This window comes from Gallinula chloropus (genome assembly GCF_964237585.1).
Source record: "Gallinula chloropus genome assembly, chromosome: 16".
NCBI classification, from domain to species: Eukaryota; Metazoa; Chordata; class Aves; order Gruiformes; family Rallidae; genus Gallinula; species Gallinula chloropus.
The window spans coordinates 13,849,143-14,133,519 of record NC_140101.1 but is presented as its reverse complement, the minus strand read 5'-3'; the positions used below and the strand labels follow the sequence as shown (position 1 = coordinate 14,133,519).

Sequence of the window (284,377 nt, the reverse complement as noted above, 5' to 3'; positions counted from 1 at the left end):
TCACGAAACACACTTCTCTAGCTGATGATATTCCAAGCATGTGGAGAAGAAGCATGGCCTCTGCCATTACAGTTTAACTCTTCCACCCCAGTACAACCCCCACGTGCCCCACGGTCTAACCTCACGGTGGGTTGGGATGTAGAGGAGTCAGAAAATACAGGTTGGATGGCAACTGCCGTGGTGGGAATCTGGGAGAGGCATCAGGAGGCTGAGCCTCCAAAAAAGGGCTCCTGCTCACACTGGGTGGAAGAAACCCAACCCCACAGATCCATCAGATTATGAAAGTCCCAGTGACAGGAGCCCAACTGAAGCAGCCCTTCCCTGACCACACTGTGTGTCAAGACCTACAGAGTTTCCTGGTGTTTCTGTACCAGTGGGACTGAAAATCCATATGTTCTTTACAGTGTTTATCTTTCTCCGGCTGCTTCCAGTGCCTGATCCAAATCTTTTAGCTGTGTATGTAAAACCTATTTTCTCCAGAGAATGTGTAGGAAACACTTAGCTTTTTGGCAATAAGTGCATTGCTGCTGTAAACAAGATTTTTCTGAGCTCTTTTTAATGAAGATAATTAAGAACACATTATAAAACAGTTTATTAGTAGTAAACAGCAAGTAGTAAACCCCATCTATATAATGCCACAATATTATTAGGTCTCTTCTACCAGAACTGCAGACACATACACTTTTAACACCACGAATTCTTGATATTTGGTCACAATTGCTTAAAACATGTTATGCAGAGGTCTCTGCTCAAAGAATAATAAATGCTATTTACTCTTAAATACAACTGGATGAAAAGGTAAACAAATATTCACCTGTGGCTAGTGTGCTAAAGAGCAAAACTGGGAAAACAAGATCTAAAAACTTAGGATGCTATCAGCATAAAATTAAAATATATTTAAAAAAAGGAAGATGATTGAGGGTTGTGACATTGGATAGAAAGACATGAAGAGGTATTGTTTTTACCAGAACAGGAAATCATCTAGTTTGCTGGACCACTGATACTCTTGCAACTTCATGTGATCCTGAAAAGCATCTTGGCTGATTCAGAGAAATTACATCTCTGTCTCCAACACATGACAAACTCGAAGCCACCCTCAGAAGGAGAGCTCTGGTTCCTGCTATCACCACTTGCCATATGTCTCCTCTTTCTTCCTCCACCTTCTTAGCCTCGTTTACTATGGAAACAAGGCTTGTGTGATCCTGCTGCCTGCCTCATTCCTTCCACCACACACACAACTTCTAAGACTGTAGGTCTGCCTTGGTCACATTTGACAGAGCAGTAGAAAGCTCAAAGACAACTGGATCCTCAAGTCTTGTGCGAATAAGCAGCTGGGAGAAGGGAAAGGGAAGCGTCTCCTATAAATACCCTGTGAGGGTGATGGGCTGTATTGGAAGTTAATGCTACTGGACATTACAGTATTGATTGTGAGAAAAGTGTCTTAAACATGCAAGAGTTTCCACTGGAATGTTCCCAGACAGAAAATTCAGCCAGCCACTGGACACACTTCCACAGAAAACCAGGCCTCACTAACTTTTGGTCCCTACAGGCCTAGCTGGTTTTTCTATTTTCTTTTTCTGTTTTCTTCTTCTATTAGAAAATAAATAAATAAATAGATAGACAGTGACAGCCAGCCAAGGCTTCACCATCTCTTTAGCAGCACTGCTGTGTTTGCTACTGGAAATGAAGCTAAAAGCAAAGTCTCCAGCCCTGGAGCAGCTGATCTCTGTTCCTCTACCAGTATGATTGCCAGGAAAAATCTGCCCTGCAAAAGGCAGAGGATGCACCTTTTCTTTGCTAATCTCTTCTTGCTCCTGTCATGAGTGTCTTGGGGATTTTTCTCCCCACCCCTCCCCGAAATAGATTTCAACAGGAACAATAGCATCACCAGTAACATCAGCTCCATTATCTCTACTAACTGCTCTTTTCTCCCCATTTTTTTTTTTATTTTGCACCACCTGAAAGTCTCCAAACCTGGGTTTTCCTTAGAAAAAGCTCTATCAATAGAAAAACGGAAAAGGATTAAGGGGTATTGTTAAAATGAAAGCCCTGCTTAATACCTAACATCTTCAATTCTTTAACTACTTTTCCTTTTCCCTATATCTCTAATGAAAGGTTAAGAAGATCTTTATGGCTGATAGTTGCCATGGGACTAAGCAGCCTGGAGTCTATTAATTCAACTCCCAACAGTTTGTTTAACTAGTTAGTGTACAACACTAGCAGGGTCACACTGACATCCTTATTTCAGCCCCCTTTTCAAGTAAAATAATTGGGCTACTCCTGATGATTTACAATTCAATTTAAGCTGAAGTTCACAAGGAAAACTTCTGTCTATTAGCCTGTGTCAAGGAAGTTGGTATTCTGAATTCTATAAAATTAAAATCAAAGACAAATGAGAAAACAGTGTGTTTCTCGATTAGGTCAGCCTCCTGCTAATTTGAGGCCTGATTCAGTGTATGTTTTTTTATGCTGGAGACTGAAATTACTCCTTTCTGTGAGTAGAGGTGGAAGGTGTGAGCAATGTTTGTGCTAGGTCTGAAGTTCCTTCTTTTTCTAAATGCCTTCAAACCTTTCTTAAAACTATGACAGCCTCCGAACATATTTATTTTCCTTTCCTCTTTGGAATGACTGCTCCGACCCCTTCAAGGTATGCCTTGATATGTTGGACTCAATGACCTATTGAGAAGGCTTAAACAATAAATAAATTTGATAAACTGTCAACTGATAGAGCAATTCAACCCCGTATTCCAACTGTACTTTACTCATGCTAAAAGCAATGTACCTCTGATCTCCTCCACGCTACCACAAGTGTGACATGAAAAAAAACCTGCCTTTACCTAAAGAATGAAAACCTGAACATTTTAGACATGGTAGATGTGCATACTAGTAATATGTTGGCATATGGAAGTGCAAAATACTCTTAGTTTAAGTCTTTGTTTGATTTGTTGGGCAAGAAGCTTAATTCTGGTCTAAATTAGACCTCTTGGGGAAAGGGGAGACTTGTTCCATTTGAACTTTCTGCAGTAGTTCAACCTTTGCCATTTAGAAAAACTCATAAAGATCATAAATATTTCATATGAACTCTGTGTGTGTACACACTGTATGCAAAACGTGCAGCAAACAATTGGAGTTAACTCTGCCCTTGTAAATAACTCATGAAAATGAAGTTAAATACATGTAGCTGTCAACAACTGCATAAGCACGAACAAAGCAATACAATCTTTCATTTAGAAAATTACTATAAATGTCAACCACGGAAAAGTAAGTCACTTCTGCAAGGCACAATAAAGGATATTAGAATCAAGCCGTGCAGAACTTCATGCCACTGAAAAACTTCAGTGCAAACTTCCAGTTTAATTGAGTCAGTAGAGCCAACAACTGTGAGCTGAGCTTCCAGTCCTCCCAGCCTCCCCATAGTGTTCCTGCCTCCGTAGAGGTTTTTTTCTACAAAGGTATTAAGCCGTTAACTCCCATTTTAAAGCAAACAAGAGACTAGGTAGAATTTCAGTCAGGATCCTCCACAACAGACCTCCCCTGTGTGATTAATGAAGTATTGAGGAAGATGAATGCGGTAAGCTCATTCTGAGTAAAGCAAGCACCACCTTGGAGAAAGCTTTTGATGAGGGGAAATTGCTCTGTATTAAGAGCTCTCTGGAGCCAAGGGAGAGACAAAAGTTACATTCAGTTCTCTGTAAATGAGTTCTGCTCTCTGTCTTCACAACTTTAACTAAACTGAAGAAAATGGTTGAACAGGAAAACTTGGTTGCTCTTGAGACTCCGTAATTTGCTCGGTGAAAGCTTTAAAGAGAGCTGGGCTGGAAAAGAAGATCATTGAATTTAAGCAAAATATAGTAGTCGCATAGCTTCTGGTATCAAGAGGCAAGGCACATGATTCATAGATGAGAACAGAGCTCAGCTATAAAGGTAGGAGGCTGGGATAAGAATAAGTAAATGTTTTGTGAGGAACATGGTCCTAAGCAGAGAGGATGCTCCCTGTCTCAGAAGAGCGAGAGTTTAAATATTGTTCATGAGGTGGCCAGTTGCATCAGATATTTGCAAGGCAAGATGTTGTTTGGATGAATAGTCTTACTCATGGCAGGGGATGTGATGATGAAAGCAGCCATTTGATGCAACCGTCCTTGGATCAAAAGACTGCCACTGAGTTGCAGTTTCCTCCCTTTCCTTCTTGTACTAAGGTTTAGTTCCTTGCGTTCCCAGCCCCTCCCCTCTTCTGTCTGGCAGTGTACTCTAGCTCCTAGTATGAAGGATTTTTATGCCACCCAGTGTTCAGGACCATTTCACTGTGAGCGTGACACACTACAGCAGTAACCCATGGAAGCAATCTTTGCTACTCTTGTTTTGGAATTACTGCTGAGCCTCTCCCCCAACCTTTAGTTCTGCTTTTAATCAGGCTTGAAATTTTCTGCCTTTAAAATCTTCTCATTTTCTCAGGATAATACTTCTCCGAACCACATGGTTATACTCCAGGAAAAGGACTATTTTCTGTCACTTGGAAACCCACACCTCATTTTGAACTGAAATAAACCCACTAATAAAATTAATCAGAACTACTATTCCTCTGGAGAGAGTCAGGGAAAATATGATGGGTTATAAGCCGAACCGCAGGTTCCAATAACACAGCCCAGGCAACACTGAGGAACAAGACCTCTGGTAGCTGGGACACAGCATACCTCAGCAGAAGGTCAGAAAATTACTGCAGGAAAACAGTCCAGATAAGGACAAATATAAAAGAAGGCTGGGTAAAAATAAAAAATAAAGGAAGAGAAAGCTGTAAGCACATTGAAATTCTTGCAGAGCATCTGTGAGGACACTTAAGATCCTCGTCTACAGTTCAAGACTGAAGCTTCAGGTTTTACATGAGCTGAAATTGCTATTGCGTGCACATCCTGTTGGGGCATCCTGTTAGCAACACCTTGCTTCCAGGAGAGTAAAACACATACATATCCTGTTAAAGTTGATTATTTAACAGCAGTGAAATTCAGGCTGAAGTGTTGGGAGCACAACTAACACGACACTTAAATTACTGACCCCAAATGAAAATGGGGGATCACTTCTGAGTCTCCTTTCAAGCTTTTCTGCAAAATAGAGATAGCTCTGGCAATTTTCTGAGCACGAAAGGAGGGTCAGGTAGTGTCAGCAAGGTATTTTAGATTTGTAAAACACTATCTGTGCCAAAAGTTAATGTCAGATGCCCACAACGAAAGCGCAGGGCACGTCTAATGGAAGGAATATTAGGCAACAGACAGCGGACTTTGTTTCATAAATTTTATGACTGAGAGATGAACTGACAGAAGCTGACAGTGATGAAGAAAAGGTACTGCTCTGGAAATTGGCCAGCTTTTCTGAAGCTGCTATCAACAGAAAGGTAACAAATGCCATATTTCACCAACAAGCCATGAGAAAATACAGCCGGTGCGTACAGTAAGACACCAACTCTTGCTTAACCTTTCAGACCAGCAAACATTAGTTAACCTACAAAAGGAGGCCTGTTTTAATGATCATGACAAACCAGCATCTACTAAGTAACAAATGTGAGTTTCTGCTATGAATTCCACTCAAACTTGGACTTCACACACTGCTGACCCAGCTATAAACAGGCTGTAACAAACCTGGGGGTGTTTGTGCTGCTGGGAACCCTTTGTAAGCTTGTGACACATGCCACTGAAAAACCAAACCAACCAAAGCAAAACCAAAAAGCCACCCCAGACCTCATGACCACCTGTCCTACAGAGCTGTTTTCTCTGCTTTGTCAGAGATACTGAATAAACCACAACCGTCAGGCACTCCATCAGCAACAAGTCCATCCAGTAAGAGGCCAACATGAAGTGATTTATCTTCCACAAGAACAGCATTAGTGTCCCTCTCTCTGTTTTCCCACCCCCGGGGGTTTGGGGCTGAGTGCTGGAAGGCAATCTAAAAATTTTCCTTTTTATCATAAACAAGGCCTGAAAAAGGAAAGGAAGACTGCACTCTGTTTGATGACTCTTGACACTGATGCTTTATTAATGTTAACTACTTACTTTTACTTTCCAGTATATGATACCTGTATCTGGGCACCCAGACTGTGTTTATAACACAGCCTCAGCCACACGAGTTGCTGAGTTTTCCTTTCTTCACAGAATTATGGAATCATCTAGTCTTCTGCTGGTTGGTGGCCATCTGTTACATGTTTCTTTGTTGTTTTTCTCCATCATCCAACCACTGTTTTTCCTTCAACCCCCAGCAGCAGTGCAAGCAGCAGCTCTACTCCCTGAACATGATGTTTACATCCTGGCTGCATCGCTATGTTCTCACAGTCTAAGTACTGAGCAAAGTCTTGAGGGATATAGGTGTTTTAGTTTTATTTTCCTTGTTAACATAGATTTCAAGAAGCTTCCTCTAAAAGCCCTGTCAAAAGCTTGAAGAATTGGACCATACAATAGAAATAATCTTCATTTATTTATAGAGACAAGGCTGTAAAGAAGAACAGACTCAAACACACAGCTTACCTGAGGAATGAGGCTAGCATTCAGGGAGTTTTAAGTACAGCTGGAAGAGGATGACTTAAAATATTTGCACATTCTGGAAGGAAATACTTGTCTAGAAATTTAAATCTTGTTTGTGCTCCATGACAAAATCTTTGTCGATGTGAACAAACCAAAACTAATTAGTTTTACATCACAGTAGATGACACCTTTACCTGGGCACCCAAACCATGTATATATCGCAGCCTCCACCACCTTAGTTTCCCATTCTTCATCTTGTCTTCTGCTGGCTGGTGGCCATCCACTACCCATTTCTTTAGTGTTTTGCTTCATGCCCCGACTTCCTCCTACTTCAGAATTTACTGCAACCTGGCAAAGATGACCACGTCTGTCTGATTCAAGACCATTCCATGTCTGTTTGATTCAAGACCAGTTCAGCATATCTGACTTGTCTGATACCATTTCCATCAGCGTGGAGCTGGCAGCACCAACCTCCTGCTGGGACAGCAGCCTCTCAGAAAACTCCTGGAGCCCCCAAAGGCCACACCTAGTCAGTCTTATGTGTCTCCTTTGTTGAGCAGCAACAAATTCTGTTGTTCTCCTCAAAGACTGCAGCCCAGCTTCAAATACAAGGTGGCTTTTGCCTCCCCACAGATTCCCTTGTGTTGAACTCTCTGCCATAGCAACTAAGCTAACAAATAGGCGTTAAAGTACTCTGGGTATCAACTCATGTATTTTTCTAAGCAGGATCCTGATACTTAAACACAATGACTAAAATACTGCAGTGATTTCAGTATTGCCATCTCTGGGAGTGCATTAGAAGACTTCTGTCTGGTGCATTTCTTAATAGCTCAGCTCTTGCAGGGAAAGGATTAAGTAAAAAAAAAACCTTAAATCCTTTTTTTTTTTTAATCTTGTAGTTTATGGGACAAAATGCAAAAGGGCATAGCTTACACTTATACATAGCAGGGGTTTTTTATCTCTATTTTCAAAAAGCTGAAGAATGAGGAAAACAACTAAAGAAAATTAAGTAGTTATTGAACGATCTGGATTGTATTTAATGTTAGCAAGAATTCATGCACTATATCACTATCATCTTTTTATAATTTTAAAAGATGCTTTATTCTACCAGCAGACTTTTGGGATTACTTTTAATTTAATAGCATGTAAGAAAGCCTTCAGAATTATAGCCTAGGCAGAGGAGGACAACGTGGTGGGTTGCTTTTTTTATGGGTTTGTTGTTTGGGGGGGGGGGGGGGTCTGTTTGTCGAGGTTTTGTTTTTTTTAAACTTTGGACAACAGAAGTGTATAAAGTACAGAACAGAAGGGCACATAACATGAAGCACATCCCAACGATCAGAGCAAACATCTCTAGTCCAGCATGGGATGGTTCTGGCCAACAAGAATTGAAAATGTTGAGCTCTTTGATGAATACAACCGAGAAAATGGAAAACTATTCTCCACTTGGTATTCCCATGCAGTGAGTTGGTACCACACTGTAAATTACTGCCCTGAGGTTGAGCACCGACCCACATTAGAGGCGCCATTGCCACTGACCTCCCTAAAGCTCTCCCCAAGAGTGTTCTGGCTTTGACATTGGCTTTGAGCCATCATCTCCCCCTGTTACACATTTCAGTTTGGTTTTAGTGATACAGAAACTTCGCTACACTGGTCAGAGCCATAGGATCAATAAAGCAGAGGAGGAAAGAGCTGCATTCCCTTCTGCCTCGTCCATCACTGGCAAACCTGGCAGCTGAGTCCTGCTGCCCAAATTCCATTTTTTCACTTGACAAAAAGCCTCTCTTGGAGGCTGTTGGTGGAGAGACCTAAAACCTTAACTACATTAAGGCAACTGAATTGATACCTTGTCAGATGAAGAGAATCTCTCTTTATCTGGTGAGAGTTAATGATGATTTATTAGGCAGAACAGACAGGTCCCAGGACATATTTACAAGGACTTGTCAATCAGAAAAATATTCCTCCAGAGATTTGGACTAAGCTTATTTCATACTCTTTATTTAGAAGACATGAGAGGACAAGGAGATTTCAGTTTGAAGTACTTCCCAGATAACACAAAGCTTTAGAAAGATAAAAGACCAGATGAAAAAGGACCTCTTAAGACCCATGTACAATCCCATGTCATCACAGAAGCTCCACTAAGGAAACAGGTATAAGTGAACAGGATTTGGGGGATGGAAAAGTAAATATGAGAGCTTGTAGGGAAGATTCCTGATGAAAAGGAAAGTTTGAAATTAAATCAATGCAAAGCATACTGCCTTCGATCTCAATAAAGAAACCACAACAACAACACACCTTCAAATAGCTGAATTCATGATCTTACCTACAAATATTTTTTACATTCATACAGAAGACTCATGTTAGTAGGGCAGTAGACCATTCAGGGTAGACACTTTGCCCAAAAGTAGATATCTCCATTTCAACAAGCCACACTGGACTGGCTTTGAAGCCAAAGCAAAGAAATAAACATTTTGAGGGTGTGTTTCTCAATTGTGTTAGCACAGCAGCCACGTGAATCGCACCATAAAAGCATCCAGTGAGTGAGTGACTCCAGTGAGTCACTCACTCCAGCAACATGTCTATACCACGGACATCTGATGCTCTAAATGGCCATCCTACTATTGAACAATGGCTAGCTCATGGGAAACTGAACAGGAAGGAGGAGTGATTTAATAAGCCCCTCTGATTTTTCAAAGCTGTCTTGCCCCTCTTTTCATTTTCATCTTTCTAGACGCTTGGCTGTTGCTAATGGGAGGTTGGAAGAACAGAGGAGCAGTGCCAGACTCAGCCTCCTATGTGCAGCAGGAAGCAGGTGCTGCCTGAGATGTGCCTCAGCACATGTAGCAGACACAATAATGGAAAACCAGCTCCATTTAGACTTTGATTAGAAAGCACATGCAGTTAGGATCATCATCTTCGACTGCGTCCAGACTGACAGTTAAGGAAGCCCAACAGGGTCTGGCAGACCACAAATGTGTGGGAAACGCTTCCCACATCCCGTAACCTCATTTCAGGATCACTCCTTGCATTGATTCTGACCGATCCGTATCTTCACGGAGGAGGACATGGCAGGCTAGACAAAACAGTAGGTCTGCAGCTGCAGCCTTTAAAGCTCCTTCCTAATAGTCTCAGCAGGAGATGAAACCACCAGACACTTCACTCACAGGCTGCACACACCTCCAGCTCTCTGCAAGGCTGCGGCGGCACGGCTGCTCCAGCTCTCCCACCGCCAGGAAGATGCTGGCACTCTGCTCTCTCAGGAGACCCTTTGCCATTTCTCATATATCCCTTCCTCTGAAACGAGCCTTGCAGACAGCCAGCGCGTGGCTGCTTGGGGCGGAGGAGAGCAACATTAATCACCTTTAAAAAAAACCCTCTTATGTTCTAGTGACAACAGTCTGTGCAAAACCAGAGCTGAGGCTGCATCATCCCTGTTTTCTGAGATTTATAGCAGAGCAGCAGGAACTTGCTTTGGGCTGCTGCAAGGCCTCTCACACAGTGCTTTTAGTTTAGAAAACCAGAACAGAACCTGCCTTCCCTGCTTGAATTATAATCTTTCTCTCTGTACTCCCTTGAAATGAAAATGGTCTTCCCAGAACAGAGCCAACATTTGCAAGTTTCAGGTTTTTTAAACTCCAAAAGACAGGGGAGGTGAGCCCTACTTTGGCAAGAGACACACATTGCAGGATTTGAAGTGATGAGGAAAAAGCAGGGTGTCCTGCACAGAAGACACTGTGTTCTATAGCCTGCAGCCATCCAAGATCTCTCTCAGTGGTAAGACAGGATCTAACACTCAGAAGAGCCCAAGTCATGAGGGAAAACTGCTTGACACTCATTTCCTTTTCCTTGCAGGACTGAGATTTCCCCTCAGAGGCACCTCCCCAGACAGCCCTGCAATGACAGCAGCTCTGATCTTCCCTGCAGCCATGAGGAGCACGAACCTTTCCTTCCACATAGGAGGTCAGCACTGGCTCACGTTCTCATTGCCAAAAATTATAGCAACCCCATCGCTGGCTTTTGGTGCCAGCCATGAGCTCTTGGGCCAACCTCCTCTAAAAAGAAACAGAGCTCATTTGTCCTCAAACCGCAGTTTTGATGTATTCACACTATGCTACAAGGCAATAAAACACCCTGGAAAAATCAGTAAAAGATGAAACGAGGCATGCACTCTCCTCCATAGATAGAGGGATTCTGCTGTGTATATCACTCCTCTAACTGGATTTTCTTGTGCAACCTTAACATTTTTAATATCGTTTTTGTGTCTGCAATAGAGATTTTCTTCTGTCCTTGCTCCCTGCAGTTACACAGCCCATTTCTCTTTGTCACTTGAGCAGAACCATACCTCCATGGAAAGTTTATCATCACAGGAAGTGAAAGGCAGGGAGGAGAAACACTCACTGTTCAAACTAATGGCTGGTTTGATTGATGTCGGAATGTAGCATCAGCTTAGTTTGGTTGCCCCAGCATTTGCTGTCACTGGACAGCAAGTCCCCTCCTCCAACTCCAGAAAGATACTTAATTAAGTACATGCTCCTTCCACCTTTCAGTCAGTGGGCATTAAGGGGTCCTCATGGAAACACAGTCATACCCAGCACGAAAACAACCCATTCATGCCCATTTACTTTGCAACCACCAAAGGTGAGACCAGGCTACAGGAGAACAACCTTCTTTACATTTGGGTCACATCTGTTTGCCCACATTTCCTGCCATTAGTGTCTATTACTATTATTGCTCCTCATCACAAAGTTGGGTAATGGCACCTTGTGGGAAAGTCCCTACCAAGCTCTATCATTTGTATAGACCCCCCTTTGGCTCTCTGAAGGGAAATCCACAGGGGAGAATTCCCACTACGGCCAGACTCTGACTGATGCTGCAGGTAGCCCCATACATTGAAGAGGGGGAAAGAGAGTGAACCAGCCTTGAGGGAGCAGTTTAGGAGCTGTCTGAATTTGCTGGGCCAGCCCAGCTTGTGGTGATGGAAAAAGGAGCAGATGGGAATTGTCTTGCTTAGAAAGAAACTTGTTGCTCACAAGCCTGACTTAAGAGGGAGGGCAAAGACCTTGCCAAAGGCTGTTTTGGCCTTTGTCTGTGCTGCAAAACCTGGGCATCCCAGTGAGGCCCCAGAGTGATCCTCCCACCAGGCTGTCAAAAAAAATACAATAAACCCACTTTATTAAGTCCAACTTGGCTCTGCATCTCCTGAAAGCCCAGTGCAAAACACAACAAAAGCCTTTCAACAGGAACTTCCCTCTCTACAAGGCATTTAAGTTCTTCGGGAGATTATGTAGAAAGAATGAAATTACCATGTATAGGTACCATCAGATGGCCTAGAGCATCTGCTCCCATACATTTAATTGCTTCAAGGGAAGATTAATTAGTTCCTGTGATAGTATTACATAGAAAGATCCTTCTAAAGGAGGAGGCCTACACTACTGGGTTTTAAAAGACTATAGGATTGTAAAACAACAACAAAAATTATAAGAAAGCTTGTATATCTTCCATAAAGAAGATACTGCTGCTGATCCAGGTATAATAAAACAGCCTCCTTCTTGCCAGGCTGGCTCTGGTCCGTTACTTTTTACTTAATGCTTTTTTTATTTTTATTTTAGATTTAGTGTGCATTACAAACACCTTGGGAAGAACGGATGTGTGAGTGCTGTGATTTAACACCAGCAGTGCTACAGCAGCTCTGCCGTGCAGGAGTGGAAAGTGACAAAGTCATGTATTGTACAGCACATTTGCTTTTCTCTCCCTTTTTGTTTAAATTAAACTCTTTGTATAAATAGTCATTCTGTCTGATTATATAATCTCCCACATTTAGATCGTCTGCATTGCAACCATGGCAACTCCCAGAGCCGAACGCATTCAGTTCAAATTTCTTTCTAAATTTGCTGATGAGGGTGAAGAAACAGCTTTGGAAACCCTTCTCAGACAACCTACATTTGTTCTTTGCACGTAGAGCTCAGTCCAGCTTGGATTGACAGGACCCAACACCCTAAATAGTTCAGGAGCAATTGTCCATCCTATTCCAGTTTATCTGGTTGAATCTCTGATACTAGCTATAGATAACAGCAACATCATCAAGGAAAAAGATACCTATATTTTGTTTAAATAAAATCCAGTAGCAGAATTGAGCAGTAGTGGAGCTGGAGAATATTTCTGCTGTGCAGGGCAGGCAGCACCCACAGTAGCTCTGCAAATTTTCTCGCCTTGCCTCACAAGTATGCATCATTTTTGGTTTGGAAAAACAATGCTGAAGCTAAATTGTTCCAGAATTTTTTTTTTTTTTGTGTGTGGCTAATAAACCATCCAAGGGTGATTGTGGCTGTCTTGAGTGATGATGTTCGGTCCTAATTTTCAATCAGCATAATACAACTCGCTGGTCGGATGAAGGGGAGCAGCTCAGCCATGGAATTACAGAGACTTTGGTCAAAATGCACTGACACTGCAGGAATTCTAGATTATAATCTGATCCTCTGAGTCCACCAGCCTACACCTCTTCCCACTCCTCTGCCTTGAATTTACAAAGGGAAAATACAGCAAGGCCCCACATTGTGTGCAAACCAGAAGCAGCCTGAGCAGATTTTACATAACAAGTTGAGTTTTTTTAAAAAGTTTTATTAGGCAACTTTTCTAATTAACTATCACAATCACCTACTGCATTTATATATATCCACACATGTATAGTAGTTCTTAGTATTTTCGCCTAAGGGATGAATCATCACAATCAAGTCCTTATTGTTCTTACAGCCTAAATACCCCAAAAGAAACATCTAGCCAGATTTTCAAGTAACATCCCTGTGAAAATGCCCTATACTGGTCACCAGTTCTAAAACATGCCATTAGCAAAAATCAGGTGTGGTGATTTTGCACTTGCAGCACAGTCAGAATTATTGGGATGGAAATCCTACTGGGTTATGTATTGGATAAATCCTATGGGCAAGTTGGAGATTTTAGGCAAGAAGTTAAATTCTGCTCATGCAGTCACCCATCTGTCTCACAGCACCAGCTCCTCCTGTACCAGTCTAGGTTTTGGGGGACAATGTTAGATACGACCTGAGATTCTGCAGACCCATTTTTGGTCTGGTTATAAATCTGTCTTGTGGGCCTAGAGATCGTTATCCTCATATAAATATGCAAGGATTATAATGTAAACCAGGAAATGAAAATATTCCTTCACACGCTGTTTAAATCCTCACAGCAGCAAATGAAAGTAAGGGTGTCACACTTATTTCAGACATTTTAGAGCAGAGTTTAATCTCTTTCTTCAGTTGGATAAGAGGCCCAGCCATGCACAGACAATTCATGCTACAATTACACTTACAAAATGCAAGTGGCAATCAATATCTCGTGTAGACACTGATTTTGATTATGTGTAATCAATGGTGATACTAATAACTTATATCAATTAATTTCTTTCTAATTACATCTAAATTACTAGTCTGGCGATACCAAAGAGGCCTAGAAATCGTCCCACAAGGACCCATACATTTTTTTGTCTTATGTTGTCATGAGCTTTGACAGCATTAAGTGTTTGTCTGCACACTGCAGACTAGCAGGAGAACCCAGATTAAACACAGTAATTAATTATATGCATTAGAAATCAAATAGGAGAAAAACATATAAAAAAATAAGGTTGCTGAGCTTGTACTTTAACAGCAGCTTGTTGCTTGTATTTAGTTTCTCAATGATGCTTTCTAATTCCTTTCTCATTATGTGGGGAAGAAGGATACTGTTTGCCAGAGCTAATACTGCTGTGGAGATGCTGGACTCATTTTACACATGTCTATTCTCTCACCTGTAGACGATGGATCTTTTTGTTATCTTCTTCCTTGCCTGATAATCCCATGGAGAATTGAATAAACTCAGACATTCAAGGGAGTAACAGTAGCAGTGTTAGCCTGACATATTCACAAACCCACCAGGACTCAGCCTAAGGTGAGGAAGGTGTTTAAATAAGCAAATAAAAAGCCACCTGAGCCTCCTTTGCAGAATAATGTAGCAGGAGCTTCTCTGGGAGTCAAGCAAACAAATGAATTAATAGAAGTCGTAGCCTCTGTTGGGTATTATTCACGCTTCTTTATTAGTTTGCTCCCTGGAAACCTAGGTAAACTTTGACTGTGACTTTCTTTTTGATCTTCTGCACCCAAATCGGCTCCTTTAATGTAATCCTGGAAACCTTTCAAGAAGTCTGTATTCACAGGCCAGTCGGTTCTTATTTCCATTTGAAAGGGAAGCTGGTGCAAATCATGGCTGGAGCAGCTCAGTAGGGTGGCCATAGCTCATTTGAGCTGTGATCATGAAAGGGCAGAGAGGAAAGAGATAGGAAGGCTTGTGTTAAACTAAAAATGCATACCAGGTATCCAGACCCATGATTCAGGAGAAAGAGTTGAGATAACCTCCTCCCGCCAGAGTTTTGCCTGCTGTCACTGCTTAGCCCTGCCCAGTTTGTGGTGGCTCACAGAGAGAAACCTTTACCATTGCCCTGGAGCCCTGCTTTGCTGCTGCGATATTAGGAAGTAAATCCTGCTGAGTTTAGGGACATTTGCTGGTAATGCCTTTAGCAGAAATTAGGCAATATAAAGTCCCTTTGCCCTGTTGCTGGCAGATTTTTCTGGACATATTTTCAAGCCTGTATCCTTCTCTCTGTACCCTGCAAGTAAAGAATTTGCCAAATGCAAACTGATCGAGGGGTGTTTAAAGTCAATAGTAACAATATCTATCCACAGGCACTCTGAATTTAGGTCTACAGCATTTGTTTGGCTAAGCCACAGTAGCTATTTTAAGCTTTTTACATAAATGCAATCTCTCTGCTTTCACTTCTATCTTTTACATTGCCTTGGATCCCCACTAGTCTGACACCTTCCCTCTTTTGGAGAAATTCAATTATAAGATAGCTTTATAACGGTACTTCTGATAGTCCCATTATTTCTTCCACTTCTTACTGCACATGGGCTTTGCTCTTGCATGACCAGCACCTTCTCACTGCAAGCCTCAGTCAATGAGATTACTTTATACAGGACATTTGTCAGCTGGTCTATTGAGGTAAATATAGAGGTAAGTAGTTTGTGTAAGTCTGAGTGTCCAAACTCAATGTGCTCTTTTGGCAACATCTATATTTTCCTATCCACATGACAAAGCAATCTTATGATTAGCTGCAGGAGAACATGCTCATTAGTGTCCCTTGGGAAACCACCCTGCATTTCAGTATGAGATGGCTTACTTCTCTTAACAGCTTCACTAGGAAAGAATATTCCACTGTGAAATATTTCCACAGTGCTGCATTTTGCTGTCTGAGTTTGGATCACTTTAGATTGCCTTAGATGTGCCAGCAAAGATTCTCAAGTGAGCATGGCTCAGGTAGAGACCAGGAACAAACTGCTGCTGGGGAGCTGGAGGAGAGGATGTTGGTGCATTAGCTCAGCACCGTGACAAAGGAATCACAGCACCAAAATCCAGCTATGCACAAAATATAGAATAAAATGCAAACAAAAACATTGGCTTTTGTCATCAGGAGCTGAATGTTCTCTGGAGTAATCAATCAGCGTGGTAGAGAAATTCTGAACTAATCCCCTACAGTTTCCAACCTCCCTACCACCCCCCAGGTATTCACTCCGGAAGCAGGAACAGAACAAATGAATAAAATTACTATGGTAATTTCCTATTTTCTAACTACATAGAGGCCATTTGGATATCCTGGTATCATAATAGTTGGTAATTGTTGAGTTCTTAATGGCTACTGCAAGGTTGGCCCAATAATGCTGCAAAAATAAGTGGGCAAAGAGCATCGCTGTTTAGACATTCGTTGCTATTATGAGTGGACCTTACAAAAGGAATTAGTTTATGTAACTCATATTTCATGAAGGCAAATGAAATCTCAAATGTCCTATAATTATAATAATTATTTCTGCTTGATGTTTAATTACTCTACCTAATGAGCCAGCAGCACTTTAATGGACAGGTAAAGCTCTGATGAAATTGTCTTTCTCTCGTAATTTGTTTCTAAAGAGGGACAGAGGTTTCGGTGTTTACAGCAGCACATGATTAAGTAATGTCACAATTTCCCTGATTTCCAAAATGTGATTAGTTGTGGCTATCCTGCTCCTGCAAATCACTGCTCGTGTCACAGAAACGTGAGTTGGACTGTGCACTAAACTCTTGTTCCTGAAAGTACTTACGCTGATGTTGATTATAGCACAAATAAATGATCGCTAATGTGTGAGCAAGGTGACTATAATGAGAGGTCTGGGAGAAAAAGGAACAGTCCATTAAGATTGTCTGGGAACAGGATTTAAAAGAAAATGTATGAATATGTGAAACTGTGGTTTAAATTCAACAAAATACATTGTTTTGATGTGAGGTACTTTGAAAAGTGAAGGATAAATGGAAGTAGAGGGGTGGATCTAGAGAAGGACTCTGACACTGTTTGCAAAACAGTAGAGGAAGTAGGGTACAACTCTTCTGGTCTTATATATCAAGTGTTAAAGGGCTCATCCAAAAATGATGGAAATTCAGGTTAAAATCCTCCATCACACTGACCTAGGTTACTGATTCAACCCAAAGGCTCCTGCTTTTTGTGACACTATCCCAGTTCCAAGACTTGGAAATCTCGGGCTGCAGCTCTGTGCCTCTTGCCGTGGGGCTCTCCAGCCAGGGGTGAGGCACTGACCTACCGAGGAGTGAGCCTCAAATACAGACCATCTAACTCAGCTATTACCCTCCAATCCAAAGTGTCCAGTCATGGTTATAACCTCACCTGAAGATAGATGACGGATTCCCTGCTCCCCACGCTGATGTTGTTATTGGAGGACAGCTTAGATGATGCATAACAGACCTACCTATTACAGAGTGGGAGGTAGTGCTACTGTTAATGATGTGGAATCCTCATTTCAGGTAGCTGAGAATGTGTACCAAGATTCCCAAAGGAGAAACCCATAGTGGAGGACCGCAGCCCTGGATTTACTGTGATCCTGGTTTAGAATGAAAGAGAAACGAAGCGTAGGAATCCCCAAGTCAGGGAGCATGAGGGTGAAGTGTCAGAGGAAGCAACAGCAAGAGTAGAGTATTCCTCAGTTTTTCTGTTCTAACACTGGGGGAACAATCAGCTCACTAACACACTGCCTGTGAGTCCAGTGATGGTTGCAAAATGCCACCTATCACAGAATCGCAAGGTTGGAAAAGACCTTTAAGATCATCAAGTCCAACCATTCCTGTCCTGTGCTAAACCATATCCCTAAGTACCTCATCTACACTTTTTTTAAACACATACAGGGATGGTGACTCAACCCCCTCCCTGGGCAGCCTGTGCCAGCCCTGACAACTCTTTCAGTAAAAAATTTTTTTCTAATATATAATCTAAACCTGCCCTGGCACAGCCTGAGGCCATTTCCCCTTGTCCCATCTCCTGTGCCCTGGCTGAAGAGACCATCGCCCATCTCTCTGCACCCTCCCTTCAGGTAGTTGTAGGTGGTGATAGGATTTGTCCTCCAGCCCCTTCCCCAGCCTGGTTGCCCTTCTCTGGACTCGTTCAAGGACCTCAATGTCCTTCTTACAGTGAGGGGCCCAGAACTCTACACTCCTTTATGCTCAGAGAGGGTTTTGAGCATCACATCAGCAGCACGCAAGGTGTGACCTCACCAACGCCGAGTACCCGGACACAATCACCTCCCCAGACCTACTGGCCACACTATTTTTAATACAAGCCAGGATGCCATTGGCTTTCCTGTCCAACTGGGTACACTGCTGGCTCAGATTCAGCCTGCAATCAACCAACATCCTTAGGCCCTTCTCTTCCTGACAGCTCTCCAGCCAGTCTCCCCCAAGCCTGTAGCTCTGCATGGGGTTGTTATGTCCCATGTGCAGGACTCTGCACTTGGCCATGTTAAACTTCATCCCATTGGTCTCAGCTCATTGCTCCAGTCTGTTCAGATCCCTCTGAAGAGCCTCCCTACCCTCAGGCAGATCAACACTTCCTCCCAGTTTAGTGTTGTCTGCAAACTTACTGAGAGAGCATCCAATCCTTTCTCCCAGGTCATTGATAAAGATGTTAAACAAAACTGGACCTACTCCAGTCTGATGGAAATATGATCTATGGAGTGTACATCTTTCTTTCAAAACTCTGCCCTGAAGCCCACTGAGCTGTAGAAGGACCACACTGCAAACATGAACAGGGAAGATGCTCTCACTGTGCTCCAGCATTTGAGAAACTATTGCTTAAATATATAAATAGACTCCATTCAAGGCCTGCTGCACAGATACCCAGACCTAGGAGGAAACAACCTGTTTGGGCAGAATTTATCCTTGCAACTGGCTCATATTGTAGCAATATAAGGGTCTAAATTTAAGACCATCAGAATTCTCCAAGGCTGCAGGTGAATCTAAGCTGCAGAAATGGAGCCAGGTTTCATTTTAGTTTGAAGTATCAAAACTGCTGACAATTAAACTTAATTGTATGAATAAGCTCCTTAACAGAATGCACCACTGGGCTTTCATCCAGCCTAGAGCTGGCAGGGAAAAAGAAATCTATATGCAGAAAGTCTGTCAACGTCCCGTAACCTGGGAGAACGGGGCTTTATCGCAGTTTAATAGAAACATATAAGGATCCTGATCTCCCTGCCTTTCCAAGAAAACTTCAGTTCTCTTTTTCATGAAGTGTTGCATTAATAGTCCTTAGCCTCAACAACCTGCTTTTCCCTTGCCACATTTTCTTGAAGGTAAATTTATAGAAAAAGGATTAAATCTTTTCATAAGGTTTAATTATTGGCTTTGGCTCTACCTGCCCAAACATAAAAAGTCTGAACAAAAAAGGCCCAATATATATATTTTTTTACTGGAGATATCATTTCTGAAATATTAATGTTTTGTTCCCTCTAGGGTAGCATCCTTATTTGCTGTTTCTTATGCAACCAGTTTGTTACTGTATTTGCCTCTGCAACTAAGATTGCAGGAAGCAAAGATATTCTTGGAGCCCAGGGGTCAGTTGTTTTCTATTTCATTTCTCTTTGGTTCAATTTTAATTTATTTTTCCTTATTCTATCATTTATGGAGATCTGAAGGCAACTACTCAGGTTGAATAAATCTAAATACCATTACCAACAATTGGATATAGCCTTAGCATGGACTTCTATAATGCTGTAAATCCACCTAGTTTCATGCTACATAAAATAGGTTTAAGGAAGAGACAACTGACCAAGATGGCATTGTGAAGCTCAGAGTTTTTGTCTCATGACTCAACAGATTTTTGTCTCCATTTTCTTTTCATATGCTGTGATTTTATCACATTCTTATAATTACTAATGGGACAAGTCCAAACCCCAGACCAAATGCCACAAGACTATGCAAGACTTTAGCAGCAGATTCTTGTGTTAATCAGAGATTTGTTTCTAACCCTCATGGTGATAAATGTCCAAAATATCTATTTAACATCTGTGAACTGCGACAGAACTGTATTGCTTTCCACCCCAAAAAAGCATCTCGGAGCCCTCACCCTGCGAAACACAGACCTTGATTGGCATATGGATATAATATGGTCCAGAGGGTACTTTCTGAAGCCAAGAGAGTGCTTAGATACTGTGGGTGCTATAGAGAGCATTAAATACTCCAGAAAGAACTGGTGAAGATTAAAATGATAATAATAAAAAATCCAAAGCCAACCAAACCCCACAAAGTTGAAAATTGAAGCTTTTAACCCAGGACAACGAGTGTTCAGTGACAGAGCACAAAGAAAATGCAAGCCAGGTAAATGGACTGCTGCTGAAGCAGCAATACCAGGCCTGTAGGTACTTACATCTAATACACTTCCTTATATGAGTGTAGCAACAAGGACAACGTCAGTAGTTGGGGACTGCTGACAATCCTGTTACTCCATTGGCAGAGGTAACAGGGGAGCAGGCACAGGGTCTAGAAAGAAGCAGAAGGATTGATCTGTTACTGGAGTGAAATGACTGTTATAGGATACTCACAGAGGCAGAAACCAATGCTAAAACAGTAACAAATTTAAAAAGGCATCAGAGCACCCATACCTGGAAAGAAAGTTAGCTCCTTCCTGTTTTGAGGAGCCCAGAACCATGTACTTTGTGCGTGCTGGTTTTGACTGGGATAGAGTTGATTTTTTCCATAGAAGCTGGAACGGGGCTGTGCTTAGATTTGTGCTGGAAGGAGTGTTGGTAACACAGGGATCTTTTAGTTCCTGCTGAGCAGTGCTCACACAGAGCCAAGGCCTTTTCTGCTCCTCACCCACCCCACCAACGTGCAGGAGTTGGGAGAGGACACAGCCGGGACAGCTGACCCCACTGACCAAAGGGATAACCCCATACCATACAACATCATGCTCAGCATATAGAGCTGGGGGCAAAAGAAGGAAGGTGGGGACATTTGGAGTGATGGCTTTTGTCTTCCCAAGTCATGGTCACACCTGATGCAGCCCTGCTGTCTTGGGGATGGTCGAACTCCTGCCTGCCAGGGGAAGTGGGGGATGAATTCCTGCTTTCCTTGTGTGTGTGGCTTTTACCTTACCTATTATAGAATCTCAGAATGTGTTAGGTTGGAAAGGACCTTTAAAGGCAACTTAGTCCAACCTCCTGCAGTGAGCAGGGACACCTTTAACTAGATCAGGTTGCCCAGAGCCCCATCAAACCTGACCTTGAATAACTCCAGCCATGGGGCCTCCACCACCATTCTGGGCAATATGTTTTACCACCCCCATAGTGAAGAACTTCTTCTCAATGTCTAATCTAAACCTGCCTTATTAAACAGCCTTTATCTCAGCCCTTTATCTTGCCCTTCCAGTTCTCTCCCTGATCCCACTGGTGGGGTGTGAGCGAGTGGCTGTGTGGGGCTTTGTTAACCCGTTACACTCGTGTTCAGAAGAGGTCGTGTTTCTCAAGTCTAACTCCTCTATGGTGGGTTTACCTTTCCTTTGCTTTGCACTTATGCATATTATCTGATATTTCAGTAAGCTTCCCACTTTATTTGTATGTGTTTTAGAACAAATCAAAATCCTTAAATTGATTAATGAGGATTTATGGCATTTTAATTATTGAGTGTGTTCCTGAATGACTTAAAGGCTGATAAGAGCTCAGAGCAGCCCAAGATTCTGCAAGGAAATGAGAAACATGACATTTTGAAAAGGAAACCAATTTTCCTCAACTTAAACTGTTGCTCATATAAACCAAATTATAAATATACTCTGTGACTGTAATGCTACAGAGGACTGCTTACAAAAATATGATTAGTAGTGCAATTTTCTTAGGTTTCAGCTGCTTTCTTTTCTTTGCTGGCTTTAATGCAGGAAAAATCAACATCCTTCCTCCTCATCCACCCATATTTCTCAATGAAAATAAAACAACAAATCAAATTCTGCAGGATAGCTTGGGGTTATTCTGATTAAACTCTGCTGTACAAAGAGACCTCGGGACAGTGGTGGGGTACAAAAGAAAATGCATCCATATGAAGTGTGAGAAAGAATTTGAACGTGGCTATGACCTCAAGACTATGCTTCACCCAGCCCCACAGTTCAACTTACAAAGAAACAGAGATCAAGAGGTGTGGCAAAATGATCTAGTTTGTTTGCTCCCAAGACCACCCCACGATAATAAGGAAGTCAGAGGGGCTTCAAATGGGGCAAACACATCAAAGACATCAAGAGCATATTTTTTAATGTCTTCTGGCAGGTCAGGAACATCATCAATGGAAAGAGCAATAAAAGGATCATTAATAAAACCTGCAGAGTACTTAGCTACCCATCAATATATTAGGTTGCACTGGGACTGCACGGGATTTTCAGGGCACCTGTTGACATAGCAGCTCTTCTTTACATCAGTGATCCACTCCAAAACCTATTCAGTTTTGGTGTTAGAAAACTCAGCACTGCTAAATTTCAGGTAAAAAAGAGAAAAATATTCTGTCTTGCCCCATCTAGATATTGAAGACCTTGTACTACCTCTACTGAGAAACGGGGCTTTATCCTTGCATAAGTAAAGGAAAAGGGAATGCATTCATAAGCATTCTTCCTGCACAAATAACATGTAAAGCACTTCACAAAGGCATCAGATAAAAGTAAGATTATTCTATTTATCAGTAATGATGAGAAGAAAAATGCAAGAGGAAAATGTGCTTGTATGTGTGTGGTAAGATGACATGGAGTGTGAAGCATTAGTTTCCTGGAGTTTGGCAGGCATTTATTGCAGAGCCACCACCTTCTGAGTGCTGGTAACCACAAGCCATGACAGGCAGCGACACAGGGAAGGGTGCTGGAAAGATGAGACTTTAAATCTCACCTGGGACCATCTCCATTAAGCCTCACTGGAACCAGTCCCTGCATGTGCAAATAAGATGGTGAACCTGTAACAGCATACTGCATGCTGCCTTTGTGTCTTTACACAAAAATACCTCATGTGAACAGCAGCAAGGAGACTCAAAATACAGCACAGAGATACCCTTTTAAGTTCTTTCTTTGGTTGTTTTTATAACATTTCTCCTTGCTGCTTCTTTCCTTTCATGGTGCAGTCCTGGAGAAACAACGGTATGAGTTCCCCCATGCTTCGTTTCTAATGTGTATTTAATCTCTCTGCATTCAAATGGAAATAGATTGTTAAATGTATACCTTCACCAACAGGTGCCTGGTGTGTATAATACCTCTTCATTACACCAGTGAGTGAACTCTATCTGGGTTTTTTAATATTAATCTCTTTAGCTTTTCAAAAGCAGTGGCACACATCGTAATATTAAGCTCCCAGCTGATGACTCATTCTATTACTCCTAAACCCATGCAGAGCAAGGCAAGAGACTGTCTAGCTCTGCGGCTCTGCTGGATAAAACACCACTCTGCACCAGAGCTTTGTGAGGATTCAGAGGAGGAAGCTATTGCCAAGGATGAAGCTTCATTAACACACAAAGGCAGCAGCTGAAATGGAAGGAGCGGTAAGTCCCTTTGCTCCCCCTTGGCCTCCACCTGGATTCACCAAGCCTGACACAGCTACTTGCTGCTCGGTCCCAGTGCACAGGTATTGATATTACAGTGTAAATGAGTTGGGTTTCATCCCAGGATCTCAAATTAGATCAGCTGGCATAGACACATTCACGGTTCTCCCCACTCGCTCTCGCAGAGTGACGTGGCTCTGCAGAGGTTGCGGGGAGCAAAGCAAAGCTCTCCTGCCCTGGGAGCTGCAGAGGGGAGGAGGCACAAGGGAGCTGTGCCTTTTCCATTGCAGTCAGGGTGTGACTAGCACTTCTCACCTCGTGTTCTCTGTTGCAGCTATCTGACTTGTCCTGGGAATGATGGAAAACCCCAGGGAAGCTGCTGAAGTCATACCTGCAGCTCATCTGGACTGAGGAAGCTCAGAAGGGGATTAATGCAATGTAGCTGTACAACTTTGCTTCCCATCATAGCAAACAACTTCCATCCAGCTCCTCCTGGAAGCATCACACACAATTTAGCACAACATAGAGCTGATGATAGCTTAACTACGTACGATGGCTTGAGCTGTTCTCATTGGCTCCATGAACCTCCACAGATGGATGGGTTGAGGCACCAGTCCTGTGCCTACCAAGTTTGTACCTGCTCTGATATCACTACAAGAAAAAGAAGGTTACAGCTTTTTGTTCCCCTCCAGGAGACCCTTAAAAAGGACCCCTCAACATAAAAATGGAGGAAGAAAATTAATAGAGGCAAGATGAAGTATTGAGGGTTCTCAGGTTTGAGCTGAAGAAATTCGTGCTTATTTGGGTGGAAGCAGTTGCAAGTGTGAGATTGCCTATAGATGGTCCGTTTCAGGTGGTTTGGACCCTGAGAGAGTATTAAATACCGCACACTGCCAGGTGGGAAGAGGTATTAAAGAAAATTCCAAATGAATTGAATTCTGAGCAGGAGAAAAGTTCCAGCAGAGCTGAAATGATCTGAAAACAGGAAAGACAACTAGAAGGGATTTATACAGTGATGCTGTAAATGGAAGAGAAAACAGAGCAGATACATTTCTGACAGGTCCAGGTCCTTACTAACTCTAAGTGTAGGAGTTTCCTGCTCCCTCCTGCCCACTGTTTTCCACTGTAAACAACAAATGTAAGAGGAGAGCAGGAAAAACTGTAAAGGAACTCAAGACTTGTGCTATACTCCATATGCATGGGCTGTGTCAGCCTGTGCAGTCACACAGGACTGATTACTTACATTCCTTTTCCTTAAAAAAGTCAGCTTTTTTTTTTGTCTTTTTAATGACTGAATATGTATATATTCATATTGTTGGACACATTTGCTTGGAAATCCTGATTGCTAAAATACAAAGCATTAAGAGGAAACAGGGAACTTGAATGTTTAAAGCTTTAAAGTCTGGAGAGAGAACAGAGGGAATTTGTAGAAGCACAGAAAGACACACAAAACAGTGTTGAAAGAGCTTCCATGTTTTGATTGGTGGAACTTTTGCATTTTATCATTTTTGTTTGCTAAGCTAAATTCTGTCTGGGAAAAGGAAGATATATTATTAGGCTTGTTGCTTGAAGTGGTTCAGTTTCCAAGATACTGGAAGTATGCAGAGACTTCCAAAGCAAAATTTCAGCTAGGCACAGCCAATTAAAACTGCACGACAGGATGAAAAGACTCTTTCAATCACTTTTGGCCCCGGTGGTAGGTGAATGCTATGTAATTAGCATCAGCTTGGTGACTTTCCTTGGAACATTTGACAGGTAAAGTATTCCCTCCCCTGTGATCGGTTTTCCAAGCCAAAGTCTGCACCACCTGTTCCTCGTTCCCCAGGTTGTTGTAGAAGTTGAAAAAGCATATTTTAAAAAATTATATATATTATATAAAAATCTATTATATATTGATATATATTATTATATATTCATATAGTTCACTTCATTATATATATAAAAATGAAACAAAAATGTAGGATGCAAAATATAACATGTATTATATCATATTATATAATAATAAAATGTAGGAAGCAAAATGTAATGTATAATATTATATATACATATATAATATATTATATAGAGAGATATTGTATTTTGCTTCCTGCATTTTCATTATATATATTTTATATTTATATATGTGGATATTATATTTTGCTTCCTACATTTTCTTTTCATTTTTTTATGAAATGTGCCTGGGCATGATTCCATGATTTGTCCAGGAAGGAAATGAAAATGTAGGAAGCAAAATACAATATATATATATATATATTTTCATTTCCTTCCTGGCCAGATCATGGAAGCGTTATCATATGCAACCTAGATCCCAAGCATGACCTCAGCTTGCCCAAGCACCCACGCTCTGCAAATCGCTCTCTAAAGCTGTGTGTTTTGCAGCTGCCTGTGAGCATTCCCTTACGGCTCTTGGATAGGAATCAGCTATGCAAAATGACAATCATCTATCACTTGCTGCATGTCTTTGAGAGAGAGCTGAGAAACACACGATCTCCAGTGTTTTGTTAGGAAACCACACGATAAGCAGAAGCTCCGAGGCTGCCTGCGACATAACCTGGCAGCAGAAAGGCTGCATGCCAGGCTCCAAACTTCATCTGGAGAAGCCTGTGTGCTGAAAACAAATCTGGGGAGAGTTACTATACACTGGAACATCCCCAAAATACAGAAAAGGAGTGAAGTTGCCAGGGAAATATCTGTTTTTGCTTTCTTCAAGTCTGGGGATAACGAAAGGTGTAACGGTATGGGAGCACTTCCACCCAGCAGGAAAAGGAGTGGATGAACAAAAAAATCATCTCCTTAGGACTGATAAAAAAATCTATTTTTTAAAGTAGATTTTTTTCCAATAACACTGCAGCCAGTGTATGTTTTTGTAGTGCTCTAGTCACAAATCATTTCCAAAGGGAAAATTATAATGTGACAAACTGGATTTCTGGTATTGTAATGAATCTGGCTGGAAGAAATGGGTAAATCAATAAACTAGCAAAACTCCTGTGCTCAAATAGCCAGAAATTGCCTACAGAAAAGCACTCTTGGATGTGCTGGTTCTCTCAGTAGTCCAGTCACCATGGCAGCTTCCAATCTGCAATATTGAAGGTGAGGGGTGGGAAGGGTTATGTGTGTAAAGAAGTTACCGCAGTGTACGCGGGGATGCTGTCTTCTCCATAGTAACTTAAGAGTCTGCCTGCACACATGCTCTAATCCCACAGTTTTGTCTGAAGTCATTTCAGATGTCTTACTCAACAGTTTAAAAAAAAAAAAAAAAAAGAGGCGAGCTACATTGCATTTATCAGGAGGTTAAAAGCAGGTACAAGGGCACTTACAACAGAGTAGCTAACAAATTGCAGGTCCGTACCTTTGCTCATCCACAGTGACACCTCCAGGTGCTCAGCCTCCCTGTAAAAGAATAAAACGTTTCCCCTAAGTACACGGCTAATCGCGGTAATTGGAAGATACCATCCTGAATGCTGAACTAGCAAAAGCCCCGAGCTGGCCACATGAACATCCCCTAATGTTCAATTAAGATAAGGCTTAGTATATTGTTCAGCCTGCAATGGGCATTTTTTTTTCCTGTTGCTGGGTTGAAGCTTTTGAAATCAATAGAAAATGAAAAAAAAATATTAATATAGCACATCATCTCAGTTACAATGGAGCCCTATTAAACATCTGCTCCTCACTCAGCCCTTGTGCCTAATTGCCGTCTGCCCAAGCACATCATTTCTTGAAACCCTTTAATTCTATTTCATTTCTCTTAACGTTGTTGACTGGAAGAGTCTGTTCCACGCTTATGACAGGAGATAGGTGTGCCAGTTAGCAGCAGTGTGGCAGCAGCACATCCTTTTCCTGGAACGTGGAGGTAGGGTTCACATAGGGCTGTCTGCCACAGGAGGGGACCCGTGGCCCCATAGGAAAGGGGAACAACTCTGCCATGGGGCAGGTGCTGAACTGGGCAAAGTTTTGAGACAGAAACCTCCAAGGTGGGGGTTGTTGCTTCCCTGGGATGCCTTGAAATTTTCCAGGAATTTTGGCTTTTCTTTGGAAAAACGGCCAAATTTAATTTTGCTTTCTGCAAAAATTATAATTATTTAAAAAAATTAATTATTTAAAATGAACAGAAAGCAAAGGAAACCAATCTGAAATGACTAGTTCAGTTAGACATTTGTAGTCGTTAAGTTTAACTGCTGCTTTTTTTTACCATATACTCAAAGCAACTTTTAATCTCCAGATACATTTCGATCCTATTTCAAAATATGAAGGGGAATTTGGTGTTTACCTGAATCTTTCAGCCCAAAGTGATGGCTTTTTCTCTACTCTCATCCACTGAAAACGTCATCGCACCTTTTTATTACAGCTTCACCCTGGGTGATTATTCTTTCCACTTTACAAACCTGGCCAAGAAACCAACTATTTATACATCCTCCGTTTCCTCCAAGGCCTCGGAGCACCCAAAGAGCAGAGCCAGCTCCCCTGATTCCCTCCCTTGCTTCCCAACCTGCTGGCCTTGTGCAAGGCGGTCACAGCCCTTGAACTTGGGAGCCTGCGGAGCCCTGGGGTACCCAACACCCGAGCAGGAGGTGACCGTGTTTCCTTGCTGCCCTCCTGTGGCCACGCCACCACCGTCAGTCACGCTGGAGCTTCCCTGAAGATCCCTCTATTTTTCCGTGGAGGCTGTTGGCACTTTGTCTCTTCACCTGGCTTGTTTTCTCTGCTCGGCCGTAGTTGCATTTACCGAGACAATCGCTGCTTTCATGTGGAGGCAGCACGGATACGTTCCTAGATCATAAATTTTAATCCGAAATCTCTCAGGTACCCAAGGATTAATATTTAATGGCTGTTCTGTAATGTAATTTCTACAGGCCAATCTTTCATCTTCAAAACTTTATCATGGTAGATGTACAAAAGTTAGGCTTGGGTATGATAACAATGCTTTGTGAACACAGGAACCCCTGAATTCCCCAGCTGTCTCCTACGGGCAACGACGGTGTTCGCGTGAGTCTTAAAAAATGAACTAACACTTTTAATTGCCTGTTATCTATTCAACTTGTATTTAGCACTGTTGAGTTTCAAGTGTGAAATGCTAAGAGGAGCTAGATCAGTGCCAGGACAAGATGACAAGCAATACTCTCGCAATTGAGGTCATCATCCCAAGATTAAAAGGATACTGTGATCTAATTCCATCTGTTAGGGGTTTGGGGACTCCATGTCTAACACAGGAAAATGCTTGGGATGTCCTTATAAATAGGAAATTTTGAAAGCTCTTCAAGAAATATATCACCTTTCCCACCGGTTAATGAATCTTTACTTTTTTACATATTTTACTTTTTTTTTTAAGTGACCACCAAGTACTTCAGATGCTCACTGTCTGAGACTTACATACACAGGCAAAGACAAGTGTCCACGGACCAGATTTTTCCCCATGGTTTACGGCTGCTGTTATTTGTATTTCCCCCCAAAGCACGAGTTTGCCTTCTCTCCTTCCTGCCTTTGTCAGTGAAGGAAGGGAGAACATGACTGCTCCAGGCTACCCAGAGGAAAAAAAAAAGTACAAAATGCAAAACTGGCTTATGAAATTCCCCATTACCCCTGGTGCAACAGTCCTCTTGAGCAGCACAGGTGGGAACAAGCCAAACCCAGCTGTTGGCTAGTTCTTCTCTTCCAGAAGAAGGTAAGCAGCAAGTACTGCTCTTGGTGATGGTGATTGCTCAAGGGGTTCAGAGCCCTCCACCTGCCACCTCCTTTCTGGTCTCTCAACATAAACCAAGTTAAAATCTTGTACCACAGGGTGCAAGGAGTTGCCTAAAGAACGAAATAGTGGTCAGAAATCCACTTTGGCACCAGTTTGAGTTTCCTAGATAAAGACATGATTACTCTCTTAACAGTAGCTACTCTTCTCTTGCTACCAAATAAATCCATTACTCACCCCTGAGACGAGACGTAGCAGGTGCCCAAAAATTCTGAAGAGCCTGATCTTGCTTAGATTTGCAGCAGGAATGTTTTCATCTCTTTGAGTAAACAAACCTTGTGGATAGTTAGTGTTAGTAGAGGGCTCGTTTCTAATCTAGAGTGAGATTGTGAATAAATCCAGCTACTAGAGGATAAAGCTGCTTACACACTGCCTTGTAGTCACATACCTGTTGTAATCATCTAATAAATAAATCCCACTAGAGTCAAGAATGAGGTCATGGTGCCTGTATCAACTCACCTTCCTTGACCAGAGTGTATGTGTATGAGCATTTTGGTCCCCATGATCTAATGTGAATGCCTCAACTTGTGTCTTCTGGGAAGGCTTTTCCTAGGGTGTTATTTAAGCAGGTACATGCAGGTAATCCTCAGGTTCCTCTGGAGGTGTAGAACACAAGGCTGTGTGGGACAAAGTCACCGGGCACTGAGCTTTGCATCTTACTCTGATTTCAGTACAAGCCGTTGTGTAATCGATGTCTGTCTCTCCCCAGCCTGCTCTGCTGACTCTCATGGAAACCTGCAGCATCTGACCTCACTCTGACCAACGTTGCACCATGAAGAGATGAGTCCTCAGCTTCTGCACAAGATCAGAGCTGGACAGAGGCGCTTGCCAGTTTTACTCAGCTCACACCGCTGGTGGATGGGAGAACCCCTGACATTTCATTCCTGAGCACACCTGGGTGCTCAGCCTTTCTAAACCAGCAGTATAAAATAGCTGCTTCCCTTGTGTGTTATCAAGGCTGTTTGAACAAAGGAAACTGTATCTAAGTTAAGCACACAATAGTGCTTTCAAATCAGGAGTGATGCTGATGCACCCTTCTGTCCTGAGAGCCCACAGCAACCTTACTCTTAAAAATATTATGATGACAAAGGGTGAGTTACTTTAGTTTAAATTATGGTTCTACCACTTTGGTGGTTAATTGCCAGACAGGAGCAATGTTTTAGCTAATTGTTCTTTACACAAAAGGTAGCACATTTTAAGTGAAATCCCAACTGCAAGTACTGGCAGTGATCCTCCAGGACTACAAGCTGCATGTGAAATAATCCTTTCTTTAACAGCTACCTACACTAGCTCCTTATTTCTCAGACAACCATGAGCTTGGGTTTAGCCTAGAGCAGGAAGGCATTACCACAAAACATACCAGCTTTACTTACTGCCCAACATTATCTCTACCAGCTGCTCCCCTTGCTAAGGAGAGACCACAGGAACACAAAGGCACAAGCTCCACTCCCAGGACTGCCTTTGAATGATGAAATGCTGGCTGCCAAGCCACCTCCTTTATGGTATTTGTGGTTTGATTGTCCCAGAGCAGGATGCAGAAGCTTAAACTAACTCCTGGATCATCTCAAGAGGTTTTGGAGAGGGAAAGGAGAGGGAGATAAGGGATGTGAGCTGCGTATTCCTCCATGAGGGTGATCCTCAGGAAAATGAGAGAGAAGGTGAGGTGACAGAGTGAGGAAAACACCTCTCAACACACACCTGAAGAAATCCCTTATCCTTATTAATCTATTTTTGCCAGAATTAACTGTGTCCCCAAATCAATGACAACATCATCAAACCCGCTCTGAACAAGCAGAACTGGGGCCATGTGCACTCATCCACTGATTGCCCCTTTTGCTTCTGCAGATTTCTTTGGGATGTGTTTTTCTGTAATGCCTATGTCTGATGTTATGGGTTTGGGTTTTTTTTCCTGTCTGCATAATATTCTTTTCATCCCCCCCAAATTTAATTTTCTAACTTGTTGGCTTTATCGCTTAAAATTTTAGCAGAGGATTTGGGTGTGCTGCCGACACAATAATAATTTATATTGTATCAGTCAGTATCACTCCATTGTCTTAATCTTTCATAATGGTTTTTCTGCAGCTTCCAATTTTCCTCGGAATAAAACAAATTACTTAGCAAGTGGAATATCTTCTTGTCATAATAATTTAATATTAAAATGTCAATAAGATTTGGTACACACAGCAGAGGGCACAGAGGTACAGAGACAGAGCAGAAATGAAGTAAACTTAATAAAGTGAGTGAGAAGGTACAATGGGGATTGAGTCTGGCTCCTGCACTTGATATGAAAGAACCTTTTTATCCTGCAGTGCAGTACAACCATTGTGTAAGCAATAATATGATTGCTGGAGCACTTATACCTGCTGCCTGCCCACTTACAGTTAGCTGAAGTCCAGTACCAGCATACACCCCTGGGGCTGTGTGTGCTCACCAGGGATGGGATCAAGGAGCACTGGATAGTGACAGGACGTGGCACATGGTGGCAGATGGGGTGAAACCTGCTGGGGAAGGAGAGGATGGCCAGAAGCTGGTGATGGACTCTGGCTGCTGCCCAGTGCTGTCAGAGAGGACTCTCATAAAGCAGTCCCACGGTTCCTGTTGCTTGTAGGTGGATGAAGGCTCCAGCCTGTGGTTCAGCATCCTGATCCAGACATTGGGTGGGGATTCGTGCTGGGCAGTCTGATCCTTGCATGCATGGCAGCAGTTTGGGAGCAGCCCTGCTCTTCCTTTGGCAACTCTACGTGTCTCTGCAAAATGAAAGGACAGAATAACAAAACCAGAATAATTCAGGTTGGAAGAAGCCTTTAGAGGTCATTTGGTCCAACCCACTGCTCAGAGCCAGGCTAACTTCAAAGTAGCACAAAATCAAAAAGGAAGCAAATTTGCATGAGCTTCAGGGGCTTATTATCTGGCTCTGTTATGTCCCAGACTACGGGAAAGCCATTCCTTATATCTAAGCACTCTTTTCTCTCCTGCAGCCATGGAAATGGGTGTTGCGTTGAGTAGCTGACTCTTTCCACACCAATATAGGCCTGTTTGAAGTCCCTCTTTTCAGCACCTAATGTCTCCTTCGGCAAAAAACAGGACCCTGGGCTTGCTTTAAATGCTCAGTCTGTTCATAATTCTTGGGAGGGAACAAAAAGGAGACCTAGAGAAACCAAAAGACTACGCTTGCCTGGTCTCTCCCTTTCCACAAAGGAATATCTTATGCCATAGTTTTTGCCCTGCGTAGCAAGTAAGCAACATCTTTGTGTTATTTCAACCAAAGGCTAACCAAGAGTTGGCTGAAATACATCCTGTTCTCTCCTACAGCTTTCCCTGGGCAAGCATGGGGGTGCCTGGGCCATGTGGGTGGGCAGTGGAAAACCATGGAGCTGCAGAAATGTCCCCACCAGCTCAGAGCATCAAAACGTTTGGTGAAGGTTTGTGGAGTCTTTTACTGCTCACAGGTATCAGAAGGAATGCAGAGGGAAGGTCCTTCATCCATTCCAGGAGGCTTTTCCTTACTCACTGCTGTCCTTCTATGTGTAAAAATAAAAGTGGTAAACAGCAAAGTCCTTCTAACAGTCACAGTACTGAATGTCAAAATGACTTAACTGTTAAGAGCTATACACAAAACTTCTGGAAAAGGAGGATTTTTGAAGCCCTGTGCTGGTGGAAGGCTGTTTTCTGCTGTATGATTTGTTTCCCAGTTCTCTGTCTGTACCAGTTTAAAACCACTCAGCACTTTTCTTGAGAGCTCGTTCAACAGGACTAATTGCTCTGATAATAGGAAACTGATGCTGATGTTCAGCCAATATTTTCCTATCCTCCCTAGTGAGCACTTTCTGGCTGCCACTAGGAATCCCTGCCTCTTTTTCTATCTACATGTTAATGCATCTATCTACATCTTAAATACTTGTTGATGCTCACTGTATTTCTCCCTCCCCTATTCAAATTTTAGCTCAGAAAAAACCCTGCCATAATACAGCTTTTATTTATCATATAACTCTCTGTCATTCCTTAATTGCTTTTCATTTGTTAGCTGCTTCTTTCTGGTGTTGAAACGGTCATAACCGAATGCAATTTCCCACATGCTCCCAGCTCTTGTTTTATGGACAATATTCACTCTGTTCTCCCTTGCCATGCCTCTGCTCATTCAGACCTAACTGCACAACAGTCTTACCTGCAGCCATGCTGCACTGACCAAAACCTACCCTCAAATACCAGCTATTTTGGTCTGTCCATGTCGCCTCTTCCTGCTGAGTGTGTGTCACACATCCCACCTACCAATACCAATCAATACCACCTACCCATCCCTCCATCCATTGGTTTCCTCTAATTGTATCTTGCCTCATTTCTTTTCTCTCTTGGTCCATCAGTGTTTTTTCCAGGGTGGTTTTCCCATTGTTTGCAATGCCTTCCAATTGAGGTATCATCTGGGAATTTAATTAATGGGCTTTTTACCTGCTTTTCCAGGTCATTAACAGTGCTTTTGAGCAAGACTGGATGTAATAATCGTCCCTGAGGGAATCCAAGCACAGCTTCCCCTAACTAGGCACTGCACATTGATGCCTGTTGTGCACTAACAGCTTTCCAGATACTTCTCAATCCCTGTGAAATGGCTTACCTCCAAGGCAATTAAAAGGAGCTAGTTTAGGAATGAGGGCTTGTGAGCCACCGTATAAAATGACTTACTAGAGTTCAAAGTGACCAAATACCCTAACGGTTTGGTGGAGCTGCATTTTCAAATTCAATAGAACAGCTAGCCCAGCAAATTAATTTTTTGTAAGGAACAACACCCACTCTCCTTTCTATCTCCTCTCCCCTGGGATTTATACAGGTCCACTTATCTAGTGTGCATCATTAACCTGAATGCCAGCTTCCTACTGGAATTTTTCAAGATTTCTCATTCCTGACCACATCCCACCCTGTCTGGTCTTGTCTTGGAGCAACAACAGTTTTGGCTAAAGGGGGGAGCCACCACCACCACCACCAGCTTCTAGTACCCATGGCTGCACCACATCATAGGCTAAATAAGCTCCCACTGTCCACACCCTCCTCCCCTGGGGCAGATTTAGTTCAGACATGTGACTGTGTTCAACAAAACTAAATGCAGAATCAGCCTTGCATCCCACTCCCCAGTGAATTGCTCATTAATGAGACTTTTTTTTCAAAATTCCAAAGTAACCTAGGCAGAAGGATGTCTCAAACCTCTCCACTGTACACACTGCAACCTGTAGCACTGTTTATCTCCAAATTTCACCCTATATGTGAAAAAACGTCCTTTAGTTCCTCACTCCTTCTGCAAAGGATGGAGGAAAAAAGCCCACATAGAAATTATTTGTAGGGTTATTTAGCAAATTCCTTTCAAAATACAAAGGGGGATGGGAACTCTATGGTGCAAGATTGTTAAATAAAGCTTAAATTATGCATTATTATCTACCTATTACACAGAGTGCTAACGCATCCTACAGGGTACTGCATGCTCATCAACGGGCCAAACACTGCTTATATAGACATACCTATCAGCAATTTATAGCAAAGCCTAACGAAGAAGAAGTTGTAAAGCACTTGGAGACTTCAATTAAAAGTACTACTTTTTATTATTTTCCATATTATAAGACTCAGGGGCAAAAAAATCCCCAGTCTGGTAACCAATTGTGGAACAATTAAACCCAAATATGTGTCCACGCAGAAACAATGGCAGTGGGTAATTATACACTGCTGACAGGAAGAGCAGGAGCTAGGGATGCTGCACCACTGCCTCAGCTCTGTGGCAATCCCAAATGGCATTCAGAAAACATTTCAAGGGGATCAAAGCTGCCTCACGGGCGCTATACAAATTCACCATCATAAACACTGAATAATACATTACACTAATCTGATTGCTATTGACTGTTACAGTTGCATGTATGACCTTGGGCATACATTAATCAAAGGAAGCCGTTCATCTTTCCATCCTGTATCCTGCAGCAATGAGCAAAACTCATCTCAAATATCTTCTTGTCCCTCTATCTCTTTCTGTTCCATCTGATGTCACTTCAGAAATGGAGGCTGGTATTTGGAGGGAAATGGCTTTTCTGTCCTCCCCTCTTTGTTAGAGCACACACGAATCCTCTGATACAGAATAATAAAAACATGCACTTTTTTTTTGTCCAGCCAGTGCTCTCTGAACCCAATTTAGCAAGTGTCACAATCTTAAAGAGCATTCAAACTTTAGAGTAATTGGTTTCTCAGCAGAGACTATAACTAATGGGAGATACTCTTTGGAATTTCACCAAATGTGCTTATTATTTACCCTAAGAAACGAGGCATCGTCGGCATGAAAGATCCCATTGCTTTCGTGTACCTCCACAATGTGTTGCTCACATGAGGTGCCACAAGGCTTAAACTAATCTCTCATCAGTTCCTTATCCCTTTGTCATTAACAGAAGACAGTGAATACAAGAAAAAGCTGGCAATGTGTTGAAAACAAATTGAATAGACATTGCTTTGCCTGTATTGATTCTCTTATCCTTCCCCCAAGGCCAGGAGATGATACTTAGCATATTATATTGCAAAATTCTCATGCACATGCTGTCTGGCCTGCTTCCTCCTGCTCCAAGAGGGTCTTTGAGGATGGAGAGCCTTCCCATGGGGAGTTTAATCCCAGCAGCAGGGCTCTCTCAAAGACTGGTGTAAAACCTATAAAGTTAGACAAAACTTCAAAACCATCTAACAAGCTGGGTTTGGTATGGCTTCAGATCATTGGCATCTGAATCTATTTCCTTAGCAGCCTTATTCCATTACCTGAGAGCTAAGCATGGCAGTCATTCATTTAAGGTCAAGGATTTAAAGAGCCTGGGATTATTCCCCAAGCACGTTTGGCAAATGCAGACCATGTATATTTAAGATAAAGATTTAAACAAGTTATAGTAATACTAATACTATACAAATAATTTGCTCTACAACCACAGGTATCTGCCTTTAAAATGTTTGCTTTGAAAAATAAATAACATCTTAAAAATTCTTGCAATGCTTTTACTAACATGTCCCTCTGCACCCTGTCAGGAGAGTGCTCAGAGTGAGGTGCTGAAGAAGATCTGGGCTTGCAGGACAATAAAGAGGGACAGGCTGTATGTCTACTCCTGACAGCCAAGCACTCCTCCCTCCTGGCAATGCAAAAAACCCACAGAACTTAATTAAGAGGGCCCATTTTCTCTACAAAGCCTTTTACGGTCTGCAGACTTTGCTCAGATACACTTACTTTTTCCATCAGTCACATCAGTACCTGCGGGTTGTTGCAGAGCATCGCCTGGGGACCCCCTGGAAGCTTTTCTCCTTTATAAATTTTTCACACTGGTTCTATTACCTGGAGTGGACTTCCACGCCGTATGAACGCAGCCTGATCTCCCCAGACCTTTATCAATCCTCAGCGCATACGCCGCGATGAAGAAAAATAGTTCGTGTCCACCACTCTTCCTCTCTCTCTTCCATCATCCAGCAGCTCTCCAGCACCTAAGAGAGAGTTGCAGGATGAATTAATGGATATTTTACCACATCCAAAGAGTGATCTTAGAAAGATGCACCCAATTTTGTAAGGGGAATCTCAAAGCCATATGAGTTCCTTGGATACAGCTAAAGGCTGCTGAAGCTGGAGGACATGGCTGTTAGACTCCCTCAGAAGTGAAAACTGATTACAGAGTTTTGGGGCTCTTACTCAAATGATTCAACACAAAACGGTCACAGGTGGGAAGTCACACTGCAAAAGTGTTTTTTTCTCTCTTCCCTAATAACTTCCTTCCTCACACCCCACAAGGAAAAATTGATTCAACCCAATGTGGAAGCCCAAAAGGGAGGATCACAGGCAATTGCAGATCAGGATGTTTCAAGGGGAGTTAACTGTAGGAGAGAGAACCCAGGAATTCATTCCTCTGAAATCCAGGTCCAAGAAATGATCTAAAAGAATGGCTGAAGATCACATCTGACAATGCCTGGCTATTCTGTGCTGCCGTGAGTCAGGCAGCTGATCTTTCTAAAACCTGTTCCCCCGTTGCACCAGGAGTTAAGGAACCTCAATCTCTCTTACACGAGTTTAAAGCCAGCGCAACTTCTGACTCCCGTGGGTGTTACTTTTGATTTATACTCAATGACGCCAAGAAGAAAATCAGATCAAGGGAATATAAATCAAACAGAGATCAATACTGAGCGTCAAGGTACTAATTCTATCTCCTGCAACAACCGTTACAAGCTGCAGGAGGCTGGGGAACAATTCCCACGGCGCAGGCACAGCAGATTTATGTTGAGCTCTGGTTTCTGGTGCAGGGGAGATGTTGGAGGTGGAAGGGGATGGGTCTGCACTGCACGCCATTAAGAATCTGTGTCTGTCTGGGCTGTCAAACAGTCTGTAGGCAGCTTTGGGAGGTTGTCATAAATCAGTGCACCCTTGCATTGGGGACTGTTGATGAGAGCCAAGTTGGTTAAAAATTATCTTTCATTGTGTTTTGCCTTCAGGAACCACTGCAGAACCTCAGCCTCACACTTCTCCTATTGGAAGGACCCTGGGATATGAAATAGCAGGTGGCTGAGAGCTCATCACCAACACCAGCCCCTCCCAAATGGCATAGCAATGTTTCCTTCATCATCCTCCAAGCGACACAACGACAGTAAAGCTGGTCTTTAACGCGTGCTGGAATGTTTCATGATGTGAGCAAACACGCACTGGCTGGAAAGGGCTGGGCCACCCCTCTGTGGGAGGACACAGTTGGGCGGCTCAGTGTGCTCTGTAAGCAGCCCACGAAGTGCCGGGCAGATGTTCGCACGAGCCAACAGCTTGTCTGGTGGAGTCTTAATTTGTTTTTAGGAGACATATTAAAAAGGATGAGGCGGTTTGGCTGCTTTCTGCCAGCACTGGTAAATGTGACTATATATATTGTAAAAGTCTGAAATCAAAGGGCTCAGAAGTGGAGGAGTGGGAGAGGCACAGAAAATGGGCAAGAATTTGTCACGTTAGAAAATGTTACAACTTATTGATCAAAGCACAAATCCTGCAGTTCCCTGCTCCGCAGAAATTTACAGAGAAGTGTGATTGAAAGGGGAGATTTGTTTGGGGGTGTATGGGGGGCTGGTCGGGAGAGATTGATGGCATGTTAAACTGCAATAGCTGATAGCATAATTAAGTAATAAAACTCTCCAAGTAGTAATTATAGTACATGTCAAACAGACTTATAAGGCAGGAGGCCAAAGGCCAAGTGATTAACCATCTGAGAAGCGTAACAATTCCCTGGAAATGCCCAGCCCAGAGTGCTGTTGCTGCAGTGAAATATAATTTAATAAATGCCAAAGAGTAGGACCAGTTTTACATTTCAACTCGGAGCTGATGGCAGCGCCTCCCATCAGCCTCCCAGCCAGGGGAGCTGCCCAGCACCCTCACTTAGGAGGCTGAGAACACCATTTCTTACCTGGTGGCTGGGAAGCCCAGCCTTCAGAGCTGGGTGGTGGCACCCACCATGACCACGTCTCACCTGTCCCAGCACTGCCTGAAGCTGCTGCACATGAGGCCGTCTGGTTTTGCTCTGGGCAGGACCAGGAGCACTCATCAGCTGAAGCTGAGATGTGTTTTAGAAAGCTGTTCGTCATTGTCTTCCAGCGCTGGCAAGTCTCCTAGCAAAGGTCTGGTCTGTCTTCAATGTATCTAAGATATCTGCTGAAACACTGAAAGTAATTCCTATTGCTGTTACACAGGGAAGTTTCTACTTCATTAGTTCAAAGAAATAAAGGGGAGAAAATCCCTGATCTCTGTCTCAGTACAGAGATACAGAAAATGGTCAGGATTTTTTCTGAAAGCCATTCTGTCTGCTGCTCCAGGAGCAGAGATAGTATACCCATTAGTGACCTGAGATGCCTTACAATCAATCAGACCTGAAGAACTCATGGTTGGTCCCAGCTCAGGACTGTGATGATTTTGTTACCCATAAGTTGGTACCCCTGATGTGACACCACACATACAGATGCCAGTCGTCTATTGAGCATTGCTATCCCACTGCTAGGTATACATAAAAGGTCTAAACTAGTTGCTTTTTAATTTCATTTTCTATGCCTCCTGCTCAAGGAATAGAAGTTCTTGATGTACCTTCTTTAAACACTTTCCTGGGTTTTTTATATCTCTCTATCATCACCCCTTTTCCCTCTAACATCTAAGATATATAGTTCTAATCTTCTAATCTCTCCACACACTGCAGCTTTCTATTCCCTTAATCATTCTCACTGCTTTCCCCAGACCTTTTTGATTTCATCTCCATCCTTCTGTAAGACTGGAGAGCAAAGCTGAGCAAAGTATCCATGCCGAGGTGTCACTTCATATAAAGGCTATGTAATAATTTTGTGCTTCCATCTAGCTTTTTCTTAAGGGAAACAAACATTTTGTTTGCTTTTCTGGCCAGTGTTTCTTATTGAATAGGTGTCTTGTTGGCAAAGACGCCTTGTTGCTCTCCTGACTATCTACAGTTAATTTAACACCAACTCCACATATGAGTAGTTTAAATTGTTTTCTTTTTCCTTTTGCTATGCTTTACCTTCTGCTTACTTGAACTGAGCTGATCCCTGAAATGTAGTCCACCTAGCTCCTGAAATGATTTACCATTTCATTGATGCTTTTAGCAATCTAAATTGTTATTTTGGCTCAGCAGTAGGAGCATCACACCACTACCCTTATCCCGACACGGTTATTACTCTTCCCTTCACATGAGAGCCGATGCCCATGCGGCTGCTTACTCTCTCCCACGAACTGTTTGTGGGAGACTATTTAAAACTTCGTTGCAGATGGAAATTTTTGAAAGCTGCTGCCTTCTCTGCTCCAGTGCAGGAACATGAAAACGTCCTAATAGACTGGAGGGAAAAGCTTGGGTTGTCTTTTTACAGAGCAGTACAGTTTTGTCCATGAGGTAGCATTAAGCAGCCTTTTATAACTACCGTGTTTTAGCTCATTTATTTGATTAATGTATCATTTCTCCTTGCTTTCCAGATATTTCCTACCATGAGAAACCTGCTCATTTTTTGTACCTGACCCTCCTTCAGCCAACTTTGTACCTGACCCTGCCTAAGCCAGCCGGTGTGTCAGACTCTGACTTAGAGTACAACCTCAGTGAAGCAGCACAGGTTGGCTCAGTTTCTGTACATGGACAATGCAGATCATGATAGTGACATTTTTTGTTAAGTACATTGAACCCATTCACAGCACCTGTAACATAAAGATCTTTTCCCAAGTGCTACCACTTCTTTCTATTTTTCCATAAGATCCATTCTTAAATCATCATAACACCAATTTTCCATTACCCCTACTGACTGTAAATAAACATTTGTGATAGGGGCACACATATTTTTATTTGCCATCTGAATACATTTGGGAGCACAGACTTGTGAGCATCCAGGGAGGCACAAGAGCCTGCCCATAGAGCACCAAGGACCACAGCACTCACTGGCTGCATAAGCCAGTGGATGCTAAATGTTCTGGGTACGTGGTGTCTGGGGCTGCTTGCTTTTGCATTATCTCATTTATGGAGTGTTGTTGAGCATATTAACATTAAAAAATAACCAGTTATGTAAATAAGTCAAAGGTATTACTAATTTCAGTGACAAAATTAACTCCTCACTTTAATAGGTAATAAAAATACCTGCCTTTCTCTCCCTTCACCCACACTTTTCCTCAGCCTCAGTTATGAATCACTTCTTTGTTCCAGCGAAGTGACAGCGGAGCTCCAGCTCCTGTGCCATCTCCTTACCGTGTGTATGTGCAGGCATGAAGGAAAACTTCTTCTCCTTCCCCGTTCTCTCTCTTGGGTCTTATTAAACACAGCGCTCTCCAGGCCCTTGTTGTGGGCAAGGCTGGTGAGGATGGAGGAGGTGCTCCACCTGGGCCCAGTAAAGAGGTTTGTGGCAGAGCTGATGGCTGCAAAAAGGCAATAGTTATTTCTGGGGCAGCAGAGGGAAGAGAGCTTTGTGGTGTTTACCTCTGTGAAGGTAATTCTGGATTTGTTTTTAATGTGAGAATGAGGAAGGGATTCTTTAATAATGTAAAATTATAGAAACTCAAATTATTGTCATCATTGCCTGCTAATAACCTTGCAACACTCCTTTTATGAAGTGTGCGCATCTACCATGTTTCTAGCTCAAAAAATAGAAGCATAAACACCATCAAATGGAAACTTAATTATATAATGCCATTTAATGGATGTTTTTGTGTTTTGGTTGTGTATTAAGTGATGTTCCAAATCACCTCTCTTTGTGAGTGCTCAAAATTTAAATCATTAAATCTATTTCACAAGTGTTTGCTGTGTAAACATGACAAAAAGTTTGCAAATAGAGGAAATTTATTACAGGGGCCAAGTGCTTCACTCTAAATACCCACATCCATCCCAAAACTACATTGTAGGAGGTGCTTTTCCAAACAGGGGGGGGTTGTTGAGCTGCACGCCTGTAATTAAGCAAATAGGCAACCTAAAATAAATGCAAAGACTTGTGGTAATATATTTAAAAATCTAGATCTGGCAGTAAAATAAAAACTGTTGTTAAGCAGAAACAGGCTTTAAAATTCTGCTTGTTTCTGTGTGTGTTTGTTTGTTTGTTTGTTTTGAAGGGTACTGGAGACTCTGAAACTTCCCTTCCTCGCTCAAGCACAGAGGGACAGAGCCTGTAACCCTGCGGTCCTGGCACTCAGCAAACTCCTCGTGATATTTCTTATTTCTGGGAAATGGTGAACTAGTCAAAGCAAAACAGAGTTTTGAAAAGCTAGATTTTCCTCTGAAATGGAAATTTCAGGTGCACTAGCTGGCGTATTGAGCACTCAGAAACTGGCTATTACTGTCTAAGTGCTCCCCCGTGTGTTTGCTCTCATCCTCTTGCTATAACTTTAGCTAGAAATTCCCGACAAGTTTAAAAACAAAACAAAACAAACCCAAAATAAAAAAAAAAAAAAAAACAAAAAAAAAAAAAACACAAAAAAAACCCCCACGAAAAATCCCAAACCCACCAACTAAAAAACCCCCAGAAGATTTTAGCAAAATATCTAGCTCCTCTCTATTAAATGCCAAATTTCTCTCAGAAAAAAACTATAGATATTTAGGGTTCTTCGTCATGATTATGTTTCCATCTCTCTGGTCTTTTAAGAATCAGTCTCTGACTTGCTTCACAGGTTGACTGAAGCAGTTTGATTGTAAAATCAGGTCTACATGAGATGGGAGAGCTGCTGGTGAGGTTCTCCTCTTCAGCTCAGATGCTCGCAGGACTCCCTTGTGAGTGGAAACAGCCCAGAGGACATGAGGAGGGAAGGGACCACTTCTGCCTTGACTCAGGGCTCAGTGAGGGAAGAGCCTGTGAAGAATGTCAGCGGTACCTCTTCCTGCCAGAAGCCTGGTCCAACGCACTGAGCAGCATCATAAAGTGCACACGCTGGTCATTTGTGCCACAACCAGATGTCTCAGTGATCCATCAAAAATTAAGCGGTAGCCGATAAACTTCCTTTGGTTTGGTTGTTTGCTGCTCGTTATTAATTATGGCTTCAGGGGAGCGCAGGGGTAACAGGAGTGGAAAGTTTTCAACTTCTGATGTAGTGTTTGCTCCAGAGGAACAGAAATGGTTTACAAATTCAGGCTGAAGTGCGTGCTACAAGCTGCCTGACACAGCCGTAGGTGAAAGGTATATATTTCTGAATTTTCTTGCTGATGTTCTCCATTGATTTTCCTGAGACAGCCTAGGCAAATCATTTAAACTCAGTGCCTAAGTTTACTCGTGCCTTCGATGAGCAATGTATGATATAAAGTGGCTGCCTCCCACAGACCCCACGAGTCTTTAATTTATGTTTGTAAAGCCGACTTGAGCTGCTCCGCCGGAGAGCCTGTAACTGCAAGACGTTATTAACAATTCCAAATCAACACGTGGCATGAATCACCCTTGTACCCGTGGTTTGTAGCACGGGTTTTTCACCGATGGAAACAAAAGTCAAGTTAGCAACGCCGGGTTGTTTTACCTTGGAAAAGTCTTCCCGGGTCTCTCCCTCCCCAGGCGCTGCGAGTTCTGCTCCTGACCTGCTCCGCCACCCTGAGCACAGCCTCACAGTGACTAATCCTTTCCCTCTGCAGGGTATTACATGATAATTGTGCAGATACTATATGTCTTTTAGCAGACTTACTGGAGTATCTTGCGCTGCCGTGCAGCAGATCTCTTTTCTTTAAAAACTTCAGACAGAGTGTTTAACATTTGGGGTTTTTTTAACGTTCTTCAATCAATTCACTTAAGCAAATTCCTAAGCAGATGCAAGAATACATTTTAGTTGAATTTCAGGGGATACTTATTGCATGTTAAATACCACTAGGCAATTATTTAATGAGGTTTAACAAGTATGTAATAGATAGATTACTTCTGACCTAGATGTGAAACCTCAATGAATATGTTTAATCAATTGGCATTCAATTAACATACATTAGGCTTTTCCTGCAGCACGGTGCTTTATTTTAGCTGGCTGGCTAACAGATCAGGCTTGCATACTTGTTAACTACTTGCTGGCCATAATTTTAGGTCCAGTGTTGTACCTGTAGTAATAATTAAAAAATAAATTAATTGTTATCCCGCTCCTAGTGCATTTATTGGTCCATAATTACCCATTTAGAAGTGTAAGTCCCATTTGGTGTGTCAGTATACTCAATTATCTTCTCTGAGTTCACAACTGTAGGGACCTTTCTGTGCCCAGACAGTTCTGTCCACAGCTTCTTTCTGATTCAGCAAAAGCCACTTGCTAGTCCCTTCCTTTGAATGTCAAGATTCTCTACTGGCTATGAAAAGGCAATATGGGATTAAAGTGGAATATAAATGAGCATTGCTGATGGATGTCCTGGGGTGGAATTACTCTCTTGAAACATCACAAACAATCCAGAAACTCCTCTGCATCTCTGTAGTGCTACAGTTTAATTAGAGCTTAATAAGGAACAATAAATTTGCCTGTGTCTTTGTCCAGTTGTATTCATTAATTTACGTGTAACTTGTGCTTTTTGTTCTCATCAGCAGTAGAAAAATCGTCTCTCTCCAAAAATTGTCAGAAATACAAGAAATGCTATTAAACGATGTTGAAAGGAAGGCTAGCAAGGAGAACTGATGAGAGAGGAATTAATTTTCAGCCCCACTCTAAAAGTGCTGCAAAGGCCACGTAGCTGTGATGTCTTTGGCTTCCTGCAGAGGCTTGGAAACACCCTTGTCCTACCTCCATGAGCACAAAGAGCTACACCATTTCCTTCACACTGTTGGGAAGAGCTGAGGAAGGTAAAATATGTGGGTAATGATGGAAAATATTTTCTGTAAACTGTTTAGCTTTGCTACAGAGATCTCCTCCACCTGAGCTGACAGAGCTCTGCAGTGTGGTTTCTAAACTCTGTCCTTTGATCCCAGCCTAATTCCCCATCTGACTTTAGAGGCTTCACATCACCATGAGCTGCACAAGGAATAATGCAGGATTTTTGAAAAAGGGAAAATGGTTTTGTGAAGACAGAAGCCCCAGTGGGAGAAGTGAGAAAACGACCCAAATCTTGGCATACTACTAACTGGCTTAAGAATACAGAAAATACCAATTTTGGTTCAATTCCCCATCTTTCAAACAGAAGCAGCCTCAGTGCACCCTGGGGGAAGAACTGGAGTGGAGGTTAAAATACAGCAGAACCCTCATGCATCCTCTCTGCACACCAGTCAAGACAGACCGTGTGCCAGAAGAATAGCCCCACGCCCATGTCCCATTTTAGTTCATACCCTTATCTTGAAGTAGGTTTCTTTTTGGAAAATCCATTTGCCATGTTCCATACTCTCAAGCGTTGCTTTCTAGCACCAAATCTCCTTGTTCCAAGGCAAACTGGGAATCTGAAGGGCTACAAAGCGGGAAGATACATGTTGTTCTTTCCTTCTGCAGAAAGGACACCCTGCAAGATTAAAGTAACTGGATTTTGATCAGCATTTCCCATTTGCACTGGGCTCTTTACGAATTGAAATGTAAAAGGTCAAAGCTCCAAAAGCATTTTTCATTTCTAAAGAGGTTTGTTCACCACTGTAATTTAATAGCCATGCCAAAGCTGATAAGATTTTGGAATCTGTCCATGGCGTGTATTGATGTCACAGGTCAAAAATAAAGGCTTCAATGTAATTTATTTCTCCAAGCACAGTGAAGATAATAACTCAAGCACAGAGCAATATGTTAAAACTAAATTATATTCAATAAAGATGACTTATGCCAGTCTTCTAAAAACTAAATACACTTGGCTCAATTCAAATGTGCTCATTACTCTGGTTTGGTGGCCTCCAAGAGATACTTCAGCATTGCACAGTGGCCAGCGTATGGTTCTGGACCAAGGCTGTGGGATTTGAGAGTGCTGCAAGGAGAAGGAGGTCGTTCCTCCTTTCCCTATTGAAAACCTGACTCGAGGGAGCATTTTCTGTTTTGCTTTCTGCTGGATGGAATGATGCATAAGAACAAAAATTCATTCCTGCTATAAATAGCGTCCGTGCATGTGATACAAGGGGGAGGAGAGCAGATGCTGCACACAGAGCTTCAACTGGCATGTCATGCTTTAGCACGCAGCTAGAGACGGGGGAAGGGGACACGTTCAAAACACCAGGAAAGAAAGTTACCAACAAAATGGGTGCAGCAGAGGCAGCCAGTTATGGTGTTTCCTCCCCTACCCAGCCCATGCCAAAATAATTCAAAGTGTCTAATATTGAGGGTCAGCAGTGGGTCCAGTCCAGCCTTTCATCCAGTCATCTGAAAGAGGAGGGTGGCATGGGTTGTCCCATGCAGATGCTTACCAGACTCAAGAGAGCCAACAGTGGAGTGTTGAACTTCAGAAAAACAGAAATGAGAATGTTTCAGTACTGATCCTGATGTGCCTTTTAGATTTCACCCTTTTTTATAACTATTTTAGCATTTCTGCTTGTAAGAGTTTCCGTATGTGACCAGGAGCTTCTCTGCATGCCTCTCATTTGAGGCAATGAGACTAGATTCATAGAATCATAGAGTCATAGAATGGTCTGGGTTGGAAGGGACCCCAAGGATCATAGAGCTCCAGCCCCCCTGCTACAGGCAGGGACACCAACCTCCAGGCCTGGATCTACACAAGGTTGCCCAGGGCCCCATCCAACCTGGCCTTGAACACCTCCAGGGACGGGGCAGCCACCACTTCTCTGGGCAGCACCTCACCACTCTTTCTGTAAAAAACTTCCCCCTAATATCTAATCTAAACCTTCCCTCCTTTAGCTTTCGGGCTACTTGCCTCTGGCTGGACACCAGTGGGTGGTTTTTAGGCAGTAAGTCTTCCTGAGGATTTGTATAGCCATAAAAAGGTTGTGTTTGATTTCAGAGATTTATGTCATCGGGTCATGGATTCAGTTCTTAGGAGCTGAAGAGCCAAACTATGCTTCACGGTTGCAGGGCTATGGGGCTGCTCAAGTGTTGAAGACACCGCCAAGGAGAACATAGGTTGTTTTGCTCATAGTCTTGCTTGAGACGTAACCAGGGAGAGGCTGCGACCCTCTGAGCCCAGTATGCAGGCAAATGCCAAGGATGCTGCACTGGATAAGCTATAGGATCTATGATGAGCCCTAGGATCCACAGAACAATGGTATGCTTCTCCAGAGCTGCACTTAACTTCTAGCAGCAGTCCTGCTGGGAGCAACAATACCTCTGAGTATGTTCACATTGAGTTTGACATCTTTAGGTTACATGGAAGATTTCAGTATTAGTACAGTGGCTAAACAAGTAATAATTTCCAGTAATTTCCATGGCAGAAGAATTGTTTATAGGCTGGTATCCAGGTAGCTGATTGTAATTTATCCAACATCACACACCTACGAAGAGCTACAGGGATGAGAGGAAGGGTCAGTTCTGTAGTTGTCTCCAGACTCTAATGAAAATCCAGGCATGATTTCCTCTAAACAATGAAAGACTTCAACTAGGGAAAATCAGCCCCTGTGAGGGAAAGCAATCAAAGAGCAGCCTTGATTATGAAAATCAAAATGGTGAAAGATTGGTGACATTTACCCCGCCATCACAGCTGCAATTGCAGAATGACCGCTGGTACAGGCGGAATTAGGCTAGAAGGAATCATAATTTGCATGGAAAGGTTTAGAATTAAACTGTAAAACAAATAAAATCCTAATCCATTGACAAAATCGAAAGTGAAAGGCTGTAAGACAAACACAGAATCAATTTCAATTTGAACTGAAGAATAAATCTGGTGCTACAATGCTTTGATTTACAGGTCACACATCTTCCTGCAGGATGCTATCGACCAGTAACAACCACTGCCAGCTTACAGGCAAGCAAACCTAAAGTCAGCATAGGGGAGTTCATCTAGAATGTGTGTGAAAGAATTGGAACAGCAACATCAGCTTGTCCAAAATACCCTCATAAAAGCAGCTGGCAAAGTTCTCCATGAAACGAAGAACAATGCTGGAAAATGCCACGTGAGTCAAGACAAGAGCAAGGAGATGAATCACAAAGCCAAAGTGGCTTCTAAAAGAAGTGACAGGAAAACACTTCATGTGCTCGCTGAAGTCCTTACTGTCAGGTTACAGCAGTTGGAGCCCCTCTTAGGGATTAGCAAAGAAATATTTTAATAGCAAAAAGCAAAAGGTGAAGTGGCCAAACCACTTTTTAAAAGCATTAAAAAGGCAGAAACTACTTGAAAATATTGACTTTGTCTAATGAACTTCCAACATTAAGAAAATCAACAAAGAAACACTATGCAGAACACTCAAATGTGGTTTTCAAAGTCCATCAACATTACTGAAATGGCAACTATCTGCTGGGATGGAATCATGGGGAAAAACATGTGATTGCTCTGCAAAAGCTGGGGCCAGCAAAGCTCTACTGGGACACAGAAAAACGGGTCTGTGGCCACAGTAGGGAAGAAACTACGTCTGGTAAACTGGGAAGGTGTTCTGCAATGTCTTTCTCAGCAAAGTAGAAGAGTTGGTTATGGTAAGCCCTGTGGGAGAGGTATTGTGGCTTGACCCAGAAGAACATATGCTTACCATGAGAACAAATCAAAACAGCATTGCTCATTATAAAAACTACCAACCCCACCGATCAAAACAGACCCGTCTCCAGGCTGAGGGAAGCATCATCGTATAGCTTCAAGATTGCAAAAGGCACTTCACAGTGTCCCTTGGGACATCTGGGATATCTGGGGGTGTAATATAACACAGCCAAAGATGTGCCCTGTCAGGTGCCGTGCCAAGGCCAGGGTGAGTGGAGTAGCAGCTTGTTTGCCTCATGCTAGAGCAACGCTGAGGTCAAAGATGTGTTCTCCCACACCTACTGCTTGGCATCGCCGCCAGCTTCATTGCAGGGAATAAATAACAAGTTTCCTTATGAAATACACAATGTGCTTTCAATGACAGCTATACTAAAAAAAAATAAAATAATCAAACATTGTAATGACAGCATCACTCTTGGAAATGACAGCTTAGCCAACATTGAAGTGAGGACCAGAAGGCTATGTAGAGCTGTGGGGAAAATACTGATATTATTCACTTTGAAAATAAGCTTAGCAAGAACTGCAATAGTTTAAACTCAAAAAAATACAGCTTTAGAAGGTAGGGATGACAGTCAACAAACGTCTTTGCATATGTTGGCAGTGACAATCTCCTGTGCCACGAAGATCTCAGAAAGGAAATAATGCTGTGAATTAGAAGACAGCCATTGCCTCTACCACCTTAAAAGAAAGAGTTGGTTGTTGAAACTCTGCAGCTAAGTATCAAAAAGGGTATTTATGCCTTTTTTTTTTAAATTTCCATGTTAACATATGGATGTGAAAACTGAAAATCTGTAGCAGATACAGGCAGATATGAAATGCCTCTGAAAGTAAATGCAGTAGGAAACTCCTGACAGCAAAACAAATTCCCTTCCAAAACATCCAGGAATTCATCAGAACTGGGTGATGATGCTCTCAGAAGTTATCCAGAAGAGACAGTCTGATGTATCTACTAAGGAGAAGTTCATCACACCTGCCCACATCTGGACAGCTGAAATAACATGCAATGGTTCTATCTAAAAGGTCCCCTCCTAACTTTACTCACCCTCTAGTCAGAGGAGAAAGCTGAATACATTTAACAGTATAAGCTACTTGCAGTTTTGGCTGGATGTAGGATGACTTACAAGCTGCTGGGGAGGCCTGGAATCAAAGCAGTGGTGCAAAGAAGAAAAAAGTTGTGGTGAGCTTAAAAATAAATGGATGGGTAGGAGGGATGGATAGAGCAGGGGGCATCTAGCTGTAACAGAGGAGGAAGGAAACAGTTCAGAAGCGAAGCACAAAGAAAGAAAAGATGGTGATGGTCAGAGCTCCTGCCGGAAGGCAACTGGTTTTGATAATTCTAGCAGGATGATCTAGACAAAATGCTGAGGGTGGTAGTTCTGGCTTACCAACATGGCTCAGCTTGTGCAGCAGGGTCATCTCATACACTTTTCCTCAAGGTCAGGAGGAAGCAGAGCGTTAGATCATATTCCCATTATTAATGCCCATAAAGGCTCTTGGCTGGCTTCCTGGATCCAAGACGGATGATCCACAAGTAGACCCGAGTGACAGGGTGTTCTGGCTAGCCCGTTGATTCTACAAGTCCCTTTATCTCTCCTTCGATGTCCTCCTGGGGGTCAAGCAATGCAGAAGTGATGCCAGACTCCCTCACTGCCCATCCTCGGAGGGAACATGTGGTCCTCTCTGGGCTCACTGCTCTGTAGCTGCACAGCCTTGGAGCAGCTCCATCCGCAGGTTAGGATCTGTTTTCTATTAACTCAGCCTATTTCTAATTGAATAAAATAACATGAGCAGTACTGGGTTGGACTGACTGTCCATCTGGCCTAGTTTCCTAGAAAGAGGTTTAAAAAAGTTAACTGGTTGAGCTGCTTTTTATAAGGTGAGTGGGGGTGGGTGAGCACAATCAGTTAAAATTCACAGGTTTCAAGCTGTTCACTTCAGGGTGAAACATATTTCTGCTCTTTATGATGTTCTCCAGCCAGTTCAGGACTATTCTGCAAGTAAACTTTCAGATCAATACCAGTGAAGGTTATTAAAAATATGGTTTTAAATAGAATGTTGTTGTTTGTTTGCTGCTGCACAAATGTATCAGATGGAAAGTGAATGGAAAGAGCCAGGACTCTAACGAAGGGACCTCAGGAAGGATGAGAAAGCTGACTAGTGTCAGTGGAACAATGCAGCCCCATAAGACGGGCCATTTTAGTCAGGGCAGTGGCAAACTCCCACCAGAGAGCTGAGGTCCCCTGCACCCTGTTTCCATATGCTCAGTTAATTACCCACTGCATCCGTGTGGAATTCATGACAGGTTTTTGTGACCGAACTTCTCTCAAGGAATGGAGCACAGCAATTAGAGATGTCTACCTGCAGAGCCCCAGCACCCTCCAGCAGATGAGCCGTGGCTTAAAGCCCCAGCCTTAAACCTCTGTGAAAATACTCTGCTTTTACATGTGTGGCATGTCTGAGTGCCACTGTCCTTGATCTCTGTCATAGAGCAGGTTTACAGATTGGGAAGACTTCAAAGCCTCTTTCTGTGCCAGTAAACTACAATAGATGTCAGCTCAGCCAGCAAGCCCGTGGTCGCCATCCCAGTTATGGTGCGCGGGAGGACTTTGGCTGGTAGCAAGCGCTGCCATTGCTGCTCAAATCAAAGCTCCCACAACAAGCCCGACACCCCCAGCCTGGTCCAGCGCTGCTGCACCGGGGGGAACAAACCCCAGGAAAGTCTGTGCATCAGCTGCCAGCAGGCAGGATGGTCCACGCTGATAAACAGCAGAGCCATCCCTTGCGCCAGTGACCGAGGGGCTGGTGACGGGCTAATAGGAAAATATCACAAGGCATAAATATAAGGGCATCCTTCCCACTGCTAGCGGCTCATTATGGCTCTGACCTGTGGGGATCTGGGCTGATTTCTGTAGCTGGTGGAACTAGTGGTTTACATATCAATTATCTGATGAATGTAGCCTTGTTTTCTGTTCATGAATCATTCATGGCCTGAGCCCACTTTTGGCAAAAGCATGTATTTTCTGTAAGTATCCTCTGACTCCTCTGAGGAGTGCCGAGCTCACGGGTGTGCATGGGCTGCCCAGCCACACACAGACACAACTGGGCAGGTAGATCTCACGGTCTGATTTTTGCCTCCTTCACTGGATGGGTTAACTGTCTAAAACCAGGTGTAAAATGATAATGCCTAATAGTAAATTGCTTTCTTCGGGCATGAATTCCCTTGCTTGCTAAAGGCAATTGTTTCATAAGCTGCACCTGTTCTTCCAACGCCCCCATAGAAAAAACTTCTTTACACATCCCTGGACAGTCAGTACACAACATATTCCACCCCATAACGCACAGGGTGCCCCATCCATCCCAAAAACATCACATAGAAAGATGTTCCCTGATCCTGACATCCCGGTCCTGCCGGCCACTTGCAGCTCCATTAAGTAAGTTTTGGAATATGCCACTCATGCTTCACCTGACATAGCTGTTAAAGGGACTCGCCCCCACTTCTTGCTATATGGACTTTCCACTAATTTCAAGCCTAAATTAACTCCTGGCTTATTCAAAACATTTGTCTTCATGCCCATTATTGTTATTTTTTCAGTAGCCATGTTCTTCTCTGGGTGTTTGCCTCCCCATATATTCCACTCCTAGTCTTTACCTTACTAAACTGAGTGCTTTCTCCCCCTCTCAGATGAATAGTCTTTGCATTTCTCTGACTGTGTTCAATCCCTTTACTGGGCCGTTTACTGTTTGAATTCTTCACTCTCACGCTTGAGGAAAAAAAAATGTGCACGCCATGCTGGTGAAGTCAGACCAACCTTTGTAAAATTGAATTAGTGCTTCCCTAGACTTCCAGCCTTAACTAGAAATCCTACTTGGATATATATGATTTATTGGGTTTTTTTCTTGAGACCATATAATTGGCAATTAATGGTTAACCTGTGACGTCTAAGCATACTTGAGTCTTTCTCATTCTCAGTCATTTCTAACAAATAGCCAACATTCTCACTACTGCTCCTTAAGTACTTGCCCGTACATTATATATCATTGTATTATTATATATTATTGTATTTTATCCCTATTCTATTACTTCAGTTTTCAAGGTCAGTCCTCAGTTAACAGCCCTGTCCTGGTTTGCATTGACAGTTCTCCTACCACCACATGAGCTGTTAAGTGTCATTGGCACGCTCATACCTTCCCTTCCAAGGTCAATACAGAAATGAAATATGTTCAGTCCCACTCCTGATCCTCGGGGATGTTTACTGGTAACCTCATTTCAGAGTGATAATTCCCCTTTCGGTGTTCCCTGTCGTTGGCTCCCCTTTAGCCAGCGCTGTCCCCACTTTACAGTTCCTGTATAAATTCTCAGCGCCTTCACTTGAGCTGATAATTTCCCGTGTGGCACTATATCAAATGATGTCTTCAGTCCAGACAGATGAGATACCTTGCATTTCCTTTGTCTAGAAAAATCATTTATCTTATCAATTCTATCACAAACGGACACAGTTTGCCCCGAAGAGTTTAATCGGCAACATGATGATCATGACTGCAACAGAAAATTGGAGAGTGGGCTGCGATCCCCGGCAGCTCTGCTGGGCACACTCACTTGTCGAAGGGACCCTCATTTCAGAGACAATATTTCCTACCCTGCTACCCCTTGAAATGACCTGCTCTGGCACTAGGGGGGTTGTGAATAGATGGTGACTCTTGTTCCCAGTACGGAGGCTAAAATCAACTGGAGTGATGTATTTTTCATACAGCAGGCAGTTACAGCCCGACACACCGAGGAGAGGAGCCAAAGCATTTACCTGTTTTATTGTGGTTCCTGTTATATATCTATTCGTTTATTACAAGGGAAAAGGTGCATGTTTTTTACACGGAACTGATATGTTTAGTGCTTTCATTTTATGTTTTGAGCAGTTAAGCTATTCAATGTTTTAAGAGTAGTATTGGTTCTTTATAACTCTAGGCCGACAATAGGAGTCTAAGATAATGGAGCCTAAAGAGAGAGATTTTTCCATTCCTACATTGTTTCTGAAATATGGAGTGATCAAACGCACTCAGAAGAAGCTTTCTATCAGTAAATCTTCAGCAAAAGTGCCTTTGAAAGTTAGATAGAATGGTTGTGGAAAGGAAAATGGCTTGAGGTTTTGGTAAAAACTTATAAAAGTTTTGTGAAAATTCCTTAAAGGCACTGGAGTGGGTTTTATCTAATTGCAATGTCAAAATGCCTCTCTCATCCTTGTCATCCTGGTGCTTTGGATCCATTTCAGCTAAGCTTTTAAGTAATGAGCATTTGTATTAATTGGAACAGAAAACAAACGTGCTTAAAGTTAAGCATGGGCTTAATTCTCCGCAGGTTCTGGTCTCTGCTGTGAATGGAGAAGCAAACCTCTGTGAGAGATGAGAAACAGGATGTCCAAATGCCATCCTCCCTGCAGAGAGGTGTTCATTACTAAAGGGTGCTTCACAGGGTCATCTGAAATTCAGGTCTGTCCCCAAAAGTGCAGGGTGCTTCAATGTCCTGTATCCTCAACACACCGAGTTCTCAGAAACCTGTGTCACTTGAAGGAAACTCCATCAGCTCAGTACTCACAAAGAATGAGAAGCCAAGAAGGAGCGTTTGGCTTTTCCTCATCTCCTGCACATCGCTCGGCTTGTGCTGGGCAGAAGAAGGGAGGGTTAGTATGAGCTGCGCTGTCCACATGCAGCAGTCACTATCTGAGGTCATGGAAGACTCCCCCTGCTACAGGGTGCCCTGAACATGCATCACAAATATTTTTGCTGTTGCTCAGGTTTGTAATCTTGACAAATTCCTGTCTGGTGATTGCAGCCCAAATGTTCATTGTTTCCAGACCGCTATGAAGTCCTTGTCCCTCTTGGGTGTCTGGTTTTAAATTCCTGCTAGTGCACATTTCCTGAAGTGAATAGAAATGTGGGACTTATCTGCACACACAATAGATACGATCTTCTGCAAAACCTGCCCATGGGCAATTACGCATTGAAAGGGCAATTACACACACAGTGACCCAATTTGCATACAAAATGCAAGATTATTGCCAAGAATTGCATGTACAATTTCGTGCAATATTCAGAAAATTGGGCCCCAAAGACATAAACCCTTTCTCCTGCTATTGAATCACCTTCTACTTCTGCAACAAGAAATGGAATATGTATGAATCGTATTAGGAAAAATATTGTTATCAGAAAATGCATATGGCCACATCAGGTCAGAGTGCAGGTCTGTCCTCACCCTCCCCACATCTCTCCAAGTTGGAGGGATGAAGAAGATAGTCAGCGTGTCCCAGGGCTTGCCCAATGTCCTCTCCTAGCCGCCTGTACTCCATGGCTCAGTGAATTTCAGAGTCAAAGAAAGGATTTTTAGTGTTTAATAGCCTGGATTATTCACTAATAAATGGATTATAGTAGCAGATAAAAATTCAAATATAGAATAAACCAATTCCGTTTGCTCACATTTGTCCATATCAATACAGCATCTGACAAGTAAATGTGCCACAGTGAGCAGATTCCCTGTCCTGCCTTTGCACCTCGGTGGTGAGAGGGGACAGAGGGGTGTGGACATGGGTGTCACTTCTGTCCCTTGCAGTATGGTCCATAAAGACCTCTGCCAGCACAGACAGAGGCAGGTAACAGCCAGCCCTTCTGCAAAGCCCATGGGCCACCTTGACTGCTGTAAGGAAACCTCTGGTTTCCAGGGATTTCTGTACAGGACTGGTGGGAGGGAGCTGCTAGTGGTCCTGCAGCTTGCACCCCAGCAGCAGCAACCCCCGTGCCAGTGCTGTGCCTCAGAGTGTGGTTGGGTGTCGAATCGCTATTTCACCCACTTCAGAGTTAAAACTGTGGGATCTGAGACAAGGTTATTTCACAACGTGTGGAGACATCCTCTTGATAAAATAGTGACATCCCAGAGTCCTTTCCTGGGAGACAAGAAGAGGGTGGGGGTAAGCAAGGAAGCCAAACAGCAAGCAAATGTTTATTTGCTTCATAAACTCTCTGTTCACGAGGCCGAGAGCACCTTCCTGTGTGACAGCCCACAAAACACCCGGCGTGCTCTGCATCGTCACTGAGATGTGGCCAATAAACTTTACGCTGGTAAATGTTCTCATTTAGCCAGTATATTTCGATAACCCCACTTCCCGCTGTCACAGGTATTCAGATTCAAAAAATAAAGGCACCCTTTATAAAAGTACATTTAATGAGAGTTTAATGTTCATGCAGTAAATCTGCGAGCAGCTGGATGTGTTTTTAAGTTTCCTTGACGTCTTTTATTTGTTTAATACATGGGTCTATAAAAGCCATTTCTCTGCGCCTGCTAATGAGCAATAGGGGACTCGCAGCTATTTAAAACCTGGAACAAGGCATCAAAATGAAGAATGCAGTAAAGGCCGCTGGAGCAGGGAGCTCCAGATGTGACAAGCAGTGCTTTATGGTGCAGGAAGATGGAGCACCAGGCACGTGGCTACGGTGTCACGCCAGATACAGGCTCGCTCGCAGAAGCCCAGAGGCCTGCTCACAGGAGCCGAGGCCTGCTTTCCATGGAGCTGAACGTAAGCTAACGAACTTCCTCCCTGTGGGTGCTAATGAGCTCGGCTCTTCTCCAAGATGCAATGTGAGCCTCAGCATGAAAGGCTGAAGAGGATCAGGGTGGGAAAGATAGGACCTCTCTGAAGGTCTCTATGAATTTGAAGTAGGCTTCTAGAGCTACAGCCAGGCTCAGAAACACCTCAACCATGGTGGCCTTTCCTGTGATTCATCTCCGAACCAGCCGGCACCAGCGGCACAGGCAAGCGCCGGGTGCCGAATTAGCTCCCATCACACAGCAGTAGCTCTGCAAAGCCATTCCTTCTAGGGGAGATGGAGAGCAGTGGGGTCACCACCACCTGCCCCTGCCACCCTGTCCCCTCCTTGGCACTGGTGGGCTTTACAGAAGAAATATGCTTTGAGAAAACAGCGCCCGTCCACATACACCTTGTTGTACAAAGTAAAGAACGTACCTGGGAGGCTCTGGAATCAGCTGAAGCTGGGGAAGACTTTCCTCTGAACATTTCCCATCAGAAAGATGAAGATGGCAGTTGAAGAAGAGATTTCCTTAATGCATTTTGGTTTGAGAAATTGTTTCGGAAAAATAAATCCTCGAGAAAAAAAAATTCCAAAGGAGGGTATTTATTCTTGGCATCTTTGAACAAAGTATTTTTGACTTATATAACAACAAGGCATCTATTTTCTTTTAAAAGAATTAGAAATGGATAGTTAAAGTCTCATTTCGTGAGAAAGACTTTTTACTTTAATTTCACTAAGTAAATGTTATAAATCACTTCAAGTTGATGTGAAATGATTTCATTTTACATTTCCTTGTTCAGGTTGGGCAACAGGCAGAAAAAAAAAATCAGTTCTTTGCACATCTTCGCTCTCGAATTTATTGAATTCCTCTGTGAAGATGGAAGGGATGGGAACCCTTGCAAACTGAGTAATTCAGATGAATAGTGTCTTCAAAGCAAATTTCCGCTCTGCAGAGCTAATACCTGCTTCTGTCTCATCTGGACTTTCCAGCTCAAACTTTGCTCACCCCAGAACTTTCTGAAGTTTTTTGTTTGTTTTTTTTCTTTCCCAGGCAAACTAGCAAGGGATCCCTCTGTTGTGCATATGTATTAGTTAGAGCAAGGAGTTTTAAAACAAGTCCCAACTCCCAGAATCACGGTACTGCATTGTGAAATAACTCACCAATACATTTTCACACCTTGGTCTGTACATTTACTTTACAAGGCAGGTTACTGGTGGCTCTAGTCCCACCTGGTCTGGACTCACCAAAAGGGAGAATAGCTTAGCTTTTCCCAAAAAGCAGTCCAGTCCCAAGCCACAACAGGGCACTGGTCCCCCAGGATCTCCAATGAGTCTCAGCAGGTTCCTTCTTGCAGGCTGTATAAATTTGGGAAAACACCAACAACTATGTTAATATCAGGAATATCACATATGTTACTGCTCATGAAAGACAAGCATTTAAATTTCCTGTGTGCCTGTCGGTTTAAAATAGGAGAGCTGACTGCAACACTAGTCTCTGCCTGCTCAAGGTACCTCAGAGTAAGCAAAGCCATGAATTTAAAGTGCCTCATCTGCCTGCTGTAACTGTCCACTATGGGCAGAAAAACACTATATTACTTCTTTCCCAAGGTTTGTGTCCATTATTTGCCTTCCTGCTTAGGCTGGCGACATGCCATTACACTTCCCATTCTCTATTGCTAGAGAGATAATAAATAAGGCCAATTATTCTTATCTGAGTTGCAGTAAGAAAGACTACTTCCTCCAGTACAATGGAAATGCCACTCTCCATTCTTACTTTTATGACTCTTTAGCCAGTTATGGATCCATGTAGCTGTGTTTATATCAAAGACAGTTTTAATTTATTCTGAGATTAAAATTTTATGAGCAATTGCATCAGATGCTTTTCTAAAATTCAAATAGACTACTCCCACCACATTCCCTTCAGCTAGTAACTGTAATTCTATTTTAATAAGATATTGAATTTGTCTGCAAGATTATTATTTTTCCTGTACAAAGAAATATTTGCCTCTTAATATTTGTTGCAGATTTAGGAATTCAGTGTGTGGTAACTGACTCTGTCATTCTATCTCTGATTTTCTGATGAGTAGGACAATATTTGCATTTCTCCCTTCTGGTGCTCCACAGGTACCTACACTTGCTCAGAAATAAGTCAAGGCAGGTAAGGATTCCATCCAGTAGCCCCTTTATCATCTTGGGATGCATATTCTCTTCTCTTACTTGGTCTCTCTGAGTTTTAAATTTTGAAATCATTTTTTTAATTTGCCTCATCTCTTTTTCCTTTTTCTTTTTCCTTTTTCTTTTTTAATTGCTCTCTTTTCATCTATGTTTAAAACCAGGTCTAAACCAAATCTGGATCCACTACATGGACACACACATCACTTCCTCCACCATGTATCCCTGCACAAACCCGTGTACTCGCACAGAGGCGTTCATGGAAATGCCAGCCCAGTTTTGTTCAGCAAAAGGCACATCCCTTGACTGTGCCACTTGTGAGATCAACATCCTCAAATAGTCCAGGACATCTCTGTCTCAGGATAGCACTCTCAGAAAGATGTGCATCCACAATAGGCACTTACAGCCCGACAAGAGACTGTTGTAGCTGTAACACGTAGTCTGATGCTAGGACGTGTGTACCCAGTGTTGGATGCTTCACTCTGCAGGAGATGAATCACCTCTTTCCAGAGGCATTGAATATTCACCAGCACGGAAGGATGTCCATAGCCCAGCCCGTGGCCACCTCATATCCAATTCCCTCTTGCCTTGATTACAGCAACATCTGCCTCATCGTAGTGTAGTCTCATCTCAGGCGGCCAAGTTGCTCCTGTCAATAATAAAAATAAGTAGTGGAGCATCCAATGTATTATTGATCAGATAATAAATATTTTACTGTTTTTCAATAATTCAACGTTGTCTTAAAAAAAAAACCCAACAAAAACCCACAACAAAAGACCCAACCCAAAGCCCCATGAACAATGGAGAAAATTCCCCAAGTCCTGAGAGGGCTTTGGGAAGGATGTAAAAAGGGTAAAAACTGTGTTAAAAGCAGACATGCCTCTCATTTTCAAAAAATGTTTTCAGGTTTGATAAAATAGGAGAGGGTTTGATGCACTTAATGATTCGCCTGAGCTGGTTGGGAAGGTAAAATATCCTTCCTATTTCAATAATTTATCAGAAATAATGTTGCAGTGGGAGCTGGACAAAGGGCTGAACCCTGATGGAACAAAGCAGCAAGTACCTGCTCCAGTAGTGTGCTTGCAAGTTTATTTTGATGTGCTACTGCTTGCTTTCTTTCCTTAAAAAAACCATGTGAGCTCCTTCTCTTACACCACACTTTGTGTCAGATTTACTTATTTTTACCCCTAGGTGGATAAAAAACCCCCACCAGCCCACTCTTCTACTTTCAATTGCAATGGACTGTAAAAGCATACACCTGGTGATAGTTTGCTGAACATTAAATACACATATTGCTTTTCTCAGTGCATTTACTGGCGGAGCTATCATGCAAGCAGCGTGGCTCTTCAAGAATGTAAAGATCACAGGAGCTACATTTCTACTCTGAAATGCAATGGTATAAAAAAAAAATGACACCAAGGAATTCCGTGGTTGCTATCTTTTATCATATTTGCCCCATTTACAGCTCCAGAGGGAGGTTTTCCCTTGGAGCTCAGCTCTGCAGTCATCTCAACCTGATAATGAAGCTCCTTGGCTCTGAACCACTAATCAGTCAGAACCTCAGCCGTGACTTCATTTAAATGATGCCCACACCAGGGCAGGGGTTTGTTTACACTCTGAAATTTCCACCAACTGTTGGGAAATGATGGAAATACTCTTCTTTTCCCTTGGTTTTTCTGCAAGAATTGTTTGCCTCAGCAGTATACACGCTGCAGTGAAATAACAGGAAGAGGCAGATCGGGATATCCAGCCAGAGGTTTCTTTCCTGAGGTTCTTTCTCTGCTCTGTCCCACTGCTCACACACTGCAATATATGTCTGTCACAAAACGGATCCATGCCCATTTCCAGAGAGAGCAGGGCTATGTGTGTGTGGCTTTAGAGCCTCTGCAAGTCCAGGCTGGGTGAACTCTCCAGTCACAACGTGGGTAGTGGTCCGGGCTCCGATGTCCACAGCATGCTTGGGAAGGCTGAAATCCCTACCATGGGATAGTGCCAAAACTGTTCAGCTTCACCTGAGCCTGAATCACCTAAAAAGCTCCTCACCCTGTGCTAAAGGGGTACTGTTGGCTACTGGTGGCAGGTTTTTGTAGAGATGATGGAGTGTTAAGCTCCAAGAAGACACCTTGACCCTCACAGATGCTTCCAAAGGTGGGTCCAGCTCAGCTCAGTGCCGTGCAGTTCAGCTCCAACAAGGATGCAAGTGGAGAAGCTGTGACAGTGCCGACACCTCCCATGTCTCCTGAACCTCATACTCTGCTTGTGTGAGCCCATATCAAACATTCACACTGCTGGGGCCTGGCAGCTTTTATTATCCCTTAGCTAGAACGAAGTCAGTTCTGCTCTGCCCAGCCATTCTCAGAACAGGAGATGCAGTTTGATTTTATTTTAGATGCAGACACTCAATTTGTTGATAATTATGTGAGCTACAGCAGCATGGCCCAGACCTAATTCCCATGAACAGCAAGCTCATTGAAAAAGATGGCCTAGATGGGGGATGAATCACCGGGTTTGTATCAGAGCAGGGAGGTTCAGATGAAATGTGTTACTGACGCTGACTCTCTCCTCACTGAGCTCCAGTTCCTAATGGAGATCAAAGATCCCATTAGACAGATTTGATGAAGACAGTCCCTCATTATAGACTTCAACCAAAAAAAAACATTTAAAAAAAAAATCCCCAAACCCCAGAGGCTGCTCTTTCTGTTGGCACAGAACCTGGCTCTTCCTCCAGCAGACGTGTGCTCGTCTGAAACATCCCAAGTAAAGATTTTATAAGCTCATTTCCAGAATTCATCAGAGTTCTAATGAATCTGTCCTGCTCTCTGACACGGAGGAAGGAATGCAGGAATAGCTCATTAGTTTAAATTAAAAATAAACAAGTGGGAAGAAAATGCTCGGAAAAGGAGTCATCAAGGCATTAAGGCTGAGAATGTAATTTAAATAACCAACTTCTGCGGGACGCAAGTGAGAATTCAAGTACTGGAAGAACTTGAGCTTTGGGGGGGCTTTTTTTGGCTTGTTCCTTGCACCCAGGGACATCAGCTGTGCTGTTCCTGCCAATGGCCAGGAGAAAGGCACACACAGACAGGACCAGGAGCAAAGCATCAGACAGGGTTAGATATTTATTGAAGGCAATCCTGTTGTCACTGACTTCCTGATGAGTTCCTCCATCACCACTGCAGCCTGCATTTGCTGGCCAAGCAGGTAAATCATCTTTCCAGCAGCATCCATGTAGTCTACAGCAGTTGGGAAGGCTCTCCACTAGTCAAAGACCTTCAGTACTTTCCCTGTCCTTCCTTGGCCACTGTATAAGTATGTATATATTCTGCCATGCCTCAAGTCCCATAACACCAGGATCCTGTAATATTGGACTGACATAAATCAGACCAGCTAAAAATCAAGATCTGAATTTCCACAGCAAACCCATCTCAAAACTTGGTGTCATTCTGTGTGGCAACTCCCTTCACCTTATCCCCATTACTCAATACTCCTGGAAAAAAACCCCAAACAACATATTTAGAAAGTCCATTCCAACTCACTGGCAAAAATCTCTGGTCTTCATCAACAGAAGTTTGGCCTGAAGCACTTTGGAGTTTTAACCTCCGAGGTATTTTAGCTGTTTGCTCTGTTTGTCTCCTCTTGGTGACTGGAGATGATGGAGGGGAAAGTCTTTGCCACTTTCCAGCTCCTGCTGTTCTGCTTCTACCTGAAGAGAATGAATCAAAGAGAAATTCAGTGGAAGAAGCCTCCAATTTGTTCCCCTGGTGCAGCCCTGTAGCTGCAGCCTCAATCAACTGCACACTAAACACTTTAGTTAATTGGCAACAAATTGGGAGATATGAGCTGATTGCAATAAATATTTTATTAATTTTAAAAAACAAAAGGTTGCATCCCTTCTAGCCCAGTTTGATTGTGCACAGTCACACATATTAATATGTAATTGCCACATCAATTGGCAATCGTAGGCTCAGAAGGAGCTCATTACGAAAAATACTTATGCATGTATCCTCAGTAGGTGTCAATCAGCATCGTGCCATTGAGATCAATGGAGCTAAACTTATTTATAGAGTTAGGGCTCCAGCAATTTACCTGGAAAATAAACCCTATAGTATCTTCCCATATTTAAGCTGGGCAGAGGAAGAACAGATTTTTCTCTGCATTTTTTATTTACATGAAAATGCGATTTTATCTATGTATCTATCTCACCTATGCTAAGAAACAAGTTTGTGGGTTTGTTTGGGGGTTGTTTTTGCACAAAACCTCTCAACTAAAATACAACAATTCGAACCCAATAATGTTACAGCTCTCCACAACCCATACTTGGTTCCAGTGGATCTATTGCAGACGTGAGCCCTGAGTCACTGCAGTGGTGTCAGTGGGGCCAGGCTCATTTCCATCCCCAGCAGCGCTGTGCTCCACACCAAGGCAGCACAGGGAATATTTCTGGCCAGGGGGGGATGGGAACCAATGTTACAGTCTTTCCATCTCCAGTTTGGAGGTTTCAATGATAAAATCAAATGCAGCCCATGACAGAAACAAGTGTGGCAAAGCAATGACAAAAAGTGGATGAATCATTCATGGGGAATAAATTAGCGATGAGCACAGCCCCTTCCCAGCTCAGGAAGCCTCCCGGAGGTATCTCCGAGCTGATGGAGCCTTGTGAAGATCAAGAGTAGCTCCAATTGACTCAACAGTCTTCTGCTGAGAGGGAACTGGTATCAGGAGCCAGCCCGTAGCTTGTGAGCAGTCACTAGAGCCGCCGCTGAAGCGGGGTCTCCTTAGCAAATGTGGTTTTCATCTTCATCAAAATCTTGCACAGGAAACCGCTGATTTCCACAGCGTTTTTGATGGGGAAAAGTCAAAATAAAGAGCTTCTCTCTCATTTTGATAAGGAAAAAAACATCGCATCGTCTCCTTAGCTGACTCAATTCAACTCTTTATTTTTCTGTGTGGTTCTGATGTTCTCACGGTTTAGATACAAAGAACCACAGTAATATTTGGAATTTTATTCTATTTTTTATAACATTTTTATTCTATGGAAAAGGTAAACAATTTTTCTTCTCTCTTGTTTTTATTTCAAGGGGTTTCTGTGGAACAGAAATGCCTTTTTCTGACCAGTTTGTTGTGTGGATGGGATGAATAATTTTTCAGGCTGTATTTTCTTCATAAGTTGTTTACTTTGAGTTACTTACTAGTCATTCTGTGGGGTATTTGAGTTGTCACTGGAGTCATTTTGTCTTTCCTTCTGCTCCTGGAACAGAGGACAAATTGTTTAAACAGAAAAATAACAAATGATGAACAGCAACTAAAGAAATGTAAATAATTCATAAATACTTGTTTCTCCCCGTCCTGGCATTTGAGCAGGGCACAGCCATTCTCCAACAGCTACACAAACAGAAAACGGCTCGTGCAATGATGCCCACGTCCCCTTCTCCATCACTATTTGCAAACAGCACCCAGAAAGAGGAACAAATAGTTGCAACCAGATGTACTGAAAGGACAAGATAAGGCACAGCAACACATATTGTCTCAGCAAAAGAAGCTTGATAATTCCGGCCTCATTAGTCTTTTATATGATATAGAGTTGAGCTTTTTGGGAGGGCTCAGGACTTGCAAGGTCACACACCTTAAGGTCATGTTATGAGGCTAAATTCATCAGCTTTCTTAAGCTTGGTGAAGGTTTTTTTCCTGGGTTGGGTTTATCATTTCAGAACATGTGTTTTATTGGTACAATCAGTAATCCTGGGATACCTGAGCCAAAGGTCTGGTGAGGATAATATTATTTATCAGGGGTTTGACTGAAGGCAAAAAGAGTGGCTTGAGATGATGGAACAAAATAAGGGAAAATCTTCAGTTAAGCCACAGAGGTTAAAAAAACCCCACAAAACCCCAAACCCTCCATTGAAACATTATCACAGACTCACAGAATCATAGGGGTTGGAAGGGACCTACAGAGATCATCGAGTTCAACCCCCCTGCCAAAGCAGGGTCCCTAGGACAGGTTGCACAGGGAGGCATCCAGACGGGGTTGGAATCTCTCCAGAGGAGACTTCACACCCCCGGGCAGCCTGTCCCAGGGCTCCCTCACCAGGAAGAAATTCTTCTGCATATTTGTGTGGAACTTCCTGTGCTCGAGGTGAAGCCATCAGCACTGCTTGTCCTGTCTCCACAGACCATTGAAAAGAGGCTATTTCCCCTTAATATGGTACTTAAGGAGGGAGTGCATAAAACATTCCCTGGGGCAGGAGACTTTGCAGGAGGAATGGAGCAGGTCGGCTCACCAGAAGGGTGTGTAGGACATGAGCAAGTTGGGCTTGTAGCGAGGGTTCCTGCAGGACCAGAGAAGTGCTCAACTTGTGCAAAGGAAGGGTGAGTCAACCCAACCACCACAGTCTCCAACACATCTCTGGGAGATTAATGCCAGCCACAGTGGCATCCATGCATGTCTCCAATGGAATTTCCAGAAGGATTGAATATGTCCAAGAAATAGAGCCAGACACTTCTCTTTGGCAGCTCCTCCACCTTTCTCACCGTGCTTTGGCGCCTCTGAAGCAGATGTAAGTCATTGCACAGCCAACCAGAACAACACTGGCTGCTCCAGGCTCCCAGGACCTCAAACCCTCCTGCTCAGATCTAGCCCCAAGGCACAAAGTAGAATTTTCTAATGATGGTGCCTGTGGGACACCAAAAAGATGCTGCACCCTGGCCTGTGCCAGCCAGTGGCTCCAGGAGGCACAGACAGAGCACTCAACCTTCTGTCTAACGGTGGACTTGAGCAAGCAAACAACAGAGAATAAAGCATTTTAGCCTTTCCAGTTGGGCAGTGGGGCTAAGGGTTTCTCCCCCCTACATTGCAATCTCCGTGGTGTTCACTGAAAAAACCTGACAACAGTAGCTAGGCACGAGTGGATAAACTGGGGTAACAGCCTGGAGCCAGCTCCCCAAGAGATCATACATTCATCATTTACCTCCAAGTACGTACAAGTTTACTGTTGGCTCAGTTCTGCTGCTTTGCTCCTTTAATTTTCCTTCCCTTCACCAGCGCAGTCAGCAGCTGCACTGTTCCTCTCCTGAGCACAGGGCCGTTATTTATACAAGGTGAAAGAGAAAGGGAAGAGAAATGGGCACGGGAGTGCCAGGACTTTCTCAGCTCTCTGCAGTGTTTTATGGTAGGACAGAAAAAAATACTCCAAAGAAAACAAACAAATCATGGGCAAACATCCTACTCCAGCCCTCTTAGAGGAGGAAATTTCCAGGATCAGAGCTGGGTGGATGAGCTTTTCCAGCGGCCCCTGACATCATCTTGCGGAGAGACGCCAAGTCCCGTCCTGTCCCCCCCCTTAAATCCTTCTTTGTGTTTTACCCAGCCTAATTAAGTTGCTTCATTCCAATTTGTTGGAGCAAAGCTCTATTCCAACAATGTTAACGAGCCTGGGTTAGAAGTGAAAGCACCCACTAATGTGTTTAAATGAGCTTTACAATGGCTGGAAGATGCCTGGCTTGTACGGGTCAGGGTCAGCCTTGGGTTAAGGGCCCTCTTCCCACATCTCAATTCTTCCTCCCAGACAGGAGGAGACAGCTGGAGACCACCTGAAGGAGCCGAAGGTTTTTCACATACCTCTTGATCTTTGCCCTTTGGAATAGTTTCATACATCAATGATTTTGGTTTTCCCCTAAACCATTTCTTCTTGGGATAGGTCTCCATCCCTGGGGGAGAAGGGACATGATTGCAGCTGACCTCTCTCCTCCTGCCAAGAAATCCTCCCGGTGCCCAGCAGCTCCATCATCCCCCCAAGATCACTTCTGCAGAGATAATTGATGGCTCCTTCATCAAGCCTTTCTTCTCCCAGTAAATACACTTCCTCATAGCCAGCATTAGCATGGTCAAGTGAACTCTTTGCAATCAATGGCCGAGGGTGAGGAAGTTTCTCTGAGAAAAAGATCGTGTTCGCAAACTTGGAGGCTGCTGGGGCCGGGCGGGAGGACTGAAAGGAGCAGCATTCGGCTGCTCCCAGCCTGTTTTATTCCTATACTTTTTGTGTACTTTGCATAATAATGCAATAGAGTTGACAAAAGATTTATTCCTGGCGCCTATAAAATGACACAATACAATGAGTTTTAAATGGAGAGGAGAAAAAAAAAAAAACCCACATCAAGAGAAAAGGTAATTATGCAGGCTCTTCTTAAAGTCTGTAACTGTTATGGACAGAAATTCAATTAGTGCAGAGGAAGCTGCAGAAGCATTCATTTTTTCTTTCGGGTTTGTTGTTTTGGGGTTTTTTTTTCAAGCCTTTTAATGTCCAGGCAACGGGGCATACTTCAAAGATGCCAGTTCTGCAAGTACACAAGCATGCAGGCACATACAGGCCACAGGCATTCACATGCACATAACCATCGCTGCTCCTCTCCTTCCTATCCACACGCAGCTGTTCTGTTTTACCGTGGAGCATCGCTCGCTTAAATAGAAATATTTTTATAGATTATGTGTAATCTTAAACTGGTGGTGCTCAACCATGGGCTACAGCCAGTGCTTACAGTTTATATAAATCAATAACTCTCAGGGAGCACGTTTCAGTCTGGAGTACATGTTTAGACTGAAAAGGTAGTGTTTATACAAGCGCTGGGCACCCAAGGCTTTTCCAGCCTTGCTTTTTAAAGCCTCATCAAAGTCTCCTCCTGAATTTTAACGGTACCCAAAAAGGACTTCACAGAATTACAGGATCACAAGGTTGGAAAAGCCCTTTAAGATCATTGAGTCCAACTGTTCCTGTCCTATGCTAAACCATATCCCTGAGCACCTCATCTACTCGTCTGTTAAACACACCCAGGGAAGGTGACTCAGCCCCTCCCTGGGCAGCCTGTGCCACAGCCCCACAACTCTGCCAGGGAAGAACTTTTCCCTCCCATCTGCTCTGACCCTGCCCTGGGACAACTTGAGGCCATTTCCCCTTGTCCCATCTCCTGTCCCCTGGCTGAAGAGACCATCACCCACCTCTCTGCACCCTCCTTTCACACAGCTGTTTACCCTTTCAGAAAGTATCTTTGAGGCTTTACCTCAGCTACCCTCGGATACATCCTCCCAGGTACGAAGCTGCTCTCACGAGGCCCCCTGTGGAAGTGAAACCTAAACACAGAAACTGAAATCACCACAGTTTAAAGCACACATCTGGACAAGGAAAGCAGCAGAGCAGCCACTTCACCTGGAGCCCATGGGAGAGCCAGTAGGGACACGAGGCCCATTCCTGTACCCGCTGCTTGTGCCAGGAATGGGATGCCGAAGGGAGGGTGCATGTCCACCACCATATCAGACTTTCCCAGCCACATACTGAAGCCAGCTGGCTTACCACTTCCTAAGGAGGGCATCATAAAATACAAGTCACATTTTATTCCTCCTGTCAAGTATGGGAATGGGCTCGATCAAGGCTAATAAAATGCTCATGCATCTCCAGCTTTGCTTTCTGAAGGACCATTTCACTAGGGACAGGCTTAAGTGTGGATGATCTCATGCTGTGTCTGCAGGCAGCTAAGGACATTGAAAGATATAAAAGTCCTTGAAAGGGTCCAGTGCAGGGCCACCAAGATGAGGATGGGAGTGGTACGCCTTCCTTACAAGGACAGGCTGAGGGAGCTGGGCCTCTTCAGCTTGGAGAAGAGGAGACTGAGGGGTGACCTTATCAATGTTTATAAAAATATAAAGGGTGAGAGTAGAAGGATGGGGCCAGGCTCTTATCAGTGATGGCAGCAATAGGACAAAGGGCAACAGGTACAAGCTGTGGCATAGGAAGTTCCATGGGAATGTAAAGAGGAACTTTTTTAACTGTGAGGGTGATGGAGCCCTGGTATAGGCTGCCCAGAGAGCCTCTAGAGACATTCAAACCCTGCCTGGATGTGTTCCTGTGTGATTTAGTCTGGGTGATCCTGCAGGGGGGTTGGACTAGGTGATCTTTTGAGGTCCCTTCCAACTCCTAACGTTCCGTGGTTCTGTAACACAAGCCAAGAGCACCATCTACTGTCGCACATCGCAGAATTATCTGTTATCAACACGCCTGGGGTTCAATAAAGGGGCTGTTATTACAGTCAGGTTTCTTAACTGTTGCACTGAACGTTGTTCAATAGCTTATTAGACTTTACTAATCAGGAAACCTCATGGAGGAATGGATTTTTCTATTCAGCACTTACACTGTGTGTGAAACTCAGCACTTCCAGGGATAGGGTGAGCACCTCCTAATTGCACGTGGTGGAATACCACAATAAAGTTAATTTCCAGGGTACGACAATAGACATCACGGACTGTGCAGCCAATTAAAAGGATCATAAAACAAAACCCTGGCTTGCATTTTTTCGGTGGAGGCACCATATTTGATCAGCAGCAGAAGGAACACGTTATCCTGTCCTATGGCAGCTCTGTACAACAGAACTTCTGTATAAAAATAGTGTATGAATCACAGGGCCCAAGGGCTGGGCCTGTCAGCACTGGGCTGTGCAGAGCAGCCTGCCCACAGCCTGGGAGCAGCAGCACTTGCTTCCCAGAGCTGCTGCTCCCCAGGTGTTTTTCCACAGATACCTCAATTCCCCAGAGCACTCAACCTTCCTCCAGAGTCCAGAGGCAGGATGAAGGCAAGAACAAGCTATGTGATTGTGGCCCACAGTCTTGGTGGGCAGGGAGCAGGACAGTGGCCATCATTGTAGCTGCTCATCTCCCCCAGCCAGGCACCCTCACCAAGCAGGGTCCCCATCCCACTGGTACCCAGGCCACTACATGGGGACAAGGGGAAATAGCCAGGCTCTTTGCAATGCTCTGTGGGGACAGGACAAGGGGCAATGGCCTTGTCCTGGCACAGGAAGTTCCACATCAATCTGGGGAAGGACTTCTTCCCCATGAGGGAGCCCTGGGACAGGCTGCCCAGGGGGTGTGGAGTCTCCCTCTCTGGAGAGATTCCAGCCCCATCTGGACACCAACCTGTGTGACCTGTCCTTGGGACCCTGCTTTGGCAGGGGGTTGGACTCGATGGGCTCTGGAGGTCCCTTCCAACCCCTACAATTCTGTGACAGCCACCAGAGCTGGACTGAAGCCTTGCTGTGTACAACCCCCCGTTCAGGGGCAGAATTTTTTCCATGCCTCCAAATCTTTGGGTGATGACTTTTGACAACCCTTTCACTGCAGGACAGTTTCTTTGCAGGGCAGGGGATCACTGGAATTTTTGGTGTGACACTTACTTCTTTCTTCTGTTCCAATTGTTTGCTCTGATTTCCTTGGAGGCAACATGCCTTTTCACTTCTTATGGGGTGGGTTCTTGCACACATGCCTACAACCTGTCACACTGGGCAGGGGGTGAGCAGGGCCAGACCCTGCTCCATTTAATACCCTTGTTACTGATTTGACACAGCTCTGTAGCAGCCCTGGCTGGGAGGCCCTGCTGGGGCCCAGAAACAGGCACAAGGGAAGAATTTACCCCTTTCTTGGTCATCTCTAGACCACATACATCTGCACCCAGTTTTGGGCCACCCAGCAGAAGATAAACTTCAAGGCAGGTATGGGCATGGGGGCACAGGGAGAGGCAGGCTGTGGCTGATAGCAAGCATTGCCAGTTTGATTCAGCAGCGTTTTATACCCACTTTGATTCTGTGCAATAAACAGCCAAGGCACAGATCAACTGGCCTCATTTTTACAGGGAGACTTTTAAACCCTTCCCTGCCAAATCAAGAAATACATCGTTTGCAGTCACAGCTATCTAAAATCTGTTTTGATACATGCTGTTGCAATTAAGGACAAGGCCAAATCCCAAATCTGAAGAAACTAAATTGGCTTCATCTCCTGTTCTTCTCCACTTTGCAAATGCCCCAAGTTTCAGGAGTCCAGAACGTGGCTGTAAGTACTGAGGCCTGGCTGCAACAGGCACTTCCCCCCCCCCAGCCCCATAAATCTGTTTCCCCAGGCTCTTGTTTCTCTTACCATCACTCCCACATCCCCTGGACACAGATGGGTGGAGGTCTGTCACAGACATGTCAGGGATGGGGTTGGGCTCACCAGCCTCACTTGATTTGTGACTGGTACCTGCAGCACAATGGGGCACTCTAGAAAGGAATTGCTTCTCTTTCTATGCTTTCTTAGAAAACAATTACCAGCAGGAGTGATGAATGCACTTCTAATTATATCCTCACCCCCTCCTAGTCATGAACTGGCAAAGAGCATTCAGGGGAAAAAAAATTGTTTAATTCAGCAACAATTAACTCAAGGGATGATTTCCACACCTGGTTCATGCTGGGGGGACATTCACAGTGTCCAGAGAGATGTTCAGGGCTGAGGAAGGAGACCCAGAGGCTGAACCAAGACTTCAAGATTTTGGGAGGTATGACATTTGGATGCACATCTTACTGCTCTCACTTGTAAAAGTGGCTCCCAGCTCAAGGCAGAAAGGATGACATAGTATGATACAGATGAGAGAAACCAGTGTTTAAAGCAAACCACTCACCCATGCTGCACTTTGACCCTAGTTTCCAAGGGAAAGATACCTTTCAGCTTTTACCTTCTTGGCTAAAAAGGGTTAACTGAGAACTGCCACTGTTTGTAGAGGAATCCTGATCAAGTCTCTCTGCTTCATTCAGCCTAACAGGTCTGTTAAGCAGCCCCAGAGAGACCACAAACACATGCATTTTTATTTTTTAGAAGAGATCAACGCTCCAGCTACCAGTCCCAGCTGTCAAACTGAAAGCAAACAACTCTGCAAGCAGCAGCAGCGATGGAACAGTTCAGTCCCAGCTCCTTTCCAAATTCCTGCAAAGATTTGCATCCATCTCATTTTAATTGGCCTTTGCTGGGCTGGTCCTTGGCTTCTCTTAGTTCTCATTTCATACAAATCGTTTGCATTTCAGGAAAGCCCTGCGATGCTCAGCTTGCTTGGCAAGGCTGCACCCTGAGCCTTTCTGGAGCAGCGACTGAATCAGCTCCCTATTGTCTCAAAGTACCTTTTTCCTCCTCCCTCCCCAAAGGCTTTAAGAGACATATAATACCCTCTTTAAAACGGCTCACCACGGATGTATCACCTGAGGATCTATTTCAAACCCACATCCGCACTGAATAAGCATTATCCTTGATAGAATTTTCCATGCATTAGATGAGAAGCAAGCAGTGATCAATGCAAGTTGAAATAACACTAAGCTACATAAATAAAGAGCTCTATTTCACAATTATTTGCCATACTTGACTATAACCTTGAAAATAACATTTCTTATCCCATCATATGCGACCCTCTGCATGTGCCAAACACTGAGCAGCTCTTCTATGGGAAGGGGGGAGTCCGACTTCCCTGCAAACAAGTAACCCAGCTGGTCTTTGGAGAGGGCATGTTTTTGGGTGCTGGAGAAAAGTCACTAACCTGGGAGGGCAGGAGAAAGGGCAGCCACAGTAATTTGACATGATACCCCAACCTTTAAGAAACGTGGGTGCACAAAACATTGTTAATATCCAGGTTGTCAAATGTCAGCAAATAAATGGAGCTTATTCTTAGCCCTGGTAAAGGGCACAGAGCCAGGCAAGGGGGGGAAGGGGTCAGAGACTACCATAAACCACAGCTCCTGCAATGGTGCTCAGCAATCCCCAGCAGCAAGGATAACAGGGATGCTGTAATGCTTCCCCACACCAGGGTGGGCTGAGGGTGCTCAGCAGCACACGGCTGTCAGAAAAGCATCTGCACATCTCTCACTTAAACCCCTCTGATTACAGCTCTGTGGTGGCTGAGGCTACAAACCCAGCTGTTTTGCCATCACTGAGGCTGACTCAGTATAATTTTAAATCTATTATCTAAAATACATAGCACACTGCCTTTTATACCATAATTGAGACTTCTCTTCTCCTCTGTAGATTTATTTCTTTCTTCACTTGGCCCATGGCAATCAGATAGATCACTTCATCTTCCCAGTAAAACTTCCAGTTCATTAGAATCCCCCCCTTTATTTGTTAATTTTCTTTTTGTAATTAACATGACTCACAGAATATTTTATATTTGGAATCATGTTATTTGTAGACAGTAGTCAAATGTGTCTGGTGAGCAGCCAGATGCTAAGCATATGCAGCAGAGGAGTGAGATGAAAGGATAGAGGTAAACAGGGAAGATGGGTGCCCACCCCTCTCCACACTCCTGGACTTGCTAAAATCCACAGCAGCATTCCTGTACTCTGAAAGGCAAATGAAAGCCAAGTTTGGATGGAGACCAGAAATAATGCAGAGGATGCAATTTTAATTTAAAAAGCTGTATAGGATAGCATGTTTAGGAGGATTGTTCCTAAAAGCTTAAGGCTCTGTCTGCCCTCTATTCTTTAGCTTTTTTTTATTGATACAGAGTGAGGAAAGAGCTTTTTCCCAGGTGCATCATAGGAAAGCACAATTCATGTTATAAGCATTTCTCATTTCCATTCAATATTAGTACTACAGCCCTTGAAAGGCTGCAGAAAAAATACAAGTTGAGCAGAAAGGGGCTATCTGCTTGCCAAATTATTTATTTCAAGCGGGGAGCCTGTGGATCCAGAGCTGTAATATCTTCTAATTATCTTGCAGGGGTAATTTAAATCAGTTCAACTCTTATTTATGAGCGTGACATTTATTTCTTTGTATTGCAGCCATTCTTAAATGCCTTAACACAGGATCAATATCACTTTGTACCGAGTCAGACCTGCACAACGTGCAGCTCCCCAGACAGCATTTGTTCTGCTAGCCAGGGCTGTTTGCTTGACCCACCTGCCAAAGGAGGGAAGAATAAGGCCCAGCAACATGGTATTTGCTTCCTGGCTGGTGGCTCCTTGGCCACATGGAACCGCTGGGGTCCAGGGTCAGGCATTTGGGCCATGATGCCACCAACTCACCATGACACATGGCCTTTTGCCTGGATGGAGACAAATGGGGATAGGCTAAAAGAACTGGGGCTGTTCAGCCTTGAGAAGAGAAGCCTGAGAGGGGATCTGATCAATGGTTATCAATAGCTGAAGGGTGGGACACAGGGGGAAGTGGCCAGCCTCTTCTCAGTGTCTGTGGGGACAGGACAAGGGGCGATGGCCTCAAGTTGGAGCACAGGGAGTTCCACACCAATATGAAAAACTTATTCCAGGTGAGGGAGCCCTGGGACAGGCTGCCCAGGGGGTGTGGAGTCTCCTCCTCTGGAGAGATTCCAGCCCTGTCTGGACACCGACCTGTGTGCCCTGTCCTAGGGACCCTGCTTTGGCAGGGGGGTTGGTCCTGATGGGCTCTGGAGATCCATTCCAACCTCTGTGATACCAAAGAGGGGGAACATGAGTGTTACTGAGTACATCAGGACCAAGTGCACAGAGAAAACTAATCCCACTACTACTACTCACTCTTTGCAAATTCACAATGTGTATCTATATGGCAGCAAACACATTTTGAGCCCTTTCTTGCTCCTCCAGAACTCTGGGCAGGTAGATAAGAGTCAGCCCAGAACCATCTATGTAATGCTCTCCAGGTCCTCTCAGGCCAACCGGCCGCTCTGCAAATCACATTTGCCCGCGGTTTGAAAAGTTTAAGCTTTTGATTTGCTTTGTGTAGCCACAAGTGGATCAGTTCAGTAAAACAAATTGCTTCCATCCCATCATGTGATACAGGCAGTGTGCCTCAGCAGGGGCCAGAGAAAAATGGTCAGCAGGGGCCAGAGAAAAATGGTCATGGAAGGAGAATAACCCAAACTCCAGTCATCTCCAAGGTGTGTGGTGTTGGGGACTGGGGGCTGTTAAGTGTGAGAACAAGATCAATACTGAAAAATCTTTTTAGAGGAATTTCTTAGATGATGGATCCCTCTGCAAAGTGTCACAGAAGCCTGTGAAATTGGGTGCAGCACTAGTGTTGGCAGCTGTGTTTTTAATCACCAGTATCTATACAGGTAAAGTAATTGATGCCTACCCCCTTCTAAAAGAAGCAGGACCTCCATCCCCTCTCCATTCAGTCCTATAGGATGCAAAGCCAGGTGAATACATGCACCACCATCTGCCCTATTTTTCTGATTTGCTTTATGGTCAGATATCCTCATGCACAGGAAACACTTCAGTCCAGATTCATGCTTAGGGAACTCCACGAGCTCCAGGATGGTCCGGTCAGGAGTGAACCCAGAGCATTTCACAGCAGGCACTCAGTGCAAGGCCTTCGGTATCAGTGAATTCCTGTTAACATACTCTGCTCTGAACAGAAGATCAACCCACCTGGATGTCAGTTACACAGACAAGTGGTATGGAGGGGAGTGATGCAGGATCTGGAAGCTCCAGCACAGGGGTTACTCGGCTGTGTTGACATGAGCTTCAGGTTTGAAAATCGGCAGATGAATTCATGAATGCTAAGCTAGACCTGACACCAAGTATCACTAGAGAAGCAGGGAAACAGAGGCAGGAACAAGGCCATTATAACCTCTTTTGAAAAGAATGAAATGACTTCAAATACCTTTAAAAATCCAGAATCTTTCTAACTCTGAGATGGATATTGCCTCCTCCCATCTGCACTCCCAGCACAAATCCCCTTTACACCAACAGAAATTCCTCCATAATTGCACATCTGTGCCTGCCTCCAAGAGCAAAGCTGCTTGTTCTGAAACTTTGGGGAGACAAATCAAACAAGGGAAACAACACAGCATTGGAGTTTGCTCTGACTTTAACACATAAAATCGGAGCAGTTCTCACCAAGCCAAGAGCAAGGCACTGAGATCAGATTAGCAAGTCGCAGAGCAGCAAGTCCAAAAAAGCATCCCTGGAGGACATTTCACAGCATCTCCTGATGCTACTCCCCAGCCTCAGCGTCAAAAGCACTGCAGTAATGTCCTTTCTGGCATAGGCAGTGATATTAGAGAGCCCAGTGAATGTGGTTAGCTGCCACTGACTGGTCTTAATATTCACCCTCATCCCGTGGCCTTAGAGGACCCGGTACAGCACGTGATCAGGCACGACAAGCTGAACCTGAGATGAACAAGCTTGTTGATGGAGCATCAGGAACAGAACAAGCATTATATTTTAATGGAATCAGATATTACTGTATCAAAATCTTATTCTTTTCATAGCCCACGTTTCTGGAGCAGGAGGAAAGAGCTGAAAAACAGAGGGCTCTCTTGCACTGTAATATATGTTTGTGTCTCTGCTTGGCTAGTTGAAGTTCTTCATCAGAGAACTTAGACTCCATAAGTAGCTGCAGCAGCAGAACGGTTACAGGGATGTGTGGCAGCACTGTAAGTTTGAGGATGCAAACTTCATACAAGGTGTCTCCTTTCCCTCACAATTGCAAGGTATATACACAACAGAGGCCACTCAGTGCCAAGATGAAAAGATATATTAGCAATTTCTACTCAACATCACCATTGAAACAGCTTTGGCATGTTTTGCTGTGGCTATTTCAGGAGAGGAACAGGCACAAAGAGGAACTGCTCTGTGGCAGAAAGCAAAGCTTGCTGGAAATGAACCAAACCTGCCTATTTTTCTATCACCTTTGTCTTCAAACCCTGCATGGCATTAATGACTTGCCCATAAGAATGGCACGTACAGAAGCAAGGGAGCTGTGATGAGGATTTCCTGTTTGTCTTACAAACCCAGATGGTTCCACAGCTCAAGTTGTAAAGGATGGGCAGAAAGAGAAAAATTCTTGCTTTTGTGACTTCTGCCTGCAAGAGCCTGAAGGGAGGGGAGGAGTGGGTGGAGGGAAGTTATTGGTCCCATTAACTAATCTGCCAAAACTACCTCCATTATAGGTATTTTTTACCCTCTCACCTACTCAACACACAAAACCTCAGAATGCGACTGATACAAGCTTGTGTCTCACCAACTTCTCTTGACAATAGGCAACCTTGACATTCTACAAGCAATTTGAGAAACTGTTTAGAGTTAAGACTGGGGGAAGTTTTATTTATTTATTTTTAGCTTCTCCATTTAAAAGTAAACAACTGCAAATTCATTGTGTTCTCCAGGAAAGCAAGCTATCTGTTTCCAAGGTTAGCTTTCTGAGAACTTCTGTATCCTGATGATGGTTTTTTAATAAGAAATGGACACTTCAAAGCTTGAGGTAGGGTCATTGTTTGAGCTGAAGCCCAGCAGCAATCGCTACTGAAGAGGAATTAATTCCATCTACTTTCAGAGGGAATAGTTATGTCCATCCCGGTAGCATATTATGAGTTTTGCTTTGTGAGCTGGGTTGCTTCCTTCATAGAGGAAGCCTGTGGTATTTTATTCCTGTTTGTTCAGAGGAATGTCTGAAGACATGCATTAAGAGAAAGAAATGACACACAAAGCTCGGATATTATTCAGGTTGTGATGATATGGTGGCACCCATTGCTGCCTGAAGAGGCACATTTTGCAGGGAGGCATAATACACCTTCTATTAGGCAAACATTGATATAAGCAAACCAGAAAGCCAGACACACACAAACTACAAACAAAAAGGACTATGTGCAAGCCACACATGTCCCTTTCTAGTGAATTTGTAAAGGCAAATAGATGCACATTTTCTTGTTTCATTCCTTACTCTTTGCAAAGGATCTGCTGAGCTTATTTACCACTGGATGCTTTAGCCTGCTGCTTGCTCCTAGCAGAGCTTGGGTGCCTGGTACTTGTGCTTTAAAGCATTAATATTGTGCTCTGATATGCTGATGGGGTTGTAAAAAAAAAGTATTCTAGTGAAGGCTAACTGTTACCTGCTCAGAATTTAAATGTGGGAATCAAATGCACAGTGGGATGCACCAGCCACAAGAACCATAGACAAATCTTTGAGGTCTTCCCCTAGACACGCTGGGAACATTTTTCCCCCCAGCCTTGAAAGAGTCAGGATTGTTCCAAGTCATCCAAGTAAAGCTAAACCGTTGATCAGCACCCAGAGCAGACCTGCCTGGTCGAGGTTGCAAAAGAAAAATGGCTTTATTAGGGCCTGTCAAAGCATAAACCTGATCCCATGCTGAAGACACTGCTCGCTGTCTGTGATAAAGAACCTCTGTGGGATGACAGGTTCAGCCCCGGCAGTAAGATGAATAGGCAGCAGAGCCTGGCTGGGTGTGCGGGTTCCCACTGGATGTGTCCTCATCAGGGAGCCACTGCAGGGGACACTGTCATTCCAGCTCTCAAGGCAGCAGCCCAGCTGGGGTTTTAAGCTCCTATGGACACTTACAGCATGAATTTTCCCTTTACACACCAACACTGAGTCTTACCTGACTTGCATGTGGCAACTCCAGGCTGCTTCAGCATGTCGGAGCAGCACACCAGAGTCATCCTCACTCAGGTGACACAAGTGCTGCTTCCAGGGAGACCAGGGCAAGAAGGACTTGGCCTTGGAGCACTCAGGAGCATGGCCAGTGCTACATCAGACTCCTGACAACAAGTGTATCTGTATAAGCCAGGAACCTCTTCACCTCAGAGGGGACACACATAGGCACCCCTGGAAACACTGCTGTCCTGCAGAGACCATGCTGCACTTCCCAAAATGGCTTTTTCCTTCTGTAAATTCCTCTCCCAAGTAGCTTTTCAACAATTAAATGGAACATTTCATGATATAGTCAAGCGCTATCCTAGAAACACATCAACTTCTGCTATTCTTCTGACTCATCGAGAAGGGAGAATTAAAAGACCACAGACTTAGTTGTATTTACATGTCTAGCAACTCTGACAAAGACTTGTCTGTCTTTTACTGGCCACTACAGAACCACAGGACAGTAGGTGCTAGAAGGGACCTCTGGAGATCATCTAGCCAATGCTCTGCTAAAGGAGGGTCACCTACAATAGGTTGCACAGGATCACAGAGGAGTGTTTTGAATACCTCCAGAGAAGGAGACCCCACAGCCTCTCTGGGCAGCCTGTCCCAGGGCTCAGGCACCCACAGAATGAAGTTTTTCCTCATATCCAGGCAGAACTTCCTGTGTTCCGGTTTGTGCCCATTGCCAGGCCCCACTGAGAAGAGTCTGTCCCCATCCTCTGAACACCTGCCCTTTAAGTATTGGTAAATATTGATCATATGCCCTCTCAGTCTTCTCCAAACTAAACACACCCAGATCTCAGCCTTTCCTCATGAGAGATGTTCCAGCCCCTCATCCTTGTAGGTCTTCACTGGACTCTCCAGTAGCTCCCTGTCTTGAACTGGGGAGCCCAGGACTGGACACAAGTTCAGATGTGGCCTCACCAGGGCAGAGCAGAGGGGGAGAACCACCTCCCTGGACCCTCTGGCCATGTTCTTACTGCACCCCAGGACACTGTTGGCTTGTGCAGAACTTGTCCACCAGGTCCCTCTCCACACTGCTGTTTCCCAGCAAGTCAACCCCTAAGCTGTACTAGTACCTGGGATTATTCCTCCACAGGTGTTGAATTCCACTGGGTTCCTCTCCACCCAACTCTTCAGCCTGTCCAGGTCTCACCAAATGGCAGCACAACCTTCTGGTGTGTAAGACATTTCTCCCAGTTTGGGATCACCAGCAAACTCGCTGAGGGGACTCTGTCCCCAGTCCAGATCACTGATGAGCATGTTGACTAAGACCAGACCAAGCACTGACCCTTGGGGCACACCATAGGCTAGAGGCCTCCACCTAGACTCTGCCCTGCTGATGACAACCCTCTGAGCTCTGCCACTCAGCCAGTTTCCAACACACCCAAGACATGGTAAGGTGAGATCAGGAATAGGAACTTAATGCTTGTTTCTGTCTACTGGGGTGTCTGGATGTATGTCCAGAGACAGAAGACATCAGATCTGTAGCCTTTGTATCTGACTAGAAGTACAGTTCAGACAGTGCTCAGTCTGCATGTTCTGCTTGGTGTCAGGTGTCCCCCACCTGTGTGATGTGCACCTATCAAACCAAAACCAGAGTCCCAGCAGGGAGTGCTCTAGTTTTGGCAGGGAGGGATCATTCAACCTGGTACTTTGGGACCTAGAGTGATACTGCCAAGCTCAAAGTGTATCAGCACAGAGTCAGACAGCTGCTTACCACCATCCCAGCTCCAAAGCAGACAGGTATGAGACAGCTCCAGACCAGATAAACCCAATAGTCATGTTAGCATGGCATGGAGCCCAAGGTAACACGCCAAGCCTCTCCGTTTGTTCCTACATTGTTTATGTGTGTTTATAATCTTTAAATCATAGCACTCTCCCATACTAAAAGATCCTAAACAGATGTAACAATAAACTGAAACTCAAGACAAACAGATTGTGAGGCAGAGACACAGAGCAGAAAATAGTCCTGGTGAATCACAAGTACTGAAACAAAATAAATGAATCAGTCCTAAATAGTCTAATTAATAAAGGTTAATTTATTTATCATCCTGGCTAACCTGATATCTCTGAACTCATCCAAATTAATGCAAAGGGAATGAAGCACAAAAAGGGCAGCAGTAATTGGAAAGCCTCAGTAGGTAAGTTTTCCAGAAGTTTCTTTTTCTGCTGCATAAGAAGTATCCCAGCTCCTTTAGTACATCAGTGTGGTCAAGGTGCACAGACATGCTCACCTACACCCTGATTGGCAGCAGCATAATTAAAGAGATGTTAATGGATTAGCTCTGAGTTAGAGATGGATCTCTCATCTCTACACTTTATCATGAAAGGTGTCAGAGATGGTCATCAAAACCAGCCCTACCCAGGCATAAAACAATGCCTCCATCTTACCCTGTGCAGTCTGCAGAGGAAGACTTCACCACTCCCAGCAAACCCAGCCTGGGACACTTACAAGCCAAGAAATAATTGTTTACTGAGCCTCACTGCAAAGTCATCCCACTGTAACATGTTTTTACTCTCATACATCTGTGTCTTCTCTTAACTGCTAGATAAAATTCAGCATCTGGATTAGAAGACATCATTATGCTTGCCTGCTCGTGGTAACTGTAGGTACAAAAATACCAGACACATCAGCCCTCCCCAAGGCACACAATCCCCAACCCCAATGTCTAAGACAGTCAAAATTCTTCCTTCAGACTCAAAACTTAGAGATAAAGGAGCTGCATGGCTCACAGGGTGAGGTGGAGGTGAGCACTGCATGGCAGGCTGGCATGAGGAGTGCTGGGGGCAGCTGCCCCGTTCCTCCCACCACTCCCTAAAGATGTCCTACACAATTCCCACAGCAATAAACACAGCCTAAGACTCCAACAGCACATAGAAAATAGAAGTGCTGGGCTTCCTGTTGCATCATTAAAACACTTCACCTTGTGCTGAGTAAATTCCCACAAAGCTGTTGCCACTTTGAGGGCTTCACTACCTTCCCCCTTCCATTTTGGCTCCTTGATATGCAAATGAGACTGATTGCCAATGTACTTAAACAGGAAAAAATAATTGCCCAGGTCTCCAAAGCCTGGTTGGTGTTGCCAGTTTCTGATTTTGCCAGGAAAATCACACATCAACTTTTTGATGCCACTTCAAGCTTCATGTACTGAGTGGCTTCTCCCAGGAGGTATTTTTGTCTTCCATCAGGAAGGAAGGACATGGCCCTCAATGAAGAGCTTCAATAACAGCCTACAAAACATGGCTTAAAACAAGGAGTTAAAGAAATCTAATGGAAATAAAGAAGAATCTGAGATTATGCAGCAAAGCTGTGGTCATAAAGTTACTAATTTTATTTTCTTTTCATTAAAGAGTCCTTCTGGATCACCACTGTAGGTGGCTGTGCTTCATTTCTAAAGGCATAAGTGGCTGTCACTTTAGTAACCAACTGTGGGAAATGGTAGGAGAGCATGTCAAAGTGTTCCCTTTCAGATGGGCACGTGTATTTTTTTCATTACTCTCCCTGGCAATGCTACAGATGTCAAGGAATTCTTTCTTTTCAGAAGAAAATACTTGTGAGGGTTTTTTTCTGGTTTTAAAAGTAGTGCAGTTTTTGGAAGTGAAGATAGCTTTCCTGTCTGAGCAGACCAGGGAGCTCTGATGTGTCACTGGAGAAAAAAAGCAGAGCAATTCTGGGAGGTTTTAAAGGTCATAGCTTTACTGAGCTGTAATTGACTTTCAAACATTGATCCATTATTATTAGTGTTTGTTTAAAAATCAAAGGTTATTTGATTTGAAGTTATTTTACTGCTTCCAGAGACCAGAAACTCTCAGTCTGACTCCTCTAAATATGGCCATTCCACTGAAATAAAACTTGGAAAGTTTCTTCTAGCAATGCTCTCCTCTTCCCCCATTCCAGACTTAGCTTTTCCACACTCAAATATGCCTGTGGAGATTTTGCTTAGCTCTCCAGCAGCTTCTACTTGGCTTTGACTTCATTAGCATCAGTATTATCCATTAATATCTTCCAGCCTCTGAAAGTAGAGGACAACCTTTGTTTTGAGTTCTGTCAGCAAGATTCTTCAGAAGCAGCTGAACAGTGAAAACACTAAACTTTTCCCAAAATTATTAGAGATGAGAAGTATTTTCATGCCTGCTGTGTTGATTTACATTGACCTGAGAGGCAGCCATGAGTTGTGGCAGGTAGCCACCAGAAGGTCCCAGGTTTCCATCAAAAGGGTAGAAACTTTCACATCTCATTTCCACTGGTCCAGATGACTTTATTGCCAACATCTTGAAAGACCAGACACACCACAGCCTGAGTGCCTAAGTGGGTTAGCAAGAAATCATTTCCAATCACTTACTCCTTGACTATTGCAGGGAAGAAAGCTCCAGATATTTCATTTGATGGCCATAATTTAATCCTTATTTCCAATTACTGAGTAAATAAGAAAACAGACAGTTTAAAAATTGTCTATAACTCCATTATGAATTACCAGACCTTCTTGGAACAGAATTGTGATTATTAGTCCAAATTCTCATCTCAGCCCAAGATGTTATTGTCAGCATAACCTTAAGCTCATAAGAGACCCATGCAGTTTGTTGGACCCAAAGGTCTGAGTCTTTAGGAGTTCAGGTTTCTGTAAGAAAAATTATGGTGATAGAAGTTTCAATTTCTTAAAAGGAGCGATTTTCATCTAAGCACATGACTTCACCTGGGACTTGAAGAGAATGGTCAAATACTGCAGAAAAGCTTTGGGCCACAGTGATTGACTAGAGAAAGGATATGAAGCTCCTGGGATATTATTTTAGAAATACAGCCAGGTATTGAGCTTAATTGCTACTAAAATACATTAGTCCCCAACAGAGGGACTGGCTTGCTTTGATTTTGCACAGTAGCTAGCTCAAAAGAGGTCCTGGACATGAGGCACGATGGTAGTATGGATGCTACAAATAATTTGGGCACTGACCATATGGGATCAAACCTAAAGCTAGAGCAAGATAAGTTGATCTGCTGTGGAGGGTGGAACTGTGCCAGCTTACACTGAGGAAACAGCCCGAGATCTGATCATGTTTGTGGGAACCAGATGGTGTTTTATGATTTTTTTTTTTCGTTTAAAGTTCCTCAGACTGGCAAGGGGAACAGGGAGAGAGGAATGGTGTTGCAGCAGGTTGGTGGGTGGTGATGTGGAGGGGGAGGAGAGAGTAGCATTTTCCTAGCTCTGTTGACTATGATGTAGAATGAAACAGCACTACAGACTAACCACAGTGCTTTGATAATCATGGACATGAATATGCATTCCTGTTGTTGGATAGAAGCTTTTCCATCTTCTGTGCTGCTGAAGCCAACACAGGACCTGGCTGGTTTCCTCCAGCAATGGGTCCAGTCCAAATCTCCTACATGTCAATCCTGTGCCCTTCCTCACTGGAGTCTACAAGGAGACTGCTAAAACAAACATGCAAGCCCATCAGTTCTCCATGTTTCTCCACTCAAACCTCTACCCACACTTCTCACATGGAAAGAGTAAGCTACCACACTACTTCAGTGCTATCCTTTTCCCTGAAAAAGTCTACTTAAGTTGAAATGTTGAAGAGCAACAACTACACAAAGGGCAATGAGGCCAAGAAGCTATTTAAGACCTTCCCAACACCTTCCCTTTTTGGGGAAAATTAATAGCTGCTAAGCAGGTAGAAGCATATACCAGTGACTCTTCAGATATGAGGAGTTCAACAGTAGCTCTGCCAGGCAGAAGCTCCCCTGCAGAACATTCCTGCTAGGCAGACAGCAAAGCCTTGGTAGAGCAACCATCAGGCCACCAGCAGTCCCAGCATCAGCGCTCAACTGGGCTCATGCCTTTCTTTGTCCATGTGTGTACACCCAACTATGAGAGGTTCAGATCAGATGCGAGGAAAAAACATTCTTCACTGAAAGAGTTGTCAGGGCCTGGAACAGGCTGCCCAGGGAGGGGGTTGAGTCACCAACCCAGGTAGATCAGGTACTTCAGGATGTGGTTTAGCACAGGACAGGAATGGTTGGACTTTGTGATCCAACCTGTAATTCTGTGATAGGAAGTTCACACCAATACATGGAAGAATTCCTTCCCAGTGAGGGTGAGGGAGCCCTGGGACAGGCTGCCCAGGGGGTGTGGAGTGTCCTTCTCTGGAGAGATTCCTGACCCATCTGGACACCAACCTGTGTGACCTGTCCTAGGGACACTGCTTTGGCAGGGGGTTGGATCCAATCTCCTGAGGTCCCTCCCAACCCCTACAAGCCTGATTCTGTGAGTGTGACTATACAGACACATTTCCATAAAGCCTCAGTCAATCTTGTGGAGCATGGGTCTGCAAACACTGCATTCAACAGCTTTGCAATACAATGAAAAGCCATTCTCAGGCAGCCCAGCTAAGGTCTGCCAAATGATTGTCACTTAACTGGGTGCTGTGGAGGCACAGAGGTCCCTTGCATGACAGCCTGTGCAGATAGCCTTTCTGGCTGATCTTGGGAGTGCAGCCAAGGCAGGGAGAGCAGTCAGAAGTTACAACAAAACACCCCACAGTCAACCAAGTAAAACAGTGGTCATGATCACCCCCTTCCCAACAAGAACCAGCTGATCCTCCCAATCATTTTGATTTTATTGCTGGACTGGGGGATAGTCCCTGCTGTCTCCCCTCAGCTAAGGGCTGCAGGGAGCAAATCTGATTTCCACAATAGCACCCCCAGCTCCTAGTTCCAGCTGTAGAGAGATTTGCCAGGTGGCAAAAGCACAGCAGGAGCTGCTTATTCAAAGGCAGGGAATGGCATCAATAAATTCAGACAGCCTATCCACTTGCAGGGGAACACTGCAGAGACAGTGATGAAACCTCTGATACTGCTTCTAATTGCAGCCTTTGCCCCTGGGAGCCTCAGTCTTTATTAATGCAATTATGATGTAGCCAAAGGCAGTGAATGCTTCTGCTGACCTTGGGAGGGGAACTGAGGCCTTTAGTCACCACAGGAAATTGCTTCCTCCCCTGGCAAATGGCACACAACCCAGTGTGTTCCCATTCCTACGGATGCACCATCTTGTCATTTGACCAGAGAGTATGTAAATCGCTGCTTGATGCCACCTCCCTCATTCTTGCAATTCAGGAATTAAATCCAACAGTTTTCATTAGTCTTCTGGTAAAAATCAACAAAAATTAAAACCTAGAATTATACTAGAAACACACTCTTACACCTTGGTTTACAAACAGTAGTAATAATCCTTAAAGAGCTCGAATTACAAGTATTTTTGAGCTCGGATTCAATTGTGAATTGATGCTCCAGTTCAATTAGCCTAAAGGCATTCAACATGGAGACCTGCTCCCAAAAAATGTTTCCATAAGTTGAAATCCTGCATCGTGGCAAGAAGCTGCCATTAACAACAGGGTGTTTGGGGGAAACACATCCTAATCACACAAGAATGGTATTTATGACCACACTCTACAGACTTCAGATCAAAGCAAGTTCTATCCTCAGAGAATCATCTTAGTGAAAAGAGCATTTCATGTTACCATAACAGGCTTTGTAAATACAACTCTGAAAGAGGATTACCAGTTGTGCTTGGATTTTGAAGGACAAAAAAGCCTTCTACAGACATTAGTCCCACCACTTTCATCCCCAGTAGCTCTAAAATTGCACCGACTTGCCACCAAGGTTTGAGTTTCCCCATGTAAGAGATTGATCACAGACAGAAGTGAAGAACATCCCAGGATGGGACATCTTGGTTTGACTACTCAAGGCAAACAAGTGGAAAAAAGAGAGCTGTTACTTTACATGAAGAGTTAGAGATCTGGAGGAGCTGGGTGGCTTGACCAAGGTCCTTCAGGAAATCATCAACACAAGTATCCTGGTGGCATTAGAGCTACCTTTCCTGGTGCTGGTTGTCATGTGGTGACCCCAGGGCCACCTATGTGCCAGACACAAGGTCTTTGACTAGTCTTCATTGCAGAAGGTGGTAGAGCCTTTGTCTTCATCACTTTTCCTCCCTGAAAGCCCTGTTGGGGTGGGGATTGGGTCTTGTAAGCCAAGGAGACCTACAAGATCTCTTTTCAAAGTACATGGAAAAGAAAGCAAAGGAGAGGACTGAGAATTAAGAATAATAAATGAATACATGCAGAGGCACAGAAGGCAAGTTGGACAGGTTGCTTGCAGCTGAAGACGCTTTTCCTTTGGGGAACAGTTCCCTGGGGAACTGTCTGCCACCAGCTAAAGGTCCAGAGAACTTGAGACTCTCCTATGACATGAAGCATTAAGACATGGACTGATGCTTTTAGTAAGATGACTCATCTTCAAGAAGTCCAAGGGCCAGAGAAGAGATTTCAAAGACACTATAATTCATTACTCCACCTGGAAATAAAGGCCTCTGTGGACCTCAGCATCTTAAAACAATAATACCTTAGAGACTTGCCTGAGGTTGCACTCTGACAATGCAGGGAAACAGAGTCCCTTGCAGCCCCAGAGCACCAAGCTGCTCTTCACAAACACCCATTATAGGCAAAGGGGGATTTGCATGAATTTTACTGCTCTGCTCACAGCTGATGATAGCTTTCCATTTCACATGATGCTATAGTTTAGTCTCCTACCGTTAAGCATGAAAAACTGCCATAAAGCAACAGCTGGTGCTAGCAATATCTGCTCAGTCCCAACCACCACCCAGCATGTGCAAGTACTGAATATTGATGAAACTCAAATCTTATTACAGTGAAGCACAATGTGTTCTTTCCCTATAGAGTCCTTTCACACAGAGTTTCCTCCTTCTGAGAAAGCTGAACTGCAAAGTGAAGATCCAGGTCAGGTTCAGATCCAAAAAGCTAAGGTTTTGGGGAAACCCCATGGAATGGCCTTGCTTGGCTCTAGGAATGAGTGCTTGCTACTGCAGAAGTTTAACCAAGCTGCCAAGTGAACCCAAAGTAGGTGAACATCATCAGGTGTCGATCCATCTACCCTTCACATCACACCAAAGCACATAGTCTTCTGGATACACGGCAAAGGGAAACTGGCCACTTTCACTGGCAGGAGTATCCCCCACTGCAAACCTTGTTCTCTATAAAATCCACATGGAAAAATCTCTGCTTACCCATCCCAGTTTTTCATTTTTATGCCTTTTTCAAGTTCAAAACTGGAAGTGAAAGAAGTGTTATGAGCTGTATTGGACCAGAAATAGAAACACAAGTGGAAATAAGACAATGCTATTCCAGATACAGATAAATATTGGAGGAGTTTTACTTCTGGGAATTTAGTGAACTTAGGAGATCTATGCATCATTGATTCATTCTTTGGTACTAGTCCAAATTACACAAGATCCACATTATTAACTTGTGCAGCTGATAAGACACATTATGAGTTCCCATATTCACCCCAAAGCCAAAGAAATTTGGAGAAACAGCAAAAGCAGTGTTTTGAATACTCTGGTGGCCTGCAAGCCAGCAGAAGATGCTCTACAAAACAAGGAAAGAAATGAAAGTCAGCAACAGGGGAACATGCATGTTATTGCCCTCCAGCCCCCACACCCAGGGCTGGTTCCTGACTGCTTGTAGTTATCACACAGACAGCAACCGAACAACCCTCTCCTGCCTTAGAGACCAGAAACAAGGAGGGGAGAGACCTCAACAGGCCAGGCCTCTACACTGGGGAAGAATCACCTTTACACAAGCTATATCTTAACTTTCTTACACCATGCCTATGCTGAAGCTTTTGTACTACCCAGAGACAGGCAATGGCAGTACTTGATTATCCTTCCCATTGGGAAGTTGTACTTGATCTAAACAGATGAGACCTAAACCCATGACTCCTCCCATGACAAGTAGTCATGGAAAGCATCACCTATTTATTCAAAATAGTTATAAAGCCTAATCCTTGCCTGGCATGTTTGCAACTGAGACCCTCTGGTTTACCTTAGTTGCAAGTTTAACAACAATCCCTATCTCATCCTTAGATCATTAGACAATACTGACAATAATACTGGGCTGAAAATAAACACAGGCTAAGCCTTTGCAGAACCCCACTCAGTAAAGCCTTCTGTTCTGCTAGGAATGGGCTCCTCACCATAAGGACACTGAGGTCCTGGAGAGAGTCCAGAGAAGGGCAACCTGACTGGGGAAGGGATTGGAGGGCAAGTCCTATGAGGAGCAGCTGAGGGAGCTGGGGGTGTTCAGCCTGGAGAAGAGGAGGCCGAGGGGAAACCTTCTCCCCACCTCCACTGCCCTGCCAGGAGGGTGCAGAGAGGTGGGCGATGGTCTCTTCAGCCAGGGGACAGGAGATGGGACAAGGGGCAATGGCCTCAAGCTGCCCCAGGGCAGGGTCAGGGCAGATGTGAGGGGAAAGTTCTTCCCTGAAAAAGCTGTCAGGGCCTGGCACAGGCTGCCCAGGGAGGGGGCTGAGTCCCTGTCTCTGGATGTGTTTAAGAAAAAGGGTAGATGAGGTACTTAGGGATATGGTTTAACTTAGTATGGGAATTTTTGGACTTGATCCTAAAGGTCTTTTCTAACCTTGTGATTCTGTGAAAGAACTTCCTAGTATGGCTTTCCAACCACTTTTGCAGCCATCAAATGAAATATTTCTTCTAATGAGGTTTCTCTACCTTGATTATAGAAGTATAATTGGAGAAAAATCAAAAGCTTTATCTATGTCAAGTTATACAATACCCACTGCTTTTCTTTTGACCATAAAACTGGATTACACTGTCAAGGAGAAAAATCAAAATGTTTTGAGAGCCATTTGTTCTAGACAAAGCCCACAGGATGCTGCTGACCTCCTCATTATGTGTTAAGAGTTTCATTATTTGTTCCAGTATTTTCTTGGCAGATAAAATTAAAGTACTGGTCTGTGCATGGAGCTTCCTTACCCCCATCTGAATGAATTACAGTTTTGTCTTTACCAGATGTCACCCATTCTTCAGAAGGTCTCAGAACAGCCCTGAGTTTGCTCCAGGTTTTTCCCCTACAAACCCCTTGGTGATTTCTCACTGCACTTAGTGGATTTGAGAACAGCAATCCACAGCCTTTTTCTTGCTTCCTTCTGTGCCTGGTGGCAGCTGCACATTTTAGTTAAAGCTGAAGCAATTCAACATGAGACCCTCTGATGTGCTGGGCACTGAGGACCAGATCAACATCTCCCTGCCTTCCTGTTGCATCCCATATACTTGTGTAGTTGCTTCTTCTCACCCTGTGTACAGCTTTCCATGCTTCCCCCACCACTTCAGGCCTTGGCCTTTTGGGTCTGTCCTCCCAGACCTACACACTAGCCTTTTGTATTCCCCCTCAGTAATCTGACCCAGTTTCCATAGCCTGAGCTGTTGCTCTGAGTTTCTGGTGCCCAAAGGCATCGTGACTTTGCCCTAACAAACAAAGCCCGTTGGATCACAGACAAAGCACACTAGAGAGATCTGGGCCACAGTTTCCCCCATCCAGAACACCCAGTTTCTCTCTGCATACAGATCTGAGAGAATTTTGCCTGAGGAAAAAAAATAGGAGACAGCCACTTTTCTGTGGGATGCAATTAGTGACTGTTTGCACCACTGTCTGTAAAACTGGCCTGTGACTCAGTTGTTCCAGACACTTGGTGCACAGAGCAAACAAGCCTCACTTAGATGAAGGTATCACATGCAAAGCTGATGGGGTGGCAGAGGGAAATGAGAGCAGACATCCAGGCCCTAGGCTGGGAACAGCAAGATGCAGAGGAGCTATTTTGACCTCCTGCACATCACTCATTCCCTCTATGATCTACTGCCTGTAGTAGGATGAGAGAAGAGGAATTGAGATGATGATACTGAGCAGGCCTGGGACAAAACCCCCATGTCAGTGGTCTGCCAGGTCTCAAGATGGGAAGGTGCAAGACAAGCAAAGGAAAAAAGTAAAGGACCATCATGAAGAATGTAGTAAGCCTTCACAGGCAGTTTGCCCAGCTGTGGGATACTGCTCAGGAGAAGCTGCACAGATGCCTGTCAGGAGGGTGGGTTGGCAACAGGGAAGGAAGACACTCAGAGAAAATCCAACAGCTTCACTGGTATATGGGTGCTGTGACAGGGAAGGGGAACAGCAGGGGTGCAGGCAGAGGAGGTCACAGCATTCCCAAAGGGAAAACAAGACTCCCAGGTTAATGTTTTAAATGAGCAGAGCGGGGCAGGACTGCATTTGCCAGGAAAGAACAGGGCAGCAGCAGAGATGGAGTCACATCCCCAAGCTTCTGGCACATCTGGGTTTATTAACTGTGGGGTTGGTTGGGTTTCATTATATCTGAATAAAAAAAAATCCCAGTGAGGGGAAGAAAACAGGATTCATAGCACTTTTTCAGGTTTTCTATTATTCTGGAAGCCCAGTAAGATAAGTAACTGGGGTTGGCTTAAGGGTATCCACAAAACTGCCTAAATACAAAGAAAGCCTCACACAAACCTGCAATAAATTGGTCAAGTTTCAGACCCACCATGGCTGTGAAAGTCTTTAATACCTCCCACACACTGTGCATACCTGGTAGCACCAGAAGAAACACATAAGCCCTAGATAAGCTAACGGACACAGACACCCTACCACCTGCACAGACAGATCAGGAGGGTTGAATTATAGTATTAGGCAGAAAGTCTGCAAAATTTAGAATTAGCTTTAACATCAGGACCCAGAGGGGAATCTGGGTCTAAGACAGCAACAGGGAGCTGACCTGAATTATAATCATGGTATTGGCAGCAGATCAAGGAGGAAGACTGGGGGAAGCACACGTGGAAGAGACTGAACTCTCTCAACCACATGGAAATTGAGGTGATGGTTGCATCTCCAGAGGACATTGAAGAGAGGCTGAGACTTTTGTATGGACAGGAGTGGAGTGATCAGGCAGAGATATGAGTCATCAGCACAAAACCAGGAGCTGACTATTTCTTTGCAGCTGAGGCTGTTCCCAGGTAAGGCCTAAGGGGAAGAACATGTGAGTCAGAGGTGGGTGTCATCACCGCAGGCAACACCATACTGCAGCCTTGGCCCTGGGTCTTGCTGTTGCCAAATAACCCCAAGCCAAGAACAAGAGCCCAGCATGACCACATTGCTCCACCAACAGCAGGTATCAAGTCACTGTGGAGTTAGAGATCTGGGAGGTGACCTAGGCCCTGAGAAACAGGGCTGGGGAGATTAATCCCAGGAAACAATGAAATGGATGGAAAATGCACCTGATAATCTTCCTTAGTGCTGCAGAAGCAAGGATTCAAATCACTGCCTGGGCAGTAACAAAGGGCCCTGCTGATCAACAAGTGGCACCACTAAAATCCCAAGCCAAGATCAGTTTAGTTTGGGCATGTTACAGAAATCAGCTGAAACTTGTGTTACACTTGTTACCTGGCCAACCTATTCCCCAGAATAAAACCAAACAGAACAACAAATCCAATTAGCCAATTACACAGAACCCAGGGAAACCATGTTGCCTCTGGCAGGCCCCAACAGCTCTCCTGGGGTACAGAGACACAGGCATCACCAGGCAAGAGTACACACTTCTCTGTATTCATGGGTGCCTCAGCCCTTTGGCTTCCAGCATGGCTGGGATGGCAAACACCCAGTGGGGATTTCTGACTAAATCATAAGCCTCTCTCAGTCCACTATTAACTGTTATTTAATCACTTTGAGGGGGAAAAAAGCCATCTTCCTTTGACTTCAGAGAATTCCAGATCAAACCCCAGTAACACTTTTCTTTCTAGATAGGCTCTGAAATTAGAAATAAACCACACAGGTGACATGCAATTCCTGGGTCTTTTCATAGTCTCTATAACATGTTTTATAAAAGGGAGCAGCCCAGGTGTTTGCTTGAAGAGAAAGATGCATCCCTGTGGGAAATATTTGTTCATTCATTTCCTCTCAGTTTGTGCAACATACCAAATCTTCTAAGAACCAGCCCCATTTTTCATGGCACTGATCAAAGGTACCATTATTAATGAAGAACATGTCCAGAAAAAAAGCACTTTTCCCCTGACAAGACTCAGACTAGAAACTCAGCATCAAAAACCACCCCAAACAGCTCTTCTGTGCACGAAGCATCCTAACTGGAGGGGAAAGGCACCAAAAGAGCTGCAGGAAAAAATCCCTCACCTGCTCTCCAGTGCCTACACAGCCAGGATAACCACATGCTCTAATTCTGTGCTGCCATCACCAGAAGCTCATAAGCTTCCTACCAAGTCTGCAAAACCTCAGGACTGAAGAAGCAGAGACCTGTGTGCCTCTGTGCTGCATCCCATGTAGAGTAAGAGCTGGGGTACAGGCTGGCCCTGGGACCCCAGAGCTATAAACCACACAAGGTTAAAGGAACACAGACCTGGAGCTGGCCAAAGTTTGATTTAGGTGTGATGAACACAGAAGCAGAATCAGATACATTGAAAAGGTACTGCACCTCATCTCTGGCATAACACAGCTGCAGGCCATAAAGAAAGCAGCAATGGTCAAAGACAATGCAGAGGTGTAAAGGCTTGTTAGCAAACAAAGGAGGGACCCCAAGAGGGCCCTAGAGCAGGAAATCCAAAATCCCCACCAAGAACATCATACACTTGCCAAAGGACTGAGATGCTGACAGCTTGCTCTGGCATTCCCCATTGCTATCAGACTGAAGCCACCAACATTAAGAGCCAGGGTGCAAGGCAGGGATGAGCATACCCCCCAAACAGGGTAAAACCAACTTCATGTATTAACATTTTAACTGTATTGTTTCTTTTTCTGTAAGAACCAGTCTTGCTTCATCCTCTTAAGGTCCTGTATATAGTGGCAATGCGTTCTTGGCCTTACATAAGAATCACAGAATTACAAGGCTGGAAAAGACCTTTAAGATCAAACCCAACTGTCCCTGTCCTGTGCTAAACCAGATCCCTGAGCACCTCATCTACCCTTTTTTAAACACACCCAGGGGCAGGGACTCAGTCCCCCTCCCTGGGCAGCCTGTGCCACAGCCCCACAACTCTGCCAGGGAAGAACTTTTCCCTCCCATCTGCTCTGACCCTGCCCTGGCACAGCTTGAGCCCATTGCCCCTTGTCCCATCTCCTGTCCCCTGGCTGAAGAGACCATCACCCACCTTTCTGCACCCTCCTGGCAGGCCAGTGGATGGGGGGAGAAGGTCTCCCCTCAGCCTCCTCCTCTCCAGGCTGAACACCCCCAGCTCCCTCAGCTGCTCCTCATAGGATTTGCCCTCCAGCCCCTTCCCCAGCCTGGTTGCCCTTCTCTGGACTCACTCCAGAACCTCAATGTCCTTCTTACGGTGAGGAGCCCAGAACTCTACACTCCTTCATGGCCAGAGAGGGTTTTGAGCATCACACCAGCAGCACTAATTTGAGTGCAGAGATGACTGCTCTGAGCCTCCCGCGCACTGTTTAACAGGAGCTGGTGACTCCTTTCCCCGCAGCTGGGTTCTGGGGCAGGGAGGGGGACGCTTCCGACACACGACACGACGCTCCCCCGGCTGCAGCCAGTGTCACTCTCTGCAGAGCCAGCGCCGGCCGCCCCCCGCTCCTCTGCGGGAGGCAGATGAACCCGCTCCGCGCAGAGCCGAGAGCTGCGGCGAGGGCCCCGCATCGCGTCCGGGTGGCAGCATCCCCGATCCCACAGCACCACCTCGTGGGACACCGCTGGTCGCAAAAACCCACCGGCAGAACCACCGGCTTGGATTAAATCTGCTTCCAAAATCCCGGTTACTGTTCCGGCAGCTTCAGATCCCGGCGAGAAGCTGCCGCGGCAGGACCCGCACCGAGCCGCGCAGGGCCCGGGCTGCGCACCGGGCGGGACTGGAGGGCGAGGATGGACAGCGAGCTCATCCTCGCTGGAGGAAGCAGAGCATCTCGTGTCACACTGCGAAAGCCGAGCCCTTTAAGGGGCTGGAAGGAGTCCAGGACCAGAAGCACCACAACAATAATGGCAGGACAAGGGGGAACAGGTTAAAGCTGAAGGAGGGAAGGGTTAGAGGAGATATTAGGGGGAAGGTCTTTCCAGAGAGAGTGGTGAGGGGCTGGAAGGGGCTGCCCAGAGAGGGGGTGGGTGCCCCATCCCTGGGGGTGTTCAAGGCCAGGTTGGATGGGGCCCTGGGCAACCTTGTGTAGATCCAGGGCTGGAGGTTGGTGGCCCTGCCTGTGGCAGGGGGTTGGAGCTCTGTGATCCTTGGGGTCCCTTCCAACCCAGACCAGTCTGTGATTCAGCCCATCTATGAAGTGTGCTCTTACAATTCTCTCTCCTTCACAGAAGGCCTTTGAGTGCTGCCTGCTCAGCTCCCAGGACACTACCAATAGGAAGAGAAGCCTATGCAAGCCCAAATCTCATGTGGTCACATCCTGTGTGTAGATGGATAAAGCCTTCTACTCCTCAGCTGCAACTACTTCCCCCCAGCTCCAACATAATATGCAGGGAAATTTTTCATTATCTCCAAAAAACCTGTTTATATTTGTGGCTCTGTTGCTTGGAGACCACAAAGTGGACCAGCTATTGCTTGAGCTATTCCCTCCATATTTATAAGATTCCCACATGAGGCCTGTCAAGTGCCAGGCACAAAGGGAACCAGACTCAGCAGACAGGGGTACAGCTCCTGCCTGTGCCAGGCTCAGGCCCCTTCCTTATGCCCAGGCTTTCCTAGGAAGCACACTGGAGGGTGGAATTACCACCCCTCAGGGAAACAAAACAATGCAAAAAACAGGTTTTAATTAATTTTTACTTATTTTCTGCCTAGGTTTATGGAAAAAGCATGACTTCTCCTGTCTTAGGCACCCACCTGCAGATGATTTGCCCAGATGCAGGGAAAACCAGAAGAAATGGGTGTGAGTGCTGCTGGCCACCAGCTGGGTCCCACCATGGGGCATGGGCACACCCAGTGCTTTCCACCTAGAAAAGCATCACCTGATGCCACTTCAATGGCATCACTCTTCCTGGCAGGCATCCACACCAACTCTCCTCCCCATAGAAACATCATCCTCTGCTTTTCTTAATAAAAAGGTCACCCACCTCAGCCAGCACTGCAGCAAGGAAACAGTAGGAGTACCAAACAGCTGCTATCTGCTGCAAGCATGTGCCACAAGGCACATCAAATCAGCTCTACAACTCAGTAACTAATGCCTTGTAGCTACCCAACTCAGTAACACATCCCCCTCTGCCACATGTGGGCAACCCTGCTTGCCAAAGCCATGGTCACAGCAGACCCAAGTGGCTGGTGGTCCCACACACAGACACAGAACCAGAACTGAGCCTCTGGCCAGCAACTGTAGGAGCTCAATGCTTCCAGTTTCTTTTGGTACCAACACCAAAGGGTTATTAATGTGCTCATTTTATACTAGCTCAGTGGAAATGTGCTGTGTTAGGCACACACTGAGCTTCCAGGTATCCTGCTGAGCTAACATCCAGCCTGACTTATTTTTCCAAGCAGAGCACATAAGGTCTTCATGACTGGGAAAGCACCATGCATACTGGTCCCACAGCTGGTATCAGGCACAGGTAGCAGAACCTCTGTCCACCCACTTAGACCTCTCTGAGGGAGCCAACAGCCAGCTCATGGTGGCATTTTATCCATCTTCACTAAACATTTTGCACTGCAGCAACCCATGGCCACTGCAAGTTCAGAAAAGCATCACCTGAGGCTACACTTATGTGTTTAAAAAAGGGTAGATGAGGTACTTAGGGATATGGCTTTGCAAAGGCCAGGAACAGTTGGACTTGATTATCTTAAAAGTCTTTTCCAACCTGGTGATCCTGTGTGATTCCAGCACTGTGGAGCTCAGTGGTGCAGAAAACAAGGCTCAGCTATCTTCTTTGTCCATCCCTTTAACAAACCAGCCCTTGCAGTAAAGTTCTATCATTACAAGTCCCAGAGCATGTTCAGCACAAATTGCTCTCAGCCACGAGCACGTTGTGTTCCTCCCACCCAGGAAAGCCTGACCTGCCTGTACAGGGAGTGAGATTCCAGCTTAAACCTCCCAGAACATCCCAAGAGCCCACCCTCATGGGCTTTACCCAACATTTATTAACCTAGATATCAGCCCATCAGCTCCCCAGCACTTACACACCTCACAGTATAATCAAGTCTGGCTGATGCTTTGTTTGGTGGGGAAGGGGCTCAGGGGCAGAGATGGAGAGGATTTGCTATTGGCTTCCAGACCTCTGGGACTTGAAGCCCAACAAGGAGAAGCTTCAATCACATTTTAAAGTCTGATGTGATCAGGTGGGAGACAAATTTCTACCTGGACTGTAAGGCTTGTTTAGAGCTTTATAGCAGAGGCAAGATGAGAGATCAGACCCTCTATTTCAGAAGCACAAATTCCCAGCAATTAAACTGAAATAGGTTTTCCATTAATGAGCAGTAATTAAAGCTGCTGCTCCAAGCCAAAACTCCAATCCCATCTGAAGGTGGCTGTGCACTGGCCAGCTCATTACAGGGACTTTATTTGCCATCTTCAGACTGCATTGAAGGCATCTTACCTCATCCCTGCTGTCACCAACATCACCCTAAAGTTTCCCATAGCATGGGAGTAGCTTAGTAATACAGAAGTAACATATGAGTAGCATAGCTGAGACAGGCAATCTGGGGTTTAAGACACTAGTGAATCAGGAATCTGCTTTATATTAAGTATTTGTTCCACATTCAAGAGGATTTTTTCCCACAGCAGCCACTACATGAAAGTTGGTTTGATTTCACTGACATTGGGTGCTCTGAAGGCTTCATGCTGCTTAAGTCATAAAAGAAAGGTACCCCATTTTGTGCAGGCTCTTGGGAAAAAAGTGATGAGTTTTATTTCTGAAGGGGCAGCTGTAACTCCCCTGTTTAACACTGGCCTGACATGAAGCTGCTGGGTTTTGGAGAGAGAGGCCAAGAGCACAGGCCAGAGAGACACAGCTTCATGGACAGCAGCATTTCTGGCTCCTGCACACTGTGGTGCCCACTCAACACAAAGCAGAGGGACAAGGAGCACAGCTCAAACCACTAAAAAGGGGGCTTTCCCCATACTCTAGACACCCACAGTTCTGGACATCGATGATATTCAGAACTCAAACTCAGGGAGATTGTGTAAGTGGGTCATTCCCACCAGCTGAACTAAATCCCCTCAAACTTTGAGGGCTTGGTGTCTGCTCTGTCTCTATCTGGGTTTTGCAGCCTGAGCTCCACTCTGCTAATTAGAGGAAGCCTTTTAGCAGCACATGAAACAGCTATGAAAGATGAAGAAGTGGTACATATAGGGTAGAGGGGATGGCACAGCACAAGGCTCCCTCACATGATCAATGGGGCCTTCCTTTCTGTATTTAAAGTTTAAAATTCATTTAAAATTGTAGAGTTACTCCTCATATATAACTTACATACAGGTACCCTCATTCCTCTTCCTCAGAGGAAGGTGCTGCCCCAGCCCTTATCCCTTCCCACAAGGGAACAAAGTTTCTTTACTGAGCTGGATCATCAGCAACAACCCAGCCAAACAGCTCCACATTAACACAGCCAACATCAGCACTACAGGCCCCAGGCACAGAAAAACATACAGAACCATTTGCTGCTTCTTCAAAGCCCTTAGAGGTCACATCCAGAGCTCCCCCAGAGAAAGCTCACACCAGTCACTCAAGCTAACACAGAGCCAAAGCAGCAAGGACAAGCTGCCCAAGGGCAGCCACGGGACACTGGCCCCAGCACAGCCAGGGAAAAGCAGCATAGCAACTCTAAAAGTTCCCCATCAAGGGCTGCACCTCCCACTAAAGGAGATGCTCCTTACAGCACAACTCTGCTTTAAAGCTCTCTGCCCCTGCAGAAGCAGCACAGGCACCCCCCTAGGGCCCAGAGCCCTGCTTAGCAGCTGCAAACATCCCCTCTGCACACAAAGACAGCTATTCACAAACCAACTGCCAGAGCACAGAGCCACCACACCAGGCTTTACACTTACTGTTGTCTAGGAGAACAGCAGGAGTAGATGAGAACTGCAGCAAAGATCCCCAACAGCATCACCTCTGAGCAGCTACAGGAGAAGGACTGAGCTAAAAGGTGGCACAGCCAGGAACTAGAGGTGGGGCTGGGTCTGAGCATTAAATAGAGCTGCAGGACCACAGGTGTAGGGTGTGAGCGGGGCCCAGGTGAGGGCCAGTGGGACTCAGGCTCATTACTGCACTCAGGGCAGCCTGGCAGCAGCTGCTTGGGTGGGGGTTGAGGTGATCAGCTCCAGCCCAGCTGCTGAGGAGCATCACCTGTGGTGTACTGGGGAACGCAGGAGGAGGGGGGTGAACACGGCTGTCAGCAGGGCTGGCCTTTTCTTCTTGTGATTCTTGTCTCCATCCTGCTGCTGAACCTTGGCTGCCCGTTTGTAAAGCTACAAAACACAGTTCCAGCTGCTCTTGGAGGGGGGGCTTGCCCAGGGAAAACATTAGTGGGATCTGGAACCCTTTCTCCCCCCTGGTCCTGGCTATAACGTCCTCTCTAAGAGGCAGGCACAAATACAGCTGGCCTTGGAGTAGGGTCAGTGCTTCAAGCTCTGAATGCTGCTGTGGCTTCAGACTTTGCTTGTGTTCTTTTTACTAGTTTTAAAGCTGGGCATGTGTGTTAAAACCTAGTTAGAAGTTAATCAGTGGCCAGCACATTAATGTAACTGTCCAACACTGAAACATTTCATGCAGCAGGAACAGATTCTCAAGAAAGGCAAAGAATCTGTTCATGCTTTTCCTTGTGTATCTTTCATCCCCTGGTTGAACTATGGAGTTGTGCCTCTGTCCCCAGCTTAGTCCCATGGCTGCACATCCCCAGCTGCCTTTGATGGCTATGGAAGGGGTAAATCAGCACCCACACCTGAGCCCTCAGCCCAGCCTTTGGGCTGCTCTGACTGGGGTTTATACTCAGGATGTCTAGTGGAAAGGCAGGGAGTGGGACTGGGTGGGCTTTGAGGTCCCTTCTGACCCAAGCCAGCCTGTGCTGCTGAAATGTTCTGCTGAGTACCCAGGAGACAAAATGGAATAGCTAGCATCCCTCAAACACCAGCTTCACCCTCACAGTGTCACAGCTGCTGTACCACGCTGCCAGGGTGAGGGGGGAGCAGAGGGAAGACTCTGTGTGTGGCTGTTGCCAACACGTGGCTGGCAGAGCCCAAAGCAGGATGCTGCTGGGGAGCTTTGGCAGAGCCCTGGCCTCTGCCTCCTGCTGCTCCCAGGGAAAAGGCACCAAAGCATCAAAGTCACCGGGCACAGGGATGCAGAAGGCGAATTAATAACAGGGTGAAGAGTGGAGCAGCCCGGTATTACGTTTCTGGGTGAATTCAGACATAACAAGGGTTATGTATGACCTGTGTCAGCACTCCTGGCTCGGCGGAGTGCTGGGAAATCCCGTGTCCCAGCCCGTATTCGAGCCCCCGCGCAGAGGGAAGATGCTCCCTCCGCTGGAGGCACCGCCAGCCCCGGCTCGCAGGCAGATGCAGTGTCCCACACGGTCACCAGATGGCAATGCAGCCCCGCAGCTCGGCGGGAAATGGGGCGGAAAACGCCGGTTTGGATGTTTATCACGGAACTCTGAGCTTGCGCATGACCTTGGTTTGCTTTGGGGTTTTGGGGGTGGGAGGACTCACCCGGTCCGTGGGGATGTCCTTGTCCATGTCCCAGAGTGGGTCTGACAAGCTGAGCTCGGTGAGCAGGCAGCCTGGGAGGTGCCCTCAGCATCTTGGAGGGACTCTGCTCTCCCAAATCATCCTGACCAGCCCTAGACCCAGGTACTCATCTCCAGGCTGCCTGCTGGGGTCCTGGGTGGCTCTTCCCTTGGTGTTTGCCGGGTAAACATGGTTTCTAGAGCAAATTGCTCCCTGCTACTCCTTATGAACATCCCCACCCTGCCCCATCACAGTGTCACTGGTGTTGGGGACAGTTTGGCTCGGTAAGCTGCCCCCAGGACCTGACTGCTGCCATGGCAGTGAGAGTGCTCAGCATGGGGGAGAGGAAAGCTGTGCGAGGGGAGCGCAGCCTGGACCCAAGTGTGGTGGCTGGGTACCCCAAAAACAAGAGCTGCCCATATAAGGAGCACTGCTGCAGAGAGGGGGAGCACTGAGCAGCAGCAAAACCACCCCACTGGACCACACCTTGAGGGGAGGGGAGTCTGGGGGGGGCTCTGCATAGCTCTGGGACCTGCGCTGAGGACAGGGTGAGGAACCTTGAGCATCACCAGTGATGATGGGAGAGTGTGAGCTGCAAAGCCCACAGCGCTGGAAGGTGGGGTTGGCTCAGGGAGATGCTGTGGGGCTCGTAGCCAGGCTCATCTGGCAAGGGACCAGTGGGTGCTGCAGCAACCCTGACGCTGCTTGGCACAGGAGTGGGTGCAGCCTGGGGCCAGGGACGGGGAGTCCAGGGTGTGCCTGGTGTTTTGTTGTGTTTGCATTTGTTCATCCTTCAGCAGCAGCAAATTTGGGAGGAATTGGTATTGTTTCTGCTGGGAAAGGTGGAAATCCAAGGCAGCACTGTTGCTATGGTTGCCGCAGCCTGTCCTTGATGCAACATCATGTTGAGCAGCTCTGCAGGCAGATGCACTGCAGCTGGAGAGCAAAGCAATACCCCAGGTGTGAGCATGGCATGGCAGGCCACACATGCTGTACCCCTTGCTCCCATGGCCTCCCCTGGGATGCTGGCTGCACCCTTAGCTGCATGTCCTCATCCCTGTCTGATTCCAGGACCCTCCCTGGCAGCAAAAACCCAGCACTGGGGAGGGGGGAACATGGCACTTGTGCTAAGCAGTACATGGAGGTGCTTAAAAATAACCTCACCAGAATATTTGTCATTCAAATGGGGTGTGTGTGTATGTACAAAGTGCTTAACATCAGATTCGAGTGGTGTTTGAACCAGGAGGATGCTGAATCTTTGCCAAGCATCATAACCACTTCTAAATCTTTTCTTCTTGAAGAAATTTTCGGATCATCATTTTAGTGGGGGGTGAGGGGGGAATGTGTCTCATCTTTGGGGCAGCAGGTAGGTTCACTGGGTCCTGCTGTACAGTTGGAGGCTGAGGGTTCAGGCTCTGACTCCTGCCACTCTCCAGGGCTCACTGCTCTTTGCTTTGTAACACCTTGCTACGAGGCTTTTAGCATCTTAACCCAAAATGTGCCTGACAGCCTCATGAGAGGTCTGGAGCGCAGCCAGTGCTGCTGCTGAGAGCCAGAGGAGAAGGAGTGTGCAGAGCCCAGGGCCTGGTGCAGGAAGGTGTTTGGGTGTGAAGACCTGCTGCTGCTGCTGCTTCACTGTGCTCACCCAGGTTCTGCCCTTTGCACTCAGCCACGTATTTAGGGACATGTCCCCCTGAACCCCTGGGGTGCTTCTGCCCTTGTCCACACAAAACACGGTGGGATCAGCTCCAGTGCAGCCCCTGTGAGGTGGTGACTGTGTGGGTGTCCCACCAGGGACACTGTGCAGTGCAGGGGGTGATGTTCCCTCTGGCTACTTCACCTGCGTCCCCTTTCCCAGGCCCTGATGGCCTCCAGAAGGGCTTAGGGGTACTTGCTACAGTGCAGATGCTGATGAGACCTTTTCCTCTGTGCTGCTCAGGGATGTGCTGAATCCTGGCTCGGGCTGGCTGCCAGCCAGACCTACCCAGGGCCCAGGGGGCTGGTTAAGCTCATTGCTTTCCTTTCAGAGGCTTCAGAAAGCTGCCCGCCTGCATTTAATTCAAATTTATTGAATAATTCTCCTGGGAGAAGCTGGTTCAAGGCCAGCCACTACAGCAGACCATCAGTGAGATCAGTTGGCATGGCCCTGGCCACTGATGGCTGTGTGTCCTCCAGTGCATCTCTGTGGCAATGCCAAGGGGATGGTGAGCACAGGACCAGGCACCTGGCCCAGGGCAGCATTGGCTCAGCTGTAAAGTTGGCATCCTCCACTGCTTACAGCCCCAGGGGATTTTTTGAGGTCTGTTAATATCCCTCCTGCTTCCACCCCAAACCTGTTTCTGCCTCTGAGCAGTTGTCCCCCAGGCAGTGATCCTGGAAGGAGTGCTAGCATCACCTGCCTCCAGAGCCTGCTGCCAGCTCACTGCACTGCAAAGCTGTGAGGATGAGGTGAGACACAGCAAGCCTGCAGTGGGATGCACGTGCACCACTGGATGCACACCTTGCTGCGGTAGGATTCATGCCCACCATTGGGTGCAACACCCTGAGGCTGCTGGGAGAGGGCTGGGGACAAGCCAGACCCAGGGCAGGAGCGCAGGGGTTGTGTCCCCAGCTCCAGCAAGCGGGCAGTGGGTGATGAGACCAACCAGATCCTGAAGAAGGGCTTCCCTGAAGGAGGCTGCTCTCTGGGAAAGCTGTTTTACTCTGTGCTTAGCCCTGAGCAGTTCCGTGGGCACATCATGTGCCCCATCCTTATGGCATCCTGAGGGCTGTCCCCAGGGACAATGCTGGGGACATGCTCCCTTCGCTCCCCTGCTGCTGCGTGGCTCCTCCAGGGCAGCCCAAGGCGTGCCTGGCCTTACGCAATTAACCACTGCTGGGAGGCAAAATAATGACCTTCATTAAGGAGAACAGCACTTGTTGGTCAAGGCCTGACGTCCCGCACAGGGACATGTGCAGTCATGCAGCAGGACTGAGTCATAACTCTGCTAACGATGCTGCCAGGGCTGTGGGGAGAGCAGCCTTCCCGTTAGCTCTGGGCACGTGTTGCTCTGCATCATGCACAGAAAGGCAGCTCCACACCACCTCCAGCCTATTCCTTGTGCCCCCGGGGCCACAGAATGGGACCTGTGACAGTGCAACTTGCTTTCCCAAAGGGGTGTGGGATCAGGCGGTGTGCCAGAGCCTGGGAAACAGCGCCTGTGGCTGCAATTCAGCCTTGAAGGGGCAGGAGTGCACAGGGACCTTCCCCCCAGTGCAGAGTCTGCACTACAGCGTGGGGCTGAGCACTGAGCTCACCCTCACCTTCCTGGGGTCCCTTATTCCACCCACATCCCCCTTGTCATCGGCAGTTGACCGGCTGGAGACACCACCTAGGGAGGGGCAGGAGGGGCAGAGGCACCCACCCGATTCACAGCTCTTGCTCAGGCCACGAGCTATTTCTGCAACAAAAGCCTGTGTTTGCTGTACAGCCCCCATTTCCCCATCCTGGCTGGTTTAGGGCAGAGCTGGGCTGCACCCCAGAGGGTGCCCAGCGCTTGGGAAGGCTCCCCAGGGAGGGCAGGGGCTGTGTGGAGCAGGGATGGGGCGTTCAGAGATGCCCTAACAACTCACACGAGTGTTTATCTCGGGCAGAAGCTGGTCGGGGTGTGCGGTGGACCCTGCACCTCAGCCAGGGTCGGGGTTTTGCCCCTGGCAAAATGAAGCTCTTGCCTTGGGGTCGCGCTGCCCAGCATCCAGGGCTGAATCTGAGCAGCTGGGGGGCACGGGGGGGTCTGTACGGGGCTCGGAACACCGCTTCCCGCCGAGGCCGCGCTGCCGCAGGGGCAGGCACGGAGGAGCATTTTTCAAAGGCGGCTTTGGGATGCTCGCCGGGTCTTAACGGCCGGGAGACGCGGCTGGGGGTGGGGGCGGACTCTCCGCTGTCGGCTTCCCCCCGGAGAGGCACCGTGCGGGGCCGTGCGCACCCCCCAGAGCTCGGGGCGCAGCCGGAGCCAGCCCTGGGAGGCGGGGGGTGGGCAGTCAGGGAACCCCCATGGGTGGGGGTACCTCAGGGGATCCTCACCAAGAGGGGCCCCGGGGACTTCCAACCCGTGGGGTACGTGGGGAACCTCAACCTTCGAGGATGTTCTGCACTTACTGTGGTGCCCCAGGGGACCGCCGCCCACGGGGGGGGCGGAGGGGGGGGGCAGGGACTCTCACCCACCGAGCCCCACTGGGACCCTCACCTCCGCGGCTGCCCCAGGGGATCTGTGCTTACAGGGACCCTCAGGGACTTGCACTGACACCCCAGGGACCCCCTTCCCAAGGCCTGTCCCCGAGGACTCCTGCGCTCAGGAGCATCCCGGAGACCCCCACCCACCGGGGTGCCCCGAGGTGACCTTCCCGCACTGGGGCACCCGGCGACCTGCTCTGCAGGGGCCGCACGTGGGGACCCCTGTGCCCAGCGCTGCCTCAGGGACCCCAACCCACAGGACCGCGCTGGGGGGGACCCGTACCGGCAAGGCCACCCCCCTCCCCGGCCCTGCGCTGCTGAAGATGCCCGGGGGGGACCCTTTCCCCATGGGGGTGCCCTTCACCCACGGGGGTGCCCCTCACCCAACGGGGCGCCCCCCTCCCCGGGATGCCCATCCCCGGCAGGGATGCCCCGGCGTCCTGCAGCGGGGGTGCGGGCAGGCGGCGCGGCGCTGGGCGGGCGGAGGGGTCGCTGTTGCCGCCAGCACGACCAGTTCCCCCCCGCTCTCCCCCCGCTCCGCCGCCTTTTGTTCGCCGCCCGCGCGCGTCCCCGCCCGGCGGCGGGGCGGGCGGAGCCGGGGCCGCAGCCGCAGCCGGGGCCGGGGCCGAGCCCAGCGCAGCGCAGCGGGACATGGAGGCCGCGCCGGCGGAGCAGGGTCCCCCCGCGCCGCCGCCACCACCGCCGCCGCCGTTCCCGGAGAAGAAGAAGAAGCCGCAGCGGGCGCCGTCGCCCGCCCGCCCCAAGGAGGTGCCCGGCTGGTCGCTGGCCAAGAGCCGGCGCGGCGGCGGCGGGGGGCACCCGGGCGCGGCCCCGCGGCTGGCGGCGGGCGGCGGGCACCCGCACCCGCGGCGGCCGGGCGGCGGCAAGGAGGGGCGCCCCGAGAAGCGGGCGGTGGCGGCGGCCAGGGCCGGCGGCAAGGGGCCGGCGGGGCGCGGCGCGGCTCGGGCGAAGGGACGGTGCCGCGGCGCGGAGACGGCGGCCACCGGCGTGCGGCGGCCGGGACCGGGACCGGGGCCGGGCTCGGTGCCCGGGTCGGGGCCGGGGACCAGCCTGACCGACAGCAGCTCGGAGGTGTCGGACTGCAGCGCCTCGGAGGAGGCGAAGCTGCTCTCGCTGGAGCTGGGGCTCAGCGGCAGCGACGGAGAGTCCCCGGGCAGCGCCCCGCCGCCGCCGCCCTCGGCCGGCGAGGCCTCGCCGCTGCCCGAGGAGCCCTCGGCCGCCTCCATGGCCAGCAGCCGCCTGCAGCTCAGCACCTCGCTCGCCTTCTCCGACCTCACCGAGGAGCTGCTGGACGCCGGCACCGACGGGCTGCTCCGGGAGCTGGAGGACCTGCGCTCCGAGAACGACTATCTCAAGGTGGGCATGGCGCGGCGTGCCGGGGCAGGGCACGGTACGGCGGGGCATCCCCGGGCAGTAGTGTGGCACAGCGGGGCATCCCGGGACTCAGCATGGCTCGGCATCCCTGGCCACGGTGTGGTTCGGCACCCCGGGGCATGGCTCAGCATGGCACAGCATCCCTGGGCGCAGCGTGGCATGGTGTGGCATCCCAGGGCAGAGGTCTGCATGACTCACCCTTGGCACAGTGTAGCATCCCTGTTGCGTCCCTGGGCACCACACAGCATCCCGGTGCAAGGGTCAGCACAGCATGTCATCCCAGGGCATTGCTCAACATGGCACCAGCACGCTGGGCAATGGCATGATACAGTGTGGCATCCCAGGGTATGGGTCACCATGGCTCAGCATCCCTGGGCGCAACAAAGCATCCTAGGGCATGGCATGGTGTTGCTCAGCATCCTTGGACAAGACAGAGCATCCCAGGGCACAGCTCAGCACGGCACAGCATCCCTGGGAAGCATGGCTCAGCATCCCCAGGTAGTGCATGGCACAGTGTGGCATCCCTGGGCATGGCTGGGCACAGGACATGGCTTGGCTTGTTGTGGCATCACTAGGCATAGTCTGACCTGTCTCAGTTGGTCAGCACAGTGTGGCCAGGGCAGGGCTCAGTGTGGCCCAGCCTAGCATGGCATCACTGGACATGGCCTGACACAATACTACTATGCTCAGCTCAGCACAGCAAGGCATGGCAGGGCAAGGCCCAGCATGCTGCAGCTGGGCTTGGCTCAGCTCAGCATAGTGTGGCATGGCTGCGTATAAGACATGCCTTGCCTAAGCCTGACATGGCCAAATGGACATAGGACAAAGCTCAGCTTGGCACAGCGTGGCCCAGCTGGGCCCAAGACCTGGCCTGTCTCAGCACAGCAAGGCCCAGCTGGGCATGATCCAGCATGGCATGGCATGGCTGGACAGTGCTTGGCTCGGCACAGCATGGCGTGCCTTGGCACAGGGCACACATTGGCATGATGTGGGCTAGCTGAGCTTGGCATGACCAGCCAGGCATGGACCACCCTGGCATGGCATAGATGGGTGCAGCTTGGCTCCGCACTGCATGGCCAAGCCTACTATGGCTCCAGCTTGGCTCGCTAGGCTCAGCACAGCCTGGGCTGGCATTGCTTAGCAAGGCACAGCTCAGCATGGCATGGCTATGCTCAGCCCAGCTTGGCATGGCTGAGCATGGTGCAGTTTGGCTCAGCCTGGTTTGGCATCCTAGAGCACAGTGTGACATGACCTGATCCCTTGCAGTTGGGCACAGCTCTGCCTGGCACAGGGTGGGATGCTCCCTGCTGCCCTCCTTGCCTGCTGACTGCCAGACCCAGGGGAGATTTTCCAGCTGGGTTCATTCTGCCTGTTCCTGTGCTCCCTGGGGCCTTTTTCCAGGCGTGCAGCCTGGCTGCCTGGTTCATGGGTGCGTGGTGAAGCCAGGGCAGATGTCCTGCATGGGGCAGGGGCACAGAACTCTACTGCATCATGCATCGACCTGACACACCTTGGCACACGCTGTCTGCTGCGAGGTGGGCTCAAACACCCATCAGGTTCCGTGTCCCGGTGGGCTGCGGATATTTTGCACCCTCTGCTCTTCTTCAGGGTGGAGCCGTGGGTGAGATGCTTGTGCAGTCATGTCCTGGGGTCTCAGGGGTAGGTACTGTGTCTCACTGACTGCTCCTTGGACGTCGCAGGTTGGAAATCAGGCCAACTCTCTACCACTGGTGCCAAAGTTTGTAAATGCATCAGGGTTAGAGCTGGGAGGTGGGAGCTGGGCATTGGGTGACGCGCTCGAAGATGCTCAATCAGGCCCTTTGTCCATTAGCAAAGCCCCGATTCACAGCTGGTGTCCCAACTCCTGCCAGAATTAGCAGCAAGAGCTTAAGGGCTTTGATTTACTGAGAGCTGGAAAAATACAGATGAGGCCCCTCCGGTTTCCAAGAACGCACATGCAGGCGCTGCCGCTCCTACAGGCCCAGCAATTGCTTCCTCCTTTTCCGTGGGATCATCTTCCTGGCAAGGTGCAGGCACGCGGGCTGTTCCTGCTATGAGAGGGGTGGCAACTAAAATCCATCAGCCAGGAGCAGTGGGGAGAACAGAGAGCTGCTGGAGGTGGGCACCGAGAGGCACTGTGGAGATGCCAGTGGCATCCTCTCTACTTTGTTGTGATATCTCCTGTGTGCCCTCAGAGCATCGTGTGGGCCCCTCTGCTCACCCCTCCCTGATGTGTGTCCCACTTGTAACTGCGTTTTGGTGGTGTACTTTGCATCTCCTGCACCCTGAGGAGGAGACTGATAACCCTGGCTCCAGATGGACAGAAGCTGCAGGTGGACACACCCATCCCTTGTGCTCAAAAAACCAGATGAAAGATCTGCCCAGTTTCTCCCATAAGGAGCAGAAAACTGCTGGGCTGCAGCGGGGTGCTGGTTTGAGCCATCTCTTCTAAAAATGGGGGGATTTGGGGCTTTACAGCAAAACCAAAGCCCTAACCCAAGCAAACAGCATCCTGCACCCCACCATGCAGCCCAGCTTGGAGGGCAGCGTGCAGGGACCTTGCAGAGGTGGCCCCTGGCCTCATCTGTTCTTTTCCCCTTGGGTATGGACGGATGGGACTTAGTGGAGGTGACTTATTTACTGGGACTCACCCAAGTAGTTGCAAATGAATCATTTTTCTGGGGGAACCTGGTGTGTTTTTAAGGAGAAACAAGGACTGCTGGGGGTGGGAGAGAGAGTTTTGGTGACGTTTTTAGCGCGGGGCAGACGTGTGGTGCTGTTACACCCGTGTGATGCACGCTGGGTTTTTGGAGCTTCCCAGCAGAGCACAGCACAGCCCTCTGTCGTGGTGCCAGCTCATGTTGCCTGTTTCCTCAGCTGCTGTAATAAAATGTACATATTAAAGCACAACTCACCCTCTTCTCTTTACAACCCAGATTTCTTTGCAAGGCTCTGCCTTCCTCCTCCTCCTCCTCTGGGCACAGCAGGCTGGTGTCTCCTCTTGCCCCTTCTCTTGGGTGCGTGCACCTGCTGTGACCCCTTCCCTCATAAACGGGTTATTTCAAGCGTTTCCACAAAAAAAAAGAGGGCTGTTTTCTCGTGCACAGGTTGGCAGCTCAGCAAGGGAGGAGGTGTCTCGGGTGTCCTTGCCCCGTCTTGCTCGCTGTTGCTGAGCCGTGCGGCAGAGAGCAGCTCCTGGCCCTGCTCAGTGGGCTGGAAAATGTGAGATGCGATACAGCAGCAGCTGCGGAGGGACAGGCAGACAAAGAGTGGGCACGGGAGAGGGTTTGGAGCGAGGGGAGGGGATGCCTGCAAGGAAACCCTCTCCTCTCTGCGGGAAGAAGCTTAGGGGAGAACTGCGTAACTCTGGGAGCACCCTCCTGCTGCCTGCCCTGAGCTGCCCTGCATCCCTTGGGGTTTGTGTGCATTTCCCAGCTCCCCGGAGAAGCACACAGGGCAGGTGGGTGCATCATTCCCCCTGAGGCAGCCAGGGACCTGGGCATGTCACCAGTGAGGGCTCGCAGAGAGCATCCTGCAAGGGCACCGGGGGCTGTGTGGAGGACCCGGGGGCTGCATTTGGGCAGCTCTGTCGGTGCTGGGTCCCAGATCTGCTGCTGTCCAGATCCTACCCAGCCCCAGGGGCAGGGACTCGTGCCCAGGGGTCCCTGTAACAGGAGGCAGAGCCAGGATGCAGAGCTCTGCTGTGTATCACCCCACCAGCAGCCAGCCTGGGAGGGGCTTTGAAGCCTCTTGAATTTTTGGATGCTGCACAGCGCGGGTTGTGCTGCAGAGAGCCCCCAGCTGTTTGCCTGGTAATTTATGGGGGCAGGTGTAAAGCTGAGAAATGTTGGTTTTTCCCTCGCTGACGTGCTGTGCTCTCTGCCAAGCAGGAGCTGGCAGGGGCAGGGCTCAGCACACGGGCTGCTGTGCTGAGCTCTGGCCTGACACCCAGGGAAGGATGGCTGATGTTTACTGTCGGAGCTGGGTTAGAGCTGCTGCTAATGCACCTAAAGAACCCCCACCCAGTGTGTGACACAGACGTGCCTTACTCATCCTCTGACCCACACACACAGCACCCCAGCCTAGGCTCAGGGTCACTGCATTTGCTGGGACCCCCTTGTTTTCAGGGAACATGCCTGGGCACCCTGAGCAATTCCTTTTAGAAATCCCCTCTGATTTTATTTTTTCCCTAGCAAATTCTAGCATAATTCCCTCTCCTGTCTGGTGAGCTCTCAGAATTAATCGCAGGCTGGTGCTTTTGTCCTATAATCCCGGAGGAAGCAGTGCTTGTTGCTCCTGGATGGTAATCCCCACCTTTGCACGGGGGGGATCGCAGGCTCTCCTGCATGCACACCAGCTGCTGGTGCAGCCTCGAGCCCTGCACAAAGGCATCACTGCAAAACACACAGGCAGCTTCCACCTCTTCTCTTTCCTTCACATCTTGCGCTGTGTTTTGGGGGTGCTGGGGCAGGGTGTGAATGCAGGCAGGGCTGTGCTCCCCAGAGGGCTGCCTGTCTACCGCGGGCAGGCGGCTGCTGCTTGGCTGCGCCCCAGAGTCTGGGGCTGCCAAAGCTGCGGGCATACATGCCGTCAGCGGCATGACAGCCAGCCATGTCGTTATTTGCATGATCCTGTTCTGTATCCGCTGCTGCTTTCTGCTCCTGAAAGATAGCGGATCCTGCTGAGGAGCTGTGAGTGCTGCATGGCGTGAGGCCCTCGGTGTGCTCAGAGCTCTGCACGGCGCGAGGCCCTCGGTGCGCTCTGAGCTCCGTATGGTGCGAAGCCCTCGGTGTGCTCAGAGCCCCGCACGGCACGAGGCCCTCGGTGTGCTCAGAGCCCCGCATGGCATGAGTCCCTTGGTGTGCTCAGAGCCCCTCACGGCACGAGGCCCTCGGTGTGCTCAGAGCCCCTCACGGCACGAGGCCCTCGGTGTGCTCTGAGCTCCGCATGGCATGAGTCCCTTGGTGTGCTCTGAGCCCCGCATGGCGTGAGGCCCTCGGTGTGCTCTGAGCCCCGCATGGCAGGAGGCCCTTGGTATGCTCTGAGCCCCACATGGCATGAGGCCCTCGGTGTGCTCTGAGCCCCGCATGGCGTGAGGCCCTCGGTGTGCTCGGAACCCCACACAGTGTGAGGCCCTCGGTGTGCTCTGAGCCCCACATGGCGCGAGGCCCTTGGTGTGCTCTGAGCCCCTCACGGCACGAGGCCCTCGGTGTGCTCTGAGCCCCTCACGGCACGAGGCCCTCGGTGTGCTCTGAGCTCCGCACAGTGTGAGGCCCTCGGTGTGCTCTGAGCTCGCTGCATTCTTGCAGGCACCTAAGCCAGCGGGTAACTCCCGAGGCCTTAACTCTTCTTCTCCTGCCACCCGTGACAGAGTCTGAGCTGCGTTTGGAAGTGTGCGGGTCCTCCTCCTGCTGCACCACTGGTCAGGGCCATCACCCTAAACTTAGCCCTTCCCAGGTCCTGCCCTTCCTGTTGCCCTGCCAGTGGGTGTGCAGACGTGGCCGTAGCCGTTACCTTCTCCTGCACTGAAAATATATGGTTTGGGGTTGTTTTTTTCTGAACTGGAACCAGGCAGTTTGCATCCTACCTTGCCACTTCTTAGCTCCCTTAATAACCTCCCTGGGGAGAGACAGTGTCTCCGAGGTTTGCACAGAGAAGGTTTGAAGGTATGTTGTCTCTGGGGTTCCTCCACTGAGTGTAACCAGGCCCCTGCAAACACAAGCAGGGTGATGGCGGCTGCACGCCAGCGGCCCTTGGGTGCTGAAACATGTCTCCCTGGACTGCAGATCCCTGGCGTCTTTTCCAAGGCATGTGACTGGTGTAAAAACACCATGAAAGCTTTGCTGCTGCAGAGACAGGGCGAGCATGGATGCAGTAGGGGATAATCCTGGAGGATGGAGGGGGTGCTGGGACTCCATGTAAGGGGGGGGTGCCTACAAGTGGCTGAGCCTGGCAGCCCCCACAGGCACTTGTGTTGGAAAGAAGTCATTTATCTCAGCTTCAGTGGTTCCCATCTCTGTTTCACACTTCATTTAGCATTGCTTTTGGCGCTTCGTGCTCGCCACACCACCCCTGAATTTGGGATCTTTCTGTGGAGTTCCTCCCAGCTCCTGCCTCTGCTCTCACCTTTATCCTAAAGCATTTTTTTCTTTGATTTTGCTAAGTTGGGCATGGACTCCAGAAACCACGGAGATGCAAAAAGACTGAGCCTCAGTGGCAGTCATGCACCCCCCCAAACTCATCAGGGCACCTCTGGGTACCCCATGCACTGCCTCCCAACACCACAGGGCTCTTCTGCCCGCCACAGCCTGGCCTCAAAGAGGGTCAGCCTGGCCATCCTAAGCTCTCTTCCAGTTTGCTGGCACTTTTCTGCTCTCCGATCCTAATCCAGTTACTCAGGCTTAGCAGCACGGCTTGCCTCTGTGGGGCAAGCTCAGGGCAGGCTGTGCGGCTGCTGGGCTGCGGCTGCTGCCTGGGTTTATTGGCGTTACAGGGCACAGGGAAATTCCTGCCACTGGAGTGATGGCAGGCACCACTATCCTGCCCCGCTCCCAGTGCCAGCCCTGCTGCAAACCCCCCAACCCCACTCCCCAGAGCATCTCAGGGCTGCGCCACTCGTGCTGGACACGTCCTCCCTCTAAATAACGGTTGCTGCAACCCGAGGTATAAACAGGCAGGAGCACAGTGAGCCCAGGCTTCCTTCAAGGAAGATGTGGGACTGTTGGAGAGGGTTCAGAGGAGGTCACGAAGATGATCAGAGGGCTGGAGCAGCTCCCCTACAAAGAGAGGCTGAGGGAGCTGGGCTTGTTCAGCCTGGAGAAGAGAAGGCTGTGGGGGGACCTCATTGCAGCCTTCCAGTCCCTGAAGGGAGCAGAGGAACAGGAGGGGAATCAGCTTGTTAAAGGGCAGAGACTGGCAGGACAAGGGGAAATGGACTAAAGCTAAAGGAGGGAAGATTTAGATGAGATATTAGGGGAAGTTCTTTACAGAGAGAGTGGTGAGGTGCTGGAACAGGCTGCCCAGAGAGGGGGTGGGTGCCCCATCACTGGGGGTGTTCAAGGCCAGGTTGGATGGGGCCCTGGGCAACCTTGTGTAGCTTCAGGCCTGGAGGTTGGTGGCCCTGCCTGTGGCAGGGGCTTGGAGCTCTGTGATCCTTGGGGTCCCTTCCAGCCCTGACCATTCTATGATTCTGTGTGAGGTTTGGTTGGGTTTCTTACAAGGTCCTTGCTCCCTGCCATGCCCGGCTCCTGCCTGGGGAAGCCACATGGCAAAAGGGAGCCAGTCAGTGCTGAAGTGTGATGCAGGCAGCCCCACACATCTCTCCAGTCATATTCACGCTGTGGTTCACGTGACTTCAGCGGTGAAAGGTTGCCTTCCACCTCCCCCATTGCAGAGCACCTGCTCACCTGAGATGCACCATGCATTTTTTTTTCCCATGAAAGCTCCCAAGAAATAAATCCCATGAACCAGCTGCCCCAGGGCTGGTTTGGCTTACAGGGGTTTTGCTGGTGTCCCCGGGGGTGGTGGCACTGCTGGGTGGGGTGGGCAGTGCTTCAGTGGGTTTCCATCGGGGTCATCAGCCCAGGCTGCATCACAGCCATTGTGGGGCTGTCTGCCAGCACTTGAGGTTCATCCTTTGGGGAGGGGGTCACACCTGAGCTGTGGGGAGGGGTCTTTCTGAAGCATGCTTGCAACGATGCTGCTTCAGGGGATGGTCTCTGGCTGTTCCTGGGACACTCCACTGCCGATCTCGCTGCCTTGGGGCTGTTTCTGCCTTGTCCCTCAGACCCCCCAGCAAGAAGTGGAGGGTGGCAGGATGCTGGTGGCTGTAGTGCTGCCATCCTGGCAGCCTGGGCCAGGAGATAATCCGGGATTGTCTAATTGATGTTCCTTATTTGTCACGTAGCGTTTAAAGCCAACAGTGAACGACTGTGACTTGTCCCCACAGCTGCCACCCCCCCTCCCCGGGTTCAGCTTCGCCTTTCCGAGCAGTCCTTGCAGCTGGGGCTTTGTCCAGGCCCGGCGAGCGCGGCAGCGAGCGTGCCAGCGCCTGGCAGAGCCGGCGTGGTGCTGCTGGCTCAGGCTGCAGGTCACTGTCATGGGTGGTGTCGGGAGCAGCAGGGTCCTGTCCCCATCTGCCTGGGGCGAATCGGGGCTGTGCATCCCCACTGCCAGACCCTCGTGCCATCCCTTCCCTGGCCGTGTCGCGGTGCAAGGCCACAGCCTCTCATGTGGCAGTTGTGTTTAGCAGTGTTGGGAGGTGTTCGGTGGTGGGGTTTTTGGCAGGAAAGCAGATGCTTGATCCTTTCCCAGGAGCGTGCCAGGTCCTCCAGGTCTTGTTGAGAGCAGCCAGTGTGACGGCTGGAGCGTTCGCTGGCAGGATTTGAGTTGAGATCAAGTTCACGGGACCCTGCAAAGATCTTTGGGCAACGCAGCCTGTGTGGCTCAGCAGGGACAGGAGGGGACAGTTCTTGAGCATCCCCCCCCCCCCCCCAGCCTTGTGCTGGACAGGGAGATGGTACTGGGGCTGGGGCTGTTGCAGAAGGTCCCACAGCAGCCATGTGCTGCAGAGCCCGAGGAGGCTTTGGGTTGGCTCTGGTGCCAGCGTAACGTCACCCAGGTGCTGGTGCAAGCCTGTGCCCAAGGCTCTGCTGGGCTGGGAGATTGGTCACCATGATGAGAGAGGGAGAAGGAAGGGGAACCAAACCTCATAGTCTGCTTGGTGGCAAAATGAGGAGCAAATTCTGGTCCCCAGCACTGACAGCATCTTACTCGTGTCCCCGCGTTGCCTCCTCTGTCCTCGCCTGCTGTCTCCTCCTTCCCTTGCCTGCCTCCCTGACACATCTTTTCCAAAGACGACCTATATTTTTTTCTCCACGGCTGCCGCCTGTGCTGCTCCTGCAGCTCCTCTCCCTCCCCCATCTTCCTCTTTCTTTTACCACAAATATTTATAGGCGCCTGTGTCGGCTGTGCCCTCCCTACCCGCCCCGCCCCGGGTGGCTGGCTTGCTGGTGGGTGATGGTGCCCAGCTGGCTCCAAGCCATTTTCCTGCAGGGATGGGGCTTGACTCGAGGGGTTGAAGGCCTGTGAAAATGGCTTGTAGGGTAGAGAAGGGCAGGGAAGCCACAGCAGGGAAGTGTCACAGGGAGAAAACAGGGGCAAGCAAACTGTGGTGTCTGTCTCCTCTAATGTACATCTCCCCACAGGATGAGATTGAGGAGCTCCGTGCCGAGATGCTGGAGATGAGGGATGTCTACATGGAGGAGGATGTCTACCAGCTGCAGGAGCTCCGGCAGCAGCTGGACCAGGCCAGCAAGACGTGCCGCATCCTGCAGTACCGGCTGCGGAAGGCCGAGCGCCGCAGCTTGCGCGTGGCGCAGACGGGCCAGGTGGATGGTGAGCTCATCCACAGCCTGGAGCAGGATGTCAAGGTGAGGGTGGGAGGGTGAAGTCTCCACCTGGGCAGTCCCCAGGTCCCTGCACATGTTTTTTAGTGAGATGTGGAGATAGTGGCTGGTGAGGCAGGAGGGGATGGCTGGAGCCCATCCTGCCCGTGTGCCCTGGGGTTGAGCTCCATCATCCTGCACCAGTGGGGAGGGGACAGGGCCACTGTCCCAGGCTGGAGCAGCACGAGTGCGCAGAGAGGGACATCAAGGACCAGGACTCCAGAGACTGGGAGCTGTTGGGAAAAACCTTGCAGGGCCCCAGGCACACGGAGCTGGGGCAGGGACACGGGGATTTCTGCCCGGTGCCACTGCCCCCTGCTCACCAGCCCTTGAGGAGCCGCTGGTGCCAGTGAGTGTTTGCTCTTGCTGCCAGAACTGCTGCCAGGAGGGGGGTGCGGTGGCAGCCAGAGACAGCTCTGGAGGGGTGAGCAGCAGCTTGAGGAGTAACTTAGTTGTTTTAGCAGGAAACAACCAGTCCCAGAGCTGAGACACCACAGGTGTGAGACTGCAAACTTCCTTGGGCTGCCCATGCTGCTGAGGGACCAGTCCCCTCCCCAAACCACCCAGCTGCCCCTAGCTTGGGGTGCTGCTGCCAAAAACACCTCCTCCAGCTTCTCCCTTCCTGGGAGAGAAAACGCAGTTCATCCTTGGGGTGAATGGGAGCCCCATGGCCTGAGTCCCCCCCAGCCCTGCAGCGGGGCTTGCCGCTGCCTCTGCGAGCTGGTACCTTGGGCTGGGCAGGGTACAAACAGGACTAGGGGCAATTTTTCCCTTCCAAATGCTTTGTGCTGTTAAGCTTCCCATATGCTGGGGGCTGCCCCCTTGCCAGGATCCAGATTTGGGGCTCTGAGCCTTGTCAGGATGGTTGGAGACACTCTTTACCCCAGGGGCAGCTGCTATTTTTTCCGTAACGTGATGCAGCAGCTCGCCTTTCTCCCAGCCCGCACAGCTGCTGCCCGCAGCGAGGGGCTGTCTGCTCCTGCCCTGCCTGCTCTGGGGCTGCTGGCTCCAGGGCTGCCCGCTCTGGGGCTGCCCACCCGCTTGTCCTGCCCTGTGGGGCCTTTTCCAGCCTCCCAGAGTGGGGAGACAGTACAAAAAGGGCGGTGAGCATCCTGCAGCATCATGTTAGGGCTGGGGAAGGCAGGGTTTGGCCAGGGGATGGGGACGCAGGGCAGTCGTACAGCGGGTGAACAGCAGTCACTGCCTGCGATTGATGAGACACACAGAGGGGCCAGGGTGTCACCGAGCATGGTGTCTCCTCCAAAAGGTCTCAGTAACAGCCCCATGATCCCTACATGAGGTGTGTAGGTGCCCAGGCACCACGGTCGCAGGCTGTGTCCAGCCTGGTGACAGCCCTGCTGTGTCCCCAGGTGGCCAAGGACGTCTCCGTGCGGCTCCACAATGAGCTGGAGGCGGTGGAGAAGAAGAGGATCAGGCTGGAGGAGGAGAACGAGGACCTGCGCCAGCGGCTCATCGAGACGGAGCTGGCCAAGCAGGTGGTGCAGAATGAGATGGACAAGCTCCGAGAGGTGAGGGGGACATGGGAGGGGGACTGGGAGGTGTCCCCACGGCTCTGCCTGTAGCAGGTGTCCTGGCCCTGCACTGAGGGATCCCTCCATCCCGGCTCGCGTGGCTGAAACCCAAACCGTGCTGCAGATGCTTGAGAAATCTGAGCAGTGCCTGCCCTCATCCCACCCTGCAGGCACAGGGAGGCCATGCTGCATCCCCAGGGGGGCTCTGGGACCCCCTGAGCTAGAGTGACTTTATGTGTCCTCAGCCACTTGCTCAGCCTGGCCACCTGGGCTGTGCCCAACTCCCACCGGGCACAGCTCTGCACCATGCCTGGAGTCCTCCCTGGCACAGTGCCCGGCGCTGGCCGTGTCCTGGCACGTGCTGCTGGCACAGGCCCGGCTGAGCTGCGGCAGCAGGGTCCCAGCAGTGTCCCAGTGATGTCCTGGTGGTGTTCCAGTGATGTCCCCGTGGTGCTGTGGAGCTCGGTGAGGTTCCCATCCATGTCCTGGGAAGCCGTGTGCCACGCGTGTACACATGGGTCCAGGGTGCTCCATGCCATGTTTGGGATCAGCTCCCAGCCTGGAGCAGTGTCATCCTCAGTGACAAGAAAGGCATCCTGGTGACAGCACGGACGTGTCATCTGTTGCAGCACTCGTAACCCACTTCCCTACTGCCCGGGATGCCTTCGGCCCCCAGGGAGCCTCAGGAAGTGTGGCTGGCTGAGCCCAGCGCCTGGCAGGAGATGGGCTGAGGCAGAACCTGAGCCCTGCTCCCACCAAGGATGGGCACACGGTGCTGGGAAGGGGCTCCCTCTGCCCCCAGCCGTGCTCCTCTGCACGGCAGGGCATGGAGCCAGCACATGGCTCAGCATCTCTGAGGTCTGCTCTGGGTAATGTCACCAGGGCCAGCTCCAGGTGAGCCGTGGGACTGAGCATGTGTCGTCTCTGCAGCCACCGTCTCACGGGTGGCACAGAGGAGCATCACCTCCAGTCCCTCCAGCACTCAGGCTCCACTAACAGCCGTGAAATGGGTTTCCCTGCAGCCAGAGAGCGCAGGCAGAATAACAAACAGCAGCGGCAGGGCTGGGCTGGAGAACTCTTATGCCTGGAAAACAGGCAGAGAAAATGGTTGCGTGGTCAAGGGCATGGGGAGACCTCAGCACCAGCTGCTGCCTTGCCCTGGCAGAGTGTGGGACAGGATAGGGCTCCTCTCTGCAGCCGCTGAGCCCAGAGGAGACGGTGATGGCTGGCACAGCTTGGAGCTCCCTGAGCCTGGGGATAGCTTGTCCCCAGGCTAGCAGGGGCGCTGGAGTTACTCACTGATTGCAGAACGCTAATTAGACAAACAAGTGCCGTTCACAGCTCTCCTCCACCTCCTCCTCGTAGCTGGAGGGCGCAGAGGGTGGTGGAGCTCGTTAGCAGCAAAGCCAACAAGCAGGGGAGGCTGGGCAGGGCTGGGCTCAACCCTCAGGGCTGATTATTCCTCCCTCCAATTATGGGAGAGATTTCTCCCATAACTGGGATAATTGTCAGGATGGGCAGATCATCCCCAAAGGCGTCTGCATTTGCCCTTCTGGCTCTATCCCTCCTGGGGGGCAGGAGAAAAGTGGGACCAGTCCATGTGCCAAGCCTGCCTGAGCTCAGCTCTGAGGAGACCCTTAGGCATGGCCACCCTGAGGGATGCCCCCACCCAGGGTGGAGTGATGACACCCTCTGCCCCAGGGTGCTGTGCTTGGGGCTGCTTGGGGTCAGGCGATACCCTTTGCCAGCCCCAGTCCCCCAGCACAGTGGGGGTGAGGGATGCCGACGTGGCACAGCCAACCCCTGGGAGAGGCTCTGCAGCAGCAGCAGCTCCAGCGATGGTCCTGGCCTTAATAGGAAAGCTTGGAGCCCGGCACCTTGGCACAGGCAGCAGCTTACATTTCACAGCTGCTTTCTTTGGCTGCTGGGCCTCAGCGCCAGCTTAGAAACAGGCCCAGGGTGGCCACAGGGGTCGGACGGTGCTCGTGAGGGGCTGTGTGGATGTTCTTGAGGGTTTTCCCCCAGCTCCCCTCCCCAGATAACTGGTCCTGCTCTGGGGACCCCCATTTTTTCCCTCCCTCTTCCAATCTCCATTACTGCTCGCTCTGGACTCCCCATCTCCCAGCTGTCCTTGCTGGCCTGGGTATTGTCCCATGTGTCCCCAGAGTCAGCATCCTCCTGCTGAAGAGCCCTCCCCATAGCTAAGCGACCAGGACGTGTCTTGGGGGAGAGGTAATGGGAACATCATCCCATGCGTGATGGGAATGTCATCATCCACTGCTCCCACACTGGGATGCCCCAGAGCCATTCCTTGTCCTGGGTTGGATTCCCTGCTCCATCCAGCCCTGACAGGACCAGGACGGTGACTCAGCCTCTCCGCGCTCGTTTCCTGCTCTCTCACTGCTCACTTGCCCGCAGGAGGAATTTCTGGCCAAGCCCCGTGATGTGGTGCTTGCCACAGCCTCCCCAAAGCAAAGGGCCTCGCTCAAGCCCTGTGCTGCTCTGGGGTTTTCCTGGGGTTCACAAGCAGTGGGAGAAGACAGCATCAGTGTCCATCCATACTGGGTCTGGCTGTCTGTCCACCTCTGGGTGCCATGCCAGCGCTGCAGGTAACAGCTCGCTCTTCTCTCTGCAGAATTCCCTGAAGAAACGGGGGTCTCGCTCTGTTGGGAAGACAGAGAAGAAGCCATCAGTGCAGGTATCAGTGCTGGCGTGTCCCCATCATGCCACCACGGCCCACCAACCCCTGGGGTCACCGTACAAGCCGTGCCTGGCCCAGAAGCACATCTGGGCATGGCGGCGCCGTCCCCTCGCTGGCAGAGCTCTCCTGCCTTTCCCAGCCCCTGCATAAGGGAGGGATTGATGTGCTGGGCCACCCTTATTGTCCTCACCCTCTCCCTTGTCTCATTTATCAATGGAGCATCAGTGGCCTGCCTGTGGCTTTAACCCTTTCCTTGTGCTGGGAGCCTTCAGCCTGCACTTCTGCTGTGGGTTGTGGCTGTCACAGCCTGGGTCCCTCCTGCCTGTGCCTGCTGGAGGGTGGCCAGGGAGCTCCACAGGGTTTAGGGGAGCTGAGGGTCTGTGTGGGGACAGCTCAAGGCCCCGCTGTCCCTGCCAGGAGCAGGGGAGGGGGGATTTGTGCGTGGCAGCAGGATTTGAGCTGTCACTTGCTATTGGGCTGAGCTGCTGTGAGTGGCTAATGCTGTTACTGGGGCTTGGAGGGGCAGGAATGCTGCTGTGGGAAGGGAAAAGCGAGTGGGTTAATGCTGGAAAAATCCTCTCACAAAGGCAAAAGACCTGGAAGGTTTATTCTTGGGGGAGATCTGCTCTTCCAAAGCTGAGGCAGGGAAGGAGGGCCCATCAAGACGCTGCTGCTGCACGCTGCTGAGGGCATCTCATGAGAGAACCCCGAGCACCCCGAGGGTGTCTGGGTGATGGGTGCCATTGCTGGCACAGCCACTCTGTGCAGCCACAGGACGGGGATCCCCAGGCTCTGAAACTGTTTCTGCTTCTTTATATTTGTCATCTCCCTTTATTTATCACTTCCCCCAAGAGCTGATGGTGTCTTTATGCCCACACCCGCCTGTGCCCCAAGCTATCTGGGACCCCCTCTGTAACTCTAGCTCCCCAAGCTGAAGTACAGCCCCTCCTCTGCCTCCTCTGGGGCACAAAACACCACCCTCCACCTCCACCCTCCTGCCTCGGGCTACAGCAAAGCCCTGCTCAGCTCCTCTCAGCCTGGGGCTGCAGGGCTGGATACAGCCTCAGCTCCGTGGTGTGCCATGGGGCTCCAGGACAGAGCCGTTGCTGGAAAGCAAACCCCAACCTTCCGGAGTGCAAACACCCCTGGCCGTGCCCCGCTGTGTGGCTCCCTCTCCGTGCAGTGAGGCTCTGTGGCCCGGCTTGGGATGCTCATGACTCATCAGTGGCTTCCTGGGCCCCTTTCCTGCCGGGCGGCGTGGGGCGCGCAGCCGCGCTCACTGAGACGGAGCTGGGGGCGAGAGCCGCAGCGCTGAGGTCTGCCCCGGGCCCCAGGAGCACTCAAGGTGGTCTTGGGGCCGTCTGTGTGTCCTTCCAGTGATGCCAGGGGGCAGAGAGGCACGTGGGGCTGTGGCTTTTATTTCCTTTTCTTTTTTTTTTTTATTTTCCTGGAAAAAACAGGAACTGAGGTCATGTCTGCCCCGGCGGGGAGAGCTGCCCGCGCCAGCCCTCTCCTAATCACCACAGCTAATTAGGGGGGGCCACAGCTTTAGTGCACCTTAGTGAGGCAGTGGTTCTGTGCCTGAGCACGGAAGAGCAGCAGGATGGTTCCTGCTGTCACAGGAGGGTGTTTGGGGAGTAAAATGGCAACCCAATTTCATGGGACACCCCCCCTCCTCACCCCCAGTATCGCCTCTGGCAGCCTGGGAAAGTTTGTGGGGTAAAATACTGCTGAGGGGTTTGGGGGGTGTGAGGTGGTGGGGGGAGCTGGGAGGGGTCAGGAGCACCCAAGGAGGGGGGCAGCTTGTTTCTGCCAGCCAAGGAAAGAGGAAAGGGGATGAGTTGGGCTGGGCAGAGGGCTGCTGCAGCCAGCAGCCACCCAGCCAAGGGGCTTGGCAACCTCCAGCACCTTCCCAGGCTCCGGTGGATGCCCCAGGGTGAGGTTCACAGCCCGGCAGGTCCCCTCCTGGCAGTCACTGCGCCGGGGCACGGAGCACTCGGATGACCCCACGGCACAGGAAGCCACGAGCTGGATGTCAGGAAATCCTGGTCCTCCATCCAAAAAGCTTTCCAAAGCAGAGAAACAGCCTGCCTGGGCAGAGAGCCGAGATCCTAACGGCTGCATTTAAAAAAAAACCAAAAACACGTGGAGAAACAGTTCCAGAAAGCAAAAGGAGTTGGGAAGGGGCCAGCAAGCTGAGGCAGAGTGTTTGCCTGGGGTTTTTGTCCCTGGGAAGGGTGGTGGCAGTGAGGAAGAGTGCTCAGCTGGGGCTGAGGCTTGGGGAGGCTCCCAGCTGGTACCACTATTTCAGCTGGTGATGGGGTGCTTGGGGCTGAGTGGGAGGAGCAGAGTGGCTGGAGCTGCAGTGGCAGCAGTGCTGGTCCTTTCTGCATTTCCCAGTGTTCGGGAGGAAACCTTGTTGATGGGTTTTATTCTCTGCTACAGAGACTGACAGCTTTCCCTCCCCCTCCTCCCCACGGTGGATGGAGCTGCAGCCGGGCTGGGCTCAGTCCCCGTGTCCCCAGCAGTGGTTCAGTGTCCTTCCTGGGGCCATGGGTCTCCTTGCCCTCTTCCTGCCCTGTCTCTGGGCTCTCCCTGAAAGCCTCCAGGATGGATCTCAATTCCCTGTCCCCATGAACCAGGGATGCAGGTTCCCCAGGATTGGTGGGGTGGGAGAGCAGCATGTTCCCTGGGGCTCACTCAGAGCCACCGTGGCCCTGAGAGCAGGTCTCTGACACCCGTGCCCTCTCGGTCCTCAGGAGGACAGCGCAGACCTGAAGTGCCAGCTGCATTTTGCCAAGGAGGAGTCAGCCCTCATGTGCAAGAAGCTGACCAAGCTGGCCAAGGAGAACGATGGCATGAAGGAGGAGCTGCTGAAGTACAGGTCCCTGTACGGGGACCTCGACAGCTCCCTCTCCGTGGAGGAGCTGGCTGACTCGCCTCACTCCCGGGAGGCTGAGCTGAAGGTCCACCTCAAGCTGGTGGAGGAAGAAGCCAACATCCTCAGCCGGAGGATAGTGGAGCTGGAGGTGGAAAACCGTGGGCTGCGGGCAGAGATGGATGACATGAAGGGCCAGGGGGACAGAGAGCTGCCCGGGCAAGATGCACGGTTTCTGGCAGGTGTCTCGGGCTGTGGGGACGCTGGAGACACGGTGGCAGAGCTGCGCCGGCACCTGCAGTTTGTGGAGGAGGAGGCTGAGCTGCTGAGGCGCTCGCTGCTGGAGCTGGAGGACCAGAACAAGCTCCTCCTGAACGAGCTGAGCAAGTACAAGTCAGACCACGAGCTGGACGTGACCCTGTCAGAGGACAGCTGCTCTGTGGTGAGTGAGCCCTCGCAGGAGGAGCTGGCCACGGCCAAGGTGCAGATCAGCGAGCTGAGCGGCAAGGTGAAGAAGCTGCAGTATGAGAACCGCGTGCTGCTCTCCAACCTGCAGCGCTGCGACCTGGCCTCCTGCCAGACCACCCGGCCCATGCTGGAGACCGATGCCGAGGCCGGCGACTCGGCACAGTGCATCCCCACCACGGGCTGGAGGGATGGGATGGGCAGCAGCGAAGCTGATGGGCAGGACAGGGTGCCCAGCAGTGGGAAGGTGCCTGACGGTCCCGCCAAGCTGCTAAAGCCCAAGGACCTGGAGACCTTGCTGGGCATCCGGGACCAGGCAGCGCTCGTCAGCAAAGCGATCGACGTCTTGATTTCGGATGCCAATGGCTTCACCTCCGGGCTGAAGGCTTGCTTGGACAACGAGTGTGTGGGGGGGCTGCTGGGCGAGGCGGTGGGTAGCAGCACTGAGAGCCCCAGCGACGCCAAGCTGATGAACGTGCTTCTCATGCGGCTGGGCGTGCTGCAGCAGGACCTGGGCTGCTTCACCAGGAAGGTGGATCACCTCACCAGCAGCCTCAAGGAACACTCTGACTCCTTCCCCTTCTCCGGCCCCGGCAGCCACGACACTACCAAAGAGGGGCTGCAGAAGGACCATGCCTCTGACTTCCAGGTAGGAGCTTCTTCCCACTTCCCCCGCAGCAGCTGCCGCTTTATTTGCCGCCCCGTTTCCTCCCGCTTTAACGGAGCAAACCCCCACCCCCACGTAACCTCCTTCCTGCCTCTCCAGAGCAAAACCCCAACTAACACCTTGCTGCATGCCCGTGGCACCCGGGACAAGGTAGGACTCTGCTCCAACAGAGTGTGCCCAGGGAGGAGGCAGGGGACATCCTGGTGCATCCCAGCACGGGCTGCTCGTGCCAAGGCTGCCCAGCTTGTGGCTGGGAGCTCTTGGGTGCAGAGGCTGACATTTTGGCTGCTCTCCCCCTGGCTCAGCCCAGCATCCCCAGCTCAGAAGCTCTTTGCTTATTGAGGATGAGCTGGGTGGGAGGAGAGCAGCCCACAGCCACCTGGAAGCAGCCCAAACTGGGGGGGCTCCAGCTGCAAGAGGCCTCAGCACCTCCACTCCCCAGCGGTACCCATGCAGGGTCATTTGGGGAGCAAAGGCTCCAGGGCAAATCTGTGTCCAATGGAGAGCACCTTCGGAGCAGCAGAGGACCCCTGCTCATGCTGGGGGCCAGGGATGTCAGTGGTAGTTGGGGCCATGGGCACAAAGCCCCTTTCTGGAGCACACTCACTTGTTCAGAGTCCTATTTTATTGCATGCAGTCCCACCAGCCCCAGGTCCCAGTCTGCCCCAGTCACTGCATGGCACCGTAACTGGTGTTTGCACATTTTTTCCCTCTTTCTCTCTTTTTTCCCCTTTCCCCAAACAATCCAGGCCACGTGTCTCCTCATCCTGTGTTTCCTTTTGGTTTCTGCATTGTCTCCTGCCATGGTGATGAAGCTCCTTCTCCTCCTCATCCTTTTTGTTGTCTTGTAGTTCTTTACTGTTTGGGAGACCCATTGTTTTGTTTTCTGGCTTTTTTTTCTCCCCGCTCTTTTGGTTTGTTCTCATTAACTTGCCCACGCATGCAGCAGCCTGATTTTAGGGACGTTGACCCTTACTGCATCCCCCACACCAAGGACATGGACCCCACGCATCCCCGGAGCTACAAAACCTGCCGACCTGAGGAGAACGACTCCTATGCCAACGAGGTATGACATGGGCAAGGAGCTGTGTCCCCTCGCCCAGCGGGGCTGGGAACAGGGCTGCAGGGGTGGGACTGGGCTGCAGTGGCGGGGTTGGGCTACAGGGATGGGGTCAGGCTGCAGGGATGGGGTTGGGCAGCAAGGATGGGGTTGGGCCACAGGTATGGGGTTGGGTTGCAAGGATGGGGTTGGGCTGCAGGGATGGGGCTGGGCTGCAGGGATGGGGTCGGGCTGCAGGGATGGGGTCGGGCAGCAGGGATGGAACTGGGCTGCAGGGATAGGATTGGGCTGCAGGGATGGGACTGGACTGCAGGGATGGGACTGGGCTGCAGGGATGGGATTGGGCTGCAGGGATGGGACTGGGCTGCAGGGATGGGGTGTGGCTGAAGGGATGGGGTCTGGCTGAAGGGATGGCTTCAGGCTGCAGGGATGGGGCTGTCCCCTTTGAGAGCAAGGGACAAGGGAAGCTGCAGAGCCCCATCAGGGAGGGATGTGGGGAGCTGCAGACAGGCACAGCCCCCCCATCCCCATCCCGTCCCTGGGCTGTTGCAGATGAAGGAGCTGCAGCTGGTGCTGTCGGAGGCCAACGAGAGCCTGCGGGGACTGCAGGAGCAGCTCTCGCAGGAGAGGCAGCTGAGGAAGGACGAGGTGGACAACTTCTCACAGAAGATCTGCCAGGTGAGCAGACAGCAACCCAATCCCTGGGAGATGGGTGTCCCTGTGCCTGTGGCTGTGCCACCTCCAGCCCCAGGCTGATACCTTCTTGGGGTGTCATTCAGGACCACACACAGCATGCCCCACAAAAGGGGCATAGGGGCTGAGCAGCATCCTCCTTGCACACAGGCATGCAGCCAGGCAGGGCTTCCACCCTCAGCTGTGCCTTGATGGCCCCGCTCTCCCCACTGTGCAGTACTTCCCTGGGGTGTTAAATACATGGCCACCACCCTGCCCAGACCAGACCCTGGGATGGAGGCACCACATGGCTGCTGCCAGCCCCCATCTAGGAGCCTCCCATGTCTCTCTGCAGCTGAAGGAGGACCACCAGAAAGCTCTGCTGCGGCGGGAGTTTGAGCTGCAGAGCCTGAACCTGCAGAGGCGGCTGGAGCAGAAGTTCTGGAGCCAGGAGAAGAACCTGCTGGTTCAGGAGTCACAGCAGTTCAGGCAGAGCTTCCTCCTGCTCTTCATGAAGCTCAAGTGGTTCCTCAAGCGCTGGCGCCAGGGCAAGATGGTGCACAGCGAGGGCGAGGACTTTTTGGAGGTACAGTGGGCTGGGGGGCTCTCAGTGTGACTGCTGTGGAGTGGGGAGGGCTGGGCTGTTGGGCATCTCCAGGGTTGTCCCCCATGGCTTTGTGTCCCACCCAAAGCTGCTTGGGTGTCCCACACCCCCAGCTGTGGGCTGCAGGTCCCCTCACCACCTTGGCCATGCTGTCTTCTGCAGGTGAACAGCATGAAGGAGCTGTACCTGCTGCTGGAAGAGGAGGAGCTCGCCCCGCAGCAACAGGCGGACAACAAGACATGCACTGGGGATGCCTGGACGCCCAACACGGTGAGGGGGTTCCCCATGAGCCCAGGGAAGTGAGGGGGTTCCCCATGAGCCCAGGGAGGTGAGGGAGTTCCCCACAAGCCCAGGGAGCGGGCAGGATCCCCCAGAATGGCATGGCATGGCTGCTCCTCCCAGGATGCGTGGCTGGGTGGGGATGCTCCCTGCTGCTGTGTCACCCCTGGAGTGATCCCCTGTCCTGGTGGCACCCCAGTCCCTCACCTGGGTGGGGGGGCAGCCTGCAGGGATGGGGTGCAGGGAGGGGAAGTCCCATGGGGTCCTACACTGTTGGGTGGCCTCTGGTGCTGTGCATCGGGTCCCTCTGCTCACCCCCGATGCCCCAGCAGCCCAACGAGTGCATCAAGACGCTGGCAGACATGAAGGTGACCCTGAAGGAGCTGTGCACGGAGCTGCGGGAGGAGCGGCGCGGTGCCAGCGAGCTGCAGCAGCAGTTCACCAAGGCCAAGGCTGCCTGGGAGATGGAGCGTGCCGAGCTCAAGTGCCACATCGCCCAGGTGGGAGCCAGGGGCACCCTGCGGGCTGGGGGCGGGGGGAGAGGGCCGCTCCCCCTTGCCTGGTGGGGCTGTGGGGCTGCTGTGCCGTGTGCCAAGCGCCGGCTGTTGGGCAGGGCTGGGAGGCAGGGTGGCACTGTGGGAATCTCAATTAGCCGCCGCTCCGGCAGCCCAGTTTCTATAGCAACAGCGCTGGCACAAAAATCTGATTGTAGAGCAGCAGAGGATGCTCTTTATTCCTCCACTGGGTTTGTCTGGGGTGGGCAGGATGATACTGGGGCTCAGCACCCCTCCCCAGGGCAGGCAGCTGGGATTAGCATCTCTTCCCCAGGGTTGGAGGACAGGTGGGTGCTCTGCACCCCTGCTGATGCTGCCGTGGGGCTGTATGGCTGTGGTGAGGGCAGGAGGGAGGAGGGAGGAGCACAGCCTTGGCACTGGGAGGCTCCTGAGCGCAGAAGCCATCCCATCAGACTCTCAGCCCTCACCATGAGGAGGGTTTCACTCCCTCACGCGGTGCTGGCAGCAGCCGGTGGCTGTACATCAGCTCCACTCCCCAGAGTGGGAGCCAGCACCTCCCAGGCAGGGTTTCTCAGGGTAAACCTCAGCCGGGGTACCTAGATATCCTCTCTCCTCCCAAAGGAGGGAAGAGCTGCCATGGCAGCAGCACCTTGGCTTCCCAGGTGCTTCCCTGGCTTCCTAGGTGCCTCCCTGGCTGCCAGGGATGGCCGCATCCGCAGGGACTCTGCCAGCCCTGCAGCAGTGCTGCCCCTCTCTGGGGCTCGGCTCCAGCAGGCAGGATCACAGGCAGGGTGCAGCTGAGCAGGAGGGACACTCAGCTCATGTCCCACTGGGTGACCGTCTGCTGGGCCGTCTGGCGTGACAGGGCTGCAGGCCAGGGCAGCTCACTGTGCCCGTGGGCGGCTGAGCCACGTGGTGCAGCACAGCCTCAGGGACATGCTTACTGCCCAACCCAGGCAGCCTGGGACCTGCACTGGGAAACGGGATGTCCTCAAACCTTGTCCCTTGGCTGTGGATGTCCAGCACCCTGCTGGAGCCATGGGTCCCCCCACAGCCACCAACGTGTCCCCACAGCTGGAGTCAAAGGCAGGCAAAGGCATCACAGAGCGCACGCTGCCGGACTGGAAGGTGGCGTTGAAGAGGGAGCGTGAGGAGCACCAGCATCTCCTAGCCGAGTCCTACAGCGCTGTCATGGACCTCACCAAGCAGCTGCAGATCAGTGAGAAGAATTGGAACCAGGAGAAAGTGGAGCTGCTGGCCCGCTTCAAGGAGGAGCAGCAGCAGGCAGAGCAGCAAGCGAAGGACCTGCAGAACAAAATCAACCAGGTATGCTGTACCCCTGTGGGAACGTGTCCTTCAGCCTCTGCCATGTGTCCCGTGCATGTGCCCTGACAGCAGAGCCTGCACACACTTGGGGCAAGTGGGAAATACTTTTGCTTGCCCAGAGGGGCACGTTGCACACATTGAGTAACCAACACATTCTCCAGTTGCAGAAAGGAGCCAACCCTTGGGCACTGAAGCACTCTGAGATGGAGAAGCACGGCAGCAACTGGAAAGAGGTGGGCAAGAGAAGGCAGAAGGTTCTCAGGGTGCTCATTGGGCTCACGTCTATGCTAAGGGTTAGATGGGAGGTAGTGTGAACCCCAGGTAACACTCCTTTGAACAGTGAAGGTGGCTGCAGGGGGGAGCACCAGGGATTGGGGATAGGTAGAGAGGATGGGTGAACCCTGAGGGCTTCAGTGGGGTTACAGAAAGTCTATTTGAAATAGATGTGGGCACGGTGAGCCCCATGGAGCCCTGGGAATGGGACACCAGGCCTGGGTGCATGGTCATAGTGCTGGAGAGGAGCAGGGAGCAGCCCCAGCCTGTCTGTGTACTCGGGTGCTGTGCTTGCTGACACCAGATCTTGCTTCTGTGTCCTCCCAGGCTCTCAATGAAAAAATCACAGACAAAGAGACAATCTCTGAAGCAGAAGCCAAGGGAACCAACCTCAAAAGGTCAGTGCACTGGTGTCTGTATGGCCCCCGGGGCAGGGCCAAGGCTGCGCAGGGCTGTCCCAGCGTTGACAGCCCCTGCAGCCCCAGGGATGATGCAGCCGTGGTCCAGGCTTGTCCTGGAGGCCAAAAGCTCCCATGAGGAGCAGGACTGGGTGCCCAGGAGGAGTGGGAGCAGGGGACTTACAGCTGGCCCCCAACCCACTGCCCTGTGCCCGTGTGAGCCCCGTTCTCTCTCCTCCCACAGGACCAAGTCTGTTTCCTCCATGTCAGAGTTTGAAAGCTTGCTCGACTGTTCTCCCTACCTCCCTGGAAAGACTGCACCAGGGCTGGGCGACCATTCCCGGGGCAAAAAGGCATCTGCAGCTGCCCAGCTGCTGCCCAACGGGATCCGGGACAGCACTGGCATTCCTCCCTCAAACTGTACATATGTGAATATTGAGCAACCTGCCCCAGACAGCCTGGCCAAGGAGAAGCTGGGCATCTCCTCCTGGGACTACTCGCGGGCAAGCAGCCTCTCTGGGCACGACCCAGCCCAGAAGCAAATGCAGAGGAGCTACACGGCACCGGACAAGACCGGCATCCGCATCTACTACAGCCCGCCCGTGGTGCGGCGGCTGGAGACGCCGCTGGTGCACAACAAGGAGGGGAAGATCATGATCGAACCCGGGTTCCTGTTCACCATGGCCAAGCCGAAGGAGCCAGAGGAGTCGGCCAGTGCTGAGAGCACCTACAGCCAGTGGCTGTGCAACTTCTCCAAGCAGCAGCGGGAGCTGCTGGACGGTGGCACGGTGGAGAGCGCGGTGCCGCCCGTGCCCCGCTTCCCCCCATCGCTGCACGACCTGGAGATCTCTGGGAACATGAGCGATGACATGAAGGAGATCACCAACTGCGTGCGGCAGGCCATCCGCTCCAGCTCGCTGGAGAGGAAGGTGAAAAGCACCTCCAGCCAGACCGTGGGGCTGGCCCACGTGGGGACACAGACCATCCAGACGGTGAGCGTGGGGCTGCAGACGGACCTGCCGCGCAGCAGCGGCGTGCATGGCAAGAGCTGGTCCCCGCGCAGCTCCTCCCTCGTGTCTGTGCGCAGCAAGCAGATCTCCTCCTCCCTGGATAAGGTCCACTCCAGGATCGAGCGGCCGTGTTGCTCCCCAAAATACGGCTCTCCAAAGCTCCAGAGGAGGTCTTCCTCCAAACTGGATGCCTCCAAGGACAGGAGCCTCTGGAACCTGCACCAGAGCAAGCAGAACGGCTCTGCCTGGGCCCGCTCCACCACCACCCGCGACAGCCCCGTCCTCAGCAACATCAACGATGGCTTGTCCAGCTTGTTCAGCGTGGTGGAGCATGCGGGCAGCACTGAGTCCATCTGGAAGCCGGGCTGCCCTGAGAGCATCCGGGCCAAGCCTGAAGCACCCAAGTACGGCCTCGTGCAGGAGTTCTTCAGGAACGTCTGCGGGCGGGCACAGAGCCCCACCGCCCCGCCAGAGAAGAAGGAGGCCACTGGGGAGGAGGGCAGCAAGAGAGCCGAGCACCCCAGCCCTGTCACCCACCACCCAGCTGAAAACATCTCCCGCGTCTTGAACAAGAAAATCCTCAAGCAGAGCAGCTGCGAGGACCCCAAACCCTCGTCCCCCGGCCAGGGGAGTAAGGACGCAGCCCTGCGGGACCCCGACCTCCTCTCGGCCATAGCCAGCGAGGTAACGAGGCAGGGTGCTCCCCGGGGTGTCCCGCCGTGGCAGGGGACGGGATGCCCGACCCCTCTAACTCCCCTGTGCCCTGTCTCTCTTTGCAGGACACGGCGTGTGACTGCAGTTCCCAGTCCCTCACATCCTGCTTCGCCCGGCCGTCCCGCTCCGCCATCCGCCACTCCCCCTCCAAGTGCAAACTGCACCCCACGGACCCCCCCAGGGCGGAGGAGAAGCCGGGGACCTCGAGTGAGTGAGGCCGGGGGGCCGGGGGACGCAGCGTGCCTGCTTTCCACTCTCCTGCCGGCAGAGCGCCCGCGCTGACGCCCCGCGGGGCCCCCTCGGAGGCGGCGCGGGCGCATCTGTCTCCTAACCGTCCCCTCGTCCCCGGGGACGCTTACGAAGCAGATGTGGAGCCAGCGGCGGAGACTGCCGGCACCCCTGGGGTGCACGGGGACATCCCACCGGGGTGGCTGCTCCACCCCTCCCCACCTGCGCGGAGACCCGCTCCCTTGGAGCCGCTGCCGGCACTGGGGGGACCTCGCCAGCGCCCACCACCCCGGGAATGTCAGCTGAGACCCCGCCATGCCAAGGGCGCCCCGAGAAAGGGAGAGCAGCTGGGGGGAGGCTGGGGCGGAGCACGGCAGGGACACCGTATGGATGGGATGGATGGAGGCGCGATGCCGCGTTGGGCCCCGCGGGCGGAGGGTGCTGGCTCTGCCCCCGCGGCTGCCGCCAGCGCTGCCCGCCCAGCCCGAGCTCCAGCGCATCCCTGCCAGCCCCGATTGCCGGGCGGTTGCATCAGCCGGCCGGGGCCACACGTGTTTCCCCGGGCAGGAAGGAGGCGGGGAGGGTCCCTGCGGTCGCCCAGGCTGCGCTGGGTGTGGGGGCCCTCCCTGGCCACCCTTTTCGCTCCGGGTGGGGGGAGCTGCTGAGGTCCTGCACTGCTGGGAAGGGTCCGGGCCGTGCCCCTGGCTCCTCCAGCTGCAGGGACAGGGCTGCTGGGAGCACAGCGTGGGGAGACACGGCGTTGGATGTGTGTGTATCTCCTGCCAACACCCCAGGAGCCACAGCTGCCGTGCTCCCCTGCATTGCACCCACCTCCCTGCCCGGGGCCACGTGTAGTTATTTGCTCCTCCAAGTGCTGAATATACAGAATATACATATTTATCTTTTTTTTTTTCCTTTTTTTTGTTTTTTTTTCCCCTTTTTTTTTCCCCCTCCACTTTTGGCCCTGCCCAACCCTGGACAGCCTGCAATGTAAAACCAAGTGCATTCTAAAAACACCAAAATGAGCTCCATGGGAGATGCATCAATTGGATTAAGAGATTGTGGGTTGGGAGGCTGCAGCGTGGCCTGCGGTCTGCACCACGTGTCCCCCGGTCACCACCAGAAAAAGCCTTACCCAGGGAGGGATGAGGGCAATGGCTGCAGCCCCCAGGGTGGCACAGAGCTCCCAGGGCTGGAGGTCTGCATCCCAGCCCCACGCAGAGCAGCATCAGTGCCTCTGTGCAGCCCCAGGAGTGAACAGACATTTCGGGAGCAGCTGCCTGACCTATTTTCCAGCTGCCTGCCAGAGGCCAGGCAGGGATTCACCCAGATGGAACTGCCTGCAGGTGCCTGCACCTCTTGGGGCTCTGGCCATTGCTCTGGGGGCTCTAAACATTGCTCCAGGGGCTCTGTGTGGCTTGGGGGCTCTGTATACTGCTCCAGGGGCTCTGTGCATCGCTTTGGGTCCGTGTACACAGCTCCAGGGGCTCTGCCCCATTGCTCTGGGGCTGCATCCAGGGCTCTGGGGGCCCTGCTGTCATCTTGCAGCTTCGTTTAAAAACTGCCCCTGCTGCTGAGGCTGCTGCCCGCTCCCGGCCGGCCGCAGGATGCCCAGCTGCATCCCTGCCACGTCGCAGCCTCCATCAGCATCTCCCATGACACTGCCCGTGTCTCTGGACACACCAGCATCAGCCAGGGCCCAGCAGGCCCAGCACCTATGGCCTTTTTGCTCCTGTGGCGCTGTGTCCAGCCCTCCACAGGGGACCCCTCGTCCCCCAGGTGTGGGGTGCGTGGGCAGGCGCTGCCCACACCAGCAGCCGGGACCGGGCAGCATCCCCACCAGCCGTGGAGAAGTGGGGGGGCCCCGCACCCCGGCAGGCACAGCGCTGCCACGGGCAAGCTCCTGCTGTACATAGACCTTTTTTGGGGTGGTTTTTAGCATCTTTTTTCATTGATAACGGGGTGGGGGGGTTTGATTTTGGTTGGGTTTTGTGGTTTTTTATTTTAAAGCCTCTCTACTTTTGGAATGTGGTTTCTCATTTTTACAACTGCCTTTTCATTACTGGTAATAACCAGCAGGGTCTGTCTGCCCCTGTAAATAGCCCCTGTTCCCCGTGGGGGCAAGGGGCTGAGTCCAGCCCGGCCAGGGGGTTGCAATTAATCATGAGGATAATGAGTTTGAGGTGTGGCAGAGGTGGCTGAGCCAGCCCTGGCTCCTGTGCAGCCTTGGCTCCGTCCTCCCCAGGTGCCAGCGCCCAGCCTGGGGCAAAGCCACCCCTTGCCCTTGCCCTGTCCTCCTGGTTCCTCCATGCCAGCCCATGCCAAGGTCGCATGAAGGGCACCTCCTGCCCCGATGACGGCCCCCTCCTGCCCCACCCTGCAGCCCTGTACTGTGCCTGCTTGTTGTGTGATGAATAAAGGCCCCGCGACCCCTCACCCACACCCTCGGTGCTGCCCTCCCGGGCTGCAGTGGGGGGACCGTGATGCCCCCGTCCCATATGGGGAACTGGTGCTGCTGTGGAGGGGAGTGTGTGGGGCACTGTGGGTGGAGAGATGCATCCAGATCCTGTCCCTCTGTCCCTGCCAGCCGCCCAGCCCATGCAGTGTCCCATCCTCTGCTGCCACCATCGCCACGTGCTGAGCCTGGCTGTGCCATGCCACCAGGGCTCCGTGTTGTCACCCGTGGTTCCTCCGTGGCCTCACTGCCACTGCTGACGCCTCTCACCAGGCTCCTCTCTGCTCCACATTGTTCTTGTGATGCTGGTGTTTCCCATGGCTCCCCTGTCCCATCTCATCCTGCCCAGCAGCTCACCCCAACCGCACACAGACCCCACAGCCCCTTTCCCATCACTGTCCAGGGCTTCCTGCCCTTGTGCAACTCATCACCTGCAGGTCCCAGCCTCCTCCAGGCTCACTACATTAAACTGCCCCTCCTTGAGGTCCTCCACTGCCCACCATGATCCATCCCTCATTTTGCTCCTCCATCATCGTTCATGTCTTACCCTCTCCATCCCTGCTCTTTGATCCCCCATGTCCCATCTTCTTATCCTTCATCCTCAATCACCTTCCTTTCTTCCTTCATGTGCTCTTCCATTGCCCACTATGTCCCATCCTTTATTCTGCTCTTTCACCGTCAGCATAACCCAACCCAGCCCTCCCTGTGCTCCTCCATCACCTTCTCACGCTCCATCACCCATAGCCTATCCCTTTTCCTGTGTACTCCAGCTCTCATGTCCCACCCCTCCTTCTGCTGCTCCTGTTATCCACCCATCCTATCCCTCCTTCCTGTGCTCCAGTCACCCACTATGTCCCACCCCTCTCTGCCATCCTCCTCCATCACCCACCTGGTCCCATCCTTCCTTTCTGTGCTGCTCTGTTGGCCACCATGTCCTCTCCCTCCTTGCTATGCTCCTGCATCCTCCATTGTGTTCTACCCCTTCTTGTGTTCCACCATCACCCACCTGCTCCCATCCCTCCTTGTTCTCCATCCCTTTCACATGCCATCCCTCCTCCCACACTCCTTCCAGGGTGTGCTGTTACCCATCCTGCCCTGCCATGCTGTGATCCTCATTACCCACCATGTCCCCTCCTGCCCTCCTGTGCCCTCCTGCATCCTACATTGGATTCTCTCTCTCATTGTTCTTGTCCACTACACTCCATCCTTTCTTCCTGCACTCTTCCTTCACCCGCCACCTCCCATCCCTCCTTCCTGTGCTGTTCATTGGCCATGTCCCACCTTCCTGCCTTCATGTCACATTTGTATCCCATCCTTCCAACTTGCTTCTCCTTCATCCACCACATCCTGTTCCTTGTTATCACCACCCACTTCTCACCATCTCCTTGTGACTTCTCTTCCTTCTTCACCTCCACCTTGTCCCATCCATCCTCATCCTGCTTTTCCTCCAGTTCCTCTTTTCCTTTCATATTCCTCCTTATGTCAACATCTCACCATCTCTTCTCATCCTCCATCAGCTCCCACCATCACTCTGTCCTCCTCTTCATCTTACCATCTTCTTATCCCTGCTTATCCTCCATTAGGTCCCACCATCATCCCAACCTGTTTCCACTTCTCATCTTCTCTCCAGCTTTCTTTATCCACTTCTACTTCCTTCTATCTCCTCACCCCCCCATCCTCTTCTACTTCCCCATTCCAAAATCCACCCTCACCTCTCACCATTGCTTCATCCCTGCAGCTGCCATCACCCCACTGCCTCCCCCACCCCCACATTTTCAATCCCCTCCTTGTCCTCAATTTCCCACCATCTCATCACCCATCCATTTCCATTCCCCTTGAATCTGTTTTCCTCTAACCCCTAAATTTCCTCTCCATCCCTCCTGTCATCCTCATCCCTCACCCATCTCCTCATCCCTCCTCTTTGTCATTCATCTCCCTCCACCTCCCTCCTTGTCCACTATCTGCCATCTCATCTGTTTTCCACTTCCACTTTCTTCATTCTCCTCCACCTTCCCCTGTCCCCCATCCTTCCCAGTGCCCCAACACTGCCCACTGTTTGCCTGTTCTTCCTCATCCTCCACTTCCTTCCATCTGCCCAGTCCTCCTCATCCTCCTCCAACCCCTTTTCCTCTTCATTGTCTTTTACTTTCCACCATATCCCATACCTTCTCCCACACCCTCCACCTCAGGCTCCTGTGAACCTCCACGTCCCATTGTCCCCTGTCCTTTTTCATGCTCTCACCTCTTGCCCCATCCCTCAATCTCTGGCTATCTCACCACACCTTGTAATTTGCCTCCCACAGTCTCCCTGTCTCTTCTTATACTCTTCTACCTCTCCCTATGTCCCCATCCCTCCTTCTCCTCCAAGTGTCCCACCTACCTTACAGATTTTCCCTCCACCCCTTCCTGACCACCAACCATCCTCCCTTACTTCATACCTCCCTCTCTCACTGTCTTTTCATTCTCCTTCCCCTCTCAACTCCACCCTGGCTTCCCATCTCCTAGCGTGACCTCTCCCATTTGTCCTCCATTCCCTGCACTCTTTTACTCCAAACCCATCTGACTCCTGATGGTATTTTCTCCTTCTCTTCCTCCTTCCCCTGCTTTGTATCCTATCCTTTACCAACCCAGGAAAGCCACCTCCAGCACAGCCATCCCTGATGCAAGCAGGAAGGGCCCTTACTCCTCGGAATGGGATGTGGGGTGGGTTAGATGGTGAACCACCCCATCCCCTCTACTCACTGCAGTTTCATATTAGAGGTAATGGCCACAGCTTGCAGGCAGGATAATTCATGCTGGACATCAGGAAACAATTTTCCCCAGGGCTGGTGCAGCTAGAACTGGTCACAGGGCAAGTGGGGGGATGTCTGCCCTTGGAAGGTTTCACAACTCAGCTAGATAAAGTCACCAATGTCCTGATTTAGCATTAGCAATAACCATTTTGGAACGTGAAGCTCAAACAGAGCCCTCTGGGATCCCTTCAAGCACAACACACATCTTTGGGAGACTTCTCTGAGCAGTGGAGGATTCCCAAGAGGAGCAAGAAAGGCCAGACATAGCTCTGAACGCAGTCATTCCCCCATCCTAAGAACTATCCCTACCACTTGCAGCTGCTCCATGATACTCCAACAAGACCACCCCACACTGCTCAAGCAGGACCACCCCATGCTGCCTGAGCAGGACCACCCCACACTGCTTGAGCAGGACCATCCCATACTGCTTGAGCAGGACCATCCCAAACTGCCTGAGCAGGACCATCCCAAACTGCTTGAGCAGGACCATCCCATACTGCTTGAGCAGGACCATCCCAAACTGCTTGAGCAGGACCATCCCATACTGCTTGAGCAGGACCATCCCGTACTGCTTGAGCAGGACCACTCCATGCTACTCCAACAGGACCATTCCATGCATCTTAAGTAGAACCACTCCAGGTTGCTTGAGCAGGACCACCCTAATCTCCTCCAGCAGAACCATTCCGTGCTGCTTGAGTGGGACCATGCCATGCTGTCTGAGCAGCAACACGCTATGCTGCTCTAGCAGGACCATCCCATGTACCTTGAGCAGGACCAGCTGTTCAAGCAGGACCATGCCAACCTGCTTGAGTACCGTGGGCCAGGCCTAAGTGGCCTCTTGACTGCCAGATCCCTGGCCACTGAGCTACCCCTGAGGTGACCCCTCAGACCCTAGAGCCTTGCATCATCTTTGTTTTCCTTCCCTAGGGTTGGGCCATGCTGGGCCACAGCCATCCCCTTCCAATGACCTTATGACTGCATTAGGGCACAGGGCTGCTGGCACTGCTGCCAAGGGGAGGACAGGTCTCCTCTCCATCCCAAGGGAGCCCCACAGCCTGAGGGACCTGCATGCAGGGCCTGCTCAGAGCATCCCACACCACTCACACACAAGCGCTGGGCAGCCTCACGTGGCTGCAGGCTGCCTTGCCACGGTGGAGGCCTTCCCAACGTAATGTGTCTGAGGGACTGTCCCACTGCAGTCCAGGCAGGGACAGGCCAGCCAGTGTCTTGCTGGGGGGTGGGGGGGGTGATGTTTTAAAGCCTTCCTGTCCACATGCCTTCCCGGCTGGGGGATCTGGGGGAGGGTAGAGGGGATTTGCTACCTGTGTTAGAAACTAGCTGACCTTCCGTGTCTCCCCAAGCTGGATTTCTTATTCCAAACGGTCAAACTGTTGTATATTGTACTGGGATTTTTACATTGAATTATTGTAGAAAACAAAAAAAATTAAAGCAAGTCTGTTAAAAATAAACATTAAAAATCTCTATGAAAAAAAAAACCCAATAAAAAAACCCGTCTCCAAGGCCTCTTCTTACAAACACATCTGAGCAATGGTGTGTCTCCAGCCACGGCTTCCCTGTTCCCAGCCCTGCCAGCCCCCTCCCTGCCTGTCCCCTGGGGGAAGGTGCAGCTCCTGTAGCTTTGCAGTGACCTGGGTGAGGAGGGAAATAGCCCCCAACTTACAGCATCCCCCTGAGCACGGAGAGCCTGAGCACCCCCCCAGGTCTCCAGATTTGTGACCCTGCCACGAGGCAGGGCACGGTCAAGGCCACAGGTGAGCAATGCCTGGAGCCCAGTTTGGGGATCCTGGCTACTGAGATGGCTGGGGTGGGAGAAGCTGGCAGTCCCCACTGCCTCCCGGGCAGTAGCCCACCGCCTTTCAGGCCGGCCCGGGCGGCAAACAGCCAGTCCCTCAGGGAAATGGCAGCCCTGAGGCCGGAGCAGCTCGGGTTCGGTGCTGGGGCTGCGTGACACCACACCACCCTCTGGCGTCAGCACCGACCTCAGCACCGCGCTGGCCCTGCCCCGGCCGTGCCGCTTCACTCCCAGGGCTGCCCGGCCACCAGCGCATCCCTGCATCACCCCCCCTTCCCCCGCCAAATCCTCCTGGCCCCACCGCCCTCCCAGCATACGGACATCCATCCCCACACGGAGCCAGGCGGGAGCAAAGCAAGAGCAGAGCAGACCCACTTTGCTGGGTGCTGTCATCAGCCGCCACAGTCCCTGAACACTGCTACTACCCCCCTGTGCTGTCTGAGTGGGGTGCGCTGCTGTGCCCACACCCCGACACTCGAGACATGAAGTCTGAGTGAAGTGGGGGGCTGTGGGGCTGGGCAACAGCTTCAGGAGCCCCGTGCAGATAATGGCTTCTTACTGCTGGGCTCTGTAGAAGCATCCCGGTGCAGCTCAGCTTCTGGGCAAGGCAGGAGCAGTTTGTGCCAGGGGACAGGGTGGGGACGTGTGTGCCCAGACCCCTTGGCTGGGATGAGACACAGCATGGCCAGCCTGTGTGCTGCACCCTAAGGCCTGGCTGCAGTGAATTCGTGCCTGGATCCTACATCGCTGCCACCTCGCACCCCACATCTGTGGCACCATGTGCCTTGTGTTGCCGGCATGGTGGCTCCTCCATTGCCAGTATCACAGACCTCTGCCACCTCGACTCCCCACCACTGCCGCCTCAGACCCCCCCACCACTGCCACTGCAGACCCCCTATCACTGCCACTGCAGACCCCCCTATCACTGCCACTGCAGACCCCCCCATCACTGCCACTGCAGACCCCCCATCACCGTCATCTCAGACCCCCCATCACTGTCACTGCAGACCCCCGCCAATTGCCACTGCAGACCCCACACCACTGTCATCTCAGACCTCCCATGTCACTGTCACCTCAGACCCCCCATCACCGTCACCTCAGACCCCACACCACTGCTGCTAAGTGGGCGCTGGTGTCAGTGCGGACCCAGGAGAGCCGGCTCAGCGCAGCCCTGCACGGCTGGCAGCTCAGCAGCAGAGGGCATGCCGCTGCCGCCTGCCAGCCCCGCTGCGGGGCCTCTGCCACCCAAGGTGCAGGCAGGAGCCTGCAGAACACGGCTGCTCCATGGGCTGTGGCCACCGAGTGCCCCAGAGCTCCAGGTACCTCTCAGTGATCAATAAAACGGGGGCAAAAGGAGGCGGCTACGTTTCTGGGTGTGCAAGGACTCTCTGAAGCCTAGGGACAGCTATGGAGCCAGTTATCTCTAATGTGATCAAGGCACCATCTCTCCTAAGCCCAGTTTCCTCTGCAGCCCAAGCCTCCACCGAGTCTCCTACTGACCTGGCCCTCTCTTCCAGAATGAAAATAGCAGCAGCTATTAGATCCCAAATAAACAAATGAGCTGCTGTGAGAGGAGAGCACAGCTTTATAAGGTTAATTGGCCTCATCTAGGAGACAGACAGACCTTCTCCTGTGGATAGATAGCTCACAAAGCTCAGGCAAACAGCCATAGCATGCCTCATGGGCTTGATTTATAACCCTGATTGTGTTTCTAGCTCATCTACATGTAAAATGATTATTAATATATTGTCTTTTCTCTGCAGAGGGTTAAATTACCAGGCTCTGGCATTCATCAGCTTCTCTTTGAAGCTTAGAGCAGCCTGAAATTCAGAGGTCTCTCTCCCAGTGTGTTGTGGTTTAACCCTGGCTGGTAAGTAAGCACCACACAGCCGCTCGCTCAGCCCTCCCAGCCCGGTGGGATGGGGAGGAGAATGGAAAAAGAAAATCATGGGTTGAGATAAAGACAGTTTCATAGGGTAACAAAGGAGGAGAATAGTAACAACAACAATGACACGGTGAGAGCAGAGGGCTCAGGCTCCATCCTTGGGCTCGGCACAGGCAAGCCTGTTTGAACACCCCGATACCCCAACAGCTGGGATCAGGCTGATCCTGTGGAAGAGGGAGAGGCTGCCGGAGCCACAGGGCTGCGGAGCTGTGTGCTGGACCCTGGGCTGTGTCTGTATCAAGCAGTCACATCTACAAAGGAGCTGATAACTCCCAGCAGGACTGAAAGGCTGGTATCACCGTGCTGATTAAAATTTCCTCTGCAGCCAATGCAGAGCAGGGGTGTCATGGGTGGGGAGATGTGTGTGAGCCGGAGCTCAGCCTGGTTGCTGCTGTGTGCTGATTCATTCAGCACAAGGGCAGGGCTGCCCAGCCTGGCCATGGGCTGAAAAATAGCATGGAAAATCCCAGCAGGAAGATCCACAGTCTGGTCACATCCTCACAGCCCATCTCCTTGGGGTCTCCACAAGGTACCATCACATGTGGGAGAAGCAATATGCCAGTGGCATAGCCCAAGAGTGGTCGTGGTGCTGCACAGTGCCTTCCCTTCTGTCATCCCTGCAAGGCACATCTGAGCCTGCATCCCCAGCCATGCCAGCCTGGAGCTCTCTGCTAGCAGTCCTGCTGCGTGCTCGTGGTGGCATCTCCCACACAAGGGCCAGCACAGGCTCATGCTGGGGGGTGTGAGCATCACAGGCCCATTGCAGTGTCAGAGATATCCACCCTGCTCCCTCTTTCATGCCTGCTCTGCAGGTCCCAGGAGTGTTTGCTGGTGTGGCTTGGGGTTTTATTCCAGAGCCTGTGCTCCTTTATTCTGCCCCTCCTGTATCCCCTGTCCCTACAGTTAGCTATAGCTCAATAAAAGTTCTCCTTCCCACTTCAGGAGATTCTGAAAAAGCCTCCCACTGCCTCTGGCATGTCCATGCATAAGCTTGTTCGTACCGTGACATGTTCACCAGGGGCTGAGTCCATGCTAAAAAGATGTCTTGTCTGATTGCCATCACTGACATCTGTATCACCAAGCTGCTGAACTTGCCTGACCAGACCTATCAGGGCCTCAGTGGGCCCTGGTCCAGGCTGCCTGGACCAGGAGATGCTCTGGGTTGAGTGGACAGACAACGGGAGAGGAAGTGGCTTGCTGTCCTCCTCCTCCATGGAAGCACAGGGGCCTCAGCCATCACCTTGGTGTTGCTCAGAGACCTCTGTGCCTTCCTGGGCTGCCTCCTCCACTGCTGCAGGTTGCATCCTTCCTGCTGTGCTGCATCCTGCACACCCAGACTTTGGCAAAGAAGAAAAGACATTCTGCTGCAGAAGACCCCCTCCTACAGGTTTCCACTGGTCCCACAGCAGGCAACACTGACAGCATCCCAGAGCTGACCCAAACCATCCTCTACACAGAGCCCATGCTCAGCAGAGCCACATCCCACTGACCCAGACATGTGGGCTGTGTCACAGTGCTCCTGGGACATGATGTCTCATGTGATGACAGAGATGATGAGAACCATGGAGGTTTGTTTCTGAGTTTCCAGTGTCTTTCCCTCACCCCCAGTACCTCTAGGCCTGAGGCCTTGCATGCCAGGGAAGGGGCAGTGAAGTCCCACCACTGCTGCTGGTCTGGGCAGGTGCTGCACCAGAAAGACTGTTTACAGAGCATCCCAAGCAGAGAGTGTGAGCAAGGCACCATGTGTCCTGGCCAGTATCTTTTTTTTGACCCTCTAAGTTTCTAACAAGAGACATGAATACACATTAAGGCCTCCCCTTTATGTATTTTTATTCCTTTACAGGAAGAGAAAACGAAGGAGTGAGTCAGGAGGAGAGCTGGGAGCCAAGTTTGGAGCAAACCCTGCAGCATCCAGCTTCACCATGCACCAGCTCCTGAGGCAGGAGCCCAGCTGGATGAAAGCTGCCCTGGGCTGGAGGAAGCTGGGGTAGCAAACCATGGTCACACAGCAGGAGCCCTTTCCCTGGAGCCTATAAAATCACAGCAGAGAGGCCCAGACGTCCATATTTTAGCTGTGGGCCACTGAGATGAAAGTTTGAGAAGGGCTGTGTTTGTGCCATGGGGTGTCTGACTGATGGTGGTTCACAAGCCCTGTATGTGGGCACTTGGAGGGTTGTCAGGGTTATCAGAGTCCTGCAACAGAAGGGAGCACAGGAAGACACATCCCAAAGGCTATCCTGAGTTCTCCTCTTTGCAGGTGGTGGTCAGAGATGATCCACCCACTCCTCTCCAGGCAGCTACCTGGGCCATGGCAGTGGATGGCTGCAGCACAACAAACACCCCCCAGCTGCAGCAGCCCGTACTGGGCAATGCTGGACGGAGGACAGCTGACGGGCTGCTGGGCCGCGGTGCTGCTCGGGCCTCATGGCTCACTCCATCCTGCCCGCAGCAGGCACCAGCTGCTGGAGAGAAATCACACTGTCACGGAGCCCAGCGGAGAATTTCAGCTGGACAAATCCCCACAAGCAGCAGAGGGCACCTCCCAGAGCAGCAAACCACCCACCCCTTCCTTGGCGGGGGGGCAGCCGCCCTGTGACAGGAAGGGCGACGAAGCCTTTTTCCCAGCAGCGGGTGGACTACAGGCATGTGGGGGTCAGAGGGTTTGTTGGTGAGCTGCTCAGCCCTGCTGGTAAGCCAGACTCCTTGAGACAGAAGCTGATAAAACTAAGGGTTGGCAATTTGTCATAGAAGATTTTCAGTGTGAGGAGGACTTCAGAAGTGTCCCCATCTGCAGGAGGGGATCAGTGTGCTTTCCAGTTGGGGTTGTTAAATGATGTTCCATGGGCACCCCAAAATTCTTGGGGCTGTGCCTGGACTCCAAGGGGAGTGCTGAAGGAGAACTCCCAAAGCTCGTGGAGAACTCCAGAAATACCCACACCAGAGACCCCAGGCTGCATGGCCACATTGACTTTTTCTTCAAAAACCTCTTTTTGTAACAGGGAATTTGGAGGTAACGACTGTTCTGATTGGTGGAGGAAAACACCTTGCAGGGTTTGGCTGTATCTGTAGTCTGTCTGCCGATGGAGCGAGACTGAGCTCAGAGACTAGAGGTCCTAGGCTGAAACTCCAACAGAGAACATGCTAACATCAGGCATCTGGATGGATGTGGACTTTGCCTACATCCTAGTAGTTTACTAGTAGAGGTTGAGTCCCTGCACTCTAAGATATAACTATTTCTTATTGTGATTTTTTGGTTAATAGCAATGAAATGCATAATACAAGGCCACACCACAGCTTTCCAGGACAGTGATTTTATACCATATGGATAAGGAAGCTTTGTTACGTGTGCTACAGTGTGGTGGGAGGGTGGCTGACTAATTTGGGGTGTAAAGCCTGCTGAGGTCATGTTGGAGAGCTGTAGGACACAACTCATGAGGAGGTATCATCTGAACTACTCTTGGGTTTCATAGAATCTCCAACTGGTTTGAGTTGGAAGGCACCTCAAAGCCCATCCAGTTCCAAACCCCTGCCATGGGCAAGAACACCTTCCACTAGCCCAGGGTGCCCAATGCCCCATCCAGCCTTGTGTTGAACACTGCCAAGGATGGGCCATCCACAACATTTCATCTTGGAGGAAATAGCTATGTCCTCCCAAATGAAGGCACAGGAGAAACTGGGCAGCCAGCAGACTAACACCAGAGCAAAGAGCTGCAGCATAGATGCACCCTGCAAAACTAGGGACCAGCCTTAATGGAAAATACATACCCACAGCCACTTTGCTGAAGAGAACATTGCATGGAGTGGCCAACGATTCTCATAGCTCTACAGGTTTTCATCTCCTTCAGTGTATGGCAAGGCAATGCTGCCAGGGAGTGCATTAAACCATGGAAAACACCAAGGATCTCAGGAGCACAGCAGGCTGTGCCTGCTCACTCACACCAGGCTACTGCTCTCCATCCTGTGGAATATCGTGCCAAGTTTGAGGTTATGGACTTTTATCTTTTGAGTGCCCCTTGGCCCCAGCCCAAACCACCACAAAAGCTGCCTATGGCTCCAGAGTGAGCAGCTCCCTGGGTGCAGCAGTGCTTGGCTCAAAGGGCTGATATACCCCAGTGCAGAAGACACTTTGAAGGTTTCAGCAGCCTGCCTAGGCAATGCCATTGGGGCAGCCTGGCTCAATGCCTCCTCAGAATGGGTCTGCTGTGGGAGGTACCACTGTAGACAGCTGCTGAATTTAAGAGCAGAGACTCCCAGAACCGTGTTGGGCCTTCCAGAGTCCCCAGGCCCAACCTCCTGCTCCAACAGGGCAGCTGCTTGGCAGCTTGTCCAGCTGAGTCTTGGCTATCCCCAAGGGCAGAGAACCCCCAATATTCTGGGCCCCTGTCCCAGCATTTGACCATCCTCTCAGTGAATAAAATTGTTTAATTTCTCACTAACTACACAAGACTTGTAACATCTGTCAGGCAGGGAAAGGCGCTTGGTGACATGGTTCACTGTCCACACTCGCCCAGCCGGTCTGTGGCAGTGGAATGTCTTGAATCAAAATGACGGCTGCTTTTTTTCTGGGGGGCACTGAGTGTGGCCACAGCCTCTGGGCTGTTCTGGCCTTGGTGAGGCAGCAGGCACGGGCCCAAGGGGACGTGGATCCTGGAGGACACTGCTGGTGGGAGGGCACTGCTGGCATGGGGGTGCCAGGCCTTGGTGGGGGGCAGCAAGGCTGAAGGGCAGCGCGGCTGGTAGGGAGAGGACATGGCTGCCGGGGACATGACATGACATGACAAACCACGAACGGGGATAGCACGGCTGAAGGGAGGACGCGGCTGGCGGGGGGACACGGCTGACAGGGACCCGCCGCCCCGCAGCCGGCGCTGGCGAGCCCCGGCCTGCCGGGGCCTGTTCCCTCCCCGGGGCTGCCTGCCGGGCTGTGCGAGCCCCGCCGCGGCGGGTAGGCCGCCTGTAGCGCTCCGGGGCGGCGCTCGCCCTCGCCTCCCTCCGCCGTGAGGGCGGGCCGCCGCTTCCAGCGTCCCCGCCCTCGGCTCCGCGCCCCTTTGAAGCGGGCTCGGCGGCCGCCCGCCCGCCTAGAGCCGCCGGCGCCCAGCCATGGTGCTGCCCGAGGAGCAGGCCCGGCTGTACCGGCCGCGGCCCGAGCTGCTGCCGGCGGCGCACATCCCCTCGCTGCCCCACTACGAGCGGCTCTACCAGCGCTCCGTGGAGGAGCCGCACGGTGAGACCCGCCGGCGGGAGCCCCTTCCCTGCCCGCTGCCCTCCCGGGGGAGCGCCGCGGCGGGGCGGGGGAGGCCGGCGGAGGCGGCGGAGCGGTTCCCGCAAGGCTCCGCCGGTGCCTGGGGGTGGGAGGAGAGCGGGGCTGGGGGTGTCGGGCGGGCAGGAGGGGGGGTGGGCTGAGGGGAGGCCGCTGTGATACCCCACGCGTGGGGTGCAGGAGCATGGGGGCTGCCTGTCGTGTTCCTTGGGGCGTTGTGCTCCTTCCCCGTGCCCCTTTCTGGGTTATGAGCTCCAGCTGTTGCCTTTGCAGAGTTCTGGGGTGACATTGCTAAGGAGTTTTACTGGAAGAGCCACCACACGGGACCTTTCCTGAAGTACAACTTCGATGTGACCAAGGGGAAGATCTTCATTGAGTGGATGAAAGGGGCGACCACCAACATCTGCTACAACCTCCTGGACAGAAATGTCAACGAGAAGAAACTTGGGGACAAAGTTGCCTTTTACTGGTAAATCTCTGGCTTTATTGTGGTATAGAGCAGGTGCAAATATTACCCTAAGGTGTTCAAGTGGTGTTGGTTTTGGCTGAGATGAATTAAAGCATGGTAAAACCTGTGAGGCTTTAATCATTGCTTAGGCATTGCAGGTATTTGCTTTCTCTATGCTTGAGAGAAGCTGTGCAGGGGAGCTTCCTTGCCCATCCTGGGATGCACAGGAACGGTCTGTGTAGCAGTGGGGAGCTCCTGGCTCCCAGCTGGGCCTTTGCAGTTGTACCTGCTGAAAACTACAACCAGTCAGATGGTGTTGAGGGAGGTGTCACAACTCCCTAGTTAAGTAGGTGGATGTGTGTAGAGACATGGGATGGGGAACAGTTAACATCTGACAGCAAAGAGCTTGTAACCCCCAGATCCTACCTTCATGTTTTGTGGCTGTGGCAGAAAGGCTCTCCTAAAGCCCACCCTTATGTGCTGATTCCTTGTGTTTGAACATGCATAACACTGCGGTGCTTTCAGAAGGGCTGGCTTCTCTCTCACCTTTGGGGAGAAAAATTAACTTCCAGACCTATCTAAAGTATGTTTGTATGGTTGTTACCAGAGTGGTTGGTAGTAGTGAAAGCCATGTGAAACTTGACATTTTCATTTTGATGCAAAACAGGTTTCAGTGGTGATGTCCAAGCAACAGACCTAGTGCTCCCCAGCTGTGTCCCCAGAGAACAGCCTCACCTTGCCCACCCATGAGTTTTGAGCTTGTGTGGGTTTATGTTGCATGGGTATGACTGTATGTGGCAGTGCAGAAGCACAAACAAACGTAGCCCTTGTTAGGGGTGCAGTAAGGTGTTGGGTTATGGTGAGTCCCTTCAGCAGAGCAGCTGAAGAGTCTTACTGTCACTGCAGTGAAAGTACTAGATGCTTAATGGTGGACAATTCTTAAGGATTTTGTGCAGCTGAAGTGTCTGGTACCCCCAGTCACCTGGTGTAAATGAGACTTTCTGTAGCAGTGTAGCTCCAGCTGTGATGTAGCACTGGGTTCCTCCCGAAGTTTCCATCAGTAGAGTTACTGCTTCAGTAAAATAATTACACATACAACCTAGCAAATAATTGTATTGATAAGATAGAGCTGAAAGGGTAGGAGCTATTTACTCCCCTGCTAGTTAAATACAGCCAGTAAAATGGCTCCAGCTGCTGAATGAAGACACCTTGATAAAGGTGTGCCCAGAAAAAAACATTTGGCAGGCCAGTGCTGGCAGGTGAGCTGGGGTTTATGGAGGGAGTGGGTGTATCATTCTTGCCCATAAATCTCTGGGTGACAGCTAAGCAGCAGCCTACAGCTTTCATTTGGGCCTGGTGAAGATTTTCCTTGCTAATTCTGACAGGCTTTGTTTGGGGGTGTTTGTGATGCTGAGCAAAACTTGGAGTGGATATTGAAATGGTGGGTGTCTTGTCAGTTGTGGTGTTCAGAGTGCTGAAAAAGAAGGTGTCTCCTCCTCCCTAGCAGGCAGTTTTCCCCTGACTATTTTGAGACAAACTCTCCTAGCGTGGTTCCTTCACAAGTGACCTGGCACTGGGGTGCCTGGAGCTGTCAGCTGGGAATGCTGGAGGGAGGGATGGAAGGGGCTTGCCAACCTGTGAACTTGTGGCACTGAGGTCTTGAGGAAGCGGGGCTGGGGGTGGTGACTGGTAAAATGACTCTTGGAGGAGCGTGTGCGTGCCTCTCTGGGCACATGCTTTTCTTCAGTAGCAAAGTGTAATTGCTGTCCTCTTGTCCTTCCATGCTTTGCATTTAACACCCTGTTGAACAAGCCTGCCTTCATAAAACACTTGAGACTTGTCGTTAAAGGTCAAAAAATGAGAGCCTCTGGAAGCAAAAGAGGATTCATGGGGGAAAACTTGGGAATTTAAGTACCTTGGCTACTTGCTTCTACCTATGAGAGTCTGTAGCCTGCTCTACAGGGAGAGGTGACTGCCCAGCTCTGCACAGAACCCAGACTGTGTCTTTGCTTTCAGAGAGAAAGCACTTGGGGAACAAGTGAATTTGAGGCACTGCTGGGTGTCTCTGAGGTGAGAGGTGTGCTGACAAAACTTGGAGCTGCTGTGGGCTGCTGTCTGTCTGTCTCACGGTCTGCGTGGGCTGGAAGGAGCTCACAGTTCATGTGGAGCTGTTATGGCCAAGCTGCTCTGAAGGTTCCAGGGCTGCCCAAATTGGCTCCACTCAGTGGGTCTAATCCCAAGAGGTGTGGATTTGCTCTCTCAGCACAAAGGGCAGTACATGGGGTTGCTTGTTCCAGAACTTGTACATAGGTGACACTTACATTGCCCTCTTGGTGCTGCTAGGACAGAGCAGCTCAGAGTGACCATCCTGAGTCGGTAGGAAGCACTTGTGTTTTCCCTGTTGCCTGTTTCACTATGATAGCTCTTGCTGCTTGTGAACGTTACAAGTATTTCTGTTCCTGCTGCTCTTGATTCCTCTTTCTCTGTTTGGTGTTGCTGATGTGGCCTGAAAAGGAACAGAAGCTCCAGGAAACGCTTCTGATAAAGCGCTGCTCACCCAAGTGAAATCTCTCCCGTAGCAGGGTGGGGAAGGGGTGAGGGGCTGGGGTGGGAGGGCTGGGCTTGCTAGCCCTGTGCTTACTGTGCAGGTAGATCCCCACAGGGGCTTTTGTGGGCCTTGAGATGCATGACCCAAGCTAGCTGGGACACTGAGGGCATTTGCAGGGGACTTTGTGGTGGGTAGTGTTAATTAGAGCATGATTACAGCAGCCCTTTGCTGTGCTGAAGGCGCATATACCTGTGTCCCATGGACCAACCTGTGGTTGAAGTGCCCATTAATCTCATAGAAACATCAGCCTGTGCAACTTGTGGAGGTAAAAGTAAAACCAGGTGGGAATACAAGAAGAGCACCACCTATTACAGACACCTCTCTAATTAGACCCCGGGGTGAGAAGGTGCATGGCTGAAGCATGAAGTTCTTGCCTCTTCTTCCACCAGTTGCCCCAGCTGGGGTGCTGCTGGTGCCTGGTGGGACAAGGGACAGAGGTAGGTAGAGGTTGGTACACTGGTTTCAGCCTCCCCTGTAGCCCAGGGTGCTGCTGGCTCCTGCCATCTTTGGGAGGAGAGTGTATCAATTCTCTGCTTTCTTAATGTTTGCTTATGAAGTAACACACCTAGAAAGGAGAAACACAGTAAAGGCTGCCAGAGCTTGCTGGGGATTTGTTTAAACAAAAGAACAGCTGCCTGTACTTTTCAGTCTGGACCTAGAATAAGCGTGATGTGCAAAAGTAAAATGGAGGAGGGTTTATTTTCTTTTTTATTTTTAAATAAAAGGGAGGATTTAGGGCTTTCTTCCAATAAATCTTTCTGTAAGGAAGAACTACAGAGAATGTTTTTAAGAAGATAAATGTACCAGAGCATTTCTGGAGGTTTTTATTAGGAAACTGGGAATAGTTTTTGCACAGCAGCCTTCCAGAGAGGACACAGGTTGTCAAACCCTGGTTCAGTCTAAATGTGCTGCTGTGGCCAAGTGGGACAAGACTGCAGCTGCTGGCTCCTTGGGCTGGTGGGCTGCTGGTGCACCCTGGTCTGGTGGCTGTGCCTTGCCATGGAGCACTTAATTCTGGGATGTGCCATCCCAGAGTCAAAAATAAAGCTGAGTGCAGCTGTGTGTCAGTTACCTTTCAGCTGTGAGCCTCTGGAGTTGGAAGAAAACATCTTGTCTGAAACTACTGAGAATAAAATAAATGCTTGTTCTCCCTAATCTGGATCAGCACAGTGTTTTGGTGTTCTCTTCAGATGCCTTGTCAGGTACCAGCCTTCCATTGCTGTCACACACAGAGGTGCAGTGACTGAGGATGCTGGCTATTAATAGCAAGACTTCAGCCTATACATGATGCACTCAGCTCTGCTGCTGCCACTGGCTTTGTCCCGTGCCAAACTGACTCTTCACTTCTTTGGTAACTTCCTTGTGCTATCTCTAGTGATGAATCCTCTTTCAACACTGTTGTGGTAGTGAAAGCACATCCCTAAATCACACAGTTTAAAGAACAAAAACTCACCTCTTGGAAGGATGCTTTTACTGACACACCTTTGCAGGCTGCTGAGAGTAGCCAGAGCTGTGCTGCAGGTTGCTGTTCCCTGTCACTGCTCTGGAGGGATTGCTTCCCTAGGGGAATCTGAATAAGCTCTGCAGCAGGGAGAAGCATATCAGAAGTTACCAGGTGTTTGGCTTACACTCACAGCACTACCCAGGCCCAGCACAGCTCCTTTCCCCAGGAAAATGGCCTCACTCAGCCCTGAAATTCAGAGAGGCTTTCTGGGGTGCATCCTCAGTAATCTGTGTCCTCTCCCCATTGTGTGTGCTGAGAGTGGAGTCACAGCTCAATCATCTTGGGATGTAATAATTATTTTGGAAGCATTGCTGGGTGGGACAATGCTTTACTGCTGGAAATCAGCAGATTAGGTGCACCTAAAGCAGGTGTTAATAAAATGCAAGTACATTAAATGTATATTAGCCTATAGATCTTGTACCCTCCTTCAAGGACAATGATAATTCTAGTTCTCCCTCATGGAAAGTGTAGCTGTCTTCTGGTGGGTTTTATGAAATCTTCCAGCCTGGAAGGGGGTTTACCAAATGGGCTGCATCTGCCTGAATGTTTCAGAGCAGTGCTGCTCATCCATCCAAAGGAGAACACCTCTGCTTTGTGGGGCCCTCTCTGGCTGAGCTGTGTGGGTAGTGCAAGAGTGGGAATGGTGGGAGCATCAATAAAAACCTGGAACTAGAACAAGGAGTGAAGGGAGCAGTGGTTGGGGGTCAGGCACATCCAGGTCAGGTGCTTTTCTGATTCCTTTGGTGGAATTCTTCCTCTCCCAGTTCTGGGACAGTATGGTTAGTGCTGTGGCAGTAGTGCAGACAGCGGCTGTGTTCAGATACTTGTCTGTAAGTGCAAACCAGGACAGGATGGTTTCAGAGCTTGTCTTTAGGTGTAGCTCAAGGCTTTTGTCCACTGGTGGATGGAGTCTTCATCTTCAGATGTGGGCTGTTCAGAGCAAGGCCATGCTGCACTCTTAATTAACAGATTTCAAGTCATCACTCTGGATTGTCCTACTGTGGGTTTGGTTGTAGATGAGATACGAAGATGTTGTTGCCCCAGGGCAGCATGGTGATGCCTGCTTAAGGGTTTGGAGAGTCTTGGTTTGGCCTGAGGGACTGGAAAGCACATGGCTCATGGTCTGAAGCTTGTTTCCAAAGGCTGTATATATGTATGACAAGACCCAACACCTGCCAGTTTTCTCCTGTTGTATGTGAAGGTTCTTCTGTCCCAAATGTTTCTGCCAATGGCTGGGTTTGTGTGCTACATCCTCTTTATTACTAGTGAGATGTCAGAGAGTTACCAGGTGAGTGGTTGTGCCAAAGGCCTGAACTAAATACGTGAAAGCAGCAGAAATACCTTCTTCAGGCAGGCACTGTCCTGTGGGCTTCCACTGGGGGGGTGGGCAGGCTTCCATTGGTGGGGGGGTGGGCTTTCCCAGCTGCTCTGAGTCAGGGGTTTTAGTGCTGTGCTGCTCAGCTGGCAGGCACGCAGGCACTTGGAACTGTTTTTCCCTTCCCAGGGCTGACCAGGAAGCAGAGCTTGACTCATCACTGTCAGGTTCACGTGCTGGTCTGCAGGGAGATGCTGGGAAGGGTGGTGGGATGTTTTGGATATCTCAAGCCCTGTTCCAGCTCTGTGGATCTGTCACAGATGCCGGGCAGGAGCGGGGAGCTGGCAAGTGCTCTCAGCCTCGTGCTCTTCTGCTCAGCAGTGCAGTGAAGGAAGGGGATGGGTATTAGAACGTGATTACACAGTGTCTGTGCTCTCCTGAGGTTTTGCCCAGTCAGAAGCACCCCTGGACTTGTGCCTTTGTGGGAGGGCGTTGAGTGTTACTGAAGATTTTCTCTGGAAGTAGCTCTTGCTGAGCTCTGATGGTTCATAATCCCATGTCTATAGGCAGAGTGGGACTTCTCTGTCAAGTCTGTAAAGAAGGAAGGTGCTCAGGCAGCCCTTGCATGGCTGCTTTGTGGCTGAGCAGTAAGGAGAGAGGGGTTGTGTAAGCTCTACTGCTTGGGAACACGCACCGGCGGCAGCCTGGAATCAAAGGAGCAGCTTTCATCTCAGTTGTGTCAGAACTACTTGCTCTCTGTCTTTCACTCTGAACCCCTTGGTAGCTGCTCCTGGCAGGGATACAGCATCTGTCTATATAAATACAAGGGACTATCCAGGAAGCATTTGACCAGATAAACAAGTTGGATGTCAATAAGCACCCAGGATTAGACGGCATGCACCCCAGAGCACTGCAGGAACCTGAATGTGAAATCGCAGAGCTGCTGGCCAGGGTGTGCTGGGTGTCATTGTGAAGGGCCTCTGTGCTGAGGACTGGGAGGCTGCCAGTCCCAAGAGGGCAATAGAGGGGGTCCTGGGAACTGGGAACTCCGATTTACATCCCAAGAGGTGTGGTGGAATCTGGTCACTGTGTTCATGGAGCAGTGTGTTCTGCTGGGAAAGGCGACAGAGCCGCTGTGAGGTGAGGTCTGGCTGGCAGACCTGCTGAGCACATAGATGTGGCTGTTTCCAGGCTGCCTTTGTGAGGCTTCCCTCAAAAGGTTGTTCAAGAAAGTAATTTAACTGTGAATGGAAAAAAAACCACCCAGATCATTCTGTGGAGCTGGTTTAGCCCTACCCTTTGCTTCCTTGCTTTTAATGGCCACTTCTCAGGACCGGCAGCAGAGCCCCCAGGGATCAGTGCTGAGTCTGAACTGCTGATGGGGACCAGGCTCACTAGCCCTCCCTGAACAGCATCTCTTAATGCTGCTGCTGCAGATGAAACACCAGCCCCTGGTTCTGACCCAGTGTGAGGTTTTTTGTTTAGTCTGAGGCTTTGGCTGAGCTACTGTGAACATCCCAGTGCCGAAGTGTGATGCTGCCTTCAAATGAGACCTGTGGTGACCTGTGTGCTCTTACTTAGTGTTTTCTCTTCATGCTGCTCATTCCTCGGACAGAGGGTCTGGTTCTGTTGATTCAACACAGGGGGTTTAACAGTTCACAAATCACTTCTTGCACCCCTATCTTAAAACATTGGCTTATACCCTGTTGAAAGCCACCGTTCTGCCTGGTTCTGGGTGGTGGTTGCACAACTACCAGGGGGAAGACAAGGGGTGTGTGCCCAAGACAATAGCTCCTGGATTTTCTCATGGCTGTGAAACTCGTCTCTTGTAACACTGGCAGATGTTACAGGCACCTTGATGTGTTTTAAAAATAGTTTGCTTACTGTTGGGAGGGGCACAGCAGTCATGCAATGCTGGGTAGTGTGAGTATTGGCAGGAGAGTGGAAACTTGGGGTGGATGAATGGAGTTCATGGTCAGAGGGGATGGTGATGTGTACACAGTCAGGACATGGAAGATCAGAGCCTTCAGTTTGTTCACCAGAGTAGAAAATGTGATTATTTTGTTTTAGCTTTGTGAATAGCTTGTGTGTTGTCCCCTGGCACTCTGGTGTGAAGGGAGCAGAAGTGGACAAGTACTCCACAGCGGTGAGGCTGGCTCTGAGTAGTGGCGTTTACAGGGGACAAAGTGGCGAGGCCTTGGCAGAAGAGGTGTGAGTGGGTGCTCATTGTAAGCACGGCACTTTTCCTCTGGGTAGCTGCATTTGTCGTGCCCAGTGGGCTTCTGTGCCCAGAGCTGCTAGCCAAAGCTTTGGCAAGTCCCCTTGACTGCCACCAGCACAGCGAGGCCTTTTCCTCCGGTGCCCAGCCCTGTGGGAGCTGTTTGCCATGGCTGGAGCAGGGTTTCAGTTCTCTGTTTGCATTTCTGCACGTTGCTTGTCAGTGTTGAAATGTGGTGTGATACCATGGTCCATGGCAGTTCTCCATAACCTCTCAGAGCCCATCATTTCTGCAGATGTCACCTCCCTTTAAGGGAATCCCTCCAGGAAATCGATTGCCTTCCTGGTTACTTTTTCATGTCTGACTTCCCTGACTTGCTTACAGGAAGGTGGGAGAGGGACTGGCCACCAGGGAGGGCAGGGACAGGACAAGGGGTGATGGCTTCAAGCTGAAAGAAGGCAGGGTTAGATCAGATGTTAGGAAGAAATTCTTTGCTATGGGGCGGGAGGAGGGTGAGGCCCTGGCACAGGGTGCCCAGAGAGGTTGTGGGAGCCCCATCCCCGGAGGTGTTCAAGGCCAGGTTGGATGGGGCTTTGGGTGACATGCTGTAGTGAGGGTGTCCCTGCCCATGTCAGGGGGGTAGGAACTAGATGATCTTTGAGGTTCCTTCCAACCCAAAGTGTGTGATTCTATGATAGTAAAACAACTTCTGGATTTCTGTTGCTGCTGACCATCTTCTGGGAGAAGTTGCCTGTATAGAATGGATGAGAGTCCATCTGGCCATTGCCTGTAGAGGTTTCTGAAGCATGAAGTTGAGAAGTCCACCAGAAATTTGAATAAAAGTTTGACTTCCTACCGTGACCCCCATGGACATTGCTTGACCCTCCACTGAAATCAGCTTGCCTGGCTTCCAGTGTTTCTAGAAGGTCTTGAAAATTTGTCAGTGTGATCCATCCAGAGGTGCAGCATTTCCCAAAATAGGACATTTCCCAGCTGCAGGTGGCACGTTGACTATTTTACTTACAGAAGCTTGGTCCAGGATATATTTGCTGGCCCAACTGCAACTTGTTTAAACAAGGACTCAGCTGGGTTGGGCTGGAAATAAGCTCTGCTCTGGTTGGACTGGTAAAAATAGTCTGTGCTCCTCTGAAAATATTACTTATGTCAAACTGGTGCATTCTTCTACAGTGTTCTGTGGATTTGGCTGGCTGGGTTAGATGTGCTGGTGAGGTCAGCCAGGCTTGGTGACCTCCTGCATAGGTCTTGCATATGAGCTCTGTTGCAACACTGCGTAATTGTTTGTTTAAAAAAACCCCCAACCGACCCCAACTTTAAGAATCTTAAACTTTCCTCTAAAAACAAATAGGGGAGAAGCTATCATTTTTCATAACTGGCTGTTCTCCTGTGCTGTAAAATACTTCAGAGACTAAGAACATGATTAGAGTTAACATTATCCTGTTGACTTGATGGTTACTTGATACCAGGCGAGGAGGAAATGTGAAGCCACAAAGGAGCAGAATTCCCCTTGCTGCTGAGCTGATACCCACTAGTGCAAAACAGCTGCACTGAAGTCACCATCACTGGGTGTTTTCATAGAATCATAGACTGGTCTGGGCTGGAAGGGACCCCAAGGATCACAGAGCTCCAACCCCCTGCCACAGGCAGGGACACCAACCTCCAGGCCTGGAGCTACACAAGGTTGCCCAGGGCCCCATCCAACCTGGCCCTGAACACCCCCAGGGATGAGGCATCCACCCCCTCTCTGGGCAGCCTGTTCCAACCCCTCACCACTCTCTCTGTAAAGGACTTCCCCCTAATATCTCCTCTAACCCTTCCCTCCTTCAGCTTCACTCCATCCCCCTTGTTCTGCCAGTCTCTGCCCTTTAACAAGCCGATTCCCCTCCTGTTTCTCTGCTCCCTTCAGGGACTGGAAGGCTGCAATGAGGTCCCCCCACAGCCTTCTCTTCTCTAGCCTGGTCTTTGTGGTCTTTGTTACTTGTAAACTGCCTTATTTTGTCAAAGGGACAAAAGAATAGTAGGTTTCTCTTGGAGAAGGGCTTGCTGACAGCTGTGCATCCCATCCTGTCTAAACTGGTTACCTGTGAGCGTTCTGGCTCTCAGGTGTGAGTGTAGGGTGTGCAAACCCTGTTGTGTTGCTGGTTGATGTGCCAGCAGCAGTGTAAGCTGTGAGGTGTTGGTTCCTTCAGAGCTGTCTGAGCATGGCACAGCCTAAAGAAAGGGGCTGGATGTGAGCTTTAGGGTGTAGCCCAGCAGGTGAGTGGGGAAAATTGGGATTCTGGAGGGTCAGTAAATAAACAGGTGATGTCAGAGTGGTGTCAGCTGGGCTCTGCTGTGGGCACCACACAGAGTATGGTGAAGGGAACTGGTTGGACTGCACAAGATAAATATTATTTCTTTAGATGCCTCTGGTACTTGTTGAGGTTCTGAAAGGCTGCAAATAGAAGGAGTAGTGGAGAATGTATCTAATGAGGAGGAAGGACAGAAGATTGATGTGGTTTTTCCTATGGGACACTGGCAACCATGGTTGGGTGTTTCTGTAGGCTGCCTTTCCTTAAGGCTATTTTTAAAGGTGGTCAGAAGACTGATTCCCTGATCATGGAGCAGATGGTGACCCAGTGTCCCTTTAGAAAACATTCTGGTTTAGCTGTTTAGGAAAGTACAGGCAGGGTAGGACCTGTGTAAGTGTGTTGGGCTGGAGAGGATGGGTGTTGAGGACTGGACACAGCACATCACACTCTGTGGAGCACAGGGCTCCTGCCCTGGCATGGCCCTATTTGCCAGCCTGGTTGGGGTTTCTTTACAGCCATAGGAGCCTGTTAACCGGGTACATGGCCAACTCTTAGTTGTGATGGGTTGGCTTGGAGATGGATTTGGCTGTGGAGCTTTGTTAGAACCTTCCTATGTGTATGGAGGGCCCTGGAAGCCAAATCATGCAGGGTTTGGAGTTAACAGAACGGTTTTAGAAGGTGATGCTGTTAAATTGATAACATTTCTCTCTTCTCTGGGGTTTCTGTTGCCAGGTTTACTTAACTGTGTTCTCTCAGTGCTGCCAAGTATTTCTGAACATACCGAGAAAACCTTTCTACCAGCCCCTCCCAGGCTGTGCTCCATCGTTACACAACTGCACCACTACTGCTTGCTAGATCCTTGTCGTGGTGCAACAGGATTTGAATATGACTGTAGGGACTGTAGAGGCTGAACTTCCTGGTAAACATTTCACTTGAAAAACCTCTTGGCCTTCCCAGAACTCTGGTGGGGTAGTTGGTGCCATGCGTTACTGTGGTGGGAGGTGGGTGATGTGAGGTTTGGGCAGGGCTGGGCAGTCTGCCCTGTTGTTATGAACGTTCTCATGAAGGTGTTTTGCAAACCTGTTTCAGCCCTTCTGGGGTCCCCAGTGGAGACCCTCCTGCTTTGGGCAGTCTGTCAGGGAGCATTTCTGTATTGAACAATCTGTACAAGCCCAAGCATTTGTTTCCCCATGAAACAGTGTCTTTTCCCAATCCTCTTCCCCAGCTGCTCTCTCCAAATTTCACCTTTCAGTGTAATCTGTTCTCTCCAGGGCAGATTTTAAAGGGCTCTCTCTACTTGAGTGCTGTTCCTGCGTCAGATGGGACGAGCAAGGCTGGGGGAGGGAGGGAGAAATTTTATCTGTTTTGGAGGCAAGAGCTCCCAAAGTACCAAGCCATCCCTGGGCTTTGTGTGTCCTGGGTCTCCTGAGCACAGGCACATGGCAGGCTGAGAGCAGCTGGCAGCGCGGCCGCTGAGCACGCAGCCCAGGCGCGCTAGCGCAGGCGTCGGAAGGGCCCGGGGCTCTCGCTGCCCATGCGGCACGCACGTGAGCCCCTTCCCTGGATGGCAGGAGCTTGGCCTGGCCCAGCTCTGCCTGGCATTTCAGCTGTGCTAATTCTGGACACGGGGTGGGTTGGGAGCCAGGAGCCTGTCTGGCTGCCTCCAGCGACCTTGCACGTGAGCAGGTGCCACTGTGCAGGAGTTTGCAGCAGATGAACGCTCCTTCCTTCCCCTCTGGGGACAGGCTGCTGGTGGAGCAGAAGCTGAAGAACTTGCTGTGTGTCCTGTGCCTCTCACACACCAGCTTGAGGGGTTTTGGGCTTTGCATGTGTTTTAGTTTAGATGGCATCAGAGATGTTTGTGGGTAGATGTTCCTGCAGTCCCCATTTCTGCTCCACTGGAGGCTTTCTATGGGTATCCACTCTGCAAATTCTTCCTGTGACATTGCATTATCTGGGAAAAGGTCTTTTCTCCACTTCCAACACCTATTTCAGACTGGGAATCTGTGGGTTTTTTAAGGGTTGTTAAGTAGGTAAAACGCAGAGCCCTTTTCCTGCATTAGGCAGAGCTGCTCCATGGGCGGCTGTTGCTGCTCCATGGGCTGCTGACACTGCTTCACCAGTTGGGGAATGAAACCCAGTGGCTTTGAGGTGGTTTGCTTTGCTCTGAAAATTTAACCTTCCAGGTGCCCCCTACCCCAGCTGTGCTTGGTAACTTTGTGATAATGCTTTTATTTGAGGGTGATGCGATCACAGGACCTTAGAGGAGAAACTTCAGTCATCTTCAGCTCTTTGTTCCTCAGTGGGAGCCTCTGCAGGGGTCAGATAGGCTCTGGCTTTATGCCCTACTTTGCTTTGCTCTGTGATTTTTCTGTTCCTGACTGTTTGCAGACCTGCAGATGATCTGGCAGATCTTGAAAACTTGAAACACTTCACTTGCTCGGCTTCATTTCATCACTGCCTCCTGTAAACCAGCTTCCTTCAGCAGCATTAACTCTTGTAAATCACAGTTATCATTGGCAATTACCCTGAAAACCGTTAATTCCCATTGATGCAGCCTGTGCTTCCTGCTGCTCCCTGCGAATACCCAGGCAGTGTTGTACAGGGGAGTTGTATTCATCTGTTACTCAAACAAGTTATGCAAATAATTTTAATTTGGAATTGTTGTGAAAGAGAAACCAAACAGCATCACTGATTCATCTTTGAGTCAGCGCTGGGAAGCGTGCATCCCCTTGGCCAGGGAGCTGTAGCAGGTTAGGAAGCTCCTGCTCCTCCTTGCAGAGATGGGCCCAGCTTGCTCGGATGGGCAGCCTAAGGCCCGTGTGGCTGGAGCAGGGCAGTGCTTTGGGAAGTCCTGTGGTCAGCTCTGATGCTTGGTGGAGCACAACAACTTCTTCATCTGCTTTGGTGCAAGTATCCAGGGGGTCATCTGGCTGCAGCTTCCCTGTCCCAGGCTGCTGCTCTGCATCCCTGGCTGCTCCGCAGGGTCAGCGCTGGAGTTAGTGTGGCTCTGAAGAAACTCTTGTCTGCTCTTACAAACCACTCTACTACTCAGTGTATGTACACCACTACATCTCTTGCTGGCCTGCATGGCCATTCCAACAGGGAAGCTGAACCTCGATTTGGCTATAGGGGGCACAGCATGGAATAGGTTTGTGGCTCTGCATCTCCAAGGTCAAACTCCCAGCTAAGCAGGCAGTCCATGAGCCCCCAGTAAGCGTGGTTGTGCTGTGGAGGAGACAAATGTTTGGGCTTCCCACCTTCCTCCCCTGCTCAGGGTGAGTTTTCCATGTGATTGCTTCTTACTGGGATGCTGGTCGGGCTACCAAAAGTATGTGTCGTGGGGCTGGTGGGCATCCTGATGCCTGTCCAAAAGGAGAGAGCCCATTGTTTGAGCTGCTGGCAGGAGGGAGCAGTACAAGAAGTGCTCTGCTGTGCCTGTGCTTCCTTTCATGTATTGACAGGGATCTGTTTTGGGCAGAGCTGGGCACTACAGCCCTGCACACTGCTGTGGTGACAGTCCCTGATATCCTTGGGCTATCTGGTCCTGGCAATGCATGGCTGCAGGCAGCTGGAAAGCTCTCATCTTTGCATGAAACCTGCCTTTTTCAAGAAAGCACTGATTTTTAGGAGAGTCTGCCTCACAGGGTCCCCAGTTGTGCATCTGTGTGTTTAGTTTAAAGCACTTGCATTTACTTAGTGGATGGGTGGTTCAGCTGAAACCACATGGCCAAAAAATGCCTTCCTCCAGCTGAGCGCGCACGCAACGTGCAGTGTGTAAAACATGGGCTTCGAGTGCTAAAAAACTCAAATACATCCCTGCTGTTGGCCAGATGATCCTGTAGAATTTCAGATTACAAGTTGCTAAATGCAGGATTCGGTTTGAGGGAGATGAGGGGGGAAAAAAGAAGTCAGGCTTGAACTGGGTTTCCCCAGGTATTTCATCTGGGGAGTTCGGGGAGCCGAAAATTGATTTTTTTCCTTTCAAAAGAAGGCTTGTTGTTAGATCAAAGATCACACACCAGCCATCACAGCAGTGCTGCTGCCAATGGTTTTCATCACCAGTTCTTAAAAAAGGCTGGTTTGGGGCGATGTTGGATTCCACAGGGCTGCACACCATAGGGATGGAGGTGAGCGCTGCGGTAATGTTTTCAGAAATAAGAGTTTCCTTATTTCACTTTTATTTCTTTCCCAATTTAGTTTGGCTGAGCAGGTCTGTTGGAGAGGCTCAGCTCTGACAGCCCTTTCTTCTCTCTGAAGGGAAAATGCTGCTCACAGGCCTCTGCCTCCAGGAATTTCCAGGCTGGCTTTGACGCAGGGAGTACTTGGTAGCGTGCGAGGAGGCGCTTCTTTCAGTGCCCCATCTAAAATACATCATTCTCTGAGCTTTTGTGCCAGAGAAGAGGATGGAGCGATCTGAGTGCTGCTGTAGCCTGCTGAGTGTAGCTGTGGGCACTCCAGACTATTTTCAGACACGGGGAGGCTTGGAGCGATCGCCTGCTCTTGTGAGGCTGCTCGGCGGCCTTTGCTGGAGATGCACTGACAGGAGGCGTCTCGTCCTGTCCAGAAGTGGCCCTGACTCATTTCCCATTTAAGCACAAGATCATCTGAAAACCCAAAGCCTGAGGTTTCCCCCGCTGATGCTAGCGGAGCTCTTTTGCAATCACATGAATGAATGGAAAGGACTCTGAAAGCCCTTCTGAAAAGCCTTGCCAAAGTTTTAACTTCTCTTTGGCTTTTGTTCTGCCTCTCTCCTGCAGTGCCCTGGGTGTGCTGACTTTGAGGATGAGCCTGGGTGCATTCCCTGGCCTGAATTTCCCCTCACAGCACCCAGGGGGGAGGAAGACCTGGTGTATCTTGTGCTAGACTTTCCTTCTAACATGTTTATCTCTTAGTAAAAGTTATAATCAGATCCTGTGCTGCTGCAGAGCATGGGCAAAGGGATGTGATGTGCCTGCTCCCAGCCCTGTTCTGCAGGGTTATGGGCTGGGGGTTGGTCTGCACAGGGCCTGCCCACTGCGTCCAGCAGACCCCAGTGCCAAGATCTTCAGGGAGGGGATTCATGGGCTGGGATGCTCCAGCTTGTGTTTGGAAGCACTGTGGTTGTCTTTGAGAGGCTCATTGCTGAGGAGCAGAGCTGCACAATGGGTGCAGGACCCAAGAACAGCATCAGCCTTGATGTTGCTGCACCTGCAGTGGAGCTGCTGCAAGAAAAACCTCTGGGCTGTGAGGAGGGCACTCAGCTTGCTGCAGATGTTCTTCCCTTGAGCCACGTCACTTGCAGCCGCTCGGTCCAGCTCTGAAATCAGCTCTTGGATCTTTGTTCTTCAAGTAATAAAATCAAAAAGGAAACTCATTTCCTGGTTTCCCTCAGCTAGCCAAGAGCCCTGCTGTAAGGGACCTCGTTTAACCATTTCACCTGTCATGTAGCTCAAAGTGATGATCTTGACTACGAAGGGGAAAGGTGAGGAAACTGCTCAGGGGCCAGGGCTGAGCCACCTGCCCTGAGCACTGGCTCTCATTCCCACACTTCTCTTTTTCTTTGTGCTCTTGTTTCTTCTTCTATTCTTTGTGCTTAAAAGGAGCCAAACTTACCTAAAGGATCAAGCCCGGAATCCTTTTTCAGGAGCCATGGTTGGGAAGATACACTGCCCTATGCACATCAGTGCAGGTATTGATGGACCCAATTGCTGCAGAGTAGAACTACGTATCAGGAGGGAGAAGCCCTGTTTGTAAGCAGCAGATCCAAGTGTAACCACCAGTTCTGAACCCCCTCCTACACAGGGCAGGAGGTGGAGAGATGGTATCAGTGGTGCCTTCCAACTCTTATGCCGTTTCCACCAGGACCACATCTGCTGCTGGAGCCTGTGGTCACTGTTGGGCTGACACAGAGCGGCACAGAACCGTGCAAGAAATGAGGGTGTTCATGCATTTCTGGATCACAGAAGGAGGTGCTGTGCCATGCAAGGAGGGCCTCATCTGTTGGAGCAGTGGTTAGTTTTAGCTGGAACTCAGTGGGTGGGTTTTTTTGTGTGCTCTGGGCTGTTTGAGATGTTAAAGAAGTGAGGTTTCTGCTCCTGAGCTAGTTGGAGCCTGGCTGCAGACTGCAGGGAGGATGTAACATGGAGGTGCTTCCTGGCTTCTCCCCAGCACTGGTGATGGTTTTTGTTTGGCTGCATGTACTCAAGGGGACACTGATCCAGTAGGACTATCAGCTGAGAGCAAAACCCCTGTTCTTTCATGGTTCTCCAACATTTCTGTGCTGCCTGCCTTGGGGAGAGACCTGGGAAAGTGTCTCCCTCCTTCTGGGACGGGGGAAATGTTGCTCTGCCAAGTGTGAAGTCATTTCAGATTCTTCATTAATCTTCTGATCTGCTGGGAGTGCCACCTTGTTAGCATGGCTGTAGCATTGTGTCACATTAAAACGAGCTGGTTTTCACTTTGGTAGCAAACAATGGGATGTGACATTCCAGTCCCATCTCCAGGTGCAGCTCTTGGTGTTTCTTGGTGGCACAGCCCCACAGGGCTGGCACCTGAGCTGCAGGAGCCTGGAGCTGCTTTAGAGAGGAGCACGGAGAATAACACAGAGCAGGCACTGAACAAACACCCATGGGTGTATTTATACATGACCTTGGGAGACAAGTCAGCCCTTGGCATCCCATCGCTGTCCATCAGGCAGTCGGTATTTAAGGACCGGGTGTTGCTGCATGACAGTGCTGGCCAATGTTTCACACAAATGTATCTGTGTGTGAGCAGGGGTGCCATGCCCTGAACCCCAGCTTGCTCTTGGGTGGGCTCTCTTCACTTTGGGTCTGTTGAAAGCTTTGTTTGCCCCTCTGAAAGCCCCACATCTCGCCCCTGCAAGCATTCGATTGCTCTCAGTGACCTGCACAGGGATGGGGACTTTGGACTAAATTTTCCTGTGATTGGAGAACTTTAGTCCAGGGTTGGATTTTTGGGATTGGAAGGACAGGTGAGGACACGTATTGTCCAGGGTAGCAGGTACCTCTGAATTTGCAGTGTCACTCTTATCTTGTAATACTTGTTCTGTAACGAATGCTGCCTGCCTTTTCCAGGGAAGGGAACGAGCCTGGGGATTCCGCGAAAATCACATACAGCGAGTTGCTGCACAAAGTCTGTCAGTTTGCCAACGTCCTTCGCAGCCAAGGTAGGGGACTGAAGCAATAGTGGCACTGGATACTGGGAAGGGTTTTGGAGATTGGGTTCATTTTTTGTGTCATTGCCAGTCTGTTGAGTAATACGATGCAAAAAATGCTTTGCTTCTCTCTCTGCTTCCACAGCTGTAAAGTGAGGTGGATGCAGATTCCTCTGCAGCAAAGTTTCAGATGTTCACCTCTGGCTTTGTCTGTGAAAGCTAATCAATGCTGGGCATGTCAGCTGTCCAAGGAAGGAGTCTGTGCTCAAAATTTTCAGCTCTGGGGTTTCCCAGTAGCAGAGCCCTTCAAGGGCTGTGCCTGAGAACACGGAGCGTTCCTTCCAGTGCCCTTGCATAGGTCTTGAAAGGCAAACCCAAGGCTGGTTCACCTCTCACTCCAGCTATTGTGTGCATATCAATTTTGATGTTAAAAGCATTAATTTCTTTCTCTATCCTGCTTACATCACACATGATGGGTTCATTTTGACAAATGCCACATTCATTTTTCCCTCCTCAGGCGTGAAGAAAGGAGACAGAGTTTCCATCTACATGCCGATGATCCTGGAGCTGGTTGTGGCCATGCTCGCCTGCGCCAGGATAGGGGCTCTGCACTCTGTCGTGGTAGGAACAAGCCCTTTGTGTTGCTTTTGGTTCTGAGCTAATGGGAGGGAGCAGCTCTTGGTTTTGGGAGAGCTGGGGAAAGGAGCTGGAAAGATGGGTGCTGACACTGAGACGGATGGAAGTGAAATGACGGTGCTATCTCCCAGCCCTCTTCTGTATTAACAGAGGAGTTCCTTCAGCTCTCTCCAATGTGTACCATGGGTGAACTGCATGGTTGCTGCTGGGGGTTCTGGTTTGGGGGTTGTTTTGTGCCCGTGCTGACTCGGCTGTGTGATCTCTGTCAGTTTGCGGGTTTCTCAGCAGACTCCGTCTGTGAGCGGATTCTCAGCTGCGGCTGCTCTCTGCTCATCACGGCAGGTGAGACACACCTCTGTACTCCTTGATGCATTGCTGTTGCCTGGCTGGAAGGTCTTTATTTCAAAATGCACTTGGAATAGGCAGAGGAAGGGGCAGTGGTTTAGCTGAGTGGCAGCAGGGCAGACGTGCTGCTGGTAGCTGTGCCCCAGCACTCTTTTCCACTTGGATCATGCAGGGAAGCATCTAAGCAGCCCGCCCACTTTGTCCTGTAAAGCATGATGTCACCAGCTGCTACTAACATGTTTCCAAACGCTTGTCATCCATGTTCCTCTTCAACATCAGCCAGATGTTTGCAAGATGTGTCACTTATGAGGCAGTCCCAATAGGGGAGTTCCCTCCCTCTCCAATTTCAAGGAAATTGATTGCACTATCGCTTTGTAAAGCAAGGGATTGGGATGGGGTAGTGATTGCATGTAAGCCCACTGCATTTCCCCAGCTGTCTGCTTTATTAACAGGCCCATGGGATGGAAAGGACCCACTAAACTTTGCAATCTTTGTTCTGGCCACGTTGGATTATTCCCCACTGAATATCCCCAAGAGATATGTCGGGTCAAATTGGAACCTCTCCCAGGGAAGGAATTTCACCATTTCTCTTGGCATCTGTTTCTCTAGGCTAAAAGGGCATGTTAGGAAACCTTTCCCATCAGCTGCCTGACTGCTTTCCCTCACTCCAGTGCATGAGCTCTGCTCTGCTCTCCTGAGATAGCTTGTTGCTTCCAGCCCAGGCCGCCTGGGCTGTGACACCCCTCTGATGTTGTCCTTACCATTCTGCAGATGCCTTTTATCGAGGGGACAAGCTGATCAACTTGAAGCAAATTGCAGATGAAGCCCTCCAGAAATGTAAAGACAAGTAAGTCCAGATTCCCTTGGAAGAAGGGCGTTGCTGCTGGAATCTGCTCCTGCCCAAGTGGAAGTGGAAGCTTTTGTGGGCAGGCAGACTCTGCAGCAGGCCAGGCATGAGCCACGCTGTGTTTGGAAGCCTTTCAGAAGCCTCCCTCGTCTTAAAAATATTTTCTTTTCATTTTCCTCTTGTCTGTTCTGACCTGGAAGCCCACACAGTAGCTGTGGGAAGATTTGCTGATCCACCAGCATTGGATCTTCTGCTGGCCTGTGGCAGAGCACCCAATTCTGCAGCAGCTCTTGGAGCAGCACCATACCAGTTAGGACCAGTTGAACCCAGTGCCATGGGGTGCATCGAGAGAGGGCTTAAATCTTGCTCCAAAGCCATTAATTCAAAGTAATAAAGAGGAAGCGATTTGGGGTTGGGAAATGGCTGTGTAAGCAGGGACAGGAGTGAGCTCGTGCACAGGGTCAGGGCCTGACCATGTGCAAGGATCTGGTGAAGCTGCTGTATTTTTTTAAGCATCTCCACTGAGATCCTGCAAACCATGGAGATGGGCAGATCCATCCTTGGATTTTACAGAAAGGGAAATAATCACATTGAAATAACTTTGCCAAGCTTACAGGCCCAGGGTCTGTGTAGCTTGCATGAGACTCAATACGGTCTTGTAAGTTAGATGTAGCATGAAAATTCAGGGTGAATAGTCAGCATGCTAGAAATAAAGCTCTTCAGAAAGCATTTAAAGCTCTGAAACTTGAAATTATAAGTACCTACTTGAAAAGGTAGGTACCTGGGAGGACAGAAGTGATCCTGACCTTGGGAATTAACTGCTGGAGACAGTGTGTTGGTAGGCTGACAGAGCTGAGGGGAGATGAGAGAACGTTGTGTCAGGAGTGGGCTGTGTTCCCCCTTGTGAAGGGACAAACGCCCGCACTGTTCCTTGATGGCTTTGGAAGCCTTTCCTCTTTCTGGATCAGTTGGTCACACCTAGGGATGGGGGAAAGTCTTGCTCATGGTCACAGGCAGGTAAATTTGGGCTTTGTCAGGAGTCTCCCATCAGTGAGCTGCTTGTGGGCTCCCCGCCTCCTCCACAGGCGTTGGGCCTGGGAAGTGCCAGTGAGCTGTGCACACCCCTTTCCTGTCCTCTGAGTGATGTTCCCATGGCTGGGGTGTCCCTCAGCACCTCCGAGGTGTGTGTGGAGCCTGCCCGTGTTCTGCAGCTGAGCCAGAGCAGCCCAGGGCCTGTGCTCGGCCCGCACGGCCTGGGAAGGGCGGGCTCGGCCCCTGTGCTCGGCCCGCACGGCCTGGGAAGGGCGGGCTCGGCCCCGGCCCAGCTGACCGCGCTGCCTTTCACAGGGGCTCCCCTCTGCGAAGGTGCATCGTGGTGAAGCACCTGGGGAGGGAAGAGGTAGCGGCGGATGGGACGTGCACCAAGTCTCCCCCTCTCAAAAGGCTGTGCCAGGACGTGCAGGTATGTTGCTGGGGGGGATTTTATTGCCACGGGGCCCAGCCCAGCAAATCAGTGGGTGCAGAGCCGCTGCAGTGGATGCTGCTGTTCCTGTTGTCTCCCCACCTTGCCGCTGGTGTGTTGTGAGCGGTCTCAGAAAGGGTTCCTCTGCCTTACCAAAATCCTCTCCCTTCCTTTAACACTGCCATTAGCTGCCCAGTTGCAGGAGCCCCGAGACTGCAGCAGGGCACACCTCCCAACACCACTAGCCTGAGGAGAGGATGCATACTTTCCTCTACCTAGTGAAGGGCTTTTCCTTCCTCACCCTGCATCTACCTCCCCTTTTGTGCAAGGAGCAGTGCCTTGCTGCTCTGCAGCTGTGACAGTGGGAGCAGGGAGTGGAATAAACCAGGAGATTGGTGCTCGTGGCAGGGGTTCAACGCAGCCCCCCCCACGGTGACACCAGCCCTGTGCTGAGAACAGGGCAGTCTCTGTGTAGCTGGCACAGCAGCCCTGTCAGCTGTCGAGGCTGGGGCTTTCCCTTCCAACTGAAAGCTGATGAAGGGCTGTGGGCCAGAGGCCTGTGGTGGGATAGGGGTGGAAGGAGAAGGTGTTGTGGTGGAGCCATGGCTGCTTGCTGAGCTCCTGAGGCAGAGGCAGCACAGCCCTGCTGTGCCCGGCAGCTACCTGCTGCCTTCATCCACTTAAAGGGCAGGTTGCTTTCAACTCCCTGATGGCTCTGTGTCTTGCAGTGATGTCTGCTGTCTCTGTGTTTGGTGGTTGTTTGCAGTGGGTTATCCCCAGGCTGGTGCTTGCTCAGAACTGGGTTGTGTCTGGGGGTGCATCTGACTGAGCTCTGCTTTCAAAGTGGGGGTGGTCTGTGCACATCCCTGGGACAAGAGGCCAGTGGATTCTGTATCTTTGAGTTAATTTTCCTTGTTGGGCTGTGTTACTTTTCACAGAATCACAGAACTGTAGGGGTTGGAGGGGACCTCAAGAGATCATTGGGTCCAACCCCCTGCCAGAGCATCTTTTATGGGGATGCTGCTCAATGTTTGCCAGCCTGGCTGTGTTACCTTGGCCTCCTCTGCCCCTTCTATCATGAGGGCTGGGTAACTCCAAAGGGTGGGAAAACTGGAGCAGACCAGGCTTTGTGTGAGGTGTCCCTGATGGTGATGGTATGGAGAAGCCTGAGCTGGTGGCTGTTGGTGAGGTTCTTGTGCAGAAGAGGAGGAAGAAGCTGGAGGGGCTCTCTTACCTTTGGTTCTTGCTGCTCTGCTTGTTCAGACACTTTATTAAGGATTGTTTTCCCTTTTAAGTGCATTTTTACTGTGCCATTGGTTTGTGTAGAGCTATCAGACAGCCTGTGGGCTGCATGCCAGCTCTGTGTGTCTGTACCCAGCTGGCTGTGTGGGGGTGGCCTCTGCTCCTGCCGTGGGGGCAGCAGGTACCCTGGGAAGGTGAGGGACATGGGCAGTTGGCTCAGAGCGCATCTCCTGGCCCAGCCCCAGGTCTGAGCTCTCTCCAGCCTGCTGGGATGGTTCCCCAGCATCCTGACCCCTGGGCTTCCAGCTCCTTGTCCGTAAAGCCTGGTGTGGATCCTCCTCTTCTCGACTTTCACGCCCTCTTTGTGGATTTTTAACAGGAAAAAAAGACTGAGAGCTCACAGAGACTCCATCCCAAGGTATTTACACACAGCCCTGCCTTCCTCCTGCTGGCACCTCCCCTCTGCTTCCTCCTCCAGCGCTCCACCTTCCTAACCACTGCAGCTGCACAGCCACACCTCCCTTTCTAACCGGGTTACCAGCAGCTGCATGTTAGCGATAGACACCGCTCCTGCTTGGCCAGAGCTGCCCACAGCTCCGGGCTGAATGCAGTGCCACAACGTCCTGCTGGAAACCAGGCCACATCTCTACAGTCCCCTGAGTGCCTGTGGGTGTGCTGATGAGGGGGATGTGGTGCCAGCGTTGGGAGGGCAGTTCCTACCTCCCCCCTGAAAAGCAGCTCTTGTGATGCACTTCCCTTTGTGCTGAGGCTGGCAGGGATCACCTGCAGCTTCCTGGCTGTGGTGGTGTGCTGAGGGCAGCAAACTCGGAGCTCCAGAGCCAACATGAGACCTCTGCCTGCCCCATCCAAGGAGCAGCAGCCTCAGGACCCTGTGAGCAGGCTGGCAGAGGCATGCCTGGCCTGGGGGCTGTGTCCCATGCTGTTGGTGTGACCCCCTCTGGGGATGGTGGCAGCTGGGTGCTGAAATGGAGGGAGCCTTGAAGGAGGGATGCAAGAAAGCAACCCTTGGATGGGCTGGTGTGAGCCTACCTTGGGCTGGTGTGACCCAGTGCCTCGCTGGGAGCGTGCTGGTGGGACAGACTGGTGGAAACTGCCTCCCTGGGCAAAGCCAGGAGCCCTGGGGTCCGGAAGAGCTTTCTGGTGGGCTCAGCTATGCCAGGCTGTCAAGCAACTGGTGTCCTGTGCTCCACGGGTGTGGGAGCTGTGTGCTGGGCTGTGCCACGTGAAACATCTTCAGGGCTGCAGACGGGTCACCGTGTGAGCCCGGGCTGAGGGATCTGCAGGGCCCCCGCAGCACAGGCTGCGTCTGCTGAATGGGCTCTGGAGGAGATGTGCCCCAGCTGCCAGGCCTGGGCTCTGTGTCTGGGTGCCTGTCCACAGAGGTGGGGAAAGGGGGAGTCTGTGCTGAGGCTGGGGGGTGTTCCCTGCCCTGCTGCCCCCCTCTCCTCTGAGGAAAGGAGAGAAGGTCGGGTGGACTGAAGGTTTGCACCGAACTTTGCCCCCTGGACAGCACAACTCTGGGGTGACCTCTGCCCCTCTGTCGCAGCTCAGCATCCTCAGGCAGCTCCTTTGGGTGGCCAGAGCTGGTTCTGTGCTGGAGCTGTCACTTCTTACCAGGCAACTGCCTTAAAATCCAGACAGCGGGTTTTCTCCTGTCTGCAGGGCCAAGTGGTGTGAGCCCAGCACCTTCCTGTTCATCTCAGGCTGTACTGCTGGGGGGCCCTGTGAGGTGTGGGGGGCTGTTGGGTGTGTTGACCATGCATTTAACCACAGCTCAGGTGGCAGGAGGAGCCTGTCTGCTCTGAGAGCAGCGAGCAGCTGCTGCTGCTGCCCGGAGGGGTTTGGGAGTGCTACTGGTGGCTTGGATGAGCTGCTTCAGGTCTTGTGGCCAGACTGTGTGTGAAGGTTCCCTCGTGGCCCTGGGCTGAGAAGAAAAGGAGCTTCTGCAGCGCTGAGCATGGTTTGCAGCAAGCAGCTCTGGGCCAGAAGCTGTGCTGTGAGCTGCTGTCTCCATGGCACATGAAGGGGACGAGGTTGGGGCTGCACCTCTTGTGTGTGTCCCCCCTCTGGCTTTTGGGCAGGCCAGTTTCTAATCTTCTGCTTTTCTCAGATCCCCTGGAACCCCAGCGTGGACGTGTGGTGGCACGAGCTGGTGAGCAGTGCCAGCACGGAGTGCGAGCCCGAGTGGTGCGACTCGGAGGACGAGCTCTTCATCCTCTACACGAGCGGCTCAACTGGGAAACCCAAGGTGTGCTCCCCCCTAAACCACCCACGGGGCTGGGCTCAGTCAGCTGGGTAACGCCTCTGGGGACTGGGGAGGGTCGTGTTGGGAGGCCCTGGGAAGAAGAGGAGCCACTGAGGGGTGGAGAAATGGGCCGTGGTGCTCGTTCCCGCTCAGCGGGTGGGTGATGCTCAGCTCAGCCAGGCAGGCTGAGTGAGGGCCCAGGTGAGAGCCTGCCCTGAGCAGTGTGTCCTTTCCCCACAGGGTGTGCTGCACACTGTGGGTGGGTACATGATTTATGCTGCCACCTCATTTAAATACGTGTTTGATTACCAACCTGAGGATGTCTACTGGTGCACGGCCGACATCGGATGGATAACGGGCCACTCCTACCTCACTTATGGACCCTTGGCCAACGGGGCAACTAGTGTGTTAGTAAGTGCTGGGTGGCAGCTGGGGGCTTGTACTCCAAGAAGGTGGAGGTTGTGGTACTGAGCTGTGCCCCTGTGCTGTCCTGTGATGAGTGTGCTTCTCCCTGGGGGATGCAAGGGAGGGTGCTGGTCCCCAGGGGGTGTGTGTGACCCCACAGTGGCAGGCAGGGTGTGTGTGGGGGGCTAGTTTGTGTGTGGCTTTTGGGTGGTTCATTTTTCAAATGCTCCCCTATTTCCATTGGAAGTACAAGCCCTGTGTACCAGGGGAGCCAGGGCTGCTGCGAGGTCCTGTGGAACCTGGATCAGGAGCAGGGAGCCATGTGCTCACTGCTGGTGCTGACTTGACAACCTGCATTTCCTTCCTGTGTCTGTTGCTGCCCTTGGGGGTGTGTGGCTGTGCCTCATGTAGGGATGAGGGAGCCAGAGGCCTGTGCCCAAGACTCCCAGGGGAAATGCAAGTAGGAAATCGCTGTCATGCCTGGGGAGTCCTCATGGGCTTTCTCAGTGCTTCTGATTGTGGCTCTGACACTGTGTTTGGAGCTCTCACCCTGTACCATGGGTCATTTGGGCTGGTGGGACAGTGTCACTGGTAGCCACACAAGTACCCTGAGGTGCTTTGGGAGACATTTGCTAGAACACTTGAGCTGGGGTGATGCCAAATCCATCCCAAGGAAGCAGTAAGAAAGGTCCCTGGACTGGGCTGGTGTCACTGCATGGTGCCCATGGCATTCCTGTAAGGACCTGCTGGGATCCAGCTGCTGCTCCCTGTTGTTGTCGGCTCCTCCTGCTTGGGAAGGTGCTGCAGGTTGGTAGCAGCAAGGAATGGAGGTGTCACTGCCCTGTCTCCTGCTCAGTTTGAAGGTGTCCCCACCTATCCGGACGTGGGGCGGATGTGGAGCATCGTTGACAAGTACAAGGTGACCAAGTTCTACACGGCGCCCACGGCCATCCGGCTGCTGATGAAGCACGGGGAGGAGCCTGTCAAAAGGTGAGTGTTAGTCCCTGGTGTCATGGGGGCCCCAGCTCTGGGACAGCCAGATGATGGGGGACTGGGGGACCCATCTTCCTCCCCTCTGAGCAGCAGCTTCCCCAGTGTCTTTCCTGAACAAACTGGGATCTTCTGCCTTTCACACAGATACACACAGGCCGTGTTCTGTGCTCCCAGCACTTAATTTGTTACAGAAGTGCTGAGCAGGTTCCCTTCTTTCACCCTCAACTGCAGCTAAGCACAAAGGTTCCAGGTTCTCCCTGCTCCTGACCCAGAGCTCATGGGGGTGTGCTGGGCAGAGACCCCTTCCATGTGCTGTTCTTTGGCCCAAAGAAGGGAAAGAGCAGAGCCAGAGAGGAGACACAAAATCACAGAGGTCTCCCCTCTTCCCCAGGGCTGAGAAAGAAGGGTCTGAGCCATGTCTGGAAGCCCTGAGCATACTTTGGGCAGCACGGGGGTTCCTGCAGACTCTGCTGTGCAGCAGGCCCATGTCTGCTGCTCTCTGTGGCCTGCTGAGCCCCTGCCAGCCCCCTCCTCTCTGCAGGTACAGCAGGAAGTCTCTGAAGGTGCTGGGGAGCGTTGGCGAGCCCATCAACCCTGAAGCCTGGCTGTGGTACTACCGTGTGGTGGGAGAAGAGAGGTGTCCCATTGTGGACACATTCTGGCAGACAGAGACAGTGAGTCCTGGCCTGGGTGTCCCTGGGACCTCCTTCCCTTGTGCTCCCTGCAGGGTCTCTGCAGGTGACAGTGCTCCTCTGGCTCTGTGTGCACTAGTTGTTTTGCTTGTGGAGGGGACTCTGGTGTGGCCTGCCAGTGTTGGTTCTGCTTCTTCCTTTCCTGGACCTCAAACAGGCTCCAAGGGGACACCTTCCACTCCAGAGGGTCTGGGCCCTGCTTTCCTGCCCTTTCTCTCCTCCAGCAGCTCCAAAGTTTCATGCCCAAACACAGGCTCCCTGCTGTATCCTACCTGTGTCTCCATGACTGCCCTGAGCCATGACCAGGCCGTGGTGCAGCCAGCTGGGGGACAGGCTGGCATCGCCCAAACTCACTCAGTTTTGCCTCTCTTCACAGGGTGGCCACATGCTGACACCCCTCCCTGCCGCCACCCCCATGAAGCCGGGCTCTGCTGTGAGTACTTTTGTCCCTCCACTGGGACTGGGACGGCTCCCCAGGGTCTGGTGTGGCACTGCAGCAGCACCTGGCACTGTCTGTGCCGTGGCCTGGTGGTTGGGGGACAGTGGTGGATGTGAGGAGGTGGCCACCACCCCAAAATCCCAGGCCTGGCCCCGTGCAGCTGCAGTGACAGCCTCTCCAAAGCTGTCCTTGCTCTGTCCCCACTCCCTCTGGTTCGCGGGGGTTTAACTTGTGGGCTCACCTCCATGTCTCCTTGCTCTCTGGTCCCCTGGCAGGCATTCCCCTTCTTTGGCGTGGTCCCTGCTATCTTGAACGAGTCTGGGGAAGAGCTGGAAGGAGAAGCAGAAGGCTACCTGGTAAAGAAAGGCTGATCTTCCCCACCCTCCCTTTGTCCCTTCCCTGGAGCTCTGGGACCTTCCTGGTAGCACACCCATGCCTCCATGCCCACACCAGGGACCCCATTGGGTGACAGGAGCTCCTTTCACTGCCACCACTCACTGGGAGCTTTATGCTGTAAACAGACTGTTCAGCTGATGTTTAAATGCAGATCCACACGTAGGCAAGGCAGGAGGATGGGAACAGCCACCCAGCCAAGCTCCTTCCCCACATCAAGCCTGACAGGACTTTCCCAGTAGATCAACAACTGGGCAGCAAGTGTCTTGAGTGTCATCCCTTGCAACCACCTCTCTTAGTCTCTGTCACCACATGCAAAGGCATCTTTCTCTCTCTTGCTGTGGCACAAAGACTGGGTTATTGGTTTCAGTCCTGCTGACTCAGGTCTCTCTTTCCCACCATTAGGTGTTCAAGCAGCCCTGGCCAGGAATCATGCGCACGCTGTATGGGAACCACCAGCAGTTTGAAACCACCTACTTCAAGAAGTTCCCTGGGTACTACGTGACAGGGGACGGTAAGGTGGCCTGGGAAGTGGGTGGCTGTGGAGGCTGGGGGACTGCAGTTTCAATCTTGCCATGTCCTGGCCTCAGTATCCCAGCTCTGAGGGCTGGCACTGCTCCTCACCCTGTCCTTTCTGGTTATTTTTAGGCTGCAAGAGAGATAAAGATGGCTATTACTGGATCACAGGGAGAATTGATGACATGCTGAATGTCTCTGGTAAGGAGGAGTTTTGTCTTCTGTAGGGACCAGTGTGGTTTCTGCCAGGGGGTGAGAGACACCCTCCTTTATGGGGGATGGTTCTGCATCCGTGACTCTGCCCAGCAACCTGTGTTCAGAGCACATCTAATTGCTGGGTCAGGTTTATTCCTGAGACATAGTCCGTGACTTGGTGACTTTCTGCATCACTTCCTCTGGAGACAGCACGCTGGAGGGATGGAGCTGCACTTAACCTCTTAGGGGAGGCCCTTGACCAGCCAAGGTGCCTGTGTGCTGCAGGGTTTAGGGCCACAGGGAATTACAGAGGTTGGGCAGGACCACGTGGTCTCTAATCCAACCTGCTGCTCCATGCAGAGCTGACCTCAAAGCTGGGTCAGGCTCCTCAGAGGTGTATCTGCAGAGATGAAGGTTCTCCCACCTCTCCTGACTGAGGCTTTGGGATTCAGCTGCTTCCCAGCCCATCTCATACACTGCACTCAGGAGCTCCCCCCCTCCTCTCTGGGAGGCTGTAGCCTACAGGTACTGCTGGCTGAGTGATGCTGCTGTGCTTGCCCCCAGATCAAACTAGATCCTAAATCTGACCAGCAACACTTGATCCTCTACCAGCAGCTCCCTCTGGGAGCTGGCTGCCTTTCCCTGCTTTTCTGTGACAGCCATCCTGGGGTGGGATGTCTGAGCACAGGGGCAAAGGTGTGCAGGCTGAGTCCACCTCTGCTCTGAGATGTGGAGCGTTGTTCCATCTCCCTGTGATGAGCTGGAGCAGTGATGATGAGCTGGAGGAGCAGTGCCTGGTGGGGCTGGTTCTTGGGCTCTGCAGATCCACCCTCTTCCTCCTCACATCTTGGAGCTGGCAGAGTGGGCATGTCTCCTCTTACCAAGTCCAGCTCCTCCTCAGCCTGTGGCTTGTTTAATCCTGTGGCTGGGAGCAGTTCATGAAGCCTGAAGGTGGGAGGGAGAACAGCCAGGGGAGGTGGCAGCCCAGCTCTCGCACTGCTGAAACAAGAGTTTCTCTCTCCATCTGTTGTCTTTTCCCACACAAATTAAATGGGTGCTCAGACCCCTTGTTTAGGGCCTTTCACACTTGCAGACCTCTTCCTCCCCACTGCCTGGGGCTGCAGGACCCCAGGCCCCTGTGGGTCTGTAAGCTGGCTGCCTCTCCTTGCTTCCAGGCCACCTGCTGAGCACGGCAGAGGTGGAGTCAGCCTTGCTGGAGCACGCTGCGGTGTCGGAGGCGGCGGTGGTCAGCCACCCACACCCCCTGAAAGGCGAGTGCCTCTACTGCTTCGTGACCCTCAGGGACGGCCACGACTTCACCAAGAGCCTGGCAGATGAGCTGAAAAAACAAGGTACCAACAGCCAGGTTTTGGGGAGGTTACACAGCATGGCGAGGGAGGACAGGGCCGGGCGGGTGATGGAGGGGTTAAGGGTGCTTGACCCAGGGTGCCTGTGGTCTGGGGAATGCGGCAGGGACAACTGTGACAAGGTGCCCCCTCTGATCAGAGAGCACAGCAAAGACTAAAATTAGTTCTGCCGGCCTTTGGCTGCTCATGTGATGCCACCTCCACCTCCTGGGAGCTGCCAGCAGCACTGGGGTACCCGGCTTCCCCTGGCTCTCCTGGCAGACCGTGCCTGGGGCTCGTTGGGTGGCTGTGCCAGAGTGCTCGGGGTGTTGGCACGCTGCTCCCAAGGGCTCTGTCATGGCCACAGCCACAGCACCATGTAATGTGTGACACGGGCCAGTTCCTTCTCTGTAGGAACCCACCAGGGGACCGGTCCCTGTGCTCCAACTTGAGGCCATCGCCCCTTGTCCTGTCCCCACAGACACTGAGAAGAGGCTGCCCATGTCCTCCTGTGTCCCACCCTTCAGCTATTGATAACCATTGATCAGATCCCCTCTCAGGCTTCTTTTCTCCAGGCTGAACAGCCCCAGCTCACTCAGCCTTTCCTCATAGGGGAGATGCTCCAGGCCTTTAATCACCTTTATAGCCTCCACTGGGCTCTCTCCAGCAGACCCCTGGAGCATCTGTTTTAGATGTCTCTGGAAGATGGAGAGGATGGAAAGGAGTGCTCTGGCCTTTGGGGAGATGTGCTTAGAGCCCTGCTGCCATTGCAGGTCTTGCTGCCCCTCCTGTGGCGCCGAGGGTCTTAAGGCCCACCCTGCCTGAGGAGGATGTGTGCTGTGCTGTATCCCCTCTGACCACAATCAAAATCCCTTTTTTCCTGTGTTTTCTTTCAGTCAGAGAAAAAATCGGCCCAATAGCGACACCTGATTACATCCAGTATGCCCCCAGCCTGCCCAAAACCCGCTCAGGTAAGGGGGCCAGCACCAGGAGGGGGGGGGCTGAGTAGTTCCTGCCATGGGGGAAGGAGGTCAGCCCTAAATTGCTCATCCAGTCCCACCCAGATTCTGTTCACTTTGCCCAAGAGACCCTGACTCCTGCTGTCCTTCCAGGGAAGATTACCAGGAGGATACTGAGGAAGATCGCCAGGAATGACCGAGATGTGGGGGACATCTCCACCTTGGCAAACCCAGGCATCATAAAGCATCTCTTCAACAGCAGATGTGACACTAAACAGTAGCAGCACGTCCCTGCTGGGCAGAACTGTAGCAGCAGCAGTGTCCTGATGAGCAGGTCCCTTGAACAACTGCTGTCTGCCCTGGGAAGGAAACCTTCCCCCCTTGAATTGAATGTACAAACCTTGGGGCTGAGGGGACGGCTGGCTCTGGAGAGGCAGCAGCTCGTGAGCATCGTGTTCCAGATGGGCTGTTGTACCTCTGAGGTTCAGCCTTGTGCAGAGGGACTCCTCCTCCTCCCTTTTCAGCACCTCCTTCTTGATTTTTAATTAGTTTTTTTGTTTGGGGGGGTGGGGATGGTGTTAATTAACTTGATGTAATTTATGTGGCACCTTGCACACAGTGAGAAGGAACTTGAGGGCTTGGAGGGGAAGTGGTGCTGGAGTTACTCAAGGCAGGCGGGTGAGGGAGGCTCAGCTCACTGCCCACACCCTGGCTACGCTTCCTTTCCTCCTCGGAGCACCACAGGCTGCAGGAGAACGTACAAGTACTCACGTTGGAACTGTAGAGCTGAGTCCCAGCCTGGCAGCCACTGCCCAAGCCTGTTGCTAGCAGAGGTCCTGTAGCCTGACAGGGAGCAGGACAGGGCCCATGGTGGCTCTGTGCTTTAAATAAGTGGGGGGTTTAGAGCAGTTTGGTACTAAGAGTGGCTGCTCCCCAGCTGGTGGGTTTCATCCCAGCGCTGGGTCCTGCACTGGCTGTGGACATGACAGGGAGCCAGGAAGGGGCAAGGGGGAGAGGTCATGCTTGGATGTGCTCTGTAGCATCCTGCTGCCCCCTGCTCATGCCTGAGCAGCTCAGGGCTCCAGTTAGTATCAGAGGATGGAGGGGAGACAAAGCCAGGCAGAGGCACTTTCCCCACTGCAGGCCAACCACTGCTACAGGCAGGGCTGCCTCAGAGGGGAGAAGGAGGGAAGATGCTTTAAGTTAGCTTTTGCTTTGATCTGACATGGCTTTATGGTGCTGAGAGGGGGAAAACCCTCCCAAACCTCTAGCCCAAGAGCCTGAACATCACAAGGGTGCTGCCAAAGCCATCCTCAAGTAACGACACCTCCAGCCCCAGGGAGAGCTGGGACCTCCTTTGTCCTGCCTGTATGGAGATGGTGTGAGAGCTGCTGGATTTCTGCACTTAAACCAAAGGAGAAACGGGCTTTAAAATTAGCTGCAGGACATGTTTGGGTGAGTGCCACCAGCCAGGCTTCACCCTTGGGCTGGGGGGAGGGTGCAGCGACTGCCTGGCACTGGATGCTTGGGGCTGGGGAGGGCTGGTGTCTGAGTCCCACATCTCACTCCTCACTTGCTGTTCACAGTGCTGTGGTCTGTGTCTGTGCTGTGTGACCTCAGTGTGTGCCAGTGTCCTCCCCCCTGTACCACTGGATTGTGCCACCTTGTTGACAAGGGTTCCTACATTCTCTCTGTTCCTGTTACGTATCTGCTATTAATTTTGGCTGGAGACAGCTAGAATTTTATGCAAAATTCAATAAAATGTAAGGAAACCAACTAGAACCAGGCTCAGAGTGCTTGCAGGGGCTGGAGAGGGGTGTCTGCTGTTGAATGGCCCAGGTATGCTTCTGGGGAGGGGTAGGGTATTGCTACTGCCCTGGCTTCTCCTGGGCTGGGAGCCCCTGGGACTCAAAGGTGCTGTGTGACACTGGAACAAGGGCAGCAGCTCCAGTTCCAGTGCTGGAGCCTGGGCTTCAGCTCTGCTTTGGGCTCCATCCACCATCACTCCCCTGAGGCTCAGGGAAAGTGCTGTGGGACCAGCAGCCAAAGAGCAGTGGGCTGCCTCACCCCCAGCCCTGGCTCTCTGCAGTGATCCCCAACCCCAGCTCCAGGCTGAGGCTGCTTTCCCTGGACCTGGTTGTACCTGCCCCCTCTGCCCCCAGGTTGTGCTGGGCAGCCTGAGCTGTCAGGGGAGGGGTACATGACTGTCCCTGGGGTGAAGGTACATGGAACAGCCGGGCACAGGCCTGTACCTGGCTGGGGGAAGTCACTGCCCTCCCCTCCTAGTCTGACAGAACCAGGCCAGGAGCCCTGCTTGATTGCACGTACATTTTAATCTCTGGCAGGGGGTAATCACACCCCCCAATGCAACACCCGCCCCGGAGTGGCAGCAGTCACAGCCCTGACCTCATTCCAAGGCGGAAGATTGATGACTGCAGCACCCAGCGGTGCCAGCAGGGTGGGTCTGTCAGTCAGCCTGGTCCCTCTTCAGACACTGGGTCTCTGCTCCCGCTCCCTGTCACTAAGGGCAGAGCTGAGCCTGCCTGGCTGCTCCCACCATGTGCAGTGGTTGTTTCCCCTGGAACTGCTTGGCTGAGGAGGAAGAGGGGCTGCAGGAAGAAGTAGAGGCCCCAGGGCTGGAAAGCCTGCATGCCTCCCTGTCCCACCACTGCTGCACAGAGCCTGGTGTGAGTCACAGCTTGTCCTGGGTGGGGGCTGGTCCCAGACCAAAGCCCTGAGCAGCTCACACTGCACCAGCTCCTCCTCTTCTGCTATTCTGCCCCCCCCAGACTCCTGGGAGACCACAGCTGTGGTGGGACAGGGCAGTGCTAAGGCAGCTGGTCTTCCCCCAGCAAGCACTGCTGGGGGGAGGCTGGGCTGGCACACAGAGCCTGGGACAGTCCCTCCTCCCAGACCCCAGCCCCTCAGGCCGTGGGGTAATCACACCAGTGGAGAGCGTGGCTGCAGCAGGTCAGCTCTTCAGAGCGGGGTGAGCGGGATGCAGCGTGGCTGCCTCACACCAGGTAGGGGGTGTCCAGCACGGCCACCCCAGCTGCCACCCCGCCATCGGCGTGCTCCACGGCCTTCGTGCGCAGCAGGTGACCGGCGGCCTCGTTCAGCACCAGCTCCTTGCCCTGTCTGCAGAGGAAAGGGCAGCTCAGCCCCTGCACAGCACAAACCTTACAGCACTTCTACCCTCTGGGACACTCAGACTCACAGTTCCCGCCCCAGCACAGGCAGGGAACCAGCAGGTAAAAGCCCAGGGCTTTCCCAGTGCTCAGCTGGGACCAGGGCAGAGACCCAACAGTGAGGTCCAGCCCCTGTACCTCCCACCTCCCCAGGGACACCTGCCTTACTGCTCCAGCCAGCACGGAGGCAGCAGGGAACCACCCAAGCCCGCTTCTCACCTGACATAGACACCAAAAATACCCAGCTCTGAGATGCACTCGGACACTTTTAGGGGGCTGTGAGCCCTCAGCAAGTAATTCCTGGATGGCTGTGGTTTGATCTTATCCATCAGGATGTAGGAGGTTCTCTCAGGGCTGTCTTTGACCTTCTCCAGAACCTGCCTGAGCTCTTCACCATAAAGGTTGTTGCCTGACAACAAAAGCAGCAAGTGAGCCCTTCCCAGCACAGCACAAGGCTTGGCTGCAGCCCTGGCAGCACCAGCCTTTGCCCACCCACACCCCAGCTCCTGGGCCTGGGGAGCAGCACTGCCTTACTGCCATCACTGGTCCAAATGCCTACAAGCATCTCCCAGGCACCCCATGTGCCTCTGCCCCTCAGCACTGGCCCAGAAGCCACCACAGAGCTACTGCTGCTCCAGGAGCCACCACAGAGCGACAGCCACTCTCGGATGCAGCACAAACTGCAGTGAAAACCCACCCAGGGCCCAGTCCAGCTCCTACCTCCACCTTCTCGCTGCGGCTTCAGCACAAACCGGTCGGGGTCAGCGATGGCCACAGCAGCTATCCTGTCACCCTCTTCACCCTGGCAGGAAGGACAGGAGGAGCAGAGCATCAGGGAGGAGCAGGGACTGAGCAGGATCAACGGGGTTCCCCAGGGACTACAGCACAGCCCCCTCATCTCCTGAACAAGCAGCATCCCATGCAGGCCAAGCACCTATCCCCCTCCACGCTCGTGCCCACTCACCATGTCCAGGGAGTAGAGCCCAGCAAACGTGGCCCTTATCCGAGCAGCAGCCTCGGCGCGGCCGGGCAGTAACCGCTCCAGCGTCCCCGGCCGGCTCAGCTCCTGCTGCACCTTCTTGGTGCCGGCCAGCTGGGTGGCAATGTCAGGGCACTTCACTGCCCGCGACCTCTCCAGCAGCAACCGCGCCTCCCAGTTCTGAGACAGAGACAGAGACAGAGCAGCCAGCCCGTCAGGAAAACAACAAGCCACAGAAAAAAACACCCCCAAACCACCCACCCACCCACCCACCCACGCTTCAACAGCACTCTGGGGACAAGAGACATTCATACACAGATTTCCCACCGCTCCTGGGAACAGCACAGCCGGGTTAGCCCACTGACTCTGCCTGGCCCCAGCTTGGCCAGTGCTGCCACCTCCAGACAACAGCAAGATCTGCTCTGTTATTACTGTTAGCGCCTGCAGTCTAGTGGAGGACAGAAATCTATCCGTAGGTCAAGTCTAAACGGTTTCAGCAGGTGCCAATACCCGTGCTAGCCCGTGTTTTAACGGGAGCAACGCAGTGCTGCAGGAGGAGATCACCATGAGTGGCTCCTGCAGAAGAAAGCCACTTGTTTTTCCCTACTGTTGTGAGCACCAGGGACACCCACGTGCACCATGGGGTGCCATGGGTTCCACTACACAGGACTGACCCCACCCACGCCAGGAGAGGACCCCCTGGGATCACGGGGCGTTTCAGACTCCGTGGGCACAAAAGCACAGCGTGGGCAGCTTCTCTAGCAGCTGGCTCAGCACTGACCTGCTGGTCGTAGTTCTGTGGCACGTAGCCCTCTCTGTAGTACACCACTGCTACCTCCTGGCCGTCCCTGGAACAGACACCAGAAGCACTCACAGAACCAGGCCAGCCCCTGGCAGGCTCCTCCCAGCGCCAGGGGGGCAGTGACAGGATCAGGCCGGTGTCACAGCCTTCCTGCCTTCTCCTTGGCCCCCTGAGCTGAGCTGCTCCTGCCTGGCTCTGCCAGAGAAAGCCGAGGACTGCAAGCCCTGGCTGCTCTCTGCTGAGCCCCAGCTGGCTGCTGGGTTCTGCCCTGACTCAGAGTCTCAACGCTTGGGGCTCCCAGCCCAACCCAGAGGTAAGGACCCAATTTTTTAGTAGCTTTTGCCACTAGGAGCCAGGCCTGGGAGACTCCTGAAGCTGGGAGGGAACCGGATCCTGCCCTGATGGAATCCGAGGCAGGACACCGACTGGACAGCCAGCCCAGGCAACACAGCACAGTGCCAGGGCAGGGCTGTCAGCACACCCACTGAAGCACAACAGCCTGCACACAGCCAGGGAGAGCTGCAGGGAAACAGGGCACCCAGCAGCCAGAGGAGGGCACCCTCCAGGGAAGCACAGGGGAGGCCCCCTCCCCTCCACTGTCTGACCACGGGAACTGAACACGGCAGAGGCACCGAGGGTCAGGCCATGGAAAAATGAGCCTAACTGCAGAACAGGGAAACACTGGCATCGAACTGTATCTTCCCCTAAGCCTGTCCAGCTCCAAGCACCTCACCCTGGGGATGGGATAAACCGCCAGCACCCCCTGAGCTCAGCAGGGAGCGGGTGAGACTCTGAGCGAGTTCAGAGCCAATGGACACCGTGAGGAGACGTAACGCTGCCTCCTCCAGCACTGACACAACTGCCAGGGCAGAGAGCAGCACCTGAGCTGTGAACAGGAAACATCACTGGGGAAAACTCTGAAACAGCCAGGACCTTCCACAGCAGATCTGTGTGAGGGAGTAAAGACCCCACCGGGCTCTGGAGGCTGCTGGCAGGAGGGAAATGTTGTTTCCAGCTGTAGGGACTGATGTGTGTGTGTGCAGAGATGTCACCACTGGGAAAACAGAATCCCTGCAGCTCTAAGGGGCAGCATGGAGCACAGAACTGCTTTCTGGGGGGTCACCATTCACACTCCAAACGTACCACCAGCTTGGGCTGAAAGGTCTCCCCTGCAGCCCTGTGTGGCCAGCACACAGGCAGGAGCGCGCACCTGGGCTCATACTCACACATACAGCCTCCTGGCACCATCCAGAGACCCCTTCTCAAACACATCTCTGAACCGCCTCCTGATGACACGGATGTCCCTGCGAAGAGAGGAGTGGGGCAGTCACCAGCCTGGGCACAGCCACCTGACAGCCAGACATGAGAGGTGCAACCAGTGGCTCCAGCAAGGAGGATCTGCAGCAGCTGCACATCCAACCTCATGCTGTGTGCTACAGAGCCAGAGGAATCCTACAGACCAAGACAGCTCTGGTTCTAGCACCTCTTGTGCTTCTGGGCCAAAACCCGTAGGGAGCAGCAGGAACATTTCTCCACACTCACTTTTTACCTCCTAAAACGTGTCCAAGAGAAGCCAGAATTGTGTTTTGGTCTCTGGTTGTTGGCTTTTCCTTGTGTTTGTGGGCTTTTTTAAAGGAAGTGTTGGGATTAAAAATCCCCACACAACAGATTCACTCAGTGTTGGCTTGGAAGCCAAGAGCTGCAGGCAGATGAGTGGCTCCCTATGTGCCTTCCCTCCTTCACGCTTTCTCCAGCCTCTCCACACAGCGGCAGTGTGGACTTGCTGATCTGGAGACACAGCATGTCACACCTCCCATGGCTCCAGCACCGACTCAGCACTGAACTTTATCCAAACCCCTCCTCCTCCCAGCCCCTCACCCCACGGCCACGGTGCCTGCTTAGCCCAGGTCTCTCACCCTGGGTTTGAAGCTTTGTTAGTTAAGCTTTTATGAAGCCACCTTGTGCCCAATCCTAAGTCAGAGGGCAAGCAAGACCCTCAGTAACCCTGCTCTGCTGCTTCTTGTCTTCTCTAAGAGACTCTGCCCACAAAGCTACCCCAGCCCTGAGGGCCACACACAGGCACAGAATCAGCAAAGCAGCAGCCCCAGAGACACAAGACTTTGCTGGCTGCTGGTACTTCCAGCACAGAGCTGGTGAGAGGCTTTGGGAGGCTGGTGAGGAGACAGCGGTGGGTTCTAAGGCAAGACAGGAGGACACTGAAGGAATGCTGACAAGGGCTGCCTAACAGGTCACTGAGGTAAGTCCAAGGCAGAGGCTGCTCTGTGTCCATACCAAGACATGCCCTCAGTCCCAGAAACTATGAAGTCTTTTAGCTTTATCCTTGAGCAGGTGACAAAGTAAAAGACAAACAGATTCTGCACACATCCATCTTTCCCTGGCCTGCTCCTATGCTCCCACCACCATGTCAAACTTGGAGACACCCCACAACCTGCCCTGAGGGAAGACACCATGACTTGGGCAAGAGCTCTGCTTCCCTTTTCCACAACTCTCCCTCCTTCCTTTCCCACCCCAGGAAAACCCAACCTTTACCTGTTCCAGAGCTCATTTTCTACACATCGCTGATCAAAAATGTTCCTCTGGATTTCTTCCACCAGAAACATCACCACAGCCCTGGAAGAGAGACCAACAGCATCGTTACCCCCAGGAACACCCCACAGGCACCCAGGGCCACCAGCTTTTGATCTCTTTGATTCAGGTTTCCTGCACGGCTCCTGCTCATTGTGTCCAGCGTTCCTCAGGGTCAGTGTGTGCAAGGAGAGCAGCACTCATCCTGCAGTTACCAGGCCAATGAGGAGCAGAAGCACAGGGACAGGAGGAAATCAAACTCTGGGCAGGGCACACAACTCCTCCAGAGTCCTCCTGAGCACACAATTCCTCCAGAGTCCTCCTGAGCACACAACTCCCCCAGAGTCCTCCTGCACCTCTCTGCCTCTGCAGCGCAGCAGCCTCATGCACCAACACCACCCCACTGCTCCTGCCAGGGTGCCACAGGCTTTTCAAAAGCCCTGTGTCCAGCAAGCAGGCACCTAAACACATGGATCCCCAGGGGAGAGACAATAACCCCACCTCCAGCACCCCCCCTCTCCTTACTTTGGAGAGCCGTAGAGCTCCCAGGCCCTGGCGATACCCGAGGCCAGGCCTCTGGCGGGGTCGTTGGGCAGCAGGCGCGATGCCTCCTCAGGCCTTCCCAGCACCTTCAACACCCGCCTGGGGAACACAAGGACAAAGGAAAGGCTGTGAGTGCCCTGCCAGGACGCAGGGAGCAGGAGCTGGAGGCAGGGCAGGCAGGCAGGGCAGCAGGCCATGCAGCACAGGCCAAGCAGCACAGCTTACCCGTGGAGCGCGGCCGTGCGGGAGGCCAGGCCCCCGAAGCTGGCAGCGATGGTGTTTATCTCGATCTGCTTCAGGGCCGGCTGCCCGCCCAGCCCACAGTCAAACATGTAGTCAGAGCGGTTTATGCCCAAGAAGACAGACTGAAACAGAGAGGAGGGGAAGTGGGTTCTCCTGTCGCCTGTAACTGCGGATCCCTGCGATGGCCACGCTCCAAAATCCCCCTGGGGCAGGTCCAGCCACCTTTGTTTCGATATAACCCTCTGTGAGACGTGCCTCTGGGTGTCTGGCCCTTGCTCAGGGCTCACAGCCCTCCCCAGGGCTCCAGAGGTGTGCAGGGACAGCCTGTCTGGTGCAGGTTCTGACACAGCACACATCCTCACGCTCTCCCGAGGGTCCCAGGGGACAAGCTGCTTGACATCCTCCCCTCCAAGGTGGTTAATCCAGCTGGAAACCTAAGGGCACGATTCCTGAGCTCACAGGCTGCAGCCAAGACACTGGAGTGCAGGGAGCAACCAGCCTGACTTGGGGGAGTTCAAAGCCCGCAGCAGCCACCACGTGGGCAGAGCCCAGGCAGTCCCACCACAGCACAGGTACCTGAGCCAAGCCTTCTTCCAAAACCTGCCTGTGGATCTTGAAGAGTCGAGCTGTGAAGTCATCTACCTTGATGGTGCTAGAGAGAAGGAAAGGAAAGACCAGGTCAGTCCCCTTACACCATCACCAAGGAACAAGAGAATTCACTCATCTCTGGGGAAAACAACCCTCACCAGGGGCATCCTCCAGCAGCATCAGCAGGACTGTGGCCAGGCCAAGTCCTGCAGCGCTGTCAGGCATGTCACCATGAAAGCACTTGTCAGCAAGTGCATAAACATGCCACAAGCACAGTCTGGGCAGCACAGCCAGCCTGCAAAACCCACTGCTGCACCCAGGTGACTTTTGTTTGCAGGGCAGAGACAGGACAAGTGAAAGCAAAGCCCTGCAGCAACATCCTGCAGCCACAGGAGAACCTGATGTCCCTCTGTGCCTGCAGCACAGCTCACAGAAAGAAGCCTCAACTCTGCATCAGAATTCTTCATCTTGTTGGGCTCCAAAGCCTACACACTGTGCTGCTGAGGACATCAACAGCCCTGAGGGAGCAGGGCTGGCTCTTCTTTAGGGTCCCAAATCCCTGAGCCAGTTGTGAGCAGCACCCCCAAGGAGCTGCCCTGGGACACTCTCAGGAGGCAGCACAGGGCAGATACCCAAGTGCACACTAGCCCCATGCAGGGAGGAGTGGAGTCAGCAGAACAGGATCCAAATGGAGCATTGTACCTCCTGGGATAATGCCTTCTGGGGTGGAAGGAGTGTGTACTGAGTGTGTATTGAGTGTGTGTTTAGAGCAGAACACAGCCTGGCTGCAGGTGTGTGGGATGTGGCTGAAACCAGCCATGGGAATGGAGAGAACATGTGAGAACACAAACATCACAGGGCAGGAATCCCACGAATCCCCATGGGCTAACTCCTGGCAGGGCTGGCTTTGGTAAAAGGAGGGAATAAAAGGAGCTCTGGGAGAAGAAATAATGGTGTATAGAATAAAAAAGAACTGGAGAGGAGAAGCTGCTCCAAACCCAAGCCCTGTGTTTTTCATCACCAACACCCCAGGCACTGCATTCCTTAAGCAGGGGTATAAACATGCCTGCACAAGCTCTGGGTGCAGCCAGCATCAGAACCACAGAGTCACCAAGGCTGGAGAAGACCTTCAAGATCTTCAAGTCCAACTGTCAGCCCTACACCACTGTGACCTGCATCACTGCGACCTCCTGAACCACTGCATCTACCCTTTTTTTGACCAGCTCCAAGGCTGGCGGCTCCACTGCCCCCCATCAGCCTGTTCCAACACCTCACCACTGTTCTGGTGAAGAAATTTTCCCTGATATCCATTCTGAACCTCCCCAGCACAACCTGAACCCATTCCCTCTTGTGCTGTCACTAGTCACTAGGGAGAACAGGCCAACCCCCACCTTGCTACACCCTCCTTCCAGGTAGCTGTAGAGAGCAATCAGGTCTCCCCTCAGCCTCCTCTTCTCCAGGCTAAACAGCCCCAGCTCCCTCAGATGCTCCTCATAAGACCTGTTCTCCACCCTCCCTTCTTAAAACAGCTCTGAGGGGTTTTACTAAAGCCTGACCAAGTCTCCTTGGCTCTGTCCCATGCTGGAGAACCATCAGCAGCTGCCCAGACAGGGAGCACAGAACAGGCAGCAGGAAGGGAAAGGGGTTTTGTGGCATCTGTGGTCAGGGATGGTCACTCCTGCACAAGGCAACAGCCAGAGATAAATCCAGCAGAGCTCAGGGGCCAGAGCTGACCAGTCCTCCAACACCCAGAGCTTGCAGGTCACCTTCCCAGCATGGCTGGGAAAGCAGGGGACATGGTGTGACTGATCAGAGGAGGGTGTGGGGGAAGGAACAAACACCTCTGTGACTGCAGGTAGGCAGCAGAGCAGGCTATCAGATAGCCACAGGCAGATGCAAAGTGAGATTGAAAGAGACTACTAAGTCTAGGACTCAGAGAAGCCCCCAGCAATTTAAATATAAGGCCCAGGGGACAAGGAGCTCGTAAGAAAGAATTCACCAGCTTGAAACACTGGTAAAATTGAAGATCATTGCAGGGAGTCAACTCCTAGCCAGATGTCCCCTCCTTCTCAGGCCAAAAGAGACCTCAAAACACAAGAAACTTGATGGAAATTAGTCTTAGGGCAAATAATGCAGCAGAGGAGATGATTCCTACAGAGGAATTCCACAAAGGGCTGGAAGGCAGGAATGCCAAAGGGTGAGGAACAGTTCACATTTAAAACAGCTCATTAAAATGCCACCTGCAGGAAAGTTACCTGGCCAGAGTTTGCTCCAGGAATTCCTTGTTTTGGCTGATGGCATCCACCAGCAGGTTGAAGTCTTGCTGAACAGCATAGGCTTGCTGGAACAGGGCTCTTGGGACTGCAGATGGGAGCAGCGTGAAGGGAGCGTAGTTCACCACCTGCAGACAGGAGCGTGGCAGCAGCAGAGGAGTCAGGTCTTGACACAAGGGCCCACGAGGCTGGAAACCCACCCTGGGCTGTGCAGTTTAAGTGGGGCTAAAGAGGTGCATCCTCTGCTGGGGTGAAGGCTCACAGCAGCCCCAGGCCCTCCTGGGGCACGCTGGACAGACACAACACCCCATCCCTGCTGACTCCTGAGGGCTTTGCTTTACACACTGTCCACGGGGCACTGTGGAGGCTGGAGCAGCTGCTCTGGAGCTCCAGCTGGGCAGAGTGCTTCTCTCTGCAGAATGCTCTGTTTCCACCTCAGGTGGAGAGCAGGGCCTCCAAAACACCTCAGTTTCAGAGAAAAGGTGAATTTGCCAGTCCTGTGTTTTGGCCATCAAGAGGCACATCCTTTGATCCCTGTGCCTGAGCAACAAGGTGAGCTGGGGGTCCTGAGTCACCAGGGGTGACACCCCACAGCTCAGGCACAGGACCACCCTCAATGCCCAAATATCACACCAGAGGTGTGATTTTACAAGAGGGACACAGGCACTGCAATCAGCCTCTCCTCCTGGGCTCTCCCCTCCTGTCACCCTTTGAGGTTCCCTTAGAGCCCTGACCTGACCATGGGGCTGGCACCAAGCAGCAATGCCCGTGGTGCAAACCTTCCTCCTTGTACCTCTGCCAGCTCCAAGCACAGCCACCAGCTTGTACCCAGGCTCCCTAGGAACCTGTCCCTAATGCTTTTCCATCCTTCTTGCCCAGGGGTACTTCTTGAGACCTCCCACAGGCTCCCCCTCCACAGGGCGAGCTCCACATCTGCATCCCCACCCCAGCAGCTGCCAGAGATTCCCAAGGGAAGCCCACACATCTGCCAAGCCTGCCCCCTGACCCCAGGCAGGGCTGAAGCCTGACTTGTAGCAGGGAGCCCATGCAAACCAAAGGTCCCTCCGAGAGATACTCCCTGCCCTGGTTCAAAGGATCCCACGGGTGTCAAGAGGCTGGGCAAAGGGATGAACTCCCACTACCATACCCAGCTCCAGGGAATTTCCCAGCCCTTTCCAGACCTATTTCTGTTACCACACGGCTGCCTGTGAAGGGGACGCGCCCACCAGCGGGATGAGCTGCCAGCTCCAGCCCCCGGGCCGGCCACAGAGCCGGGCTGCGAAGCGCTGCTCGCTGCCCGGGCTCCGGCAGCCGGCTCCTCCGGCTCTGCTGACTCACCCCCCCCCTCCCCCGGCCGGCCAGGCCCGACCGCGGCTCCGCTCGGGCACTCACCTCGGAGGCGTTGGGCTCCCCCTCGGTCCGCATCAGCACGCCTTGCAGCAGCGCCGAGTCCACGGCAACCGAGGCCGCCTCCCGGATGGCCGGCTCGTCTCGCAGGGCGTCCTCCCACGGCGCGGCCATGGCTGAGGGGGCAGAGCCGGAGTCACACGCCCGGCCCACGCCGGCTCTCCCGACACCCGGCCCGGCCCACGCGGGGAAGGCGGCGGAGCGGCCCGGCCCGGCCCGGCCCAGCGCCCGGCTCAGGCGCCGCACACGGGCCCCGCGCCCGACGGTGGCGCGGCCGCACCCCCGGCCGGGCAGAGCCGAGTCCCGGCACCGCGGGCTGACAGGGCCCGAGGCCGCGGTTCGCCTCGGGACAGCCCGGGTGGGACCCGGGCCGCGACACCGACACCTTGGCCGGCACCCCGGGGCGGCCGGCACCCCGGGGCAACCGGCCCCTGGCCCAAGACCCAGCTCAGCCCCCGCGGCGACCCCCACCCCGCAGCCCCTACCTGCGCCCCGCCGCTCCGACACGCCCCACCCGCCGCCAGGCGATTGGACGGGCCTCCCATCCTTGCCCCGCCCCCAACCCCGATTGGCGGCACAGAGAGCCTATCAGCGTGGGGCAGCGGCGCTACCGCCCGCCAATGCGGCTGGCTTGGGGGCGGGGGTAGGAGCTGTGGGAGGAGTTGGCAGCGCGCATGCGTGCTGGGACGGCGCGGGCGCGGTCCCCCCGAGCTGCGGCTCGTCACGGGGAGGTGTGGCGTCACGCTGTGACGTCAGGCGGGCGCGGGCGGGGCTGTAGGGGCTCCTCGCGAGGGCAGGGAGGGGGACGGGGGTAAAACTGGCGGAGGCCCCCGGGGCGAGGCCGCCGGCAGAGGCTGGTGCCCCATCAGCCCCATCGGCTCCGGCTGCCAGTGCCCAGCCTGGGCACGGGGCGCTGGCGCCGCAGCCCCCCCGGGAGGGCCCTGGCTGGAGGCGCCTGTCGTGCCCGAGAGGCCACCCTGAGAGCCGGGCCGGCAGCGCCCCGGTGGCTTGGCCACGGAGAACCGCCGAGCTGGGCCGTGGTGTGCCGCAGGCTGCCCCCAGCGAGCCCCCGGCGTCATTTCTGGGGCTGCCGTGAGCCAGGAGCAATGGGAAACAGCTTCGTGTGCACTCACTGGCACTTGGAATCACAGGATTGTAGGGGTTGGAAGGGACCTGTCCCAGGGCCGTAAGGTACCTCATTGCCCTGCCAGGGAGGAAGCTGGAATCATTTCCTCGCTTGGCCACTGACCTGCTGATGACTTTGGGCAAGTGACTTTAACTTTTGCCTCAGTTTCCCACCTGCCTGACGAGCTGCTGATACCCAGCAGCACCAGGCCTGGAGCTGCACCAAGTGCCCAGCCCTGCAGCAAGCCCTTCACCCCAGAGCCTGTCCGTGTAGGGGAGTCCCTGACCCGCCCAACCTGCAGAGAGGCTCTGTGTGGGTCAGGACTGTATGGATGTGTGTATATATATAATGTACATACACATATGTATGTACACACACCTGCAGCCTGACAGCTGAGAGGGAGCCAGGCTCATGCACGCTGTGCTCACGTGCGCTTCTGGTACCCTCACCCGCATCCCTACACCCTGGGGCAGCAAGGGGAAGCCCCAGGTGGGGGGACCCACCATGGGACATGTTCAGAGGGGCCCAGAGCAGCCTCCCACCCTAGGACATGCCCGTGGTGGAGGGATTTCTCCAGTGAGCGCTGGGCAGTGCCTCTTGCTGCGCTGTGTCCCTCCATAGGCAGATCATCACTGGTGTCAGGCCAAGCAGAGACAGCTGGTTCTTCATCTGATTACCAGTGCCAGGAGTTGTCCAGGTCATTTCAAGCCTCTTAGCTCTGCTTTTGGAGACCTCTCTCTGAAATTAAGCTCTGTGATTACAGCACCCACCTTGTCTCTTTTCTGGACCCAACAGTCCTACTCTTTCCTCTCTGCCATCCCTTTGATCAGTAACTGTGGATTCACACCTTAATTTACACCAGGCTGTAAATTTGGAATTGGATATGTAGATCCAGTCTTGTGCCACTGGAAAACTGTCCTGCACTGGGAGCCTGCATAGACCTCTCCATGGGGCAAAGTCCACTAGCTCCTGTGTTCCTTGAGGGATGGAAGTCCAAGAGGAACAAAGTCCAAGAGTTTTACTGATGACATAGAAAGACAGAGTTTACTCAAACAGAAGCATTTTCCCTCTCAATCCTCGGTCCTGGCAGGGTCCTGAGTTCCCTCCCCTCTCAATTTTCTCTGAGTCTCCAAGAAAGGGCACAAAAATCTTGAATTTCTAAGCAAAACATCGCAAAAAATGGTCAGGTGTCATTGCAGGGAAGTTGTAAAAAGCTGCTGCCCTGTCCTCAGGAGCTTCCAGAACCAACCAACCCTGATGTGACTGGGAAAAACTCTTTTTATAGAGAGCTCTGGCTTGCCTTTCCTTCTCTTTTCCAAATTCAATCTGGAGGATGAGCTCTTTTCAAAGTAATCCAGGGGCCTGGGGAGGATTTGTGCATGCAAATAGTCCATAATCTCTGCTGCAGCCCAGGAGAGCTGTGATGCAGCTCAGAGAAGGTTAAATGATAAAAAAATATGGCAGACATGGTAAGTATTTGGCATGTTCCATGCAACAAAAGATGAGCAACAGCAACTGGGACGTTATCTTTATTTGCTAAAAATAGAGGCTTGCAAAGTTTAAAGAAAAGCACTTTATAGTTCTAAACCTCTCCTCTGGCTGTGAAAGAGCCTTCAGAGGTGGGCTGTGGGGCTTTGGGGCGTCTCGTCCCCTTCCAGAGGGCTCAGGCAATTGAAACTCAATACAACATCAGCCACGACAGGGGGGGATAAATAGTTCTGACAAGCCCCTGCTTTTCTCACTCACCAGCGCCCGATGCTGGAGCTCTGCAGCAGGTACATCCCCGCACAGCCACAGCCCGCACCCGGGATGCCCACGGCGCAGCCCAGGCCCCCTCCCCATCCCCAGCTACACAGGGCAGGGGCAGCCCCACGCCAAGGGCACTGGCAGAGCCACCAGCCAGGCAGCAGATCGCTGCTGAGCTGTGCGTGGGCATTTGATACCCAGCAGCTGACGGGCTGGTCGCAGGGCTGGGTGCCTGGCTGCCCCTCCGTGCCTTCAAAGAACTGCTCCTCAGCTGCACACGGCTGCACATGCCTGGCACCCTATAATGGGGCCACAAAAAAACCCCCCACATCCCCCAATTCTACTTTGCTTTCCAGCTGCAAAGGAACTGCCTTAGCCAAGGCTGAGGTTTGGTGAGGCTGAGGTTTGGATCCAGCTCTGTTGGGTGTCAGGACAGTTGTGCATTACTACAGACACTCATTTTTGTGACAGAATAGCACCAAAGCCATGAACCTGACCCCACGAGCAGAGGGGATGATGTGATGCTTGGCACCAGCCAAATAAAAACTGAACAATGGGGCTATTTTTGTGGAAGAGAGTTCGGAGGGTTCCTAGGGGAGCTGAACCTCTCTCTGGTCCACCACAGGCAAGACAAACAAGACAGAGCTCTTGCACCCTGGCTTCTGTATCGTACAAACACCAGCTCCAGCCAGGCTGTGAAAGAAATCTATTGTCTCTCAGGCTGCATTTTGATGTGAAATGCTGGGGTAAGGCCAGAGATCTTCCCCCCCACACACGTGTGCCTATTGTTTGAAGTGCAGAACAATTGAAGGGTGCTCTCATAGCTAAAGATAGAAAAGCAGCTGGTGCTGTCTTTTTCCCTGTAACTGAGAATAAAACAATGCCTGAGTATTGTCTGCATTGCTGGAGCGATGACATTGGACTCTCTGCCAAGAGAGCATCCAGCAGATCAATGAAACCCGAGTTATTTATAAATGGGTAGTGTCATTTCTTCCCCAAAGTAATTTCACTTCCTTAGCTTTTCCACCAGGCCTCTCTGCACCATGAAGTGGCCGTGGAGAGAGGTATAAATAGCACTGAGCCAGGCTGGGGGCTGGCTGGTGGAAAACGGAGCTGCCATGCTGAACCTGTGTGTGGTTGCACCTTCTCTTCCCCAAGCTGTGCCCGAGCTTCTGCAGCACCCAGGTGGGGACCAGCCATGGATGCTGATCCCCTTCTGCCATGAGGGAGCAGATCCCTGCAGGCACAGACCCAGCAGCTGCCAGATCACAGAATCACAGACTCACAGAATTGTAGGGGTGGGAAGGGATCTCCAGAGCTCATTGGGTTCAACCCCCTGCCAAAGCAGCTCCCTAGCACAGGTCGCACAGGTCAGTGTCCAGACAGGGCTGGAATATCTCCAGAGAAGGAGACTCCACACCCCCTGGGCAGCCTGTCCCAGGGCTCCCTCACCCTCACTGGGAAGAAGTTCTTCCCCATATTGGTGGGGAACTCCCTGTGCTCCAACTTGAGGCCATCGCCCCTCATCCTGTCCCCACATACCATTGAAAAGAGGCTGGCTGTCAGTTGAGCACGGACCCAGCATTTGGTCTTTCAGGACCAGAGTTCCACCAACACCAGGGTTTGCTTCCTCAGGGAGTTTTTTAGTTGTTTATTTCACCCTCTGGCCAACAAACAGGCAGTAACACAGGCTGTGTGTGTGTGTCCAGCTCAGCTGCTGTGCTGGGACGCTGAAGGTAACCCTTGAGCCCAAATGCCATGGAACAGAGCCTTGCCTAGGACAGGGGACATCTTGGAGGGGAAAGCTGCTGCCTGCAAGGTGACATCCCACCAGGGTGAATCCAAACTAGAGACCACTGCAGTTCAGAGAAAGAAAAGCCCATCTTGTCCTATGGGCCGTAGCGAGGTGAGAAGGTTTCCTGAGGTGATGTGGGGACATATAGGAACAGTGCTCCCTCCCAGGTGACAGCCAGTCTTGAGAAAGGTCCAAGCCTACCAGATCCCACCAAGAATGCCCCCATTTGTTGCTGCTCCATCTTGAACAGGTGTCCCTTGTAATGAGATAAACCGATCTGGATCTAGTGTGAGGCTTGATGACCGAGTGCAGTTGGGAGGACAAGCTGAGCAGCATCTGAACCCACAGTGAGCAGAAGGCTGGGCCAACAGGCCAGGAGAGCAGACTATGGCCTTTGCCAGGCCAAGGAAACAACTGCTATATCCAAGCAGCAGGTTCCAGCCCAGCACAGCCACTTCCATCAGCTTATGTCCTTATGATGAGGACATCATGGCCCAAGTCTAGGTTCCCGTGGAGCAAAGGAGAGGGTGCATCAGGAGTGGAGAGGGCAGGGGACTGTGATGGGGCTGTCCCAGGGACCACTCTGCAAGTGGCTGGTTGTGTCAGCTCAGGGTGTGTGCAGGCCACTACCCAAACTTGTGTGCCCAGATCTCAAAGCAGATGAAAACTGGTGCAGATCTGGAACAGCTAAGGCCTGATCCTGCACATGGACTGGCAGAACCTCATCCTGGGAGACACATGTTCTGAGCAGGCTGAGAGCTCATCCCACTCCTGCCAAAGGTACTTGGCACCGGACCCGCCAAAGGCCTCAGGTCCCTCCAGCTGTGGGTGGAAACCTGACTCCCAGCCCAGGACAGGGAGGCAAAAGACCACCAGTGTAACCTCAGAGGGACCTTGTGATCCAGCAGCACCCATTGCTTTTCAGGGCACTGAAACTCTGCTGTCTCAGCAAGGATCAGCACCTCTTGTTCTGCTCCAGTTCTGTGCTTTCCTTGAGGTCTCCAAGGCAGGTCTGGGCCACGATTTCCAGGAGCTGCTGTGTGCCAGGGTCTGTCCAGGCAGGCCAGCTGCAATCAAGGTGCTATTAAGTATTCAAATGAACAGGGCAGGATTCTCTTTTCTCTCATTGTTTTGAAGGGCATTGCCAAAACCTCAAGCATCTTCACTGAGGGCTCACACATTCCGGTGATTTTTACAGTGTTCAGTGCAACCTCCATTCCTGAACAGATGCTTTATGGTGCCAATCCCCAGAAGAAAACCCCTCAAACCTCAAAGCTGGTAAATTCAAAGCAAACTAACAAAACCTCTCCAATTTTCCCAATGTCCAAGTGATCTCTCTGTCTCCATGCCTGTGTGTGACCTTGCCAGCATCTCACTTGCTAACTCTGGCCACTAATTTCTCACCTCAGGTTTCTTCCAGGTCCTTCCTCAGTCCTGAGACTCATTTTGGAGGCTTCCTGCATGCAGTGTAAACACAGCACCTGAGGGCTCAGCCACCAGCATGTCCATGCTGGCCAGACCTCCTGCCATGGCAAGGTGTGTACCACTGCACCCAGGCAGCAGCAGCAGCTTTGTGCATGTTTGTGAAGGGTTATGGAGGCAGCACTTCACCCCCCAGCCAAAGGACAGCCAGCTCAGGACAGATAGACCACCACTGGTCTCAGGGTTGGGCATCCACAGCACTCGTGCTGGGAGGTCCCAGGGAGCTGTGAGATGAGGGGATCCAGTGGTAACCCCATCACAAGCCCCACGGGACCACCTGCCCTTTGGGGTAACCTTGTGGTGGCATCGCTGCTGCACCCATCTCCTGCTGACATCCAGGGGTGCAGGGAAAGCTGTGCTGGTGGCTGCTGGCTCGCTCCCCAAGTGAGATGGGGCTGTGGGGATCTTGGGGTTGCTTTGGAGGGAGCCTCCCAGGGCCAGGCTGAGCCAGAGGGACGCTGCCGGGTGGCAGCACTGGCCTGTCACCTCTGCCTGTCTCACAAGCAGGCATTCTTGCTCCATGGAAATATGCCTGAAATAGCCCCTCTGCAGATTGTCTTTATCTAATCAGCCGCCTCTGAGCCTCCCCCTGCCCCCCCAGTGCCTTTCAGGGAGCTGATAGCAGGGGTATGTTAAGCGTGGAAACCTCTAGTGAGCAGCCTGACACGTTGAGTAATTCTCCTTCCTGCCACTTATCAGAGCCTGCTAATGGGAGACATTCCTCCTGGGGGCTGGGGGGCAGCTGGGGGGGCTTTTCCAGAGAGGGTGGCTGAGCCCCTGGCACCTTCCTGGCTCTCTGGGGCTGGGTAGGAGCCGATGTGACCACAATATGCTCATTGAGGTGGCAGCTCTGCAATCTGGTGCTGGTGGTTTCCTTCCCTATGAGGGCAGAGCTGAGGAACCCCATCCCCTTCTGTGGGACACCAACATCAAGCACAAAACTATGGGGGGAAGTACGGGGGTGCCTCAGAGGTCTGCCACTGCTGAGGATGCTTGCACAGGGCTGATGGGATATTTGGGCAGACAGTTTGCTTTGGGCAGTAGCCACCTAAAGCAAACTCCCCTCCACTCAGGCTAAAGCCTGGGCTCCCCACAGCTCCCCACAGCTCCTCATGGCTCCTCACGGCTCCTCGCTGTGCCCTTGGGCTTCTGCTGGAGGTCCATAGGAGCCCTCTGAGGCCACTTCCCTGCTGAAGATGCCTTGTCACACCTGTCCAGGCAGGACAGAGCTCAGGCCTTGCCAGCAACATGAGGATGAGCTTCCTACCACCCTGAAAACCACATCAGAAACACCAGCGCCGAAAACCGCCCCGAACCCAGAGGAAGCACAGCTCAGCAGCTGCTGGAGCCACCATTCCACATCTCCCCTTCCACAGATCTGCTCAGCCTTTGATGGATCCTGCTGGAACCTCTTCAAAGAGGGAAAGAAACTAGGGCAAACAGAAGGAACTGCAGAAGGAATCTCCGAAAATAAAATTGCTTTAAAGATAAGGCAGGGGAGGGGGTGAGCAGGGCACGAAAGGAGTACATGCCCTGAGAAGAATGTGTGAGGCTGGGCCAGCTGGTAGGTCTGGGCAGAGAGCTCGTCCCACTGCTGGGACGCTCATGGCAAAGGTACTTGGCACCAGACCTGCCAAAAGCCTCTGGTCCCTCCAGCGTGTGGGTGGAAACCTGACTCCCAGCCCAGGACAGGGAGGCGAAAGACCACCAGTGTTACCTCAGAGGGACCTGTGGTGCAGCAGCACCCATTGCTCTTCAGGGCACTGAAACTCTGCTGTCTCAGCAAGGATCAGCACCTCTGTCACGCTGTGTCAAGAGGAATCTCAGGACTGGTGTCCCCCTGATGTTCTCCCCAGAAGAGCTGCAGCAGACACATCCACAGAATCCAAATCTGCACCAGCTTCTGCCAAATCCTGGTGAGGATCTGAGCTTCTGAACACCAGCCTGGTGAGAGAGCACCCACACGGGGTGTGGAGATGGGGGCTTCCTGCTGTGCTTAAAATCACCTTTCCCATGCTACAGGCTCTCCTCCATGGGAGCATTTTGATTCATGGGGAAGGCTGGCACCATGCAAAGCCCCTACATGATACCATGCAGCCAGTGAAGGCAATATTGACCCACCCCGAGCCCAGCTGTCATCTCTGCTGGGGCTCAAGCCACAGGGAACAGGTCTGGGGTCCTCCTCCATCCCATGAATCTCCCAGGCTTCACTCCAAAGCAGGGTGGGAAGGCAGAGGACCAGCCTGTCAAGAGGATGTCAGGGAGACAGCACTGGGAACACAGATTCATGGGGTATAACAGCAAATCATGCCTGTGTGCTGGATGAAGGACTGACCACTGCTGGGGCTTCACCAGACTCCCCTTCCACTGTCTGGCTTAGGTTCAGGGCAGGTTCTGGGGCTGCAAAAATCTCTCTGCAGCCTGGGCTGTGTGCCCAGCCTGAAGCCACATGCCCTAAGCAGCTCCTGGTGCTGCTGTCGTGCTGTGGCAGAGGCCATGCCACATCCAGCCTGGGCACACAACTGCTAATCTTTAATCACACCTTGCCTCAGTTTCCCTTACTCTCAGGAGGATACAACAACCTCACATCACTTTGGGGTGTGATGGGGAACAGCAAATCCCTGCAGCCACGGGCTCTGGTTCTCCAGTATCACCTCGGTGGGGTTATTTCTGTGTACCCAGTACATGACCACACAACTGAGGAGCCAAGAGGTGGTTTGGCACCAAGGTACCCCCCTGGGCCAAGGATGGGGGATGCAGCCACCCAGCATCCACCCAGACCATCTAGGGGGCCAGATGCTGACCTTCCCTGCACATGCACATGGGGCTCCCAAGTCACCCAAGTTAAGCTGACAAGTGCCTTCATGTCTGGGAAGGAGCAGAGCAGCACTGCAGAGAGGACCACCCACGTTCCCTGGGGAGCTGAGTGGCAGAAGCCCACCCTGGCAGGGCATCCTATCCCCACTGTGATCTCTGGGCTGTTCCGTGGGGTCCTTTGTCCCATGGAAGGTGTGTGCCAGTCCTGCCCTTGACATCCACACATCCTGGCCGGGTGCAGCAGGGGGGAGGCACAAAAAGCACCCAGCCCCACTTTGCTTTTTAAATGCACCAAAGGCAAAGAGAGGAGCAGAGTGTTGGGTGGACAGGCATGGGGGTCCTTTGGGGAGGCAGCAGCACCTCCAGCCCTGAGAACAGAAACCTCACTCCGTGTCAGATGCCAGCGACTGGAATGGCTTTTCCTTGAGCCTGGCACAGGGGTGGGTCTGGCTGCCCACTGCTGGGTCCTGTTCCCACCTCAGACAGCTCTGTGCTGTGGTCACTGCAGTGCATGTGGTGTCTTTGGGTGCTCCCAGGTAAAACAGTGTGAAGGGAACCCAGAAGCCTCTCTGTAGAGAGATCTCTGATCTGGTCTAGCCATGAACCAAGCTCCCAAGCCAAGAGTTCTGTGAACAGGACCTAGGGGTTTACTGCCGGGCAGTGCTTGCCACGGGCAGAGCCCATCCAGCAGCAAGACCGAGCAGGGGGCTCAAGCTTCCCTGCTCAGCAGTGTTCCTGTCCCTGGGGCTGCCCATGGACCGCTACAGCTCCTGGAAGCATCGACCCCTCTGACAAAACCATCAGGTTTCATTTACATCTAACCAGAAGAGACAATTCTGATGTTTGTGAGGTTTGGTGTTCAGAGGGCAGCAGCTGGCATGCCTTGGGGAACAAGCTGAGCCGTTTGAGAAGAAGACAAGGGGGTAGCAGAGACCAAGCCCCAAAGTCCTTCCCTGGTTCCCCTCTCCCAGGCAGTCTGTCTGAGGAGAGGCTGAACCAGAGCTGAGTGAGAGGTTGGGATGCTCCAGCTTGGAAAGCCAGGAGCCTGGCAGATCCCTGCAGGCAGCAGCTTTCCTGCCAGGGTGGGGAGAAGAAGCAGCAGGACTGACTGCTCAGGTGCAGGAGGAATCAGGGAAGCTCTGGCTCCTCCATTCCCTGCCAGAGCAGGCAGTGAGGGCAGGCTTGGGGAGCTGCGCTGCCTCCCTGAGCCGGAGTCTCTGGCTCTGCCTTTGTACTCGTTGGACAATGCAGGAGTAAAAATAACCAGGCTGCCTTTGCAGAGAGATAAAAGTGAAGTTTGCCTTTTGTGTCTGTCCGGGCAGTGGGACAGCAGCACCAATGGAGCTGTGTGGACATGACACATGGGAATTTCTGACATATCTTTTCCCACTCTGACCTTGACAGACACAATAAAAAGGGGCTTTGCAGCCCGCACGCAGCCACTCAGCCCTCCCGTGAGGTCAGTAAGAAAGAGCATGTCTGCGTGTGCGCTTCTCCTCTGCTACTAACCCGCTTCACCTCGGCAGGGTGGATGTCCCCAGAGGACAGGGACTGACTGGTGGTACTGGGGAGGGTGGGGCAGACCTGGATCCAGAGCATTTTTGTTGAGGTTGGTGGCTCTCACTGGTGGCTCCGGTCGTGATGGCTGTGGCATTTCAGAGCCCCGCTGTGTGATGCTGCATGAGATGGGTATTAGGAAGCATGTTCATGAAAGTGCTTTTCTGAGCAGCTTCCACAGTTACCTTCTAGAAGGGGTCTTCCCAGGGATAATTCCTCCAGTTTTCCTTTTGTCTTCCTGCAGTATTGCTCTGCAAAACGGATTCGGGTCTTTCCAAAGGTTTTGCGTGAGGTACCAGGGCTCCAACAGGTCTGTCTGAGCTGAGGTTATCAGGAAGGGGGTGTTGTGGACAGTCTCCAGTGCTGCCTAAAATGCAAATGTGGATTTTGACACCAAAGCGATGCCAGCTCACCCAGCTGGGACTTGTAGTGTGGGGCTGATAGCAGCAGAAGGGAAAGTGGTTGTTAATTGTCTCGTTATCATGGTTATTATGAGCTAATATCATTGTTGCTGTGTTCTCTCACTCTGAAACTAAAAGCATGTTTGGTGACCGTGTTGCTCCTGGTCAGCAGTGGAGCAGCGGGCGCTTTCCCCGGGCACTGACTCCTTGTCCCTTCCCTCCCTTCAGCGTTCAGGTGTCTTTCACTCTTCCTTCACTGCTGCCAAGTCTTCCTCCAGCCGAGCAAGATGTCTATGCTGGACATGAGCGAGTTTGGGGAGGCTGCTGAGTACCTCCGGAAAAGCTACACAGAGCAGCTGAAGCTTCAGACAATCCCCTTCGATGGTAAGACCCCCTGTGTACCCCCAGCCAGCCCCTTGGCCGTGGCTCTCTCTCGAGTCCATCCCCATCCCTTTCCCAGTGCTGCTTCTCCTGGTATCCCAGGTGCTGCAGAACTGTCCCCACCACCCTGGGGAACAGGAAGATCTCAGAAGTAGGGAAAGCAAGTTTATGGCTTTTCCCTTGTGCGCTGAGGTGCGGGGGGAGGTCGCCCTTCATCTCCCCCGACCCTGAGGGGCAGCAGGGCTGAGGGACATGAGCAGAGGGACTGGAGTCAAAGCCTCCTCCAGCTCTGTTTTGTTTTGGAGGTGCCTGCTCTGTGCCAGTTACCCCGCTGTACCACTGCTCCCCATGCTCAGGCTCCAGTGCCCAACTCAGCAAGCGAGGAGAGTTTTGCTTCTTCTCATTGCCCTTTTTTCATGTCGGTCTGAGTGCAAGTATGCATGAAGCAGCAGCTTTCTGCCAGGCTAAAAGTTGACCCTGGCAAAGTAAACAGCTGCCAAACATGAAGAAGACAAAGAAATCCTATGAACAAGAATGTAGGAAGGAAAAATCACTGTTCTTCCCTGTTGTTGCACTCATTCATGTGGCTTTCAGTTGACAATTTCAAATGGTTTCCTACATTTCAACCAGTTTTGTCAACCAGTTTTGTCCCTTCCCCTTTCCCTTTCCCTTTCCCTTTCCCTTTCCCTTTCCCTTTCCCTTTCCCTTTCCCTTTCCCTTTCCCTTTCCCTTTCCCTTTCCCTTTCCCTTTCCCTTTCCCTTTCCCTTTCCCTTTCCCTTCCTTTTCCCTTTCCCTTCCCCCTTTCCATTTCCCTTCCCCCTTTTCACTTTCCCCTTTTCTTTCTCCTGCAGGAAAGAAGCGAGCTTGGATCCCGGATGAGAAGGAAGCTTATATTGAAGTGGAAATCAAAGAAAGCTCTGGTGGCAAAGTCACTGTGGAAACCAAAAATAAGGAAGTAAGCAAAATACCTTTCATTTCCTAGGGGAGGGCGAGTGTGTGCAGAGGGGGGATACGTGTGACAAGATCAGGTCTGAAAGGAGCCCAGCTCTTGCTGATAACCCTTCCAGGCTTGGGGATCAGTCATGCCCCGAGGGGACGCGCACCGCAGTGTGTCAGGACACGTAGGCCAGATACTTGCCAAGAGTGGCAACGGTTCAGCATCCCCCCATCCAGGGTTTGCTTTCAAACACGGTTTACTGGGCGAGAGGGAGCGAAGGGAGGAAGAGCTGCCCGCAGGCAGCGCCTGCCCCAGCACAGCCCTCTGCCATGCTGAACCGCTGCCTGGCTCATCCTGAAGGCTGAAACCTCAGGTAAGGGGCAAACTGGCCAATTCCTGCTCATTTTAACTGGGATTTGTGGTGCTGTAGAGAGAACAGGGAAAAGGGCAGGACCAGCTATGTCCAGTGGTGAGGGTCCCGCAGTGGGAGTGGGGCAAAGCAAGCAAGGCTCAGCTGATATTTGTCAAGATAATATCCACTACAAATATCTGCAAATGAGCTTAATGAATATTCCCTTCTTGCCTATGGGAGTCTCAGGGCTCTGCAACTTCCCTGCAGTGCAGAGACTCATACTGGTGTAGAACTGGGAAAAAGAATGAGGACCTGACCAGGCAGTAAATAGTAGAATTCATTCTTCCTATTCCTCACCTAGTCAGTGTGGCACTGAGAGGTGCTCCTGTCTGCTGAATTTAAAAGAAATATATATAATTACCTTTGAAAAGCATCGAGGCTTTGGAAATATCTGTGCTGGAAACCAGTATAAAGAAGTAAAGAAATTTGTCCTTTCCAAAATTAACCTTACTGGGGAGGGGATACACATTTAAGTTTAGTCTGATGTTTAAAAGATCTTCAGCTTCTGCGAACAAACCAGCTTGAAAACCTTTTCTTTTGTTGCCATTCCCTCTTGACACTGTCTTTTTCAACAATTTGTCAGGGATTTACAAAAGCTGAAACTAGATCTTCTTCCCCTGGCTCAGCATTTCCAGCAAAGTTTCAAGAGGCTGTTAATAACACCCCTCACCCTTCTACCCACCCTCCTGCTTCTGGCACCTAACTCCTTCTAACACCAAAAAATCCCCAAACAAACCCCTCTGAAAAGTTTCATTTCACCTTTATTACCAAGAGCATTTGCTAAACCCAGCTCCTCCCACTCAGGCCACACAGGTAACACGGTAGTTTGCCAGCTTGGCTTCCCAGGTCTAAGAGATGGGGTGTACAGACTTCAGCTGTTTGCCCAAATCACCAGGGATCTCTCCAAGACCATGCTGCTGCGGGGTTTTACGCTGTGAAGAGCGCAAGGAGGATGCCGAGCATGCTGTGGGGTGACATCTTGGTGCCCCCCATCTAGGACTCCCTCTGTCAGGCTCAGCTGCAGCCCGTCTCTCTGCGGAGGTTGTGGGTCTGGGGCTTGCTTGTCAAGGCTGGGCTTGGTGGCCAGGGTGCTGGTGGGCTCCCCTAGCCCTGTTGCACCAAAATGGAGGGCAGCCCTGTCCCAAGGACAGTAGGCACAGGGCCAGGCTTGTTCCCAGCATGGGACTGTCAGTATGTCTGTCTGCCTGGCAGGTTTGAGGGGAGAGGGTGTTTGGTGGGGTCTGGGGTCCATCTGATGTGTCCTCTCTCCTCCAACAGACACGGGTGGTGAAGGAGGATGAGGTGCAGCCCATGAACCCCCCCAAGTTTGACATGATTGAGGACATGGCCATGCTGACACACCTCAACGAGGCCTCTGTGCTCTACAACCTGAAGCGCCGCTACTCCCACTGGATGATCTATGTAAGCTGACAGTGCCCAAGGAATGGGGGGGGTCATTGAGTGGGGAGGGAAGGGGTGGCAGCCCCCCCCCCCCCCCCCCCGGTTCCTCATATGCCCCTTTTTCCCCCCACAGACTTACTCAGGGCTCTTCTGTGTCACCATCAACCCCTACAAGTGGCTGCCTGTCTACACCGCGCCCGTGGTGGCAGCCTACAAGGGCAAGCGGCGCTCTGAGGCACCCCCCCACATCTACTCCATTGCTGACAATGCCTACAACGACATGCTGCGCAGTAAGCCCTCAACACAGGGACCCCATCCTGGGGGGCCTGGGCTCCAGGGGCAGGGGCTGAGGTGGGTGCCACCGGCCTAATGCCTGCTCCTTCTCTTCCAGACCGCGAAAACCAGTCCATGCTTATCACGTAAGTGTCCCTCTGTGCTCTCCCCCTGCCCAGCCCTGGCATGAGCAGTCAAGCCCCCCCACCCATGCTGCCCTCCTGGGGGAGCCCTGGGCAGGCACCCCGTGTCTCAGGAGGGCCCCCATCAGCCGCATCACCCCCCCACCCTGGCAGCTGTCAGCCCCCCGTCCCTTCCCGCCCAGCCTGCTGCCGCCACCATGCCAGGTGACAAAGCCCCGTGCGGGTTTGGCGGGCAGGCTCCCCCACACCCCGACAGCTGCGGGAGCTGCCGTGGGGGGCCCCGGCCACTGGTGTCCTCCGAGAAGCGAGGGGAAGGAGAGATGGAGGCCAAGGCCAGAGGGAGATGGCGGCAGCAGCCAGAGGGGCGGCGGCGGGGGAGGAGGGTGACGTGGGAGAGTGTAGGCCAGGTTGATTTCAAGTGACATATAGATAAGGGCTATATAAAGGACTCTAAAGGACCCTACGCCGCTGCCAGGAGCCATGGACATTTTTAGCCTTGGCCATAGCCTAATTAGGAAAGGCAGGGGCTGCAGAGAGATGCTTGGCGCGTGTCCGGTGGCGGCTCTGCTCTCCGGCTCCCTCCCGGCTCTTTGTGATCTGGGATTACAATGGGAGAGCAGCTAACTATAGGGATGAGCTCAGCCAGGCCCACCAGCCGCCCACGCCCTGTGCTAGGCACGCTGGCCCCTGCGCTTGCCCAGGCAGGATTCACCCCAGCACAGTGCCACCGCCATCTCCAAGCCTCAAAGACTCCAAGACAACAAAGCAAGGCGTGCTGAAACTACCCAAGCAGGAGAAGGAGAGCCCAGATCCTGGCTGATCCCAGACAGCTGAAGGCCCTGGGGCCAGGGGCCGTTCAGTCTTGGTGGGTGCTGGCACCTCCTTGCCCTATCTGCAGCAGGCAGCTGACCCCCTGCAGCACCTCTGAGGAGACAGGCAGAGCTTGAGCTCGTAGCCGGAGGACACGGCCAGGATGGAGCTGGGTTTCGCTCCACAGATGTACCCCAGAGACAAGCACGTACACCCCCCAGGCCAGAGGGGATTGACTGTGCCACCTTCCCCAATCTGCCAACGCTTTGCTTTTCACTCCTGGCCTGAGGAGCGGGGCGGCTGGGCAGAGTCTCTGTTTAAGTGTTGCCTTGTTCTTTGCCTCATGTCCTTGATCTGTGTATTTCTGTTACTCTAAGCGGAGAATCTGGTGCTGGTAAGACTGTAAACACCAAGAGGGTCATTCAGTACTTTGCCATTGTCGCAGCCTTGGGCGACACACCGGGCAAGAAATTAGTAAGACCCTCTTTTGAAACAAGTTCTTGCTGTTTTCTTCCTTCCTTTATTTTTTTTTTCCCTTTCTTTTTTTCCCCCCTCCCCTTCCCCCTTTCTTCTTCTTTTTTTTTTTTCCTTTTATTTTTTTTCCCCCTTCCCCCAACTTTTTGCATTTGGAAGCGTGTTTCGGTCTGACCCACCCAGGGCTTGGCTTCTCCCTTGACTTTTGAACAAGCAAGGCTTGAAATTATTCTGCTCAAGGGGAAATGGATGCTTTTTTTTTTTTTACGTGGCTGTTCAATCTGCTCAGCCTGGAAGAGATGCATTAGATACCCTCTTTATCTTCTCTTCCTCCTTCAACACCCCACAGATCTTCTTAAGGAGCATTAAAAGAATGGAGTAAACCAGCCATTTCCCACCTTGTCTCTTTTAAGCCTTGCTTTTCAGCCTTTGCTCCTGTATTTTTTCCTCCTCTTGTTCATTTTGACCCTTTTCTACCTTGTGCTTTTCTTGCTCTTGTTTTGATTCTTGCATTTCTTTGGTGCTGGTTATTTTTGAGCTGCCCTTGCAATTGCTTATTTCTTCTTGATATGTGGAGGCTCCAGCCTGCTGTTCCCTTGTAGAAGCAACCTGGCTGCTTTAGGTGTCAGACAAGTGATACTCCAGAGTTACTGTCTTTACTCTTCTTTGGGTTTGGATTTAACTGTTCTTGCTTTTTCATGCGTTTCTTGATTTTCTTCAGCTAATCTACTTAACAACTTTTTGGCATCTCTTCTAAAGTTTAATCCTCCCTTTTTTGTGTTTTTTTTCCTCTTGGACTTTTTTGGCACTAAATGGTCATGCCCTGCTTTTCTGACCATGCTTCTTGCAGTTCTTGCCTGGCTTTTCTTGATTTCTAAAGACAATTTTCTTTCCTTTCTCTAGGCAGCTATTGCCACTAAAACTGGGGTAAGTGTTGTGGACTCCTGATCTTTAATGCTGAGGGCAGAGTTCTGCACCTCAGAGCTATGGCAAGGGGCGGGGGGGGTGTGTGAGGAATGCCCGTGTGGGGCCTCTGCCTTGGGTCTGGGAGCAAGGGCTGCCCCAGCACCCACGCAGGGTTTAGTTCTCTGCTTCCTATCTCCCACCTTCCCATAGTGTGGAGCTTTGGTGGTTCATCTCTCCATGACTTTCTCCCAACCCCCACTTCAAGGGATCATTATTACTCTTCTTACGTTTCTAAGCAGCACAGTGCTTGTCTGGGGGATGTCTGGGCTCCTCTGAAGGGGAGGTGAAGCCCCTCTCTGAGCTGCTGAAGCCCCCCAAGGCTTGATACCCAGTTGAGAGCGGTGGTGCTGAGGGGCAGGGCAAGATCCTCCCTGTCACGGGCAGCACTGCCTGCAGACCTGGGCTCTGGTGGTGCTCAGCCATTCCACTCTCTGCAAAGACCTGACCTGTCTCAGCCCACCACACTGCAGGCAGCCAATGTCCTTCTCTGGGCTTCATTTCTGAGGTGCTTGCTTAGCTCCAAGGGAAGAACTGAGTGCCTTCAGAAACCCAGCAGAGCTTCAACCCCTGGCAGACCCAGCACTGCAAGGGCTTGGCCCTTTCAGCCCTGCAGTCCTGTGTCCCTGTCCCTCTGTTTCTCTGCCTGGGCACTGAGGGACAGCCTTTAGCTGATGCACACTCTTGGCTGGGGGATGCTCACGAGCAGATGAGTCTTGGACCACTTGGGCAAACTTACCAAGCGTGAGGTAGCTGGGGGGCTGAATCTGCCCCAAGGCAGCCCCTGTTAAATCTCACAGGCTGAATGTAAAGATGGGAGATGAAAGGATATCCAAGTGACAGACTACAGACTGCTGGTAAAGCTGTGATCCACAGCTGCTCACAGCTTTGCCCTTCACACGCCAGGAGCTGCAGAGGTGGGGAGCAGCTGTGGGCCCAAGGTTGAAAAGACAGCATGGCTTTTGGTGGGCAGAGCCCAGAGCTGATGTTTCCCACCTAAGGAAAGCTCTGTGTGTGGACTGTAATGTGTCAGAGCATGGGCAAAAGCTCTCATAAAAGGAGCTGCAGGTACCTGTGCCAAAACTTCTCCTACTGTCGTCAAACTCCGCTGTCCTTTGTGTAGCTTGGCACAGATCTCTTGCTTCTCTCCTGGAATTCTTGCCCTGCTTTGCCTGCACTGGGTGGAGGCTGTCTCTTTCTCTTTGAGCTTTCTGCAGGAGGCATAAACAGAAAAACAAGGTTGGGGAAAGATTAGTCTCCTGGCTTGCTCAGGAGAGCTCCAGTGAGTTCAGCAGGTCACACCAGCGTCCCTGCCACGCTGTGACCCTGCTGTGTGTGTTGGTGGCGTAGGGGGTCATAGATCAAGCCTGGTTTCTGGACCTCTTGTGATTCCAACTGCCCAAGATTTTGGGTTGGTGAAGGAGGAAATTCCTGGTGGAGTCAAAGAGCCTGAACTGTTTCAGACTGTTGTGACAGTGCTTGGTCTGGGTGTGCGTATTGTAGCAAGCTAGGAAAGGGGCTAAGGACTGCTGCAAAGCCCAGATCTGCTGACCCCTGCACCAAGGCATTGCCCCATGAGACATGGAGATGCCTCTGGAGCAGCAGGCTCATGAGGACAGCTAAGGAGTGTGGCAGGCAGATGGTGAGAGCAGCCCCGCTCTGTTTCTCTGTGTTGTTGGTAACAGATGCCCTCCAGCTGGGTGGGAACTGACATATCCTCTGGTTGTGTTTTCCAGGGCACCCTTGAAGATCAAATCATCGAGGCTAACCCAGCTATGGAAGCTTTTGGCAATGCCAAAACCATAAGGAATGACAATTCCTCCCGTTTTGTGAGTGTTGTAGCCAGACAGAGCTGATGTGCTTGTGTAAGCTGGGGGCATCACCTGAGGGTTTGGCTTTGTATTGTGTGAGCCAAAGGCAGCCACTGGGAAGCTAGCTCTGCTTCCTCCTGGGATTGAATAGCTGGGGCCAAGCTGCTGCTCGTTCCATCAGTGCAGTAGATGGTGTGCTGGCCAGAATGAATTGTCCCAGTGTGGCAGCCTGTGGCTGCAGAGAAGCCCCTTACAGAGGCAGGAAGGGCCCCCCCAAAGTTGAGGGGAACAAAAAACACAGCCCAGAGTGCTGGAGCTGGGACAGACAAGAGTCTGTCCAGGGAGCAGCATCCTTTGGGGTAAGGCCAGCCTGGGTCTTCTGTGGGATGCAGAGCTCTTCAACCACAGGTTCCTTTGACGCCTGTTCTTGTGGGAAATGCTGCTCCTGGGTGAGGTTCCCCAGCACATCACAGAGCGGGAGGCTGTGAGCAGACTCAGCAAAAGTGCTCAGCTCTAAGAACAGGCCTGAGGACAGGGATTTACCTGCTGGGAGCAAAGCTTCTGCCTGCCTGGTGTTTAGAGCCTTAGATGATGCTGTCTGACCCTCCACACATTACAAACCAGAGAACTTTGCCCTGCACAAAGCCCAGGAACTTGCCTGGCATCAGCTGGCACGTAAGAAGTGGGAAATTACCACTGTCTCATAGTTTTCTGAGGTTTCTGGGAGCTGTTCAGAGTTGAACCTGTGCAGCCAAGCCCAGCACTTACCTCTGACACATGTTTTCAGGGCAAGTTCATCCGGATCCATTTCGGCCCCTCAGGGAAGCTGGCCTCTGCAGACATCGACATCTGTGAGTACACACGTGCCAGCTGTGGTGGGCAGGGACCTCATCTCACTCTGTGTGCTGGTGCTGGCTCAGCTTTGGGAAAGAACAAGTCTTCCTCTCATCTCCCTGCCCTATTTACTTCTAGATCTTCTGGAAAAATCAAGAGTGATTTTCCAGCAACCCAAAGAGCGAAGCTACCACATCTACTACCAGATCCTCTCTGGGAAGAAACCAGAGCTGCAAGGTAAGGCAGCCAAAGCCTTTACAGCATGGTGGCTTGATAATAACCACTGAGATCTCTGTTGTCAGCTTTGGGAATGAGCAAACCCAGCTCACCATGCAGGTACTGCCCTCAAATGCTTCACTAGCTGTGCAGGATCACAGGATTGGAGGATAATTCAGGGTGGAAGGGATTGCAAGAGGTCGTCTAGTCCAGCCTCCTTTATCCTCAGAGACTGAGAAGCCAGACTAAAGGCTTTCTGCTGCTGTCTAGGAGCAGACAAGTGGTTGCTCAAGGTCTGTCTGCAGGCTGAAGGCACTTTGCAAAGCTGCCTGGCATAGAGTTCATGTGGGGTGGCAGGTACAGCACTGACCTCAGCAGGTGCTGAGGTGTACCCCCATTCTGGGGTATGGGGAAGTGTTTTACAGCCCACTCCGAGCTCCTTCAGCCAGCCTAATGAGATGACCTGTTTCAGGTGAGCTTGAAAAGCAGGCTCACCCAGCAGCAGCCCATGTCTTAGATGTGTTCCCCAGGACAGCCCCAGCTGACCCGAATTTGCACTGGGACAGTCCTGTGCTCTGAGCAGCCCTGCCCTCCAGGTGCCAGGTTACATGGAGGGCACAGGAAACCTTTCCATGCTGCAGAAAGATGGCTGGCACAGGCCCTGGGGTGGTCAGCCTCTTGGCTGCAGGCTCTTGAGCTTATTGCTGGCTTGAGAACAATACCTTATTAGGCAGGTCTGGAGAGCTGTGCAGAGCAGTAATCTTATCTGGTGGTCACAAGGACATGGATGGCCACTTCTAAATCAGTCTGCAGCCAAGCCATATCCCAAGATAGCAAGCAGAAGGCACATCACAGAGGAGATGGACCCACATGTGGGCCTGTCTGGGCTTACAGAGACAGTCCTGCTAGCTAGTGTCCTCCAGCTGAGACCAGTGAAGACCTCTTCATCTGTGTCCAGGGTTGTCCTGCTGCCCCAGCTCTGTCTCTGTCATACTGGCCTCACCCTTTGTGTGTCTTCCCCCAACAGATATGCTGCTGCTCTCCCTCAACCCCTACGACTACCACTTCTGCTCTCAGGGTGTAACAACTGTGGACAACCTGGATGATGGCGAGGAACTCATGGCAACAGACGTACGTGTAGCTCTGTCACACTGCACAGCCCGGGGCAGGGGCCTGGGGAAGGGCACAACCTTCTGAGCAGACATGGGGGTGTGTCCCAGCTTCCCTGTGCCCCTCTCTAAATTAGCTGTGAGCTCCCTCTGGTTTATTGGTAGTAGCTCTGCATGTGATGTGAGCCTACAAGGAAGGGCAGAGTGACTCTGATCTCCATCAACAGCTTCCTCCAGGCAGAGAAGGGAGGGTATGCATTGGGATGCAGCTTCCCTGCACTAGCAACAGTCTGTAGCACATGTGCACTCCCCTTGGCTCCCATGAGAAGTTGAGACCTTGGCTCAGGAAAGCTCCTTCTTGAGGATGCTAAGCCAGTGTGTGACGCTAAGCCTTCAGATAGATCTTGTGGGATCTGGACTGACATTCAAAAACCCATGGACAGGTATTCCTTGGCTAAGGTGCCCACAGGATAGACCACCCTGCCCAGAGCCCCAGGATAGGGAGAGTGCCTTAGGAGACTGTAGGAGGACCAATGCTCACCTCAGAGTGGTGATTTTGTTCTGTCTGCACTGCTTTGTCTCTCCTCAGCATGCCATGGACATCTTGGGCTTCAGCAACGACGAGAAGTACGGCTCCTATAAAATAGTGGGCGCTATCATGCACTTTGGCAACATGAAGTTCAAGCAGAAGCAGCGAGAAGAGCAGGCAGAGGCTGACGGCACTGAGAGTGAGTTTGGCTCCACGCTGCCAGGTGCTCCAAGGGCACACTGTGGTAACTTCCATGGCCTGGTCTGTGGAAGTCAGTGACCATGATCCCCAGCAACCACGCTGTCTTAAGGACCCACTTTAGGTGCACAAAGGGGCTTGTCCTTGAGTGGGAATATTTAGGGCAGCCTTCCTTACAAGCACGAGGTGATCTCATCCCCATCAGGCTTGCCTCGGCGGCATCGCAGGCTGTCACACCCTGGCTGTGCTTTGCCTTGTTCAGTGTTCTCCTGCCCTTCATTACTTCTCTTGTCCTTCCTTAGACAGCACTCCAGAGCTGGTTGTCCACAGAACACAAGCCAGGCCATGATCAGGGCTGACAGGACCTGCACAAGTCGCAGCCTGGAGAGCAGTTAGAGTAGGATACAGCCAGTGTCCAAACTTCTCCTTGTCTGTTGCCTTGGAAAAGCCAGTGCAAATCATAGATCTCAGAGAATCATCAGGCTGCAGAGCAAACCCCAAGTGCAAATCATAGATCTCGGAGAATCATCAGGCTGCAGAGCAAACCCCAAAATTCACAACAGTCAGACCTCAGATCTATTGCTTTTGCACTGCTGTGTGTTGCCTGGGCCCCAGGCACAGTGGAGCTATCTTCAAGGAGAGGGTGGCTTTCTAGCCTGTGGAAGGATAGGGAGGGAGGAGCCCTCTCACTTCCCTGGAAGGCTTTAAGCAGTTACTACACATCAGCTGAGGCAGGGACCCAGCATAAATGACTACCTGGCTCAGACCTTGTAACTCTAACATTCATGAAGGAAGAGTTCTGCTTGCCTGAGGAACATCAACACAGGATTCAGCTGCTAGGTGGTAATTAAAGAAGGTTTTGATCTAGCAGCGATTTTCCTACAGAGGGGATTTTCAGGCTACAACCTGCTATTGGGAATCTGTGGAAGATAAGCAGGAAAATCACCTGTCTTCTGCTCAGTTCAGATTCATTGCATGGGAATCCAAGCTTCCACTGGAAAATGCAGAGATCCCCAGATCAAGAAGACTCAGAAATCTGATAGGCACCTGATAAGGTGCAGCAGTTCTGCTGCAGTCATCTCCTCCAAACAGTAACTTCTCAGGCAGGAGGTTCAGACTTTGAAAGCATCATACAGTATCCAAGGTGGAAAATCACACTAGACACTGCAGGAGATGCTCAGGCAGGTGGGAAAAAAAAAAGTATAGGTAGCACCAGGCAGAAGAAGGGCTGGAAATTTATATATTTTTTAGATTTCCTTCTTTGTTGGCTTCTCATGCCTTTGTACTGGTTTACAGGTGCTGACAAAGCTGCCTACCTCATGGGAATCAGCTCAGCTGACCTCATCAAGGGCTTGCTCCACCCTCGTGTGAAAGTGGGCAATGAATACGTGACCAAAGGTCAGAACGTGGAGCAGGTGAGTGTGTGGGACACGGGCTCCCTGCTCACGTTGGTGACTCCTGCAGGCAGGCTCACTGTGCAATGTTCTCTGTGCTGGGTGGCTGGTTCACTCTCTTGGGTTTAGAAGGAGTCTCCAGAGCAGCATGAGAAGGTGTACTCACAGTTACTGGCTCTTAGCAGCTGGCAGATAACTTTGGATTTAACTGAGGCTGGAGGGTCAATGCTGTATGTTTGAAATGTGGTTGGATCACAGCCAGAAGAGGTCCAGTTTTTAGGGATCTTCTTCAGAGGCTGCAACACTCCCATGAAGAATTCACCTTTAGAAAGTAGAAAACTCATCTAAATACTCATCTAAAATGCATCAAAACTGATCCTGTGGGAGACTCAAATGCACCAAAAATGTATCTTGTCAGAGTCCAGCCACCTCCCAGTTGGGAACCCAAACCTGGCCTCAGTAGTGGAAGCCAGTCCTCCAGTGAAATTCAAGAGGCCCTTAGGAGCTGGTGTCTTACCCAGAGCAAGCTGTAAGCCCTTGCCATGCACAAGGCTTCTGAAAGTATTGCTTGAGAGTGAACCTGTATCATAAAACCTTGAAGGCTAAGACTGAGCCAGGGACACAAGAACACACTTGTGAGCATATAAAAAGTAACCCTGGAGTTTTTGTATGCTCACATACTGCATTCCCTGCATTTGTCTGTTGTCTGTGTGTCAGAGGAGCTCTCTTCTTCAGCCTTTAGCTCCCATAAGAGCAGGGAGAAGCCCAAGTGCTCACGACCTGCTCTGTGATTTGCTTTGGCAGGTTGTTTATGCTGTGGGAGCCCTGGCTAAAGCCACCTACGACCGCATGTTCAAGTGGCTGGTGACTCGGATCAACAAGACCCTGGACACCAAGCTGGCCAGACAGTTCTTCATCGGAGTACTGGACATTGCAGGCTTCGAGATCTTTGATGTGAGTTCTGTAGGCCCCCTGTGATGTGTTTTGGGGGAATGTTGTAGCTAGGCAGCTCAGTCTCCTCCAAGAAACTGCTGGCCTTAAGAAGAAAAAGAGCTCTGTCTGAATTAATTTACCTGGAGCAACCAGGCAGCTCACAAGGGCTGTTCTGACATTCCTGTGGGTATGTCTCCAGCGATCCCTGGCTACCTGCTCTGGTAGGAATCCAGCTGAGGCTAGCAGAGATCACTGTTCACACCCAAAGCAGGAGAGTGAATCCCTTCACAGCCACAGCTCCTCCTTCTAACACAGGTTTGGGTTGTTCTTGCAGTTCAACAGCTTTGAGCAGCTGTGCATCAACTTCACCAATGAGAAGCTGCAACAGTTCTTCAACCACCACATGTTTGTCCTGGAGCAAGAAGAATACAAGAAGGAAGGCATCGAGTGGGTCTTCATTGACTTTGGCCTCGACCTGCAGGCTTGCATCGACCTGATTGAGAAGGTAAAGGGCAAGTCAGGGCACATGGTACTTCTGATAGGCAGCTTGCTTGCAAAGACTGGAACAGTGAGAGGTGCTCTGTAACCAGAGGTGAAATTATTCTCTCCCCAGTCAGTGTCAGTGCCCAACTTGGATTTCCCCACACTTAAAACTCAGCCTCCAGCTCACTGAGTCTTTTTTAACACAAGTTTTGACTTTATGAAACCACGGAAGTTCTCTTCCTACCCACCCAGTGAGCCACAAAACCTGGTAATCCCTGCCCCCTTTTTCTTACCCACTTGCTGACCCTCAGTGACTCACTTGAGTACTTGCTGATTCAGAGTAGCTTACATAAAAGATTACCAACATTGCATGGAGGAAACTCACCTTTTTGGGCAGGGGTAGAAAGGAGCAAACCTGTCTAGGTACTGGGGAGGATCTTCCCTTCCCAAAATTGTGAAGGACCAGGGATAGCCTCATGTTTTGCAGGCCTGGCAGGTCCTACCCTGACTGGCTGGAGGTCAGATGCAGCCTGGAATACACCAGTGATAGCTTGCCCAGTGGTCAATATCTTGCACTGTCTGCCTGAATGAGGATGAGGCCTCCCCAGTGACACCTTGCCTCCCCTTGCTCACTGGCACAGTCCCCATTCTGAAATGGGATATGGCAACACTGAGCTCAGACCTCTTCATACCACATTCTCCCCGCAGCCACTGGGAATCCTGTCCATCCTCGAAGAGGAGTGCATGTTTCCAAAAGCCTCTGACATGTCATTCAAAGCCAAGCTGTATGACAACCACATTGGGAAGTCCCCCAACTTCCAGAAGCCCCGGCCAGATAAAAAGCGGAAGTACGAGGCCCACTTCGAGCTGGTGCACTACGCTGGTGTGGTACGTCCCCTGTCAGCTCCTCCACAGCATCCACACCTTCCCCCTCACAGGGCTGTCCTTACCTTTACCCCTTTCCTCTGGCAACAGGTGCCATACAACATCATTGGGTGGCTGGACAAGAACAAGGACCCCCTGAATGAAACAGTGGTGTCTGTTTTCCAAAAATCCCAAAACAAGCTCCTGGCTTCCCTCTATGAGAACTACGTGGGCTCTAGTTCAGGTGAGGAACAACCTCATCCCTCTTTTGGTCTCTCACTCCCTTTGCAGTAAAGCCTCCTCACTCCCATGCCCAGCTGTTGGTGCAGCATTCCTGTACCGAGCAGCCTGGACAGAGAGAATGCATACACTGACCCCTAAAGACCTCTCTGACCAGGGTATGTGGGTACTCTGGATGTGCAATCCTCACCTAGGGACTGTAGGTGGGTGTTAGGACCCAGCTGAGCTTTTGGGGTGCTGTAGAGCTGTGTGGGTGGCCCTATGATGGGGTCTGCTGTTACTGAGAGCTGAGGAGCAACACCCAGAGTTGGAGGCTGTAGGAGATGCTTTTGGTGGTGTGCAGCTTAGCTCTGCAGCAAGGCACTACCCTCTCTGCTTTACAGAGAGCAGGGTCTCTGGGTGTTTCAGGGGTGTTTGGGGGTGCTCCTGAGCCCTCCGAGGTGAGAATATGCTTTGCTGATGTAATTAATCAATATTTCAACCCAACAGAGGAACCTCACAAGCCAGGGACCAAGGAGAAACGTAAAAAGGCGGCTTCTTTCCAAACAGTGTCGCAGCTGCACAAGGTAAGAGCCAGCCCCTCATCCAAGGCCATGAGGGGAGGATGCTCAGAGTGTCCCAGGATCAGGCCCACTTCCCTGCCAGGGCTCTGGGGTATCTTGCACATGAAGGACCATCAGGGCTCCTGAAGGACCACTAGCCAAAAGCTCCTAACAGCCTCTTGTCCCTGGGCAGGTGGCCTGTGCCTGGCAGAGTCCCATCCCTGTCCCCGTGCTGCTAGGGAAGGACAGGAGGCCCCAGGCCTGGGAGAGCGCTGTCTCCCTTTGAGACGGGCCTTGTGCTGTTGCTGCCCGCGTGATGCTTGTGCTGCTCGCGGCTCCTGCGCCTCTGAGAGAGCGGCAGTTAAGACTTGTAGTGATGTTTAGCTGATGTATTACATGAACATCACTTTAAGTCTGTGCTACTTCTCTCCTCATTCTTGCCGGCGGGAAGGACAGCCTTTGGGCAGAAGAAAATGGAGGAGGATCTTACAGGTCTTTGAGCTGGCAGGTCTCTGCTCTCCTGTCCAGGGAGGTGACCTGAGCTATTTTACAGCTCAGGATAACAAGCACTCCCGTTCCCCATCCTCACCACAGGAGTTATTTGACACCTGCAGAGCTTAAGCAACTGGAAAACAGCAGAGAGGGGTGTGTGAGCCCAAAGCTGTGTCCTGCCCTGACAGCTTTGTGATGACAGGGTGCTCAAAGAGGGCAACGCTTGTGTCAGAGCCCCCGTTCAGGGAGATGTGTGACTTGCTGCCTCCTGGACAAGTCACCGGCCTTGGGGAAACCTGTCTGTGGCAAGAAGTTGCCCCATGATGATGTGGAGCTGTGGGAAGGCATTCCCTTCCCCAGGCTGGTTCTGGACAGGCTGAGCCTGTACAAGGAGGAGAAAGCAGCCTGGAAAGATCAAGGGTGCAGATTCCTTTCCCACAAGAACAGGCAAGGCCATGTCTTGGTTTGAGCCCTGCCTTGTAGAGAAAAGGAGGCCCAGGCTGGATCAGCAGGGCTCTCTGTCTCGGCCGAAGGGCCTGGTCAGCACTGTGGAGGTGCAGGGAAAACCTGATGACATGAGGATTGCAGCCAATGTGGATGCCAGCACTGGATTTACAGGGTGCTGACTGCAAGGCTGGGGGGCAACAGCAGAGCTACGTGCTAGGGATATGCTCAGTCCTGTGTTCCTGGCCCTCCCCAGCAGCAGAACTTTCTTTACCTGGGAGCACCTGGCTAGTAAAACTTGCAGGTGCCATTTGGCCCCATCCCCTTGGCCTTTGGTCCCAGCCTGGCAGAAGGCAGAGGTCCTGCTGGAGGGCTGGGGCTGTCCTGCTGCAGGGCTGGGGCTGTCCTGCTGGAGGGACAGCACAGAGAGCAACCAAGCAGGAGGCAATTCCTCCTCTCCTGTGAGGAGTGCTAAGGGGCTTGCAGGGTCTGCTCTCTCCCTGCCTGTGGAGGGGAGGGGCTGGAGAGGAGTGCTGCAGGGGAGCAGAGCTATCCCCTCACGCCTCATCCCCCATGTCTGCCCTACAGGAGAACCTGAACAAGCTGATGACCAACCTGCGCTCCACTCAGCCCCACTTCGTCCGCTGCATCATCCCCAATGAGACAAAGACCCCAGGTAAGCCTGGCCTGAGACAGCACCCTGGCAGCTCCCTTGGGTGACATCCACTTGTGGGAGCTGGGAGAGACTCTTGCACACATCTTCTCACAGCCCTCCCCTTGCAGCAGTTCTGTTGTCTCGGAGACCTGGCCCCATCTCAGGGTGGGAACCCGTGACCCATGTCAGGCTCATCCACTGGGAAGAATGAGTTTACCAGGCTCCCATTCTGGCTGTGTGTTGATGGTGGGGGTGCCTTGCTCTTGTGTAGAACAGCAGGCATGGATGAGTCCTTCAGGCTGATTTCCACCATCAGAGGCCCAGGCTGCAGCACTGCTGCTCAGCACAGGCCTATAGGCCAATGTGACACCAGTTTAACAATGTTCAAACCCACGGGCTGTTTCTAGAGTTCAGACCTGTATTGCAGTTGTATTTCTCCTGTCCTTCTGGGCTCAGTGTCTGCTCTGTCATTGTTCCTGCCCATAGGAGCCATGGATGCCTTCCTGGTGCTGCACCAGCTGCGGTGTAACGGTGTGCTTGAAGGTATCCGCATCTGCCGAAAGGGATTCCCCAACAGGATCCTCTATGCAGACTTCAAGCAGCGGTAACTCCAACCTCCTTCCTTCCCCAGAACCCCCCACCCCATGTTCTGAGGGAAGTCTGACTTCCCCTGGTGCTGACCTGCTCCCCAGCTTGAGCAGGGCTCATCTGAACCACCACAAGTATGGCCAGTGCATGTAGCATTTGGGATACTGCTGCTGGCTCTGTGGTGCCAGGCACAGACATTATGGTGCCAGACGTGGTAGGACAGCAAGGCTGGGGATGTTTGAGATGCTCAGTGCAAGGCTGGTGCAGGCAAATGGTGCTGAGGCTTAGATCCTCCAATCCTGGCTCCAGTTTCCCTTGGGATCCCTACTGTTCCTCATCCACCCTGCTTGGCCTGGGTTTGACCAGGCATGGTGAGGGTGGTGGCCTCCTCCTGCACAGTCATCTTTGTGTTCAGGGATGAAGATATTGCAGGGTTGGTGTCTGCTCTGCAGAAAAGCCCATACTGCACCCTGGAGCTCCAGCCTGTGCTGCAGTGATGTGCTTCCAGGGATAACTGGCATGACTGGTGTGCAAGGATGATGATGGAGCCATCAGCTCCGCGCTGGGGTTCTCTTACATGTCCTCCCTCTGCTTTGTGCCTGCAGCTACCGTATCCTGAATCCAGCAGCCATTCCAGATGACAAGTTTGTGGACAGCAGAAAGGCCACAGAGAAGCTGCTGAGCTCCCTGGAACTGGACCACTCCCAGTACAAGTTTGGTCATACCAAGGTGAGACCAGGCAGCTGGTCCCTGGGATGGAGACACTGCCCCTCTTGTTTCTCTGCAGCCAGTCTGCTCTCCATGCCCAGCTTGCTCTTTGCCTGGCCACAACCTGTTGTTTGCCCCAAGCTTTCTGTCCTCTCTGCTGCTGACTCTGCTCTCACTCTCTTGCCTGCAGGTGTTTTTCAAGGCTGGTTTGCTGGGCTTACTGGAAGAGATGCGAGATGAGCGCCTGGCCAAGATCCTGACCATGCTGCAGGCTAGAATCCGTGGACACCTCATGCGCATTGAGTATCAGAAGATCATCAGCAGGAGGTAAAGTTGTGGGGGTGGAAGGGGCAGAACTCCATGTCCATGCTCCTTCTGCACATTTCATGGGTTTGACCTGTGGGGCTTCCCTGTGGCTGGCAGTGGTTGGGTACAGCCCTGTCCCAAAGGGATGGAGGCAGCCCTGTAAGAGGTCTGGCATGGGCTTGGTAGGGAGGGTCAGTGTAGCTAGGTGAGGAGAGCCTGTGGTTTCCACTGGAAGATTCAGAGGGATGTGGAGTGAAGAGACCTGAAAGCCAGACCACCCCACCCATCTCACCGGGGCCATTACTGCCTGCAGACAATGTGCCACTCATTCAGCATCCTGCCCTCTGTCCAGCTGATGGAGAATAGAGCCATGTCCAGGCCTGCAAGAGGACAGGATGTGAGGAATCTACACTCATGATGATGCTGTGCTTGTGTCCCTCCAGGGAAGCCCTCTATACCATCCAGTGGAACATCCGGGCCTTCAATGCTGTCAAGAACTGGTCCTGGATGAAGCTGTTCTTCAAGATCAAGCCTCTACTCAAGTCTGCTCAGACTGAGAAGGAAATGTCCAACCTGAAGGAGGAGTTCCAGAAGCTGAAGGAGGCTCTGGAGAAGTCTGAAGCTAAGAGGAAGGAGCTGGAAGAGAAGCAGGTCTCCATGATCCAGGAGAAGAACGACCTGGCTCTCCAGCTGCAAGCAGTGAGTGCCTCACCCTCTGGCAGTGTAAAGATAGTGCAGGGTCCATGGGTCAGAGAAGGACCAGAGCATCCTAGATGCCTCCTTCAGTGTCTTGCAGTTCTGAGACCCCTTTCATTGCCAAAATCTGTTTGAAATGTAACATGAGTCTTGGTGTAAACCTGAAGCAATGTCTCAGACTTTCCACCTCAGGGCTGCCTTGGGGATTCATGTTCCCCTGGCTCTGGAAAGAGTGATGTCCTCACAAGGGATGGCAATGTTTGCTCACCAAATTGTGGCTTATCTGTGCTGTTTCTATGTCAGGAGGTGTCAGTCCAGAGTTTCCTTCTGGAAAGAGTTAGTTGCTGTTAGTTCTTTGGCCATGGTTAGTGGTTGTCCCACAGATCTTGAAAATGGGCAATGCCTGGGGCTGGGTTTTTTGGTACACCTGAGCACCTTGGGCTTGCTCTGACCCTTCCACAAGGAAAGCTTCAGCTCTGGGCCAGGCCAGCATGGCTGAGCCCCTGCTGGTATGCTCTTGGGGCAGTGGATGAGCGCTGGCTCTCCTGTGCCTGTCCCAGGAGCAAGACAACCTGGCAGATGCAGAGGAACGCTGTGACCTGCTGATCAAGTCCAAGATCCAGCTGGAAGCCAAGGTGAAGGAGCTGACAGAGCGACTGGAGGATGAGGAGGAGATGAATTCAGACCTCACTGCCAAGAAACGCAAGCTGGAGGATGAGTGTGCAGAGCTGAAGAAGGACATTGATGACCTGGAGATCACGCTGGCCAAGGTGGAGAAGGAGAAGCATGCCACAGAGAACAAGGTAACTCACCCTCCTTGCAGGCTGCAGCCTCATTGCCCTGGGGCCTCAGTGCTTGTGGGGGCACTGTGAGGGACAAAGCTGCTGGGGTGTGGGAGCTGGGGCAGCACAGAATGCCAAGAGGTGTGGGAGAGGGGAAACCCCTCTGGTGCCCCAGTGCAAGTGACTGGGGGCACTGAGAAGCCATCTGGTGGGACCTGCCTGGCCATGGGGTGAGGGGCTGTCTGTCTGCTGCTGCTGTGTTGCCAAGCTGCTGTTGATCATGGGCTCTGGCCTTTCATGGGTCAAGCTGCCGTACTGGGGGAGCTTTGCACTCCCCCCTCTCTGAGAAGGTGCACTCAATTTCTGACCTCACCCATCTAGGTTAAAAACCTGATTGAAGAGATGGCTGCTCTGGATGAGATCATTGCCAAGCTGACCAAAGAGAAGAAAGCACTGCAAGAGGCACACCAGCAGGCCCTGGATGACCTGCAGGCTGAGGAAGACAAGGTCAACACACTGACCAAAGCCAAAGTCAAACTGGAGCAGCAAGTGGATGATGTGAGTCATAGACCAGTGACTGTGAAGAGAGAGATTTGAGCTGCACCTCCAGGAGAGCCCAAAGTCTGTCCCTTGGTGGGGTCTGGAGGGTGGGATTGTTATCAGATCCCTATTTAATAAGGGCAGTTGATAAATAACCTCATTAACAAGTTGCCCCTGAACCAAAAGGTGGTCTGTCATGGAGAGCAGTCCTGGGCTGAGGGAATGGGACTGGAGACCAATAGAAAACAGCTCTGGCTCTCAGGGATGGGTGAAGTTCCAGGAGGTTGGGGCTACAGAGGGTCCTTCCCCTCCCTACCCTGTCTCCCTTCATTCTTCAGCTGGAAAGCTCCCTTGAACAAGAAAAGAAAGTCCGCATGGACCTGGAAAGAGCAAAAAGGAAGCTTGAAGGAGACCTGAAGTTGACCCAAGAGTCTGTAATGGATCTGGAGAATGACAAACAGCAGCTGGAAGAGAAGCTCAAAAAGTGAGCATGTGACATGTGCCTGGGCTGCGTGTTTCCTCTGCCAGGCCACCCCCACCTCTGAGCTGGAGGTGTGGTGGCCTCTGCGGGGATGTGGCTTTGAGTGCTGCTGGTGTGATCAGCCTGGGCAAAATGGGGGTTTGGTTTTCTCTGTGTGGAGATGCTGAGGTGCTCCTCAGCTGCACAGACAATAGATCAGGGCACTGTAGAGCTCCCTGTGTTCATGGGGTTGGAGAGGAGAGACTTGCCTGGCAGGATCCTAATGTGGAGCTGGGGCCTCAGCTACACATACAGGTTTCATCACTCACGTCCCGTTCGTGTTGGGAACTGGAGAATAACACCTAGGGGAAAACCTCAGAGCCAGTTTGGCCATTCCAGCCCTCCCTCAGAGCAGTCCACACGCTGCTTCTTACCCCTTTCCTGTGGGGGTCTGTTTGTCCTCTGGACCTGTGTGGTACAGCACAGAGAACATCCTTCTTCTGGCTTCAGAGACCAGAGGGACTTAGCAGGACAGTGTTGTCTGACCAAGGTGCTGCCTTCCCTCTGTACAGGAAGGACTTTGAAATGAGTCAGCTAAATTCAAGGATTGAAGATGGGCAAGTGACTGAGGCCCAGCTGCAGAAGAAGATCAAGGAGCTCCAGGTATGGTGGGAATAACTGTTTTCACAGCCCAGGAGTCCTAAATTCCCATCAGATGCCATGTGCTGGGGAATCTGCATGGGCCAGTCCCTCTCTGAGCACAGGGGCATCTTCTGGGCAGAAAAGTGTTTGAGGAAATCTTGCATCACTAGCAGAAGCAAAGCCCTCTGCCAAGGCGTGGTGCTGAGCATTAAAGGGTGAACTATTGAGGGGAATACTAGCAACAGCAGGAGGAACAGTGTCTGGGATGTAGTTAGTTCTTTGTCCAGACTTAAATCCAGTCCTCAAACCCTGAAGACCCAAATCTAGTATGTTGGGCTTTGTCCTATCTGAGATAGGGCCCCAGCTTCACAGAATGACAGACTCACCTGGTTAGAAAAGACCTTTAAGATCATCAAGTCCAACTGTTCCTGTCCTGTGCTAAACCACATCCCTGAGCACCTCATCTACCCTTTTTTTAAACACACCCAGGGAAGGTGACTCAGCCCCCTCCCTGGGCAGCCTGTGCCACAGCCCCACAACTCTTTCAGGGAAGAACTTTTCCCTCCCATCTGATCTGACCCTGCCCTGGCACAGCTTGAGCCCATTTCCCCTTGTCCCATCTCCTGTCCCCTGACTGAAGAGACCATCGCCCACCTCTCTGCACCCTCCTGTCAGGTCAGTGTAGGTGGTGATAAGGTCTCCCCTCAGCCTCCTCTTCTCCAGGCTGAACACCCCCAGTTCCCTCAGCTGCTCCTCATAGGATTTGCCCTCCAGCCCCTTCTCCAGCCTGGTTACCCTTCTCTGGAAGGGGACCTTCTGGAGGGCTCGAGGACCTCAATGTCCTTCTTATGGTGAGGAGTCCAGAACTGGACACAGAGCTTCAGGCTGTTTGCATGGAGGTCTCACTAAAAACAAGCTGGAATCAACCTGGCTCCTGATGGCAGGGTGTAGAGGAGAGCAGGAGCTCTGCAGCTGCCAAGGCACACATGGCATGCCTGCCCCCCAGAATCCCAGCCCAGCCCAAACACTTGCTCCAGACGGGTGGCTTGTTGCTCCCCAGCATCAGAGGAGACACCCTGCTCCATTGTGGAGAGCAAAGATGCTGGAGCTTGGAGCATCTGCACTTCTGTCTCTGCCAGGCCCGCATCGAGGAGCTGGAGGAGGAGCTGGAGGCGGAGCGCGCCGCCAGAGCCAAGGTGGAGAAGCAGCGGGCAGAGGTGTCGCGGGAGCTGGAGGAGCTGAGCGAGAGGCTGGAGGAGGCCGGTGGGGCCACGGCCACACAGCTGGAGATGAACAAGAAGCGGGAAGCGGAGTTCCTCAAGCTGCGGCGGGACCTGGAGGAGGCCACCCTGCAGCACGAGTCCACGGCGGCCGCCCTGCGCAAGAAGCACGCGGACAGCGTGGCGGAGCTCAGCGAGCAGATCGACAACCTGCAGCGCGTCAAGCAGAAGCTGGAGAAGGAGAAGAGCGAGATGAAGATGGAGGTGGACGACCTGTCCTCCAACATAGAGTACCTCACCAAGAACAAGGTGGGCGCTGGTTCCCTTACAGGGTGGGCTCATCTCAGCTGTGAACATCGGCGCAGTCCACACAGCCATCTCCTAGATGTTGTCCTAGATAGCTCCTCTCCATGGCCAAGCCCCTCTTTTTTGCTATGGTAGTGCTTGTGGGAGGCTCTGCTTGTCCTAGTCAAGCCTGGAGGATGTGGGAAGACATTTCTGAGTGGACTGGCTGCAGAGAGCCGCCGCTCGCTTCGCAGCGGCACAAGGGCTCTGCTGGGCTCCTGCTCTCTGCCTTGTGCACACATGGGATCAGCTGAGCAGGGCAGTGAGGTCCCGTGGTGCTGCAGTCACTGAGCCCCTCCTGGGGTTAGAGGTGCTCCCCAGGCAGAGCTGGGTCTCACGTGGGCTTTGCTTGGTGCCCGCAGGCCAGTGCTGAGAAGCTCTGCCGCACCTATGAGGACCAACTGAACGAAGCCAAGTCCAAGGTGGACGAGCTGCAGCGGCAGCTGAACGACGTGAGCACGCAGAGGGGCAGGCTGCAGACAGAGAATGGTAGGTGGGGGCAGCTGCTGGGGACACGTGGCTGTCCTGGGGCTGGTCTTGTGCTAGAGCATCTGAGTGGGGGAGCCATGGTTCAGCCAGCCAGACTGTCCTGCTGCTCCTGTGGTGGGGAAAAGCCCAAATAACCCAGCAGGGTCTCCATCTGGAGGGGAGTGGGCAGTCAGGCCTTGCAGAAGTGCTGTATGGCTTGGCAAGGAAGAGGACCTCTGTGGTGATGCTAGTTGTGCTGGGGGAGGTGCTGTGACCTAAGGCATCAGGAGGAGGGGTTCCTAGCTGGCCCGCTTTGGCTTTAGCTGCTGCTCGGCCCATGGGCCCCAGCTTGGGGATGCAGCTGGGATTGCTGGAGGTCTCCATGCAGCTGAAGGACACAGGCACTGGGGGGTGCAGGCTAATGCAAATTGCAGCCCTTCAGCCCCAAAGTTATGGCTCTCTTTGAACCCAGGGGAGCTTAGTCGGCTGCTGGAGGAGAAGGAGTCCTTCATCAACCAGCTGAGCCGTGGCAAGACCTCATTCACACAGAACATTGAGGAACTCAAGAGGCAGCTGGAGGAAGAGACCAAGGTGAGGCTTCTACGGCATGGCTGATCTCCAAGTGACACAGGTCTCGGGGAATGAGACACTGTGGCCCAGCTTCTTGGACTGGGGAGGGGGGAGACAGCCACACCCCAGACCCCAAGACCAGCTGTTAGCCTGGGAAAAACGGAAGTCCCCTCCTGCTGCCCCCAGTCTGTGCCATGGCCAGTGTGCCAGAGCCTGGGGCCAGCTGCTCCTCTCATGAGCTCTCCCCTTCTCAGAGCAAGAACGCCCTGGCCCACGCCCTGCAAGCCTCCCGGCACGACTGCGACCTGCTGCGGGAACAGTATGAGGAGGAGGTGGAGGCCAAGAGCGAGCTCCAGAGGACCTTGTCCAAGGCTAATGCAGAAGTGGCGCAGTGGAGAACCAAGTATGAGACGGATGCCATCCAGAGGACAGAGGAGCTGGAGGAAGCCAAGTAAGTCCCATAGCAGGAGTCTGTTCCTTGCAGGTGGCAAGTTTCTGTTCAAGGATGGGGCTTTCCCAGCAGTAGGACTGCACCCTCCTGCCCAGATTTGAGGCTGTTGGGGCAGGCTGTGGCCCAGAGCTCAGAGCAGTTGCCTCTGAGCAGCGGGGTGGGATGAGGCTTGGGCTGGGAGCACTCACCCCTGGCTGCTGTGGGCAGGAAGAAGCTGGCCATCCGGCTGCAGGAGGCAGAGGAGGCGGTGGAGGCCGCCCACGCCAAGTGCTCCTCGCTGGAGAAGACCAAGCACCGGCTGCAGACGGAGATCGAGGACCTCTCGGTGGACCTGGAACGTGCCAACTCAGCCTGTGCTGCCCTGGACAAGAAGCAGCGCAACTTCGACAGGATCCTGGCTGAGTGGAAGCAGAAATACGAGGAGACCCAGGCGGAGCTGGAGGCGTCGCAGAAGGAGTCGCGCAGCCTGAGCACGGAGCTCTTCAAGCTCAAGAACGCCTACGAGGAGTCCCTGGACAACCTGGAGACCCTCAAGAGGGAGAACAAGAACCTACAGGGTAGGACCAGGCTCAAGCTCTCCCCTTGGACTGTGTGCCCAGGGCCCTGCTCTCATGGGCGGCCTCTGGATCCCCTGTCCTCAGCCACGAGGTGGGATGGGGGGTCCCTTGTAGGCAAGGAGCAGACCTTGCTGCTCAGCCAAGCCTGGCCCGTTTCCTCCCTGGAGGGATGGAGCAGCCCAGCCAGGAAGCAGCGTGTGTCCTGCCCTCTTGGTGGGGAGCAAGGGGAGCACAGCAGGGCCCAGCAATGTCCACAAGCTACTCTCCAAGGGGCTTTGGGGTCATCAGCTGAGCCTGGGCAGGGGGATGGGGAAGTCACTTGCATGGGGCTGGCCCCCAAACTCATTCCTGACCGAACACCCTTCATCCCTGCCAGAGGAGATTGCTGATCTGACCGACCAGATCAGTATGAGCGGCAAAACCATCCACGAGCTGGAGAAGCTGAAGAAAGCCCTGGAGAGTGAGAAGAGTGATATCCAAGCAGCTCTGGAGGAGGCTGAGGTGGGTCCTTGTTTCCCACTGATGGTTGCATGTGCCCGCTGCCTTCAGGAGCCACTGGCCCACCCTGCAGCTCTGGTTGGGTGCTCCTGGAGCTCCAGCTCAGGCTCTGCTGGCAGGGTGATAGTCCTGAGCTGGGCTGGCACCCCCAGCACCCTTCTCATGGCGGGTCATGCAGCACAGCAAGGCACTGGGGTGGCTCCACCTGCCCATAGCTCTGGGCTGGGGGACAAGGCCAGGCCAGGCTGTGGGTGGCTGAGGACATCCTGCCTGGGGGCCACCTTCTCATGGCTGCTGGTGTTTCTAGGGAGCCCTGGAGCATGAGGAGAGCAAGACGCTGCGCATCCAGCTGGAGCTGAACCAGATCAAGGCCGATGTGGACAGAAAACTGGCAGAGAAGGACGAGGAATTTGAGAACCTGAGGTGAGTGTGGGTGTGGAGGGGACAGGCTGGGTCATGGTGGCAGGAGCAGAGCTGATACCATGGTCCTGCCACCTCTGCCCAAGGCTGGGCATCTCCTGAGGCATCAACCCCTCCCACAGGCGCAACCACCAGCGTGCCATGGACTCCATGCAGGCCACGCTGGATGCAGAGGCCCGGGCCAAGAACGAAGCCGTCCGGCTGAGGAAGAAGATGGAGGGAGATCTGAACGAGATGGAGATCCAGCTGAGCCACGCCAATCGCCAGGCCGCTGAGTTCCAGAAACTGGGCCGCCAGCTCCAGGCCCAGATCAAGGTTGGGTGGCCGGGGGTGGGACTGGCTGGGTGCTGTCCCCGCTGCCACCCCCAGCCCCTTCCTGTCCCCGCTGACCCTGTGGTGTCTGGCAGGACCTGCAAATCGAGTTGGATGACACCCAACGCCACAACGACGACCTGAAGGAGCAGGCGGCAGCCCTGGAGCGCCGCAACAACCTGCTGCTGGCGGAGGTGGAGGAGCTGCGGGCGGCGCTGGAGCAGGCGGAGAGGAGCAGGAAGCTGGCGGAGCAGGAGCTGCTGGAGGCCACAGAGAGGGTCAACCTGCTCCACTCCCAGGTGAGGCACCACCGGGTCCCGGGGGGACACTGGAGCAGCAGCAGCCTGGCCCTGGGGCCGCTGGCTGCAGTGGCTGGCCAGTCCCCGTGGCACTGCCCTGCTCTCTCTGCAGAACACGGGCCTGATCAACCAGAAGAAGAAGCTGGAGACCGACATCTCCCAGCTGAGCAGCGAGGTGGAGGATGCGGTGCAGGAGTGCCGCAACGCCGAGGAGAAGGCCAAGAAGGCGATCACGGATGTAAGAGCACAGTGGGGAAGGGGCCGTGTGGTTTGGGGAGGGTGCCCAGCACCCCACAAGGCCGGTGGCTGGGAGGAGAGGGGAGTTCTCAGAGCTTCTCCTTTGAGCTGCCTGGCCTTGTGGTGACGCCTCTGGGTCTTGGCCTTGCAGGCTGCCATGATGGCAGAGGAGCTGAAGAAGGAGCAGGACACAAGCGCGCACCTGGAGCGGATGAAGAAGAACATGGAACAGACCATCAAGGACCTGCAGATGCGCCTGGATGAAGCAGAGCAGATTGCTCTCAAGGGTGGCAAGAAGCAGATCCAGAAGCTGGAGGCTAGGGTGAGGTGGCAGGGGCAGACCACCAACTGTGCCCCATAGGAGCAGCTGGCCTGGCATGGCCCCAGCATGGCCCCAGATCCTGTGGCACCCGGCTCTGCAGAGCGCTGGCACTGCCCCATCGCTCTGTGGGCAGCCAGGAGCAGTCCCTGAGGACCTGTGAGCCTGGGGCCAGCTCCATGCCCTTTCTTGGAGTGGCTTAGTCTTGGCTATGGCTGCTTGGACCTGGGGAAAGTGACTTGCCCTCAGCTGGGGCTGGTGCTGGCACTAGGGAGCAGCGTGCTGAGCTGGGCTCTGTCCACATGCAGGTGCGGGAGCTGGAGGGAGAGCTGGACACGGAGCAGAAGAAGATGGCTGAAGCCCAGAAGGGCATCCGCAAGTACGAACGGAGGATCAAGGAGCTGAGCTACCAGGTACAGCAGCACTGGGCACAGCTCCAGCCAGCAGGACTTGGCCCAGCTCTCCCTGTGCTCAGAGCCTTCTGTTACCCAGCACAGGCCTGACTTGTTCTGGGGCTGAGGGGCAGGACTGGCTTCTCCTTCCACTCACCATCTGCTGCACCCCACTGCTGGCACCTCCTAAGCTGGGTGCTGGGGCACAGGGGACATGGGGCCAGGGTGGGTTGGTGCTCTCTGCCCTTGGAGGGCCCTGCCACCATTGGGACCCCTGGAAAAAGTAGCAAGGCAGCTGGGGTCTGAGCTGGGGGCAGCTCCTGGGGGTCCTGCTAACAGAGCTGGGGCACTTGCAGGCTGAAGAGGACCGGAAGAACCTGACACGGATGCAGGATCTGATCGATAAGCTGCAGAGCAAGGTCAAGAGCTACAAGCGCCAGTTTGAGGAGGCGGTAGGTGCCGGTCCCGCCCCCCTGCAGCTCTCCTGGGGTGGAAGATGGTGCTGTGCCCTTCCCTGGGCGGCACAGGGCCCTTGGAGCCCGGTGTCCCGCCTGTGCCCCACGCCCCCACCTCTGCCCCCCAGGAGCAGCAGGCCAACTCCAACCTGGTGAAGTACCGCAAGGTGCAGCACGAGCTGGATGACGCCGAGGAACGCGCTGACATCGCCGAGACGCAGGTCAACAAGCTGCGCGCCCGCACCAGGGAGGTCATCGTCTCCAAGGTAAGCCCCTGTGGGGAGGGGGACGCTGGGCAGGGACTCCTGCCGCTCCCCCTGGAGCCAGAGGAGGGGGCTGTACCACCCCTGGCCTCATCCTGCCTGGCTGCCACCGCCCCGCTGTCCCTCACTGCTGCCAGGACCCGAAGGGCCTCCCCACAGGGTCACCTGAAGGGTCTCACCCGATCCCTCTCGGTTCCTTTACCAGCACGAGTAGTGGGCGCCCGCCCCCCTGCCCTGCCCTGGCCCCTGCTGCACCTCGGAGGCAAACGGCTGCAACAGCCGCTGCCGCTTCGCACCGCAACAATAAACGTAGATGTGTTGGGACTCTGTGGTGTGTCTGTCCTGGGGAGGGGAGGGGAGGGCAGCACCCACCCCACCCAAACTCCTGGGGAGAAGATAAAAGGAGCCACCCGGCTTTGGGGAAGGGGCTGCAAAGAAAGACACGGCTGCTGGTTTGTTTAAAATAGATTTATTTGTTTCCATTTAATAGGTTTATTTGCAGTTAGTAAATTGGCATTACTCTGGGCAGCAGGAACCTCGGCAAATCCCTGGGGATGGTGCAGACTTTCAGAAGGGTTTGTGAGTGAACAAGGGTCCCACCAACACCCCCCCCAGCCCCACACCCAGCCTGCTGCCACCTCCATGCAAGCCAGGGAGCTCCCTGGCCCCGGCAGGCCCTTCCCTCCCCCTGCTCTCCATAAATAAGACAAAACACAGATGAAGGACAGAGCTGTCTGGTCCCTCTCCAAAGGAGACTGGTGACACATGTGGCATGGACAGAAGAGCCCCAGTTTAAAGTTCACCCCGTGACCCCCTCCCTGCAGGCAGGACCATTCCCCGGCAGCCCAGCACCCTCCCTTGGTGCAGGAGCTGCTGGGGGGTCCATCCTGCGCCCTCCTCTGGAGCCAGCCAGCTCAGCCCCAAGGGGAAAGCAGAGCCAAGCTGCCTCCAGCAGGTGAGGACCCTGTAGTTTCCATGCCCCCAGGCTGGGGAGGGGGCTGGCAGGCTGGGGGACGGGGCCTCCAGCCGGTCCCAGAGATGTCAGGAAGCACCGGGCTGCGCCCATGAACTAGACTAGGGAAAAGGCAGCCCTGAACTTAAAAGCCTTTTAATTTGAAGCATTTATTTTAAGTGTACATCTATTACAGGTAGGAAGAAGCAGAGATACACCAAAAACACAAATACCCCAGAACAAAAAGGTACAGATGAGAAAGAAATAAGCTCAGAGGGGGAGGGAAGGAGGGAAGGAGGGAGGGGGGGGGGACCTGATGAAGAACAGAGATTTGCAGAGGAGCTCCCCAACGTGAGGGCTGCAATCCTGGGAACCTCACTGGAGCTGGGGATTCAGCCACCCCCATCCTCCCCGAGGGGCACAAGGACCCCCAGGAACTCCTGCAGGCTCCAGGGTTGTTCACAAGCTAGGCAGCTCTGAGCACCCTGCAATAAAGTTCATGGTGGGACACTGACATGTGATAAATGAGAGAAATGTGATTTTGAGATAGCAAATCCTGCACCAAGGGCTGAAACCCTCCTCTGCTCACCCCAGCCCAGCACAGGGAGCCTCACAGAGGGTTTCATTCTGCTGGCAAAGACTAAGGACACAATGCTACAGCTCTGGCACATTCTCACCACCAGTCCCCTCTCCAGAGCCTGGGCAGAGCTGAAGTAAAGTCCTCTCACTGAATAAGTTAAAGAAAATTAAAAAGAGAAACAAACATATTCAGATGTTTCAAAGAAAACCTGGTTTCTTTTAGCTGGAGCTGCAAGACACATTCTGACTTAAAATGCAGTGGCTCAGGACTTCAGGTGTTCTTGTGTTCCTGGGAATCTGTCTGGGAGCAACACAGCTGACATGGGTGAGCAGGCAGGGCGCGTGCAGGTTTGGCAGTCAGGGTTGCCAAAACCCCATTCCCTCTTTCCCAATGTATCCCACAAAGTTACTTGGAACCAGGAGTATTTATTCCCAGCATTTAACACATTAAAAAACAGATCCAGGAAGAAAACTGACATCTCCAGTAAATATTGCACTTGAGATTAACGTGTGTGGCGGTGTTAAGGACCGGAAGCAGAGACTGATGTGAGACTTCCAGGCTGAGCAGGTTAAGGTTGGGAGCAAAGGTCCTGGAAAGGGGGTTTAAAACCAGATTAGTTCCCCATGGAGGGACAAGCTGTAAGTTTAAAAAATTAGTACATTTTAATACTAGTGCTCTGTGAAAAAGCCACCCCCTGCTGCAATTCCACGGTGCTGGAATGGCTCTGCTCCCTGCAGCAGGGCCAAACGCCCGCGGGTGGGAAGGGCCTGCAGGACACAGTAGGAGCAGAGGGTCTCTCCTAACACACAGGCAGATTTAGTACCAAATGATCCAAAAGTAGGTGGTGAAGAGGTGACTGGAGCTAGGGCTCTTGGGAATTAAAAGCACACACACACTCACACTCACACTCTAACCCCCCAATCCCACGCCCCAACAGAAGGTAGAGCTGAAGGGAGTCCTCGCAGCGGCTCTGCACGCGGCTGGTGTGCTGGGGTCCCACCGACCGGCTCCTCGGGCCTCGTGTTGGGAGGGCAGCTCCTGTGCTTATTTTGTACTTGTTAACTCTGGCAGCTGTGAAAGAGCCACACTAAGTTGGCACGTACAGAGTATCCTCACCCACCAGCAGAACAAGTCTCTGACCAGCCACGCTGGACCGGGAGAGAGAAAAAGACCAAAAATAAAAGAGGCTGTTGTTTTGCAGGTGAATTATTTTTATCCTGGAACAAGTGGAAGATACATCCCTGAAGGTGTGGCCCAGAGAGCTTGCAAAGTCTTGTCTGTTGGAGATCAGAGATGGGGACTGGGAGGGGGCTGGGGCTTTGACAATGCAGTTCCAAGCCGCACACGCACTTTCTGAGAATCACTCCTCAGAAAAGTCTCTGTCAATGTCCATATATGCCTCGTCGATGTAGCTAACTATGGCACAGGGGGATGTCCGGTCTGGACTGAGCAGTATAGATACAGTCTCTTTCCAGTAGGTAAAACTAATACAGGAGCTCTGTGGGGAGAGAGGAAGAGGCTGGTTAGCGCAGCCGCAGCCAGCACCGCGCGGCAGGAGGTGCATCCCAAAGGCTTTCAGTGGAGAGGATGGAACACCCTTTCCCATTCAGCCCCATGTCCCCAGCCACCCAGTTTAACACCCCAGAGTCACCACCCAGCCCACCCTGCGTGGATGCTGACAGAGCCAGCCACCTGCATCCAGGCTCCCAACACCCAGCTACAGGCAGCTCCCAGCACCTGTGGCAAGGACAGCTCTGCTCAGAGTGGCACAGGGTGCCAGTCACTCAGTGTACACACACACAGAGACATGTGTGCCAAACCTCCCCCTGTCCAGTGCAAAGACAAACCAGGACACCAGGGAGCTGCAGAACAAGCTGATGGTGGCAGTAGCTCCCACTCCCAGGAAGGTCACTAAGACAACAGACTCACCACACCCCTCTGGCATCACTCTCCTCAGGCCAAAAGGCCTCTCCAGCAGCCCTGTGCCACATCACGTTACCCAAAACCTTTACACACAGGGGACACAACCCACCCTTTCCACCCTGCCAGCGGCCCACAGCACAAGTACCACAGCACACAGCGCTTTGGTGGTGGCAGCACCTTCCTTCCCCAGCCCCACAGAGCTCAGGACACTGTGGAAGTATCAAACATCATGACACAGAGCGCAGATGCCACAGGCCCCAGGTTACCCTGCTGCTCCCCAGGCCAAACTGGCTCAGCCCAGCGCTGATCCAAGCGAGGAGGAGAGCCAAACATTACACAGCTTCTCCTTTCCACACTGTTCCTTCCCCTCCACTGCACTCCTCCTTCCTGGGCTCGAGTAACTCCTCGTTTTAACCACTTCCGAGCACTCACGCAGCCCCTCTTCAGGTACCTGTCTATGGGGGACTGTCTGGGCTGCACTCATGGAGCTGGTAAGGTACTACGTAACAGGGGCTTTTTCATGAACACATTAAAGATCTGTTAAAGCTGCCAACCAGCTCCAACAAGTCAGGGAAGAAACCTCTGCAAGCTCTGCTAGGGCATGTACAAGGAAGTGGCCTTCCCATCACAGGTCATTTCTCCCTCCACGCCCAAGACAGAGCAGCTCTGGAGTCTGCTTTCCACAGGGCAGCTGCCTTCTCCTCCAGCAGCTACCCCAGGTACTTTTCCCACATGGTTTGCTGACCAGGAGGAGAGGGGACAGTCCAGTCAAGATGCCAACTAGTCAGTGAGATAGACTCTGCTCTGCCTCCACAACCCACTCAGCATTCCCAAGTCTCACTTCTTGCCAGGGCCAAGACCTAAGGTCTTGTTTGCAGGGAAACCCAGCGCTGACCCACCCGGGAGTCTGATGCTTGTGCAGGAGGGATCTGACTGGGTAAGATGGTGTGAGAAGAGCTACAGAGTCACCCTGCAGGGACACAACTTGGTCCCTTCTTCCCCTTCACAACCTCTCACTTTCCATTTTTGCTAGCTGGCAGACAGGTACCACTGTGGGTGCTTCTTGCTATGGTAAGAGGTTCACATACATTTTCTAAGCAGGTGCTGTCTTTGTCCTTGTTGAGGTAATGCTGTTGCCAGAATCGCAGGAGACTGTGGAAGTTGTTCAGGATGAAGCCTGGATACTTTTCTGTGTACTCCATCTGTTGCAAAGTGCGCAGGTAAAAAGGTAGCTTTTCTTTCCTTCGGGCCAGCATGAGGATAACTAGACTTGTGTTCAAACAGCTGACATTTTCCTACAAGCAAAAAGTGACACAGGAGGTGAAAAAGAAGAAAGGCATCGTCCTTAGAAAGTGCACTCAGGGTAAGCAGGCAGTGGAGATGTTCCTACACCTATCATGAAAGGAGGAACAAGGGTCTCCTCAAGAGAAGCCAGGCTGCTCCCTGCTCCCAGCCCAGGCCATCACTAGACACTATCAGCAAGATAAGCCCAGAGTTGCTGTCACCTCTTTACCTGTGTGAGTGTCTGTACGTGGATAATATTAATGAGACGGAAGAGGAAGGACATTCTCATGGACATCTGGGACATGTAGGACAGGAGGCGGCACTCGGACAGGACTTCTGCAACTGCAGTGGGAGCAAAAAGACAATCACCAGGTGACTGAAGTTCAGACAGACTGATCCAAGCAATATGGCAGGGAGAACTGGTGTCCTTCAGGCTGAAGGACAAGCCTGCAGGGAGGCATTTCTTGGTCTAAACCACAAGTTATCACCCTCAGCACCATCAAGCACCTCCCACCCCCCCAGTTTCTTATCTCTTACCTTTAGCATCAGACTGACTCTCAAACCGGTCCAGGGAGAGCGTAATGCAGCGAACGAGCATGTTTGAGTCAACCAGTGAGCTGTTGATCTGATTTAAAAATATCTGGAACTAAAGAGAAATGCTTGTTAGCACTGCATTAAAGAGCAAACTAAACATCTCATCCTACAGGAGGCTGACAGATGGGGTCTGACAGAACAGCACCTCAGACCCTTTTCAGATGGAACACGGCCAAGAGATGTACCAAGCCAACCATGCTGCTGGCAGAAGGAACAGGTCAGCAAACCCAAGCACCAAGAGCTATGACACAGCACAGTAGATGTGCTCCAGATTTTTGACAATGGAAGACTCCAGATTTTTGAAGACTACTGGAGAAACTGCCTTGAATCCCAAGCACAAGAACCTAAAACACGCAATTCACCAACATAAATGTTTGCAGAGGTGGGCAACAGCTCCATCCCTTCAGAAGCAAGAGCTGGCTTCTGGATTCCAAAATACTCGGGGTCATCACCTTCACCTTCCCCTGTAAGAGGAAGAGATGTACACTCCTGGACCTGCCTTGTCCAGCCCGAGCCAACACTGGCACTGAGGGCTGACCAAAGGATCCCAACAGCAAGTACTTCAAAACCACTATAGAACAGACCACCACCAAAGCCTTGGCACAGCTAAAATCTCTTCTGAAGATGCGTCAGTTCAGTGAGACCAAGATCTATTTGGAAAGAGGGAGATGAGACAGCTGGCCTTTGTTTCTCCAGCTCCACCATTTCCTACGCTGGTTTGGTATACCAGGGAGTGCTGGGGAGGAACAGGGATGGAAGGTGCAGATCCATAAACAGGAAGGATACACAAAGTATAAAGAGAGATTATCTAGAATGTCTGAGTTCATTTACCAGGACACAACCTAGAATTGAACACATCTTTCTTTAAAGTACATCTCTGCTTCTATCCTCCAAGGTCTGCCAGACCTAACAGCACCCAGAGAAAGACTGCAGTAACACAAGCAGGAGGTCAATCAAAACCAATCCAACAACCAACGTTATATACACCAAGTGTAGGACAGCAGGAAACCCCTCTGCAGAGCACACTGCCCACTCTTCATTTACAACTACCAGCTTGACCCAAACCCCCAGGACTCTGCTGGAAACACCCTGCCCTGTGAGCCCTGACCTCAGCCCTGCCTGGTCACGTAACAGGGCAGTACTTTCTGACCAGCTCAGTGCTTGCTGTCTCAGAAACAGCTGGGAGCACTTCTGAAAACATGAGTGTTTGCAGCAACACACGTGCTTGTGAAGAGACTTTGGGCTGCTCACTCCTCTGTGCTTCCCGTGCACCAGGCTCAGCGACCAAATCAAAAATCAGCAGATGAATCCAAGTTTCTCCTGCTCCCTTTGGTTACAGGAGTATGTAATCTGACCCACTGGGGACAGCTTTTACAAATATTTACCTTCTCATCTGTGTTGATGTACTTGTTGAACCTCTTGAACGCATCAATATTGAATTTCATCAGTTCTCCCAGAAGGTCAAAGTAACTCTGAAGCACATCTCGTGATTTGCACTCACTATCCACAATGCAGTAGAGGATATGCTGGCATGGGATGAAAACAGGTTATTGCCAGTACAGCACAGACCCTGATTTAATCACTACTTAAAACATTTATCTGCAGGTTTAGTTGTTAGAGGAGCCCCCCTGGGTGATGGGGGCTGCAGAACTGGCTGCCCCACACCTGGCTGCAGAATTCACAGGTACTTGTCAAAAGTTGCCCTACTGCCAGGGGATACTTAATGCTACAGTTTCACCTCCTTTTGGAATGAATTACAGATAAATCCTTCCTGATTGCTATGGAGATAAAGAGGAAGCTTGACATAGACTTCATTACCTCCAGGAGTCCTCTCTTCAGCAGGAACATCTGATCTGCATATGAGGTGGTGCCTCGAAGAAAGCTTTCCACCGCCCTTGCCTGCCAAAACCTGAGGAACAGGAGAAATGAGGCTTTCACAGGGAGCAAGGGGAGCATCTTATCACTACTGTAATTGAAAAGAAAACTAGCTTGCCAGTCACCTCAAACCAGCAGGCTGCAGTGCAAATTGACCCCACCTGAAGGAGGACTCAGCTGGTTCCTTCTTCATGACCTGCAGCAGTCTGGTCAGCAAGCCTCTCTTCCCATCACAGACAAGACTCCTACAGCAGGACATGAAATCATAGCGTGAGTGGGAGGGCTGGCCAGCACTGTACCTTGTAGAACACTGAATCCAGTCTCTTCTCCACAGCTTTTAATGACCAAAATCCCAGTATTAAATATCAATAAGCTTTCATTACCATAAACCACGTGTGATTTAGGGAATGGAAGAACACATGCCTTTTCCACTCAGCAAATATAAAGGAAGCTTCAAGTTCCATTTAGGAGGCAGAGTGGAGAATGGAAACCTGGGTGCTACAGGAGGTAGCCTTCTTCTGTATGTCCTACTAAAAGTACACAGGCTGTAGTACTGCAATACTAATTGTATTAAACAGCTTCTTCAGTGGAGTATCTGCCTACAGGAGGCTCGTACAGAAGCAGCACCTTGATGTCCTCATGCATCAAGAAAAGCAACAGAGAAATGAAATGCTAAGTGAGGGAAACAACCCAGCTTCAGGGTTTATTTGAGCAATTCTGTCTGTCTGCAGTGGTAGAGTAAGATGCTCCAAGTGTCACTCTCCTACCCAGTGCACACCCCAGCATGCACACCCAGCAGACACACCTTGGTTGAGGGCTGAGCACTGTATTAGCACCTTTGCTGGCCAGCTGACACAGCCTTGCTGGGAGTGGTGCTCCTGTTCTTACTAACACTCAAGAGAGATGAGAAGCTTTACAGGCTGGAAAAAGCTGTTCCCTTGTTCCCTCTCCTTCCTGTGTACTCCAAACAGGGTGAATCCCCCCCCTCAAATACTGAACACCTTTTTGAACAAAGCCAGAAAGGTATCTGTGCTTAGCAGGGAAGATCCAAGTAATACAGGCACCATTTCTTCCCAGTTAGGCACAGTATTATGTTAATAGTTGTAACCTGGAAATCCTCTTAGAGAGCTCCCTTCTGAAGGGAGGCAAATCTGCTCTGTGCAGCCCAAGGCCCTGCTCAGTCTCTGGGTGTATTCTGACCACCCACTCTGCAAACACTGTTACACCTTGTGAGGTCTGGACACCAGAATCGTGCAGTAAAGAGCTTACAAAATCAAACCAGTCAATCTAACTAAGTGTAGTACTCAAGTACCACACTGGAGATTCTGTAAGTGGTTTAACCTGTTAATCTAATTTAGCTTATTCTAGTTATAGGCTGCTCTTAAAATACTCCCAGCAGACACCCTTAGATCGGTTTATGCAGACCACAAATGGATACAGCATGTGCACAGTCTGCTCCTGAGCCTCAAAGCAAAGATCAGCAGCAGCAATCCACACATCAGAGGGATCCCAGTTTCGTTCCAGGTCTGTCTGCAGGGAGAAAAGCCAAACATCCAGGCCCAGCACACCACAGCAAAGTCCCAGCCATGAACTCAGAAGTCCCATTTTAGGCTGCATTTGGCTCTAAAGTGCCTTACTCTGAGCACAAGCTCATTAGATTTGCTAATGACCATGTGCATCATACAAACCTAAAAACCTCCTGCTGAAGCACACTGCTGAAATTAAAGCAAGCATGGTGGAGAGGAGGACCTCACACACCACAGGTGACATCAAACCTCTCCAGTCAGTGCTTACAAAACACCAGGAGCTCCCAACCTGAACCCTCCATCCCCACTCACCTGTCTGTGTTGACAACAGCATCAACCTCAGGGATGTTGGCTTTGTGGGAGATTGCACTCAGCTCGTTAAGTTCCTGGCTGTTTAAAAGGAGATACTTGTTCCTAAAGCAAGACAGGGGGGAGTAGGGGAGGAAAACAGGATGAATTTAAGAGGCAGAAAAATATGCAGTTCCACAAAGAAGAAAGCTTTGTGCCTACGAGGGCTGCAGGACCAGGCAGTCAGCTTTCACCTCCCCAGCTCTTCACAGCCATTCACATTTACTCTCCTCCACCACAGCACTCTCCCAAGCTGTGCCAACCAGCTGCTGTTTCATAAACCTCCTCCAAAGTTTGCCAAATGCAAGTTTCAACACTGACCAGCTTCAAGATGCCAGTTCTTCACTGACCTGTTCAGGATCTCCTGGCTTGTTTGGTGAGTGTTTGCTTCCAGATGGCACTCATTTTTTTAAAATCTTGGCAACATTTGGCTGATTTTCAGCAGACTTAAATAGCAAAATTTTCCACAGCTTCCTACAATCTTCCTCTGCCATACAGTGACTAAGCTCCTTATCAATAACAAGCCTCAATCAGAAACTGCAGAAAAGTACTCAGTCATCCTGATATGCTATTACTCTGAACAAATTGCTTGGTCTGGAAATATTAAAAACCTTGATGGGAACCTAAGGGAGCACAGGATGCTGTGGTGAGTGCAAGCAAAGACAATCTACACATCAAAACACAGCAACTACACACAGGATAAATGATTAGACCAGAAAGGTGATGGGGTTGCCTTCTTGCTTCAAACACTGTCTTTCAGATTAGCACTCACTGAGGCTGCTGTCACGTGAAGCTTCTTTGGGACTGGATCGACAGGTTTCTGTAAGGAAAATACAGCCCCTCTCTTCAGGCAATAAACAGTTCTGCCAGTTGGGTTCATACACAAGTTCATGGGAGTTAATGTTAGTAAGCACTTGCTCTCATCCTGCCCTCAGCTATCTCAGCTTATCTGTGATTCCACAGAAAGCTCATGTCATTATTTGTTTAGAACCCCTGACCAGATTCCACATGTTCCACTTGCTCCAACGCTACACCTGTAAGTGGAGTTCTGCTAAGGAAGCCTGAGATCTGTGTAGTAACCACTTAAGTACAACCATCATCTTGTAGAGATTTTAATGGACTGCCTGGAGTGATTCCTGGGCAAACAACATTTGGCCTGGAGGATTTACCACAGGTCAGCCTGTCCCTTATGTCTACAATACAGGTCCAGCAGCCTCCTTGTTCTTAAAGCTAATACTTCCCAAGCAAAGAAGCTGATACTTTCAATACACAGACCTACCAGTACTAGATAAAACCTACACAAAGGTGCCACCCTGGCTGTGGATAAGACCCGGCAGGCAGAAACTGAAGGTATCAATGCAGTTAGTGCAATATGCCTCAATGTCTGAAGAGGAAAACATCTAAACCTGGGAGTGTTCAGCCTTGAGAAAAGATGACAAAGAGGGGATCATATTAATGTTTATAAATATCTCAAGTGTGGGACACAGGGGGACATGGCCAGCCTCTTCTCAGTGTCTGTAGGGACAGAACAAGGGGCGATGGCCTCAAGTTGGAGCACAGGGAGTTCCACACCAATATGAACTTCTTGCTGGTGAGGGAGCCCTGGGACAGGCTGCCCAGGGCGTGTGGAGTCTCCTTCTCTGGAGAGATTCCAGACCTGTCTGGATGCCAACCTATGTGCCCTGAACTAGGGACCCTGCTTTGGCAGGGGGTTGGACCCGATGAGCTCTGGAGGTCCCTTCCAACTTCTACAATTCCATGATTCTATGGTCTGAATTAGAGCAACAGGACAGCAACAGAATGCAAGATGTGATTCTCTATACCAGCAGAGGTGGTGTGCTTCTTGAGTAAGAGCATTACAGAACTAAGAAACAAAAAAGCTGCAGACTCAAGCTTCACAGGTACGTGAAGGCAAGCAGAGGCTGTCTGGTTCCTGATGGCTAGCTGACAGAAAATGGTCCCTGTAAGGTTTTCCTATCCAGTTTAATCAGGACTTCTCCATTGCTGGCATTCAGACAACAATAATGTCTTGCCAACCTTTTTACAAAGGCCAAAGGTACTGGTTAACTGCTTCAGAGACACGCTTTCACCCTGATCTTACAACCGCCTTTGTTTCATGCTTGTTCCACTCTGAATTAGACCTGAACACATCCCCACAGGGTACACCTGCTCTTTTGAGCACACTGGCTCACCACCAGCTCTGAGGGAGATAAACACCATCATGAAAGCTGCCTCCTCATTTCTTCAGCCAAAAAGTGTTAACTCCTCACTTAGATGTTTCAGTTCATTTCAATATGAAGCAAAACAGGTTATTTTTAATAAAATAATAAAAATCACTGTCAGACATAGTAAGACATGTCCAGCAGAGAGCATGCCCTTAGTCTGTTCACAGCAGGAACTGAAAGGAAGGCACAGGAATGCCTGAACACAGTTTTAAGGACAGTACAATGTTCCATTCACACAGAGCCTGCACCGTGCCCAGGATACCCGCTGTAACCACAACCAAACACCACAACCACCACCTACCACAGCTCTGCATACTCACTCATGGTGATCACTAAAGCTCTGAAGAAGCCTCAAGAACTGTATCTTTAAAGTAATGTCCTAAAAAGAAACAAGAAAGGTCAACAAAGTTTGGATTCTGTATTTTTGGGTATCATTAGTTCCCGAGCTACCGCAAGAGAACTGAAACCCCATCCAAACCAAACCCATGTGGACAGCAGAGCAAGTGACTCTCACAAATGGAGAAGGCTGCACTTTGCAGGCTTCCCAAAATAGAGCACAAGTGGAGACTGCCACCAAGCCTATGCATGGAATGGTTAAGAATTTCTTCTCACTGCAAAGGCAAGAAAGCTCATCACTGTATTATCAATTTAGAATGTCTAGGTTTGGAAAAAACCCAACAACCACAACAAAATCCCCCAAAACCCAGAGCCCCCCTTCCCACCCCCCTAAAAAAAAACCTATAAGGAAACCAACAAAACCCCACTCCCCCCAAAACCTGACTGATCCCTTCTGTATTCTGTGCCTCTCCTTCCTAGACCCACTAGCTATTTCAACCTGAAGTTTTGGTCATTACTTTTGGTCATCTACCTTTGGCCCTCAAGGACAGCTGAATCTGCCCCTTTCCCAGTTCCCAAACTAGAAACAGAGGGGAGAGGCTAAACTGCCCCTTGCTAGGTTGCCAGCATGAGCCAAAGGTAAAGACTTAAGTAAAAACAGTAACTCAGAAAAACCTTAAAGCTACTACACCTCAACTCAATCATCACGCAAGGACCCAGTTACTCAGTGCAACTCCTCAGGATCACCTGAGAGGATAAAGATCCAGGGCAGAATGTAGAGTTACTCACCGGGCTACAGTCACAGTTCTGATTGTGTCCGTGCAGAACAAGGGCTGATGCTGAGTGTTTTCTCCAGATCAGTTTGTCAAACAGGTTATTGAGGCCAGGAATGAGTCTGAACTCAGCGATCATCTTATGGACCTGGAAAACAAGAGCATTACGTGTCCATCTGCTGCAGCCTCTAAGATGGACATGATGTAGTCTGGTGAGCAGATGGGCACAGTTACATCACCCCTGGGCAAGAGAAAGAGTGAATTCTCCTATCAAGCAGCACGTGCTTGTGTTAACGTCCACACTAAGCATGGTGTGCCACTGGAGTGCTTCCCATTTGGTGGACACCAACAGAACACAAACATTTTGGGAGAAGGCTGTTAGCTGGTGCTTCAGTTAACCACCAGGCCTCTGGAAGCAGCTCTGCACATCAGGAGATCACTTACAGGACACTGAAAATACTTCTGTACCTCACTTCCTGGGGTGTGTTAGAAGGGGGGTGGTTAGGAGGTCAAGAGAGGTTCTCCTCCTCCTCAACTCTGCCTCAGTGAGAACACATCTGGAATATTGTGTCCAGTTCTGGGCCCCTCAGCTCAAGAAGAACAGGGAATTACTTGAAAGAACCCAGCACAGGGCCACTGAGATGGAGTGGAACACCTTCCTCATGAGGACAGGCTGAGGGAGCTGGGTCTCATTAGCCTGGAGGAGACTGAGGAGTGACCTCATCAATGCCTATAAATATGTAAAAGGTGAGAGTCAGGAGGATGGAGCCAGGCTCTTATCAGTGATGTCCACTGATAGGACAAGGGGCAATGGGTGCAAGCTGGAGCAGAGGAGGTTCAATGTGAATATAAGGAGAAACGTTTTCACTGTGAGGGTGACAGAGCCCTGGGACAGGCTGCCCAGAGAGGCTGGGGAGTCTCCTCTGGAGACATTCAAAAACCTGCCTGGATGCAGGGGGGTTGGGCTAGATGATCTTCTGAGGTCCATTCCAACCCCTAACATCTTGTGATTCTTCTGTGTATCCCAAAACTAAGCTGTGAATACTCTACTGCCAGTCATCCACTGAGCATCCTTGGCCTTTCCAGTTCCCACAGCTGAAGCTGAGGTCGTCCTCTGAAGACAAACCAAACCGCTATCGGTTCTGCTCAAGTAACCCAGGTGGGAGTTCTGAGCACAGCAGAGTCCAGCACTAACAGCCTCACTTGCAGTCCAAGCATCACCTCTTCAGGTTGGGAGGAAGTTGAAATTCTTTAGAGAATGCTCAGAAGAGAAGAAAATGCCACATTCCTCAGGTTTATTTATCAACCTGCTCATCAAGCCAAGCTGTGGTACATCATGAAATGTCTGAAACAGGCTGTAGAGCTGCTTGTGTGAAACAGCTAATGATTTTGCAGTGAGCTGCTGTTAAATACCTTCAGTCCAAGCTCTGATACTTTTACAGTAAACACTTTGGAAGATGAGGTTTAGGAGAAATACAAAGTGGGACTCATCAGCTGTAGGCCTATGGCAAGCAGTATCCCTTGAGATGCAATGCAAAGGAAAGCCAGGCATGACTGGGAAGCCAAATGTGCTGTAAACATGAAGTGTACAAAGCAGGAATGGTCATGTTCCTTCAAATCAAGTCACTCATCCCCGAGATGCAGAACTGTAACTGCAGCACTTTAAGCAGAACACTCAGTTTCATTCTTCAAACACCTGAATGAATCAAAAATATCTGAAGCCAATGCTGTTGTACAGACTTTCATCCTTATTCATGTTTGCAGCACAGCTGACAGGCTTTTGTATTGCTCTAGGCTGTAGCCACCAATTATCCCCATCTATATGGAAATCACATTCCTGCTGCTGGAATATCACACCTATCGCGCTGGAGGGAGCAGGCAGCTCCTTCCCACCTCACCCATACTACCCTTGGAGTCCTCCAGTGCTCCTTTCAAAATGCTCTTAGACACTCTGATCTAGTCACAAGCCTCCAACAAAACGGGCTCTGAGGAACCTCTCCAAACAAAGCTCTCCCTGTCCCTCAGCTGCCAGCATGGCACAAGCACAAGGACGAAACCACCTCACTAAAGGAGGAGCTCCCTGTGCTCACTGTGTTAACCCTGGACCTGCTCCCTTCTGCAGAGCTGAATGACTCATCTCAAACTGCAAACACTTCAGTTTGCTTTCAGTTTGCCTCACTAAGTTCTCACCTGACAGCTGCATGACAGAGCTCCTCAGTCACAGGCACTGCCTTTGGAGACACTCTCTCCCAGACCCCAAACTCATTCCATCCCCTTGGCCAGGGTGTGCCAGGGCCATCCCTGCTCTGTATTCATCCTTCAAACTCCTTCAACTTTTTCCTGTTGCTGCCCAGCTTCACAGGAATCACTCTGCTGCTTTCTCACTAATAAAACCACTCTGAGCTTCTCTGGCACACGGTCTGGTTCACAAGAGCAGGAGCAAGTCAACCCACTAGAGATGCACAAGACAGCCTAGAAAAACGTATGAGGAGAGTAATTTAGGGTGTGACCATAATGAGAAGGAAGCAAAGGCAGAGATCTGCAACCAAACACCCCGTGTTCCCAAGGGGAATCAGCCCTGACGTGGCAGCAGGAAGAGCCAGGTCACTGCTGGAGCAGCTGTGGGTCTGTGCATGTTAGCCAGCTGTGGAGTTTAACTGTGGAATCAGGGCATTCAGAGGCAGGGTTAGCTGGCTGGAAGCACACTGTGCTTGGAGCCAGACCATTGTGTAGGTCACCATGGTGGGCTGGACCTGGTTTGTGACACCCTTCAGAACATCTATGCAAAATTATTCTGGTATAAAACCAGTAAGAGCTTTGGCTTCTCAGACTGGAAGACTGGTATCATGGATCCTGTGCTTTTATTTCACTGCAGAAGAAGAGACACCATGAGGTAGCTGTAAGTGCTTGCCAGGGAGAATGCTATTGCAGCCTCCAACAGTCCTTGCTCACAGCTTTCCACACAGAAGGGCCTGGCTCCAGTTCTTCACCTCACAGCCTCTCAGGAAGGGAACTGATTCCCATTTGCCACCAAAGTCTGAAAACTTTCCATGGATGAGGAATGAAGGATCTGTCATGTGTTTCAAAGGCTTTACAAAATGAGCTGGACAAAGAAAGGTGTTTGGGTATGAAGTAACTCTAATCTTTCAAGAATTCCATTCCAGCCCTGAAGAGTGACCCACGCACCAGCTTTACCCACCATTTCCATGGGGGCACAAGCAGCAGAGCACAGACTTGTTTCACCAGATTAAAAACCAAAACAAAGCAGCTTCAGAGCTGCCTATTTCAGCAACGTCCTTGTCACATCTGACAGTAACACACAAGAACTAACCCTGGGATGTAAGGGAGCATCTCCAGCTCCCCAAACAGCAGCAGCAGGATGGTGTGAGCTTCAAATAGTTTCTGCAGTATCTGTAGAACTGCATTCTTGTGGGGAAATCAGACAGGGAAGAATTATCTGATTTTATACAACAGGGAAAAAAAAACAAACTAACCCAGTCCTCCTAACAGAGCCATGTTCTGGTAGTTCCAGTTACCTCTTGGGCTTTGTTTTGTATTTTTTACTTTATGCCTGACAAACAGTGCTGCTAAAAGGAACAACAAGAAGTTAATGAGTTTCTTATGATTGTGGTTTCTGCAAGAATCACTCATTTCCCCTGGCTGCTATTGTACAGAATCTATTTCTTATTCCCAAGTATCCTGTGTAGGTTCAGAACAGGTTAAGTTCAGGACTGTACTACAAACACACTTTAGTTAAATTCAGATTAAGAGGTTTAAGAGACTGCCTGTGGTGAGTATTTGTGACTCCTTTAAGGTGGGAGAATAGTGAAGATAAATGTGCTCATGCAACAGCCCCCAACACAGCTACTCTTGCCTAATAAAACCGCCTTCAACAGCTCCAATTTGATCCTCCCAGTCTCCAGGGCATCCAAGTGCCCTGCTATTCCAAGCTGCTCTGCTGAGCTGAGCATACTGCTGATGCTGGAAACCTGTCAAAGCTTCCCCAACAGATTGCTTTTCTTTACCCTTCATGATATGCTTTGGACCAGTTTAAATCAAACCACAACCATAAACCTGTGTGAAGCAGGGAACAAATTATTCTTCATTTTTAAAGCAAAAAGTGCAAAAGGAACAGGTGAGTGGGATTGGCAGGCAGTGCCCAGTGTGGACAGCACTGAAACACATCCTCCCAGCTGGGGGTTTAACTCTGCACTCTCTCAGCTGAGACGTGGGGATCTACTGCAGAAGCATCTGCTCACAGATCACCCTGAAAGTGCAAGTCAAGGGGGAGGCCTGAAGGGGCCCCATCCCAGAGGGTCACCAGGAGGGGTGAGAAAGCCTGGCTGCAGGTCCTGCAGCACCCAAGTACAGCCACAGGCTTCCTTGCACACAGAGGTGGGATGCCTGATCCAGAAGGGACCCTCCTGCACCCTCCCTGCACCAGAGCAGCAGCGCTGCGGGCTGACCCGCACAGCTCGCGAGAAGCCCAGCTCGATGCCTCCCCCAGGCCTCAGCAACACACCATCTCCTGTGTGTCTGTGCACGGCTGCAACCATGGGATTTGCCCAGCTTTACACCTTGAGCCCTTCATGTCTCTGTGTCCATGACCTAATTAACAAGCTCTCAGGTTTAAAGAGACAACTTCTGCACACGTGACAGTTCCCAAGTGCTCACCTGATTCCTCTGTCTCCCCATGAGCAGCACGCAGAGAACATACAACACCTCCAGCTTATACATGATCTCATGCATGATCTTCATGGACTGTGGCAGCTGGGTTCGTGTTGAGGTGTTGGCCAGCCCACTTTCATCTGAAGACTCTGAACAAGATGGCAAAGATGTGAGCCTGAGGCAGCTCCAACAGGAAAGGATTTGTTACAGTTATTACTGATACACTGAGATGCTGCAGGCCTAAGACCAGCACATCTGCTTCAATCTTAGTCTCAACTAAAAATAGTAGCATAAAACAAATAACCAATTTAAATTAAATACCACAGAAAAAAAAAATATAGCTGAACTTTAGTGGAGATAAAATTAGATTTGAAAAAATTATTTATTTTCTCCATAATAAGTTAAATGGCATCAGCTACCTAAAGTAAGTAGGATCAGCTATATAAATTAATAGACTGCTGTACCAGAAACAATGTGGCAGAAAAGGTAACAAAAGTAGGAGTGATTATCAGCATTTACTATTCACCTACTCTCATGTCATACCTCAGTACCAGTATGCTGTGGCCACAGTTAAACAATTTTCGTAGCCCAGCCAAGAGTTCCACCAAAAATGGCAGATATGGGATGTAACACACCCTGATTGCAAGTGGAAAACAAGATAAAAAAGGATGAGTGACAGGGAAACTTGCAGGTTGCAGCTGAGTTGGGTACTGTGCAAAGAGCCAAGTGATGAACTGCCCTGTCACAGGGCAGCACAGATGCTTTTTGAAGCCATGTGAAGAAACAGTAACCAGGCAAACAAAAGAAGGAAACCAACAAAAGCTAAAAAGCAAAGAGGACACCCCTGACTCAGAAGTCCCTAAACCACAACCCACTGGAGACAGAGTGTTCTGGGAAAGTCCAGCTGGGTTTGCCTGCCAACTGATGCTGTGGGTCAGGGCACGTTCCTCCTCAGCAAAACCATACTGTGAGTTGTGTAAAACAATACCAAGTGTTCCCTAGTTTCCACCAAGCTGGTATGTAAGAAAGGTACGGGAGATGCTGCTGAAGCATTCAAATACTTTGCTTTGTGTGTATTCTCAGGAGGTTTAATAATTAATTGCTACAAAACTAATGAAACTGCATGAGGAAGAAATTCTTCCAAAGCAGCGCAGAAGCAAACAATTAGATATCACAATTTTGGGATAACTCTCCCTCTGAGTATTTGAGTTTAAAAGCCATATATTGTATTTTTTAATATTGAAGGGCAAAGAAACAAACTAGGCACTTGCTTCAAAGTGTTTTCTGAAGGCTGCATTAACTTCCATACACTCACTTGGGAACAACTATTTTTTCCAATTAACTTGTTCAGTTTTGCTGGAACTACCTTTAAAAACAAAGGGGCCACTTGCTTGGTATGAAGTATTTGGACCTGAAGCCATCAGCCCAAGTCTTACAGCAAAAAGATGGTAAAGTCTCTTACCTCTCATGTGTATATTTTTGTCATGCCAGGGAAGCTTATTGCTGAGGACACAGAGTGTTATCTAGGTGTGCAAAGGGCACACTGTCCTTTGGACATTCCCTTTTGCTTACTAGTTCATAAAAAACCAACTATGTGAGAACAAAAAGGGAGTCAGACCTGAATGCTGACACACCAAGAGCAGGAAAAAGGGAATCAACACCAACTGAAAGGAAAAGCACCACATGGCAAACACTGCAGGAGGGTAAGATACACATCAGCTAAGGGAGGCTAGAAGAATACAAGCAGCACCTGTACTGCTCTGCTCTGCCTCTTCATTGGCCACTCTCATCAGGGCATCAAGCACCAGCGCGTTGTCCAGCCAGGTGTACCACTCTTCCAACTCCTGCAGGAAGGTGGAAGTACCTGTTGTTTCAGACACTTTCCTTGTTGCCAGCTTGCACAAGCGCTCAATGAAGCCTGGAATATTCAAAAGTGTAGCTGGAAAGGAAACGTAATTGTGTTACTGTTTAAGGTCACCCACACAACAGTCAACAAATCCTCTGTAACAGAAGGTGCCAAATCTTCTACATTAGTCATACAGAAGAGCACACAGACAGGAATTCCACCTGGTTAAAAAGGTCCAAGGATGGAAGAAGTTGGTGCACCCTCCTATTAAGGACTGAAGAGAGTCTACACATCTCAGGTATAATTCCCATCAGAGTTAAACTGGAAAAAAATAAATCAGTTCCACCCTACTCTGCTTGTTTCCAGCCAATTCCCTTTTGCTGGCACCACTGTTTCCCAATCCACAGTGAACCAGTATCAAGGAACTGATCTGGCTGAAAACAGCTGGTAGAAGCAAAGCCCCTTGGAAGGGGAAGCTCCACTCCCCTACTTCCTCCATCATACATCCCATGGTGTGTTTGTCTCACAGCAAACTGAACTCACTGCAGTAGCTGTCAGTATTTCAATAGTTTTCCTGAATTAGTTAATCATGGAGCAAAACAGATGGGGAACACATGACAGCAGCCCCAAGTCAGAGGGTTTTAATTGTTGTGGAACTGCATCCATAGGAACAGCAGTTCAAGGACAGAAACCACTGGTCTGCAAAATGCTTGGGAGGGCTTGAAGAGGTGCTAGGAGGTGTATTTTGTCCTAATTTTCACAGGGTGTGTTAATTACAGGGCATTTTTGTTATATAGCTAAGTCTTCACTTTATTACACACTTGTAGATCATAGGATGGTTTCAGTTGGAAGGGACTTTAAAGACCTTCTAGTTCCACCCCTGCCATGGGCGGGGACACCCCCACCAGCCAAGGGTGCCCAAAGCCCCATCCAACCCGGCCTTGAACCCTGCCAGGGATCCAGGGGCAGCCCCAGCTTCTCTGGGCACCCTGGGCCAGGGCCTTCCCCCTCCCCAGGAAGGATTTCTGCCTCCCAACCCCTCTCCAGCTGCCCTCCTGCAGCTGAAGGCCATTCCCCTGGGCCTGGCCCTCTCTGCCCTTGGCACCAGCCCCTCTCGGGACGGGAAGGGGCTTGGAGCTCTCCCCAGAAGCAGCCTTCCCTTCTGCAGGCTGCCAGCCCAGCTCTCCGAGCCTGGCTCCAGCCCTCATATCACTGTTTTTTACCAGGAAGCTCTGGCAATCATGGGGCATAAGACAATACACCCCCCTTCAAACTTCTCAGCTTCTGATGGCTGCATTATGCTACCTGGCTCTCCCTGGATGCTGCAGAGGTGGCAGTGGTTACACATGAAACTTTGTTGTTCATGGCTAACACAAAATCTGTCAAGATGGGAAAAGCAGCTCCAAAACCCCTTCTTGCACTTCCCAAAGCTGTTTGGCACAGGCCTATGAACACATCTGCCTCAGACGCCCTAAAGCTTTTCAGCATCATAAGAGCTGAAACCAGCAGATTCTACAGCTGTGACTTTAACTTGAACCTCTTACATTCAGGCTCATCTTTCTTTGCAAGACTCCTGCACCTGAGAACCACTCAGCAAAACAAGGAAACCTGCAGTGTGCCCTAAATTAAAGCTGAGGTTACACCCACAGATTCCCAGGGCTGGTGTGATAAGGATGGTGAACATGATTAGTACTGAGCACACTTTCCTCATTGGTAAGGAAAGCCATCCTGCACAGGGCAATATCAGGTAAACTCAGAGAAGGAACTGCTCCAACAGCAACCACTCTGTGTGCAGCTTTAGTTCAGGAATTCGTGTTTTAAGGAAGACACAGAATTACTGAGAGGTGCTAAAGGGAAGGTCATGGCAATGACTGAGGGATAGAAGACAAACCCCATTATTTTAAGCCTCTTAGTTCAGAGAGGGCTGAAGTGACAGAAAGTCTCACCTAATCACTGACACCACAGGCAAATGCAAGCTACAGAGGGAGTTTCATTAAAAGAAAAGATTGTTTCAGGACACTGCTTGAGGAAAGCAATTAAAGAAAAATGCTCTGTAAAAGACAGAAAGCTTACAGAACCCTCTAGCAATGTACACTACAGATGTGACACTGAGAAGAGGGGAACTTCACACACTGTTGAGTTTCTCCTGTGTTTGTTCACATCATCACAATTACCTTGATTGATTTCAGCTCGAGATGGACCCAGGTTTTTCTTCTGCTGGGCATTCTTGGCAAGGAGGGTGTGCTTGTCATCACTCCCCGTGTCGAGCTCAGAGATGGTGACAGCCAGGATCCTGCAGAAGTTTGCAAGCTGCTGCTGATCAAAACTGGACACCAGGCTGGCGAGATTGGGAATATCATCCAGTTGTATCATTTCCTGGAGGAGGCAACATCCACTGAGTAAGTGGCACATGATGTTCAGTAAGGGGACACAGACACAACCAGAAGACTTCAGCTACAGCTCTTCCTGGGATGGATCTGTGTATTATTTCAATGAGAAGCGAACAGGCAGTGACAAGGGAACAGCCTGGAAACAGTTGTGACTGAAAACTGCTGTCGCTTGTTTATCAGTCCCAAAAGTACAGACAGACATATTTTAATGACTAAGCTTTTATATAAAATTTGGGGGCCTTTTTTCTTTAAATAAAAAAACTCCCCAACAAAACAACAACCCACAACCTGATCTAACACACAAATTACACTGATATATCCAAAAGCTTCACTTTTGTTTTCTACTTCTGTATTTTCTTTGAAACTCACAGATGAGAACTGACTTCTGGACTATTTTTCTCAGTCTTTGCACAGAATCACCAGGTTGGAAAAGACCTTTAAGATCATCAAGTCCAACCATTCTGTCCTGTGCTAAACCATATCCCTGAGCACCTCATCTATCCTTTTTTTAACAGACCCAGTGTCTGTGACTCAGCCCCCTCCCTGGGCAGCCTGTTCCAGGCCCCAACAACTCTTTCAGTAAAATTTTTTTTTTCTAACATCTTTTCCATCAAAAGATCTTTTAAGTAAAAAGTGCTGAAAACACTTTTCAAACAAAAAAAAGCATTTATGCTGAGATAAGCTGAGCTTGTTTCCTATCTCAGGAAGTACGACATCCTCAACTTTAAAAACACAGTAACAAGTTACAGAATCCTGACCCTCCTCAGAAACTACAGAGACATTTCATCCAGGGTTTTCCCAGGGTTACAGCACTAATATTTTATTTGCATCACAGCAGGCACTAAGCTGTAATGATGCTGGCAAGTTCAAAAACCTGGGCTGTGCAGAAGACCTTAGTGTCCTGTTCCCCTTGCCTATGTCTTGCCAGAGAGGTGACAAACCCCAAGGTAAGAGAGAAACAAAGCAAGCTTTCCAGATGCCAGGAAGACTGATAAAATATCTGCCATGCAAACAGAAGGCAAAGATTAAAGTGAAATTATATGAGAATATTTTTCTTGATTTGAAATACTGGTTGCACCTTAATGAGAGCCAGGTACTCCCCCATCATCCTCTGTGAGCTATGCAAAAGCACTGCAGGTACAATACCACATGCATAATTTGGCTTCTGTATGAAATGTGATTAATGATCCCTGTAAACACTCAGGTTTCCAAGAAGCTCCAAGAGATGAGAGTGCAAGCTTAGAGAATTCTCTTCAGCAACTCTTCAAAGCAGCAGCTCTTTCCTCTAGTAGCCCCAAAAGCCATACAAATAGAAGTAAGAGACCAGTTACTAACCTTTTTAACTCCCAGGATATCTTCAATGAGCGTTGCAGTTTGTAGGAATGTCTTTTTGTTTGTCATCAGTGTAAACAGGAACAGCACAAAGTCGTTTCTTTCTGCCAGTCGCCTCGTGACTCCTTCCGTCTAGGAAGCAGCAAGACAGAGAGTCAGGGCCCACCTGGAGCAGCTGTGTGACAGACACGTGCAGGGTGCTTCCATGTGTTACTGAATCAGCCATTCCTGAAGCCAGGAAACACAGTGACCCAAACTAGCCCCAGTCCTTGATGCTTACAAAAACTCCAGGCTTCACACAGGATGAGCTGAGAGGCTTCACCACCTCAAGGCAGCTGTTTGCTGTCCTGAGGCAGAGTGAACACTGCAGGCCTGGAAACACCATCAGAGGCTGGGCTCTTGTTTCCCCACACAACTCCTACCCAGCTCCATCTTACAGCAGCCTGCAGACTCCTCCTACACTGTCAGCACTGCTCTCAGCTGGGCAGTCTGAGCAAGGGGAACCCAGCACTGGCCTTAACTCGGGGATGAACCCCTGTTCATGCTTTAGCAGGACTTCTGGCTTCATCCCTGAGTTCATTACGGCCAGCTTTCGTGCTCTGGTTATTAAAGACAGCTTCCATGCTCTGATCTCCATTGAGAGCAAAGCCAGGCTTTTCTGGAATTAAATGTAACTTAAAACTACATCCTCAGGGCTAACAAAGCTGTTACATGTGACTGACACATTACAGTGCTCAGAGAACCAGACCAGCTTAGATCCTTCCTGAAAATTTACTTGTAAGCATAAGAACAGTTAATACTGCACACACAGCATTTCTGTTATCCTGAACACTGCCCCTTCAAGAGAGTGGCAACACTGAAGTGAATTAAAAGAGCTGTTAGTCTAGACATTGCAAACTTGTTTCTTCTCATACTACACTATTCAGCCTGCAAAAGCTGTGTTACCTGCAGTTATAAAAAGATAAAAGCCATGGAAGTCAAGAAAAGGCCTTCCCTCTTCCCTGCCATGTGCACACAGATAGCTAGCAACAAGAACAGGATCTATTAGGACTCTATTAACTCTTGAGATTAGGTGGATGTCTTTGGAAGAGCTCCAAGCCAGTAACCGCCTTTTTATATTTATTTTTGTTAAACAACAATGTTTATGACATAATAAAATATGTGAATAAGTAAACAAACCTGGGGAATGTTCCCTGCACATGTAATCTGAGGCAGGTGCTTTCAGCTTCAGAGTTTTAACTGTAAGGTATTTCAACAGTCCTTTAACCCAGAAATGATTTCAGTAACACAAAACATAGGGTGGTCCCATCTTTAAACTCAAGGATTTCTAATGAAAAGTTTCAGAGTACATTTAAGTTATGCTTAAAAAGCTTCTGCATGTTGTCTTCTCAAGTGGCACATATAAAACACAACCAGAAGAACACTCTTCCAGTTCTACTTACACATATACACGTGTTGTACAGTATGCTTAAACAGTCCTTGATGAGGTCATCGCTTACTGCAAAGGAGAACACAGACAATCACTAGCTATACACTGCCAAGGAACACTCATGTCCACAGCACTGACATGAGTAGCTATACAATGGGTAAGAATTTCAGGCCATCTACTAGCTCAGATCACATGTGTGATTGCCTTAGAGGACAGAAACCAGAGGAAGAAACACTCTGCACCTGACCTGCTCCTGTTTTATTCCAAAACTCCTGTCAGCACTGCTAGGGCCAGGCACAGACACCTGGGCTAGTGCATTTCTCAATCACTCACAGAAAGCTGTGTTTCAGGAAAAATATCACAGATCAACTAAAATTTTGTCAATATAAGAACCTGCTGAGACACACATTAGCTCCAGTTAGTAAATGGGGGAGGGAAGGACAGCACAGCTCATGAAGTTTTCTCCAGGCAGCATCAGGAACTCACAGAAAAGCTTTCAGTCTGATTTTAAATACTAAAATGCTGGAGTAAATATGTTTTCAGTACAAACATAGAGCAGCTGCCTCGAGCTGAAGTTCAAGTTCCTCTACCTTTGAAGTTCCCTGGCTGGCAGGCACAGAGTGTACCAGAACATTTCCTTCCCTCAGAAGGGTTCAGGGAACCAGAGGAATCACAGATGGGAGAAATGGAACCACTAAACTGAAGCTGCTCCACCAGGGAAGTCACACTGAAGCTAGGAGCTTTCCTTAGAGCAAGGTGGAAATAAGGTGTCAATGTGACTAGGTCAGGTACTTTATCTCACAATCTCTGTATCTCCTATTACATAAATAATGTTTTGTGCCTTTAAATCAGTAATTGTTAACTGTAGCTACAGCCACCACAACCTGTGTTTCCAGTGACTGCAAATTTACTGCAATCTACTTAGGGAGAAGAAATGGCTGCTATGGGAAGAGTAACAGAAAAAGAGAGTAACTTCTGTCTGAACAAGAATGAAAAAACATTTGTTTACTTACTTTTCTGTTTCTTTTTCTGTGTAATAAGAGTTGGTCTCATGAGAATTTCTACTAAAAGCTGTAACAAGAAGATAAAGAATTAAGGGAATAATCATTGGGATACAAATAACTAATTAATTTGTCAGCAACAAATCCAAACTTAGTCCTGGCTCTGCTGAAGTCACAGAGGCAAATAATGGAAGCTCTACAATCAAAATCCCACCTGTGTCAAAATTACACCAGTAAAAATAACTGTATTTACCCTGAACAAATAAATACCAGTTGCATAAAACAATCTCCTACCAGTGAGTTTTAAAGAATCTGAGTCTGCAAAGAATGCAACTTTACATGCATCCAGATAACACTGAGGATGGCTATCACCCATCTCCCAAAATAATTTAACTTTAGCAAAACTCTGCAGAGAGATGCAAATTCCACAGATGCTTTCCCTAAATCCTCCTGGGCTTCAGAATACATTTCAGGTCCAGACATAACAGAACTGAGTTGCTCCAGATTTTAATTTCACCAACAAAGAGCAAGCTGCTGCTTGTGTGCATGCACCTAATATGTATACTTACATATACATTTATAGATCTGTGTTGTCTCATTTCTAGGTCAGCAATGTAACAGCTTTCCAAAGCTAGGAGCACAGTTCTGATGCAGAACTGATTTTTAGTTGTTTCAGGTTTATTTGGACACATTTTAAACAGCAGTTTGTTTACAAATGAGTTAGCCACCAGAAGGAACTGGTGACTTCTGCAAGAAGTATTGCAAAAAGCCCATGGTTTTACAATTCAGTTTAAAATAAGGAGCATCACACAGTCAAGTCCTGCCAACTGACAAGGGGCTTACATTTCACAACCTGCTCTGTTTCTCCCAGCTTAACCTTCTACTGCTTTTAATGAACCACCTACCCAGACACAGGGAAACACCCAATGGCACTGCCCACATGTTAATCAGCAATTTGAGAGAGGAATATACATCTTTTGGCAGTATTTGTAACGACAGTTGTAGCATCACTAGGGTAGGAGAAATTGACTGCAGCAGGAATGTAGTGCTTGTATTTTAGAAGAACAGCTCAGTACTTGAGATAAGCATTCAAAGATGCCCTCAGGATGCAGGCCACCTGCTCTTCTCCTGGGAAAGAACACCTGCTGCAACAAGTCTGTCTTTCAAGAGCAGCTGCTCTCCTGATGGCTCCTGCCTTGCCACAAAGCAGACCTTTCCAGCTAGTATCTATTACTCCTGGTCAAGACTATAACCCAGCGTGTATTTATCACCTTATTCTTGCAGAACTGGTGTGCTCATCACATACACTCCAGGGACTGGACTGCAGTGGTGTGAGACACTCCTTGGAGAGGGCTTTCTTCAGCCAGCCTACTGAAACTGCAACAGTATGCAGCAAACAGCGAAGAGGGCAATGGCAGAGAGAGAACAGGTAAGAGGGTGCCTCACCAGAGGCAGGGGAGCAGACAGGGGGTTAAGAGGTCTTATTTCTTGAAATGGGGTTGTGTTCAGGTCCCAAGTCCACAAGGCTTGTGTATCAGTTCAGGTGTTTGTACTCTCAGATAGTATTTTACATACATTCATAGAAAGGGAGGAGACACAGACGTGCTTTTGTGCTTCCTTAACATCAAGGCTGTCAGAACCCAGCAGATATTCTAAGGAATATACCATCACACCTTACTGCATACAGACTACACTGAAAATGTAGTGTCTTTCCAAGTTACTCATGCCTTATGGTTTGAAATACTGCAACACAGAACCAGCACACAACACACAACCAGCAGACTAAACTACTTTTCCTTTCAAGCCCTAGAGTAGGATTTTCACAAACACCCTGCACTGGGTTCTACCACTGCCTTTAACCAGATTAAACCCCCTTCTATCAGCCAAATCTCTGGCCACAGTACCAGACAAATACAGCCTATCTGATATTTACCATCTCCAGCCCAAGAGAAAACCAAACCAAACCCAACCAACAAAAACCAACCCCAACACATTTATTTAACTATGAAAGGTAAAGCCATTTTCTGTACATTCCTCTGTTAAAAGCACTTCTACTGGAAGTAAAATGTATTCCCCTTTAAAAACAAGGGAAACCTACAACATTTTCATACAATGTTCAAAACTGTTTGGGTAGCTCAAGACTTTTGTCCTCAGTTGACAGAATACCAGCAACTAAACCAGTGCTAACTGTAAAACAACATAACCCAAATACAAGTTTTACTTAAGCAAAGGCATGCTGAGTGTAACAAGAGAGAAGAGGCAAAGACACTGTTCAGTGAGACCAAATAAAAAAATAATAATTAAATAAGGCAGAAAGTGTCAATTAGTTCCATGGAAAATACAAACCACACATTTCTAGTGACAGCTAAGAACCTGGAGTCTGACACCATAAAATTGAGCAAATGGGTGTGTTTATAAGGTAGAATTAAAACAAATAAACAAAAAGATCAATTGCCTGTCAAGAAACCTTGCAATTCTGTTTAAAAACTTTTTCATAGATGAAGTAGCTCGTGCTGTCTGCCAGCAATAACCAGACAACCTGGCTAAGAGTGCCCTGGTGTGCTTAAACCCCCACCTCAAGTCGTTCAGTGGCACACGCATTTCCCAGAGCTCCAGTACCAACTGTAGTATTTGATCTCACCAGTAGAAATCATTTGAAACGGTTTCAACTGAGAATCTGGAGGTTTCACCTTTTCCAAGTTAAAAACAGACTACCTGAAGAGGAGCTGGGAGGCAGAAATCCTTCCTGGGGAGGGGGAGGCCCTGGCCCAGGGTGCCCAGAGAAGGTGGGTCTGCCCCTGAATCCCTGGCAGCTACAGATCCTCCCAGATACTACTACAGAACACCTAGACTACCAGCTAGGTCTTCTATAGCATGTAAGAAAAAGCACCCCACTTTGAATGATGATGCAGCCCAGAAAATACACCCCTTTCACGCTGATTAACAGACGTAGACACGGTTCTACTACTTAACATCAAGTGGGTACAGCCCTTCTGTAGCTTGCATGTAGAAGCTCAAAGACCTTGTAAGATTTCTCAGTGGTACAATTATCATACAGAAATGTTTAGAAGAAACACACTCACATCTACTCCTCCGAACAAGTCGAAGGTGTATGTGTTTGGGAACGTGGACTCTTGAGCAGCTTTTCTATCTTCTGTAACAAATGCCATGGCTTCCATTGAAAGAAGTGGAGAAATTTCCTGCAGGCAGTAAAAAAAGAAAAAGAAAAAAAAAGTTTCAAAAAGAAAACTCATCATCAGGATGAACACAATTGTCTCCAACTATCTGTGCCATCTCTGGAGTAATCAATTACACGAACTCCCAGCTCCTGTCTACCAGCCAACTCACAGAGACCATCGTGCAAGCAGCTTCAAAAATTAGTTACAATGCAATCACAGGAACTTCTAACAAAATAATCCCTAGCTTCCAGGAAGAAGAGGGCAGACAGTACCTTTAAGATGCTTTGGCACTGGGAGAAGTCGCTGTTTGGGTGGCTGTGTTCATACAGCTTCTGCAACAGCAAGGGAATCCCATTCCACTTCGCCTGTTTATCTCTCTCCTTTAGCAAGGCCTCTGTGATCTGCAAGGAAGGAAGAATGCAATTCCCACGTGCCCAAGGCTTCACAAGCAGGAAAATAACCTCATCACCTCCCCAAAACATCAGTGTCAGACTACCACAGAAAACAGACGGCTGTAGAGAGCAGTGTTACAAATTCCAGTACCTTCCCTGCAGCAACTTCTCCAGGACTGGGAGCTGCAGAGTTTTATAGATGGTCCAAGTGTCTCAAAGCAGGACAGGGCTTAAAGCAGCTATTGAAAGCAGGTATTGTCAGAGTACTTCATTGCATTCCATGTTTTTATATCGATCAAGTAACTTTAAATGGGAACACATTAGTTTCTAAATAGCTCCTTGTGTTGAACTATGATTTACAGGTCACTGAGGGAAGAAATAGGAGCCCTTGACACCCCAAAAACATACCCTAGCCTAACATAGAGAGAAGACAGAAGATGGAAAGGCTTCTTTACACATTTACACTGAACATTACCTCAGCCAAGTCTCTGAAGCCATTACTGGTCACAGCAGTGACCCAAGCCCCCAGGGTTTACAAAGAGGCTCCACAAGAATATATCACGGATACATTGGGAGTCTCCTCTGTAGTCCTGGGCTGGTTAGAACCAGAGACTAGCAATTACATCTGCAGAATGACACCAGCATTGCCTGTGGGAAGCAGGCTACACCCACAAAGACACCTCAGCATTTGCTCTTCTATTTGTGCAGGGTTTCTCCACTTTTCCTCCTACCCAAAATATTTTAGAAGTTTTCTCAATATTCACCACTGTATTTTATTCCTGGAAAAAGATAATGAAGTGGCAGCACAGGAGTAACAAATGCTCTGCTCAGAATCCAAAAAATGTTATTTTGAAGCATGAACACTTCCAGGGTGCTGCCAGCAGATGCTATAAAGGAGAAGCTCTTCATTGAAGTTCACTATCCAGTTAATGCTGAACCAAATTTAAGCCCCTTCCTTAAGGATACTTCAGAGGTACCCAGACCAATCCTGAAGCAGGGGTACAGAAAGCTAAGGCTTTAGCTGATTACAGTAACAGCATTTCCATCTGGTTTATATCATAGAATGGCATGGGTGGGAAGGGCCCTCAGAGCCCCCCTTGTGCCACCCCTGCCATGGCAGGGACACCCCCACCAGCCCAGGGTGCCCAAAGCCCCATCCAGCCTGGCCTTGAACCCTGCCAGGGATCCAGGGGCAGCCCCAGCTTCTCTGGCCACCCTGGGCCAGGGCCTCCCCCTCCCCAGGAAGGATTTCTGCCTCCTTCCTGCAGCTGAAGGCTGTTCCCCTGGGCCTGGCCCTCCCTGCCTTTGGCACCAGCCCCTCTCCAGCTCTCCTGGAGCCCCTTAAGGGGCTGGAAGGGGCTCGGGGCTCTCCCCAGAAGCAGCCTCCTCTTCTCCGGGCTGAGCCAGCCCAGCTCTCGCCGCCTGGCCCTGGAGCAGAGGGGTTGCAGCCCTCAGATCATTTCTGTGGCCTCCTCTGGACCCACTCCAACAGCTCAGTTTCCTTCTTGTCCTGGGGACCCTGAGCAGGAGGCAGCACAGTAGGGGAGTCTCCCCAGAGTAGAGCAGAGGGACAGAATCCCCTCCCTTGACCTGCTGGTCCCACTGCTGGGGATGCAGCCCAGGATAGGGGTGGCTTTCTGTGCACACTGATGGGCCATGTTGAACTTTTCCTCCCCTCAGGGCTGCTCTCAACCCCTCCCTCCAAATAAAACCTAACATTCACACACTGCACCTCCACACAACAAATCCATGGGTTTTCCTTTACTCCCAGACCTAAACCTCTGAGCTGCTCTTGTGTTAAGTCACTCCCCAAACCTTTCTGTGGTTAATTCCCATTGTTTCCCTCCAGCCTGTTAATTGTTGATATTAGCAGCCAGGAAATCTTGCTTCTTACTGTTTCAGCCAAGACATCCTTCTCAGATACACCTCTGTGTACAATTCCAAAGGGCCATTCAAGTTCTGATTAGACAATTATATGCAGATATGCTCAACTTCTGACAGAGAATTTAACCCTTCTCTCTGCCTGTTAGCACACAGAAAGACCAGAGAACTGATGCAAATACAAGAAACATCACACTGGTGTTAGCTGCTCTGGGCCCTGGCCATTCCAAGCTTCTCAGGTACTTAAGGTCCTTTTCCTGATGAAATACCCACATTTGTATTAAACAGAATTTCTCAGCTCTTTAAGGATCAGGTTTTCTTGCCACAAGGGGTGATTAGAGCAGCACAAGCAAACCTGGGATATAAACCTCTGCAGTTTTTAACTCTTCACTCCTTTGTGACTTCTGAGTAAGAGTAATCAGCCAGAGCTGGCAGAGGATGATGCAGAGATCCTTCTGAGGGAGGGCAAAACCAGAGAGTCAAAATGGCTTCTCATTGTCTGGCCTCTGAGTAATGGGTCAGCTCCCCTGAGTCATGAATTTCCATTTCTCCTTGTAATACCCAGCACAAAGAGAGCAAAAGAAGCTCTACCACTACCCAACCTCAGGTGTGGGAGGAGTACACAACCCCACAAGTGCTGGGAGGAACTGGTTTAATTGCTGGGTAAAGTGCAAAGAACGCAGAGAAAAGCCAAAATGGAAAGAATCCAACTCTCCTGCTAATGTGGAAGATCCCAACCCTGAGGAACATGGGCTGCAAGCTCAGCTTCCAGCAGCACGGTGCAGAATTCAGCATCAAAGTGCTCTTAGAAAAGGCAAAAAACCCCCTTAATGGATGTTCAAACCTTGTCCTGGACTTCACACCGTGTTTGTTAATTACACTTATGTTTCTTGGTTTGGGGTAGGATCTACCTCCATTCTCCTCTGTGTAGTAGTAGGTCTCCCCCTCTCTATCCTGGACTCAGAGCCAGTCATTTGTGCTGAGCTGCAGAAAACTTTCAGAACTGAAATTCTGACAGAATGAAGCAAATATTTCCTTGCTCTCATCTTTTAACTGCTTTCAAAAGAAAAAAAAAAAAAAGGTTTTTTTTCTTTCTCTGGATTTAATACACATCTTGGGTTTCATGGCAAGCTCTGGCTTGTGGCTCCTGCTCTGTATTTCTGATGCTGCTCTGGCTCTGAGTATTTCCATTGTGGTGGGGCAGGATTTGCCAACGCAAAGATTTGGGATTCTGTGGATAAAATTCAGTTAGACTGCATGGAGCTGTCTGTCTTTACAACCATTTTGGTTAAAAGCTGCATCTCCCCATTTCTGTAACAGCAGCTAGTCACTGCTTTTCATCTAGAAGCAGAGTTCACTTCCTTTGTGCTCCTTTTCATAGAACCATAGTTTCACAGACTGGTCAGGGTTGGAAGGGACCCCAAGGATCACAGAGTTCCAACTCTGTGCCTCCAGGCCTGGAGCTACACAAGGTTGCCCAGGGCCCCATCCAACCTGGCCTCGAACACCCCCAGGGATGGGGCACCCACCCCCTCTCTGGGCAGCCTGTTCCAGCCCCTCACCACTCTCTCTGTAAGGAATTTACCCCTAATATCTCCTCTAACCCTTCCCTCCTTCAGCTTCACTCCATCCCCCTTGTCCTGCCATTATCTACCCTTTTAAAAAGCTGATTCCCCTCCTGTTCCTCTGCTCCCTTCAGGGACTGGGAGGCTGCAATGAGGTCCCCCCACAGCCTTCTCTTCTCCAGGCTGAACCAGCCCAGCTCCCTCTGCCTCTCTTCGTAGGTGAGCTGCTCCAACCCCTCTAATTATCTTCATGGCTCCTCTGAACCCTCTCCAACAGTCCCACATCTTTCTTATATTGGGGGCCCCAGCTCTGGACACAGGACTACCCTTTTGGGTAGGCATTACTGAATAGTCATCAAATCAGTACTGGGTCTTACAGGGCCCCTTTCCCTCTCCAGCATTTTTTTGTCTCATCCAAGGAGTATAAGCCCAAAGCAACCCTGATTTCTCAGAAATTTTCTTCACTGGCTGAACAGCTCTGGATAAAATCTCTGCAATCTTGCATAGGCAGCTTGAGAAGTCAGATGCTATAGAGCAAGGAGGGGAGGGTGCAGAAGCCCAGCTGGAAAAGGCATAAAGTAAAAGGGCTACAGAGCCCATAGCTGCAGGGCTTACCAACGTCACACCTCACTGGCATCAGATGACAGAGTAAGTACCAATTACTGGGAAGACAAAGGAACCAGCGTCAACACTTCCCTCCCACCCAGGTACTGTAAACTCAAGATGCCACACAGCCATTTCTCAGCAGTTTTCTGAACCACGAACCCAGAAACCCAGGGAAAGGCACGGTGTGGCTCTCCAGAAGCAGCTCTATTCCAGGCAGCCCTCTGAAACAAGGCAGCACGCACTAGTTCAAGGTCCCAAATGACATCATAGCCCACAGCAGGCTGTGGGACGCTGGCCACACTCACACTAGCAGCTCAGCCACCGCTGTTTGCCAGCCACCTAACCAGTCCCAGCCATGGCCCCTCCTCCAGCTGAAGCCATGGCAGTGTGGTTTTGTTGGAAGGGCAATCAGAAGCTTCCACAAGCATTTGAGTGAAAAAAGCTGTCATGGAGCCCATCCATGACTGCAAAGCAGGGCATACCAAGTGGGTCTCTCTTTAAAGTCTCCCAGAAGACTGGAGCCCAGATTACTCCAGAGACTGGTCGCTACCACAGGAATACTTGGTACAGAGTTTAAACAAATTTTGAGCCTATTTTTTCTGGAAAGTTTACAAAGGGCTGAACAAAGACACTACAAACCAATCCAAAGCCTCCTGTGTCACAAATGCTTTTCAAATGCTCCAGCATTCATTAGCATAACTGTCAATAAATAATTATGAACAATACCTAAATCTTCATCATGAAGTTATGTGCCAACGTTCACCTACATCCATCCCTCCATCAGTTTAGTTACCCTTTCCTGCCTCCCTCTCTCTGCTCTGACACAGAATTTGCTATCACTGTTGCTTCCCCTGGTCCTCCAGGCCCAGCCTCGCTGAGAGAAGTGGCTTATCCTCCTGGCTGCTTTGTTCCTGTAGTCAAAACCATGTTGAGCACCCTGAAAACACGTGCTACTGGCCTGAGACCTCCTGTAGTTCCCCCTTCCAGTAAGGATCTGCCTTTCCAGTTGTGCTTCACTCCATCCCCCTTGTCCTGCCAGTCTCTGCCCTTTAACAAGCTGATTCCCCTCCTGTTCCTCTGCTCCCTTCAGGGACTGGAAGGCTGCAATGAGGTCCTCCCACAGCCTTCTCTTCTCCAGGCTGAACCAGCCCAGCTCCCTCAGCCTCTCTCCATAGGGGAGCTGCTCCAGCCCTCTAATCATCTCTGTGGCTCCTCTGAACCCTCTCCAACAGTCCCACATCTTTCTTATGTTGGGGGTCCCAGATCTGGACACAGTATTCCAGATGGGACCTCACAAGGGCAATCACCTCCCTGTCCCTGCTGCCACCCCTCTGCTGATGGGGCCCAGGATACCACTGGCCTTGTGAGCTGCAAGAGCCACTGCTGGCTTATGTTAAGTTTCTCATCCACCAGAATCCCCAACAGGGTGTCCAAGCACCCTGTTCAGCACCACAGGATTCACACTGTCACAGACCTTACAGCTAGGACACATTGGGTGTAACTTTTCTTAATTCAATTTTTTGTTGCAGTCGTGCATGAAGCTAAGACTGGAAATGCTTTAAAAAAGCACAGAATTTCCATTCCTGCTATTTTCCATGAATGCTTCTGAAGTTCTGAAAGTTCAGGAGGAAAAATAGATTCAAGGTTATGGATCTCAAGAAAGAAATGTAAGCATATGACCTCCACATATTTTTAATAAAATCAAAGCTTTTCCATATAGCATCTTTCAAACCTCTTAGGCTGTACCTTTAAAAAGCAGGAGACTAATATTTGTGCATTTAAATATTTAATTTCCCTCTGCACAGTAATAACTTAGGAAGTCATCCCTGACAGACTGCCAGGAAAATGAGTATTCAGGATTTTGGGGAGCGCCCCATCTTTATTTTATTTTCCCTTTCAGTTGCTAACAAACACACACCAGTGTGGGTAAGCTGTCTCTTTCCTCCAACAACTTTTCACCAAAAAAAATATCTAGAAGCAAGGTAAACAACCTCCCAGAGTCACTTCAACACAGCTTCTGCCTGTGCAGTGCTGCTGGGAAGCAATTCAAGGCAGCTGTGAGGGGCTCCCCGGGCAGTGAACACCACGGCCGGCCCCAGCTGGGCCCCCTGCACGTACCTCTGGTCAGGAACATGTCAGAACCCCCCCAACTCGATTCCTAGAAAGAAATTCCACTGGTGATGTTAAGCTGGGAGAAGCCCACCTAAAGCACCTTATTTTCCAGCCTCTCTCCAGCTCCTTAGATTCTTTGTAGCATGGATCAGGTGAATTACTGTTTCTCCATCTTCCACAACCCTGGATGGAGCCTGCCAGCCTTGATCCTGCCAACCTAAAAGCCAGGCACAGACCCAGGGCCATGGTGTCCCAGGATAAAAACCTGCTGTAGCTTCTAGCGAGGTCTAACCATCCCCACAACTTCCAAACCATGGCTCTACTCACTGTCACTGGAAGAGGAGCTAGTCTACCAAGACAAAGAACAGGTCTTGCCAACTGCAGCAGCACTCAGCGTTTCTGAGGGCAGAGCAACAGAGAAATTATATATATATAAAAATATAAATATATATATCAGATAAATTATATATAAATAGATATTTTTATATATATAAAAATTATATTAACTTCCCAGTGACTATTCTTTTCTGTGGAACTGCCGAAGTTTCTTCTTGAATTCATTCTGAAAGCAAGCCAAGTCTTTAGGGCTATGTAGGGAAAGGCAGAGGAGCAAGGTGTATCACATCTACAACAGCTTTCTTCCCACTCATATGCAGCCACACAAAACTAGATTGGAGTCCAATGCTGCCACTTTTGAGTGTTTCCAGTGCCTGACACAGATCTGGTCCCTGTTACATGAAGAGCACATCCAGGCTCTACAACACTCACCAGTTGTCCTGTACCAAAGAGGAATAAGCCTGCTAAGACCCATCCAATTAGAGCCACTGAAGTGGATTATATGCACATGAGTGTTTGCTTCTTGTTGTAAGGAGGAAACAGAACTGATCAGAAAGCAAAATATTTTCTCAGAGATAGGAAACTACTACAGACTCCTGGTAACCCATAGTGGTAGGAGCTGGAAATCTGGATGTCTGAGGCAGAAAATGTTTTTCCTTCCACACAGAGGGGTTTTTTTCAGTGGACAGGGACTATCCTGCTAAGGGAAGCAAGCAGCTACTCCTAGAAATAGCAGACTATAAAATACAGCTGGAAAAATGGACTCCTTTTTTTCCACTCTGATTGCTTCAGCCTTGGCAATCCTGTATGAGTGAGACCAGTGCTGACGATCAGCTCTTGGGACTGCACCAGAAGCATGCTGGTTTGCCAACGAATCACTGCTTAGTCCATTATTCTGCTGCTTTGTCCTCAAGAGATTCACAAAGCAGCACCTAAATATCCTCCAGTCTCATGTTAGCTCGTGGTTGGCGTGCAGCAGATGAAGTCTGTGCCCTCTTGCTAAGGGGATTAGAGGTTGATTAGCTGAGCCAAATTGTTTCTTTGCCTTCAAGGAACTGCAGCATAAACCCCACCAGGTTGTTCTGCCTGCACCCAGAGCAGGTCCAGACCAGTAGCTCACCAGCAACATCCTGATCAGAAAACGTGGGGCACTTGCAGAACACTGTCCTGCTGCCACCTGAAAAGGCCCCTTCCCTGCCCTGTGCTCAGGGCCAGGACAAACCTCACTACAGGGTTATGCAACGTGGTACCGGGGAGAGAGGCTTGTGCATCCCGGGCAGCAGCTGATGCTGGCAGCACGGCTGCAGCTGCAGGACCTACTGAAATCTGCAAGACCTACTGAAATCTGCAGGACCTACTGAAAACTGGCTTAGCAATCGATGCTTGGAATAATAACAAGCAAGCTGTGGCTCCTGGCAGGCAAATGCAGCAAGAACACACAAGGGGTGGGCAGTTACCTTCTTAATTGCTACAGGATCAAGGACAACGTTGTTAGGTTTTAGGGTCCTTCATTCCTGGTTAATCTATCTGGTTGTTGGGAGTGGGAAGGGTCCAACTGAGGGCAAAAAGGTAGAAGCCTGGTTGTGGGTAGAAGATAAGGTGGATGATTAAAGTAGGCAGAGGGGTGTGTGTGCACATGCATGCAAACATTCTAGGAATTAATTTCCTGTTGCAGTTCCAGGTGGATCTGTCAAAGGGAAAACTATTTTGTGCTGCTGCCTCAGAAAGTGAGGCAACCACAGGAGCCCCCAAATCAGTGATGTCCCAATCTAAAAATAGAACAGGAACAGGGGTAGCAAATGAAGAGCATGAGATGGCTGCAGGTGGTGACCCCCCATGCCAGTACTCACATGGTACTGAGGCACAGAAGGGCCATGAGGCAGCTCAGGGCATGCAGTGACAGCTGAACAGATTGGATTTAAAATCCCTGTTTTCATAGCTTCTGTAGGAATTTGGGAATGTGGAGCACACGGATGGTGGAACCCCCTCGCAAGCTTGTGGGTTGGAACTGGATGGTCTTTTAAAGCCCCTTCCAACCCAAACTGTTCTGTGATGCAGATTTCAGGTATCAGAATATTTGTATGTCCCTGGCAGATCAGACTGATGAACTCTCAGATGCAGGCCTGTCAACACCTATCCTTGCTGATTCACAGATAAGCCCCTGCATTCCTGCAAGTGGGTCCTGAGATCACCTAAAAAGAGTACCCAAAGCTGGATCCAATAAGAAGTGCCGTTGCTGCTGATAGAAGGTGCTAATTATCTGCCAGAGATCAGATGGTGAAACACAGTGACAACAAACACCACTCAGACAGTCGGCACCACAACAAGGAAAGGTGTTGCCCAATCTCTCTGAATTAAGATCTCGAAAAGGGTTTCTCTTCCTCATGGGATACCAGAGGTGCAGCCTGGAGAGCATGTGACCCAAAACTCTCTTGCAAAGAACGGGAGAAAAAAAAAAAGAGGTGGAAAGACATTCTCCTGACTTGTTCTTCTGGACCCCAACAGGGCAGCTTAGAAACTTGATCTGGTCTCAGCGTTTCCAGGAGGAAACAAAAAGAGATACGTAAGCAAGGGGCTAGCACACTGCTCTGAGGAGCCAGCTGCAGGAAAGCTGAATGTTTCCATGAAAAACAGAATTTAAAGAAGAAGAGTGCCCCAAACTGCCCTGTACTACTTTAAAAGTTACATCAAAGTGTTTTATATTTAGATTGCCTACAAACAAAAAACTGCTTCAAGGTAAAAGCACAGAGACACAGCATTTACAAAGCTCAAAAGCATTCAGGGGGTTGTTCCTTCCCCCCCCCTCCTTAGTCTACATGATTTAAAAATGTATTCCTACAGCATTTACGAAGCCCTGGGAGCCACAGGCATCGAAGCCTTTCAATCTGCCAGGGCAGCACTGTGATACTGAAATTTATAAAGCAAAACAAACAAACCCACAGCAACAAAAAAGCCCCACCTCAGACTCGGACATTACGAGGCGGAGGAGGTAACTAGGAGAAGGTTCCTCAGTTGCTGTAAAAGCTTGGTCATTTGCTTCAGTGGTTACTGCCAACAATCCATAAAAGCCCCAAATTCAAACACAGAACCCAGCACGTTTCTCTTAAACCACTGTGGCTGTGGGGGAGCGAGGAAGCAAGAGCACAGAGGAGGACAGGCAGACAACATGTATGGAAACGCACTCCTGAGGCATCCCCACAGAAATAACCTCCTTCAGCAGAGATTAAATCCACACAAGTGATGGATTTACCACACCAGTACCTGAGCAAGCAGTGCAGATGAAAAAAAATCACCTCCTGTTCCTTCAGTTAACTACAGAATGAGGCACAGACACTTATGATGAACAAGACTTCTCTTCGGAGTTGCTCAGAATCCTTGTTAATCAAGGAAAATACTGTTGTCTGCCCTTGTGAAAACCACTTAGAGAAATCCCATTTCATATTCCACTCCAACTCTTTTAAACAAAAGAGACTTTAGCTCAAATAAATCAGCACCTCAATGCAAGTACTTTATCCCACGCTTCAGTTTCCAAGTCTTTGCACCATTTTGCATTTAATCTGTAAAATAAATGCCAATCATCCTTCATAAAAAGAAATTAATAGTCCATTATCCATGAGCAGTTTCTTAAAAAAGCCAGTATAAGCACATGAAAAGCACAAGCCTAGGCTAATGAATTGATTTAATTTCTCAGTACTTCCCAGCACCATCAACTGGGAAAGCTGTCAAGTTTGAAATCGACCTGGAACAGTTTCTCGGAAAACCACCAGCACGAAGCCATTTCAGAGCTAAAAGGTCTCCTCAGCCCTAAGATCACGAGGCCGCCTTCGTCCATAAAATACGCTTAAATTCTGACGCCGCGTTGTTACCGTTCCCAGCAGAGCTTCCCCCACAACATCTACCACCAACCAAAGCAACAGAGGACGGCTCTTTCACAGCATGACAGAGGCCTGCCCTGCTCCAAGAGAGATGGAGGAGGGGAGAAAGGCGCAGGGAGGCACAGAAGCATCCTTCTTCCCCACCGCCCGAGGTGGCAGAGCCTCCCCCCAGTTCCAGGACCGACGCCGGCCGGGCAGAGGAGGAGGGGAGCGCTGGACTCCAGACGGAGAGAGGCCGCTGGCCAGATGCGGCCTCCGAGCAGCGCTGGCGCAGGCCCCGCTAGGCCGGCCGGGCTCTTCCCGGCCTCGGAGCTCCAGGAGAGGCCTGACAGCCCCGAGCTGGTGCTCGGCCCCGCCGAGGGGGCCGCGAAGGCTGGCAAAGAGCCTCGACGGAGCGGGGCCTGGCGGGCCGGGCTCCCAGACGAGGCCCTAAACGAGGCCGGCTGCGGGCTGGGGGGGGGTGAGCTGGGGCAGGAGGTGCCGCAGGCCCCCGCCAGCCCCCCCAGCCCACCGTCGCAGTGCCAGGTTAGAGCCCTGACCGGCCCCGCGGGAGCCCCCAGCCCCGCCGGCCCCGGGGCCCGGCCAGCCCCCTCCGCGCTCCGCTGCCCCCGCCTCCCCCCCGCCTCAGGTGCCTCCAGAGCCGCATCTCCCTTCCCCCCCGCCCCGCAAAGGGGCCGCGCCGCCCCCACCCCCTACCTGCGCCCCCCGCGTCAGGCCGTAACCGCTGAGCTGCCCGCGCCGGAGCTGCGCCAGGATGTTGGTGACCGCCGCCGCCCGGGCTCCGCGCCGGCCTCCCCCGCCAGGCCCGGGGCCCCCCACTGCCGCCGCCGCCGCCGCCATGGCCGCTCCTGCGCTCGGCCGGAGACAAACAGGAAGCGCCCCCTCCCCCCGCCGCTTTGTACGGAGCGGCGCGAGGGTCGCTCCGCAGCGCCCCCGATCGGGCCTCGCGCGCACTGCGGCGCCGCGGAGCCCGACGGGAAATGTAGTTCGGGGCGGGATGGGGCGCATGCGCAGAGCCGCCGGAGGGCGTTGAGCATCCCGGGGAAGGAGAGCGGGGGCGGATGGCCCTCCGGGGAGCTCTGCCGGGGTACCTTGGGGCGAGCCGGCCGCGGGGGTGGAGGGAGCCGGTCTCCCCTTCCCTCCCCTCCCAGTTCCCTTCCGTTACAGCACCCGCGAGCGCTCGGGCCCGCTCCTGGCCCGGGCTGGCCCAAAACGGCCGCCCCGCAGCCCCACCGCCAGGTCCGAGGAGGCGGCGCTGGGAAGCGAGCGCTGCCCCGAGGCGCTGGCAGCAGCCCCGCGGGGCCCGACGCGGCTCTGCCCCCGGCTGCTCTCCTCCTGCGCTTGCTGTGGCCCTGCCTGGCAGCGCGGTCTGGCTCTCGGTGCCAGCGGGGAACGCAGCGTGGGTGCCCCAAGTCGTGAGGGCTCTAAAGGCGGCCCCCAGCCCGTGTTCCATGTTAACTGTACAGGGAGCAATGTAAAGGAATAAAGACACCCGGGGTTAAGGTGGTGCCAGCGCTGCGATGGCGCCCGGGTGATGCACTGCACACCTCACATCACCACCCCCACCGCCCTGACCAACCCAGCCCCCAGCACAGCTTCACCTGCCAGAGCCCTGCCAGGCAGCGAGGCAGCGGTGAGCTGAATCACAGCCTGCAGCTCCGCAAGTGCAAACAGGGCAGCCTGTTCCCTGCCGCCCTCCCACCGCCTCAGGGGGAGAAGGCTGCTCTGAGCCCCTTTCTTAGGGCTTCCCTGCCCCCTCCTTGCTTTTCAGTAGGTTTTTTGCCATTCACCAGCAACTCATGCTAAGATCTGACGCTGCATTTCTCTATCTTCCCCTTTGTTAGCTCCATTAGTCTCTCGTGTTTGACCTTTCATCAATCCACAGCCTCTCCAAATCCAGTCACTCTTGAAATACCTCAGAAAAGCTGGCCTTAAGTTTTGGACTTTGCAGGCTGCTTCAACTGGAGAGAAACAAGACAATTACAAGGGCAGCATCAACAGTGAATGCTAAATTTGGGTTCTGTGCTACTTTTCACAAGTTGACCAAAACCCCATTTCCTTCCAGCCTTGGGCAGATGCCAAACCTGCATTTCACATTTGGATTTCTGACAAAACTCCCCTAAACTCCATTGACATGACCAAGTGCTCACAACACTGCTTGACTGGAGCTCTCCCTCCAGCTGGAGTATCCCACAGACATGCTGCAGGCCCCAGGAGGAGAGGCAGCAGCACACCACAAGTACCAGCTCTGTTTCCCCCCAGCCCCCAGCTGACTTGTCACAGTCATTCTGAATCCATCAAGTTCTAACAGCCATACGTACAGGGAATGGAATCTGAGCTCTAGTGGGACCATCAGCCAGCCACCACCGAGTTCATCCCACCATCCCTCAGAAAGAGTCCCAAACATCTGTCCTTCATCACGTTGCCTATGAAACAGAAGCGTGTCAATGAGGCTCCAGCATGCTCCCTGCACTCCAGCAGCCAGGCTAAGCCACAGTTTTCCATTTAAAGGCTTACTAAGGGTCCTAAGAAACCCTATCACAGGTCTTTCTGTTAAAAGAAAGTCTTAGTAAAACAGTAGTCGCTCTCAAATCCTGGAACAAACCAGAATTAAGGTTGGCTGATGTTTCTCTGACTCATCCATCCCACAGCACTAATCAAGATCCATCTGATTAATCACAGTAGAGCAGTAGCTGTGGACAGATGAGCTCTTTCAGCTCTGACTGTGCTGAGGGAAGATTTTTGCCTCCTAAGGCTTCTGCTACTGGAGCTGCTTAGGTGAGGGCACTGAAATGCCATGGTTAGCAGAAATCTAACCATGCTGGCAATCTGCAGTCTGTCCCACAAGTCCTTCATTTCCCTCTACATCACAGCTGGGTCAATGCTGAGAGAGAACTGGGACAAAGCACCAAGCAAAGGCCTGCATCTTATTGTTCTACAGGTTAGACTATGAATAGTGTACAGGAAAGGAACTGTATGGTTACAAGGAGCCACTAACAAAAGCCCCTCTTCGTCCAATGATGTCTCAGTTTTAGGGTGCTCCACTCAGTACTCCCCCTGCCACAGTGTATCAATCCAGCATTGCTAAAGGAGACAGACAGAGCTACAAGGGCCTGTACAGGTTACCAGTCCTCCCAATGGGCCTGTCTGGCCAAAAGTGTTCCAGAGTGTCTCTTACTGCACTCACAACTGCAACAGGATTTCCACCCTGAAGGGCAGGAGTGCAGATTTCATGTAAATTCACAGCACTAATTCAGGTGAAGACAAAACCAACAGCTACTCAAAGCAACCCCACATCAGCAAAGGCTGAGCACTGACCTGGTTGTCTTTAAGTATTCACTGACCACGTGGGTTTATTTATCCAAATGACTGTGGCTTGTTTGTGTTTGCTCCAGACACCTCAACTTCCAGCAGGCTTGAAGAAAACCCAAAATTTTTCTGCCCCCTCTCCCTTTTTCTTTAAAAACACTGTGTAACACCACTGATTTCTCTCTTGCCAATCATTTACAAATACCTGTTGAAGACACTAACACCACATGGAAAGGACTGGATTTGCCAAGTCACCTGAAGCTTCATGCCTTTCACCTGCTTAGCCAGGCAGAACTGCACCCTGGTTTCTGTCAGAAAGGTCCCAAGGAGTTCACACAGCTTATGGACTGTTCAGCAGTTGCTTGCACCAAGGGAGAGTTGCACTTCAGGCTGAACCAGGTCCCCTTCCATCCCCACACATTCAGCTCAGCTGAGGTGGCTAGAGTTATGCAAGCAAGGGCTCAAAGGGAAGTTTAAAAGAGGAAGGAAATGGGGATGTTTCATAGGAAAAGCATGTTAAATTCTGTAAGAAGAAAGTAAGCTCCACTGCAGGGTAAATGAAACCTTTGCCAATCCACAGCCTACTGCAGTCTGCAGATGACATTACCAGTAATATTTAGCAAACCAGTTTCAGGCTGGGGGTCGTGACCCACACTGAGCAATTTTCTGTCACAACCACTCTCCCCATGCCACCCTTCATGCTTGATACACAACATCTACAGATCTGAGCCTCCACCTCAGCAGCAAAAGGTTCTCTCTACTGGTCATCAATCTCTCAGGCTAACTGTATTCATGAAGAGGCCAAAGATACAAGGTGGAGCACACTGCAAGAGGGAGACTTGTAGTCCTGGAAGTGAAGCTACAGCTCGCAAACCCTGCTGCTCCCCTTGCACTGGGCTCAGGCTCACATGGACTCTGCCTAAGCCTGTAAAACTTCAACACAAACTCACAATGAAATAAACCAGGTACCTCTAAGCTGTAGGCTTCACTTCCCAAACACCCCTTTGCTACCTGGGCAACCAGCCTGCTTGGGATTAGCACCCTTACAGCGTTAACAGCTGATACCTGGAGCGCATTTTAGGAACCAGCAGTAGGAGAATTTAATACAAAGCTGTTTCACTTCATAACACAATTCACATTGTGAGGTGTGACTTTGTCCATTATCAAACTATAAAAATATATACCCAGAGTACAAATCAATAATTTAAACGGATAATGAAAACAGAATCAGGTGTTATCTAGGAAGACCTGTCCCAGTACTGCAAGTTTAGAGTTAAAAGATTGACTGGGGCAACTCAGGAGGGAGTGTGAATTCTTCTTCGAGTTCCTCTTCTCTCCGCCTTCCCCTGAAGGGGCATCTCCAGGGGCTTTTGCAGTCTCCCCATCACTATGGTCCGGAGTTGTTGTTAAAGTGAATTTCCTGGTTTTCTTCAGGGAGTAAAATTCCCTCATCAAGTCTTCCACCTCCCACTGCTCCTCCCTCCTCCTCCTGCAGCAGTGCAGCGCTGCAGGGTCTATGGGATGGGCTTCCGTGTTGAAGACGTACCCTCCAGCGTTCAAGACACACTCCCCGTAGGGTGTGATCACCACATCAAAGGCTGAGCCATCGTTGTGAATGAAGTTGTCTGGGTCAAACAGCAGGTACAAGTATTTCACTGTTTCAGCCAAAAAGAAGGATTCCATGCGATTATCCAGCCTGTGATCTCTCAAGTCTTTGATCTACAAGGTAAGGAATACAGAGGGGTACAGTTACATCCAATTCAGTTATGAACTTGGTGGGGGGTGGGGGGGTGCAGGGAGTAGTAAAACCAGCTTGCAATTCACTTCAGTTAAGCAGCAGAGTGTGGCACCAATTCCTCCTGTGCTTCTAACAGTCACCTGCAAATACATCTGCAAGGTTTCAGAGGTTTTGAATTACCACAGTCTAGCACTAAGGGACAGGGAACTAACACTCAGGAGAAATGCACTTCCTAGCTGGGCAGGGAGAAGAGCAAGCAGGCTTCCTATTGTTTCCCCCAATAGGAATGAATCATAAGGCTTTTACCTATTTCCAAAATCACAGTGCCTAATTCCTGATATTTATAAGGTTTTTTGTAAAACAAAGCTTGACAGCATGTTTGAAATCTTCCATTAAGTGATTTTAGAGAAATCACTTACTGCAGTTCTCTTGTACTGGATCCAATTTTCAAGGTACAGGGGGAAAGCAGAGAGCCTGGCAGGAGGAGACCCTGCTGAGCTGAAACACCCAGTAGCTAACACCACACAGGAGGCAACATAAACTTCTGATGTTCTCCCATGTTTTGGGTTCTGGTGCAACAGCCAGTAACTGAACTTGGCCCACTGTTCAGGGATGTTACTACCTGGCTACCACTGGCCAGGTCTTTATCAGCGACCTGGATGAAGGAATTGAATGTTCCCTCAGTGAGTTTTTGAATGACACTAACCTGGGGAGAAGTGTCAATCTGCCTGAGGGTAGGGAGGCTCTTCAGAGGGATCTGGATGGACTGCACTGATGGGTTGAGACCAACGGGATGAGGTTTAGTAACACCAAGTGCAGAGTCCTGCACCATGCAGCACTACAGGCTTGGGGAAGGGTGGCTGGAGAGCTGTCAGGCAGAGAAGGACCTGGGCGTGTTGGGTGACTGTGAGTCAGCAGTGCGCCCAGGTGGCCAGGAAGGCCAATGGCATCCTGGTTTGTATGAGGAAAAACGTGGCCAGTAGGGCCAGGGAAGGGATTGTGCCCCTGTAGTGGGCATTGGTGAGGCCACACCTCGAGTTCTGGGTCCAGTTCTGGGCCCCTCACTACAAGAACGACATTGAGGTCCTTGAACGAGTCCAGAGAAGGGCAACCAGGCTGGGGAAGGGGCTGGAGGGCAAATCCTCTGAGAAGCAGCTGAGGGTGTTCAGCCTGGAGAAGAGGAGGCTGAGGGGAGACCTTATCACTGCTTACAACTACCTGACAGGAGGGTGCAGAGAGGTGGGCGATGGTCTCTTCAGCCAGGGGACAGGAGATGGGACAAGGGGCAATGGGCTCAAGCTGCCCCAGGGCAGGGTCAGATCAGATGTGAGGGGAAAGTTCTTCACCAAAAGGGTTACTGGGCACTGGAACAGGCTGCCCAGGGAGAGGGGTGAGTCACAGACCCTGGGTATGTTTAACAGATGGGGAGATGAGATGCTCAGGGATATGGGTTAGCAGAGGACGGGTATGGTGGGACTAGATCTCAAAGGTCTTTTCCAGCCTGGTGATTCTGTGATCAGCTTCACAGAGGAAAACGAGGGGTGTGTTTGGAAAAGAAGTCATGTTTCAATCACCTGACTCAATGGCAGAACATCACTCATGAGAATATCCAAAAGCTGATTTTTAGCAGCCATTTAGCTGACTCAGCAGTTATTTAGCACTTACAGTTGCAAATCCACAGTCCACCTTGCTGATTTTCTCTATTGACTCCACAGCATCTCTTCCCAGTTCCAAGAGTGTGGGATCTCTTGTCGCACGGTACAAATACATCGCACTCTCAATCAGCTCTGCAAAAAACCCAAACATTTGCAAGCATAAAGATCACTAAACCACACAGGCAGGGAAAGAGAGATGTCTCTAACTGCCCAGTTATCTTAAAGGGGTGGTGTTAAATCAAACAGCCCAGCTTGCCTTGCATTTCCCCTGGCTCAGAGCACAGACACTTGGTTACTTGCTTTTACTGAGGACATGTTATAAGAAGATTCACTCCAAGCAGACTGGATCAGCTCAGGTAAGAGTGAGTAACACTCCCTGCCCACATTCAGGGAGTGGGAGGAGAGCAAGAGGAAATCAAGGATTAAAACTCAGTTCTTAGAAGAAAGATGCTTCTAGAAAGGATCATAGACAAGAAATTCACCCCTGAAAATTCAGTTTTCAAATAGGGATACCTAAACCCCCACAAAAAATCTGGGTTTACTTACTACAGTAACAGGTCTTTTTGGATGCCATAACATATTTGAATGTTAATGCTGATGAGTAGTTTTGGTAGAAGTGTCCAGTGCAGATGTCACCTCAACACTCAGACCAAAAGGAAGTAAATTATTCTCATTTGATGTGCTGGGAAGCAGCCCTGAGGAACAGGTCTTGGGGTTACTTGTGGGTGAGAAGCTGGAGCCCAGGCGGCCAACCACATCCTAGGCTGCATCAGAAGTGTGGCCAGCAGATCGAGAGAGGGGATTCTGCTCCTCTGCTCTGGTGAGACCTCACCTAGAATACTGTGTCCAGCTCTGGAGCCCTCAGCACAAGAGGGACATGGATCTGTTAAGCATGTCCAGAGGAAGCCACAAAAATGATCAAAGGGCTGGAGCACCTCTCTTGCGAAGCCAGGCTGACAGAGTTGGCCTTGTTCAGCTTGGAGAAGGCTCCATGGGGACCTTATAGCAGCTGTCCAGTACCTGAAAGGTGCCTATAAGAAAGCTGGGGAAGAACTGTTCCCAAGGCCATGGAGTGATAGGATGAGTGGGGATAGTTTTAAACTAAAAAAGGGGAACTTAGGTTGGGTATTAGGAAGAAGTTCTTCAATATGAGCGTGGTGTATCACTGGCCCAGGTTGCCCAGAGAGGTGGTGGAGGCCCCATCCCCAGAGACATTCAAGGTCAGGCTTGATGGTGCTCTGAGTGACCTGATCTAGTGAAGATGTCCCTGCTCACTGCAGGGGGTTGGACTAGATGGCCTCTAAACCTTACACATTCTATGATATTCTAAGATATTTACAGAGTTTTACTGACCTAACCATCAGATACGCTTTTTTTTTTTGGTCAGAGTTGTAAAAAAACACAAACCAAAAATAACCACCCAGAAAAAGGATCATTTTACTGCAGTATCACAGACCAACATATAATCCTTTCGTGTGCTGAGCTTTTGATAGTGCAACTAGAATCAGTTTATTTCAGGAACTCAACAGAACTAGAGCAGTCCATGCATACTCAGTTTCACATCCTAAATTTAAAGGATACAGGCTGTCATGTTAACATTTCACATGACTTCCACGGAATCACCAGGTTGGGAAAGACCTTTAAGATCATCAAGTCCAACCATTCCTGTCCTAAGCTAAACCACGTCCCTAAGTACCTCATCTACCCTTTTTTAAAACATATCCAGGGTCAGTGACTCAGCCTCTCCCTGGGCAGCCTGTGCCAGGCCCTGACAACTCTTTCAGTGAAAATTTTTTCCTAACATCAGCTCTGCCCCTGCCCTGGCCCAGCTTGAGGCCATTTCCCCTTGTCCCATATCCTGTCCCCTGGCTGAAGAGACCATCGCCCACCTCTCAGTGTAGGCAGTGATAAGGTCTCCCCTTAGCCTCCTCCTCTCCAGGCTGAACACCCCCAGCTCCCTCAGCTGCTCCTCAGAGGATTTGCCCTCCAGCCCCTTCCCCAGCCTGGTTGCCCTTCTCTGGACTCGCTCCAGGACCTCAATGTCCTTCTTATGGTGAGGGGCCCAGAACTGGACACAGCACTCAAAGCTGGAACCAATGCTGAGTACTTTAAAACATCCCATGTCAGAGAATCTAACTCTCATGTTGAATCCTATGCTGTGATCCCATTAACAGGCTCCCTTTGTACAGCAACTCTATGATTTGCTTCCTTGAAAAGCCAGCCCTGTGTCTGCTAGCAGCAGAAGGCAAGCTGTGTAGCTCTGACTAGGGAAATCACTGGTACAACATGTTCAGGAACTAAATCAAAGCTAAACTGGGAAGCAGCTTTTGGAGGGCAGGTGTTGGTGGCATTTACCCTGACGACCAGAGCAAGAGCAGGACTTCATGCTCCTCTGTTTTACTTCTGCTTACCAGGCCGGAGTGGATATCCTTCTCTCTTGTCCACTGTGTAGCCCTGGGGGATGTTGTAGAACTCGGGCAGCCCACCAAACTGCTTCCAGACTGTGTAGTAGTTGAGGAAGGTTCGCATGGCGTTGTCTACGTCCCCAATTAGGCTCTGGGAAAGAGGAAGCAATTAGCAAAGTTGACATCTAGGTGAAGAAGAAACAGCACAGGAACTGATGCAATTACACTCCCACAGTCAAAGAGATAGTGACAGGAATGGATTGTTCAGCAGGTCTGAATCATGTGAGTAGTACAGATGCCTTCAGAATAGCTAGGACTGAAGGACATGGGTGCTGCTTTTCTGTTGGGACCCATTCCACACACCTAAATAGTACGAATTCTCTTTCGTTTCCAGTTAATGAAAGGCTGGGTTTCCTCAGTCAACATTTCTTTTAGTCAGTCACAGCATCCAGTCTCTTTCAGTGGCAATACTAAAGTCCCAGACCAAATGTAAGTACTGTTGAGAAAGCAAACCACTCAGTGGGGAAGTATTCCCACAAATTAAGCATTTAGGAGGTGGTGGGAAGAGAGACACAATTTTCTTTTGCCTGAGGTTCCCACTGGGATTAGAGACCACTGTCAGTGGAGTTTGCTACAACAAAACTGCCCTCCCACCATGCTTAATGGGACACTCTTTTTACAGACCACAGATACAGTCAGCATCTGCTCTTCTGCAGCCTCAGACTACTGCAGGTGGCAGTAGAGATCAAAGCAAACTTTTAAACCAGCACAGATGAGGGTTCTACTTCCAACTTTTATCTTAAAGATGGACCCAAGGCAGACAAACATCACCACATGCTGCAGGTATGGCAGCTCTTACCTGTAGGCCTGGCCAGTAGGCCTCCAGGGACTGAAAAACAGGCATGGACACTGTTCCTTTGTACATCTGAACCCAGAGGTACCAGTCATCAAACTTTGTGTAGTTTTTGATAGCTTTGTTATACTCTATAAAAAAAAAAAAAAAAAAAAAAAAAGAGACATTGATGGGTAGGTAATCCAGCAACAGAAAATACTCTTTTTTCAAGAATGAGAGAAGCTGCCTCTTCCCTTGAGCTACATCAAGCAAGTGACTTCTGAGGATGCTGCTCTCCTTGGTAACTCTTTCTTATTACAGACTGTTCACAAGTATTACAACAATAGCTTCAGGAACAGTTGTGAATGTACCCTGTTAACTCCTCCATCTTCTTCCACATGCAGAGTTCATACAGGTGCAGCCAAGGAAGCATTCCTGGGACCCTTCACACAGAAAAACTGCTCACCTAGGAACATGGACATCAGCTCCTTGTCCTGCAGGAGAATGGCTCCTTTAACAAGGTACTCGAAGTAAGAGTCCACTCCTGCCCCAATGCCAGCATCTTGGGCTACCCACTTGGCAGTTATCACATCGATGTGGTTACCAACCTGGAAGAAATAAGAAGTTAAACTGGAAATAAAGCTAATCTGGTATATTATAATTAAAATAACCACCACAGCACAACCACACAAGAAAACTTTGACCCTTTTGTCAGACCACCTGTCTCTCAGATTCACAGGGTCCATGCCAACTAGCATTTCCTCCATTACAAGACACATTTATCAGTATCAGAGAAGTATGAACTGGAGAAAATATAACTCTGGAATTTTATGCTTCAAATATAAACACAGCACTGGCCAAAACAACATGCCATTATGCTCCTGTAAAAATGCACATGCCTGGTCCTAATTCACATCCTACAAAAGAGCAGAGGAGGATGAAGAGGTAGAGATAGAGACATGGAGGCCAAGGATGTCAAAGGCATGAGAGCTGCCATGCTATAATATTTAAATAGATGCTTTAAATCTGTGACTCTTCAGCCTAGGAAGAAACAAACCCCAGATGATGGAGAATATAATACACAACTGTGACTTGCTCAACAAAGACGAAAAACCCCAGCTATCCAGTTTGTTTCTTGGACAAGGATTAACAAAAAATAGAGATGCCAAAGCAAACAAGAGGGAATGCTTCTTTATATAGCATAGGAATAATCTGTTTCACCCCACATATGCAACACTAGGAGCTCACATAGGTTCAAAAAGCAGCTACTGAAATTAAGTGACAACAGACTGACCAGCAGATATTGAACACACAAATAATGCTTCTAGCTCTGGCTATTCCCAAAGTGCTGAAGCTGTAGATGCTGGGAGTGTCCTGTTGTGTCCTGTTGCATTCCCTGTGCTCTTACTCTCTTCACCAGGAGTGAGACTAACCTTTTGTTGTAACAGACCATCTGTTACAAAACCTGCAATGCCCAGGAGAAGGCACTTGTCTCCCAACTGCTTCAGAAGAGAACAATGACGCAGCGCTGGGTTGCACCACTAAAGCAGAGATGTGGATGCTGCAGGTGCTGTGAAACGATGTCAAATGTGCAACTTCAGCTCAGTTAGTCACACTGTGGGTGTTCATCTACCTCTGTACCCTCACTGTTTATGCTTTTTAAGCTTAGAAATGCATCCATGAAACTAGACAAGAAGCAGGGTGGCAAATTCCAAGTCCGTTCCGCACTCACCAGCCCAATATCTGAGCGATTTTTCCACAGTGCCTTCAAAGCCTTCCTGGCAACATCCTCAAACACTGGGTCACCTGTAAGGTGGCTTAAAGTGGCAAACTCCACTATAAATGTACCGATTCCAGCAGTACAGGTAACTGGGGTCTCCCCGGGGTTTACTCCATGCAGCAAGTTCACCGTTCCGTATGGCATCCCAGTCGGGGTCTGAAAAGCTGAAATAACAGGTTTGGTTCATGTGAAAGCGATCACTGTTACCCCTGACAGGCTGTCACACAGACACATGCCTTGATTCAACCAGACACAGGGAACAAACAAAACTAGAGCAACCCCAGTAACTGCGAAGGATGTAACGAGATGTTGCACGTGAGATGCTGGGAGGGGCAGAGAGGATACCCCGAGCTACTCACGGCCCTGGGCAGGTACTGCAGATCTCTATAACCTTGCCCAGAGCAGCAGACTGCATCCCTACCTGTTTTTTTTTTTCATTCTAACAGTCAAAACAGAACTACTCACACAGGTCAAAATGCCAACGCTGAGCTCGTGGTTACCCTGTGGTAGCCCAGGATGCACCCCACGCAAGAGTCATACTGCCAGGGCACACATCCCAGCTGCAGCCCACAAAGGGCTAGATAAGGCTGCACCTTCTTGTCTTCACAGGCCGCTGTTTCACAGCCTTTATTTATTATTTACATCAAATATACTTCCCCTCAACAAGCAGCACACCGTGAATACAGCACTCAAGAGGCAAATTCTACAACAGGTACCATGCACTTGGCAGTGTTTTACCCGCACGCTGAACCTGAGTTTAGGGTACATAGGATTGGTTTAGGAGTTTACACACCAAGCAGAGTCATCTTCAACAGCCACACCAGTCACCACACATTGTTCTCACCCGGGAGGAGTTTGCGAGCTGCTTCCTCCGCCATCCTGAGGAGAGGTCCGGAGCATGGCCAGCCCGCTTCCACTTCAATGCCAGCCTTCTTCGACAGCAAGTGAGCAGAAAGGAGACCACCCACCACTGGAAGTGCACAGTAAGAATCCCATTAAAGAACGTGGGAGAGGAATGAAATCTCAAACCAGTTCTGTTCATTTGTGTTTATGATGATGCTGTGGCAGCGTTTCTGGAGACGAAAAGCAAGACGGCTCATCTTAAACAGCCCAATTCATGTGCCACACAAGAAGAGCAGGTTTTTTTTTTTTTCCTTCCTGCCTGTTTGCAATGGGCAGCAGATACATTTCTCCATTATTTCAAAGCACCAGACCCTACTTGCCCTATTACACCATCACTGCCCTGCAGACAGTCAGAGCACTAACAGTATAATCAACAAAAACCTCTATGAGAGGAATTTTATTTCATTTCTTCCAGACAACTGACTACTATGCTTGTGTGCAGTAGTGCAGTGTACCTTCTTAAGGTCTTTGGAGACTAATGTCTACACCAGAGCCAAGAATTTCAGTGTGCCTGAGAGCAGCTGGGAGTTACCAGCCCTTTGCACGGGCCTGTCTACTGTCACATAACAGGCACAAACCCAGGAATTACACTGTCCCAAATACTGGCTCAGGAATACCTGACAGGAGAAATGAACCCCCCATAACTAACAGCTCTGTTCCCTGGTGTTTGCAGGGACACAAGGCTCTAAATGCCATTGAGACTTTCAAGAAAAAAAGACAAGTTTGACTTTAGAATGCTAAAGCAAGGAACTAACACTCTCTGTTTCAAATCAGTACGTACAGACAGACACTACACAACTGGTACAAAAAACCCCCATTTATTCTAAAGACTAAAAATTGGCACCAGAACACTGGAACTGCCACATCTACATAGTCTGGGCTGAGGCAGGAAGCAGAAAGATGCTGTGCAGAGACAAAAAGGAAGTGATACTTGAGGAGGCTCTTCCTGTGTGTTTACATGTCCTGCTACACTGCATTGCAAGTTCACTCTGACCGCTCAGAGCCCCACACAGGAAGGGTAGGCAGAAGAAACACCACGGAAGAACTCACCTCGAATGTTAGTTTCGAAGACGGACGCGTTGACATCAATGTCGAAATCCACCCCCTCCTGCAGCACGTTGACCACTCGCTGGAACTCCGAAAGGTTCCCCAAGATCTGCAGGGGGGCAGGACAGCAGGGAGCACGGCTCAGAGCTCACAAAAAACCCAAAGGTGCAATTCAGTGTCGGGGCTAAATCTGGTTTTGTTTCGCTGCTTTGTGAAATCATTCATTACAAGGAGCAAACAAGAAGCTGCCCATGGTGTAACCCCATTTCAAACCCTTTCCTCCCGCGCCTCTGGTGTGTTCCAGAGGGGAAGGTGTTGTGGCTGGCAGCTCTGGGCACCCACCACCCAGGGCTGGAGCGAAGCGGAACACCAAGGCTCCTCGGTCAATTAATCGCTGACTCGGCAGCACTGCGGGGGAAGCCCCGGGAGAAGGGAGGAGGCTGAGGGCGGCCCTGAGCAGGTGTAGGCCGGGCGGAGCCCCGGGGGTCGGGGGGCAGCTCGTACTCACCAGCAGGGTGTCCAGGGCATCGATCAGCGTGAGGGAGAAGCTGTGCGAGGAGAGAAGCGACGTGAGGCCCGGCGCACGGGCGGGGACACACACACACACAGGGACAGACAGGCGGACGGCCCGGGCCCGGCCCCGCGGCCGGAGGGAGGGGGGATGCCCCGCCCTGGGCCGGCCCCTACCTGCCCCAGGTGTCCTGCCCGTCACACGTCAGCGGCCGCAGCTCGTCGTAGGGGAAGGCGCTCTCCAGGTAGTGCTCGTAGGCGTGGTAAAACATGGCGCGGACCCGCTCCCTGAGGCAGAACCACAGCTCGTTCAGCCCCGCTCCGGCTCGGTCCCGCCCGGCCCCGCCGCCGCCCGGCCCCGCGCTCACCGGTAGGAAGCGACATCCAGCCCCCGGGCGGCCGCGCCGGTGCCCGCCGGCGGCGCCAGCAGCGGCAGCGCCCACAGCAACAGCCAGGAGCCCAGCGAGCGCAGCATGGCCGCGCCCGTCCCGCCCACCGCCGCCAGCCAATGGGAGCGGCCGGCGCGGGCAGCGCATGCGCAAGGCGATGGAAACGCGATGAGCTGCCGGGGCGCTTCCGGGGCGCCGCGGGGCTGGGAGGGAGCGAGTGTGGAGGTAGCGGCCCGGCCCCGCTCCGCCCCGCCCTGCCCTGCCCCGCCCTGCCCTGCCCCGCCCTGCCCTGCCCCGCCCCGCCCGGCCCTGCCCTGCCCCGCCCGGTCCTGCCCTGCCCTGCCCTGCCCTGCCCTGCCCTGCCCCGCCCTGCCCGGCCCTGCCCTGCCCCGCCCGGCCCGGCCCGGCCCCGCCCGGCCCCGCCCCGCCCCGCCCTGCCCTGCCCCGCCCGGCCCGGCCCGGCCCCGCCCCGCCCCGCCCCGCCCCGCCCTGCCCTGCCCTGCCCTGCCCTGCCCCGCCCTGCCCGGCCCCGCCCCGCCCCGCCCTGCCCTGCCCTGCCCTGCCCCGCCCTGCCCGGCCCTGCCCTGCCCCGCCCGGTCCTGCCCCGCCGTGCCCTGCCCTGCCCTGGGGCGGGCAGCAGCCGGCGGCGCTGGGGGTGTAACTCGAGCTGCTGAAAATGAATGTCACCGAGGCTGTGACGTTTTACTAGCGATGAAGTGTTGCCGGCGGTGGTGCTGGTGGGGAGAGGGCACGGCCCCTGGAACGGCTTCTGTGCCATTCCTGCCTGGAAGCAGGGCTGGAAGTGTCCCGGAGTGCCAGGGAACAAACAGCAGGGCCCGGGCACGTCCTGCCAGCCTCCACCCAACAGACATCCTCTCCTTCCCCCTCCCTCTCCCGCAGGTCCAAGGTTCCAGAGTGCTGGGATGCATCAGGGGATCCCCGTCCAGGGCTGTGCTGGATGGGGCTTTGGGCACCCTGGGCTGGCGGAGGGTGTCCCTGCCCATGGTGGGGGCTTGGAATTGGGTGACCTTTGAGGTCCCTTCCAACCCAAACCACTCTTCTCATGGCACTGTGTGGCAGTGTCACCCTCCTGCGCTGATGGGGCCTTCGCAGCCTCACACCAGGCAGGGCTGGCACCAGGGCAGCCGGGCTGGTAGTGGTGTGGTTCCTTGCAAGAGGAATGAACGGGTCCCTGGCAGGCACCGGTGCTGTGGCTCAGGCCAGGGAAGATCTCTGAGCCCGTGCTCCCAGTGTGGTTAGGCTGGTTTTAGTGCCCTGACATTTAACCAGCAGGTTGCGGTTTAACATCAGAGCAATGGCAGAGTGCTCTTGGCACCCGCGTCTTTAGGCTTCAATTGACCCACAGTAAATCCTTCCCTTTCTCCCCCATGTGCGCCCATACGTGAAGGAGGGAGGTGGGACCCAGGCAGGGGGAGCAGAAACAAGCAGCAGTAAGCCAGAATCACAGACTCACCAGGTTAGAAAAGACCTTTAAGATCATGAAGTCCAACCGTTCCTGTCCTGTGCTAAACCAGATCCCTGAGTACCTCATCTACCCTTTTTTTAAACACATCCAGGGTCAGTGACTCAGCCCCTCCCTGGGCAGCCTGTACCAGGCTCTCACAACTCTTTTGGTGAAGAACTTTTTCCTCACATCTGCGCTGCCCCTGCCCTGGCACAGCTTGAGCCCATTGCCCCTTGTCCCATCTCCTGTCCCCTGGCTGAAGAGACCATCGCCCACCTCTCTGCACCCTCCTGGCAGGGCAGTGTAGGTGGGGAGAAGGTCTCCCCTCAGCTTCCTCCTCTCCAGGCTGAACACCCCCAGCTCCCTCAGCTTCTCCTCCAGCCCCTTCCCCAGCCTGGTTGCCCTTCTCTGGACTCGCTCCAGGACCTCAATGTCCTTCTAATGGTGAGGAACCCAGAACTGGACCCAGCACTCTAGGTGCAGCCTCACCAATGCCGAGTACAGGGGCACAGTCACCTCCCCAGACCTACTGGCCCACAGTAGGTCTATTCTATTTTGATAGAATCCAGCATGCCGTTGGCCTTCCTGGCCACCTGAGCACACTGCCAGACCTTTGTTGGGCAGAGGCGCTGTAGGCAGAGATCAAAACCAAACCGGCTTGCTCAGGGCGGAGGAAGGGGCACCAATAACCCAACCCTTAGTCGTCTCATGCTGATGTTTAGCATCAGGGAGGGCTGGCTGTTGTTCTCCAATAAAATAACCCCGGTTCTCCCAGGGCTCCTGGCCCAGGGCTGTAACACTAGGTGTCAGTGCACGCTCGTGTGCCAGCACGGCTGCCGCAGCTCTGCTCCGTGCTGGCAGCAGCAAAGCCAGCGAGTAATTTCGACATATTGTTCATTTGCTGCAGCTGTAATTTGGGTTTCTAGGGCCATTTATCATAAAGCTGTCTGCTTTCTTATTCCATGGCTCAAGGCTGCTGGAGTCTATCTCACTGTGTTCCTGGGAGAATCAAAGTATTGGAGTTGATTTCACTAAAAGCTGTCACAGTCCATTAGTGGAGTGCATTTTATTAAAGTTCATTTTCCAGACTTAAATTTAACAGTGTTCTAGACCACTGTCATTTACCATCTCCTGGAACAGTAATTTCTCTATCAAAGTCGGTTATTGAATTCTGAAAGTTGGCTGAAGTATTTGTGAAACAGATACAGTGGGTGAGTTGGAAGACAGAGGCAGAGCAGTGCCGTGTCTCCGCTGGCTTCCGACTGAGAGTCGCCAGGGCCATGACGGAGGTGGGCTCCAGGGAGGCAACACTAATTGCACTAATTGAAGTGTGGTAATTAGTTGTTGCACCCCACTAAGCATTTGTAAAATATTTTCATGGGAAAAAACCCAAAAGGTATCTAATGTACCAGAGTGGAGCGTAGCATCCCAACAGAGCGTTCCGTCTCTCCACCTGCAAGGGCTGTGGATAGCAAAGACCAAAGCAAGGGCTGAGCTGAGGATGGTGTGACTGGGAAGGACAGGCAAGAGAGCAGCAGTGCTCATCACCCTCCTTTGGTTTCTGAGAGTGCTTCAGGCAGCTGAGCATGCTGGGGTGAATTTGGAAGCAGGATGGGGCTGTGCCCTCCCTTGTCTTCTCTGCCCTCCCTTCTGACAGAGCCGCCCCGCTGAAGCAAGGTGGCTTCTTGTAGCCACCACAAGCCCCACCACAAAGGGCTTGAGAAAACTGTCTGGGAGAGCAAGGTGTGAGCATCTCTCATTGCCTGGCAGGGCGGAGAGTGTGCCGTGCTGCAGCTCAGCATGTCAGACAGCCTGGGATGCTGATGTTGCACAGCCCCTGTGTGTGGGGTTCACAGCAGCGACCTGGTGATGGGGTGGCAATTGCCTGTGTGTTAATAAACAGAAATACACTGGGTGGGATGGAAATCGTTTGGGGGAAAGGGTGGGTTTTCAGTGGTGTGCACATAGTATGAGTTACAGAGAGGTTTTGCTGCAGTAAATCGAAGATGATGCGTGGAGGGGCGCTTCCAAATGGACAGAGCACGGTGCTAAAATATTTAGGCTGCATCAGAGTTAAGTGCTTCTTCAGATGCCTCGTGCCAGCTCCTCAGGCTTTCTGTCTTCATGAAAAGGCCACTGGCAAACTAACACGAAGTTTCGTTTGGATGTGGGGGAGGCTGTGATTATAGGGGCGCTTCACACTTTGGTTTATGACATCTTTGGGCTGAGGACTGGTTTACTACCTGCCATTACTGTAAGTGGTGCTGCTGCCCCGCTCGCAGCGTTGATGCCCATTAAGATGGAAACTGTATGTAAATCGGGATCGCCCATTAATATTTATAATTCATGGCGGAATGTAGGAGTTTGTCTGCTATGAGAAGAGCCGTAAACAGGAGTTTTATGAACACTGAAAACTGTTGCTAAGGTGGTTCTCTTGAAATAATTTTCCTCTGCAGCCAAACATCAATTCTTAATTTTAGTAGCACGCCTAGCAGGACGGAAACGATGATTGATTTTTCTCCAAATGCTGTGGGCTGCTTCAGTTGAGATTTCACTATAAAAGACTAGACATTTCCAATTGCTTTTTATAAGTTCAGAATTGATTTTATTTGTTTAGCACCTGACTAACATAATAACAGGGAATAGAAATATAGCCAAATCTAAGACGCAGAAAACTCATGGGCTACCTGGTTCCTGGTCTTCCCACCAGTGCTGAGATATCGAACCGTGCTGCAAGTTAAAAAAGAAAGAGCTGGACTCTTGGGAGCATGATCCCAGTGCTGCATGGCTCTACTCTCCCTGGGCACACAGACACCCCACTGAGGCAGTGCCTGGCAGGCAGAAATGCCAGCAGAAAGTTGAGAGAGAACTTCAACTTGCTCCCTTTAAACTTCTTGATTTTTAAATATTTTTCTTCCCCACTAACTAACTGAACACAGTTGCAGGAACTGTTGTAGGCAGCAACCAGAGAATTAATGCAGCGAAGGCTCCCGCTCCAAACAGGTCTCTTCCAGAGAGAGTCGTGCAGAAGCTGTTTACACTGTGTTCCCAAAGAATTGGGGCTCTATATAGAGTCTGAATATTTTATGCAAGTCTGGCTTACTGTTGGGATTTTGACAAGTGAGAAAGCAAAAATAAAACTGAGTTAGCATCAACACGTCTTGGCTTTTAGTGTGGGGATTTATGGCACCCACATTACATGACATCGATAAAGTCCAAAGCTGCCACACTTGTGTGAATGAGGCTTCATTTTCTTTACACGAGTGAGGATTTTCCAGCTGGCACTGTGGCTTTGATAGTCTTTTACCAGGAAGATTTAGGTGACTGGTGTCTGTAGGACAGAGGCAATCAGGGGACAGGCAGCATTGTCCCTTTATGTAAATCGTGTCCCAGCCAAGGAGCAGGGTTGCAGCCTTTGGGTGCAGGCAGGGGAGAGGTGTGAGTCTGCTGTCAGCCCTTCACACCACAAGAGTCAGGGATGTCTGCAGAGGGACTGCCTTCTGCATCTCCTGTTTTTCTTGGGCTTGTAGAGATGGGGGTGGGGGGAAGGAAGAAGGACGAGAAAGGTTGTTCAGCCTTACATGTGCTGTGAAGGGGTGAGAAGTTTGGTTATCAGCTTCAGCACAGCCAAGGTTTTGACATCAAAGAACTTGTATGTCTGGGAGAACCCCCACCCTTCATGTTTGCATGGTGAACATGGTAAGGAGGGGCTTAGGGACGTGGTTTAGTGGTGGACTTGGCACTGCCAGGTTAGCAGTTGGGCGTGGTGGTCTTAAATGTCTCTTCCAACCTAAGCGGTTGTGCGATGCTCTAAGGGCTGAGTTTACAGCTGGAGAGAAGGGATGAGAAAACCATCCTGCAGCTCTCTGGAAACACAGAGAGATGGCAGAGACGTTTTATCCCCTCATTTATGAGCATGTAAAATAAATTCACTGAAACTCGTCGTGGAACGAGGATCCCCTGCTCTAAGGGACAGGTCACAGCAGAGGTGAGTGTGTTTCTCAAAGCAGGACACATGGACTGTGTGCAGGAGCCTGTAACTGGTGACCACTGCTAAAGCGAAAAGGAAATTTGGCCTGGAGGTTTTTTGGGGGGGAGG

The 284,377-nt window shown here is 50.8% G+C and overlaps 6 protein-coding genes across 6 annotated transcripts; 3 read left to right on the top strand and 3 right to left on the bottom strand.

Annotated features, from left to right (window-relative positions):
- Positions 1–113,508: 113,508 nt before the first annotated feature.
- Positions 113,509–130,069, top strand: MTCL2 (microtubule crosslinking factor 2; the record flags this gene model as incomplete). Its single annotated transcript, XM_084271695.1, has 15 exons — positions 113,509–113,721; positions 115,107–115,265; positions 117,904–117,966; positions 120,729–121,961; positions 122,926–123,045; positions 123,592–123,717; positions 124,067–124,297; positions 124,478–124,585; positions 124,927–125,094; positions 126,184–126,435; positions 126,597–126,668; positions 127,036–127,106; positions 127,351–128,800; positions 128,896–129,037; positions 130,041–130,069. The coding sequence occupies exons 1-15, from the start codon at positions 113,524–113,526 to the stop codon at positions 130,067–130,069; spliced, it is 4,422 nt and encodes a 1,473-aa protein (XP_084127821.1). The 5' UTR covers positions 113,509–113,523.
- Positions 130,070–143,159: 13,090 nt separating this feature from the next.
- On the top strand, positions 143,160–175,399 carry ACSS2 (acyl-CoA synthetase short chain family member 2). The gene is made up of 18 exons (XM_084271356.1): positions 143,160–143,287; positions 143,597–143,792; positions 160,802–160,893; positions 161,399–161,502; positions 161,787–161,859; positions 162,634–162,709; positions 164,057–164,171; positions 167,545–167,682; positions 167,920–168,090; positions 168,941–169,074; positions 169,619–169,751; positions 170,146–170,202; positions 170,484–170,564; positions 171,007–171,115; positions 171,250–171,318; positions 172,488–172,664; positions 173,555–173,629; positions 173,771–175,399. Exons 1-18 carry the CDS (start codon positions 143,164–143,166, stop codon positions 173,896–173,898), a joined length of 2,052 nt encoding a protein of 683 aa, XP_084127482.1. The 5' UTR covers positions 143,160–143,163; the 3' UTR covers positions 173,899–175,399.
- Positions 175,400–175,933: 534 nt separating this feature from the next.
- GSS (glutathione synthetase) lies at positions 175,934–186,340 on the bottom strand (the record flags this gene model as incomplete). Its single annotated transcript, XM_084271737.1, has 12 exons — positions 175,934–176,755; positions 177,025–177,214; positions 177,526–177,607; positions 177,770–177,964; positions 178,566–178,632; positions 179,813–179,890; positions 181,137–181,217; positions 181,698–181,814; positions 181,941–182,080; positions 182,535–182,610; positions 184,802–184,947; positions 186,212–186,340. 12 exons carry the CDS (start codon positions 186,338–186,340, stop codon positions 176,632–176,634), a joined length of 1,425 nt encoding a protein of 474 aa, XP_084127863.1. The 3' UTR covers positions 175,934–176,631.
- Positions 186,341–197,437: 11,097 nt separating this feature from the next.
- Positions 197,438–225,648, top strand: MYH7B (myosin heavy chain 7B; the record flags this gene model as incomplete). Its single annotated transcript, XM_084271766.1, has 42 exons — positions 197,438–197,534; positions 198,384–198,487; positions 200,160–200,303; positions 200,416–200,572; positions 200,674–200,701; positions 201,886–201,982; positions 202,886–202,909; positions 204,682–204,774; positions 205,544–205,607; positions 205,729–205,827; positions 206,834–206,937; positions 207,505–207,643; positions 208,939–209,057; positions 209,841–209,990; positions 210,304–210,474; positions 211,161–211,340; positions 211,428–211,560; positions 212,046–212,122; positions 213,623–213,710; positions 214,176–214,293; positions 214,883–215,006; positions 215,176–215,312; positions 215,735–215,990; positions 216,548–216,790; positions 217,151–217,327; positions 217,648–217,793; positions 218,342–218,432; positions 219,551–219,940; positions 220,339–220,465; positions 220,917–221,035; positions 221,269–221,465; positions 221,673–222,022; positions 222,399–222,523; positions 222,828–222,943; positions 223,063–223,255; positions 223,348–223,551; positions 223,664–223,789; positions 223,940–224,110; positions 224,416–224,520; positions 224,856–224,951; positions 225,083–225,220; positions 225,423–225,648. 42 exons carry the CDS (start codon positions 197,438–197,440, stop codon positions 225,429–225,431), a joined length of 5,826 nt encoding a protein of 1,941 aa, XP_084127892.1. The 3' UTR covers positions 225,432–225,648.
- Positions 225,649–225,832: 184 nt separating this feature from the next.
- Positions 225,833–263,344, bottom strand: TRPC4AP (transient receptor potential cation channel subfamily C member 4 associated protein; the record flags this gene model as incomplete). The annotated part of the gene is made up of 19 exons (XM_084271736.1): positions 225,833–228,247; positions 229,761–229,967; positions 230,186–230,298; positions 230,494–230,602; positions 231,936–232,076; positions 232,369–232,459; positions 232,587–232,670; positions 234,264–234,365; positions 236,845–236,903; positions 237,650–237,781; positions 242,308–242,450; positions 244,052–244,240; positions 246,322–246,523; positions 247,873–248,001; positions 249,312–249,367; positions 250,312–250,369; positions 253,383–253,499; positions 253,751–253,879; positions 263,330–263,344. The coding sequence occupies 19 exons, from the start codon at positions 263,342–263,344 to the stop codon at positions 228,110–228,112; spliced, it is 2,214 nt and encodes a 737-aa protein (XP_084127862.1). The 3' UTR covers positions 225,833–228,109.
- Positions 263,345–268,653: 5,309 nt separating this feature from the next.
- Positions 268,654–278,899, bottom strand: LOC311197739 (ER degradation-enhancing alpha-mannosidase-like protein 2; the record flags this gene model as incomplete). The annotated part of the gene is made up of 11 exons (XM_084271535.1): positions 268,654–269,273; positions 270,958–271,079; positions 273,359–273,503; positions 274,212–274,336; positions 274,651–274,792; positions 275,917–276,128; positions 276,809–276,934; positions 277,918–278,023; positions 278,423–278,462; positions 278,602–278,712; positions 278,793–278,899. 11 exons carry the CDS (start codon positions 278,897–278,899, stop codon positions 268,782–268,784), a joined length of 1,728 nt encoding a protein of 575 aa, XP_084127661.1. The 3' UTR covers positions 268,654–268,781.
- Positions 278,900–284,377: the final 5,478 nt, after the last annotated feature.

Bases quoted from the DNA above. Each gene is read 5' to 3' on its own strand.
- ACSS2 (XM_084271356.1), top strand. From the start codon at position 143,164: ATGGTGCTGCCCGAGGAGCAGGCCCGGCTGTACCGGCCGCGGCCCGAG. The intron at 143,288-143,596 runs GTGAGACCCGCC...TTGCCTTTGCAG, and splicing joins CTCCGTGGAGGAGCCGCACG to AGTTCTGGGGTGACATTGCT. The intron at 162,710-164,056 runs GTAAGTCCAGAT...TGCCTTTCACAG, and splicing joins CTCCAGAAATGTAAAGACAA to GGGCTCCCCTCTGCGAAGGT.